The sequence below is a fragment of the Tamandua tetradactyla genome, chromosome 9, assembly GCF_023851605.1.
Source record: "Tamandua tetradactyla isolate mTamTet1 chromosome 9, mTamTet1.pri, whole genome shotgun sequence".
In the NCBI taxonomy this organism is placed as follows: Eukaryota; Metazoa; Chordata; class Mammalia; order Pilosa; family Myrmecophagidae; genus Tamandua; species Tamandua tetradactyla.
The window spans coordinates 108,901,985-109,190,342 of NC_135335.1; the positions used below are offsets into that span (position 1 = coordinate 108,901,985).

The following is a 288,358-nucleotide window of genomic DNA, read 5'->3' on the forward strand; positions in this document are numbered from 1 at the left end:
TGCATGCATTTACATCCACTGATATAAGACTCTTGCAGGGCTAAAGAGCCCTTTGAACATAAAAGACGTGAGATTTTGTCAGTTTTTGAGGTTAAAACATCTATAGACATGGTCTGAAGAATGTGGTCCAGTGGAAACCAGATTCCCGAGAGGGAATTAACACAAAGGAGAAAGTACCCCAATTGGCAAGCCAGGCTCAGCAAAAGGGTCTGCAGTCATCAGAAGGAAGCAGTGGTTCTAAATACAGTACGTTGGACACCAGCACGTGAACCAACCCCTCTATTAGAGGGACCAACTGAACCAGTTTGTCCAGGACCAAGGGTTTTCTCGGACATTGGACTTTTAGGGCTAAAGCCAGGAAAGTCCTAATAGATGAGGACGGTTGAACATCCTAACCTCTGCTATGGAGGTAGAGGAGGCACTCGGAGAAGGAAGCTACGTAAGAATTCATACAGCAGTGCAACTCAACACTGGGCACACTGGGCCTTGCTATGAGACCTTAGCTGAGCATAGTGACATACCTTCTCACCTCACAGGTCTGAGGTTGGCAATAAAGATCATCACATTTTTTTTTGCTAACGACTGGGGTCACATTTCATTCTTTTTTCCATGTGAGTATCCCGTTATTGCAGCCCCATTTGTTGAATCTTTTTTGTCTGTTTGCTTTTGTTTGTTTGTTTTGGAAGTACATGGACTGGGAATTGAATCTGGGTCTTCCCCATGGCAGAAGAGAATTCTACCACTGAACTACCCTTGCACTCCCTAAAAATCATCAATTTTGATGAACATTAATGGCACTTTGGTTGTACTGACATTTGGGAGAACATATTTTCAGGACTTGGTGATGATTGCTACAATGATAAAAAATTTCCAGCCCAAACTGCATTCCCCTGGAGCTATCAGGCTTGGGGATGTGTGGCCTGGGCTCGGCTGGCCATGGAAGCAACCAATAGCCAGGAATGATCCACAGACACGTGAAAGCATTTCTGGGGTTCTCAACATATTTAAGGAGGAGGACCCTGAAAATGATGGGAATTGGCACCTTAGAGTTATTAAATTTGAGGAATTAATTGCTGGGACTACATTTTTTCTCATTGGCTAGTAAAGCCTGAGACAGGTCACATTTATAAGAATGAAAAATGAAAACAAACTGGTAATAGTAAATTGACTAAATAAATTATATTATTTATAGTCGTTTAGAATGAAGAAGTAGATATATACATATTGACATGCAAAGAGAGTCACAATAATATTGAGTGGAATAAAATCAGTATGTAAAATATGACATTGTTTTATATACTGCATATCTATATTTGTAATTTATATGCACATATGAGGATAACTTAAAAAGCTGGAAGGATTAACAATTAAATGAACTGGATAGTGGAGTTACATTTATAAATGTATATTTTTATTATTTTTGGCATATCTCAATTTATGATTTTTCTGAAAGAACATGCATAGCATGCATCTTATATAAATTTAAATTTATACATATATATTTAAACACACACATGCATATATTTAAACTACGGGCACATGTCAGACAGCTGCAGCTTCCCAACATCTTTTCATAAAAAAGGCATCTTTCTACAGCTTAAAGATCTGTTCAAATTGTGCACAGACATCTTGAATATTATGTTCATAAATAACAAGTCATCTTTAGGCCTCAGCTATGGGTACAGGCATTATGAGGCCCTAGAAAAAAAATGCTTATATCTAAGTTCTCATGGCCATTTACGTTCAGGAATTGGAGAAAGAAATAAGAACTTCTCTTTCATTTCGTTGGCAAAGTTTCTTTCTATGTCTGAAATTGTGTGACTAAAGGACCTGGTTAGCTGGATAAGGTAAGCTAACAGTCTAGCCCGCTTGGCACATGATAGAAGCCTTTAACAAGCATGGGAAATGAGAGTGGGCTCTGGGCATGTTTCCTGAGCAGAGTAAGGAGTGGGGACAGAGGTCTCAGCAGGCTCTGCCTAGACAGGGACCCTCATATCAGTCTTCTTAGAGCCTGGTAAGGAACAGACATGAAGCAGGCCCTCCATGTACATATATATCATCTCTATTTTTTTTAACATGCCTGAGCAATAGCTATCACCCCCATTTTAAAGGCAGGAAAACTGAGGCTCCAAGTGGCCAAGGACCCTCAGTCAATATTCTGCATCCCTGATGATATTATGCAGTGGTATTTGTTACCCCAGGTTTGCCCAGAAGAGTAACCAAAGGGAAATAGGAAATTAACCATGCTAAGAAAGGGTGCAGTGCTAGCTCTGTGTATTAGAATGCTGTACCATTGCCCACAGCCGGCCCAGACAATGGAAATTAAAGGGCACAAAAACTCCTCCACTTGTCCTTTGCAACATGCCTTTACTGTTGATGAGCAGAATTTAGAGTGCTTAAGAATTGCATACTTAACAGAAGCTCATCCAAACCTCTTTGGTCTGGATAATTGACTGGAAATCAAGCTCTTGCTGAAAGTTTCTACTTCAATCAAGTCAGAAAATTATATGAATCTCTATTTTTAAAATTCATATATTTTTACAATATGATTGAAGGGGTATTTTTGGTCTTGAGTTTTTACCAGCTAGCTAGCCCACATTTCTCCATTCCTCACCTAGCATCCCAAAATACACAGAGATCTATTCTACAAGATTTAATTGTATTTAGCTGCCAAGAAAGGAGCACTCGCTTAAGGTACTTGGCCCTTCAGAGGGTTTCATAAGCATTAGACTGACTTCACTCCATGGAAAGATATTTTTATGGAAGATTGTGCCCACTGAATTATTTAAAATATGACACAGTTTGTAGAAGCTACAAATTGGAACATAGCAGCTCCTGCAAGCAAACCCCTTGCAGAAGGAAAGAAAGGGGGGGTGGGGAGGGGATGCAGAGAGGGAGGGATGGAGGAAGGAAGGAAAGAAGGAAGAAACTAGAACTTTGAGAATATAGCCAATTATGCATTAATGGCACTTTCCGTTACTTTAGATCACTTTTCTCTTTTATTGAAAGTTTCATAATAAATTATATGAAACAGCATCTTGTTTACTATGTACAAAGAAAAGGGAAAAGGCTGAGAAACAGAAGAGAAGGGCACATTAGTAATTTAAATTCTTTAAGTGTTGAGAATTTCTGGAAATGTCAGTTATCCCACTCATGCTTTCACAAAGCTGGAAACTCCATTCAAACACCCTATTTGGAATTCTATTTTGGATTACCTGGTGAGGTAATGTATCTCAGGGGTTGGAGTTAGTCATTTGGAAGTTATACACTTTTAAATCTAGACATTTCCCCTTTCTTTCTCGGAATGTCAAAGGCCATTAACATAGGAAATGCAGCTCCTTGTGCATCTTGAAAACCGTTTGCAAAATTGCCTCTAATCATTTAACTTCCTGAATCTGCATGAATCTTGCCCACCATTTACTTAGGCCAGTGCTTTCCATTTCTTATTGCTCTCTCTCTCTATTTATTTTTATCTTTTTGTTAACAACTCCCTGTAGGAAATACAATCTGTTTTCCCTTACCCTGAATTCAAATTCGTCAAGTTTCTCAGAATGTTAGAACAGGCAGAGGTCTTAGCAAGGAGCTGTCAAATCCCTCCATTTCACAATGAGGAAACTGGGGTCAGAGTAGTAATGGGACTTCTCTGTGGTCACAGAATGGTCTTCCGCTGGGATTGAGGAAGACGACAGGTCCCCGAAGGTGAACACACCAGGGAGTTAAGTCCCAGTTCTGCCTCTTGCCCTTGTGGCCTCAAGCATAACTGTGTGGTCTGCATCATCTGGGGATAAATGTATATATTCGGGATTGCTTGTGGACTAAATGAGAGCTAGAAAAATGCCTTAGCCCATGATAGGTTTCCAATACATGTCAATTTTCCTTCTCTAAAGAGAAGACATCAAAACTGGTAAAATATCTAGGAACGTAAGATGACCAAAGTTTCCAATTTATTTTAGACCACACATTCATGAAGCAAGATTTCTATTCATAACCAATTTCTGTAATTCCTATAATTTTTCTTAAAATCCAGTCTCTTTGCAGGAAACCTCTGAAAAAAAATGTTATGTCCATCAGTGGCAAAACTTTGGACTCCTGGGCTTACTTTTTGGAGCTTGGAAAGTGCTTTTCCCTGACGTTGTGAGGGGGTCAGGGACCTTTTTGACATTGGCTTGCATCACTCAGGATTATAGCTCAAGATTCGAAGGATGGGCAACCTTGAGTTTAAGATGTACGTAATAGTCATGGAAAATCAGGCTCAGCACTTGGTATGGAATCAGGAAAATTACCAGATGAACGAATGGGCCAATGCGAATATGAAATCAGCCTGATCTTCCAAGTGAGGAAATAGAAAAGAAAGATCCTGGCAATTATCACCCTGTAATCATCACTTCCAGGCATAATAATAATAATGATAACAACAATAATAAATATATACATTTCTTTAAGTAGTAAGAGGGTGATGATCTCAGGAACAATAAGCGGCTTAAACTTCAAGGAAACAACCATGCCAAGACGATAGTTTTTTTTGACAGAGTTATGAATAGATGAAGGAGAAATGCAAGAGATGTAATATATCACGTCGTAAAGATTTGATCTGTCTCAGGAAATTTTATTTGCAAAATTAGCTACAAGATCACTAAGAAAGATTATTGATAAATTGCTAAGTCTCTGGTTGAGGGAGAAGTAGAGATGGCTGTTGGGAATGGTCTTATTTAACACTTCTTCATTAATTTGGAGGAGGGAGTGAATCTTTCTGTGTGTTCAGGAAAATTGTGAGTTATATGGTATAGGATACGGTGTGAGCACTGAGAAACCAAAGGCCGATACAAAGGGTTCCTAAAAGAGAGGAGAAAATTAGAAGCAAGAGCCAACTGAGAAATGTGATGGGTTTTGTTGTTGTGTTCCTGGAGAAAGGCCGTGGATTCTTTTGCCTAGCACACTCAATAACCAACTCCTGAGACACTGGGGTTTCAAAGAGAGAAAGAGTTTATTACTAGGTATGTAGTAAGAGAGCAGATGGCCTAATGGCCTAAAATCTGTCTCCGGAGCTGCTGTAATTCAGATAGTTTTATTAGAGAAAAGATGGGCAGTTTTAGGATAATGAGCACAGTGGCCCCAGATGATGTAATTAGAGATGATTTAATTATTGATCATGTACATATTAATTACATGCATGGTCACAGAACATGTGTAAGAAAAAGGCAGAAGGAGGTACATGCAACTTGTAGGTTAAAGTCTAAGCTACTGCACGTCAGGTGGACCCATTTTGGTTAGATACAATCTTGGTTATCATAATTACTTTAGACTTGGGGTGGGTTAGTTCTGAGCGGACCCAAGACCCTTCATTAATGAACACTAGAGGCTGTCTTCAGTGATCGCAAGACTCTAAAGCTGAAAAATTGGATAACTGGGTACAAATGAACACGAGTTCTTTACAATCAAAGGGGCAGATGATAAGGAATATATAATCATTATTAGAGATCAAGGCAGCTGGGTTACAATTTAGAGATTTCAGGAATTTCCCTCTGTCTACTCCAATATACCAGAAAGCAAAAAGGAATAGCTATATAATGATTCAGTAATCGAAGTCTTCCCTTAAGTCCTGATTTCTTGGTTACAGTTGTTTATCTTTTCTCATAGTGAACAGAGTGAAAATTGACAGCAAAGTAGTGCTCCCTAGATTTGGAGGGGAAGGTAAATATTAGAAAGAATACGTTAGACATACGCTGGCAGCGACAAGTACTTGCTGGGGGCCACCACGTGCCAAGTTCTACACGTGGACGTCACACTGTGAAAAGGTGCCCAGAAGATGCCAGGAAATATTAAGAATCCAAGAGTAAGAAAGGAACTTAAAATCTTGCATAATCCAATCACTGCTCACTAAGTACGATTTGTCAGAGATATAGTCCCTTGAGTTCTAGGAACTTGAATCCTGTAATAGTGCAACAATTCCACAGCAAATTCTCATTCATATACAGATATGTCTACAGAGCAAAATAACTGCTTTCAGCCTTGGTAATCAATATGATGGGGAAGGAAGGGAAGTTTTCAGTGAACTCTGGCAGGCAGCTTAAGGGATAAATGCTAGAAGATATTCTTCTGGTTACTTGGGGCACTACCTGTGGTTACATCTAGTTGAGAGAGTCTGTGAATCACATAACCACATCCTATAAAACATCATCTGTAAAATGGGGATAAAATATATACTCAGGCTTGAGGTGTGGACTAAATGAGAGCTAGAAGAATACCTGGCACATGATAAGTCTTTGAAGGTAGGAGAGTATGTTTGGTGATTTCCTGCTTTTTTTTTTTTTTTGAAGCATGTTTGTTTGGGGTAGTGAAGAGTCAGAAAGAGTAGTGGCCTGGGGATTTGCTCCAGCTCCAATTCAGGAGAGTAAACTTCCAACCTGGGCATTGATTATTTCATCTGTAAAATGAGAAAGTAGAGCCAATTCAGGATTCACAAGCTAAAATTCCTTCAGAGTGATGTAAACATATGAAGTTTCCATAGGTGGTTGTGGGTTTTGTGGGAACTGGAGAATTGTCACACCAATTAAGGGCATTTGAAACTGAGAAGCACTGTGCTGATCAAATAAAACACCTCTGTTGGTGGGCAAGAAGATCATTGTTTCATTTTATTAGTGCATACCTAAGGAGAAGGGACAGAGAAGTTAGGGTGGACTGGGGTGGATAATTTCAATTTTCTTATCTTCCAGTTCACTGATTGTTTCTTCAGTCAGTTCCAATTTGCTGTTGAACCTCTCTAGGACATTTTAAATTTCTATTACTGCGCTCTTAAGCTCTGTTTGGTGCTTTTTTCATAATTTCCATCTCTACATTGATATTCTCTTTGTGTTCATCTATCATTTTCCTGATTTCCTTTAGCTCTTGGTCCAGGTTTTCCTTTAGTTCTTTGAGCATATTCAGGACCATTTTTAAAAAGTCTTTGTCTCAGTATGTTCCATGTCTGGTTCTCTTAATTGATGGTTTCAAATGCTTCAGCTTTCTCCTTTTCCTGAGCCATCACTTCCTATTTATTTATATGTTTTGTGACCTTTTGTTGAAACCTGGACACTTTGATATTTTAATGTGATATTGCTGCAATTCAGACTCTATGATGTCTGTTCTTTAAGTTTGCATCCAGGTAGAGTTGTGACAGAACTTTCCTTGTGTGCCAGGAAATAATGAAATAAGGAAGGGAGGGAGGGAGGGAGGGAGGGAGGGAGGGAGGGAGGAAGGAAGGAAGGAAAGACTTAGTGATGACTGAACAATGATGGTGATTAAATGTACAAATATAAGAATGTTTCTGCATGAGGGAGAATACATGAATGTCAACACTGCAAGGTGTTGAAAATGGGATGGTGTATGGGAAAAATATAATCAATGCATACTAAGGTCTATAATTAACAATAACCTTGTAATATGCTTCCACAGAATGTAACAAAGGCAGTATGCCAAAGCTAAATGTCAGTAAGCAGGGGATATAGGAAAGGGACATTGGATTCTTTGTGGAAGAAGTTGTAATGTTCATATATAGATTGTGGTGGTGAAGACATGGCTATGATTATACTGGGAATGATTGTTCTATTTACTTAGGTTGGATTGTATTGATGTGTGAATAAAACTGTTTAAAATGAGCAGAGAGATACAGATGCTGGAGAGAATGTGGAGAAATGTACCTATTCATTGTTGGTAGGGAAGTAGAGAGGTGCAACCCCTTTGGAGGGCAGTGTGGTGGCTCCACAGGAGGCTGGGGGTGGGGTTACCATATGGTCCTGCAACCCCATAGTTAGGTGTATACTTGGAGGAACAGAGAGTAGGGACACAAATGGACATTAGTACACTGGTGTTTATGGTGGCAGTGTTTGTGATTTGCAATGGATGGAGGTGACCTAAGGGCACATCAACTGAAGAATGGAAGGGTGAACTATGGAGTATACATACAATGCACTACCGAGCAGCTACAAGAAGGAATGAAAGTCATGAGGCATGCAACTAGGTGAATGAAACTTGAGCACATTATGTTGATTGAAATAAGCTAGAAACAAAAAGACAAATATTATGCTTCACTAATATGCTCTACCATAATGTACAAACTCTGAGAATTGAATTCAAGAGCACAGATTATCATGTGGAGGTCTATTGTAAAGTTTCCTGGATTGTAAACTCTAACAGTCACATGTATTCTGGAGTTGTAACTGTTATTTCTAAATTCTCAGGATTAGCTGTTTGGGTATAACCTGGTCATTCCCTGGAACTTTGGGTATTGTGTGACACCTGAGACTCAGAGTAGAGTTCTACAGCTATAAAAGTCCACATTATTCCATACAGCAACTGTAAAAACACTGAGAAAGTGATCAGACTTCAATTAGAGATATGAATGGCACTGATCCAGGTAGGACTAAGGTAAAGCAGACTAAAAGTTAAAGGATGATAGTAAATGTATTTTAATACTTCAACTTCAGTATGAAGCCAAAGGAAGAGATGGTTATTTGATGCAAAAATTATATTTTTGGTTGCACACTAATTTAACTTGTATGGTCAGTTTATTCAAATAGCATAATTACATGGAACTTTGAATAGGAAGTGAGAACCTGTTGTTTGAATAGGTTAGTGTGATGCCCTGATACGTCCCAGAGTAATTTGGACAGAAAACTAAAAAGAAGTAGATTGAGATGCTAGCAATCAATGAAAGGGAAGGGTAAGGGGTATGGTGTGTGTTATGGTCAGGTTCATGTGTCAACTAGGCCAGGGGGTGGCCCTGTTTGTCTGGTTGGGCAAGTGCTGGCCTGTCTTTTACCATGAAGATATTTCATAGAATTAAATCATGATCACGTCGGCTACATCCACAGCTGATTCCATTTGTAATCAGCCAAGGCCAGTGTCTTCTTTAATGGGTGGTACTTAATCTAATCACTGGACATCTTTTAAGGAGGATTCAGAAGAGACAGGCTCTCTTCCTGCTTCATCCGGCAAGCCTGTCCTGTGAAGTTTGTCCACACCCTCCATCAGAATCGTCAGCTTCACAGCCTGCCCTACATTCCCACAGTTATGTGAGACACTTATAAATTTTATATTTATGAATATTCCCTGTTGATTCTGTTTCTCTAGAGAACGCTGACTAGTACAGTATGTATGAATTTTTTTCTGTTTTCTTTTTATTTCTTTTTCTGAATTGATGCAAACATTCTAGGAAATGATCATAATGATGAACATACAACTATGTGATATTGTGAGTTATTGATTGTATATCAAGAGTGGAATGATCATATGGTAAGAATGTTTGTATTTATATGTTGTTATGTTGAATTAAAAAAAAAGTACTTGCAAAGTCCTTTTGAGGGACTGGGGGAAAAGGTGGAAATATTAAACTTCCCCTCCTAGGGAAGACTTGATATTCTTGCAAGCTTTGGGGATTGCCAAATGATGGGTCCTAATTCCTTGCTCTTGGGGCTTGTCATTATGAAACTTATTCCTGCAAAGGAGAAGCTATGCCTGCTTATAATTATGCCTAAGAGTCTCCTCCAGACAAACTCTTTTGTTGCTCAGATGTGGCCTTTCTCTTTAAGCCAGCTTGGCAGGCAAACTCACTGTTCTCCCCTCTATGTAGGACATGACTCCCAGGGGTGTAAATCTCCCTGGCAATGCAGGACATGACCCTCAGATATGAGCCTGGCCCTGGTATCATGGCATTGGGAAAGAATTGTTGACCAAAAGGAGAAAGAGAATTAAAACAAAATGAAGATTCAGTGGCTGAAAGAGTTCAAATAGGGCTAAGAGATCATTCTGGAGGTTATTCTTATGAAGTATTTAGACATCCCCTTTCAGTTTTTGGTGTATTGGGGTAGCAAGAGGGAAATACCTGAAATTGTTGAACTGTAACATGCTTGTAATTCTCCCAGCATCACAGTGTGATGACACTGTGAACCACTGATTATGCAATTTGGATGGTTATATGGTATGCAAATATATAACATATCTCAATAAAATTGCATTTAAAAAAAAGAGCACTTTTCCCAGTCTTTGTAAATTGACCTGTGCAAGTGCTCTCCTTCAGGGCTTACCCATACAATGAGTTTAGAAAACAGCTCCAGGCCAAAGTATAGGGGCCTCTTTGATCCTTTCTGCCCATGCATCTTATCTTGAGCATGCATGTGTGACCTTGGGAGTACCCCTGCTTGCATGGTACCAAATACCCCATTTACACTAAGAAATGCTTTACTCATGGTCCCAGGCACTGCATTGCATGTTCTGTAGCCAGCAATCCCTTATCCCAAGCAACCACTTAACTATTCTCCCACATGGTGTGACAGTAGAGCTTGCCCTACACACAGGGCAAGTTCTGGGACAGAGAGTCCCTCAGGCTACTACCAGACAGATTGGGCCTGACATACATACTCCTAATATGTGTGTGAGAGTTATTCTGCTCCGTTAAGAACTGAGACCAATTATCTGCACTAGGATTTTTATGGGTATAGAATTCTGTGTTAAAAGTTTATATATTTTTTCTTTCTTGTTCAGTGCTTTTGTCACTCCATTGTCCTTTGGGTTTGCCTAGTTTTTGACATGAAGGCTGCTGTAAATCTTAGCTTTGCTTCTGTATGTGATGGCTGGTTTATAAATCAGAAGGCTGGTTTATTAAATCATCAGTCAGTTGATCGCATCTGCAGCTGATTACATCTGTGATCAACTAAGGCATGTTTCCCACCAGTGAGATAATCCAATCAGTTGAAGGCTATTAAGGAAGAGAGACTGTTTCACTGCTTCTTCAGCCAGGAAGCCTCTCCTATGGAATTCGTCAAGACCCTTTATTGGAGCTGCCAGCTTCACATCCTGCCCAATGGATTTTGAAGTCTTTCATTCCCACGGTTGTGTGAGACACCCTTATAAATCCCATATTAACATATTTCTCCTGTTGGTTCTGTCTCTCTAGGAAACCCTGACTAATGCACTGTATAATTAAGGAGTGCTTTTGTTTCTTCTATCTGCCTTTAAGATTTACTCTTCCAACCCCACCCCCACCCCCCTTTAAGCAGTTTGTATATGATATGCCTTAGTGTGTGTTTATGAATTTGATGTTTATCTTGTTTGGTCTTCTCTGAACTTCTTAGAGCTGTGACTTGGCATCTCTTACTCATTTTGGAAAATTTGGAGCCATTATTTCTCCAAATATTTCTTCTTTCCCATTCTTTCTTCTCTTTCATGGATTTAAGTAAGCATCTGCTAGACTAGTTGACATTGTCCAACAGATTTTAGATGCTGTGTCTGATTGCTTTATCTCCTAGATTTTTCTTTTTGAATTTCAGTTTTGGAAATTTCTATTAACATACCTGCAAGTTCACCAATTCCTTCTTGCCTATATTGAGTCTACTGCTGATCCCATTAAAATCATTCTTTATTACAGTGTTTTTTTTCAGTGTAAGCATTTCCATTTGATTCTTGCTTATAGTTTCCATCTCTTTGCTGAAATTATCCATATGACTTGGCATATTGTACTCATATTCCTATTAGATCCTTTAGCATATTTGTCATAGTTATTTTAAATTCTCTGTCTGACAGTTCCAACATCTGTGACATTGCCGAGTGTGGTTCTGCTGTGTGCTTTTTCTCTTTGTACTGTGTTGTTTTTTCTTGCCTTTTCACATGCCTCATAATTTTGGGTTGAAAGCTGGACATAGTGTGTAGCATAGTAGAAGCTGAGGTAAATACTTTCATTTCTAGAAATGTGCATGCCTTTCCTTGCTAGGTCTTTAGTTTGTAGGTCTGACTCAATCTAGTAAAAAGGTGAACTGAGTTTAGGGTGTATTGTTTTTCTTGTTACCTGCAGTGCGCCACAGGTTTTAAATTCCTCTTAGGTTTAGAATGGGGGCTAGTTCTACACAAGATTTTTCCCAGTGTCTGCATCACACTTAGGTTTAGGTCTTTCCTTTTTACTACACCTCAGAGAGGATGTTCTTTCTACATGTTTGTAATTCTCCCAGCAGTATTCCACTGTTATGGTTAGTTGTTACTTGATAATTTTATATCCTGGTTATGGGGTGGGGGATATTCTCTGTTGTTCAGAACCGAGGCACTGTGTCCCTGGTTCTCACAGGTTTTCACAAGGCTCCTGCCTCTCCCCCAAGCTTAGACTGCTTATTTTTCCTATTCCCTTCCCCAGCTACAATGGATTTTCACCAATGCCCAAGGATGACAGTATTTGTTCCCCTTCTCCCCACAGTATAAGGCTTTGTTCCATAGAGCAGATAGGGAGAAAGGATATAAGAGAGTAGGGATCTTTCATTTGCCACGATCTTACTGTCTGCCTTCTGAAAACACACAATTCAAAGGATGCTTTCTTAAGGCTCTCACTCTGTATATGTGCATGTGTGTGTATGTGTGTGCATATGGTGAGTTTAATGGAAAAGAGCTTGCACGTGGGAAAAAATTCCCCTTATATATGTAGCTTTCAGGGTTTCTATATTCTCTTGATAACCTACACTGAGACTTTATCAATTTATTAACCATTTTACCTAAGTTCTTCCTGCCACTTGCACGTGTCCCAAGCAAGAAAACATTTTCATCTCATTTCTTTTTGCAGACACTTATCATTCCTTAGCTTTCTGATGGGGGTCAGTGAGATTTGTGGATTTGTGGTTTATTCAGCTTTTGTTGTTATTGTTGTTATGAGTGTTGAGATGATACTGTTTCTAATTTTCTGCATCCCAAAATGGAACAGGAGGTCACAGTATTTGCTTTTGATGAAGCAACCATAAATGTAATCTGTTTGAGACCATCCCATTCTGTTTTTTCTTTGACAGCATTTCCAAGGATTTGAAATTAACCTAATGGAGGACAGAAAAGTATATTCCCCTTGTAGGTAAAATGATAGCCATCTTCCATGGGATTTGAATCTTTTGATTTTTGCTAAAGAGACCATTTTGGATATTTTCCCATCCTGCTCACTTATCAATTCAGTGAAATTTTCAGAAATTTTCATATTTTGATACAGTGTGTGAATTACATCATTACAAATTTATTTACCCTGACAACACTTCACAGAAGATTTTCTAAACCACATTTCCCATTTCAAAAGCATAAAGACAACAGGCTATTCCATTATTTCAAAAAAGAAAAGAAATCATTCAATTAGTAGTATGTCAGATGAAAGGGACACTGAATTGTGGTATCAGTATGTATATATGAAAAGTAAAGTCTGCACCTGTCATAACTATGAGATGAAGCACGAATATTCTATACATTTCTGATTAATCAAAGCCCATGCAAAAAAATCAGTTAGATCAGAAGAGTCAGACTTGATTAAACCATATTTAGCTTATCTGTATTGTCCAGATATCATACAATTTAGAATAGAAGCTGATGTGATAGTATCAGGACAAAAGACTTGTCAACCTGACACTATTTTAAACATAGAAACAAATGGAATCTTAGAAACCAATTCTGATTAACTAAACCTGACTCTACCTTGAGAAACATAATAGTATTTTTATGATATTAATGTGGTTTTCAGCACATACCTTCTATTCTAAGATATCTAGACACATAATCTTCAGGTATTGGAAAATAACATCTTCAATTTGAGAATAACAAGGCCTGAAGTGTTCCAGCCACACATAGAAAACCACAGGACTGACTTGTTTCTTGCATGATTAATAGCTTACTTGAAGGGGGTTCTTTGCATGTGGAACTTTCTCAGACAAAGGATGGAGGGCTTCCTTGTTTTCAAAGAGATTCAAAGGATATGCAAAAAGTAAAAAGCATGAGCAAACTTGAGGATCAGGTATGTGAGGTAAGAAAAGTATTCCCACCTTTTGTTCAGATGGCATCTAGTATCCTAAGCCCCTTTTCCCCTGCTCCTTCCCTCCAAAATATCTGTTCAGGTAAAGAGAGTGAGATCAGGGCCCACCCTAATTCCTTCTACTGGTGTTGCACAAGTAGAGGTTGAAGCTAGTGACTGGGGATGCAGTGGTGGGTTTTTACAATGGATAGCCACTGCTCACTATCTCCCTAGCCCGCCCGCAGAGGGCATTGAGTGGGCAGATGCAGCCGTGGGTTGTCAACATTCACTTTGACTGAAATGCAAAGCGGAAACAGCTCCTTTGTAATGCCTTTTACTGTCATATTACCCACCTGAGGATTCAACCACATATGCTCTGAGGAGCAGGAAAGAAAGTCAAATAGACATAAGCACGTAACTGCCTTTCCTCTGCATTTTCTCTTTCTCCTGAAATTCAGTCCTATTTGGTTCCTATGGCCCATTCCCCATAGACTCAGCAGTCTCCTTTCCACCAATAAAGCACATCAGCATTTTTAAATAGAAGCACCTGCTAATCCTTTCATCCTCTTTAGCAAGGGGTGAGGTGGAGAGCTGTTTCAATAGGACAAAGTGCATTTTTCAAAAACTCTATCTCTGTCAAAAGCCATTAATGCTTTCAACGTAGACAATTTTCTCCTTTGTTTTTAGGAAGAGAATAGCTTTGAGGGTGACACAAAAGTTTAAATCCACAATTTTTTTCAATTCAAAATGAACTAGCAATCAGGGCAACACATGGACTTTGTCCAGGCTGCCATATCAATATCACAACAGCTTTGCCAAGACTAGTCAAGTTGGAATATTCTCACCTATTTTTAGTTAACACAACTCTTCTACTTTTTTTGTTCACTTTTCTTAAAATCCACAAATATTATTCTTGGCAAACAGTGGGAAGAACTTTGAAATTACAGCATTTATGAAGTCAGGTGCAGATTTTTTATTCAAAGTTCATTCTTGCCCACTCAAAAGAATGCACATCTATTGGAATTGACAGTGAAATTCCCTTACAAACCCACCGGAATGAAATTTTTTAAAAAGCTAAGACATTTTAGAATCTAACATCTTCAAATTCTCTAAATAATAGCTCTATTTTGAAAATAACTTCCCTAATTTTAGTTTATTTACATTATACACTATATATCCACAACCACGGTATCCTAAACAGACAAAAAGAGTTTTAATAATTTGTTTTCATAACATGAAGTAAATATGCTCTGGTTCATATTCTAGAATGCGTGCCCTGTTCTGGGGAGAACCCAGTTAGTAAATTCATGAATGAGAAGGGATTAAGTTCCTACAGATTAAAAGAGCAATATTTTCTTATGTTATAAAGCACAGCTTCAAAAAAAGAAAAAAAAACACATTTTCATGTGGGTATTACTTATTTCAATTATCTGATCAAAGTTAATTAGGCAGAGGCTTTTCAAAGTAAGAAATTTAAGTGATTGACAGAAAATAGGAAGCAAGTGGAAGAGGGAAAGGGAGAGGGAAGAAGTGAGGATAAAGTTTGCAGCATAAAGGAATTGGCTTGAAAGTTTGTATATTATGAATACCAATAGTAACAGTGAGTATAAAACACGTGTGTCAGGATTGAGAAAGCAGAGATCTTGGCTGAAATTGTGAACCTGAAATGAAGGTGTTGTCTTGGTATAGAAAGATCATAATGTCATAGCAAGAAACGGTATTTGCTTAGTGAGTAGAGTGGTTCACTTTGGGGATTATGCAGGTTAAATGCTAGCCTGTATTTCCTATGAGGTACAGTGGGCATTGTTGGTGGCCTGCCCAGCATCCAATTCTGACTTTTTCCTTTGATTCTGTTCTGCTATCTTCCAGGCTTCTGTACACCCAATGAACCTCAGGGGAATTTGACCCACCACAGTTCCCAGAAGTATGAGCCTAACTGATATAAAGATCATCCTGTTCCTACATACCATGGATCAGCAAACTTCTTCTGTAAAGTACCAGACAGTAAGTATTTTAGGCTTTGTGGGTCAGACAATCTCTGTCACAACTATTCATGCTATTGTAGTGTGAAAGCAGTACAGACAATACAGAAAGACATGAGGGGGGCTGTTTCAATAATTTGTGGACATGAGATTAGAATTTCATATAATTTACATGTCATGAAATATCATTCATTTTAAATTTTTTCCCAAACCATTTAAAAATATATATTTAAAAAAAAGTGAGCTAAGGTAGTGCAACAGTGGCTCAGTGGCAGAGTTCTTGCCTGCCATGCCAGAGACCTGGGCTCGATTCCTGATGCCTGCCCATGCAAAAACAAAACAAAGCAAAAAAATGAGCTAGCAGGCTGTGCAAACACAGACACTGGGTTGAATTTGGTCTATGAGCCATAGTTTGCTGACCCCAGCTCCAGACTAGCGTTATCCAATAGAATTTTCTGAGATGATGGAAACGTTTTTGCATTTCCAAAATGGGAGTCATTGACTGCTTTTGGTTGTTGAGCACTTGAAATCTGTCTAGAATGCCTGAGAAATTTAATTTTATTTAATTTTAACATATTGAAATGTAAATAACCACATGTGTTGAGTCAGTACCACATTGTATAATACAGCTCTAGATAATAGTTGGTTCAGGGATGGGCAGGGAACGCAGATTGGACTGTTGAGAATACAAAGAAAAGTCTGCTAAGGACTTTTGGGAAATTTCTTTTCAATGTTTTGGAAATCATCTGCCTTTGACTCAGTGTGAACACAGAACACTGTAGCCCGTTTGGCATTAATGGTTTAACCACAAGGAGAACCAGTCTTGGGATGAACTTGATCCTTTGCTGGGCAATGTCATCCTTCATGGGCTTCTAGTTATGTGAGTCAACACATTTCCTCCACTTTTTTTTCCTTTCAGACAATTTGCTTTGAAATAATTCCAAACCCACAGGACAGTTGTAAAAATAATAATAAAAGCAACAGAGAACTCCATTACACCCCCTACTCAGATACCCAGATTTACCCACTTATAATATTTTGTCACATTTGTAATATCTTTCTTTCTATCAACTATCTAACTAATCTATCAATTGACAACTGATCTATTTTCTAAACATTTGAGTGTAGCATGAATATGTCCTTTCTTTCAAAACGTAATACTCCCTGTATACTTCCTAAGAACAAAGATATTCACTTATGGAACCACATTGTACAATTATCAAGTTCAAGAAATGTAACATTGATATAAAGCACACAATCTATAGTCCATTTTTTTCAACTGCTCCAGTAATGTCCTTTTGGGCATTTTCTTCCCAATTATTAGATCCAGTCAAGGATCCTGGATTGCATTTAATTGTCATTGTCTCTGAAGTCTCTCTCTCTTTCTTTTTAATTGTGAAAACAAAGGTTCATCAATTTTTCACTTTTAACCCAATCTGAATCAGGTTTCTGTGACTTGCAGTTCCAAACATTCTGTCATATATCATTGATTCTAAGAAATACATTTTCCCTTCATTTTAAGATCTCTGAAACTGGAATGTCTTATAATCTACAGCATAGTTTATCTGATAGAGTCCTTTTCCTTCTTTGGGATACACAAAATAATGGTGTCTCATAATTAATGGTATATTAAAAACTTTAGATTTGGTAAAAAAGGGTTTTGTTTCAGTACTGTTTTTGTACTTAATGGATTTTCAACTTTCTAAGGAAGCTTTTTTAATAGGATAGCTTCTTCTCCAAGTTTTATACATCCATAGCACTATGAAGCAGTGTTTCATGTTAGTATATCTTTAGACCATGCCTGGCTGAATTTTAGTACCAGAAAAAGATTTCATTACGTGAAAAATGCATTCTGTTTTGTGAACTAAAAGCAATATGCAAAACATGACCCAAAATTAGAAAGATCATTTGGGAACATCAACTAAATTAAAGAAGATTGTTAAGGAGTTGACATATTCCAGCAATACCCAAGCACTGAGTGAGCTGGACTCAGATAAAATGAAAAAGAGGATATCTGCTTAATTGTATGCTTGATGCACTCTATTGTCCCCAGCTATTGAAGAGCAACTTAACTATGAATTACATTTCTATTATTATTAGATTTTTAGCATTCTTTTTGTTTTATTGTACAAATCCAGCATAATGCAAGCATATTATTATGGGTTTTAAGTCAAGAACGACCAAGCATTGCCATTAATTCTAACATTTGAAATCTAAAATAAACACCCACTTTCATGAGCCAAAACTCCCAAATCACATTGAATTCTCTCTGTACAAAAAAGGGTCTTCTTGCAAATGTTTCCTCTACTCCACCCCCAAATCTCTAACAAAGTGGGAATAAGAAACTATAATGAGAAATAAAGTGCCATTTCACAATTGTAACAATAAAAAAAGATAAAATACCTAAGAAAGTATGTGACCTATTTGCAAAACACTACAAAAGGCTGTGTTATATAAGAGAAGGCTTAAATATATTGATATAATGTTTTTGTAAGGACAAAGAGATACCAATCTCCCCCAAAATGGTTTAAGGATTTATGAAATCTTAAAACTCCAAAATAGATGGAGGAAGGGGAATGTGACAAAGTGATTTTTTTAAGTAAAAAAGGCAACACATAGCCAAGAATATATTGAAAGTAAAAACTAATGAAAGAGAACTTAACCTACCAGTTAATATAACTTCAATAATTAAAGCTGTGTGCTACAGACAAAAGACAGATCAATGTAATGGATTGGATAGCCCAGAAATTGACCACAGTATAGATGCAAGCTTGATATATATTAAAGGTGGCATCACAATTTAGTGAGGAAAGGAACCATATTGAATAATGGTGGGGGAACAAGTTTAACTATTTTGGAAAAACAAAGTAAAATTAGTACTCTAAAATAAATTGAGTTGGTGACTACTGACCCATTAAGTATACGACATGAAACCATAAAAACCAATGGTAAACATAGAATGAGAAGTCCTCTTTAAGAAAACATGAATGAGAAGAAATTGCAAAGGAAGACTGGATCAAGATAGAAGATGGAGCATGCATGTCTATTTCCACTCCCATCCCAGTGCCCGTGGAAGCAATAGAAAGAGTAGTCCGAAAAGATTAAAGTCTGCCAGAAAACAAACAAATGGAATAAGTGCCATCAGTATACCAGGGATTTTTGAAGTTCTGGAAGATAGAAAGTGAAGAAAACCACAGTTCAAAGCAGAAAAGAAAAGCTACTCTGCAGGTGAGCAGACCTACTAAATCAGAAATTCTAGTGGAGGGATCCAACAATTTGGAGTTTAACGGGTCTTCCATGTGACAATCTTGAACTTTACTTAAGAACTCTGATTCAGAAAATGGCTCACTGCAAAGAACTGCCCTTCTCCATGTCTTGGATAAGACTCACAGATGCTCCCGAATGCATGGCCAGACACAAACCTTCCAAGTTCCCATTCTTTGCCTCACAAATGATTAGTTAAGCTGCTTGTCCCTTTGGATCAATCAGAACAAATGCTTGTTGGCCAAACTGGTTAAGCGTCTCTCCTTCCCCAGTTCCCTGAACTTAAGCCCACCCTCAGTCTGGTCTCTATACGGCCTGTCCATAAGGATCCTTCCCAGAGAATAGGCTGGTTTCTGTAAAACATTCTTTGATCATGCCCCCTTTCCCCTCCTCTTCCTCACTTCCCCACACTGTGTTTTTTCTAGCCTTGTTTATCCCTTTCTATAGAAGAAAAGCCTTTTTTGCCTAACGTTTGAGAAGGTTGCAGATATTATGGTCAAAGCATTCCCCCCATTCGCATTGTCTCCCTGCCTTTACTGCAGAAGTTCCTTTCCCTTCTATACAATAACCCGTTCCAGTTGTTTCTTCAATAAACCCAACTTTGTTGTTTATTGCACAGGGGTGATTTTGATGCCCATAAAGTTTGAGAACTCCTATCCTAGACAACCACCAAGCTCTCAAACCATTCAGAAGCTGAAAGGGCTCAGAACAATTAGCAGTGTAATTAAATAAAGGTCTACATTCAGAGCAGCTGAGCCAGTTGACTCCCTCCCTCTCTACTGTCGTCTCCACCGAACAGGGTTCGCTAGGACACTTAGCCTCAGGAAAAAGTCCCAGGAATAACTTGCAAAATAAAATACACGTTCTGCTGTGTGGGGAAGGCACTAAATGAGGCTTGGGGCTGGAAAGGAAAGAGAGCAGAGCCTGGAAGAAAGAGAAGGAAAAAAGAAGAGGATTTTCACCTCAAGATAATGTTTATACAATATGACTCTCTGAAGTGGTCATTCCACAAGGGTGATTCCAGAGTTTCCTTGGGGCTAAGGAAACAGTCATATTTCCCAGACAAATAACTGCCATTAGGAGGAAGCTGAGCCTTCTCATCCAAAAGTCAAAACATCTCCTGTGCCATCTGTCCCTTGTCTTGTCCATTATACTCATTTATATTTCAGAGCTCATATTTACCAATAGGTAAATAAAGAATATATTTGGCTATGGAGAAGTTTCGTCCAGTTTAGAGCAGGCAGTGTTTTCTGTAAAGGTTCAGATACCAGCTCTTTTTCACTTTGTAGTCCACATGCCCTCTGTCAGCACTACTCATTTCTACCATTGTAGCACAAAAGCAGCCTTAGACCATGCAAAAATGAGTAAATATGGCTGTTTGGCAATAAAGCATTGCTTACATAAGCTATAGGTGGCAGGCAGGCTGGATCAAGTTCACTGGGCATGATTCACTTAGTTCTAGGGTCTAGAATAGTGTCTCAAGCTCAAAAATGAACAGACAACTAAGAGCTGAACTGTTGAGGAAAACCAATGATATGAAAGAGAAAGAGGTGGGGAGAGAGAAAGAGAGAAGGGGAGTCTAAAAGCTGAATAGAATTAATATGTCAGGAAATGTTGTTATTAGAATAAACAAAAAACAATGTGAAAGAGTTCAACACCCTCAGGTAAAATTCAGGGCATTATACCCACAAAAATAAGCAAGGTACCGTGAAATAAACGGAATTATTGGAAATTTTATATATATGATTACCAAAATAATGTGATAGGATGAATAGCTGAATGAAGTGAACTGGAAGAGCCTTCTAGAATGCAAGGCAAGATGGTGAAGAGAAGAGCACTGTGACAAAAATGTAGAGACATGAAGCTAGTTTCTGAAGTTTGACAGTTGTTTAATAGACATTCCCAAAAAAGAACATAAAAGGAGGGGGATAATCACAGAAATCACAAAGGGGAACATTTTGATTAGTTCATCTACATGAATATGGAAAATATCAGCCCATCAAAAAACATAATAAAATAAATCCCACAAATAAGTTAGCAAGGATGCACAATAGGTAATGTGAAGGGTAAATAGCATTAAACGCAAAAAATTCATGCAAAGTGCTCAGTCGCCTTTGAAGAAAAATGGGTGGAGAACATGAGATAATTTACACAGGGAAACATACACATTACTAGTTAAATTCCAGAGGCACGGCTATGACCATAGACAGCTAACAGAATTTGAGAAAGTCCAGTCAATTTGGGGGCATATGATATCTTACTCCTGGCTGAACTCCTCCCCAAAAGCCCACTAAACTGGGTACCAATGCTTGTGATATGGAAGAAGACCAGTTGCTAAACAGAAGCTTCCTTTCTTTCACCTGTCTTGGGGTGAGCATCATGGAATGAAAGATCTGAGGTTCAAAGTCAGTGGTTCTGAAACTTTAGGAGGTATCCAAATCACCATATTCCTGGACCTTGCCCTCAGAGTTCCTGATTCAGCAGGTCTGAGGCGGAGCCCAAGAATTCACATTTCTAACAAGTTTCCAAGTGATGTTGCTTTTCTGGGCACTTCACTCTGAAAACAAATGATAAAGGTTAGAACTTGGCAAACTTTCTACAAAGAGCCAGATAGTAAATATTTTAGGCTTTGCAAGCTATACAGTTTCTGATGCAGCCACTCCATAACACACTCTACTGTTGTTATGATAGCAGCTACATGTAAGAAAATATGTAATGAATGGGCATGGCTATGTATCAATAAAACTTCACATACAAAAACAAGCAGTGGGCTGGACTTGGCCCTCAATTTTAGTTTGTGAAATCCTGGTACAGATAAACAGGATCCTGATACAAGCACATGCAACGCCATGATGGGGAAATTTTAAAGCATTAGTTCTTAACCTGACACCAGTGAATGGGCTTGTTAATCACTGAATGCCTCTTTCCAAGACACACTTGGAATGTCATTATAGATGGAGTGGCTCTCATTGGAAACTGGCTGGGCAATGAAATGGAGAAAACTAGGAAGCACACCAGAAAGATAAATCAGAGACAAGACACAGAAGAGGTGGCAGTTTTGGTTGTGGAGGCATCTAGCTGAATGGTTGTCATGGAAGCCAGCTATACCAGTTGCATGAGAAACAGCTGAAGGGACCAGGAAGAAGGTTGCTTGATCCTGACAGGTAGCTGCTAATTAACAATCAAAACCTAATTGAGATCAACAGCTGTTTTCTAGTAGAGTTACTAACAGGGAGGCAGAAATGATATGGATCATCCAAGCTCTACAAGGTGCTTTTCAGCATCAGAAAGCTATGAGAGTAGAGCACTATGCCAAGCAAGCAGGGAGATTAAAGCAGGCTGCATTCACTGAGCTACGCAGACAGGCCAGAGAGGGCTGGGTCCAGAGGACCAATTAGGAAGTCTACAGGGGAGCTGGAAGCAGATTAAAGGGTTCTGATGCAGACAGCAATAGAATGTCTATTCACCAGCTCCTGTGGCTGAACCACTGCCTGGTTCTTGTGGAGAGAAGGGCACACTGGTGCAGCTCTCTTAGTTATCACTTGGGCCGTCAGGTTAGACTGGAAATGCTTTCAAAGGCACTATCTGAGCACCTTCCCACACTACTGCATGTAGGAATATCTACTGTGTGTGAGACCCCAGACGCACCACGGGGCTGAACTTGACGACATTGCCATCAGCTGAAGTATGTCGAAAAGCCCTCTATTTGGTATTCTTTCAGTGGTTTTCTTTTTTTAAAGTAGTGTTCGATCTAGTATCTGTGAATGGGCTCCTTTCTTAGAATTACTGGTGACATTGGGAGCTGCCACCAGAAGTGTGGGACAGGACTTAAGGGGAACTAAAGCACTGTAGGTCTTGCTCAACTTGGCTGCATCCTTTTAAGCTGTCAGACATTCTACTGCTTGGAAATCAAAACCTAGTAAAGGCTAGAGGAACATTGTGTAACACCTACTAAGTGCTGGCATTGGACTATGTGCTTTACTTATATTAAGACTTTTAATCCTCACAACACTTGATGATAGATGACTATCATCTCCACTGTACAGATGAGGTAACTGAGATGGAGAGGTTAAGAAATGTGTCCTGGTTTACACAGCTCTAAGTGTTAGAGTTAGGATTTGCACCTTGCAGTCTGGCTTGGGAATCTGTGCTCAGAGCTACTATGTCTGCAGCCCAGCAGTATTATCACATAGAAGCCTGTTAGAAATGCAGAAGCTCAGGCCCTGTCCCGGACATACTGGATTAGGACATGCTTTTAAACAAGGTTCCCAGAAGATCTGGATGTACATCAAAGCTTAAGAAACACTGTGCTATGCTATAATGCCTCTTGTAGATATATGCCACATATGTATATTATTAGGTCATTAATATTAAGAACATAAATCACCTCTCAGTAACAAGGATACACTGTAGTCAGAGTGATACATATTTTTCTCTGTCTTTGTCATGGGGTCTGTTTTCCTGGTTGGCTCCTTTATTGAACAGGGCTTATATTTTTTTCCCCAAGTCTCTCAGCCACAGGCCATTTTCACAGACTGTAGTTCCTTTTGTTTCAGCAAATATTCAGCTGCTATTTTTAAGTGATAATTGCCTCTTAGTCACCACTTAAAAATCTTTTCACTCTTGCCTTAAGTATCTAACTCTGAAGTTCTCCCGGTTAAGTTTGCTTGGTTTGTTTTTAGAGCAACCAGGATCTGCTGCATTTATCTTCCACTGTTACTCCCTCGACTTCTTTCCTGAGTGCCCTGAAATGCCATTTATTGGGAATATACTTAGCAACCAGAACTCTCACACTTTGCAGATGGGTTTGCAAAATGGTACAGCCACTCTGGAAAACAGTTTGAAAGTTTCTTATAAAGTTAAACATTCACTTACCATATAACCCAGCAATCTCACTCCTGGATCTTTACCCTGGCGAAATAACTTATTTATGTTGGCACAAAAACCTGTGTACAAAGGTTTGAAGTAGCTCTTTTAATAATTGCCAAAAATCTGGGATCAATCCAAATGTCCTTCAGTGGGTAAATGGATAAACAAATTGTGGTCCATTCATACAGTGGAATACTACTCAGCAATAACAGGAAGTGAATTACTGATACACTTAATAATACGGACAAATCTTAAAAGCATTATGCTAAGTGAAAAAGCTAGACACAAAAGACTGTGTCCTGTATTGTTCCACTGATATGAAATTCTAGAAAAGGCAACACTCTAGTGATTGAAGGCAGATGGGTGGTGGCCAGAGGCCAGCGGGTGGGAGGAGGGAATTGACCATAAAGGACAGAAGGAAATAGTTTGGACTGATGAAAATGTTCTGTAGCCTGATTGTGGTGGTGCTTACACTACTTCATACATTTGTCAAAACCCATCAAATTGGGCAAGCCCCGCTGGCTCAGCAGGTGGAGTTCTTGCCTGCCATGCCAGAGTTCGATTCCCGGTGCCTGCCCAAGAAAAAAAAAACACCATCAAATTGTATATTTAAAATTAGTGGATTCTATTATATTTAAATTATATCTTAGCTAAGATGACCCAAAATAGAAGAGTCTGGGATTCATCCTGGGTTGATATAAGGGAGGAGAAAAAGGTCATCAGATTCACGGAAACAGCTGGTGATTATCATCATCATAATGATCAAACAATTAAAAAAAAAAAAACAGCCCATTCAAGGACCCAATGCTGGTGGAGGGCTAGTTTGTTCTGTGAATAGTCTGACTAAATTTAGTTCTTAAAGAAAGCAGATTCTAAACATGTTTTCAGTGTCCCGAGGCTTTAGAATCTGAAATGAGTTCTATATAGATGCTATAAACATCTTGTAATTAAGGGGATGCTAACTGTTTGCTGCATTAATGCTAGAAGCTACAAATGCAATGTCAGTGTCTCTAGCCTTTGGAAATCAGGGTCTCTCCTAAGTCCCATTATGAGTCGAACTCCTATCTTGATGGACTCAAGCCCTCATCTCCTTGCCTGGAGGAAGATGCCTTTTGTAAAATCCTCCTCCTAAAATATTTCTGTGAATCCCAAGGGCATGACGTGTTGGTGCAAATCTTCCTGGTAACTGCCCAATCCCCCAACCTTGGACTGCCCAGCCCAGGGTGATAGTCCCACAGAGAAGCTGCTCTGAGACTCTCTTCACACAGCTGTTAACCTCCAACATCATATTTTGAAGGGGGATTTGTCTCAATCCTTCGTGAGGACACCCGGTAAATACCAATGTGGTTTGAGGTCAGAGTTTCATTGCATCTCTTATAAAGTGAGAAGGAAATCATTCCTAGATTTCTGTCACTTTGGGGTTCCTTGGTGTGATTCCTTGAGCCCCAGAGCATTAGAGCCCTTGGAAAAGAGCGCCCTTTCAATTCTCAAAGGCTCTTCTCTTCCTGAAATACAGGCTGGCCTGGGATTAGTTTCAGTCTTAGCTGCTTCGCAGTGCCAGGAACCCGGACTCAATTTCTCTGTTGGGCCCTGCCATTGAAATCTGGCATGCCCCACCTTTTCCCTTGTCATCCTTATCTATCAGGGGACTCCCGTTTCCTGTAATCCAGCTCCCACCAGTGTCACCCCAGTTCACCCTCTATCTGTAAATCTCTGAATCCTACTTTTGGATAGGACAGCCTAAGAGTCTTCTTTGGCTCTGTGAAAATGTGACAATAAATAGATCAAGTGTGCCTTCCAGAGATTTCTGCTCAGCCATGAACTCCTATTACACCACAACTGTTCTCCAAATATACTTTGCCTTTTATCATAAAGTGAATGTTTTGTAGTTCTATGGATTATGTTCCAGAATTGAAAAGACAGCTGAACAACTGGGTTCCGAAAAGGCATGAGCCTGAAGAGTGAGGCTCCAAGGAGCATAAATGAAAGTGCTCTCTGTAGGATGACAGTATGGGGATGAAGCAGTTGCAACCATTTTCATTTCCTTTCCTTTTCCTAAATTGTGAAATATTTCAAACATGAGACAAAAATATAGGAAATAATGTAATAAACAACTGTATCCAAAACCTGTATCCATTATCAAATCATCCATATGTTGCTAGATTGGCTTAAATAAAATATTATATATGTACCCCATGAGAACTCCTGTGCTTAAATATAGATACAAATTCTTTGCAGCTCCTTCAATCAAGAAACTATTTCTCAATTCCTTGAATCTGGGCTAGTGTCAAGACTTGTTTTGAGAACTAGGATGTGGCAGCAGTGATCCTGTATGATTTCTAAGTCTTGACCTCAAGGAGAAGCCTCACAGCTTGCTCTCTCACCTCTTCCACCTTGTCAACAAGACAAAAGGCTAATCTCCTTGAGGATGATAAATTTCTTGGAGAGAGAGACCTGGTAGAGATAGTGATCCAGCCACCCAAGCTGAAGCCCACAACATGTGAATGAGGACCCCTGAGGCCAGACAGCTGCAGTTGACAAACCAATGGACCAAAGATGTATGAGTGAGCACGTGGGGCAGAGATGAGCTATCCCAGCTCAGCCCAACCCACAGAATCATGAGCAAATAAATGGTTGTGGTTGCAAGCCACTAAACTTTGGGTGGCCTGTTATGCAGCAATAGATAACTGAGACACTCTGTCTACACTCTTTAAACTCATTCTCCTATATCCCTCCCTCCTAAATGGTAACTACTATCATTCCAATGCACATTTTTAGAATTTTACTACATATTTGTGTTTCCTCTAAAAATATGTAGTATCCCTTTGCAGTTCTTTAAATCCTACATGAATGGCATTAAGCTATGTGCATTATTCTGTGACTTCCTTTTTGTACAACATTATTATACTGAGATTTATGAAGGTTTGTTTCTTAGCTTCATTTCATTCATTTTCACTACTGTGTAGTATTCCATTGTATAAACAAACTACAATTCTTCCCTTCCTTCCTCTCTGATGAATATGGTGGTTTGGCATATTGGTATCTAATTCCTCCTTCTTCCAGCAGGCCTTCCTGTATACAGATGTTTGAAAAATAAACCCATTTCTAAGACTTCCTTGGAGATAGTGATGAGGATGTGATTTCAATTTGGACCATTTAAGTGCACTTCATGAGGTTTAGGAGACAGGGAATGAGGGAGAGGCTGTGCTCCTACTGTCTCTGTGAGCAAGCAGAGCTTGTGGAGGGGTCAGGTGTCCTGCAGCAGTGCTAGAACCCCCCGTGTCCAGGCACTGGCTTCATGCGTGCTAAGAAGCAGGGCATGCTGCCTCCATTCTGCTTGTGCAGACTGTAACAGGGGCAGCTTGGTTTTGGAGGTGGTAGTGGCCAAAGTGTCCTGGGTGGAGCAGTTTCCTGAACCTGCCACTTTCTGAATATGTTTTGTAGGTCATAGAAATGGCTGCAGTTCCCTTGGTGATCCAATTCTGCACTGTGATACTCCTATTGATGGAAATTTGTTTTGCCTGTTCTCAGGCTTGTGTCTCTCTTCCCAAGAACCAAGTTGCTGATTTCGACTGTGCTTGGCTGTGCTGCTGTGCTTCAAGCTGCAGGTATGGCAGAGCTGAGATTTCTTGCTGAGGGTGGACTCCTGTCTGCTCCATGTGTGCTCATTTAAGGGCCCAGGCTGAAGGAGAGGCAGGTACATGGGGAGAAACTCTTCATAGTAATGGCAAAAGTGCAAGTGCACCAGCAATTTTTTTTTTTTTTTTAGTTTCTAAATTTTTTTTTATTTTCAAAAAAATCTCAAACATATAGAAAAGCTGAACCGTACAGGCTTGTTTTAGTTTCCTCTTCGCTAAAGCAAATACAGCACAATGGGTGTTCTTAAATAACAGGAATTTGTTGGCTCTCAGTTTTGCAGCTAGGAGGAATCCAAAATCAAGGCATCTTCAAGATGGTGTTTTTCCTTGAAGACTGGGTGCTCTGGGGCTGGCTACTGGTGAGCTTTGGTCCTCAGCTTTTCTATCACATGGTGGCCTATCCTGTTTTCTCCTTTCTCTACTGGGTTCTGCTGATGTTCAGCTTCTGGCAGCTCCCTCTGGCTTCTCTCTGTGACCTTCCCTATAACAGGATTAGGACTCAACCTGAGTCAGGTGAGCCACACCTTCACTGAAGACACAGTACCATAAGGTCCTATTTATAAGGATTCGCATCCACAGGAATGGATTAAGTTTAAGAACATGGTTTTCAGGGATGCATAGCTTGAAGTCAACACAAGGAATATGAACTTAACTTTTCTCTGAACCACTTGAGACTAAGTGCCAACCTACTCTTATCACATCAGCTCCAAAATTTAATGTGTATTTCTAATAAACAAGAACTTCTGCTATAGAAAGTGTACTCAAAATCAGGAACTTGAAACTGAGTCTAATCCTCAGACTCCATCCAAATTTAGTGATTATTCTAATAATGTACTTTTTAGCAAAGGATTAAGTTTAGAGTTACCCATTATATTTAGTTGTCCTTTCTCTTTATTCTCCTTCGGTCTGGAAGAGGTTCTTCTTTGACTTTCATGACCTTGAAATGCTTGAAGATTATAGGCAGGTTATTTTGTAGCATGCCCCTCAATTTGGGTTTGCCTGATTTCATGATTACATTCCAGTTAAGCTCCTTTAGCAGGAATATCATAGAAGTGCTGCTGTGTTCTTCTTGCAGCCTCTTAGGTAGCAGATGATTTCAATTTGACCCGTTACTGATAATGTTCACTTGGATTGCTTGATTAAAGTGGTGTCTGCCAGGCTTCACTTTGCAAAATTACTCTTTGTTCCTTGGTAGTCAATAATATTTAGAGGGGAGATAGTTTGAAACTATGTAAATATGCTGTTCCTCTTCAAGCTTTCTCTCCCTGTCTATCCATCTAGTCATGCATCCATCATTTATGTGTATCTATCTACGACTCATGATTTCCTACTTTATTCAATGGATATATTATTTTATTATTATTATTTATACAGACCTCAATTTGTCACCGATTTTGCCATGGAGGCCCCTTCAGACTGACTTATGTGTCTTTTTTGCATGCCCCCATCATTCTCTGAGCACTTCTCTGCTTTCTGTATAAGATGTCCTGTTTATCTTGTACTTCTCTGTCCTGAGCCCTGGACTTAGCCATTTCTCCAAGAAGTCCTGGTTCTTTTAGTAAAGGATACTATTAAACAGCCAAGATTGCCATAGGTGTTCACAATGTCATTAAAGTGTTGCTGTTTTCAGGCCCTTCCATCCTCTCAGAAGATAGGGCTAGGCTCCCCTTCTTAATATATTCACTTATCTTCTCATTTCCCCTGCATGTAAGGACTCCATTGCTATCCCTGTCTGCGCCCATCACATACGCCTTCCTCACCCGCTGCCTGTGACATTCTCTGCCAGATCATCACCACATGAAACCCCTCCAACCCCCCTCCAGGCTTCAGCACATCATTCTAGGCTGCTCTCTGCCCCCACCAGATACCCTCCTGACTCCACTTTCTGGGCTGCTCCCTGCATGGGCACCTTTTTCACCATGCTGGGACCATGATAACCCCATGCAGATGCCCTTCTCATGCTGCTTGGACTCCCTACTCCAAAGCCCTCCTGGCCCACTCCTCCTTCTTCCTGCTCAAGTTCCCAACACCTCGCACTGCCCCTCTTTCCACACCCAGGTGGTCACTCTCCTCACCCTGCTCAGTCTCTGGGTGAAGCGGAAAGAACGGAAAGGGGAAGGCAAGGGACAGGAAGGGAAGGGAGAGGACAAGAAGGAGAAGGAGAGGACAGGAAGGGGAGGGGAGAGGACAGGAAGGGGAGAGGACAGGAAGGGGAGGGGAGAGGACAGGAAGGGGAGGGGAGAGGACAGGAAGGAGGAGGAGAGGACAGGAAGGAGGAGGAGAGGACAGGAAGGGGAGGGGAGAGGAAGAGGAAGGGGAGAGGACAGGAAGGGGAGGGGAGAGGACAGGAAGGAAGGGGAGAGGACAGGAAGGGGAGGGGAGAAGACGGAAGGGGAGAGGACAGGAAGGGGAGGGGAGAGGACAGGAAGGGGAGAGGACAGGAAGGGGAGAGGACAGGAAGGGGAGGGGAGAAGACAGGAAGGGGAGAGAACAGGAAGGGGAGGGGAGAGGACAGGAAGGGGAGAGGACAGGAAGGGGCGGAGAGAGGACAGGAAGGGGAGAAGACAGGAAGGGGAGAAGACAGGAAGGGGAAAGGGAGAGGACAGGAAGGGGAGAGGACAGGAAGGGGAGAGGACAGAAAGGGGAGAGGACAGGAAGGGGAGGGGAGAGGACAGGAAGGGGAGGGGAGAGGACAGAAAGGGGAGGGGAGAGGACAGGAAGGAAGGGGAGAGGATAAGAACGTAGGGGAGAGGACAGGAAGGAAGGGGAGAGGGGAGGAGAGGGAAGGGAGAGGGAGGAAAAGAGAAGCAACGGAATTTTTAATCATACTTCTTTCTCTATTCTTGAAAACTTGAATGACTACTTCCTTCTCTTGTATATGGAGCTATTTGTGTTCTATTTCTCTTTACTGAATAGTCTCTTCAGGTTACTGCTAAAACCTCTTTCCCTCAAGCTTCTTTTCACCTACAGTTCCCCTCTGAATCTGTTTCCCTGACAAATTTCTCCCAATAACTCTAAATCCTACTGAAATTATGCTCTCCAGGGACAATGACCTGCCAATTATCTATCTGTTAGCTGCCTTGAAGGATTTTCCTTCCTCCATTTGTTATTAAAGACTATCATCTCCATCCCGAAAGTCTCTTCTCCTTTGTTTCCTGGATAGTATGCTCTTTGTTTCTCACCCTCACCCCCTCTTCAAACTCTCCATCCTTTTCTTTCTCCTCTGCTAGCAGCTCTTCCTCTGCTCCCAGTATTGGGCGGACATTTGCTAGAAGTTACTGGACTTCTTCTCTTTCCTTATATTTGCTCCCTATGAAATTTTATTTTGTCAGTTCCTGGTCTCTTTCCTAGCTGGATGATTCCCAAATTGGCACCACAGGTTTGACCTCTCTCCTATACTGAAGGCTATTTCTCCATGGTTACTATGAGCTATTTTTCTGTCCCCCAGGATTCTCAAATTCAAAATTTATTCAATGCTTCAAATGTATATTTGCCTTTTAGATCTTGTTGGAAGTAAAAAGAAGTGCAAACACAGTACTGATATTTTTATTTTTCCTGTGTAATTACCCTCTCTGGGGATCTTTATTTCTTCATGTGGCTTTGACTTAGTGTCTACTGTTCTTTCCTTTCAATCTGCAGAAATGTTTTTAGCTTCTCTTGTAGGGCCAGTCTAGTGGTGATAAAGTCCCTCAGCTTTTGTTTATCCAAGAATGTCTTAATCTTTCCCCCATTAAAAAAATATATATATCATATATAGAATTCTTGACTGGCAATATTTACTTTTAGCACTTTGAATATGTCATCTCACTGCCCTCTTGCTCTAGGCTTTTGGATGAGAAATTGGCATTTAATCTTATTAAAGTTTCCTTGTACATAACACACTGCTTCTCTCTTGCAGCTCTCAGAATTCTCTCATTATCTTTGCCATAGTTTGCCAAAGTTTGATTAAAATATGCCTTGGTATGGGTTTATTCAGACTTATCCTGTTTGGAATTTGTTGAGCATCTTGGATGCATATATTCATGCATTTCATTACATTTGGGATGTTTTCAGCCATTAGTTCTTTGAATAACCTCGCTTCCCCATTCTCTCTTCACCTTCTGAGACTCCCATGGTTTTTATATTGGTATGCTTGATGGTCTCTGTGCCAGTTTGAAAGGATGTGTGTACCTTAGAAAAGCTGTGTTTTAATCCTAATCCCATTTTGTAAAGGCAGCTGTTTCTTCTAATCCCTATTCAGTACTGTATGCTTGAAACTTTAATTAGGTCATCTGTGGCGATGTGACTCACTCAGGAGTGCTTGTTAAGCTGGATTAGGTGGAGATATGTCTCCATCCATGCCAGGTGGGTCTTGATTACTTTACTGGAATCCTACAAAAGAGGAAACATTTTGGAGAAAGTAAGAGATTCAGAGAGAGCAGAGAAGAATGACATAGTGACAAGAAGCAGAGAGTCTACTAGCCAGTGACCTTTGGAGATGAAGAAGGGAAGCATCTCCTGGGAAGCTTCATGAAACAAGAAGCCAGGAGAGAAAGCTAGCAGATGATGGTGTGCTCACCATGTGCCTTTCCAGATGAGAGAGAAACCCTGACCGTGTTCACCATGTGCCTTCTCACTTGAGAGAGAAACCCTGAACTTCATCAGCCTCCCTGAATCAAGTTATCTTTTCCTGGATACCTTAGATTGGGCATTTCTATAGACTTTTTAAATTGGGACATTTTCTTGACCTTAGAACTGTGAACTAGCAACTTATTAAATTCCCTCTTTGATCTTTGAAAGCCATTCTGTTTCTGGTATATTGCATTCTGGCAGCTAGCAAACTAGAACAGTCTCCCACGAGTTCCTCAAACTCTGTTCACTTCTCTTCATTTTTTCTTCCTTCTACTCCTCAGACTGGGTGATTTCAATGGTCTTATCTTCAAGTTCACTGATTCTTTCTTCTATTAGCTCAATTCTTCTGTTAAATCCCTCCAGGGCATTGTAAATTTCTTTTACTGTATTCTTCAGCTATTTCATGATTTTCATTATTTCTGTCTCTCTATTGCCTGCTCTTTGTGTTCATCTATGATTTTCCTGATTTCCTTTAGTTCTTTGTCCATGTTTTCCTTTAGTTTTTTAAACATATTAGGGCCATTTTTAAAAGTCCTGTCTGGTATGTCCCAGGTCTGTCTTCCTAATCAATGATTTCTAATGCTTTAAACTTCTTTTCCTGAGCTATCACATCCTCTTTCTTTGTATGTTTTGTGACCTTTTGTTGAAACCTAGACATTTTGATACCTTAACATGATATTTCTGGAATTTAGACTCTAAACCATTTGTGCTTTAAGTTTGTATCCAGCTAGAGTTATGATGGAGCTTTCCTTGAAAGCCAGGCACTAACAAAAAAGAAAAAGAAGGAAAGAAAGAAAACACATTTCTCAATGTTTGCATATTGACCTGTACAATTGCTCTTCTTCAGGGTTTATCCATACAATGAGTTTAGAGAACAGCTCCAAACCAAAGCATAGGGGCCTCTCTAATCCTTTCTGCACATGAGTCTTATCTTCAGCATGCATGTGTGGCCCCAGGAGTTCTCCTATTTACATGGTACCAAATGTCCTGTCTTCTCTAGGAAACAGTTTCCTCATGGTCCTGCACACTGCACTGTATGTTGTATAGACAGCAATCTTTTGCCCCAGGCAGTACAACTTGATACTCTCTCATAGTGTGCTATAGGAGAGTTCCTTATGGTGCCTTCTACATTCAGGGCAAGTTCTGGGATGGTGGGTCCTCAGGCCACCACCACACAGATTGGGCCAGATGTGTATGTTCCCAGTAAGTTCACAAGGCTTACTCTGCTCTCTCTGTAACTGGAACTTGGGATTTTCACTGTTTGCATAGGCCAGCTCTGCATTGAGTCATTGAGGGGAGGGTGAGGAGCCATCCAAGGTGCAAAGAGATAATACTGCTTTTAAGTAGCATTTCTCTTGATTTGGTACTTACCCTTCTACTTCAGTCCTTTAACTATTTTTCTAGAATTTTGAGGAAGATGTTTCTGTCAATTTTTGTATGTTGGTCAAAGCTTCTGTGGGGTGGCAGAGCCCTATGATCATCTCACTCTGCCATTTTGAATGGGGAAGGTGAATTTATATGTTTTTAATATACATTCATCTAGCAACTGCAAATAAGAGCTTTGTTCTGAGCTGCTACCTTCAGTAGAAGAATTGGTTATTATTGTAAGGGGTTTTAGCATGGGGTCCAGGCTTCAAGAAGTTGATGAACTACCTGAAATTTTATCCAAAGTTTGTTGTTATTTTGAAGTCATACATGTTCCTGGGGTCAAGGTATATAGCTTTCATTAGATCCTCAAAGTGATGTGTGAAAATGCAATAAAGTTTAATATATAACATTAAAAAAAATACAATTTAAAATCATTCATGACTTGTCATTACTAACTCCAATGGTGATATGCTACCAAAGCTGATCTTATTGGCTCCAAACAATTTAAATTTTTTTCCCAAAATTGATCATTTATCAATGAAGGAATGAAACAGAGGATTCACTGCTTTCTCATTTTATTGTGTGATCATTTATTTCTGTGGCTTCATAAAGATTTCCCCTATTCACTAGAAATAACTTGGGATTTTGAAAAATCCCCTCCTAAATCAACAAAATGATTTTTTGCCTTTTTGTTTTGTTTTGTTTTATAGGAGATCTTAATTGTCTTTAAACAAAAATTTCACTTGATAAAAAAAGCATTTTCCAGAATACACATCTTTTTGTAATTTATGATTCTCTTATAGGATTCTGGTCAAACTGATGGCACTTGATATTCTTTCCTGCTCAGATGGATCTTCTTAAGAGATTTAAAGCTTTAACATGAAAAATGGGTCAAATGCTGATGTTACTATATGATCTCAAATTCTTGGACTAAAAAATACAAAACCTCCTAATTTAGTGGGATATAATAAAATATTCCAGCATTTGACCTTGCATAAACTAAACATGTAAATAATTGCTCTAATGAATACAAGTGGCCTCAGATCAAATAATTACTATTAATAATAGATATATAAACAGGTCTTTGGACTTGCCTATTGTTCCTCACTCTTCTGAATAATAGCTTTCTAATCTTGGCTTTTTTGTTCAGCTTAATTCATGTCCCAAATCCTCACTATCCTGGCTTTTTCAGCACAGAATGAAATTTCCTTTCACTAAATTACAATAAGTGTCTCATGCATAACAGAAAACATAAAGACCTCATCTCCTCCTACCTATCCCTCCAATCCTACATATTACTTTTAAAGGAACCACCCTCTTCTCAGCCTCAAATTTGATTCATCCTCCTCTCCCTCAGGCCAACATTACATAGACACTCAGTAAGAGAGATCTAAAGAGTTTGCTTTTGTTATATATTTGAAAATCTACTGTTTCCCCACCTTACTTCCTGCATTGTTCAATCTCTTTTTTTCCTATTGTCTATTCAGTTGTATTAGACCTTCTGATCTTCCTACCACTTATTTCTTCCCACTTCAGTCCACATGACACAACTTTACAGCTAATTCTTAATACCTGATAGCTCACTTAAATTTTCTGTTGTTTAAAATTCTGCAGTGGTTCCTTATTGCCTAATAAGGGCTCTACTATATGCCACAATATGCTTTTACAGCCTCACCTTCTACCATTCCTCCTTCTACCACTTCACCCAGATGATATTATTTTGCTCTCTGTACCTATATTCTTAATTTTCAACTTGCAGTATCTTTTCCACCTCTCAACTCTCATAGTATTATGCACTGTGATAATTTTCTGCCGGGTATTATCTCTCTCTCTCTCTATTTTTTTTTTTTTTTACCTTACCACTTTACTCATTTGTGAGTTCTTTCATATAGTAAAATTCATCATTCAGTCAGGGGTTCAGAGATGAATAAGAAAGGCCTTCCTAATCTCTTTACACAGTTAATGCTCAAAAGGTATTTGTTGAATTAAATTTCTAATGGTTTTCAATCAGATATATATAAAAGAAGAATTTTATTAAGTTGAGTTTGATCATACTTAGTATCTTTCATATTTATTTTAACTGCAAGTCTTCTGTAAAGAGAGGGGCCTAGTCTTATTTATCCTTTGTATTTTCCAGATCATACTCTACAGGTAGGAATACAAAGAATTTTTAACAAATCCACTTTGGTTGAATGATTGAAAGCTTCATTTTCTTCCATTTATGTGATGTAATATGAACTGAGCCCATCATGTACAATCAGTAAGTTAGATTGACTTTGTAAGGGAGGTAAAATCCTGAACTGATTGCATACTCTTATGCAGGCAGGGCCTTTGCTAGTATTAATTTTTTTAGTTTTGCAATTGGAATTTTCTGAAGCCAAAATAGCATTTAAAGTGAGTTAACCTGTCATTCTACCCTTTAAATACTCAAATATTGTTTTACTTCCTGTTTTGCTATCAAGACATTCAGTATTAAAGACTGATTTAAATGGCAGAAAGAATTCCAAAATATTTGTATATATTTCTGCTATTCAGTATTAGCTTAGCTTTCTTCATAAGATTCATTTACATGATTTAACATAAACAAAGATAAGTAAATATAAAGATTTTAAATAGAGATCATAGAATCAATTCAATAACAATACTGAATAGCTAATATATAAAAACATTGGACACAGTGGGAGAATACTGCCCTCATGGAGGTTATGTATTAATGTACAAATCAGGTATTTTGTTCTTATGTGTTACTGCGAATGTATATGGGAAAATGTGAAATTAAATTGCCTTAATACCAAAGAAATTTGTGATATCTATTGCTAAAACCTATTCCAAATGAAGTGATACCTGTAAAGCACTTAACAGAGTGACTGACACAGAGCAGATGATGAATAAATGTTGATTACCCTTCCCCTAATAGTTAAGAATAGAGTTCATCAACTGTTTATAGTAGAGTGAATGGAAAATTCCTACTGGAAATTTCCACTTGGCCAAGAGGAACCAAATTATGTTAAACTTCCTTTGCATGGACACAGAAGTAAAATATATCATGAAATAGATAAAATGAAACAAATAAAACTTTAAATTATAAACTTTTGAAGCTATTGTGAAATTATGAGAAATCTAAAGCAGGAAAGACAATGCTTAAAAAATGTATTATATGGGGCGGGCCGTGGTGGCTCAGCGGGCAAGAGTGCTTGCCTGCCATGCCGGAGGACCCCGGTTCGATTCCCGGCCCCAGCCCATGTAAAAAACAAACAAACAAACAAAATATAATAAAACAAGAAAATGTTTAAAGATGTTTCCCTTTCTTCCTCCCTTCCTTCCTTCCATCCTTCCTTCCTTCTCTCTGTCTTTCCTTCCCTTCCTCCCTCTAAAAAAAAAAATAAAAAAAAAAAATAAAAATAAAAATGTATTATAAATACTTCCGAGGATAACTAAAAACTCCTAACATGATGAAAGCAGATTTGCAATAAACATATAGAAGTTGATTGATATTGCATGAAAAATAACTGACTATTATGCTTTGATGGTTAAGTTAATGTGTCACCTTGGCCAGGATATAGTGCCCTGTTATTTGGTCAAGTAAGCTTTGGTCTGATTCTTACTGTGAGGATATTTTGAGGACTTAAATCATCACTTAGTTGGGTGCATCTACACCTGAATACATCTACAGTCAAAGGAAGAACTTGCCTTCAATAATGAGAGAAGTCTCACCCGATGAATTAAAAGCTTTAAAAACAAAGTGATTTCAGCAATCAAGAGGGAGAATTTCCCTTCTCTACTTCAACCAACCAGCTTCTCCTGGGGAATTCATCTAACACCTTCATTGAGGTTCCCAGCTTGTGTCCTGCCCTATGGAATTTAGATTTGCCCATCTCACAGTCATGTTAGCCAATTCCTATAAAAATCTCATAATATTTACATCATATATGTATATGTATGTGTGTGTGTGTGTGTGTCCTGTCAACTGTTTCCCCTAAAGAATGCTGGCTAATACAGGTCTTGGTACTGAGAGTGGGGTCGGTCATGAGAAGAATTAGAAGTGTCTTGCAAACCAACTACCTCAGGTCATTGTGTTGCAGTTTCACAGGATTAATCTTTTCAACTGGAAGTATGAGGGCTTTTTCTTCAGGGGAGTTGGATACAGGCTTATCAGGTACAGCGGGGTTAATTTCCTCAGATGGAAGATGGATGTCTGATTCACAGGGCAGGCTAGAGATCAGGTAGGTGGATTCTCATGGAAGACAGGAGATGGGATGGCTGATTCCTCAGGGCACACCATTACAGGTTTATCTGGCAAAGATTCAGAAGAATCTAGGGTTTTGATGCCCACATCATTATTATTATCAACCCAGTTCAATTTTCAGGATTCTATTCCTTTCCATCAATGCCCTCACTTTAACAGCAGACAGCCTAAAAAGTTGAGAATTCAGTGTATGGTTATAATTCAGCCACTTGCACAATGAGACTCTGGGTCTGATTTTCCGAAATCTCAAGTCTGTGGGTACACAAAAGAAGACGTTCTTCCAGGACAAATAGAAATTTTTTTGTTCTTCATACAGTACTTAGGTTGGGAATTTGAAGCCTTGAGTGAATCTCTTTCTTTTACAACTGTACCCAGCATATTTAGGAACAACCAGCTAACATTATTATGCTTTTTAACTACACAAAACACTGTTAAGGTGTCAAAAGCATTCTTACCTAGACCCTTGCCCCTTATAAGTAACTGCATTTGAGTAGCTGTATCCAGTGGTGATATTTTGTGTATCTCTATTGCCTAGTCATGCCATAGACTATCAGTGTCAGCTTGATTGTTGGAAATAGAGTCATTAGTCCTTCGAATCTAATCAATTTAGAGAACAAATTCCAAAAACCTCAGAACCAATTCATAAATCTTATCTGTTTTAGTTTGCTAGCTGCCAGAATGCAACACACCAGAGATGGATTGGCTTTTGATAAAAGGGGATTTATTTCATTAGTTCTTCAGAGGAAAGGCAGCTAACTTTCAATTGAGGTTATTTCTTATGCAGGAAGACACAGGGTGTCTGACCTTCTCTCCAGGTCTCTGGGTTCCAACAACTTTACCCGGAGTGATTCCTTTCTGCATCTCCAAAAGCCTGAGCTGAGCTGCGAGTGCTAAGATGAGGTATGCTGAGTTGCTTGGGCTGTTCTATGTTGAGTTTCTCATTTAAACACAAGCCTATTAAGTCAAAAATCATTCGTTGCAGCAGGCATGCCTCCTAGCTGACTGCAGATATAATCAGCAACAGATGAGGTTCCCATGCCATCGGCTCATGTCCACAGCAATATAACTCGGTATCTTCACCTGGCCAAGTTGACAACTGAATCTAACTACCACATCATCCTATTGGTTCTGTTTCCCTAGAGAGCCCTAACTAATACAGGTTTTGGTATCAGGAGTGGGATGGGTCATGAGAAGAATTTTGTCTTCTTAAGGCATTCCATTGCAGCTTCATTGGGTAGAACAGTATTAATCTCTCCAGATGGAGACGTGAGGGCTATTTTTATAGTTACAGGTTTATCAGGCAGGATTAATATTTTCAGGGATTTTAGGCATGGGCTCAAAACATGAACTTCCACTCACCAAGGCTGACCTGGCTATAGCCACTGCTGAGTGCCCAGTCTCCCAGAAGCAAAGACAAACAACCAGTCTCTGAGATGGCACCATTCCCTGAGGTGATTAGCCTGCTACCTGGTTGGTTATGGAAGGGTTGGCTATGCCCCTTCATGGAAGGGGCAGCATTTTGTTCTAAATAGAACACAAACATATTCTAGATATGGGTTTACCCTCTTTGCATGCAATGCTTCTACCAACTGCCATCCATAGACTTACAAAATGCCTTGTCCACTGTCATGGTGGTGTGAACCCATTTCACAGCTAATGAAGTACAGGAATGGGCACATGCTCATGTAATTCACTGGTTTTACTATGTTTCTCATCACCCTAAACAGCTGGATTGATAGAATGGTGGAATTACTTTTTTTTTTTTTTAACTTTTTTATTGTATAGTATAACATATATACAAAGCAAAGAAATAAAAAAGCAATAGTTTTCAAAGCACTCTTCAAAAAGTGGTTACAGGATGGATCCCAGAGTTTGGACTACCATATGATCCTCATATTTTTCATTCTAGCTACTGCTCCATAATATAGGAGGTTAGAGGGCTTAAATACCTTTTTTTCAAGGCAATCAACATTTTTTTTTGTGGTGAACAATAACATATATACAAAAAAGCTATAAATTTCAAAGCACAGCACCACAATTAGTTGTAAAACATATTTCAGACTTTGACATGGGTTGCAATTTCACAATTTTAGGTTTTTACTTCTAGCTGCTCTAAAATATTGGGAACTAAAAGAGATATCAATTTAATGATTCAGCATTCATATTCATTTGTTAAGTCCTATCTTCTGTGTATAATTCCACCATCACCTTTGATCTTTCCATACCTCTCTCTTTGGGTTTGTTTGGGCTATGGCAATTCTAAATTTTTTATATTGGAAGGGTCTGTCATTAATATGGGGTAGGGAAATGGAACTATCATATTCTGGAGAGGCTGGGCTAGGTTTCAAGACTTATCTGGACTAGGGACCCATTTGGAGTTGTAGGTTTCTAGAAAGTTGCTCTAGTGCCAGGAACCCTTGTGGAATCTTATATATTACCCAAGGCATTCTTTAGGATTGGCTGGAATGGTACTGGTTGGGGATTGGCAGGTTATGATAGGTAACAAGGTCTACCTGAAGCTTACATAAGAGCAACCTTCAGTGTAGCCTCTTGACTATTTGAACTCTCTCTGTCATTGATACTTTATTAATTATACTTCCTTTCCCCCTTTTGGTCAGGATGCAATTGTTGATCCCACAGTGTCAGGTCTGAATTCATCCCTGGGAGTCATCTCCCATGTTGCCAGGGAGACTTTCACCCCTAGATATCGTGTCTCACATAGAGGGGAGAGCAATGATTTCACTTGCAGAGTTGTGCTTAGAAAGACTAAGGCCACATCTGAGCAGCAACAGAGGTCCTCCAGAAGTAACTCTTAGGCATACCTATGGGTAGTCTAAACTTCTCTGCTACCTACTTAAACTTCACAAGAGTAAACCTTATGATCAAAGGCATGGCCTATTGATTGGGGCATCCCTAATGTTTGATACAGAATCGGGGGATTCCCTGATGGTAAGGTTTAATATTGCCATAGTTTTTCTTCCCTTCATCAGGGGACTTTGCCAATACTTTTTGATTATCTGCTTGATAAACTCTAGGGTGTTTCCAAGCACTGCAATAACCTATACAGGATTAAAGAAGTTTTTTCTTATTCTGTACTTACTGTGTTTCAATTGTTCAAATGAGTTATACAGATAGGTTGAATTTGATTATGCACTACAAAAAATTTCAATTCCAGATCAAATAAACCTTTCTTCCATTGGTCTCAAAGAGTATGTGTGGTTCTAAAATACAGACACTGTCTTCCTTATCCCTATGTTCTGAATTACTTTAACCCCAGCCTGTTCGGCATCATTCTTATCTCTAAATATCAGGTTATATATATAAAACAGCCTCTCAAAATATAGAAATAATAATCACCACTCCAGACTTAATGTGTCTGCTCTAAAAGCTTACAATCTAAGCCCCTGTTTTCTTATAAGCATCTTCTAAAGGTGACCATACCATTGTTGTTCTTTTGTTTCTGGCTTATTTTGTCTCACCAAATGTCCCACATGTTCATTCACATCATTGCATGCCTCACAACATTGTTGTTTTTTGTAGCAGCACAACCTTCATTCATAAGTATACACCATCATTTGCCATCTACTTCTCCTCCAGTACATCCTTCAGCCACCTTTATGCTGATCATAAAAGTAGAAAAATACAGTATCTGTCCTTTCATGTCTGGCTCTAATTTCACTCAGCATTATGTCCTCAAGGCTCATGTGCTTCAGGACATCATTTTGTCTTACTGCTGCATAATATTCCATCATATTATATACCACATTTTGTTGATCCACTCGTTTCTTGATGGGCGTTTGGTTTGTTCACATCTTTTGATGATTGTGAATAATGTTGCTATGAACATCAGTGTGCAAATGTCTGTTTGTGTCATTGCTTTCAGCTCTTCTGGGTATATACCAAGTAGCGCTATTGCTGGGTCATAGGGCAACTCGTGTTTAGTTTCCTAAGGAACCACCAAACAGTCTTCCATAGTGGCTCCACCATTATACATTCCCAACAGCAGTGCATAAGTGTCCCAGTTTCTCCACATCCTCTCCAACATTTATAGTTTCCTGTTTATTTAATAGCAGCCATTCTTATAAGTGTGAGTGGTATCTCATTGCAGTCTTGATCTGCATTTCCCTCATAGCCAGTGAAAATGAGCACCTCTTCATGTCCTTTTGAGCCATATGTATTTGCTCTTCAGAAAGATGCCGAGACTTCCAGAGAAGATGGCGGCTTAGTAAGATGCGCGGATCTTAGTTCCTCCTCCAGAACAGCTACTAGGGGAGTAGAAACGATACAGAACAGCTCCCAGAGCCACGACAAAGATAAAAAAGACAGCATACCCCATCCTGGAATGGCTGACTGGCTGAGAGAACCCGCTCCGGTGAGATCGCCGAGGGGCGCAGGCTTCCCCGGGCCGGGGCAGCAAGCGGTCGGAGTCCCTCCCTTCCTCCTTTCCAGGCTAGCTGGGACAATTGGACAGGCGATCCCCTCAAGCTGCGGTGGCTGGTTCCCACCCCATGCGTGGCCCCCCAGACCAACTGGGAGAATTGGATCGGAGATTCCCAGGCCGTGGAGAACGGTGACCGGGGTCCCTTCCAAACATGTGACTTCCCGGTCCGGCTGGGAACGGTGCACTCTCCCGGGCCGTGGCAGCTGGCACCCTCCCGCCACGCTTGGTGCCCCGGGCCGACTAGGAGATTCGGATGGGTGCTCTCCCGGGCTGTGGTGCCCAGCGACCCTCCCCGCGTTCGGATCCCCGGGCCAGCTGGCACTCTTCCAAGCTGCGTCGGCTGGTGAACCTCCCCCAGGGTGAGAGTTTTCCAAAGTTAAAGGACCCACAGCACCATTTACTGGAGGGACCCGCAGACAAACGTGTGCCACGAGTGCCACCTACTGGGCAGGATAAGAAAAACAGAACCCAGAGATTTCACAGAAAAATCTTTCAACCTGTTGGGTCCAACACCCAGGGAAATCTGACTAAATGCCCAGACGCCAGCAGAAGATAATGGATCACGCTCAGAAAATTGAAAATATGGCCCAGTCAAAAGAACAAATCAATAGTTCAAATGAGATACAGGAGCTGAGACAACTAATGCTGAATATACGAACAGAAATGGAAAACCCCTTCAAAAACGAAATCAATAAATTGAGGGAGGACATGAAGAAGACATGGGCTGAACAAAAAGAAGAAATAGAAAAACTGAAAAAACAAATCACAGAACTTATGGAAGTGAAGGATAAAGTAGAAAAGATGGAAAAAACAATGGATACATACAATGATAGATTTAAAGAGATAGAAGATAGAATTAGTGATTTGGAGGATGGAACATCTGAATTTCAAAAAGAAACAGAAACTATAGGGAAAAGAATGGAAAAATTTGAACAGGGTATCAGGGAACTGAAGGACAATTTGAACTGCACAAATATACATGTTGTGGGTGTCCAGAAGGAGAAGAGAAGGGAAAAGGAGGAGAAAAACTAATGGAAGAAATTATCACTGAAAATTTCCCAACTTTTATGAAAGACCTAAAATTACAGATCCAAGAAGTGCAGCGCACCCCAAAGAGAATAGACCCAAATAGGCGTTCTCCAAGACACTTACTAGTCAGAATGTCAGAGGTCAAAGAGAAAGAGAGGATCTTGAAAGCAGCAAGAGAAAAACAACCCATCACATACAAGGGAAACCCAATAAGACTGTGTGTAGATTTCTCAGCAGAAACCACGGAAGCTAGAAGACAGTGGGATGATATATTTAAATTACTAAAAGAGAAAAACTGCCAACCAAGAATCCTATATCCAGCAAAATTGTCCTTCAAAAATGAGGGAGAAATTAAAAGATTCTCAGACAAAAAGTCACTGAGAGAATTTGTGACCAAGAGACCAGCTCTGCAAGAAATACTAAAGGGAGCACTAGAGTCAGATATGAAAAGACAGAAGAGAGAGGTGTGGAGAAGAGTGTAGAAAGAAGGAAAGTCAGATATGATATATATAATACAAAAGGCAAAATAGTAGAGGAAAATATTATCCAAACAGTAATAACACTAAATGTTAATGGACTGAATTCCCCAATCAAAAGACACAGACTGGCAGAATGGATTAAAAAACAGGATCCTTCTATATCCTGTCGACAGGAAACACATCTTAGACCCAAAGATAAACATAGACTGAAAGTGAAAGGTTGGGAAAAGATATTTCATGCAAATAACAACCAGAAAAGAGCAGGAGTAGCTATACTAATATCCAACAAATTAGATTTCAAATGTAAAACAGTTAAAAGAGACAAAGAAGGACACTATATACTAATAAAAGGAACAATTAAACAAGAAGACATAACAATCATAAATATTTATGCACCAAACCAGAATGCCCCAAAATATGTGAGGAATACACTGCAAACACTGAAAAGGGAAATAGACACATATACCATAATAGTTGGAGACTTCAAGTCCCCACTCTCATCAATGGACAGAACATCTAGACAGAGGATCAATAAAGAAATAGAGAATCTGAATATTACTATAAAGGAGCTAGACTTAACAGACATTTATAGGACATTACATCCCACAACAGCAGAATACATCTTTTCTCAAGTGCTCATGGATCATTCTCAAAGATAGACCATATGCTGGGTCACAAAGCAAGACTTAACAAATTTAAAAAGATTGAAATCATACACAACACTTTCTCGGATCATAAAGGAATGAAGTTGGAAATAAATAATAGGCAGAGTACCAGAAAATTCACAAATACGTGGAGGCTCAACAACACACTCTTAAACAATGAGTGGGTAAAAGAAGAAATTGCAGGAGAAATTAGTAAATACCTTAAGGCGAATGAAAATGAAAACACAGCATATCAAAACTTATGGGATGCAGCAAAGGCAGTGCTAAGAGGGAAATTTATTGCCCTAAATGCCTATATCAGAAAAGAAGAAAAGGCAGAAATTCAGGAATTAACTGTCCACTTGGAAGAACTGGAGAAAGAACAGCAAACTAATCCCAAAGCAAGCAAAAGGAAAGAAATAACAAAGATTAGAGCAGAAATAAATGAAATTGAGAACATGAAAACAATAGAGAAAATCAATAAGGCCAGAAGTTGGTTCTATGAGAAAATCAACAAGATTGATGGGCCCTTAGCAAGATTGACAAAAAGAAGAAGAGAAAGGATGCAAATAAATAAGATCAGAAATGGAAGAGGAGACATAACCACTGACCTCACAAAAATAAAGGAGGTAATAACAGGATACTATGAACAACTTTACGCTAATAAATACAACAATTTAGAGGAAATGGACGGGTTCCTGGAAAGACATGAACAACCAACTTTGACTCAAGAAGACATAGATGACCTCAACAAACCAATCACAAGTAAAGAAATTGAATTAGTCATTCAAAAGCTTCCTAAAAAGAAAAGTCCAGGACCAGATGGCTTCACATGTGAATTCTATCAAACATTCCAGAAAGAATTAGTACCAACTCTGTTCAAACTCTTCAAAAAAATTGAAGCGGAGGGAAAACTACCTAATTCACTCTATGAAGCCAACATCACCCTCATACCAAAACCAGGCAAAGATATTACAAAAAAAGAAAACTACAGGTCAATCTCTCTAATGAATATAGACGCAAAAATCCTCAATAAAATTCTAGCAAATCGGATCCAACAACACATTAAAAGAATTATACATCATGACCAAGTAGGATTCATCCCAGGTATGCAAGGCTGGTTCAACATAAGAAAATCAATTGATGTAATACACCATCTCAACAAATCAAAGCAGAAAAATCACATGATCATCTCAACTGATGCAGAGAAGGCATTTGACAAGATTCAACATCCTTTCCTGTTGAAAACACTTCAAAGGATAGGAATACAAGGGAACTTCCTTAAAATGATAGAGGGAATATATGAAAAACCCACAACTAATATCATCCTCAATGGGGAAAAACTGAAAACTTTCCCCCTAAGATCAGGAACAAGACAAGGATGTCCATTATCACCACTATTATTCAACATTGTGTTGGAGGTTCTAGCCAGAGCAATTAGACAAGAAAAAGAAATACAAGGCATCAAAATTGGAAAGGAAGAAGTAAAACTATCACTGTTTGCAGACGATATGATACTATACGTCGAATCCCGGAAAAATCCACAACAAAATTACTAGAGCTAATAAATGAGTACAGCAATGTAGCAGGTTACAAGATCAACATTCAAAAATCTGTATCATTTCTATACACTAGTAATGAACAAGCTGAGGGGGAAATCAAGAAACGAATCCCATTTACAATTGCAACTAAAAGAATAAAATACCTAGGAATAAATTTAACCAAAGAGACAAAAAAAACCTATATAAAGAAACCTACAAAAAACTGCTAAAAGAAATCACAGAAGACCTAAATAGATGGAAGGGCATACCGTGTTCATGGATTGGAAGACTAAGTATAGTTAAGATGTCAATCCTACCTAAATTGATCTACAGATTCAATGCAATACCAATCAAAGTCCCAACAACTTATTTCTCAGAAATAGAAAAACCAATAAGCAAATTTATCTGGAAGGGCAGGGTGCCCCGAATTGCTAAAAACATCTCGAGGAAAAAAAACGAAGCTGGAGGTCTCGCGCTGCCTGACTTTAAGGCATATTATGAAGCCACAGTGGTCAAAACAGCATGGTATTGACATAAAGATAGATATATCGACCAATGGAATTGAATAGAGTGCTCAGATACAGACCCTCTCATCTATGGACATTTGATCTTTGATAAGGCAGTCAAGCCAACTCACCTGGGACAGAGCAGTCTCTTCAATAAATGGTGCCTAGAGAATTGGATATCCATATGCAAAAGAATGAAAGAAGACCCATATCTCACACCCTATACAAAAGTTAACTCAAAATGGATCAAAGATCTAAACATTAGGTCTAAGACCATAAAAAAGTTAGAGGAAAATGTAGGGAGATATCTTATGAAACTTACAATTGGAGGCAGTTTTATGGACCTTAAACCTAAAGGAAGAGCACTGAAGAAGGAAATAAATAAATGGGAATTCCTCAAAATTAAACACTTCTGTGCATCAAAGAACTTCATCAAGAAAGTAGAAAGACAGCCTGCACAATGGGAGACAATATTTGGAAATGACATATCAGATAAAGGTCTAGTATCCAGAATTTATAAACAGATTGTCCAACTCAACAACAAAAAGACAGCCAACCCAATTACAAAATGGGAAAAAGACTTAATCAGACATCTATCAGAAGAGGAAATACAAATGGCCAAAAGGCACATGAAGAGATGCTCAATGTCCATGGCCATTAGAGAAATGCAAATCAAAACCACAATGAGATATCAGCTCACACCCACCAGAATGGCCATTATCAACAAAACAGAAAATGACAAGTGCTGGAGAGGATGTGGAGAAGGAGGCACACTTATCCACTGTTGGTGGGAATGTCAAATGGTGCAACCACTGTGGAAGGCAGTTTGGCGGTTCCTCAAAAAGCTGAATATAGAATTGCCATACGACCCAGAAATACCATTGCTGGGTATCTACTCAAAGGACTTAAGGGCAAAGACACAAACGGACATTTGCACACCAATGTTTATAGCAGTGTTATTTACAATTGCAAAGAGATGGAAACAGCCAAAATGTCCATCAACAGAAGAGTGGCTAAACAAACTGTGGTATATACATACGATGGAATATTATGCAGCTTTAAGACAGAATGAACTTATGAAGCATGTAATAACATGGATGGACCTAGAGAACATTATGCTGAGTGAGTCTAGCCAAAAACTAAAGGACAAATACTGTATGGTCCCACTGATGTGAACCAACATTCGAGAATAAACTTGGAATATGTGATTGGTAACAGAGTCCAGCAGGAGTTAGAAACAGGGTAAGATAATGGGTGATTGGAGCTGAAGGGATACAGACTGTGCAAGAGGACTAGATACAAAAACTCAAAAATGGACAGCACAATAATACCTAATTGTAAAGTAATCATGTTAAAACACTGAATGAAGCTGCATCTGAGCTATAGGTTTTTTTTTTTTGTCTTTCTGTCTGTTTGTTTGTCTTTTTTTTTGTACTATTATTATTATTTTAATTTTTTTCTCTATATTAACATTCTATATCTTTTTCTGTTGTTTTGCTAGTTCTTCTAAATCAATGCAAATGTACTAAGAAACGATCATGCATCTATGTGATGATATTAAGAATTACTGATTGCATATGTAGAATGGAATGATTTCTAAATGTTGGGTTAATTTCTTTTTTTTTCTTTAATTAATAAAAAAAAGAAAAGAAAAATGCCTATTCATATCTTTAGCCCATTTTATAATTGGGTTGTTTGTTCTTTTGTTGTTGAGTTGTATGATTTCTTTGTAAATATAAGAAATCAAACCTCTGTCTGATATGTGATTTCCAAATACTTTCTCCCTTTGAGTTGGCTGCCTCTTCACCTTTTTGACAAAGTCTTTTGAGGTGCAGAAGCATTTGATTTTGAAAAATTGTCATTTATCTGTTTTTTCTTTTGTTGCTTGTGCTTTGGGTGTAAAGTTTAGAAAGCTACTTCCTATTACTAGGCCTTGAAATGTTTCCCTACATTTTCTTCTAGAAGCTTTATGGTGCTAGTTCTTATATTTAGGTGTTTGATACACTTTGAGTTAATTTTTGTGTAGGGTGTAAAATAGGGGCCCTCTTTCATTCTCTTGGTTATTGATATCCAGTTCTTCCATGCCCAATTATTTTACAGATTATTTTGTCCCAGTTCAGGGTACTTGGAGGTTTTGTCAAAAATCAGTAGACAAAATAGATTTTTTCTATTTCTGCACTCTCAATTTGATTCCATTAGTCAATTGTATCTTTGTGCCAGTGCCATGCTGTTTTGACCACTGTGGCTTTACAATAGGTTTTAAAGTCAGTGAGTATTAATTCTCCCACTTTGTTCTTTTTTCTTTAGGATGCTTTTAGCTATTCAGGGTCTTTTTCCCTTACAGATGGATTTGGTGGTTAGATTTTTCCAAATCTTCAGAGTCAGCTGTTGGAATTTTGATTGGTACTGTGTTGAATCTGCAGATCAATTTGGGTAGAATTGGCATCTTAACTAGATTTAGTCTTCCTATCCATGAGCAAGAAATGTCTTTCCATCTATTTAGGTCTCCTTTGATTTCTTTTAGCAATGTTATGTAGTTTTCTGTGTACAAGAACTTTACATACCTAGTTCAGTTCATTCCTAAGTATTTGATTCTTTTAGTTGCTATTTGAATGGAATTTTTTCCTTAACTTACTCCTCAGCTAGGTCATTGCTTGTGTATAGAAATGTTACTGATTTTTGCACGTTAGTTCTATATCCTGTCACCTTGCTGAATTTGTTTATTAGCTCAAGTAACTTTGCTGTGGATTTCTCAGGATCTTTCAAGTATAGTATCATATGATCTGCAAATAATGAGTGTTTTACTTCTTCCTTTCCAATTTGGATGCGTTTTATTTCTTTGTCCTGCCTGATTGCTCTAGCTAGAACTTCTAGCGCAATGTTGAAATAGTGCTGACAGTGGGCATCTTTGTCTTGTACCTGATCTTAGGGCAAAGGCTTTCAGTCTCTCTCCATTGAGTACAATGCTGGCTATCAGTTTTTCATATATTCCCTTTATCATATTGAGGTAGTTATCTTTGATTGCTATCTTTTGGAGTGTTTTTATGAGAAAACGATGCTGAATTTTGTTGAATGCTTTTTCAGCATCACTCGAGATGATCATGTGATTTTTCCTTTTTGATTTGTTAATGTGCTATATTGCATTAATTGATTTTCTTGTATTGAGCCATCATTGCATTCCTGGTATAAACTCCACTTGCTAATTGTATATAATTCTTTTAATGTGCTGTTGGATTCGATTTGCTGATATCTTATTGAGAATTTTTGCATCTATGTTCATTAAGGAGAATGACTTGCAGTTTTATTTTTTTATAGCATCTTTACCCGGTTTGGGTATTAAAATGATATTAGCTTCATAAAATGAGTTAGGTAGAGTTCCTTTTTCCTCAATTTTTTTGAGCAGGATTGGTATTATTTCTTTCTGGAATGTTTGATAAAATTCCCCTGTGAACCCATCTGGCCCTGGGATTTTCTTCGCTTTTTGATGATTTTTGATGACTGATTGAGTCTCTTAAATTGTGATTGGTTTGTTGAGATCTTCTACTTCTTCCTGAGTCAATATAGCTTGTTTGTGTGTCTCCAGGAATTTGTCCATTTCATCTAAGTTGTCTAGTTTGTTGGCATCTAGTTGTTCATAGTATCCTCTTATGATTTCTTTTCTTTCTTCAGAGTCTGTGGTAATGCACCCCTTCTCATGTTTCATTTTGTTTATTTGTATCCTCTTTCTTTTTTTCTTTGTCAGTCTTGCTAGTGGCCCATCAATTTCATTGATTTTCTCAAGGAAACAACTTTTGGTTTTATTGATTCTTTCTACTGTTCTTTTATTCTCCCATTCACTTATCTCTGCTTTAATCTTTGTTATTTCTCTTCTCCTATTTGCCTTGGGGTTAGTTTGCTGTTCTTTCTTAAGTTCCTCCAGGTTTGCTGTTAAGTCCTCAATTTTTGCTCTTTCTTGTTTTTTAATATAGGCAGTAAAGGCAATAAATTTCCCTCTCAGCACAGCCTTTGCCACATCCCATAAGTTCTGATAAGTTATATTCTCATTTTCATTCATCTCCAAATAGCTATTGATTTCTCTAGCAATTTCTTCTTTGACCCACTGATTATTTAAGAGTGTGTTATTTAATCTTCATATATTTGCGAATGTTCTCATTCTTTGGTAGTTATTGAGATCCAGCTTCATCACATTGTGATCAGAGAAAGTGCTTTGAATAATTTCAAAATATTTTTACATTTTAAAGACCTGTTTTGTGCTGCAGCATATGATCTATCCTGGAGAATGTTCCATGAGCACTAAAGAAGAATATATAACCTTGTACTTTGGGGTGCAATGATCTATATATGTCTGTTAAGTCTAATTCATTTATCAAGTTATTTAACTTCTGTTTCCTTGTTGATCTTCTGTCTTGTTATTCTAGCTATAGAGAAGAGTGGTGTATTGAAGTCTCCTACTATTATTGTTGAAACATCTATTGCTCCCTTCAGTTTTGCCAATATCTGTCTCATATACTTTGGAGCTACTTGATTGGGAGCATAAACATTTATGATTTTTTATCTTCTTGGTGAATTGACCCTTTAATTAATATATAGTGTCTTTCTTTGTCTCTTATGATGTCTTTACATTTAAAGTCTATTTTGTATATTAGTATAGCTACTCCTGCTTTCTTTTGGTTGCAACTTGTGTGGAAAATCTTTTTCCATCCTTTCACTTTCAGTCTATTTGTAAGCTTGTGTCTAAATGAGTCTTTTGCAAGCAGCATATAGCTGGATTATGTTTCTTAATCCATTCGGCCAATCTATATCTTTTAATTGGTAAGTTTAGTCCATTAACATTCAAAGTTATTACTGAAAAGATGTTTCTTGATTCCACCATGTTATCTTTTTAATTTTGTTTGTCAGATCTATATATTCTTTTCCCTCTTTCTCTTTGTATTCTTTAAATTTCCCCTAGTGACACTTTTCATTTCTGTGCCCTCCTCCAGACCTCCCTCTCCCATCTTTTTTTTTCAGCTGGCAGGACTCCTTTTAATATTTCTTGTAGAGCCGGTCTCTTGTTAACAAATTCTTTTAGGACTTATTTGTCTGTGAAAACCTTAATCTCTCTTTCAATTTTGAAGGACAATTTGGCGGGGTACAGAATTCTTGGCTGGAAGTCTTTCTCTTTCAGGATCTTGAATATATGATACCACTGCCTTCTCACCTTCAGGGTGCTAGTTGAGTAGTCTGAACTCGGTCTTATTTTATTTCCCTTGTATGTAGTAGATTGTTTTTCTCTTGCCACTTTCGGGATTTTATGCTTCTCTTCAAAATTTGACAGACTGGTTAGTATGTGCCTTGGGGAAGGTCTATTTGGATTTATTCTGTTTGGAGTTCTTTCGGCTTCTTTGACTTGTATATTTATGTCCTTGATGAGGGTTGGTAAGTTTTTCCCCATTATATCCTCAACTTCTTTTCCTAGCCCTTTACTCCTCTCTTCTCCTTCTGGGACATCAGTGATTCTTATATTAGTGTGCTTTGTTCTGTTTATCATTTCCTTGAGTTTCCATTCAATTTTTCCATCTTTTTTGCCATTTGCTGTTTTGAGTCTTTGAAGTCAGCTATCTTGTCCTCTATATCACTTATTCTTTCTTCTGTCTCTTCAAATCTGGTGTTGTGTGCCTCTAGTATATTTTTTATTTGGTCAACAGAGTCTTTAATATCTGTGCTTTTTGCTATTTTTCTATTTATTCTTTCAAATTCCTCTTTGTGCTCTTCTACTGTCTTCTTGATCTCCTTTATGTGATTTTCTATCCCACTTATTTTATTAAATAGAATTGTATGAATATCTTTGATTAGTTTTTCCAATGTCTGTGTCTCTTCTGATATTTTAATTTGGTCATTAAGCAGGGCTATATCTGTCTGCATTGTGATATGCTTAGTGATCTTCTGCTGTCTTCGTGGCATATAAATATCTTGATTGATTTACTCTGGGAGTTGATTACTTTCAGTGCTCTAAGGCCTTGTGTTTGCAGGATGGTTGTATAGCAGGGAGCAGGGCATGGGATGGAGCACTCAGAATGGTGATTTGTTTTGGGTCAGGTATGGGCACAGTTTGGGGATGTTACACTGATGCTTCTGAAAGTGGGTGCCCAACAGCCAGGGAGGATGTAGCTGTGCAGTACACCAGTCTGGGAGGCATAACCTTAGTGTGTGCTGGTCTAAGGCATGGGGCCCTTTGTGTGCATGCATAGAGCTGTGGCAGCAGGTTGGTGTTATGCCTTCATGGATTGAGGGCAGATGTGACCCAGTTGCGCAGGTCAACACTTTCTCAGAGCTGGGAGGTGAGGCTGAATGCTGTGTGCATGTGCAGTTCTAAGACTGCTGTAAAATGCAGTTCTTAGAGTGGAATGATGTGATTGGGGGCCCATGTTCATGATTGGGCCTGGGAGTGCCATAAATGGATGTGCTTAGCTCAGGGAGGGCAGGGTGAGGCTGTGCAACCCTATGGGTGGGGGCAAGGGTGGCCTAGGTATGGAGGTTAGTGCCTGCAACCTTTATGTGCTGGCAATAGCCTGAAAGGAATAGGGAGGAGGAGGTGGTGCTCAGGAGGGGTGCTGGAGAGATGCTTTGGGCTACACTTGGGGTGGGGGGGTGGGGCAGGCACATGCACTGGAGGCTGGTGGGATGGGGGCACCTGGAGTGCAGGGAATGGGAATGGGTGATGGGGTTCAGGTGTGTGGGGGTATGGGGTGAATTGCCAGTCACAGGGCCGCACTGGTGAGGGTAGCACACCCAAGAAACATGGCCTGGCTTACTTCCTAGTCCCAAGTTCCCATCTAGACACTCCTGTGGGCTCTGTGGCTCTGTGCTTCCATGCCAGGCTCCAGGTTTCTGCCTCTCAGTTCCTCAGCCTCTGCAACCAGGGCTGCCACATGTGGTGCAGAAGCTCTCTCAGGTCAGCTGTGCTCCTGAATCACTGCCTCAGTTGCCCTCCTGTCCCTTCTCTAACTTTTCCTTGGAGCAGGGCTAATCTCGAATTTGTCTAGTAGACCATCTTCCTGGAAGTCTGGAATGGCTTTTTGAAGACCCAATTTCAGCTCCAACTGGGTGGGAAAATCTTACAAGTCTGGGGCAATGTCCTCCAGGATACTGTATATGTTCTAAATCAGCATCCACTCTATGGTACTGCTTCTCCCATAGCCAGGATTCATATGTCCAGGAGTCAAGGGGTAGAAATAGGAATGGCACCACTCACTATTACCCCTAGAGATCCACTAAGAAAATGTTTGCTTCCTGTCCCTATGAACTTAAGCTCTGCTGGTCTAATAGGTCTTAATTTCAAAAGAAAGAGTGCTCTACCAGGAAATACAGCAATGATTCCATTGAGCTGGAAGTTAAGACAGCTACCTGGCCATGTTGGGCTTCTCTTGCCTCTGAATCAACAGTCAAGGAAGGTAATTACTCTACTGGCTGGGGTGATTGACCCTGACTATCAAAGGGCAGTAAGACTGCAACTACTCAACAGAGGTAAAGAAGAGTTTGCCTGAATATAAGAGATTACCATGTCTTGTGATTAAAGTCAATGGAAAACTGAAACAATCTAATCTAGGTGGGACTTACCAATGGCCCAGAAACTTCAAGAATGAAGGTTTGGGTCACCCCATTAGGCAAAGAACCATGGTCAGCTGAGATGCTGGCTGAGAGTAAAGGAAATAGGAAATAAGTAATGGAAGAAGATAGTTATAAATATAAACTACAAACAGGTGACCAGTTACAGAAATGAGGACAGTAATGGCTAAGTATTTTTTCAATGTGTTTATATATAGATAGATAGATAGATAGACACATAAAGCAAGTATCTTTGTTTTCTTTCTTATCTTATGCCCTTATCATATGACATAAGTTGTATTAGCTTCATGTCATAACATTTAAGTTATAGGATATCAAGTTTAGGAGTGAATACTGTCCAAGGACTTTTCATTCTATTCTGGGAGAGTCAGTGTATCTGTAGTTATTCACAGGACAGTTGAGTTTTGTTAGGTGTAAATATGGCTGTTGTTGTCTTTATGTAGAGATTAAGTGTGGTTTAAGGGGATGTATGTTGCTGCCAGGTTGACAAGGAGTAGAATGTGATGGTTAATTTCATGTGTCAACTTGGCCAGGATATGATGCCCTGCTGTTTGGCCAAGAAGCACTGGCCTGATAGTCACTGTGAGGATATTCCATGGAGTTAAATCATCAGTATGTTGATTGTAGCTATGACTTATTACATTGACAATCAACTGTGGACAGTGCCTTCAACAATGTGAGAAGTCTCATCCAATCAGTTGAAAGCCTTAAAAGGAGAACTGATGATATCCACAATCAGAAGGGAGAATTTTCATCCCTACTTTAACCAGTTAGCATCTCCTGGGGAATTCATTGTAAACTTTCATCAGAGTTCCCAGACTGCCTAAGGATTTAGACTTGTCCATCCCCACAGTCATGTGAGCCAATTCCTATTTTAAAATCTCATAATATTTACATTTTATATACATAAATGTATTTATACATAGATCCTGACAGTTGTTTCCCTAGAAAATCATGACTAACACATATGTCTAGTAAACATGCCAGCAACTTTTAATTATTTTTAATTATAAGAAATAAGAATGTTTCAAAATTCTAGAAGAAAGTAAGATTGCATAGCATTCTGCAAGATCCCCATGGGTGATCTTTCACACTATACCTTTCTGAGAGGTTGGCTTGAGTGGGTAGAAGCCAAACTCTGGCTTTCTGTGAGCTTCTTAGCTCTGCCAGGAAATTGCTCAGCTGAACAGAGACAGACATGGAGCATCTCTTCTGGTCCTCAGAGGAAAGACAATGACGCCAACAAGGATTGCCCATTCCACTGACACGTCTACTTAGTTAAATATCCAAGCAGTTGTAAATATCATTGGGGAGAATGAAAATGTGCTCAATCAGCAGGGTGGTATTTGAAATGGTGAGAACACATCAGGCCATACACACTCGATGGCTATTTGTGTTGAAATTACAAAACACACAATCAGCTGCTGGTAAACCGTAGATGTTGCATGTTTAGATTTATTGAAGCAATAAGGTGTTGGCTCTGCAGTCTTATGACATTTCACTGGCAAATTCAGCTCAAACTGATTTAGATCTGATTGTAATCATTGTGTATGCTGAAAACTGACTGGAATATATTAAAACAGAACTTCCTGATCCCATGGAAATCAATTCAATAAGAGAATAGCCAAGTGGGTTGCCTCAGGGTAAATGTTAGGCCACAGCAGGACTTCCCTATAAACCTACAGTCTCTGAAATCACTTCCATGACATAAAAGAGTTGGCTAATAAACTGTAGCTTGAACCCCTCTACTAACTCTGACCCCTCTGCTAACTCTGTTTAAACATTTAAACATCACTGCCTGATGATGTATACTGTAACCACCACTATGTCTGTTCACTTTGGTTTCAGCAAGAAATTTCAGGAAAATATGTACCATCTCTGTTTTTCCTGCATGTAGAATTTAACATGGCTTTACTGACAAGGCTTTGAAGAAGTGAGACAATAACATTTCTTGTGGTGACTTGGAACTAAATAACCCAGAAAAACATATCCTCAAATTTAATCCATTCCCGTGGGTATGGACTCTTATAAATAGGACCTTTTAATGAGGTTACTTCAGCTAAGGTATGACCCAACTAAATCAGGATGCGTCTTATTCTATTACTGAAGGCCATATAAAGAAGATCACCCAGAGAGAGAAAGCCACAGGGAGCACCAGAAGCTGAAAGTCAGTGGAACCCAAAAGAGAAGGGAGAAACCAGGAGAGGCAGCCATGCAATGCCATGTGATCAAGAAGTTAAGGACCAAGGATCACTGGCAGCCAGTGAAGACTCTAGTATTCCAGAAGTAAGCATCACCTTGATCATGCCTTGGACTTCTCCTAGCCTCAAAACCATTAGCCAATAAGTACCCATTGCTTAAGCCAATCCATAGCATGGTATTTGCTTTAGCAATGGGGAAATTAAAACACTCCTAAGCCATTATCTGCCAGGGTCTGTGAAACATTTTTTACACATTATCTCATTATATTATCTCAAAAACTCTATGTGCTAAGGATTATTATTTCATGAGGAAACATGTTCAGAAGAGTTCAGTAATTTGCCCAAGTCTGGGGCAGGGTCAGAATTCAAATCAGGGATGCCTATTCCAGAGCTCATATTTTCCACCAATTCTATACCCTGATGCCTATATGGTGAAATGAGATATCAGGGTGCTTTCTGAGTCCTAAATGAAGAAAGTAGGGTAACCATTGTCAATTCTTTGAAGAACTCAGCATATTGAGTGTGTCTTTGGGAGGGGGCATGTTGCTGCTAGCGGGCTTGGATCTAATGGTAGCTGGGAATTTAGAACAGAGTTCTAACGCTGGCAAAGTTTGTCTTTTGATTCTATCCTTTTTTTTACTTTAATAAACTTTGTTTTTAGAGCAGTTTTAGATTCACAGAAAATTGCGACGATAGTACAGAGGGTTCCATGGAACGAATATCCAGTTTTCCCTATTATGATCTTCATTCATATAATACATTTGTCACAACTGATGTACCAATATTGATACATTATTCTTCACACCTTTTCCAAATTTTCTTAGTGTTTACCGAATGTCCTTTTTCTGTTCCAGGATCCCATCCAGGATACCAGGTTACATTTAGTAGTCAGGTCTCCTTGGGTTCTTCTTAGTTATTAGTTTCTCGGACTTTCTTGTTTTTGATGACCTTGGCAGTTTTGAAGAGTACTGGTCAGGAATTTTGTAGAATACTCCTCAATTGGGATTTGTCTGGTTATTGTTTCATGATTAGATTGGGTGATGGGGTTGAGGAGTAAGTCCACATAGGGAAAGAGCTATTCTCAACACATCATATCAAGGATGCATACTATCAACATAACTTATCATTACTGATTGTGCTGGTTTGAAAGAGTGTGTGGACCCTAGAAAAGCTATGTTTTAATCAAAATCCCATTTTGTAAAGGCAGAATAATCCTTATTTAATATTGTATGTTTGAAACTGTAATCAGATCATCTCCCTGGAGATGTGATTCAATCAAGAGTGGTTGTTAAGCTGGATTAGGTGACAACATGGCTCCACCTATTTGGGTGGATCTTGATAAGTTTCTGGAATCTTATAAAAAAGGAAACATTTTGGAGAATGAAGGAGATTCGGAGAGAGCAGAGAATGCTGCAGCACCACAAAGCAGAGTCCACAGCCAGTGACCTTTGGAGATGAAGAAGGAAAATGCCTCTTGGGGAGCTTCATGAAACAGGAAGCCAGGAGAAGAAGCTAGCAGATGATGCAGTGCTCACCATGTGCCCTTCCAGATGAGAGAGGAACCCTGACCCTGTTCACCATGTGCCTTTCCAGCTGAGAGAGAAACCCCGACTGTATTCGCCATGTGCCTTCTCACTTGAGAAAGAAACCCTGAACTTCACTGGCCTTCTTGAACCAAGGTATCTTTCCCTGGATGCCTTAGATTGGACATTTCTACAGACTTGTTTTAATTGGGACATTGTCTCAGGCTTAGAACTGTCAACTACCAACTTATTGAATTCCCCTTTTAAAAAGCCATTCTGTTTCTGGTATATTGCATTGCAGCACTAGCAAATTAGAACATTGATATTGGCCTTGATTACCTGACCATTAACAGAGGTAGTTTATCAGGTTTCTCCATTGTAAAGTTAATTCCCTCCCCCATTTCCATACTGTACTCTTTGGAATGAAGTCAATATGTGCAGTCCATACTTAAGGAGTGGGGAGTAGCTCCCCATCATTGAAGGCAGAATATCTACATAATTTATTCAGAATTCTTCTGAAAGGGAGATTTGTCTCTTCTTCCCAGTTTATTTAGTCAATCATTTACCTACATAAGTATGAATTGAAAGATATTTATGTTATGTTTTGGGTAATCACCCACTATATTTATTTTGTTGCTTAAATTTTCCAGCTTTGGCCATTGAAAACCCTTTCAGTTGGCTCCCATGACCCTTTGTCATATCCTTGCCATTGTGAGGTATTTTTTTGAGCACCTCCTTATTTTCTGGCACTATGAGGTGTTCCAGACTCATCTTGTGGATTTCTGGACCAGTTCTAGAATCAGCCTGTGCTGGTTTGAAAGGAAGTATGCCCCCTAAGAAAAGCCATGTTTTAATATAAATCCCATTTCTTAAAGGTAGAATAATCCCTATTCAATACTGTATATTTGAAACTATAATGAGATCATCTCCCTGGTTGATGTGATTTAGTTAAGAATGGTTGTTAAACTGGATTAGGGGATGACATGTCTCCACCCATTTGAGTGGGTTTTGATTAGTTTCTGAAGTCCTATAAAAGAGGAAACATTTTGGAGAATGAGATTCAGAGAGATTCAGAGAGAGCAGAGAATGCTGCAGCACCACGAAGCAGAGAGTCCACCAGCCAGCGACCTTTGGAGATGAAGAAGGAAAACGCCTCCCGGGGAGCTTCATGAAACAGGAAGCCAGGAGACAAAGCTAGCAGATGACACCATATTCACCATGTGCCCTTCCAGCCGAGAGAGGAGCCCTGACTGTGTTCGCCATGTGCCATCTCACTTGAGAGAGAGACCCTGAACTTCATCGGCCTTCTTGAACCAAGGTATCTTTCCCTGGATGGCTTTGATTGGACATTTCTATAGACTTGTTTTAATTGGGACATTTTTCTCACCCTTAGAACTGTAAACTTGCAACTTATTAAATTCCCCTTGTTAAAAGCCATTCCGTTTTTTGTATATTGCATTCCGGCAGCTAGCAAACTAGAGCACAGCCATTTCTCTAAAAACTCTCCTATCCTTTTTAAGAATGGAAAGCTGGAGGATCTCAGAGCCAAGAGGAATCATGAAAGATATTAGGCAGGCAAGTGAGACAGTCTGATTAGACTTGCATTTTAGAACCTCTTCTGTCAAGAGATGGCTGAGACTGAAGTTAAGGAGTAAGACCAGAGAGGAGACTATTGCACCAGTGTTGGCAAAAAAAGGTGATGTCTCAAACTAGGAGAGCACCTGTGAAGAAGAGGTAGGTTACACTAGTGAGGTAGGTGATCTTACAGCAGATCCCTGGGTAGTCTAAACCCTGGGACTCATTTTACCCTAGTACAAAGTAGACAGAGGTCTTCCCCAATGAAGGAAAAGCATAATAACTGTAATGGCTAATATTTGTGGAGAATTTACCATATCCCAGGTACTACTCTAAAAACCTAATGGTATAATAACTCATTTAGTCCTTGCAACCCTTTTTGCAATGTGTTATTATTATTCCAATTTCACAGATGAGGAAATTGAGCATTGGGAGAATAAGTAACTGGTTCAAGGTTTCACAGTTAGTAAGCAGCAAGCAGCACCATGAGCACTGGCATCACGACTCAAGCCTTCTGCTGTTTACCACTGGGCTCCAAGGCCTCCTGTCAAAAAATGGCATCAGTATGGAGACTTCTTGTTGCCAAAGCCTGGGCTGCCTGATGGGTTTCTGCTCCTGCTGCTTCCTGCAACACTTCTGTTCTCTCTGGAGCCCATCTTACCCCTGAGAGTCGGTCGGTTCAGACTGAGCTACTGGGCTGCCTGATGTCTGCCTCTGTATCTTCCCAGGCCTCGCTGTCCTTCGCCCAAACTCACTCCCTCTTTTTCAATTTCAGAAGCTCTTATTGAGTTTCTTTCTGGACCTGAAGGAGCAGGAGGCGCCACCATGGGAGTTGACATCCACCACCACAAGGACTGAAAGGTCTGGCGCAAGGAGCCTGAGAGCCAGGACATGCACCTGAGGCTGCTGGTCAAGCTGTAGAGGTTTCTGGCCAGACGAACCACCTGTACCTTCAACCAAGTTTTCCTGAAGCTCTTGTTCATGAGTCTCACCAACCGGCCGCCCCTGTCCTTTCCCCGGATGATCTGGAAGATGAAGCTTCCTGGCCGTGAAAGCAAAACAGCTGTGGTCGTGGGGCCCATAGCAGATGACGTGCAGATGGAGGAGGTGCCCAAACTGAAGGTGCATGCATTGCACCCGAGCAGCTGCCCCGGCGCCGCAGCCTCAAAGCCGGAGGCAAGATCTTCACCTTGCATCGGCTGGCCCTGGACATTCCCAAAGGCTGAGGCACGTTCTGCTCTCCCGTCCCCGCATGGGCCAGGAGGTGTACAGGCATCTGGGCAACGTTCCAGGAACCCCACACAGCCAAACCCTATGTCTGCTCCAAGGGCAGGAAGTTCGACCTCGCGCGAGACTTCCGGGCAAGCCATGGCTACAAGAACTAACCCCAGATCCTGACGCTATTAAAATGATTTGGGATGCAAAAGAAAAAAAAGCTCTTATTGAGCACCTACTATCGTCTGGCTCTGTGGTAAATGCTGGGGATACAGAAGGAGTGAGACACATTTCTGTCCTCAAGGGTCTCACAGTGTCACAGTATGTGCATGTGTGTATGTGTGTGTAAAAATACAAAGTAGTCTCTAACTCTGGTCATGCTATGACTCCTAACTGTCTTTCAACCTCTGGCACCTGTGCTGCAATGCTGAGCTGCCCACTTGACTTTACACCAATCCCTGCTTTAAAGTCTTGGCATCCAGGTCCACCCCAGGTCCAGGCCTCCTGTGTCCATCCTGATTCTGTGTTTCTGCTTGTCTACAGGGCTTCCATCTGTGGCTCCTGCTCCACCCCGCCTCGAGCACGGAGAGGCCTGTGGGCACTTCCGCTTTCTCCTGCTGTTAAAAGAGTCAGCTGCGGAATGTGCCAGTCTCTTCCGGTCTTCCAGACTGCTCTGCTCTGAGTCACATTAATTTTGTTTCCACAATTTTTTTTTTTATCCACAGTACTGTGAAAGATTCAGACTCTTTTCTGCTCTAGAAAGAGTAGTAGCTGAATTAGGGTTGATTAGCCAGATTTCTTCCACTATTATTTTTCAGGGCCATCTGGATTTTTCTATTTCACTATTTTTTTATTTGGCTCTGAGTCATTCTGATACTAAATAGCAAAATCATTTAAATAATTTGCATTATTTTTCTGATGTTTGAAGTTTGAAAATCCATCTCATGCCCATTAATATCCCCCAAAGAGGTCCCACCTGCTAGAAAATTGGGACCTGGTAGATCCATGGCCATGGTTAATAAAGAGAGGTCTTGGGTAAAAATACTCTGTCAATCTTGTTTTTGAAATCTTGAGTCTCTTCCTCCATTCTCTACAAAGATTCTAAAAATATTATGTAGCTGGGTTATGTGACATAATATTCAGTTAAGTGACACATTGAAAGCTCACTATTTTTTTCAGCACCTCATTTCTAACTTTTTAAATACTTATACTTTCCAAATTGAAAATAAAGACTTCTCTTGGTCCTTTCTCTGGACTCTCTGCATTTCTGGAGGGAAGGATCTAGATCAAAGACTATGGATGAGGGTGGGAAGGAAGGAAAAGTAGAAATATTCAGTCTTTTTACACACATGGGTCTCCTTTTTATCCTGCCCTCCCACCCCCAGCATAGTCTCCTCTAGCATGGAGCTCTTAATAACGTTCTCATAATCCATTCTCATTAACTGTTTTGCAAATTATTTGAAACAAATAAATACCAAAATTGGAAAATACTTTAATATGGATACATGAGAGTGGATTCAAAGTTAAACCTAAGGTAATATAGCTTTCATTCTCATACATGAAAATTTGCTTTTGTGAGTGGGAGGAAAAGTAGAGGAGTTTCAGGTGTGTGCCAGGAATGGCTCCTAACCCGCTGCAGAGTGTTTACTGTGCTTTCTACATGAAATGGTTGAGGACTGCACATCTGGGCCATTTTTTTCCAGAGGGGCATGTATTCATTCCTTTCTGCAGCTCAGAGGAGGCTTCTGGTGTTCTCAGTGGGTTCTGCTTACAGCAGTGAGCCAAGGTAAGTCCTGATCCCAAGCAGAGTCCCTCATCCATTTGTTGTCCTGCCCATAGGGTAGAAGCTCTGTTAGTGGCTTCTGGCTTCAGTGCTAGCCCCAACCCTCACCAGAAATTTCTCAGAGCCATTGTAAGGAGAAGATGAGCAAGCTACCACGAAGAGCAACTGTGGCAATGGGCAATGACAGGACAAAATCTGCTTAAGACACATCTTCCACCACTGGGGACAACTGGGCATGTGTGTGTTTCAGTGACATAGCCATCTAAATGAATGGGGAACCAGGAGAAGAGAGGAGATTCCAGTCTTCTCATTGGGGAAAGGAACCTAGATAGTGGTTGCCTTCAGGGACTGGAGATGGTCCATTAAGTGTCTCTTTTTTAACAGTGGAAAGAAGAGTAGCTGAGAGGGTTTGGTTTGTTGCTTATTTGCTTTGCTTTGCTTTTCAAAGAGTAACCATACCACTTGTTCCTCTTCTTCCATCCAACAGACAAACTCAGATGGGTGTTTCCAGCCAGGTCCTTCCAAAAGGAGAATAAGCATCCAAGGAGAAGCTTGGGATGGTTGAAACTGACCCTTCACCGAAGCCCCTTTGGACCGACTTGTGCCTAGGCTTAGCCCTGGACATGATGCTCTTGCTTAAGCCTCCTGCTCTTCAATCAATAAGCCTCTATGTTAAGCCAAAGTGTTTACCAGGAAAGCTAAAGCCAGAGACTGAAGTAAGGGCAGGAGGGGTGGGGCTGTAGAAGAAGAAAATTTTGGCAAATGCTTTGCATTTGTCTTATCTTTCTATGGATACACAGGAGACCCACAGTCAAGCAAATTCTATCATTAGCTCCTGTCTCTGTTTCAGGAAATCAATATGAGGTAGTTCCTCCTCTATACCTTGTCCATAGCAGCTGACAACTCCCTGGGAGTGAGCCATCAGAGGGCTCCCCCAGGGCTTGGGAAGGGGTAGGAGACCAGGCCTGCTTGTCTTTATTTCTTAAAAAATGCAATGTTGAACATTTTGCAAAGGCTTCTGGCTGCTGCTAGGCTTTGTGTCTGGTTGGTTGATCCACTAGATGAATGTTGTCTGTAGTAGGAATTGAATTGTGTGTCTACAAAGTCGTTGCTTGAAAAGAGAGGGAGTGGCAGGACTAATCTTAGCAGGAAAGTGTGCTGAGGAAGGGGCATCTGTGGAGTGTAATTTGAGACTCCTGTTCAGGACCTGAAATTCCTAAATCTTAATTCCATAGTGAAGGCCTTCTAGTTTCGTCTCAACAGCTCGTGCGGTAGCATGCATACAGCAATAATGATACTAAGAACATTTTTATGTAATACTTAAAAGTCAAAAAAGGCTTTTATCTCTTTGCATTTCTATGGGATGGTTCCCACTGAGCCAAAGTTCAGCTGATATTGCATAGGTGGTCCTAGAATATCTTCACTCCCATTGCTGTCCTACCCTTGCAAATATTTCCCTAAGGAATTTTCATGGTAAGGAGGTGTTTATGAGGAGGGAGTATTTGGCATGAAGATTCCTGGGTTACAGAGAAAGGGATGTAGGAGAGATGGGTATGTTAGAGAAACTGTGATTTCTTCAGCCCAACCCCACAAACTGGCCTTTGATGAAAGAGAAAGGCTAAGGGGGGTTCCTAAAAGAATTGTTTTTCTGAAAGACTGAGCCTGGGGGCCCAAGCAGTGCTCTTTGGGATCCAAAAGACTTTCTGTGGCCCCAAAATGCAAAGGTTGCGGTGGAAGTTACCCAATTTATTCATGGAGTCTGGTGCCACTTCAGGGACCCAGAGGGACCTAAAAATTGTAGCATCATTTGGCACCTTAATGGTTTGCTGGCTGTGGTAGTCCGGGGAAGCACTTCCAGTCTAGTCAGGAAGCAGTATTATCACAGAGGCAGCAGACATCAATAGGTGACCAGGGTTAAAAACAAGGGGAACTGGCCATCAGCATTTATAAGATGCTAGGAAATTAAAGGAGGTACTTTGAGGGAAGTGAGCACTGAAGACCGTGGTTCTGTAGGTGGAGCTTATGAGCTATGGAAAATTGCACCCTATCACACCCTCAGGAGGTAGGAAACTAAGGATTAGAAAGATGAAATTACTTGCTCAGGATCACACAGGCATTTAGTGCCAGAACTCTTAAGAGTTAAGAGTTAATTATCATGGATTTGTCATTATGCAGAGGTGCGTTTGCCATTGCCACTCATGGTCCTCACCTCTCCCAGCTCCTTTCTGCCAAAAGGAAAGGTAGATTATGATGAGTAAGGTGCAGATTAGAAACATGGAAGGTCGTTGAGACAATGTATGTGGGATGGTGACATCTTAGAGAATCAGGACCAGCCTGAGGACCCTGGATAAGAATGAAGGTAGAGGGATATAGAAGGCAGTCAAAAGTTAAATGGCTATGTGATAGAAGCAGAGAGACTAGAAAGGCAAACCTTGCTTCTCTTCACTATATAACTTCTAAATCATGTTCATTTACATTTACTCAAACTTTCAAAATTGTCTCCATTTTATTGATGAGAAAATTGAGGTCCTGAGAAACTTGGTGACTTCTGCAAGACCTCACAGCTAATAAATGATGGATCCAGGATCCAGGATTCATATCTATGTCTACTGACTCTGAGTAGAGCATCCTTTCTACTCTTCCACAGCATCCTTTCTACTGTTCCATAACTTCCCACAAGTCTCTACTTTGCTCTCTGTTCCACAGCCTCACACTTCCTGCACCATTTCTTCTCATCTAAGGTTATTTACCCCAAGGCTGATGTCAATGAAGTTTAAAAAATCAAGCAAAGAAGAACTTTACAAATGACCAAGTCATTAGAGTAATGCAAATTAAACCACAATGAGATACCAATATACCACTACATATCTATTGATAGACATGAATAAACACTCACACACACATACACAAACTGAGAGTACCAAATACACTAATACTAAATGCTGGAATTCTCATACATTGCTGGTAGGAAAGAAAAAATGATTTAGCACTTTAGAAGACAATTTGGCAGCCTCTTATAATCAGCAATAAAAATGAATGTGCTACTGAGTCATGCAACAACATGGATGAATCTTAAATCCATTTTGCTAAGTGAAAAAAGCCAGACCCTGAAGGCTACATATTGTATAATTCCATATACATGACATCTGGAAAATGCAAACTATAGGGCAGGAAAAATCTAGTAGTTTCCTGGGGTTGGAAGAGGAAGGAATGGTTAATACAAGAGGGCCTCACAGGGACATTTTTAGGGTCATGGAGCTATTCTGTGTGGTACTAGCATGATAGATACATGGCTCTGCACATTTATTAAAACCCATAGAACCGTACACCAAAAAGAGTGAACTTTTTTCTATGAAAAATTAGAAAAAAATCAACCCTGTTGGTGAATGTCAAGATGGAATGCAGACTATGAATAATAAATCTTAAGTGAATTACAAATTAAAGTAAGTTTAGCTGAACTGCAAAGTCAGAAGAAACCGTCCACCACAAGACTGTGAAGTCTCATTATTTCAGATACCAGCCACAAGTTCAGGAATTCCCAGGTCCACTCTCACTTCAGACAAGCTAGTTACAAATTCAGGGGCTCCCGTGTCCTCTCTTGGATTTAATAATTCACTAGAATGACTCATAGAACTCAGGAAAGCACTATACTTAACGATGACAATTGTATTACCATGAAAGAATGCAAACCAACCAAAGGAACAAACAAATAGCTTGAAGTCTGAGAGGGGTCCAGACATAAGGTTGTTGTTGTCCTCTCCCCAGGGAGTCCTGGACAGCATTACGTCTTTCCAACCATGAAGGCTGACGATATGCACGGAGTGCTGCCAACCAGGGAATCTCATCTGGGTTTTTAGTGCCCAGAGCATTTTTAGGGGCTTGATCACATAATGCCTGTGTGGCTGATCATTGGTTTCCCGCCTCTCCCAGAGGTCAGAGTAATATCTTAGTTATCAGTTCCTCCAGAGGTCAAAACTGGCCTTAAGCCCCCATCATAAAACACATAGTTATACTACCTGTGTTAGTCAGAGCTTCCTAGAGAAACAGAACCAGCAGGAGACATCTGTAAATAGGAGATCTATAGAGGTGTCTCATGTAACCAGGGGAATGAAAGAGTCCAAAGTCCATAGGAAAGGCTGTGAGGCTGGTGGCTCCAATGAAGGGTCTGGACAAACTCCACAATAGAAGCTCACTGGCTGAAGAAACAGTGAAAGAATCTGTCTTCTTTCTTAAAAGCCTTCAAATGATTGGATTATCTCATTGGAGAGACATGCCTTAGTTGATCTCAGATGTAATCAGCCACAGATGCCAACTGACTGATGATTTAATACACCAGCCTTCTGGTTTATCAACCAGCCATGACATATCCTTGCAACAATGGTCAGGCCAGTACTTGTCTGAGCAAACAGCTGGGAATAATCATTTGGTCAAGATGACACCAGAGCCTGACCATCACACTATCCAATGGCCCAAGCTTCCAAGCAAACAGAGAAACCCCTATCAGGCAGGACATTCCAGAGAACTAGATACCACCTCCCATAGCCAAGGGCACAGGCTAGACCTGTCTTTGTGTAAGGTTAATTCCTTACTGTACACTAATGTGTGACATAACCTTACTGAAGGGGGTGGGGAAAACAGAGCTGATCTAAGTAATTTTGGAAAAAGGTGTTTTGAGTGGATACAGTAAGGCTAAAACAAAAAGAACTGTACATAAATGCTTTTAATTCTAGTTAATTAATTTGTTTCCCACAGGAGTGTGGGTGAGCAGTTCTGAAACAACTTTGCATGTATACTAGAATTGAACAAATAAGTAAATAGAGATAATGGGAGCCAGGGTTTCTCATTGTCAGACAAATAAATTAAAAATAAGAGGCAAGGCTAGAATGGACCCTATCGTGTGGATTAAAGTCAAAGATATTAGTATGCATCATGTTTATTTCAATATATACATATACAGATAGATATACATAGGAATAAATATATATAATAAATATATATGGTGATGTGTGTATACATTGACATGCCAGTGGCAACAAACACATTCAGAGCCCAGATCTTGTTTTTTAAATACCATTCCCTGGTAAAAGGGAGCTTGGAAAAGGAAAATACAGGATGTGCGTGGAGCATCTTACACTGCCAAAAAGTAAGAAGTGCTCGAGAAAGGAAAAAAAAATAATGGGGCTGGTATATCAAAAAACATTTAGGAGCCAATCTGAAAAAGCTCCCATTTGCCAAAGCTGAAGCAGTTTGAATAAACAAGTATGTTCTTGGATAGGTTTGTAACATAGTGAATAAAGTAAATATCCATGAACCTATACTGATAAAAATAATTGATTGAATAAATAAATGAATGAGGGGGAGAAGGAACAAGCCTTATAGAAAATTCCAAATTCCAAATAATATTTGTAGATACTCTCTCCTCCAGGAGAGTATCTTAATTCTTTTATCCCCCAATGAGGGATGGACTTAGTGACTTGCTTCTAAAAAGCAGAATATAGTAAGGGAAAAAGAATAGGGAGTGGAGAAATCTGGCAGACACCACTCAAACTAAAAAATCAAGGTTAGCATTAGCAGTGTTAAGTTATGTTGGTATCATGTAATAAGATGGATATCACTTATGTGATATAATAATTATCACTTATCTCCCAAATCCATAACCCTAGTCTAATTGTGAGAAAACAGCAGACAAACACAAATTGAAGGGCATTCTATAAATAGCTGAAGCATAGTCTTCAAAACTGTATAAGGTCATGAAAAACAAGAAAAGAGTGAGAAACTGTTACTGATTGTAGAAGAAGAAAACATGAAAACTAAAAGTAATGTGGTATCCTGGAATAGAAAAAGAATATCAGAGGAAAAACTGGTAAAATCCAAATAAAGTTAATAGTTTTGCACCAACATTAATTTCTTAGTTTTGACAAGTATGCCATGGTTATGTAAGATAATAACATTATGGAAAACTGGGGTTAAAGGTATACAGGAACACTCTCTTCTATTTTTGTAATATTTCTATAAATCCAAAATTATTTTTAAATTAAAAAGTTAAAAATATACATTTTTAAAATGACTAAAAGCCAGAGTACAATGAGAACTGGTTAATATACATGTAGAATAAATAAACCTAGAACAGTGGAAAGTTCGATGGAGACTTGGCATTCCATAAAAATTTCACTCTTCCAAATAGTTATTCAGATCATCTGGAGTCATCCAGACTTTGAACACTTTGTCACAGGACAAGCAGACAAGGAGTGACAATTGTCCACAGGGGGATCTTCAGAGACCATGCACAAAAGTTTGGTATTGGAGAGATATTTTTATTCACCCATTGGGGAATTGAGTTTAAAACTGGTTCTTTTAGGCATGTCTCAGAAGACCAATCTGCATCATTTTTAGAGATGAATTAATGGTGTCGCCTTTTTATCTCCCATTTGCCTTCAAGATCTTAAGGCTTTGATATCAAGAAGACTTGGATTTGCATTTGTGGAAGGCATTTTCCTTGGAGTTGTGCCAATAGTATAAGAAAATCCAGGAACTTTTTTCACTCATTTCCAAGACATGATAACTACTTGTGCATTTCTGTTAGGACAAGTGGTTATCATGTCTTGGATATGATAGCCTTTCAAGTAGGTAGAGGTGGTAGCCTAAAATACAATCCAAATTATGTGCACCTCAACCTGACTTAGTACCTTAAAATTTCCTGTCAGCAATTCTCTTTTTTCACGCTTAACATAGCTTTGCCAGTCTCTGTAGCTTCCCTACATGTGAGTATTGTGGCTTTTGTATATTGGACTCCCTAGAAAGCAGATCTATAATCTCTTAGATTTGCATACTGAAGGTTTACTTGGGGAATGTTCTTAGCATCAACACCTAGAAGGGGTAAGAAAACATGGATTCAGCAGAGGAAGACATTAAACTGTGATGCAGTTTCAACAGAAATCTCAGACAATCCTACAGGCTTAACACTTTATATTTGAACGATTTAAGGAAAGGGCTTTGGACCGTCTACCAATGTCCCCAGTCAACTACTCATTGGATATAGACTGTCCCCAGGTAGAGGATGTAAACTTCCCTTCAGCAGAGGGAAATTCCTGGAGAGGGTCTCAGGTGTGACCTGTCAGCAACCAACAGTTCCCAGCAGCTGGAAAATTAGTACCTTGATCCTGAAAGGGTATTTCAGAGGCATAACACAGAGTTCAATACAGTCCTTGACTGTTCACCACTAGAATTCTCTTCCAGGTAGAGTTCACCGCATTTGGAATCAACCTCTCAGAATTTGGATGGGTTTCTCTTCATGGGAAAACTTACAATAGGGAGGTAGTAGAATTAACTGTAGCTTCCAACATTGCAGCTTGTCTCAAAGCTATAACTGGTGGCTATCATCTCCCTCCTTTGCTAACCATACTAGGTTCCTCCCACTCTCACTAGATCTTTGATGGTCTTGTGGCTTAACTGGTGGGGTGGCCCAGGTCCTCACTGACTGTTTTGAGACACTGGCCTATCTTAGGCCATGGCTTCTGCTTGAGTCCACTTACTGTGACTATTGGTCAGAGGAATTCCAGGAGATGCTACAGTGGGTAACCTGTGTATCAAATTATTCCCCATCCCCATTGTATAATGTCCTTATCATTTGGGCCAGTTATCATGATAGTGGCGCCTTTCCTGAACCTGATGGTCTCTGCAAGAGTCTGAAGTGATATAAGCAGCAGTGGTAGCTTATAGTTTAATGGATTCTTATTGTATCCCCTGGTGCTAGTTTCTTTGGAAACTTACAGAGCTTAGAATTGCAAAGACCCCATAGCATAAATTCCCCAAGTGCATCACTAGGAGTGATATTACTCCCACTCCATGGTTCCTGAACATGTTCCTGGAGAATATATAATGTTGCTGATCTGGGGTATATATGGCTCCTGGAGGATAGCATCCCATTCTATTAGGGTATTTTCTCTAAGACGGCACCTCAACTTCCCTGTCAAAGGCAATTCCAGTGTTTTACCAGCCCAGCAACTTCTGAAAGGTGAGGAATATATATCCATGGATCCTACATCCATGTGCATACTGCTGTAACTCCTTTGTAATAAGGTGAGTCCCATGGTCTGATTTGATCCCTAGTTATTTGTCTAGTGGACAGATGGCAGTTGGGAGTAGACTCTGAAGAGGATGCTTCCTGTCTAGTAAAGCAGAATCCTTTGCAGTTTCTTTAAGCAAGTATGAGAACAAGGAGAAGTAGGGAGTGCCAGTCTTCAGCAAGAATATTTCTACAATCTCAGAAAGTTCAGTAGAATCTAATGAGTCAAGATTTTCACATGTTACCAAGCTTGCTATCCTCATCCTAAGGTTCAGATTCCCACTCTTTCCCAGTCAGGACTCTGACCTTGGTGTAGCAGAGCTGCTGGGTTGAGCATTTCATACACTGGAAGTTTGCTATTCTTATAATTAAGTTCTGGGCCTGATTCCTTAGTTATTTCTGTTTCTGGTTAAGGGAGATAAAAAGTCTCTTGCCATGCTGGCAAGGAGGCCCTCTGACTTTCACACTTTGCTTGATTTTTATGTTTAATCATCCTCAGCCTTTCATTGCCTTTCTCCAATGCATCAGTGGCCTCCAGGAACAGCCACAATTCCATCGCCCCATTATTTACTATTTCCCCTGAAACTCTCAAATACTTGAGAAATTACACACACCAGTGTATTCCTTGCCATGATATTCCATACCAGTTCAGCATCAGTGAAAGTTTTAACAATTGCTCCTTTAAAGCATGCCAGAGGTTATTAGTGGTCCATTTACTACCAGTATGGGGTTCTTATTACTGGCTGGCCAGTGGTGATCCAACTCCAAAATCCTTAGGAGCTTCCTAGGACCACTCCCAGTACCAAATGTTATTTATTTAAAGGTTGACTTCACAAGGAAACAGACTCTGAGACTCTGACAGATGAGTATAGCTGGTTTATTGAGGGACCACTATTGAGAAAAATATTTATGAGTATGTGGGAAGCAGAACTGGGCAGAGAAAAAGGTTGAACTGCAATGCAATTGCAACAGAGGACCCAGTCAGTCTACAGGGAGTGCTAAAGCTGGGGGATGACTCATATTGACCAGTCATTAAATGTAGTCTGCCTCAGGGATGGGTCCTAACCTTGAGCAAGGCAATTTCTTTCCACAGAGGACTGTGAGTTGTCAGCAGCCAATACTCCTGGCATTTGTAGGAATGAGTGCCTCAGTCCTTAGGGCACATCTGGATGGAGCACCACAGCATCCTTCATCGTGGACAACAGTAAAGGAAGAGAGACCTGGCTTTGGAGACTATCTGAAGCCAATAATCAATGAGCAAGCATGATTGTAACTGGGCATCCAGCCCCAAACACTAAATCTCTATATACACTGATGGATTCAGTTTACCAAACTTTAGTCAAGAATATTTTCATAAGGAATATTGGTCACTAGTTTTGTTCTTGATGCAATGCCTTTGTATGGATGTCCTAACAGAATCATCCTGAGGTCAAAGAATGATTGGCAAATATTTCCCCCACTTCAGTTGTCTGGAAGAGTTGGTATAGAATTGGTATTATTTTTCTCCTTTCAGAAGTCATCTGGCCCTGGAGACATCTTTGTGAAAAGGTTTTAACTCTGAATTCAATTCCTTTAATAGATAATAGGGCTATTTGGGCCATCAATTTTTCTTGAGTTAGTTTTGGTAGTTTATGTCTTCTGAGTAATTTGTCCACTTCATCTAAGATGTCAAAGTTATTGGCATAAAGTTGTTCATAAAATTCCCTTACCATATTTTTGACAGCTGTGGAATCCATAGTGATGCTACCTCTCATATCTGATATTGTTAATTTGTGTCTTATCTCTGTTTTGCTGACTAGTCTGGCTAGAAGTTTATTAATTTTGCTGATCTTTTCAGAAAACCAACTTTTTAACTTAATATTTTCCCTATTGTTTTCTATACTTAATTGATTTCTTCTTTGATATGTATTATTCTCTTTTTTCTGCTAAATTTATGTATAATTTCTCTTCTTGTTTTGAATTTCTAAAGATAATAGCTGATGTTATACATTTAATAAGTTTCTCCTTTTCTAATATAGGTGTTTGGTGCTAGAAATTTCCTCCCCTAAATATTCTTCTTTTAAAATAATTTTAGAACATTTTTTATTATGAAATATAATAATATACAAAAAAGCAATACATTTCAAAGCACACTGCAACAATTAGTTATAGAACAGAATTCAGAGTTTTTTATGGGTTATTACAGTTCCACAATTTTAGGTTTTTCTTTCTAGTTGTTCCAAGACACTGGAGACTGAAAGAAATATCAGTATAATGATTCAGCAGTCATACTCATTTGTTAAGTCCTATCTTCTCTACTATAACTTCTCCTTCTCCCAATCTTTAGGGGTATTTGGGCCATGCCCATTCTAGATTTTTTGCATTGGAAAAGCGTCAATAATTTGGGATAGGGAGATGGGACTAGTTGATGTTCTTGGAGAACCCTCTGGGTTTCAGGACTTCTCTGGCCTAGGAAACCATCTAGAAGTTGTAGGTTTCTGGAAAGTAATTTTAGTACCTGAAAGTTTTGTAGACTCTCAGGTTGAGTCCTAGTTGTTCTTTCGGGTTAACAGAAATTTTTTGTTGTTGGGAATTGGCACACCATGCTAATTAGTAATATCTAGCTAAAACTTGCATAAGGGTAGCCTCCAGAATAGTCTCTTGACTCTATTTGAACTCTCTTGGCCCCTGATACTTTATTTTGTTACATTTCTTTTTCCCCTTTTGTTCAGGAAGACATTGTTGATACCTCAGTGCCAAGGCCTGGCTTGTCCCTGGGAGTTATGTTCCACGTTGCCAGGGTGACTTTCACCCTTGGATGTCATGTCCCACATAGCGTGGAGGGTAGTGATTTTACTTGCAGAGTTGGGATTAGAGAGAGGGGCCACATCTGAGCAACAAAAGAGGTTTTCTGGAAATAACTCTTAGGCATAACTATAGGTAGGCTTAGGTTCTCTGCTACAGCAATAAGCTTCACAAAAGCAAGCCTCAAGATCAAGGGCTTGGCCTATTGACTTGGGAGTCTCTAATATTTGAGACACTATTAGGGGATTCCCCAGTGGTAAATCCTAATAGTTCCATATTTTTCTTCTCTTGCCTCTCAAGGGACTTTGCCAATACTTAAAAAAAAAATTCTTATTGAGAAATCTTCACACACATATAGTCTATACACGGTGTACAATCCATGGCTCACAATATCATCACATAGTTGTATGTACATCACCATGATCATTTTGAGAACATTTGCATCGCTCCAGAAAAAGAAATAAAAAAGAAAAAGAAAAAACTTAAACATCCTATACACCTGACCCCTCCCTCTCATTGACCGCTAGTATTTCAATCTACCCATTTTTTAACCCTTTATCCCCCCTATTATTTATTTATTTTTATCTTTATTTTTTTACTCATCTGTCCATATCCTGGATAAAAGGAGCACCAGCACAAGGTTTTCACAATCCCACAGTCACATTGTGAAAGCTTTATCATTATACAATCATCTTCAAGAATCAAGGTTACTGGAACACAGCTCAACAGTCTCAGGTACTTCCCTCTAGCCAATCTAATACACCATAAACTAAAAAGGGATATCTATATAATGCCTAAGAATAACCTCCAGGATAACCTCTTAACTCTGCTTGAAATCTCTCAGCCACTGAAACTTTATGTTGTCTCATTTCTCTCTTCCCCCTTTGATCAAGAAGACTTTCTCAATCCCATGATGCCAGGTCCTGGCTCAGCCTGGATGTTCTGTCCCACATTGCCAGGAAGATTTACACCCCTGGGAGTAATGTCCTGCATAGGAAGGAGGGCAGTGAGTTCACCTGTTTAATTGTCTTAGAGAGAGAGAGGCCACATCTGAACAACAAAAGAGGTTCTCTGGGGATGACTCTTTTGCCAATAATTTGTAATTAACTGTCCAACACATTCTGGGATCTATCTGGGTATTGCATTCAGCTATACAGAATTACAAGCCCTCATTCCCATTCTGGATCCATGTATTTGGATTGTTTAAATAAGATATTCAGACAGGATAAATTAGATTAAGTGCTACAGAAAATTCATGTTCAGGACAGAATAAACCTCTCTTCCTCTCCCCTAAGTATTCTTATAGCCATGTCCCATGAAATTTGACACTTTCTAATTTCCATCTTGACTTATTTTTTTGCCCATGAGTAATTTTGAAGTGGTGTGTTCAGTTTCCAAATATTTGGGGATTTTCCTGATATCCTTCCAATATTGATTTCTTATTTATTTCTCTTGTAATCAGTTAATATACTCTTAGTAATTTTCATAGTTTTAAATTTATTGAATCTTATTTTATGGCCCAGAGTCTATCTTGGAAGATTTTCTCTGAGCACTACAAAAGAATGAATATACTGCTGTCTTTTGGGGTAGTGTTCCATAAATGTAATTAGATCAAGTTGATTGACAATATCCTTACTGATTTTCTGTGATCTTTTATCAATTATTGAAAATAATTGTGAATTTGTCTATTTCACCTCGCAGTTCTATCAGTTTTTGTTTCATATTTGAAAATCTTAAACTATGTATATTAGTGAATTGACAGATTTATAATTATAAAATGACTTTTGAACTTTCATAATATTTTTCTATAAAATCTATATATTTGAATAGTAATGCTACACCAGCTTCCTTGTAATGATGGTTAGCATTGTACATATTGTTAAATCCTTTTACTTTCAATGTAGTTGTATCTTTCTATTTAAAGTGAGTTTTCTCCTAGTTCTGTCTTACTTTTTTTATCTAATCTGATAATGTCTGTCTTCTAATTGGGGATGTTTAGGCCATTTACATTTAATACAATTATAAATATAGTTGGTTTTAAATCTACCAATTGCAATCTGTTTTCTATTTTCCCCAGTTGTTCTTTGTTCCCCTTCTCCTCTTTCTCTACTTTATTTTGGATTAATAGTATATTTTTGTGATTCCATTTTATCTCCTTTGTCGAATTTTTAGGTATAACATTGTGGTGTTATTTTATTGTTCACTTTAGGGTCTATAGTACATACCTTTAAATTATTGCATTCTACCTTGAAGTGATATTGTATAACTTCATATGTAGTATTAAAAACCTTTAAACAGTATGTGTCTATTTTTCCCTTTCCACTGATTGTACTTTTGCTGTTATACATTTAACTTTTAGATATATGTTATAAACCCTAAACTATATTGTTATTTTTGCTTAGGCATTATGATTTTAAGAAATTTAAATAGTAAGAAAAAAGTTCATATTTACCCATTCTTAACATTCCTCAAGCTTTTCAATACCTTTGTGTAGATCTTAATTTCCTTCTAGTAATCACTTTATTTCTGACATAACAAATTTCTTTAATATTTTTAATAAAGCAGGTCTGCTGGTGATGAATTCTTTCAGCTTTTATATTTCCTACAAAATCTTTACTTTGCCCCATTTTCAAAATCTGTTTGTGCTGGGTAAGGAATTCCAGGTTTATGTTTTTTATTTCTTTCCCCTTCCAATTTTTTTTTTTTTGTTGTTGTTGTTGTTAGGTGCATGGTTTGGGAACCAAACCCAGTCTCCCACATGAAAGGCAAGCATTCTACCACTGAACCACCCAAGCACCCTTTCTAAAGCTTTTAAGATGTTGCTTCATTGTCTTCTTGCTTGCATTGATTCTGATTAGAAATCTGCTGTAGTGCTAATTTTTGTTCCTCTGGACATGATTCACCACCCCCCACTAATTTCAAGAAATTTGATTATGATATGCCTTGGAGTAATTTTCTTTCTTTCTTTTGTGCATGTGATTTGTTGTGCTTCTTATATGTGAGTTTTTAACTTTCATCATATTTGGAAATATTCTGGTCATTAGTTCTTCAAATATTTTCTTCTGTAGTTACTCCCCTCCATCAGAGACTCTAATATTTCATAATCCCATCCAGTGTATGCTTCATGACATACATTTTAGAAGTTCTATTTATCTTCCTTATCTCTATTTCACATTGTCAGTCTCTCTTCTAACATTCTTTTAGGTCTCGTCTTGTTTCTTTCTTGTCTCTACGTATACACCATCTTTTATTCCCCAAATCTAATGCCTTAAAAATCTTTTTTTTCTCATAAATTTCTTCAGAGTGTTTAGTTTGTTCAGGTGGGAAAGTGAATCTGGTCCCTATTACTCCATCTTGGCAGTGAGAACCTCCTACTTTCTTTAAAATATCCCAAACCTCTTTTAAATCTAAATTTTACTATGAATGGTGACCCATTTAATATTCCTAGTACCTAATGCCATATAATTTTCATAATGCACCTAATAGCTATTATTCTTTTCTCCTAACAACCTCAATTTTGTTTGTATGTGAATATTATAAAGGGAACATGTTACGAAAGGAATGCCATTGTTTGTTCTACGCCATGAAAAAAAAAGTAGATTTCTCACTCTGTCAGTGATTTTGTCCAGAGGTGGGCATGTAATTTAGCTGATGAGGGATTTCTGAAAAAGATTTTCTCTCCGATAAAGCATGGAGCTGGAGAGAGAACAAAGCCTTTTCCTCTTCCTCCCCCTTTGTTTTGTCTTGGAAGACTTTGAGAGGATTTGATGCTTGGCTCTGTCTGCCATCTTGAAATGTATCACAACAATCTAGGGTGAGGTTGTCCAACACAGAAGGAAAGGACAGGCGAGTGAGAGAGAAGATGACCCCCACAATGAACCACTGAACAAACCCACCTTTGATCTTCCTGCTAAGTCAGAAAATATGTATTTCCAATATTTGAGCCACGATTTTCCAGGTTTTCTGTGGTTTGCAGCCAACTGCATGCTAAGTAATATCTACATTTACCATGGCTTAGTTTCTCAGATTGGTCTGACTGCTTTCTTCTGGAATAGGAAAGATGATGCTCTTGAAATAGAGGTTGTTACTAGAAGAGGTGGAATCCCAATGGCAAACCACCTACTTCACAGTTTTTCAAAAGAGTTGCACTGTCTAACCTTGACCGGGGGCAGTCAGAGAGCCCTTTAGGCTTTGCTCCTTAATGTTAGAGCCATCTACCAGAAAATGGCTATGCAGAAGTTGCACTGGTAGGGAATTTGATGGCAATGTCCCCAGAAGGAGCTCTGCATTGAAGCTTGAGTAGAATATTAACTTCCAATGACCAGGATCCACAGAAAAGAAAGCGCTAGTTAAAGCTACTTGGAATAATATGTATTAATACAATTCCATCATAAATAATATATGCTGTTAATATGGCTTTAAATAATGCATAATGCTAGATTTGCATAATAAATAATACATAAATATGTAATCATCCTGTGAAGTCATATGAAATTAGTAATTGTGAAGGGAACTTAACCTATTAATGTGCTATAGGGGAAAGGCTTGCAAGTGGCTCAGAGGCCTTAATCAGTGTTGCCATGTAGTATTCTAGTGAGGGAAACAGCAGCATTGTATAAAGTGTTTGATCTGTATATCTTAGGACTTCACAAAAGTAACTAGTGATAGATCTCTCAGTGTATAATTTTATTTTGCTCTTAATCTCTAATTCATCACTGGATTAGACTTTTGAAGAGTTATTTCCTAAAAATGAGGCAATGCAAAGCCATTGTTATTGACTTTCTCAATCCTCTCATTTTTCCAATGATACACTTGTGTTATTTCATTTAATCCTCCTAATAACCCTAGGAGATCATCACCGTTATCCCCATTTTCCAACTCAGATAGGTAGGAGAGGTTAAGAGACTTATCCAGCTAGTTAGTAGCAGGGACAGGTATACAGCTCTCCTGAAACCAAAGCCTGTTATTTTATCTTTACATGTCTTTGCTATCTTTAAATGTCTCTCATTTTAAATGTAGCTCTTCTCTAGGGTTTGAGAACCTGGACACTTTGTTATTTAAATCCAGCATACCTTTAAAGAATCCCTTGTTCTGGGCACTTGATGTTGCTAGACATCATATAGATTATTTAATTTGTCCCCACAATAGTCCTTTTGGGTATTAATGACCACATCTCACAGATTTAGGAAACCAAGACAGTGACTTACCCAAAACTGCAGAGCATGAGACAAAAGCCAAGTCCTCTGACTTCAACCACACCCCACTGCTTCTCTAAGTGAAGAGTGATGGGATGTGGCCACCTGCTCTAATTTCAGGTTTCCTGGTCCTTCTCTAAAGAGCAACCCAAGACCCATGCTCCTTCAGAGTCTTGACCCCTGCTTGGTGATATCGAATGGCTTTCTTCTGGAATAGAAATAAGAAAGTAACTTCTGTGTGTAGAGCTTCTGTCAGGTGATTTGGGGGCATGAAGGACAAACTTTCTACTTCACAATTTTTCAAAAGGCTGGCACTATGAGCAGCATCAGGTACATCAATGACCAAACACATTCACAGTTCTTTAGCCAACCCTCAAATTTTTGAGTTCCTCCCATTGCACTCCTCCACGATAGATGTTTGCTTAAAAGTTCCCATGCCTCTGGTAATAGTATTCTTGGAAACTGTGCTTTGAAACCAGTTCTTCTGGGAAGACATAACCTATTGAAGAGGTACTGAGAAGGGTTGAAACCATAAATGTCGAGCCTACCCAGGAGAGTGAATATAAACCACTTACATTTCTAGACTGAATTACAGTTTATCAAGCACACATTAAGTCTTTAAGTCTTTTTTTTCTAAAGAATAAATCTAAGTTGACTATTCCAGCATATGTATTTGTTTTCCCTACACTGTCTATAAACCATGTCCAAGGTGAGTATTTATAAGCCTGAGTGAAAACTAGACAAACAATTCTGAGAATAAGTGACAACTAAAACAGCTCACAAGAAGACAGTCACAACAAAGGAAATGCTATGCATTAAGTGATTTTTCTTGCAAATCCTTTATACATATGTCAGACTGTGTGCTAGCAGAGTGAAAGAGAATAAATCAAAGAGAATACTCACACAAGAAAGGGTTTTAGGCAAATGAAATCTTGTATGCATAAATCAAATAAATAGTGATTTAAAAAAACAAAAAAGGGAACAGCATAGATTTCTATGGCATTGTATGCAATGAAGTTATTTAGCAATTGCACAACAGTTTATATTTATAGAGCACCTTGCAATTATTTGCTCATTAAATCTCGTAATATTTTTGGTAAGTAGGTTCATACCATGAATATAATTTTATAGCCAAGGTAATTGAAGTAGGGAATTGCTAAGTAACTTTCACAAGGTTGCACAGCCAGGTTTGGGCTGGACAAGGGCTTTACTTTAGAACTCCTGCTCCCACAATCTTGAATAATAGTTGCAGGGTGGTGGTTCCACTACCCCTTAGCTTCCTCTTCAATGTGGGACAGGTCGGTGAGAGTGCCTGGACATCTGGGCGGGGGTGGGGTGGGGGGAGGTGGTAAAAGTGAAGGCTACTGGCAGCAAACCTAGTAAGTACCGGTGATTGGCACTGGTGTTAGCACTTCACCTGGGACGTGAACCCGATCAGCTGATGCACACCTGTATGATGCAAACACATGTCTGCAATAGAGCCTAGTTTGAGATTTTCACAACAGGAAGTCTAAAGCTGTAGCTCTTAACTCAGCCTGCCTGTTGAAGTAGCTGGGGCACTTTAAAAATAAATCAGTGGCCCAGGGCCAACTATTTAAAAATATCTGAGACTGGGACCTGGGCATAGATATTCCCAAAAAGCTCCCCAGCTTTTTCTAACATGTGGTCAGAATTGAGAATCACTGGTATAAAGGACCCTTCCAGGTCTGCTGCAATGGTTAGGAGGCTGTTGACTGCACACGGACAACTGATGAAAGGACCAGTGGAGACTGAAATTTTGCCCACACTCTGCTCATCAAGAAGTGTGTCGTGGTTTGGACATGGTATCTATTCTCAAAACGAGTTGCCTTTTGTCTAATTCCCACAAAAGGGGACCTTGGTTTTTCCTATTCTTGGATGTAGCATGACTGCCTGTCCTATACATTCAGTCCTCAGCTTATTTTCTTTGTTTTCATGAGGAGATCTATTTAGCATCTACTATGTGCTGGGTACTTGGTGGGGATACAACTACCAAAAAATTACAGCTCCTGTTCTTACGGAATGTATAGCCTGTTGGGGAGGACAAGTGATTGAACGACAATGTGAAAAGCACTCCATTGGGGTGAGGGCTGCAGGCTGGAAAGGGTGCTCCACTCTGATCTGGGCTCAGAGGGACCTCACAGTGGAGGTGATGTAACAGTATGGCGAGGTGAGAAGGGGATGGCATTTCTGGCTGAGTGACAGTGTTTGAGGAAGGCTGGGGTCAAGAGTGACCATGGGTTACGGAGGAACTGTCAGTAGTTCAGCCTGTCCTCCTGATGCATGGAGGGAATTAAAGGGGGTTAGCGTGAAGTAGGTTATACCTACTCTTTCAAGGTTGGGTTGGCCACTTGCAAGCCTAATCTTGTACCTCACTCCTCAATCCTTCCTTCCTGCTCCCCTTCTGTTCTAGTTTGCTAGCTGCTGGAATGCAATATACCAGAATCAGAATGGCTTTTAAAAAGGGGAATTTAATAAATTGCTAGTTTACAGTTCTAAGGCTGAGAAAATGTCCCAGTTAAAACAAGTCTATAGAAATGCCCAATCTAAGGCATCTGGGGAAAGATACCTTGGTTCAAGAAGGCTGATGAAGTTCACAGTTTCTCTCTCAGGTGGAAGGGCACATGATAAACACAGTCAGAGTTTCTCTCTCATCTGGAAAGGCACATGGTGAACACAGTCAAGGTTCCTCTCTCATCTGGAAGGGCATATGGTGAGCACAGCATCATCTGCTAGCTTCTTCTCCTGGCTTCCTGTTTCATGAAGCTCCCCAGGAGGCATTTTCCTTCTTCCTCTCCAAAGGTTGCTGGCTGGTGAACTCTCTGCTTTGTGGTGCTGCAGCGTTCTCTGCTCCCTCCAAATCTCTCATTCTCCAAAATGTTTCCTCTTTTATAGGACTCCAGTAAACCAATCAAGACCCACCCAAATGGGTGGAGACACGTCTCCCCTAATCCACTTCAACAACCACTCTTGACTAAATCACATCATCCAAGGAGATGATCTGATTACAGTTTCAAACATACAGTATTGAATAGGGATTATTCTACCTTTATGAAATGGGATTTTTATTAGAACATGAATTTTTTAGGGGGCATACTTCCTTTCAAACCCACACACTTTCCATCCTCCCACTCTTTCTCCCTTATCTCTACTTTTCAGAAGTAGTCCTTTATTAGGCAGAAAACACTTAAACCACTTGTACCCTACTTCCTGAAATCCATAAATGTAAACACTGGAAAGGAATGAAAAGCTTGGGAGCAGGCAAAGGAACAAATAAGCCTGGCAACACATATGCCAGAGATTCACTTGGTGCCACCTGGCACCACCTCACAACTGGCACAGAGTCCCCTTGCTCACCACTCTCTGTATTGATATGCCTGGCCCTGATCTCACTTTCAAATTACCATCTTAATCCTTGGGCTAGTGGGAGGTGGAGTGTTGTGGAGGAATGGGATGCATAAATGAAACAAGTTTGGTCATGAGCTAATGAAATTATTAAAGCTGGGTGATGAGCACCTGAGTGTTTATTAAATACGTCCAATTTTTTTTGTATGCTGTATGGCAGGGGTCGCATTTCATTCCTTTTCCATATGAGCATCCCACCATTGCCGCACCATTTGCTGAGTTTTTGTTTATATGTTTTTTTGTTCATTTGTTTGCTTATTTATTTGGGAAGTTCATTGGCCAGGAAACAAACCCAGGTCTCCGGCATGGTAGGCAGGAGCTCCACTGTGGAACCACCCTTGCACCCCTGTTTGTACAAGTCCTATTTTCTTATGTTTGAAATTTTCCATTATAAAAACAGAAACACAAAACCACATTTAAGATCCTCTTTTTCTATCTTGTTTCCTTCTGTTTATCATTGCCTTTTATCAAGACACTCTGTATTGAGAAAACCTGGTTTGATTTGATTCAGATTCTATTTTTTACTTCAAAATAACATGCTTTGGTTTTAGTAATAGAGTTATTTTAACGTGTCAAATGTCCTAATCTGTTAAAATTATGCTGTAGTTGATCAAAGTTGGCTTCACCCTCAAAGTTTAGGGCAGTTTGGAGGAGTCACATGGCCAGAGAGCTCCTCCTGGCTTCCCAATCCACATATTATGTGGCTTTGAACAAATAATTGCTAACTTTTTTGGGACTTTTCTTCTTCTACTATAAAATGCACAGATTCATCTTTTCTCTAAAACAGCTCTTCATGGCCCTGTATTGCTAGTATTTCATGGTTGGGTATTATAGACTATATCCATCCATCCTCTTCCTATTGGACCTCCTAATTCTGAGAGATTACTTTCCTTCCCTCTTCCACCGTGGTGATGGCAACTTTCAGCATTCAGACATTCGGTCAGGCTGACACCCCGATGATGTGCCTCTGCAAAACAGGGAATGTTCCTCCAGTTACAATTGGGTAGAAGAGCTGGAATGGGAACAGAGAATGTTCATTTAGCTTCCTAGCAACCTCAACCCCCACCTCCAACCCTCCTGCGTCTCCTGCATTGCTTGCAGTAACACCAGAGCGCCTAAATCTTTATTAGGACACAGGGACTTCCACCTCCAAACTGCAATGGGTTTCTGCATGAACCTCCAGGCCCACAAGCCACTCATTTTGTTTCAGAATGTTTCCCTGAAGCCACTTTCTAGCATCACTGTATGCATGTTTGCCAAGAGACATGGCCTTCTATGGACTGCCTCTGCTTCTCATACATATGTCTACTTTAGACGGGTGTCACATCGTGTTCTATATGTTTGTTGACACCTGTTTACCCCATTGATGGAACTTCCTGAGAACAGGGTGGTATAGACTTTTCTAAATCCCCGGCACCTAGTATTCTATTTGGCCCACAGCAGGTGACCCACATGTGTTTGCTAAGTGACACAATGGCATAATTGTACTGAAATACAAGTCTATATCCTTTAATTTGGAGGGAATTTATTTGGAAATACTGATTTGGAAATAAAGTACAATACATTTGCCTGTTTTCCAGCAGGCAAATATGGCTATGCAATGCCCAACTTTTAATGACTTCTGCTTCCCTTATGTATCAGCTATGACTTGGTTTCCTAGGGCTGAGTCTTTGTAACAAGAACCCAATCATTCTACCTCAACCCCTACCTCCTCCAAATAGGTTACTCTAATGAAAAAGAGAGAAAGAGAAAAATCAAACTATTCTGTGCTTTTATCAAGATTGAACAACCAGCTATTGATTAAGCATTTCTATTATTTCGCCCACTCTCCATAGCCTTGTGGGTTAAAGCTAAAGTATTTATGGTTCTTGTCTATCCACAAAAGCCAATTAATATTCCTGCCATCTCCAAAAGGCAGGAAGATGGGGTCAGAAAGCTTATCTGAGATGAGTCTTCTCTTCAACAAGAATGGAGAGTGAGCTCCGTCCACCCTCTCTTTGGTTCTGTTTCCAGAACCCAGGAAGTAGGCGAGGATTTACAGCCCATTAAAGAGAAGCCTCCTAAGCTGTACTGCTACCCACCTTAGAGGAAAACAGAACGAGGAGTCAACTTCTGCTCTACAATTCTATTGAAAAGTTACTAGATTACACAGGCATCCAGCTATAAATTTGCTTCCACTAGCATAAATCATACAAATATGACAGAACTGAGCATTTGCTAAAGTCAAATGTACATACGATTTTCCTATAATCTCCTTAATGAAATCATAAAATAATAATTTCATAGTTCCTACCTTCATTTTTAAGCATTTGAAACCCTACATTTTCTCAATGGACCCAAAAGGACAAGGAGTCTAATGGCTACAGCTGAAGCTCTCTTCTCCTTTACCCTCCCCTGCCAATTTTCAGTACCTTCTGACCTCCTGTACAGAATGAGCAGGGCCTTTCGAGCCACACAGACACCAGCTTTGCCACTCTTTGGCCACTCATTGGATTTCATTCTACAATTAAAGAAACTGAGACTTGGAAAAGGTACAGGGTCGCTAGAGTATTCAATGAGCGCACTGACGAAAAGACGGAGAAGACAGTTAGCATAGGGTCACCGGGCAGTAGGTGGTCAACTAACGGGAGGTGTCACATCCTCCAGGTTGTCCTTGCTAAGATGCTGCTTCTCTGGCATTCTACACATCTCCTGTTTTTGTCTCCATCAATGTCCTGGCTGCCCCTCAAGGCTGGAGCCCAGGTCTCCTCTTTGTCTCATGGCACCTTCTCTCATTAGGCACTCAATAAATGTTGCTGACGGACTGGCTGACTGCCTATCTGACTAAAGACAGCATCTTTCCACCAAGGGCAAATGCTCTTCACTGTCTTTGTTTATTGCTTAATGGTGTAATCAGCATGATATCATTTTCCTGAAATGCATGTCAGGATAATGTGAGAGTTAAAGAATTCAAAATTGTTGGAGGTTATTGGAACTAAGTGTAATTAGTGTCATATCGCTAGTAATGGGGTTTAAGTAATATCTTATGGGTATAGAAACTTTGGGTTAAATATGTCAATTTAATCCTGGTTTTCATCTAAATGATGTCAATGTTTATGACATCATTTTTGTGTATATTAGATAGTTTTCAACTTTGGTTATTTCCTTTAGCTTTGGGAGGCAGCAATTAACTTTAAGGAAAACAAAAAAAAATGGAGATTTTTTTGTTATTTGAAAATGGTAAGAACAAACCAAAAAATGACTCTTTACTCCCATTTGAAGATCTTTTTTTCCAGCATATTGTCAGAAGATTTTGGGATTAACGTGAAAGCTTAAATGTTCAAACTGCAGCAATCATCATTCTCGCAAATGTGGTGTGCAAGGTGCACAAGAACATGGGAAAATAAAATTGGCGTTCGATTAGGTCTTATACATCTTTTTCCTAAATAAAACATCAAATAAATACACACACACATGAAGAATATAGTAAATTCAGTTTTATGGGGTTTATTAGATTGCTTTGAATTTTACAACAGCCCATCATCTGTCACTTCTCCTTGCTTACCATTCTTTTATAAAATCTCCATCACCCTTGGTTTCACAAACACTCCCCAAACACTGTCAGATGGGTTAATCTTGCCTTGCACTTTTGTTCTTTTGTTAATTTTGGATAAAGTCCTAGAGTGTAGCAATATTATTGAACTCATTTCTGCTTAGGTCTCAAGTTTCCATAGCTCCTCTATTACCAAGTGGCAATGCACCCTATAGGCACAATAAATAAATAATACAACACTGAAGCTATAACAAATCACAAAATACATTATTAAAAAATTAAGAAATAAATATCCCCCTCTTACTTAAATAGAGATTGATTTTATAATGTGGAATGCTGAGGAGAGCTGCTCAGAGATATATTAAAGCCTGGGGACACGGAGAATACAGTGTAACGGGTATTTTGCTCCCTCGGCCAGAGGAAAAAATCCTCGGAGTGAATGGATGTATTTGTGAAACGGAAGCTGATATTCTCTGTTTGTTCACAAGCCAGGTGTGATGCACTGCTGGTTTCATCGTTTGCGGGTGGAAAGACCTCCAGGACACATCTGTCTTTCCTAAGCACAAACTGTTCGTCAGGTTGAGGATAAGGGTGATAGAGACAAATGTCTTTCTGGACTGGAGTTGGAGAAGCCCTGTTTCTTTCCTTTAACTTTAGATCACAATTCTGGTTCAAAAAAAGATGTTCTTAAACTAGGATTCTGCCAAGCTTCCTCCAAGGTGTTTTATTTAATGAGGAGAGAATAAGGCATTGGTCTTTGCCTTGAGGAATATAGTTAAAGAGGAAACATTTAACAGCATCCCTTCTCAAGGGACATGACAATTTCCTATGGAGAAAAACAAAGCCTCTAGGATCCCTAGACTCTCAGAAGTCACTCCTGTGTCACCCACAATGGAGTTTGTCCTGAGCCCATTGACTTAGCAGGAGTCACCGCGAAGGATACTGAAGAAGCTGCCACAGCCCCTACAGTTACCTCATCCCAAGAGGCTGTGATATTTCTCTATCCTATCTCCAGATGTTTGGGGACAAAACACATCTTGCTGACTTCACGGCGCTGTGCAAGGACTACAAAACCTCTGTACAAAGGGAAAAGACAATGACCAAAGATTGCCCTGACCCCTTTCCCCACACCAAAGTCATGTGAGAAGTTTACTCTGGTGGCACAGAGAAACAACCACTTCTTTCTATATCACACTGCTCTCTGTAAATCATGCTGTGGGAGACTCACACATCCTCCCAGAGCTGTGTGTGAATGTGTAAACCCAGGCAGAGAAGAGTTCCCATCTACTGAATGATTTTTTTTTTTTAACATGGGCAGGCACTGGGAACCGAACCTGTGTCTCCGGCATGGCAGGCAAGAACTCTGCCACAGAGCCACCGTTGCCCGCCCTACCGAGTGAATTTTAAAAGATTATTCAAATGCTTCACTTGATCATTTGGGGATAGGATAGTAAATGAGTCCTTCTGGTTCCCGAGTTTTTGTGTTTTTTTGTTTTTTTTTTCACATGGGCAGGCACCGGGAATCGAACCCGGGCCCTCTGGCGTCGCAGGCAAGCATTCCTGCCTGCTGAGCCACTGTGACCCACCCTCCAGAGGTTCTTCTTGGGGCTCCATTTGCTGGGAGTTTACCTTGTCAGCATGATTTTTTAATATTACTTCTTCCTTTGTATTATCCCCCAAGTACATAAGGCACATATAGGGAGGGATCATGGTTGTGATTTAGTATTTCCTTTCCTTTTTCTTCCTGGAGAGATTTTCTGACTTACACCGGAAATCCTCTGCCACATGCAGACACTCAGGAGCCTGGGCTCTCAGAGACTCTGGCAATTTCAGTGAATGGCTTCTGGGAGGTCACCTTGGTCATCAATACCTGGCTGGCAAGTGGAGAAGAGTACAAGTGGGAGAATGCAGGGTAGGTTTTTCATGTGTCAAGCCTGATTGGGAGATGTATCACTTCCACACAGGTTCCACCGTCTGGGGCTCAGTTATATGATCTTACCTATATTCCAGGGGGTGCTGGAAAATGTCCTCCTTAGCTGGGCGTCAACACACTGGTGGTGAAGGTTGTAACAGTAGAAAGTCAGAAGATTGTTGAGAAAAGTGTCAATTGGCATTTCTGAGACCCTTGAAACTCAGGTAAAATTACTTTAAACTTTTCCACGTGCTGCGGGGAGTCTGAAATTTTTACAAATATTTTGGTGAATTCTTGGGGATTTAAATTCTCAAGATTATCTCTGCCTTTGGACTCCTACTTCTGAATCTGTTCTGCAGTGACCAATACAAATACTAAAGTCATCTCCTTGATTTAAAAAAAACCCTACACACATGCACAAGACCCACTCACATAAACACATGTGAATGTGGTTGTGAATAAAATAGATCAAAACCCTATTGCACAAAACCCACTCACATAAAACACATGTGAATGTGGTTGTGAATAAAATAGGTCCTACTAAAACTTTATAAGTCATGGGGATTTATGGGTCCCGTTGCAATTCACAGAGCAATGGCGTGAGGGGTCTACCCTGTGTAGTATACTCAGAGGGCCTGTACCACTCCCAAGAAATGTCCAATTTGTTGATACCTCACTGACCTATTGGTCTTCTTTCCTCCTTCCTCTTTTCTCCCTATCCCAGGAATAAAACCTCAAATTCCTCTGTTTGCTTCTTACAGAGTGTTCTAGTTTGCTAGCTGCCAGAATGCAATACACTAGAGATGGATTGGCTTTTGATAAAAGGTGATTTATTTCATTAGTTCTTCAGAGGAAAGGCAGCTAACTTTCCACTGAGGTTCTTTCTTACATGGGAAGGCACAGGATAGTCTCTGCTGGTCTTCTCTACAGGCCTCTGGGTTCCAGCAACTTTCCCCGGGGTGATTCCTTTCTGCATCTCCAAAGGCCTGGGCTGAGCTGGGAGTGCTGAGATGAGGTATGCTGAGCTGCTTGGGTTTTGCTATGTTGTACTCTCTCATTTAAGCACCAGCCAATTAAGTTAAACATCATTCATTGCAGCAGGCACCCCTCCTAGCCGACTGCAGATGTAATCAGCAACAGATGAGGTTCACATACCATTGGCTCATGTCCACAGCAACAGAACTAGGTGCCTTCACCTGGCCCAGTTGACACCTGAATCTAACTACCACACAGAGCACATTGGTTCTCTGGGTTTGCCTGAACCCCTACCTTTAACCCCTAGTACTTTATCAAGGTGTTTTCCTGAGAGGTAATTGAGAAGATAATATTGTTACCTGGTTGCATACAGTTAGTTAGCTGGGAATGCTGTACCTTACTGTTTTGTTTTGTTTTGTTTTGTTTTTGGTACCTTACTGTTTTTAAAGCACTGTTAGAACTGTTCGTTTATTTACTCAGCAACAGTGTCAGGCACTGTTCTGGGTGCAGAAAAATAGTGGTGAAGAAAGTAAGCACATCTCCTACCTTCATGGTGTTTCCCACTCAAGCAGGGGAGATAGTTAAAATTAAGCAAACTGATTTATACAATTTTTACAATTTTTTTTACCAGCATTATGACAAAGATAAATAAAGGCTGAGGTAAAAAATATTGGAGTGAGGTGCCTACTCTATGTAGTCTACTCAGAGAGGCCTGTCCAAAGAAAGAAGTAATATTAAGCCAAGATCTATAGGATGAGAGGGAACTAACCATGTGGGGAAAGCATTTCATAAAGAAGGAAGAACATGGACGGAGACCATAGGGAAAGGACAGAACTTGTCATATTGGTGTAACTGAGAACAAAAAAGATTTAGGGATGTGGTTGAGACCACTACCTTGCCACCAAAGCTCTCCTTCCAGTATTGAGTTGTGGCAAAGCAGTGGCTGCCTTACCATGGACTACATTTCCCAGCCCACCCAAATTAGGTTACAGATGTGGCCAAAGGCTAATTATATGCCACTTCCAGGTCAGACCTATTAAAATCCTCACCCTCGATCCTCTCCTCTTTCTTTTCCTGCATCGGCTTGCTCTATCTTGATACCCAATGAGACCTAAGCAGTGATGAAGACAATAAGTTTCTAACAATCTGGGTACCTAAATAACTTAATGCAACAGAGCTCTAGCCACCAGCTGCCAGTTGAGTATATTATGTGAATGTGTTAGTTATTTATTGACCTGTAACAAATTACCCCAAATTGTAGGGGTTTACGACAGCATGCATTTTTATCTCAGTCTCTGTAGGTCACAATGGGCACAGCATAATTCAATTCCCTGCTTCAGGGTCTCTTAATAAGGCTTCAATCAAAGATTTGTCTGAGACTCTGGTCTTATCTGAAGTCTCAAATTAGGAAAAATCTGTTTCAAGCAAATTCCTGTGGTGACTAGTGGGATTCAGTTACTCACTTACTATTGGATTAAGACCTCAGTTCCTTGCTGGGAGTTGGCCAGAGGCTGCCCTTAGTTCCTTGCCACATGGGCCTTTCTAGCTTCTTCAACAGAGCAAATACAGAAGAGAACCAAGGAAAGAGAGCTAGCAGGATGGAAGTCGGTCTTGGGGAAACTCATTGTGCCGGTTTGAAAGGATGTGCCCTAGAACAACCATGTTTTAATCCAAATCCCATTTTGTAAAGGCAGCCATTTCTTCTAATTCCCATTCAATACTGTATATTTGAAACTGTAATTAGATCATCTCCCTGGAGATGTGATTCAGTCAAGAGTGGTTGTTAATGAGTGGTGCGATGGTGGCTCAGGGGCAGAATTCTTGCCTACCATGACAGAGACCTGGGTTTGATTCCTGGTGCCTGCCCATGTATGAAAAAAAAGAGTGGTTGTTGAACTGGATTAGCTGGAGTTGTGTCTCCACCCATTCGGGTGGGTCTTGATTAGTTTACTAGAATCCTATAAAAGAGGAAACACTTTAGAGAATGTGAGAGGTTCAGAGAGAGCGGAGAAGAATGACAGCCACAAGAAGCAGAGTCCACCAGCCAGCAATTCTTGGAGATGAAGAAGGAAAATGCCTCCCGGGGAGCTTCATGAAAAGGAAGCCAGGAGAGAAAGCCAGCAGATGACGCCATGTTCACCATGCGCCCTTCCAGCCGAGAGAGAGACCCTGACTGTGTTCACCATGTGCCTTCTCACTTGAGAGAGACCCTGAACTTCATCGGCCTTCTTGAACCAAGGTATCTTTCCCTGGATGCCTGTGATTGGACATTTCTATAGACTTGTTTTAATTGGGACATTTTCTCAGCCTTAGAACTGTAAACTAGCAACTTATTAACTTCCCCCTTTTAAAAGCTGTCCCATTTCTGGTATATTGCATTCTGGCAGCTAGCAAACTAGAACACTAGTCACGTAAGTGACATCCATCACGTTTATCATATTGCTAATAGAAGCAAGTCACCAGATTCAGCCAACACTCAAAGGGAAGGGATTAAACAAAGGCATGAACCCTGGGAGATGAGGGTCTTTGGGAATTATTTCAGAAGCTGCCTACCAATGTGATTAGGACATAAACCGCTATTGTGATGTGCCGCCGAGATTTCAGGTTTTACCTGTGACAGCAAATAAGAAACTCAGTGGGAGCGCCACATCTGAGGATTCTAGTAAAGTGAGATCAGAGCCAGCCATGTAGTACCTTATAAACCCTAATAAGAAACTGGCACTTACTCTAAATGTAGTAAGAGGTCATTAAAGGATTTTAAGCGTGATAGAAAAGGGATCTGGGTTTTGTTTTAAGATCATCATTGCTATTACTTATAAATGTATTCAAGAGCAGCAGGGAAATCCACCAGGAGGCTACTGTTCTCTGATGCAGTCTTGAGTAATAAAGAAAAGGGGGACTTCAGCCTACCCAATAGTGAGCATTAGCAGCAGCGGTGGCAGCAAATTCTCCTATGTATTAAAAACCTATACAATATCCCAGGCACTCTGCTGGGTACTTTACGCAGACCATCTCACCCAATTATCCAATAAATACAGATTATTACATGCATTTTACAAATGAGGAAATCAAGACTCAGAAAATTAAGTGAATTACCCAAGTTCACATAACTAGTAAGTGGCAGAATTGCTTGATAAATTTGTCTGGATCCCAATTTTTCAAATACTTGAATGAAAAAATATATAGCAGTAACAAATAATCAAGTTCAGTGCTTGAAATCCAAAATCCTTTTGCTGATTGGTCAAAGCAAATTCATTAAATGTAGTAGATTTTTAATGTATTAAAATAATATTTGCATCTGTGAGGTGCCTTTCTTTTTGCTAGTGTACAGCAATTATATCTTTACACTGCCGCTGCAAATCTGGTTTTTAGTTTCCCAATTTGTTTCTGCAATCGTACTGTTATAGCCAATTGTTGTTGGAGCAACAACTTTGGGTGAAATCTATGGGTCTTCTCTGTTTGCTTCCATGACTTGGAGAGTCCGTTGATAGGGTGGAGCACAGAGGAGCAGATTTTAACTTGATCAGGGCCAAATGGAATATTCGGCCCCATGATAAACATTTGTCGTGTCCCCGCAATGCTCCACACACTGTAATGTGCATTCTGGACTCTGCCTCAGCAGCAGCAAGGAGTCTTTCTGAATCATCCAGGTTTCCAAGATATAGCTAAGACTCTATCAGAAAATAAGCACATCTAAATAGCAAAATATTTAGTCTCAGAAACACATAAAATTTGATATGTCCAAAATTGTATCTAACAATCGATCAACCGATCCATTCATCCATCCTCCCATCCATTCATCTCTTTCAGCAGTTTCTAAGCAATGATCTCTTAATGACTATATTTTGAAATCATCAACAAAATGGTAACATCCAAAACCCATTCTCTATTGAACTTCTTTTCTATAACTTGCAGCTACCAAGCCAGTCACATGAGAGCTGTGGTCATTTGTAAGGTGAGAATTGTTAATCCGGGGATTAACACTCTAAATATCTGCATGCCAGCTCCTGGAGCGACAGGAACCCAGAAGAAAGTTCACACTTTGTTTTTCCAGAGTAGGAAAGGTGGATGGAGAAAGTCAGAGTGTATAAACTCAACGGGTTTTGAGTCTTGTCATTTAAATAACTTGGAAAGCAGAATGCATCAAAGGAAGGAAGACATGAAGAGACTTCCCAAAATACAATGTTAGCATCCACTTTGAGACCCATTATACTTCCTCTGGGCCATAGGCAAGTGAATGTTACACACAGGGTGGAGTAAAAGAGTTAAATAACAAAATCCTAAGTAGGCAGTAGGCAGATGGTACTTAACTCCAGGCTCAGGAGCTGAGTGAGGGTAGAAGAGGCAGAAAGCACTCAGGAGAAGCACTAAAGACTAGGTAACAAGAAGCAACCACAGAGGGGTGGACTGAAGAGAGAAATTCAACTTTGGTTACTTTTTTTTTCCTTTGTGTCCATAAAACCTCTCACCCTGTAACTGTGGTCAGAGTTTTGTAAGAAGACGCATTCACAAACAGTGGCATTTTGGAGGAGACATCAGCAGAATACATTTGTCACCTCAAGGCAACACATGAAGAACTTCATCATTGCATCCACTTTAACACAAGGAAGTGGCTTTTCTATGGGGACCAGTTTGGCTCAAGATGGGAGGCAAGAAATATGGGTCAACCTGTGGAAGTGGATTCAAGGGCAACAGAGAACCAGGGTGGCAAAAATAAACCCTATTTCAACTGTTGTAAGAGCGTTTGCATGGCAGGGAAGGTAGACAGGGAACATATCTTGAAGGGTCAGCAGAAATTCACAGACTGAAGGTGAAATGGAAGAAACATCCTAAGCAAAATTAAAAAATAGAGAAATTATAAACAGTACTTCTCATCACCTAGTGAAGAGGGATGATAATAATAATTACATTAACTGAGTACTGTTTACATTCATTATCACCTTTAATCCTTCTAACATACTTATGAAAGCAGCATAATTGCTTCTATTTTACAAATGAGAAAACCAAGACAGAGAAGCCAAAGTAACTTGCTAATGGTAGCACAGTTGGTGATTGATCTAGAATTCAAATCCAACTTTGAACCATACTGCCTATTATGTCAGTTAACTATTAAAATATTTATGCTCAAATAAATTGTATATAATGTATTTAACAAACCCTTTCTCAACTTGACAACCTCCTCAGGCTTCGATTTCTCTTGCCATTCACACCCCTTCTTAGAAGAGTTTTCCACATTTTGTCTCCACCTCATCTCGCATTGGAGCTACCTTCAACCTACTGCAATCTAGCCTAATTGCTCTTGCCAAAGTCAACAAAAGCCCATATACTGCTAAATCTGTTGATCACTGCTTTGTGTTTATCTTACTTGACTCTTGGCAGCATTAAACACCACTGAGTTTTCAGAACAATTTCTTACTTTGGTCTTTCTGTCTTCCTCCCGATTTTCCTCTATGACTCCAGTAGCTCCTCCTCTTTCCCCTTTTCAGTCTCCTCTTCTTGCACTCATTCCTTGGATATGGAGGTCCCTCAGAACTCATTTCAGGACCCTCTGTTCTTCTCACTGTTTCCCTGTACTTGCTGAAAGATTTTTATCAACACCCAGTCTTCAGTTACCCTCTATACTTTGCTGATTCCTGGAGAGATCCTCTGATTTTTGCTTTTGTTTCTGAGTGGCTGTTCCCACCAGCCACTCTTCTTCTGGTAATAGTACCTGGTTTCCCTCTGAGACACCTCCCCTGTCTAATTTCTCAATGCATGTGGCTTGGTAGGCATGATGGTTAGGTTCATGTGTCAACTTGGCTAGGTCATGCACAGTTGTCTGGTCAAACAAACACTGGCTTAACCATTTCTGTGAGGATTTTGACTTAAATCATCTGTCAGTTGATTGCATCCATGGTTGATTACATCTATGATCAAGTAAGGGGAGTGTCTTCTGCAATGGGAGACATTTAATCCAATTAGTTGAAAGCTTTTAAGGGGAAGGTGATGATTTTAGCAGTCAAAAGAGAGAACGTTCATCTCTACTTCAGCCAGCCAACCTCTTCTGGGGACTACATCATAAACCTACATCAAAGCACCAGCTTGCAGCCTGCCCTCTGGAACTTGAACTCATGCATACTCAGAGTTGAATGAGACACTTTTATAAAATCTCTACTATTTACAGATATCCCCTACATTGGTTCTGTTTCCCTAGAGAAAGCTGACTAATGCAGTAGGACTGAATTCAGGAGTGGTCATTGATCTGGGTCCTAGAGGATCCTTCATTCTGCTCTCCTCACTGCGAGAACTGCTTCAGGAACAGACCCATAATCTGCTGACTCAGGACTTTTGTTCTCACCATTGAAGAGACAGATACTCCCTTTATCTTGGAACTTGAACCTGAAAAGATGTAGCTTGGGTAGTGGCTACTAAAGATATTTTATGAGCAGGAGGAGAGAGCATTTTTGAGAATGGAGCCAACAGAAAAGCAGCAGAATTAAAAAAAAAACACACACAGGAGAGAGAAATGACTCTGACACCTGACTTGAATTTCTGTATCCAGCCGTGCCTTCTGGAACCACACTCTCCAATATGATAGCCACTAGCCACATGTGGCTATTTGAGCACTTTATATTTTTAAATATATATTATATTTCTACATAACATACAGAAATATAATATATTAAATACATTCTAGTATATTTTAGATATATTGGATTAAATAAAATTAATTTCACCTATTTTTTTTTTTTGCCTTTTTAGCATGGTTACTAGAAAATTTTTAATTTCTTTTGTGACACATAGTATTTCTATTGGGCCATAATGCTCTAGACTTTTCAGTTACATGACAGAAAATTTCTTCTTTTTTTTTTTTGTTTAAGCCTGTAGCCAAAAGCATAAGCAACTGTTTGCAACTATAAAAATTCTCATAATACGACGAACTGTCTCCCCAGCTCTTTTCCTAGGCACCAGTCCCGAGAGAAACAAGATATCCAGTGGGACATACATTTATTTTAAAACTAGTGAAATTTCCTTTAAAAATTGCTAATAATGTTCTATTTCTGCCAGTAAAGACTTCAAGTTATCTTTGGAGAAGACGTCCTTTGTTTTAGGGAAATAATTGGAAAGGATCTTATTTGACCCAAAAGTAAAACAAATCTGCATACATTATTTTGGGGGAAGATCTAAAGTCAGCCATTAACCTAGATGCAAATGCCTCAGATTGATGTGTTATGTATTTTGTTTAGAAATGCAAATTGGTATATTTTCAGTAGTTTTGTACCCTTGAAAATATTTTTTCCTAACTATGTTTTTTTATTTCATTGTCTCTTTACATTATTATTTGTTCTTTTTCTTTCTTTCCTTCCTTCCTTCTTTCTTTCTTAGAAAAGTTGTGAAAGTACAGAAAAATCATGCAAAAAACAGTGCCCCCATGTACCATCCTATTATTAACACCTTGCATTGTGTGGTACATGTGTTACAATTGATGAAAGCATATTTTTTATAATTATGTTATTAACTATCATCCATGGTTTAACTTTAGAGCTCACCGTTTGTGTTATACAGTTCTATTTTTTGTTTTATTCTAATAGCACATATACAGTCTAAAATTTCCCCCTTTTAACCACATTCAAATATATAATTCAGTGCAGCTAATTTCACAACATTGTACACCATCACCAAGAAACATTACCAAAACTTTCCCATTATCCCAAACAGAAACTCTATACATTTTTTAAACATTAACTCCCTATTCCCCATCTCCACTCCATCCCCTGAATTAAGATTCTGACTTAATGAGTTTTCTTGCTCTAATTATATAATATCAGTGAGATCATAAAATACAGGACCTTTTGTGTCTTGTTTATTTTCCACAACATGATGTCTATACTTTGTTGCATGCATCAGAACTTCATTCCTTTTCACTGAATAATATTCCATTGTGTGTATAATCCACAATTTGTTTATCCCTTCCATGGTTGATGGACACTTGGGTTGCTTGGATCTCGGGAAACTCGATTTTTATGCCCCTCTTTGCACCAACAAGCCGCATGAGGGGCTGGACCCCACTGTTGCTTGCCCTAAGAATTTGGGTTGGGTGATGGTAACCACTGCACAAATAGAGCAATTCACTGACGCTTACTGTAGTTTACCAGCTTCTTCCTCCCGCTCTTCCCTGGATGCTGTTTTAGTGAACTTCAGAGTTGATTCAGGCAATTCCTACCTGTTTAATAGTTGTTCTGATAGAGGGACTGATTCTTGGAGCTTCCTATTCAGCCATCTTCCCATAAATTCCCTGGAACTCTTTTTTATCATGTGTTCTTGAAAGATGTGTGTGTGTGTATGTGTGTATGCATGCACACACATGGGTTCCATCTTAAAATTACTCGTAGGAGATCAGGAAGAGAAAAGCAGATGATGGGATGGATGAAAAGGCATATCTTTACCTTAAACAGGGGGTAGTGACCTAAAAGGGCCCAGATGAGAAATGCTAAAGTCTGCCCTGAACTGAAAACCCCCAAGTAGTGTTATTTCAGGTGGCATAATCTAGACCTTGTGAAATCTACTGTCAAGTCCTCTGATTGTCCTGTCTGAGTTCTTAGGGCCACTGTGGGTAGAAGTAGAGTTTTCCCCCGAAAAAAAAAAAGCTGTAAAGCTGATAGAGCAGAGTATTTCTCATCTCTTGAATGCTACCAGCAGATCTACCTTCCTGAGTTGGAGAGATATGGAAAGGCATTGCCATTGTGAGTGGGCCACTGAAACTTTACAGCAGCCTGAGGAGCCCAAGAAAAGGACCATAAGCAGAAGGAAATCTTTTATTAAAGGGTAACATGTAGAAGCAAGGGTATAGCTGATATCTAAGTTTTCCTTTTCTGTGTGATAATTATTTTCTAGTATACCCAAGCTGACTGTAGAATGTTTTAGATACCACTGTCTGATCTTATGTGTGCTACTTACATTAAGGGAGACATCTATGTCCATACTTAAATAAAAGAAAATGGAATAGAGGGCTGAAGCAGTGAGAGAAGCCAAATGTGAGTTGGCAAGAGCTGACTTATCTGCTTGGTCTGAAGTAACCATTTGGAGAAAGGATGGCTGGTGGAGGTAAGAAGTGACCTTCAGGAGAGACTGCAGTAGCATTTGTACATGACTGAACAATTCCCAGAAATTACTTGGCAGGAAGAACCCAGTAGAAGAGTGAAATTCCCTTGACCTGTGGGATGAGGCCTTTGTTAGCTGGATATTAAATGAGATGGACCATGAGTAGCACAGACAATAAAGTTCACCAAATATTCCACATGTTCCTCCACATTTCCTAGCACCCAGGAAGTTAGGTAGCACCATAAAGCTAGTTACTGTTGAATGGGCTGTGAGGGGAAGAGGAAAGTCCAGGCACAATTTAGCACATTCTCTTCCCCTACTGTGGTAATCAAGACAGTGATGCATCCCTGATGGAATATATCAGGAATTAGCCACAAGATTAAGGAGATGCTATTAACCAAGTTCCCTGGATATGGAGCATCGTCTCCCATCATCCTCTTTTAAACACATAGTATGAGTTAGAAACAAACTTTTGCATTTGTTAAGCCACTGATATTTTTGTTTTTTTAGAAATTGTAGTGTAACTTAATCCATTCTCACCAATATACTCTGTAGCATAATTATCATCGTACCTGGTATAAAGTAAAGTACATTTACTTTATACAGCTATTATACATCTATGTGTTTTTCTTGTCTTCAGATCTATTTCATGCCCTACCCATATTCACAAAAGGACTGAACCCTGCAGGCTGTGTTTCTGGGGCTCCTACATCTGCTGGCTTCTGGATGGATTAAGGCAGTGGGAGGCATTAGAAGAGATTGGAGAGCAGCAAGAGGTGAGAAGCCAGAGCACTTCTCCTCCTCTCTTTCTGCTGTAGGTGGCATCTTCAAAAGAAAGTGCATCTTCAAAGTGTAAAAGAAAATAACAGACAACCTAGAACTCTACGCCAGTTTTAGTTTCCTAGGCTGCTCAGGCAAATACCATGAAATAGTTTGGTTTAAACAATGGTAATTTATCTGCTTACAGTTTTGAGACTGGCAAAATGTCCAAATCTGTGCATCATTAAGGTGATGCTTTCTTCCCAAAGACAAGCTGCTGGTAATACTTGGCTCCTCTGCCATATGGCAAGCACAAAACAGCATCTGTTGGTCACTCCTTCCTTTTCAGGTTTTGTTGATTTCATCTTCTTGCTTCTTTGGTTTTCTCCCATGTCTGAATTCATTCCATGTATAAAGAACTCTAATATTAGGATTAAGACCCACCCTGATCGAGGTGAGACATGCTTTAACTAAAGTAACCTCATCAAAAGGTCCTACTTACAATGCATCTACACCCACAGAAAAGGATTAGATTTAAGGGCATGTTTTTCTGGGATACATATCACTTCAAACCACCACAATACCAACAAAATATCTTTCAAAAAATAGAGGTCAAATTAAAACATATTCAAACACACAAATTGGCAGACTTTATCAACATCAAACCCACACCAAAAGAAATACTAAAGGGACCATGATCAAGATAGAACCCCAGAAATATAGGAAAAGATAAAGAGCACCAGAAAGGGTAAAATTAGGGGTAAATCTAGAAGAACACTGACTGGAACAAAAATAATGAAATTTCATGTCATTAAAAATATTTGTATAAGTCAAGCTTTTGTAAAGCCCTTATATTGTCTGATGTGTTGGAAAGGACTAATTTAAAAAGGACCCTAATAAATTAAGGATGCATGCTGTAGTCTCTAAGTAACCATTAAAAGAGTTAAACAGGTCACAGATAGAGAGATAGAACAAAGGTAACTTTATTAATCCAAAATGTGGCAAGGAAGAAGGAAAAAAGCTACAAGACATGGGACAAAAAGTAATTTGAACTCGATATATCAATAAATTAAATTAAATGTGAATGGATTAAATATTCCAATTAAAAAATATTCTCACACAATAAAAAAAAACAAACCCAAATACTGCTGCTTATCTCAGACACACCATAAATATCAAGCTATAGATATCTTGGAAGGAAAAGAATGCAACATAAGAGCAATGCATACAAACAATAACCAAAAGAAAAAAAGATCTGGACTAGGTAAATTAACATCTGATAAAAATAGATTTAATGGAAAGAAATTGCTGTAGTAGCCTTCTAGCTTTTCTCTTTTATTCCAGTTTTGTTCCTTCAAATCAAGTCTTCAACTATAGCCTGAGTGATTTTCCTAGAGCTTTAGTCTGATTTTATTATACCCTTATTTAAATCCCTTCAATGGTTTCCCATTGCCCCTAAAAATCTGCCTTAATCCTCTCCATCAGCTGTCCTTTGCTTTGCTCTCCAACCTCACTTCTTGCAACTCTTTATCACTTTCTTCATACTTCAGTCATATCAAAAGTTTTTCAGTTCCTGATGTAGACCAGATGCTCTCTTTTTGGGTTCCTCTGGGCTTCATAACGAACAATCCCTTCCTCCTCCCTGGACTCCAAACCTTCCTCAGTTTGCCTAGCCCCTACTTATCCTTCAGGTTTCAGGATGATGTTTGTTCTCAAACACATGTTCTCAGTCTCTTAGAAAACACAATGGAGGCTTAGAAAGAGCTTCCATATTAGCGTTGCCTTCTCTCTTTCTTAAGTTTTGAGACACGGACTAATACATGAAGACATCTATACTGGCCTACTGGAAAATGAGAGACCGCATGGTACAAAGAGAAGTGCTATCCAGCAGAAGCCATCATGAAGCTGCCAACAACAACAAAAAAACACGTGGATAAGACCATCCAAAACTGTCAAGTTCCAGCCAAGCTGACCCTGACCAGATAAGCTGCTTCACATATCCCAATTATCCCAGCCAATCCATAAAATTGTGAAGTAATGGTTAGTTTTTGTGTGAAATCATATATAAGTATCAAAATATCTTAAAATAGCTCATTATTATAACTGAACTTTGAAATAAAAGCTCTCCTTTTGGAATAAGTATATAAAATAAACTGAAATCTATATATGCTGGCCATCTCTTATATTAGCCCTCCTTTAATTAATAATTTTATACTTTGTTGTGATGGTGTTCTAGGGAGTATTACCTATCTTACTGTTTGAGGCTTAAAGCTCTTCTAGTTCTGAGTTCTCATTGCTTCATCCACTAGCAAGTTGGTCTGCCCCTGTGCTACAGATAAAAGTTCTCTCTTCTAATGCTGCCATGTAATCATTAATTTTATAATTTATTTGTTTATTTGAACCATGAAAGTCTGTGATAGAAGCAGCTATGGAAATAACATGGTCTGCTTTGACTCTTTTCTACAGGTCTTTCTTTGAATCAAAGTAGGGAAGAATAATGTTTTAACTATAGTTGAAAGTGAGGGAAGGTCATTGGAAGCTAGAATAAAAAATCCTATGGATTGATCAATCCTATGATTGATAACTGGTGGAGCCAGGTTTCCATCTCTGGTACTGTGGCCACTAATCTCTCTGAGGCTCATTCTCATTTCTAAAGGGGATAACAACACATACTTGACAGAACTTCTTGAAGTATGTCTCTTAGTTTTGTAAATGTTAATATATTGTGTACAGGTAAGTTATTATAAGTGCCAGCCCTTGAATCCTCAGGCTTTTTCTGCCCCAATCAGAATGAAGTTTCCATGAAGCACAAAAGTGATGTAGCATCCTCCCCAGCATATAACGCTTGCAGCTTTGTACCCTCCCCCCTTGTCTTCCTAAATAAAATTTGTTTAGCTGCATTTGAGCCAGTTCAACAATGGATCTTGCTTTATGGAGGACCAAGTATGGTTAAAAACCCCACAGCCATCAATCAACCTAGCATGTAACAGGTAACTTGCTTCTTTCACTCAACACATAGGCAAACAAACAATATATTTAGACTAGAGAACCATAGAACCAATTTTTAAACCAATATAACTTTATTGGTTTCCCATAATAGACTAGAATGCATTGGGCTTCAATGAGTCGCAAAAGCAACCCCAGGAACTCTTAGTAATCATTCATTAATACCAATGGTAGAAAAAACATCTTTTATATGGATATTTCTTTCCCCTTTACAAAGATGACACTGATGATAATACATTCAGCACCCTGGCTGGAAAATTGATTCAAGGCTGCCAGCTTTTCAACACTATATATGTCTTCAGTTTTGGGGGTAGCAGCTTCAGCTCCTATTTCAAAGACCTTTCTATGTTGACAGTGCTTTGTTACCTGAACTACACGGTACCTTTGCCCTCAATGAGTGGGTCTGTTCATTTGTCTATTGCTGTAGTTTCCCAGCAATCAGCAAGTTCCAGCTCCCTACCTGATGATGACTATGTTATTTGCCAGGCAGCCAGGCAATATTTATCAATTTCTCTGCTACTTGCTTCTAAGTGATCACTGATCTATAATTCTCCTTTAGTTTATCACTCAGGTCTACTTTATAAGATGATCTTTATGAGGGAATATGATGTTGACCAGCCTTGGACAGTTACAGCAACAGTTCATTTCAAGTGCCCATTGGTATAAATACATTTTCTTCTCAACTCAACTCATCACAAGGTGGAAATAAATAGAACAATGAATTCTCTCTGCAGCTTTTCAGTTATGTGAGCTTGCTTCATCCAGGTTTTCACTTCCCTATCAGTCCACAGGTAAACTCTCAGTTGATAAGAGACCTAAGAAACAGTCACTGGTTCTTACTCATATTTCAAACATTAGCATAAAAAGCATTGAGTGGGTATGATTAAAAAACGATGCAATGTCTCCGGGGTATGTATTCAAACACAAGGATTAAATTTCAGTGCTGCAAAAACAAACACAAGATTTTTCAAATACTCTTTTTTTCCCCAAATATAATTTTCATTTGCTAAGTTTCTTTTGTAGTTTTTTTTTTTTTTAACATCTTGGCATTTGGATCTCAAGAGAGTCTATTAGGTATTTCTTCAACTATTCTAAGTCTCATTAATTTCTTATCTTCAGGTCCTTCTCTCAAAGAAAGATCATGGAATTGTTCATCTTTTTCAAGGTATTTATTGGGAAATATTGCTTTGTGACCTTTATGGCCATTATTTTGGCAGAGCCGTCATGAAAATAAACTTTGTTCCTAGAGTGTTTAAACAGAAAGAATGTACTCAGGCGAACTTTTCCATCTTAAGTCATCCAAAATATACTCTAAGGATAGGGAAGAATCATTTTGTTTTGAAAGTCAATCTTTTAAATTCTGTTTTTTTTCCTGGGTAGACTAAACAAATAAGTCACCACAGGCACTGCGCGTTTTTTCTATTCCTTTCTCTTGGGATGAAATATGAAATAATCTACAAAGTAATTTGATCCAGCAATTAAAAACAAGGACATGAATTACAGTAACAACTGTCACATAGAAAGAATTAATTCCCTCGTAACACTGCTTGATGTTACAGACCCTGGGTGATTACGAGCAGATTGTAATTGGAAAGGAGCCAAACCAATTCAGGTATCTCCAAAACACAGGGGTAAGCCTCGACTTGCAAACAGAGAACATTTTTTACTACCCACAGGAGTATCTTTTTGCAACTGGTGCTCGGATGTTTACCCAGTGATTACCCGATACACCTAGTGATGCAGCCGCCCAAAGCACTGCACTGGGCAATGCCTGCTGATCCAGGCTTCTGGGAGTTCTCACACCATTTATGGACAACAGACCTTCTGGAGGCTGTGTTTCTAGAAATGATGTCCCCCAAGCCTGGTTTATTGGCTGCTCGGGTTCAGTCGTATAGTATCCATTGATTCTAAATAATGGTATTAGCTGGCTGGTGTGTCATTGAGTAAGGACACCTGGAGGACACTGATGCCTGCTGCTTATTGATAGAATTTTGTTTTCCCAATGCCATTCAGATTTTATGGCCCCTTTCTGATGCTTCCTCATGTCTCACCTAAGACATGGTGGTGAAGGCTTTCATTGAAGAAAACTTTTACATTTTGGTATAAGGAATCTCTGGGTCAGAGATGTAGAATTCCACACACACCCTTCCCATGCTTTTAAAGGCAGTACATACTGTTAAAAAGTAAATGCATAGCAAAGGATCAAGGCAAAACAAAACTCTATCATAATTAATCTACCCAGGGACACCACCATGACATTTTTTGGTGTATTTTCTTCTAGTCTTTTTCATATTTTTTGAGGTTGGGATCATTCTTACACAATTTTGTATCCTGTTTTGCTTTATTCTGTTTGCTTGAAATTTGTGAATGTATTTTACCATGCTATTTAAATCCTTCTCATGTATTATTTATAATAGCTGCATATTTGTACATAAATCTTTGTCTACATTTTTTACTTTTCCTTTGTATGATTTTCTAAATGAGGAATTAGCTGGTTAAAAGATATGAGTATTTTTTGCATGCTTCTTAATCTTTTTTATTCTCTTTTCAGGTTGCGGTATAAAGTTGTTGCAAAAAATAATCCTGACATAAAAAGAAGGAAAAAAAATTACCACATTTGTCTTGCACACACACATTTCTTTCTTTCTTTTCTTCCTTTGACACCTTCCTTTTCTTCTTTCTAAGAAAAACAATGGGATCTTATTTGTGGTAGACTCAATAAAGTCCCCTACTAAGACTGTTCAAGTCTGTACCCAGTCCTGTGGGTGTGAAGCCATTTGTAAATAGGACCTTTAAAGATGTTATTAGTTAAGGCGAGGCCGAACTTACTAAGGGTGGGCCTTAATCCAATATGGCTGAAGTCCTTATATGGAGGGAACATTCTAATGCAGTGGATTAGGAGAAGCCAGACAAGCAGAGAGAGGTTGCCATGTGGCAGAGGCACAGGTGCATTTACAAACCAAGGAACGCCAAGGATTCCTGGCAAGCCACACCAGAATGCTACAGATTCCGAGAGAAAGCGTGGACAACACCTTGATTTTGGATTCCTAGCCTCCAAAACTATGAGACCATAAATTTCTGTTATTTAAGCCCACCAATTTGTGGTCTTTATATTGCAGCCCTGGCAAACTAAGACAATATTAAAAACTGCAGCTGACTTTTTTCACCTGGAACTAGACTATATGGACACAAGGATATAATATTTTTCAGTCCCTTGATATGTGCCAAACTGACGTTCAGAATGGCCACCCAGTGGCCACTCTCAGCAGCAGGGTTTGAAGTGCCCATCATCCTACTAATGCCATCACTAAATAAGGCCTCTGTTATAGTCTTTGCTATTTAACAGATGGAAAAAAATGGTAACGATATAATTTCACTTTTTGATTTTACATATTTGTGAAGTTGCATGCCTTTTTCCACTTGGATGCCTTGAGTTCCTTCTTTTGTAACTCACCTGTTCCCTTTGCTCATTTACTTTTGGGGATCTTGTTTATTGATTTGTATGAGCTCTTTATTTAATAAGCAAATTGGACCCTTTTCATAATTTTGGCAAATGTTTTTTCTTGGTTCTTGGCTGTGTCTTAATTTTATTTAGGATTTTTTTAATATTAGATTTAACAAAATTATTCTAATTTAATTTTCTCCTTATTATTTTTTTCTTATTTTCAAATGGAGACAATCCTTCCCCATACAAAGAACAGACAGATATTCACTGTTTGCTTTCCTTTTATGATTTTAATTTTAATGATTTTTATTTCACTATACCTGGGATATAGCATGGAATGTAGTGAACGATTAGGATCTGCATTTAATTCTGTTTCCAAATATTCCATTTTTCCTGCTGAATTCTCAGAGCTTTTTTTATCATATATAAATTTCTTATATGTTCAAATGAATTCTGATTTCCATTCTGCAAGCTTCATGCAGGTAGGCAGATTTCTGGTGGAGTTACCTCATGCCTATCAAATATCACTTAGTCTAAAGAAACTCAGGGAAGCAAAGACAGAATTGGAATTACTGTCAGAAATTGAAGGCCCAGACCATGCTAAACATCCAAAATTTGTTCTCCCATCCTTAAAATGCTCCAGATATGAATAAAATACGAGAAAACCTAAAAGACAAGGAGGACAGGAAAAATGCCAAAACCATGAATTGTGATTGCCTATAGAAAGGCAGAAGTCTACTTGAAATCTAATTGAATTCTAAGTGCATTGTACTTTTCTAATGAATAATCATTGCCCTTTAATTTTATGTTAAATGCTTAATCATAGGGTCTTAATTCTTCTTATTATGGTTTCAAAAGAAAATGCAAGCTTTACATGCATTGATCTTACACAGAATGGGGAGAGTATATTTTAAGTCAAATTTCCCCAGAAAGAGAGGCTGTTTGATTTACTCCAGAAAGAAAGCTTCATAGGTATTACTTGCTTACAGGTGTTTTATTTTTCAAAACTTAGAGCAGTAAGGCAATCTTGGGTTTTCACCATTTGAATCCCTCTCTTTTAATCAAACTTTAAAGAGGTTACAATACACTGGTTTTATCTTTAGAGACAGGTTGGAGGGCTGAGAGGAAATAAACAGCTTCATTTCTAAGGTTTTTCAAAGGTGAGGATACTTCACGGTGTAGGGTTAAGACCAGAGGGGGTAGGAAGGGCTCACACCAAGAAGTTGTCTCAGGAAAAGAACATTTATAAGTTATTAGGTTTGCTTAAAGAGGTTATGCCACAGCTTAATGGCAACTTACATGTGGAAAGAGAAAATAAAAAATTCCTGATATCATTTAGGCTTAGCATATTCTGCTAATTCACAGTTCACTCTTGCTTATTATCAAGAGTTAGCAGATTTCCTCTGAAATCACAACCAGCCATGATAAGACAGTATTGCATATGCCTTACTCTGATGTTATTAAGAACGTTAATTCATAGTTCGGATATGAATTAGGTATGCCCTTTGCAAGGGCACTAATGCAGAGATGGAAGAACATGGACCAATATTTTCTGCATCATGAAAATTCGAAACAAAGGCAATGCTGCTGCCAGTCAAATCAGCAAAGCCATTCTGATTCAAAGACTAGAATCACTGGTTAAAATTTTGCAATCAGATCAGGTTTGGGAGCATGTAAAGCTACATGGGCAAGCATTATTAAAAACATTTCAAAGTTCTAGCATAGCCATTTGAGGTTTTCCACTGTGGCTTCTGGAGTCACAGTCCCTTTGAAGTGTTTGAAGCTCTGAATCTCAGTTGCTTATTATTGGGACACACGTGCTTTCATTGAACAGTGCAAAGCTTCCAAAGCTTCTAAAAATCTGCATTTGAATGACTCTGCAGGTACATTACGGCAATATTCAACTACATTTATTAACTGTCCCTCCAAATCCACACTGGATCTATTAATAAGTATATTTTGTAATATGGATAAAAGATACCACAAAAGACAATCTAGCTTCAGACACATGCTTTGGGGATTACCCATTTGAAAATCACCCCAGAAAAAAGATGCTGTCTATTAAAAACCTGGCCCCCAAACAGCAAGGACAGAAAACATCAAATAATTCTTTATAAATTGCAAAATGTGAAGTTTTTTTGGCAAGAGCAAATCCCTTCATATGCACAATCATGCCAACTAAATTTTCCTGGGAGTGGCCAGATTTGAAAGTGATCTGCTAGGAAGGCTGCATGTCAGTATCCGTGTTTGCATTGATAAAAAATGTATTCTTGCTAGCTAAGTTAAATCTCCTTTGTTCCTTCAAGTTAGGTCCATCCATCAATCCCTGTGACTAGTCTGTGTCCAGAGCACTGTGAGCTGGATGAGAATATGGCTGAGCTTTATCTTTAGAGCATCTTTAAAATACAGGTGACAAAAGAGAGGATGACTTCAAAGTGCTGTAATGTGGTGTTTCGAGAACACCATGCTCTGCAGACAGAAGCCTGTCACTACATTAATTCAACTCGCACCCTTTTCTGTTCTCATTATAATTTTATCTTAGGAATTAATACATTCTGCCATTTTCTATTCTGGTAACAATCTAGAGAAATCCGTGAGGCTGAATACATTTTGTACCACTTTGTTCTGCTTATAATGTTAAGATGTTTTCAAGAATGGATTAGTTCAATGCCACTTTCCCTACTTTGTCTTGAGAATGAGAACTTAAATAGTTAGAAAACTACATTCAGCATTGGGTGAATGCATTTCTCATACAAAGGTTGTATAAAGAAGAGAAAGTAGGAAAATAGTTTTATGTCTTTGGCTTTGCTTTTGTTTGTAAAGATCTTTTGCCTTCCCATGAATTTTAAAGAGTACCTGCAAGGGGCATAGTGAAATAGTTTCAGACACATGTCAAAGGCATTTAGAAAGAGTTAGTTCTCATTATGACTCAGTCATTCACTCAAATGAGGCAAATAGAAATCCCTTCATTGCCATTACAAAAACAATAGCAACCACAACAAAAAAATTGAAAATATGGAGAAATTCTAACAAAGATTCAGATTTAGGGAAAACAAGTAAAAATGTCTTACCACTAATACAATTGCCAAAGTGGCTAAGCCATTTTGAAGAATCATGGAATAAATAGTTTAAATTAGACAGCAAAATAAAACCAGTAAAAGTGATTTTTAAATGGAATTTGGGGGATGACTCAAACTAATAGAAAATTGTACAGTTTGGGGAAGTATGACAATTTTGTTTTGTTGTATTATGAGACCAGTTCTTATTTTGACAGAAAGTCACAGTGTGGTGATGAACAAAAATTGAAACTGATGCCATGTTTCAAATATAATATGAAACTAATGATTTTCCAGGAGAGGACATGCATGTTGAATGTCATCTTCAGCTATTTTTCATTTACCTACTGCCCTTTCTTCTCCCAAATGCTCTAGATCTTTCCATGATATCTCACTGCTGTGTTCTTTTGTTCAAAATGTGTTTGTGATACGAGTTGGGAGTACATTCTATGCCTAGGAAATGAAGTAAAGTTAATTGGCCTCTATCTCCATCTAAATTATCTTGTTCAGACACAGACGCATTACTCAACTGAAAGCCTTCACCTTCCACCTATCTAGTCCGATTCCTCCACTCTTCCCATTGGTGACTATTTGCAGCCTTTCATCACTATAAAAATGTCCTTTCCAAGCAACAAAAGAAAAAGTAGATAAATAGGATCTCATCAAAATTAAAACTTTTGTGTATCAAAGGACTATTTTTGTGACAACCTACACAATGGGAGAAAATATTTGGAAACTACCTACCTGATAAGGGTTTAATTTACAGAACAGATGAAGAACTTCACATATAAAGAACTTTTACAACTCAACAACAAAAGACAAACAACCAAATCAAAAACACATGAAAGGATGCTCAACATCATTAGGCATTAGGGAAATGCAAATCAAAACCACAATGAGATACCATTTCACACTCACTAGAATGGTTACCACCAAAAAAAACAACAACGAGTGTTGTAGAGGATGCAGAGAAACAGGAGCACTCATTCATTGTTGATGGGAATGTAAAATGGGGTAGACACTGTGGAAGACAGTTTGGTTGTTCCTCAGAAAGTTAAGTATAGAACTTGAAGTGCAATTCCACTTCAAGGTAAATGCCCCAAAGAATTTAAATCAGGGGCTTGAACAGATATTTTCACAAAAATGTTCATAGTGGCATTATTCACAATTACCAAAAGATGGAAGCAAACAAAGTGTCCATCAACTAATGAATGGATAAATAAAATGTGATATATACATATATATATGTATATATATATATAAAAAATGTGAATATATATATATATATATTCATTGTAAACTTCATACAATGAATATTATTCATCTGTAAGAAGGAATGAAATTCTGATACATGTGAGAACATGGATGAATCCTGACAGCATGTTGAGTGAAATAAACCAGACACAAAGAGACTAATTTTGTCTGATCTCAACAATATGAAAATAATTAGAATAAGAACATTCATAGGATCAGAAACTAGAGCCTGGGGGGCAGGCTTATCATAGGGAATGAGGAATTAATTCTTAAATTGTACAGTTTCTATTTAGAGTGATGGAAAAGTTTAGGTAATGGTTGGTGTGATGGTAGCACAACATTTTGAATGTAATTAGCAGCACTGAATTGTATATTTGAATGTGGTTAAAAGGGAAAATTTTAACTTATGTATGTCACTAGAATAAAATAAAATAAACACCATGGGACTGTACAACACAAATAGGGAACACTAATGTAAATCATAGACTATAGTCAAGAGTATAATCATAAAAATATTCTTTCATCAATTATAACAAATATACTACATCAATGCAAGGTGTTAATAATAAGGTGGCAAATGGGAATTCTGTATTTTTTTCTGTAAACCTACTACTCCTCTAATAAAATAAAATTTAAAAAAAAGTACAGCATCATCCCCCATCATTCCCACAGGGGGGAAATAGCTTTCCTTTCCAGCTTCTTCCTTATTTTTTGCAGAAAATTATATCTCTTTACAGAAAAAAAAGAAATAAAGAAAAGGAAGGAAGGAAGGAAGGAGGGAGGGAGGGAGGGAGGGAGGGAGGGAGGAAAGAAAGAGAGTGAGAGAGAGAGAGAGAGAGAGAGAGAGAGAAAGAAAGAAAAGACAGAAAAACAGGTATGACTTCCCAGTTCTACCCTTTCCTACAAATGTATCTAAATCTATAGCTGGTTGTGCTGGTTTGAAAGAATTATGCACCCCAGAAAAAACATGTTTTAATCCTGATTCAATCTTGTGGAGACAGTTGTTTTGTTAAATCCTGATTTAACACTATAGGTTGGAAGTTTTTTATTAGATTATCTCCATGGAGATGGGCACACCCAACCATGGGTATGATGTTCAACTAGATGGGGCTGTGACTCCACCCATTCCAGGTCAGTCTTGATTAGTTTCCTGGAATCCTTTAAAAGTGAAACATCCTGGAGAGACAGAAATGACAGAAGCCTCAGAGTGGACAGGGAGAACAGATGTAGATGCTGAGAGATCAGTTGCTTCAGAGAACAGAGACATGGATGTTTGAAGATGCTTGGAGCCAAGCAGACTTCACCATGAGATGATAAGCAAGTCAGAACCTGGAGAGCCAAGGGAAGCAGAGAGATAAAAGTGAGCCCCAGAGAAGCAAAGTGAGGAACTCCCACAGGAGCGAAGGTTGAAAGCAATGGAGTCCAGGAGCAAGGGACCAGCAGATGCCAGCCACATGATTTTTCAGCTGACAGGTGTTCCTAATCTGCTGACCTTTCTTGGGTGAAGGTAACCTCTTGTTTGTACCTTAAATTAGACACTTCAATTCCTTAGAACTGTAAACCTGCCACTCATCAAATTCCCCTTTTAAAAGCCATTCCTTTTCTGGTATATTGCATTCCAGCAGCTAGTAAATTAGAAAGATTTTGGTACCAGAAGTGGGGTGCTGCTGTGGTTTGCAAATACCAAACATGTTGGAACAGCTTTTTAAATGGATAAGGGGAAGAATCTGGAAGAGTTGTGAGAAGTTTGATAGAGAACACCTACAATGCTTTGAAGAGACTGTTGGTAGAAATGTGGACTCTAAAGACATTTCTGATAAAGCCTTAGACAGAAATGAGGCATTGTGTTATTATAGATTGGAAAGAAGATGAGCTTTGTTTTAAAATGGCAGATAATCTGGCAAAATTGACTAGTGGCTTTGGCTGGAAGGCAGATTTTTAAAGCCATGAATTTGGATATTTAGCAGAAGAGCTCTCCAAATTAAATGTGGGAAGTGCAGCCTGGTATCTCCTCACAGCTTATGAGATAAGCTGAGAATTGAACCCATGGGTACAAAGAAAGTAGAAATTGATATTCTGGAAAATCCTGAGCCTCCAGAAAGGGAAACCCCAGAAAATAGTGCCCTATGTGAGGATTTAACCAAATGTGAAACCAGTCAGCCATTTCAGAGAAAGCCAGGAGTGGGCATGGAGTTATCCAGGAAGGATTTAGGGAAACTCCTTATGTCTGATGGGCATGATCCAAGGCTACTGCATAGAAAGCCGAGAGTGCCGTAGGACCTGTATAAACAGAGCCGCTGCCAGTCTGGACTGGGGGTTCAGAGAAGGAACACACTGAAGGAAAAATAACTTCAGAGACAAAACCATGGAGATTGACATCTGAAGTCAAGAAGCCTTGGGCCAGGAGAGCGGACCCACCCAAGCCCGTGGAGAGGGTGAGTTTGCCCCAAAGGCAGAGGATGGGCCTTCCACCTTGTTGCAGTGGAAAAGTCATGCCGCCTTAGGCCTTGGAGAGAGTGAATCACATTCCTTGGGGTTTGGGGAGAGCCTGGCTGCCACCACATGGAGGGGTTGAGTGTGTGCTCCGGAGAAGGCAGAGAGTTCGGGTGTGGCCCCGCTGCTTGAAGAGGATGGAACCGAGATAAAGGTGGTCTTCCCAATATCCCCTAAGGTTGCATTTGGGGAAAGGCAGGCCTCTACATAGGCCCTTGGGAAAGGTAGGACTGCCGCTTTCAGAAACCCCGAAGATAAGTGATTCTCAGAAGACTTTGAAATCTAATGGACTTTGCCCTGTGGATTTTTGAAATTGTATGGTCTGGTGACCCCTGTGTTCCTTCTTCCCTATGGAAATGCATATATATATATATCCTATGACTGTTCCTCCTTTGTATGTTGGCAGCAAATAATTTACTTTAAGTTTTTATAAGTCCAGAGCCAGAGGAGAACCTTGCCTTAGAACAGACCATGCCTGTAATTAACTTTGATAGCAGTTTGCACTGTTTCTAACTTTGTATTTCATTTGTATTGCTACTGAAATGGTTTAAGGATTTTTGATATTGTTATGAAATTAATGTATTTTGTATATGAGGAAAACATGTCTTTTTTAGGGTCTGGAGGGTGGAATATGCTGGTTTGAAATGATGTATGTACCCTAGAAAAGCCATGTTTTAATCCTCATCCCATTTTATAAAGGCTTCTAATCCCTATTCAGTACTGCATGTCTGAAACTGTAATAGATCATTTCCCAGGAGATGTGATTTAAGCAAGAGTGGTTGTTAAACTGGATTAGGTGATGACATGTCCCCACCCATTTGGGTGGGTCTTGATTAGTTTCTGAAGTCCTATAAAAGAGGAAACATTTTGGAGAATGAGAGCGATTCAGAGAGAGTAGAGCAGAATGACATAGCCAAGAGAAGCAGAGTCCACCAGCCAGTGAACCTTTGGAAATGAAGAAGGAAAACGCCTCCTGGGGAGTTTCGTGAAGGGAGAGAAAGCTAACAGATGGTGCTGTGTTCACCACATGCCTTTCCAGAGGAGCGAGAAACCCTGAATCGGTTCACCATGCAACTTCTCACTTGAGAGAGAGACCCTGAACTTCATCGGCCTTCTTGAACCAAGGTATCCTTCCCCAGATGCCTTTGATTGGACATTTCTATAGACTTGTTTTAAATGGAACATTTTCTTGACCTTAAAACTGTAAACTAGCCACTCATTTAATTCCTCTTTTAAAAGCCATTCCATTTCTGGTATATTGCATTCCTGCAGCTAGCAAACTAGAACATGGGTCTTCTCTTCCCCAGCAATCCAAGCAATGGGTTAAGCATTCCTTCTTGCCTCTGGGGCTCCTCCATCCATCTGATCATGGGTTTCTCAACCACTCTGCCACCTCAAGGACCTAACTCCATCAGACTGGGACTCTTCTTCCTGGATGTTCAACCTCCCCTCCTGCTACACAGGATAGACCGCTTAGAATAGACACCATCTCAGGACTCTCTATTCCTTAAAATAATAATTAAGAAATGTCTAAACATTTTTAATCCCAAATGACATTCAATTACCTCTTTATTCCTTATTTTCCTGCACAGCCAAACTTCCTCCCTTTCCACTAATTTCTAATGATTTGCAATCGGTCTTCTGCCCCATTGTGTGGTGGAAGATGCTTCCTGATCCTAGAGTCACTAAGGGTCTCAGTAAGACACATTGAGTGAACATGTTTCCATCCTTATCTTACTTCTCTGCAGCATTGACACTGCAGACCACTTTTCGTTGAAATTCTACTCTTTTTGCTCCAGAGACACTATACCATTTTAATTCCTTGCCTTCTTTATGGCTGCTCCCTCTCAGCATCATTGCTTCCTCCTTGGCTATCTCTAAAATGCTACTGTGTCCCCAGGCTCCATGGTCAGCCATCTGATCTTCCCTTCTGCGTTCTTCATGAATAAATTTGCCCAAATCTAAGGCTTCTCTATTTCTTGTATCTTTATAACGTTCAAATCCAAGCCTTCCCTCCAGGCTTGTCTGCTGAGCTCCTGAGTCTCTCCCATCTATGTATCTGTTTGTGCGTGTTGGGATTCGCATGGTTTCTCTCATTGATATCACCATCTCCTCCAACGTGGCTGAATATGTTGACGGTAAGATATGGGAGCTCATGTCACTTGCAAACAGCTCTCTAAATGATTATTTCACTTTTCACAATGGGTCAGTTTGAAAAAAAAAAAGCAACTGAATGACTCTATTGCTGCTATTTGTCCTGCCTCTGTTTTAGAACATAGTAAAATTTACCTACTTATATACCCATATCAGGTTGTATTACAAATAACCTAAAAATTTTGGGGATGGCCCATTAAGCATGTTATCAGATCATAGAATCCCATCTTGCTACCCGACTCTTTTCAAACTTTAAGTCTCTGGTTCTCAGATTATGAACATACCCCAAATTTCCCATTGGTTAGAGTTCACTTGATGACACTGAAGAAGAAAATGAGATTAAAATCAGGAAATAGTTCCAAAGATCAAAAAGTGGTTAGCATAGCAATAATCTTCCTTAAGAGTTTTCCAGTAAGACCAGTTTTGCCTGACAGGAGAGGGAAGAATTAAACATCTTAAAATCAACTCTCAAGACACTCAACATCTATTTTATACTTAGGGAAGATTTCAACCAGTTACGAGTATATAATTTAAAAATTCAGCTTATTCAGCAATGTGAATATGGAGAAGGTAATTGCATGTCACCAATTTAGAAACATCAATTGGAAGAGAAGTTATCTAAGATCTCTGACAGTGTTTCATAGGATAAAGATAAAGAAAAGGGAATATCTTTCATAAATATGTGAAGAAAAGCAGCTAGGGTTATTTCTATTCACTGTTTACATTTAGTTGCCCTTTCATTCTAAGACTACACCATTGATGCTATTTCCCATATGAAGCATAAATGCAACCTACAATAAACAAGGAAATGAATAAACCATGCCTCTAAAATGTTCAACTACAGTCAATTTTAAAAGCTTTCCAATGGAGGCTCTTCCAAAGAGATAGTATTGACTTCTTGTTGCCTGGATAAGCAATTTTTTAAGTAAATCTACCATCTGAAAGAATGCAGACTCAAAGGTTCCCTTCAAAAGAGATACTTGGTTCTGGTTGGAGTGTTGTAGCTGATTTACCATTCTCTTGTGGACTGAACACAGATGGGACTTAACTCAAGCATAATTTGAAATGACACCTGCCATTAAAATGTTATTCTGTGTGAAAAGCAAGACTTTGTGACTGAATATATGAATACACATTTTCATGCCTTCCATTTGTTTTTTCTTAAGTTTCTGAAACAGGTTTTTTTCAATAGTCCTTAACTGCTCAGGGACTACATCTAGCAATACAGGAGAGGTAGTTCACGCTTCCTTCTCATTCAGTCCTTGTTCTCAGCTGCACAAGAGACCGTTAACCCAAATTGTGATGGCAGCCAGTCTGAGGAAGACTCTGGGCTGTTAGGGACCGAAACCACTATAATGTTCAATTCCCCAAAGACCATGGACATTCACAGGGTGATGACTTTGTCATTATATCCAGAACCAAAATTCAGCTGATAGACTAATAGTTAACAGTTCTATTTCCCATTATTTTTTTCAGAAAAAATAAGTTTTAGAAAGGTTAAAAAACTTAGGAAGTGTGCATTAGAGCATGGCTAAAATATAACATTTCCATTTCTGATATATTTTAAAAAGAGAAAGAATAACATGAATATTATGTCAGTTCTGAAAGGAAGAATAACAAAGCAAAATTTCTTACTTTTTCCTACTATATTACAGCTTCCTTGGTAAAGATTAAGAAATTTTTCTTTTGCATTTCTTCATGTATAACCCAATCTACAGTATCTGTAAAGTAGAGACACGAATGAATTGTTTATTTAAAACTAAGCCTTCCATTATAGCCTAGGGATTGCTACAGAAATTTGGTAAGTAGATCCCTGGGGCAACAGAAAACGGATTTTTTTGCTTCCCATCAGACTCATTTCCAAACCTTATGGGGTTTGTCCAGATGGCTTCCAGGGTCCTGATCCTTTGGAACTCCAATTAACATTTGCTGATAACATTGGTTTTAATTCAGGCCTGTGTTGCTCATTTCCAGTAACAAGAAAACAAGTATAGAAAAATTAGATTAAGAAAAGAGGTGGTTTAGAATTTGTTTAAAAAAAAAGTTGGGTCCCGAGAGAGAACAAGTGTTCTAAACTACTTTGACAATTATTAGCAGAATCTTTGGTGACCTCATAGTGACTGGCTAACGGATGACAACAAAGGATATATATTGCCTAAAAAAGCCACGTTTAATCTAAATCCCATTTTGTAAAGGCAGAATAATCCCTATTCAATACTGTATGTTTGAAACTGTAATCAGATCATCTCCCTGGAGATGTAATTTAATCAAGAGTGGTTATTAAGCTGGATTAGGTGATGACATATCTCCACCCATTTGGGTGGGTCTTGATAAGTTTCTGGAGTCCTATAAAAGAGGAAATGTTTTGGAGAAAGGAGATTCAGAGAGAGCAGAGAATGCTGCAGCACCATGAAGCAGAGAGTCCACTAGCCAGCGCTTTGGAGATGAAGAAGGAAAACGCCTGCTTTTTCAGGGAGCTTCTTGAAACAGGAAGCCAGGAGAAAAAGCTAGCAGATGATGCTCTGCTCACCACGTGCCCTTCCAGCCAGGAGAGAAACCATGACTGTGTTCACCATGTGCCTTCTCACTTGAGAGAGAAACCGTGAACTTCATCAGCCTTCTTGAACCAAGGTATCTTTCCCTGGATGCCTTTGATTGGACATATCTATAGACTTGTTTTAATTGGGACATTTTATCGGCCTTACAACTGTAGATTAGCAGCTCATTAAATTCCCCATTTTAAAAGCCATTCTGTTTCTGATCCATTGCATTATAGCTGCTAACAAACTAGAACAGAGCCTATCCAATGGCTTTGGATGATGCACCGGTGTGAAATGGTCCTGTACCCCAGAAAAGCCAGGCTGTTTAATCCTCATTCAATATTGCTGGGTGGGATCTTTTTTATTGTTCCCATGGAAATGTGACCCGCCCAATTGTGGGTGGTAACTTCTAATTACATGGTTTCCATGGGGATGTGGCTCCACCCATTCAAGGTGGGGCTGCTTACTGGAGCATTCTAAGAGAAAACCATTTTGGAAAAAACTTTTGTGAGACAGAGCCCAGACAGCCAGAGACCTTTGGAAATGGAGAAAGAAAATGCCCCCGGGAAGCCTTATGAAGAAAAGAAGCAGGGAGAGAAAGCTAGCAGACATCGCCATATGCCTTCCCAGCTGACAGAGGTCTTACGATGGCATTGGCCTTTCTTGCGTCAAGGTAACCTCTCATTGGTGCCTTAATTTGGACATATCCATGGCCTTAGACTGTAAACTTACAACTTAATATATTCCCTCTTTAAAGGCTGTTCCATTTCTGGTATATTGCATTCAGCAACTTTAGTAAACTAAAACAGACAGAATCAGGGATCTTGCTTGGCAGGCCTGCTAGGGGCAAACAGATCTCTGCAGCACATGCAGGGACTGGGGTGGGGCTGGGAGGTTTTCTTTACTGCTTCCCCCTATCTTTTTCTCTGCCTTACATTTACCTCTTTCTCTCATTTCATTTTTATAGTGCCAACTCCTAGGCTGTTGAAAGTGCATTGTCTATAGTTCCTATCAGTCACACAGCAGCTCTCAACCACAGCCACGTTTTACTTAAACCACAGCTGGCATCAAAAAGGAAAGCCAGGAGGGAAAAAAGAAAGAAAGAAATAGAAAAAGCAGCCAGACAGTAGGTAAGTAGCTCTCAAGTTTTTACGTAGGAGATACTGTTTCCACATCAGCAAACCAAGCAGGCTCTTTCAAGGGGCTGGACTTGAGTCCATCATGAATAATAATCTTTGAACAGATTATTGTTGTCATGTAAGTTTAGTAAGACTACACAAGAAGACTGTGTGTCTTCTTACACATTCTTATTACATTCCATTCTTGTTCTTTTCCATTTATATAAACCCTAACATTAAAAAATTATATGCATACAGGATGGAGAAACGGTGACTCAGTGGCAGAATTCTCACCTGCCATGCCAGAGAACTGGGTTCGTTTCCCGGAGCCTGCCCATGCAAAAAAAATATATATATATATGTACATGAAATATATATATATATATATGTGTGTGTGTATATATATATGTACATGCAATTTTGTATCTTTTCATGCATGCAAATATCCTCATAGCAGTAACATTTATTAATGCTTATCACATACCCAGTATTGTAGCAAGCACTTGACCTGTCTCATTTGTTTATTTTCATAACAACTCCTTAAAAAAATTCTCTTAATAAGCTCATTTGTGAAAAATCACACATTTCCTCATTTAATTGATGAGAAAACTGGAGATGAGCATGATGCAGTGACTTGCTCAAGATCACACAGGTCGTAAGTCAAGGTCACACCTATGAGTCTCATAGGTGAGACTCAAACCCAGGTGTGCCGGACCCCAGAGCCATTTTCTTAATCCTTACCCGACACTGCTTTGACAGCAAATCTCAAGATGTAATTTCTCTGAGCCTCAGATTCCTTAGTTTAATGAGGGAATTCTATGATATTGTCTTCTAGTTCTGAAATGGTCTGTTGAATAAAGTCCTGCTAACTTAGCAGGAAAAGGAATGCTCCTGGGCCCTTCTCCATCAGCTCACTGAAAACCATGGCAAATCTACTTAAAGTTGTGGGGTGGCAGCAGACAGCTTTGATCTTGATTAAGTAAGAGTGCACAATTTACAACTCTATCACAATCTGATTTGAATTACAAATATTTAATGAATAAGGGTACCCATGATTTCCCGCTGTATGTGGTGAATCTAAGACTGTCTACTTTTGTCTTGAAAAAATAATCCCTCCCTGGATGCCATGTATATATCTAGCTTCTCCGTAGGCAGCCTCTTGCAGCAAACCTCTCACAAGAGTTGTCTGTACTCACTGCCACACTTCCTCATTTTGCCTTCTTCCCCAACCTTCTCCAGTCAGGCTTTTGCCCCATCATCCCCCAGAAACCTCTTTCGTCAAGGTCATCTCTAAGCATGTTCTTCATCTGGCTTGTCCTAGGAAAGAAGCAGAAGCACCATAATACATAAAAATGGAGGAATATAGGCATCTACAGAATCAAGACAATTATGAACTATGTTGACCAAAATTCTTAGGCTAAATGCAAAAAGAAAATATATACAGCTAAACAGTTCTATGTTATTTTCCATAAAAGATCTTATTACCACAAGTGTGTCTTTGCTTCATTACACTAGAATTTACTGTATTCAAGAAAACCGGTAAGTAGTTTAGATGTCATTTGAACAAATGTGCCCTCCTATTTCACTGTTGCTGCATATTACTTTAACATATACTGAGATTACATTAAATTTGTAGAGGCCACCAAAACTAAAGAAAATCCCAATATTTTCTAGCCATTGGAGCATATCTAAATTGCTTTTCTCACGGTTAGGTAAGAGAACAAGTCAGAGGGTTAATGATTCACCTAATGTCATACAGCTGATATTGGTAGATCAGGAACTAGACACCAAGTCTTAGGATTTAAAGCCAGAATTCTTCTAAAATACCATGATTCCTTGATATATGTACAAAGAGAATTGAATTTGACACACTGTGTGCCTTTTATTAGTCAATAAGTCATAACAAGATGATAGGCAAATAATGAAATTCTGAATCTCTCCTTTCTGACCCACCTGTTCCCTACCTGTTCACAATCTGTGTTTTGACCAGTTGGGACACGGTCTGAAGTCATTTGTTAGCTATGATACTGAAGTTATTGAGTTTGCAAATGTTTTACCCTTTTAAAAAATTATACCAATAATGCCATTCTTACTCATTTGTGTCCCAATATGTTTTTTTGTGTAGCAAATGAATAGGATGGTAGAATTAAAACGAGGGCACCAGGAGCATGACAACTTGCAGCTTGTCTTAGGGATGCCTCAGGCTGCATCTGGGTTCTCCTAAGAGAACGGGAATGTCCACATGTGATTGTCAACATTATAGCAAAGCAGTAGTTTTATAATGACCAAGAGACAGCTCAGATGTTCCTAATAAGAGTCTCTCCTATTGCTTGGCTTTTTCTTGTTTATTAAACACTACAAAGAGTCTTTAGAACAGAAATTTTGGAAGCAAATTTTCTATATATTCTTGGTTGGAGGACCAGTAGAGGACAGTTCTTCAACCAAACCCCAATCAAGCCAGTCATGAGCTTAGATGGGCGGCTCCTGGCAGTATGGATGACATTGGTGAGATAAAAAAGATGCTGCCATTACACTGAAGACATTGGTTTTCATAAGAAATGGTAACTTATTCTGTTCCAATGAAACATGGCACCACACTGAAAATCATTCATGTATCCTTACCAGAACCTTATTTTAGGTTCTTTAATTAATAACAACAACAGGGGTGAATAAAAACTACCTGTCCCTCTCTCATAGGTCAGAACAGCAGGTGCACCTATTTGCAGAGGTAAATGAAATATTTGCCAAATCATTTGGCACATTTCATCTCAAAGGGTGCCAAATTACCTGTCAAGGCTAAGCTGCCTTTTTAAAAGAAAGATAAATGTCCCTCCATACACATTTGCATGGACCCACAGTGCCATCCAGTGGCTCATTATGTTGGTCACAAATGTCTTCTGGGGTCCAATTGTCATCTGGGGTTATGATCCAAGCTGACCACCTATACCTTGACATTTGTTCCTGTGGTACTCAGAGGGCTTGGGAATTGGTAAGGTGCAATGCATGCATTTGAAGTGAGGTTGGTTGAAGGAGAGCTGGTGGCAAGACTTGGACATCATGACTACGGTGGCCAGGAGGGAATTGCCTGCAGGATTTTCCAACTAGCAAACATCCATGTATTTTTGGCCATTGAATCAACACCAAGAGTGTTAAGTGCATTGAGATCTTTATGTTTACCCTGGGCTCTCCCCCCTTGCCTTATAGGGATTGGGCCAGTCAGAAGTACGGTCACCTACTTTATTTTACTTGCACTTGGTACATTGTCTTCATTTTAAAAATTTCCTACTTGTTCAATTTCTCCCTTAAAAAATACCTTCTCCAAGACATTGAATTTTTCTTTTGAAAGATGCAAGGAGTCTTGGGCCACATGAGCTGGTAACAAGCAGGTAAAAAGGAAGGAAGGAGGGAATGGGGGGAGGGAGGAAGAAAAAAAGGAGAAGACAGACTTGATTTTCTTCTACTCAGAGAACTTAAGGGTGAAGCTGATCCCTTCCTCTAATGTAAGTTTCTATAAAATATAGGGTGAACAAGGCTGCTGAAAGGAAAATGGATCCTATGGTGACAGCAGCAGCTGTATATTACCACAAAGAGATAAATTCCTTTGTAGTTAGTAGCTGTGCAATGCTTGTGTCAGAGCATGAAGCTGGTCCAATCAAAGGAACCGGGAACTCCTTTACGCACCCCTACCAGGTTGGCTCTGAACAGGTCAGAACTCCCACCACAGGAACATTGTGAAAGGAAGGATTTTCTGAATGGGAATTGCAGATCACTACAATAGGTTGTGGTTTTTCCCCGTTGGCTTTCCCAGCATAGCTTGACAGAGTCCTGTAATATGATTCAGCTTCAAAATCTCTGAACCTGATAGACTAGATTTAGACATTATAATTTGCCACTTTCTTGGGTTTTAAAAAAGTTCCCTTGAAGACAATATCAGCTGCTCTGATCAGCAGGTCGTTTCCTTCCCAAATGAATGAAATCCAGCTGGTTTCAGTCATGACAAACCTGGGCAGGCCATACCCTCGAGGCCTACCTTCCATTATTTTCCATTTGTTATTTAATCTGATTTGATTTCAGTACATTGTATAAATAATCAGAAATGAAGGAAACTTAGAGATCATCAACTAGGCCAATATCCCCATTTTATGGATGTAGAAATTGAGGCCCATTTTCCAGTTTGCATTTTCTAAGTGAGCACTAGGATTCAGCCTATAGTGAGAAGACAATAGAAAATGGGTCAGCTACTTTCAGATTTTTCACGATAAATAAATAGCCTCGCACTTGGTATCATCAAATAACATAATCTAAGAGTTTGAAGAAAAGATTAGAAGAATAGTGTCATTGTATTTGCTTCCCCCTGTCGCCACGTTCCAGGAAAGGATGTGGAGTCTTTGGTGACACACAGAACAGCGTACTCCCCTTGTTATTTGGAACCAGAGATCCTGGGTGGCCCAAGTCCGGTTTCACTGACATAGGCTGACTCATTTTCGCTTTGAAGGATTGGAATTGGCGGGGGAGGATATTGCGGTTTTCTGGATTGTTCCATCTGAAATGAAAAAGGCTTAGACAACAAGCACAGTAAACTCACAGTGTCTGATCCAAGACTGGAGAGAGTGATAGAGTGTGAACGCGTCTGAGGAGCAGAACCTCGACTGTGAAGGGTCATGGGACAATTATTTAAAGTAACCATGAGTAGGTTACTGGCTGCAAGCATGTCCAGAACAAACAGATTATAAATGGTTTCCTGTTGGAAGGGGGCTTCCTGGAGCACTGGCCGTAGGACAGAATGACAGTGACGTTTAGGAAAGGAGAGTTTGGTTAGCTGAGGTTCAAGGAGAGGGCTGTTTTTTCTTTTCTTTTTTTAAAAATATTTTTATTGAGAAATCTTCACACACAAACAGCCCATCCAGAGTATATATCAATGGCTCACAATATTATCACGTAGTTGTGTATTCATCACCATGGTCATTTTTAGAACATTTGCATTACTCCAGAAAAAGAAATAAAAATAAAAACTCATACATCCCATATCTCTTACTTCTCCCTCTCATTGACCCATAGTATTTCAATCTATCCAATTTTGTACCCTTTATTCCCCCTATTATTTATCTATTATCCATATTTTCTTACCCATCTTTGTCCATACCCTGGATAAAAGGTGCATCAGACACAAGGTTTTTACAATCACAGGGTCACGTTGTAAAATCTATATAGTTATACAGTTGTCTTCTTCAAGAATCAAGGTTACTGAAGCACAGTTCAACAGTTTCAGGTACTTCCCTACAACCACTCCAATACACCATAAACTAAAAAAGGATATCTATATAATACATAAGAATAACCTCCAGGATAACCTCTTGACTCTGTTTGAAATCTCTCATCACTGAAACTTTATTTTGTTTCATTTCTCTCTTCCCCCTTTTGGTCAAGAACTCTTTCTCACTCCCATGATGCTCGTCGCAGCTCATCCCTGGGAGTCATGTCCCTGTAGGGGGAAGGACAGTGAGCTCACCTGTCAAGTTGGCTTAGAAAGAGAGGTCACATCTGAGCCACAAAAGAGGTTCTCTGGGGGTGACTTTTAGGCATAGTTATCTGTAGGCTTAGCTTATCCTCTGCAGGAATAAGTTTCACAGGGGTGAGCCCCAAGATTGAGGACTCAGTCTAATGAATTGCTAGTCCCTACTGCTTATGAGAATATCAGGAATTCCCCAGATGGAGAATTTGAATAGTTCCTCCTTTCCCCCAGTTCCCCCAAGGGGACTTTGCAAATACTTTCTTATTCTCTGCCCAAATTACAGAGAAGGATCTTAGAGTGAAAATCTAGATTGTGTTTTCTCTTTTAATCTCTGGTCACATTAAGATTCAGTATCTTTTCATTATAAAGGACAAAGACACAACCTAAATAATAATAAAAAAAAAGAAATGAAAGCAGAGTCAGTAATGGATAAGCCTTCATCCAGCAATCACAGAGACCCTTGGGCAAAATCCTCATAAGGCCTGAAATGTGGAACTCAAAAATTTGTAACTGAGGTCCCAAGATACCTTTCTTTCCCTCCTACCCAATCAATTCATATTTATTTTCACTTATATAAATAAACAAAATATATGATGATCCCATCCTCGTAGAGACATGCATTCTAGCTTTCCTTTCTCTCCTTCCCCCATCTCTATTTCGTATTGCCACCTTTTGCATTCTTCTCTTTACAAATGACTTACTCTTAAGCCTCTGATCCCCTGTAACTTCTGCAGGGATTGACTGTGTCACAGAATCTTCCTCTTATTTGCTATAACTTTTCAGCTCTAGAGTGAAGCAACCAAAAGCTTACCACTGGCCATTCGATGGATTTAGGTCCAGAGGTCATCCCTCATCCAGGTGACAAGCAGTAAACAAGGCTGACTTTTTTGTAAATCTCAACTCATTGATGGGTGCAATTCCTAGAAAAATGGGTCATTGTTAATGTGGATACCCAAAATATATCTACTACTAGGTTATATATGTTATTTCTCTGAATTTCCATAAATCTGCTTTGACACACTTAAGTATATGTCCCTGGCTATGCCAGGCTAATAAATCTTCTTTTTCTTTCACCAATTTCAAGATGGTGTGGTCAATTTCTGCCAAAGTTTCTGTCATTTTCATATCACCAATCCCTTCTTCTCTGTTGGTCAGAATTGAGAAGCAAGTAGAAATTTTCTTCATTGCTTCCTCTATCTTCTAAACAATGAAATTGTCAACAAGGCAAGTCAACAATTGCTTTTAGTAGAATGACACTTTCAGCATATGTCCAACTAGAGTAATGAAGTATTTCAGCAATCTTGTTTCTGTGCCAAATGTCAAGAAAACATCATCCATCTTATAATCTAAGATTCTACAAGTCTGTGTCTAGTTTTGAGGTTATATATGACAACCATGATATGTTTTGTTTTCTCTTTCCTTTTGCCAGATCTTAGCCTTAAGTTTATGTATCTCTATACAACTCTCAACAGGGTTACCTTGTACAACAACCCACACAAATGCCATTTTGTACTCAATCTTTTAGGAACAAAATAAGAGACAGAGATGAAGATATGGTAACTCCTCACCTCTCATTTTGTATTTGCTTTTGGGATTATTCATTTCAAAGGTTTTCCCTGGGTCTGTTAAGTGCCATGTAAAGTTCTTTCCTATTCCAGAACTTTTATGCTATTTTTGAATAACGGTTCCGATAAAAAAAAATAGGTCAAAATTGAATGATGATCAATTTTGCATTCAAAGCCATTTAGAAAACCAGGTAATGTGTTCAACCTTCATATGCCATGCTCAGGAGAAGCCACGGTGAACATCTTTTGGGGCATGTGGTGGATGAATTGGGTCATTTTTGAAATGAAACTAGCACACATTCAGTGAGCAGAATCACAGATTGTGGCCATCAAGCTTTACAATATTAGAGGTCGCCAATTTCTACTTCACAAATACAGGTACACAGACATCCACCGAGACAATCAACTTGTCACACACTGGTACAGCTGTTACACATCTGTCGGTTTCCTGGCAGAATGATTTTCTTCATCAGTTTTGTCAAAATAGAAAATCCATCTGTTGCTCATGACAGCAGAAGTTTCCTTTGCAGGAAGAGCAGTAGGGTTACCAGGAGGCTACTGACAATTCAGACAACTGCAGGGGCTTGGAAACAAATTATTTCTTCTGCTAAATAGGCAAATCTCCAGAAGACTATGAACTGAGAAAATATCCTAGAGATATCATCATCAAAATATCTGCTTTTACTGAATTGAATAAAATTTATTTTGCTTATCATTGTATCAGCTATAACCTGCTGCAGTTTGTAAATGGCTGACGTTTTTCAAATAGCTTCATCATAAATGATATCATTGGGGCCCCACAATAACCCTGTGAGATGGTTAGAGCAGTTCTTATTGTTATCAATCAGTAAATGAGGATACTGAAAGATTTGAGAAATTATGTGACGTTCAAAGATGTGAGAAATTACATGGCTTACTTGAAGCTGTATCCCTTGTGAGTGAGCAAAGCGTTTAGGACCTACTAGAAGTTTTAAAGTTTTATCTAATAGTTATCCTTTTGTTCCAAAATGGTCACCCTGGCTCCTGCCTTCACACTTGCATCCAAATGATAAAGAAGATATGAGCTGCTGCTTATGTCTCATTAACCAGAATTTAGTCTTTGGTCACATACAGCAATAAGGGAAGCTGGAAGGTATGATTCCCTCCACCCCACCCCACCCCGGATAACCATTTGCCTTGCTAAAATTGAGAGGGATTCTGTTATTAATAAAAGGAAAATAAATTTGGTTAAACAGTTGTGTCTGCTATACAGCATCCAAAGAGAACACCAAGCAGAAATGACCAAGTTGTTTGATGTGCTATAATTTTAAGAGCAATACTTCTTGAGGTTGAAATGAGGTCTTCTAAATGACTCCTAGAATGTTACCAAGTAACTGCTCTCCTGGGCCACGGAGTTCCCTAAGAATTTTCATGTAGGAGATTCAGCCACACTTTCTAATACTTTGGAATTTATAAAATTTTTTCACAACTATTCCATAAACTTTTGAGCAAAGTGCATGACCCACATTAAAATGGGAGGGGTAGCAGGCATGAGAAAGAGTGCATGTTATACCTAAGCCTATTCCTGAATAAAATCCTTAAGGAGCCTCAGTTCTATAATGTTTTTTTTATACCTCTAATCTAACTGTCTCCCGAAAGATTTGAGTTTAAAGCCCTTGTCCTTGGTTCTCAGTGTGAAATAAGTATGTATCATAGGGCCTTCAACCTTCTTCCTTTGGCAGGACAGTTTGAAAAGAGAAATCCAATAAGCCTAAAGAGAAAGCCTAGTAAAGAATGAAGGACAAAGAAAGGTAGAAGCTAAGAAAATAATTCATTTCATGGAAGAACTGAGCACAACAAGAGGAAATGCACAGCTAATGAAATTCTTTCTTTGGCTGCTTGCATCTTTCTTTGGAACATTTTTTCTTTCAGTTCAACTTACAGCCTCTTTCCCTCTCATTGTGATTTCTATATTTTTAGTGGATTTTGAATAATCTTCCCTTGTATATTTTAAATATAACTATATTGGTAGCTCTTTTATGACAACTTTGTGTGTGTGTGTGTGTGTGTGTGTGTGTGTATAAAGCATATATTGTGGTGTCTCAAAAGATAATGACTGGATACATTCTATTATAGTTAAGGATACTGTGTTTCTGTCTTGGGAATTTCTAGGGGAGGCCCAGTGACAAAGCAAAGGGACCAACTGATGAGATTAAATCCCTCCTTTTCCTTAACCTCAAGAGCCCTGGCTTGCCATTTCACAAAGCAGTGCCTTTTTTATTTAGCTGAGTAAAGCAACAGCCCCCAGGTGTATCCTTTAATTATCCACAGGTCTGCTCTTACAGGACAGTATGCAGACTGAGCTCATTTATCAGCTCTTCACTTTTCGAGGATGATTATTTACAATACAGTAAAATTTGCTCCCTTAAAAAAAAAGTGGATTGTTCCTTCATTGACAGTTTGGTTTGAATAAGGTCATATCTGCATACATACACAACTCAGCCTCCAGACAGAAGGATATGCTTTTCACCAACCATGCTCCATGCTTCACTCTGGAGGATAAACACCATCTGTTTTTAACATATTCTCACAGATAAGCTACCCCTGTTCATTGTTTCGGCACTAAAATCTCCTGGAATATTCTCTCTCCTTCAGAGTCTCCAGTGCACTGGAAAGCCCATGGCTCCATCACCCTCCAAGGATAATGATGTCAAAAAAAATGAATCTGTACAGGGCTATAGAGACTACAAGACAGACTATCTGAGAGACTTCCAGATCACATTTGGATTCCTGATGGCTCAGTCCCTCCACAACTTTCCCCTGGGCTCCTCCTTCCTTCCAGGTAGGCCAGGAATGAGAACTTCTCCAGGCCCAGCTGTGGCTTCTGACCTCCCACATCATCCTCCCATGAGGCCTTCTCTTGCAGAAGGACCCAAGATAACAAGGATCTCTGGCTGATGACTTGCTCCAGACCTCTGGCTCTCATCCTCCACGCCTCCCTCATCAGCCCAGCTCCAGGACCAGGCTTCCAGCGAAGGGTCTGCTCTTCAGTTTTGACAGTTCCTTGACCCAGTCCTTGGTGCTCCTGTAAAATGGATCTGTTAATCAAGTCTCCCTTAGCAGGAAACCTAGATGTTTTCTCTTCTTCCAGAGCTGGAATCTTGCAGTACACTCTAGCCAGACTCCTGCCACCTAAATACAGACTTCCCAACCTCAATTGCAATACGAAGAGAAAAAGCAGCCACTATTTGTTGAATGTGCACTTCAGGTCCAGTGCTAGGATCTGTTCTATCAGTGACAGAGAGTCCCACATACACATTGGCTCTAATCCTCACTCAAACCCTCAAAAACCTCTGTACTGTTCCGTCAAATGCTATCACAACTGCATGTAATTTAGACTGATTAAAAAACACATGCCCCCTCAAACAATGAAGCCTATTAAATGATATATTTCATATATACTTCTTATATGCTGTATATGTATTCTGTGTTTTGTACATTTGTACAAGTATATTATGATATGATGAAAACCTCAGGCCCAGGTCCAATCACTGCCAAATACCAAGATACCAGGCAGTCCCTCTGGATTGTCTACTCAACCAAAGGCAGAGCTCCTTCCTACTAAGCCTGGGCCACTAGGCAAATAGGTCCCCAAATTCATGCTCCACACTCCTAAAAAAACCTGATGGCTGGGTTTTCAGGGACTGTGTCAGCTGAAAACACACCAGCAAGAACATGCAATCAGCTAACTCTGAAGAGGCTTTTCTTAATGCTTTTCCTGAAGATCCAGACTATTAATAACTGCAATTTTGTTACTTCTTTCTGAATTCTCATCCTAGCCTTCACGTACAGCTAGCTAACCACCTTACCCCTCTGAGCCTGTTTCCTTACCTACATATTGAATTATTTGGACCAGATACCTTTGTCCCTTTCAACTCAATAGTCTGTAGTTCTTTCCACTAAAAAGGTTTTGTCCCCCCTACCAAATACCTGGCTCCTGTTGTTACCCTGAAATAAGACCCAGGACTTTGTAAAACGTTCTAGAGCATGACCCAGGCTTAGTGGTCTCCGCCATACACATCCTGAGGGCTCCCATCTCCTGGTGAGATCAGGGGGTGCAGCATTGTGGGGAGACCCTGTCTGGGTTGAAGCTATGGCAGTGTCATTGGAGAAGTTTACTCCTTTCATGTCAAGGGCAATGGCAGGCTTCTTCATACACTATAATTGATATGTATTTCACATTTCTTTGTGCAAAGCTGGAAGAAAGGGAGGGGGGGAGGGGAGGGGGATAAAAAGGAAGGAAGAAGGAAAGAAAGCCAGTCCGCAGAAAAAATTAAATCTTAACAAAAGTCAATTTGAATTTGTTTCTAGGAATAAGACAGCTTCACGAACAGAAAAATTATGATAGATAGATAACACGCTTTCATCTTCGAAAGATTCAGAGTATTTAAGTCCATGGCACCAGCAAAACAAAGAGCTCATGTACCCTAACCTTCTCTCCCAGTAACTCTGATTCAGGTAACTTGGATGAATCTAAGACAGGCCTGGATTTGCACCATTTACTTGCCCCTCTGCATCCCAGCTGCTCTGGGGACCAGATGTTCTCTGACTGCTCGCAGCTATCGCATTTGATCAAACCGGTTTGATGCGCTGATGGTCCCAGCCCTGAGCAATCATCTCCCGGGACTGCCTCAAAGCAGATTACCCTCTTGCGCTCTTTGAATTTGCATCCAGATGAAATCTAGTTCAAGGAAAAGGCAAAGGCAGCCTTGAAAAAGGGGAAAGCAAAGATTTCACAAAGGGGCAACAGGCTGCCTGAGGGGCGGGCAGCAAAAGAAGAGGGAAGTGGCTGCTGGCCTGCAGGTCCCCCCACTGTTTGGTTGACTGAGGCTCTCCAAGGTCTGTGTGTTAGACCTTCCACAGCTAACGTCCGGCCCCATCGGCCTTTCCCCCACAAGGTCCTCCTGGCTCCCGACCAGAATGAGAACCTTCTCTCTACCCCCCTCTGACCTTCACGTTCTTAGCCCATTTAATTCCTTCTACCCCATAGACTTTCTACTATTATAATATCCCATTCTAGACTGTTAGCTCCGAGAAGGCAGAGATCACTTGGGAAAACCATCACTGGAACACAGGGGAGACATGACAAATATTTGGCAAAATGAGGAATGAAAGGATAAATGGATAAATTAACCAGAATGTGTTTCTGAGCTCTTCCTGCTCTCGTGGTAAGAATTGTTTGATTTTCTTAAAGGGATAATTCACCACAAAGAAAAAAAGGCTTAAAATGATAGTAATATGATGCATGACTTATCAGGTAACTGCTGACTAAATCTTGCGGAGGTCCTGCTGCTCATTTACTGTGGTTCACTTCCTTCCGCTCACGTTTTGCATTTGACGAATGCAAATAGAATAAGCAGGAGGTGGGTCTCGCTCAACTCCCTCCCCTGAGTATTCTGTGCAGCAATTACCCTCTTGTGACTGTCTCCTGGTTGGCAGATTAGAAGTTCAAAAAGACTCACGGCTGACCTGAATAGAACTGTGGCAACCTATAAGGCAAGGCAGCTATGGAATCTGTAGCTGGAACCTGGTGAGGGAAGGGCTGGAAGCTGCTCATGCTTCCCCAGCATCCTTGGGCCCGAAATCTGCTGGATTATTGACAACACTGAGTGATGTGGATGGCATTTATTAGTTTTCAATAGCTGCTATAAAATGAACTTCATGCCATCTGCAAAATTAGCATTCAGAAGCCGCCTTGGATATTAAAATATTTGTGGCTGCTTCTGCTATTATATAAGATTTTACATTTTATAAGCTCCCAGCGGGACTAGAAGTGTAAATTAAGATACATATTTAGAAGGCAGTAAATAAGCTTAGGAAAGCTGCGGCACAATTAATGAATGGACAGAAAATTGCATATGGGAGGAGAAATTGTTTTTCTGCACAGAGAGTCAGAAGCTAAATGGGCTTTAAACATCCTCCTGTCACTATCATTAAGACATTAATAGCAAAAATAATATACTGAAATTCATAAAGGAGAATTTTAGCGAAATGAATAAATAACTCTATGTGTATCAGAGAGATCCAACCTGTGATAAACTCTCACTTCTTCACCATCCCCCTGGACTATGAACACATCTAATTATTCAAAAGCATCCTTTAGTATTATATCCAACAGAGCAAATGTTGTGATCAAAAGAATTCCATAGAAACCATTCCAAGGCCTTATTCTAATGCCACTCAATTTTCTAGCATAATTACCATATTGTGTCACTTTCTCTTTACCCCACGTGTCTAATGAAGACACATAAGCACAGCATGACTAAAAGATGCATCTTTTGTTACCTGATCGCAAATTGGAGTCAACCTATTAGTACAAATTCCCCAGTATTAAGTTTTGACCCTTGAGACCCAAAGACCCCTCCTGGGCAGGACCCCGCACCCACTTTCCAATGACTGGCACTCACTGTGCCCCAGAGAAAGTTTTGCAGGAAAGCGGTAGAATGCCAAGCCCCTGGCTCTAGCAGGATTTGAAGGCAACTGCAGCATTTGCTTGAAAAGTTCACTCCCACATCCCTCCTTCCACCTGCCATACAGAGGAGAGCTCGTCTCTTGTCCTCTCTAGCAATGCAATGTTGTGTCAGCACATGTTTATTTATGATGCCTGTGAGCAGGTCTGATGCCCTCAGCACAAGTGAGGGTTAGAGCAATTCTGACCATAATCAGGCTGGGTACCCCGCCCGCAAACAGGCTCTACCTCACGAGCAAATCTGGGAGAAGCACAAGGAAAGAGGAGTAAGAGAGAACATGCCCATGCTGGTGTCGCCCAGAAGAGAAAGCCACTCGTGCCCTCACTCCTTCTCCCCTTTCTTTCCTGCCAATTCCACCTCCACCATCGATCAAGCACACCCTCGGGATGCCGTCTTCTCCTGCCTGGCCTTTGAAATGCTGCTCGTGCAAGTGGCAGCCGGCAGTCAGAGCCTTCGGAAGTCATTCCCTGCAGTCTCACTGAACTGAAACATAATCCGGAGGCAGAAAAGGCTTTGGCCTGCTGCTTCCTATTGGAACAACAACAACAAAATATTCGTGGGAATAGCTCGCATTCTCCATGATACTTTTCATTCAAGAATGTCAAGCAATCTGGACGCAAGTAATTAAGAACACACTGCTTGGTGGGGAGTTACTGATTTAGCTCCCATTTTAAAGAGAGACAGAAAGAGGCTTAATGAATTTCCCCAGGGGAGAGAAAGTAGGTAGCAGAAGCATTGGGTATGCAGTGATTTGTGGCATAAGATCTCTCACGTTCATCTCTAATCCCTGATATTGGACTCACAGAATTGCTTCGGAGCAGGAGTTGGTCTTACATCTCCTGGGTGGTATCGCTGCGTTTTTGTTCAAGAGCTGTCTGGTTCTGCTGTGGAGGCAGCTGCATTTCATGGCTGCTGGTGAATATTTTTGTGCTCTCCTTTCATCGCATAATGTATATCATTCCCTTTGCTGGCATTTCCAATCACTGAGAGCAGCAGAATCACGGAATGAATTGGAGCTCTGTAATTTTTCCCCCTCATTGATTTGGTAGGGGGAGGGAGGGAATGGATGGGGAGGGGAATGAGGGAGGTGGAAGGCTCTAACGGCAACACAACTCTGTTTCTTGTACCTCCGAACTGCTTATTCAAGCTTCCCTGTCTCTCTGTGGTGCCTGCCTTCTGCAGACTTTCAACGAGCCCAGGCAGCTTCCCTCCTCAGAAAGCTGGGATCAAAGGCCAAGGGGGCAGCGCTGAGCCTGGGTGCTCAGGACACATGGCCCTGGTGTCTGCCGCCAGCACTTTTCCCACCCCCCATCGCCCACGTGTCTGTTTTTTTTTTTTTTTCAGAAAGATGTTTGGCAAAGGAAATGGGGAATGAGATTTGATATTAGAGACAGCATTACTTGATTACGGTGGCCATTATTTGTAATTATCCTCTTTGTGGAGGAATGCTGTGTGTTTTGTGGTGTTGTTACTGGAAGACAGGCCACTAAATTTCTGTCTCATTTTTATGAACTTTAAGCTGGCAAGGGGGAAAAGACAATTACAAGATTGCTTTTTTTTTTTTTTTTTTTTGCATGGGCAGGCATTGGGAATCGAACCCAGGTCTTGGGCGTGGCAGGTGAGAACTCTTCCTCTGCGCCACCATTGCCAGCCCACAGGACTGCTTTTAAATGCATTTTTCACTCTGAGGCAGACCCAGAACTTGGAGACTATTGGATAGAAGTAGACAAATCTCTTTGTGAAACAGACAGAACTTGGAGATGAAAGATGGAATTTACAGCTGTTATTAAAATGGTTGCTAGGGCTCTTGAAGGTAACACCGAGTTGTGTTTTTAAATCGCTTCAATAATTATAGCAGTAATTAGCACAGGTAGGCATACATGGAAGTATAAGGTGAAAATAGATAACTACACCAGCAACTATATCAATAAAATACTCTGTAAATATAAACTGCTATATAAATGCTAATTAATTACATAAGCAGGCATACAAGATGGGATGGTTATTCATATTACTGCAAAGATAGAGAGGCAAATAGGCAGTGCATTCATTTGAGAAGGGGTTTCCCCTCACCCACACCCCCTGCCCGCACCTCCCATCCCCAGCTTCTTGTACAGATAAACAAACTGTCAGGGGTGCTGAAGACTTTGGACCTCCATTGTCCAATATGATAGCTGCTAGTCACATGTGGCTACTGAGCACTTGAAATGTGGCTAGTTTCAAATGACATATGCTGTAATCTGGTGTATATGAAATATACACCAGATTTAGGAGACTCAGTTCAAAAAAAAAAAAAAAAAGAAAGAAAGAAATGCAAGCTATCGGTCAGAAAGAGACACCTATTACCACTCCAGGGTGGAGTCTTATCACATGGAGGATGGCAGGAGCATCACGGCTGCCACCAGGAACTCAGTCCTATCAGAGCCAACCCACTCCATGGTTTCCAGGCATCAGGGTCACCACAGAAGCATGACTCACACAGCAGTGGCTGGAACAATGTTTTAACCAGTAGAGAAGAGAGAGGAAAGTCAGCCTCACTAGTGGGCCTCAGTTCTCCGTAGCCAGCAGCAGGTCTCATCTGTGACCAATGCAAGATGTTTTAAGCAGCACCTGTCTCTTGTGTTTGTGGGCCATAGTGGAGGAACCCTGCTCCCACCCTGCCAGGAATAGACCAGGGTGTAAACCATAAAACATGCCCACTTTCCTCAGACTAGCTCCAGTGAATATTTACATATGCTCAGGAAAACCCAGCAGTCCCCATAGCTACCAGAAGATTGCATTTTATCTTGCCAGACTGACACATCTGGTCCTGAGCACCAGATGCACTTGTGGGTGCCAAGAAAAAGCCCAGCTGTGCTAGGACTACCCCCTACTACCTAAAATATCTCAATAATGTTTATATTGATTATAAATGGAAATGACACTACTTTGGATATCTTGGATTCAACGAGATATATTATTAAAATTGATTTTACCCGTTTCATTTTACTCTCTTAATAGGGCCACCCAAGAATTTGAAATTTTCACATTTGTGGCTTGCAGTACATTTTTATTGGATGGTACTACTTTGGATATGGACTCTAACTTGGGGTGGAGGTGGGGGGTGGCTATTGAGGAAGTCAGAGACAAGTAGAAGTACCACCAGTGTTCCTGGGTTATGTTCTGCTTTTGCAACGTTCTTGCTAAGGAAGAATAAACCAAGGCCACTGCTCCCTCATGTGAAGGCTGATGGCGAACCACGGGGGCAGCCATTCCTCATTAGACTACGTGCATAACTTTTGGCACCAGGATGATTCTAAAGAGTGTAGAGAAAGCAAGCCATGGACTTATCATCCTCCTGGTTTGGTAGACACCTGTCTGACTGCCAGACCTACCAGTTAATTATGAGGGAATAGGGGAATGGGCAGGATGAAGGACAGCTGATGGTAGTATCTGTGCAGTATAACTTCCGTAATACTGGGCTTGAAGAACATCTACCTGTCCAGAATAAAGAAGATTTGCAATTTAGCTTGCTAAAGCTTACAAAATGTAATATACCAGGAGTGGGTTGGCTTTTACAACGAGGATTTATTAATTTACAGCTTACAGTTCTGAGGCTGTGAAAATGTCCCAATCAAGGCATCAACAGATGATGCTTTCTCCCCAAAGAGCAGCTATTGATCTCCTCTGTCACATGGCCAGACACATGGCAACATCTGTTGATCTCTCCCTTCTCTTCCAGGTTTCATTGCTCCAGCTTCTGGCTTCAGTGCCTTCCCCTCTGTTTTTGTGCTTTCTCTCTGGTTTCTGTGTGTCCTTCTCTCTCAGCTTCTCTGGTTTTTCTTTCTCAGTTTCTTTGGCTTTTTTCTGTTTTCTCTCTGTCTTTTATCCTCTCACAAAGGACTCAAGTAAGAGGATTAAGAACCATCCTGAATGAGGTGGGTCACATCTCAATTTAAGTTTCTTCTTATAATGGGTCTACACCCATGGGAATGGATTAGTTGTAAAACTGTGATCTTTTCTGGAGTAAATGCAGCTTCAAGCCATCAGAATTTGTAAGAATTCTGTCATAAGCTAATCACCCTGTACAGAGTTTAATTATAGCTTAAATATTGATAATTATGAGCTCGGGGTTGTGGTGCGTGTGGTGGATTGAATTGTGTTTGGACATTTTCTTTGTCTTGTTGCATTCTGGTGGGTGTAGACCCATTGTAAATAAGAGCTCTTTGAGATGTTACTTCAGTTGAGGGGTGGCCCAACTGATTCAGATTGGGCTTTAATTCGGATTACTGGAGTCCTTTATAAGCAAAGTGAAAGTCAGATGGAGAGAGGAGCCCTGTGGTGCATAGAGGAGCCAGAAGCTGAAGGTCACTGGAACCCAGAATAGAAAGGAGAAGATTCTGCCATGTGCATTGCCATATGAAAAACCAAGGACTCCCAAAGATAGCTGGCATGGAAAGAGCAAGCCTTCTAGCCTTTGAAACGTAGGCCAATAAATTCCAGTTGTTAAGTCAAGCCATGGTATGGTATTTGTTTTAGCAGCCAGGAAACCAAAACAGTGCTACATTCCTGTTTTGGTGATTATTTAAAGCCCTTGAATTCTTAATTGTGTAGTATTTGCATAAACTTGTGTACTGAATTCAGAAGGCTATAACTCCCAGAATACACAAATAAGGTGGATTCAATTAATTAGTGCAATATGCTACAATTATGTGCAGATCCAGTATTCCAAGATTGATGCCTTTGAGGAATAAACCATATTTTTCAAATCACTGAATCCCACTCCAGCTCAGAAACTAGAAGAAACCAGCTGCATGCAACTGGAGATATGCACCTCCCTTCAATGATAAGACCTCTGTGGCTACCAAGTACAGGAGACCTATTAAACACACTCCCTTTCCCAGCAACACTCATTTTTTGATGCTTATCTTGGCGTTCATCCATCTCATCCTCACCCTGTTCCTGCTTGACCCGTGAGGGATCTAAGGTCCAGAGAGGAAACAAATTTGCCCAAAATGATGTAACCATTACAGGCTGACCCAGGTCTAGCACCTGGCCTCTGGCTAGGCCTGCTCCCTTGATGGTGGCCAGGCACACTCCCTAAAGGAGGTGCACATACTATAGGACTGTAAGTCACAGTCAAGCTAACAAATTGAAATACAGTCTGTCCTCCTCCCTAGATAAGCATACTTTGCTAGCAACCCAGCAGGCCAGGTTTGACATTAGGATTCATGGATTCTTCTGGGTCCTGAGCTTGAGAGTGGTGACTTGGAAGGAGCCATTGCCCTGTTCCATCTTAGTTGCATGCTTACCTCTATCCTGCATTCCACTGTGTGGGAACATGTGCGGACATCACTATGTACTCGTCTGCGCTCTGTCCACACATCCTGCCTAATCCGCCTCCAGGAGAGCAAATACAGGGAAGAGATGGGTGCAGCCCCTGGACAATGACCTAGGCTTGCGTGAGCAGAGAAATTGGGGGTACTGTTTACCCAAAGTGAGATTAAGAAGGAGGAATGCAAGCCACCGGCCCTGCAGATACTTCACCCCGCAGAGTGAAGCAAGAAAGTGAGAGAGTGAGAGAGCTAGAAGATTCCTTTAAAGCATGGTGTTCTAGTTTGCTAGCTGTTGGAATGCAATATACCAGAAACGGAATGGATTTTAAAAAGGGGAATTTAATAAGTTGCTAGATTACAGTTCTAAGGCCAAGGAAATGTCCCAATTAAAACAAGTCTATAGAAATGTCCAATCTAAGGCATCCAGGGAAACATACCTTGGTTCAAGAAGGCCGGTGAAGTTCAGGGTCTCTCTCAAGTGAGAAGGCACATGGTGAACAGAGTCAGGGTTTCTCTCTCAGCTGGAAGGGCACGTGGTGAACACAGCATCATCTGCTAGCTTTCTCTCCTGGCTTCCTGTTTCATGAAGCTCCCCAGGAGGCATTTTCCTTCTTCATCTCCAAAGGTCACTGGCTGGTAAACTCTGCTTCTCGTGGCTATGTCATTCTGCTCTACTCTCTCTGAATCTCTGGCTTTCTCCAAATTATTTTCTCTTTTATAGGATTCCAGTAAACTTCTCAAGACCCACCCAAATGGGTGGAGACATCATCTAATCCAGTTTAGCAACCACTCTTGATTAAATCACATCTCCTGGGAGATGATCTAATTACAGTTTCAAACATACAGTGATGGATAGGGATTAGAAGAAGCAGTTGCCTTTACAAAATGGGATTACGATTAAAACATGGCTTTTCTAGGGTACATACATCCTTTCAAACTGGCACACATGGCTAGGGCAGGCACCCCCTTGTCAGCATTTAAGGGACATTATTTTCCTGTCCTGACTCCTAGTTCAGCATCCTTGTTCCATATTTCAACTCTCCCTTCAGCAAAGTATAATGTACACATAACCTTATTTTATCCTGATAATAACTAATTACTATTCTTGACAGGGAAAGGAATTCTTAGATCTTAGGAAACAGCAAAAAAAGAGTTGAAGTTCTAATTTCCTTGGTGCATTCAGGTCTCACTGCTGCTTATATCTTCTCATCTGTTAGCTTCCATCCCCCATACACTCACATGCACACATGCACACTCTCACACACACAACCCTGGACAACCCAATGAGTAGAGTCAGAAATCCTCCAGTAGGCACAGTAATCACTTTCTTCCCCATCATTTGTTTATTTGCTTGTTTTTAATCACTGGAACGATACTCATTTGCATATTGTTTTCATAAATTTGCATAGTACATTCATGAGGTCCTCTCTCTTCAGCATCCCACACTTCTATGGAAATGTGGCCAGTTTTCCCTGTGCTGAAAAGAAATACAAAGGAAAGCTTTAGTTCCACAAATATTTATTACAATGAAGCTTTTAAATGCTACAGAACATTGAAGGATTTTCTTTTAATTAAAGTACCAGTGTTAGAAATTTTTATAAAGCAACCCCTTTTTTATTCTGGTCATTGGGCAGCTTGTAAGCATGAGAGCTGGTGGCCAAGGGAGGTTACTAAATGTTTTCCTCTGGCAGAGAGAGTTTTAAACGCTCCATCTGGGACAGTCTCTAGGAATCCTCTTAGGCCCCTTCCTGTCCTCCGAGCCTCTGAAATCCCACTCTTTCAACGGTTTGCACACCAGAACTCCCACGGTGATGCTGCCAGCAAGGCTGGGGACTCCTGCCCATCTGGCTTGGCTCAGGCCTCCAGGGTCCATAAGTTAGGCTCGAAAAACTGAGTGAATTGTTCATGAGCCTGTTCAGGTTTCATTTTTTAGAATAATGACCACACTGTGTTGGACCACCTGATGCTAATCTTTTAAAAGAATTAAGAAGAGGTTTTTTCCCATACATGAATGTGATATTAAGACTCATTAAAAATTAAATCATATGTGCCCAGGATCATAGCCTTTTACATAATGCCCTGGTCTGTCTGTAGTTCTTCCCTCTATTCCTCCAATCTAATAAGCCATGCATTTGCCTTTGCCTCGCTGCTTTTACCCTCCAACAATGAGCCATTCACAGAATTAAAAGGCAAGAGAAAAGGGAAGGGGATGGGACTCAGTTCTTTGTTCTTCCAGCCACTGCACAAGGAATGGCCAAAAGGGAAATGGAAGAAGCGAACATTTACCCAAAGAAAGGGAGAGAGAGATGAGAAGAGAAGAAAAACATAAACAGAACGACCTTCCTCAAGGCCATTGCCCAGGAAGCTGAGTAATACTGCAGAGGGCTGGGAGTCAGGAGCTTTTCTGTAGAGAAACAGGAAGACCTCTGGGCTTGGACTCATATAGACCTGGTAAGCTCCTGGCTCTGCCACAGCCTGGCTATTTGGCCTTGGCCAGCTGGCTCAGTCTTTCAACCTCAATCTTTAGACCTCTAAAACTGGGATAGTAATACGGTAACATCCCTTCTTACACCAGAGTAATAGAAAGGAGTATACATTTCACATATTATTTCTGAAAGGAAATATATGTTGGGCTCTTATGAGTTGCTCTCTGTCCTTCAGACTTGACATTCGTTCAAAGTGCGTGAGAAAGGAGCCTGAACTGAAAGGATATTTTTAAAGTTAATCCTTAGACATTTCTGAACATTCTCCTCTGTGTTCATCCTGCACCAGGCAAACTGTGTCCACAAAGTCACCAACTACCCTGCCCACTCCAGGGACCCCCACCCCCAACAACTCTCCCCCATGGGCCTGCTGCCAAGATCTCAGGGGTTCAAGGATGAGGCCATTATGAGTCAACACAAGAGTGGATCATCACTTTTCAAGTCATTCACTTGAATGTTTAATATTTAGATATCTTTTCTGTCTGATTATAGGCAAATCCATGCAGAATAATATCTCAACACAACATTTTCAATACCAAAGACAATGATTCAATTTCTCAGGTTAACAGCGCTCCCCATCCTCGTGACCAGATCCAGTGGACACTTCTCTGTTCTCAGCTTATTTGGCTGCTCAACCAATTTGGCCACTTCCTCTTTCCTGGAACACTCTCTTCTCTAGGCTTTGGCCACACCACTCCCACTTGGTTTTCTTTACCTTAAAGGCTCTTTCTTTTTCTCTTCTGTTGTCTCCACCTCCTCTCTCAATTTCACATGTCACTGCTTCTCAGGGCTCAGTTCTATCCTTCCTTCCTTTCTTTCTTTCTACTTTCATTCTTTCCTTCCTTCCACCTTCCTTCCTTTCTCTGTCTATACTCTTTTTCTAAGTGATCTCATTATTCCCATTGCTTAATTCCATGGATATTCTGATGAGCCCCAAGTTTATAATTGCATTTCATACTTCTTCTCTGAGAACCATATTTGCATATTCAACTACCTATGCCATTTTCTGTATTTGGATAGCTCAGAAACATCTCAAATTGAACATTTCCAAAATAGCTTGATTTCTGTCTCCAAATCTGCCTTTCTACCTCCACAAATATTCCCCATATATCCAGTATCTGGGGCCAAAATTATGGGGCCATTCTTGATTCTCCACTTTATACTCCCAACATCCAGTCTACCAGCAAGTCCTTTTCAGTCAACCTGAAAAAACGTGTCAGCAATCTGTCTGTCTCCACACTATCATTCCATTCCAGACTTAGAATCATCTTTCACCTGGTCCATTTCAATGCCTCCCAACTGGTCACTCTACTTCCACTTTTGCCCCTTCTCCCTCCAGCTCTACTCCTCCACCTCACAACTCAATTCATTCTCCACATTGTAAGAAAGTAAATGATAAAGTAAATCAGTTAAAAATTGAACATATATAAGATCATGCTATTCTCTCACTTAAAACACTTTAATTGCATTTTATTTCAGCTAGAATAAACTCTAGTAGTCTTGATCATAGACATATTGGACCTTGCATGGTCAAATCAATGCCCATCTCTCTCCCACCTCATCTCACACCAGCTCTCCCCTTACTCAATGTTTTCTAATCACACTGCTCTTTTCTCAGTTCCCTAAATGTACAAAGCCCTTTCTTGATTCAGGGTCTTCACATGCAGTAGTGTTTTTCACCTGTAGTACTTCTTTATTTTGCTCTTTCATACTTAATAATCATACCCTCAGAGAAGGTTTTCCCAAAATTCCCATCTAAGGAAAGTCCACTCCCCACCATGATTCCATTCCCTCCTACCTTAACTTTTCTTCCTTTATCAAACTTTTCATAACTTTAGTTATCTAATCTGTTTACTTATGCTTCGTCTGTGTCCTTCAGTAAAATTTAAGCTCCACAAAGGTCAGGATGAACTATATCTTATTTCCTATTGTATTCCTGTGTTCAGTACAATGCAGATGAATGAATCAGTAGTTGAAGAATCAGAATTTCAATAATATTATCAAGAGGTTTTGGTATTCTTTTTCCAAAATCACAGTTTAATTTTAAGATTTTGGACATACTTGAGACATCTATTCTTATAGAAACTTCTAAACAGTCATCTCTCATAGATTCAAGTCCATTGTGCACCACATTGACTTTTATAAGTGCTAGACACCCAGGAAAATGACTGAAGTTGAAATGATGCATGTCAAAGTTGACTTTTCCACAAAACAATATTCCCAAATAGCTTTGTATAACCGTCAGCCCAACATTTAATTAACTCTAAATAAGGTAACCATATAAGTGTTTATCTGAACTGGAACACTTCTGAGGGTAAAAGGGTATATTTTTAATAATAACTCAAGGACTACAGACATGAATTAAGACTTTCATAGGTAGACCATGACAGGATGCCCTAACATTAGAAGGCATACTTGTTCATTATGTGGATATAATCTTCCCTTAGTTTGCAGTTAAACTGGCTAATCACAAAACTATATTTCAAATGATATGGGCTAATAACTTATTCCATAAAATTCTTACCATTTTCTCCACAACTATGATTTATTGTGTATGAAAGGACTTAGATTTAATGAGTTGTATGCAAGACAGATGAGCATTGTTAGGGAAAAATGTCCATATTGTTTTCTATTTGGAGATTAAATATGGTTTAAGATGATGTATATAGTTGACAGGGGGTGGACATGTGATAGTTGGGTTCAGGTGTCACTTGTCCAGGTGATGGTGCCTACTTGTTCTGTTGCTGTGGACTTAAATCATCAGCATGTGAAATTCGTCTATGGCTGATAATATCTCAAGTCGTCTAAGAGGAGTGCCTTCTGCAGTGAGTGAGAGGTATCAGAATTCTGATGTATAAAAGGAGAGGTCAGAAGAGAGAGAGAGGAGCTCAGCACAGTCCATCACAATGCAGCTCAGAGCTCAGGGCTGGCTCAGACCCAGACATTTGGAGATGTAGAAAAGCAGTACCCTAGGGAAAGCCATTCGAATCCAGAAACTGGGAGAGATGCCCAGCAGGCCTTGCCATGTTTCTTCCCAAATTAGTAAATCTGTAACTAAATAGATCACCTTTATAAAATCCATTCCATCTCAGGTGTATTGCATTCTGGTAGCCTTAGCAATTTAAAACTGAGGGTAAGGGAAAACCTTTTATAAATATGTGGAAATTCAGAAGGGTCTCTTTTGGGACATTTTTGAGGAAATTTTAAAGAAGATTTGAAGCATCCTGATAGATGACTTATTGATAAATCAATAATAAAAATAATACTTAATGTTTACTTAGTCTTTATTGTATGCCTTATTAAATGTAAAAATACGCTTTATATTTCTAACTGCTATAATTCTTATGAATCAAGAATTAATTTAATTCTTAAGAATATTACCAAGGAGTACTTAATATTACTCTTCTCATTTTGCATAAAAAGAAATCAAGATGCAGAATTAAAAAGTCAGGCTCAACCCAAGATATACCTTTCTCCAAAGTCCATATTCTTAACCATCGTTTACCTCTAAGACTCTTTGTATTTGTGCCCTTCTTTTCTTGATGCAATTTAGAGATCAAGCTCAGCTCTTGTCAACCCTGGGATGCTTTCCTTCAATTTGGCACGATGCTCATACACTTGTTGTGATGAAGCAATAACAAGGGTGTCTTGGGCAGAGTGCTGAGGTATGGCTTCAGGTTGAGGGCTGCCTGTCTTGTCCTGCCTAGCAGAAATGAATAATACAGTAATAGAGCCAAAAGAGATCTTGGCTATTTCAAGGTCCCACCCTCTCATTTTACACATGAGAAAAATCAGAGAAGTAAATTGTCTTACCCAAGGTCACAACAAAGTAGGTGAAAGCTAAGACCAGAACGCAGGTCTCCTGACTCCCAGGCAACCGTGTACACAATCCAGTGTAGGGTAGTATATAAATAATACTCAGAATACAGTATCTTTTTCAAAAGTTTCTTTGTAAATATTTTATAGACTGTACAGTAAATAATATATATTTAGAAAAACAATGTAAATATTTTATAGGCTGCAGCACAGCTGTCAAGTTTGGAATTAAATCTATGGTTCAGAAGCAATGCAGCATGCACGTGGTATGATACAATACATTAGGGTCTGGGCGGTCATCCCTAAATTATGTCTGCATTTTCCTAAATTGACAGAATTCAGAATGCACAGCCAGCTGCCTCGCTGCCCCTCACATTCCCACTGTGCAACTGGCAGGGGAGTACAGCCAGCAGTCAGGAAGGGCTCTGATCAAGAAGATTGCTCATCCATAGGAATTTTGATGCTACACTCAGTAGGGGAAGCTCCAACTACACTAAAGGATCTAGAAAAACCAGACACAACTGCATCTCCCAGGTCACTCTGGGATGCTTCTGCCACATGGCTAGCTAGACAGAAACCATCCCCTCAGCTCATGTGCAGGTGAGGGTAACCAAACTGCAAAGCTAGAGAAAGGAAACTTGGACATTGCCTCACTGTTCAGAACTACTTAGAATCTTCTTACTCTGGAAGAAATTCCATTCTCTCACTCTTTAGCTAGATCATTTTTCTTTTTCATTCTTACTGCGCTGGACATTTCTTTCCTAGTTGTAATGCTGGGTGGCAGTGGCCAGCAGGCACAGAAGAGTTGGCCTTTAACAAAAAAAACAGCAGGGATTTTTTTTATCATTACTAATTCCAGGCTGATTCATCTCCCAAAAGATGAAATGTGTATCCAAAAGTAACCCTAAAAACTTCTAAAAATTGTAACCAGGTTCTCCTTTCCCCAAACTTTCCTCATCAGCCCCTCACTGTAGCTCACCTTTTAGCCATTGAAAGAGTGCCCCTGGTGCATGTGGTCCCACCCCACTCCTGGCTCCACACGTCCATTTGCTATCAATTGGAGTCCCCTGACCACTCCATTAAGAATAACTAGCCCATCTTGGGTTGTGAAACAAGTTGCTCCCTTCTCAGTGGACATGGGAACTCCAGGTCAGTACACAGAGAACCCGTGACCTGTCAGATCACGTTGAAAATGATCCTTCTCTAACCCCGGGCCCTGCTGGTGGCTTAGCCCCTGCCCTATTCTGAAGACCAAGCCTCATACCCGCACTCCAGAAACCAGGCCCTGCCTTGGTCCTCAGAGTCGGGGTCTTTCTTGATAACCAAGGGATACCCGTCAGGAACCAACTTGAGAATTTTTAGAGGCCTTATGCATTCTCTATATTATGTAGTTTCTTCTCTTCCTTCCAATATGAAATTCAAAACAAAACAAAAATACCAAATTATAAAATAAAGTTCTGGAAATGACAGAAACATGGGACCATATTTCTCACCACTCTTATACCTAGCTCAGTTCATGTAACTAGTTCTCCCAAAAAGAATATTTGCAAAAATGCCACACACCCCTTCCAGGCAAAGTCTTTCAAAGAAATAAGTGCACTTTCTCCCTGTTCTCTCTTCTTCCATCACTGATGCAGACATAATGGAATCATGGATGGAAAGGAGTCTTCGTCCATGAATCACCACATGTAGGTAAGTTGAGAACTGACAAGGAATATCCACCTAGCACTGTGATGTGAGCGAGATATAAACTTGGGCTGTGTTTGAATTATTACATGTTTGGCAGTGCATTTGTTATAGAATTTTAGCCTGCTCTTAAACTGTCTGAACCTACTCCCATCACCTGCTTTCACTGGTTTCTCAGGTGTTGTATAAATACTACCACCTTTGGAACCAGGAAAAATTGATCCAAGGGTTTTTCTTCTTCCTAAGTATATGACCATGAATAAAGCACTTAGCCTCTGTTGATCTAGTTTTTTTTTGTCTCTCAAATTGGGCATAATGGTATTAATGTAAACGAAAAATAAATGAGATGAAGTTTGTGAAAAGCCTATCAACAGAACTGCATGATAGATATTCAACAAATATAATTCACTTCTCAACTTTCTCATCAGTCACCCCCATTAAATGTGGCTAAACCCCAAGATACCCACTGTCTTCCTAGAAAACTACCAACTGTTCTCTGGATATCTGTCTCCCTCTGTATGGTGAGGCATTTCTCCATCAGTCGTAGCTAAGACAAGTATTAATATATTGAGAGATGAAGAATACTGTTCTCCAACTACCCATCCCAAGTCTCACTCAATCATCTTCATCATCTGACCACCGGCTTCTGAGTAACAAAGAATGATTTTGACAATGCAGACATAATCTACCAAATACCTTAACATTCATTTGGATGACAGCAGGTAGGTTGTCTGAAATATAGATATAAAAAATGGATCTTCCTCAAGTGTCCAGCACAGCACTGTGGTAAGCAGAAAATACTTGTGAGGGCATTGCAGTGTTGTGTAAGAAAGAATCTGCCACAATCACGTTCCTTACTTGGGTAATTGGTGTGGCTTACTTTAACTTGCAGTGTAAAAACCTTTTCACTTTCCCAATTAATTGCTGAAGATCCCACATACCCTTTGAAAAGAAAATTGGTATCTTTCTCAAGGCCGCCCCAACTTTTATTTGCCCAAGAGAATTACTCAGAAAGGAGAATGAGAACAGCTTCCAAACAAGGAGCATGAAGAACTGGAAACCCTTCTGGTGAAATCCTTCTAATGTCATTGCTTTTTAATGCCATGGGGTGCGTCACTGTTGATGATGGGGCTTGCACTGTACAACAAAATATTTATTCTTTAAGCAGTGATACTGTTGCTGGTCCAGATTCCTGCATAGATAAGAGCAGAATGCATATTCTGGTAGACAAATATTCAGCCAAGATTATATGGGTGAATAGAAAATTCTGGCAGCAGCTTTACTCTATGCCAGAATCTCTAACTCACCTCACCAGAAAAAACAAAAAATGAGCCTTATGCTGAGCTGGTTGCCCTACCCATTCTTTCCCATCTTCTTGATAGAGTCTCCTTTGGGACCATTGGTTAATTTTCTTGCCTTATCACTATACTACCTCTAAACTCCAAATTTACCCTTTATTGTCTACTTGCAATATTGGGGTTGGAACTTGCAAATATTTTTTCTCTTGCTGTCTGCTACAATGTTAACGTTTCTCAGTGGAGGACACTGGAGAGACACTGGACAAGAAAAGAGATTCTCTTCCAGGTGTCCTTCTCTCTTCTGTCTCAGGAAACATGCATTTTTATAGCATCCAGTTCAATAGCATACAACTTCTGCAGTGCCTGCTCATGCAGCATATGGCTTCAGCAGCGCTTAGCTCCTACAGCATGCAATGATGCAATGATCAGCTGTACGCAGTGACCAGCAGCTCATATCACGTTCTTGAGAGTAGCTTTCCCAAGTAGCCTCCCTTGGATGGTGTAGTAATTTGGATTTATGTACCCAAGAAAGGGTCATGTTCTTTTAATCCATTCCTATTGGTCCAGACCTATTGTAGGTGGGACCTTCGACTAGATTATGTCAGTTGAAGACTGCCAGGATGGAACTTAATCCTCTTATTGGAGTCCTTTTTAAGAGATAAAAGACAGAAAAAGCCCAGAAAAGTTAAGAGAAAAGCCCCAGAGAAGCTAAGAGAAGACACACAGAGAAGATGAAAGGAAGTTACTGAAACCAGAAGCTGGAAGCAATGAAACCCAGGAGAGAAGGACCAGCAGATGTTGCCACATGCCTTGTAATCTGACAGAGGAGCTGAAGCTTGCTGGTAGCTGGTCTTCAGAGAAGAGATCATTGTGTTGATGCCTTAATTGGGACATTTTTCACCGCCTAAGAACTGTAAACTTGTAAGTTAATAAATCCCCATTGTAAAAGCCAACCCATTCTTGGTATATTGCATTTTGTCAACTTTAGAAAACCAAAACAGATGGCTTCAGAATGCTGCCAGTGGAAAGCTGGAACCTCCCTATTAGCAGCTAGCTTCCCCAGGCACTTCACAGAATGATTTCTAAATGAGTGTCAATGGTTAGGCATCTCTCCATGGAGGACTTATTCCAGCACCACTTAATGTTGTTTTGCAGTAAATCCTAAGGCACAGTATCTCAATGAACTCTATGCCATCCAATGAACCTCACCTGTACCCTCTTCAATAAAGTCTGGATTTCTGCTTTGTGGAGAAGAGATGTCTCTTCCTTGGGCTCTATCTCAGCCCTAGGAGTAGTGGCTGATATTATATATATTATTCCTGTGTTCTTTAACATTCTTATTACTTTTTATTACCCAATCCTTCATTATTCCAATTTCCTGTTAATAATTCTTTATATAAAACTTTCATTGTTCAAATTACTATGTGGTTTCTGTCTCCTAATTGGACCCTGACTGGTATGGAATTAATTCCAGGAATGGTCTCAAGAGATAGACCTGAAAAGGTGGCTTTTTTTTTTTTTTATTCATTTGGCCATGTCCTTGGGCTTGAGCACAGTTCTGAGCTATTTGCCAAGGGAAATGCAATAGTAACCCATGGCATACGTGGCATCATAATTAATCAAGCTAATACCTAAGGCTGACTATGCTGGACTGTCCACTAAAGCAAGTGCCTTGGGAGCCCAAGAGGCTGCTCTAATTAGCATTATGGTAGTAATTATTGCTATAAGGACTGTGGTGTGAGATGGATTTTTTAGTGTAGTCGAGCATTTACAGAAAGAAAATGACAAACTCAGATCCTCTGATTCCCAGCTGAAGTCACGAACTTCCATAACATCCTTGAAGAATTGCTTAGTTCCTATAGCCGCAGGACTAATATTGCTGAAAATCAAAGCTAAAATTTATTTGTGCGGATTTGTGAATTGCAACAGTTGAATTCACAGTATCACCAAGTATTTCAAGTGAAATTTTGGGTACCTAATGGAAAAGAATAGGGATATCTGATTAGAGCCAGATGAAACTGATAATATTGATTTCCCAAGTTCCTTGAGCCTTTTTTATCAGTAGAAGTAGCTGTTTTCTGATATTTGAGGAGACTAAACTTCCTTGGCTTAAAACCAGGTGAAAATCTCAGCTGAGGCAGATGTCTTGAGACAGAATGTTCATTCTCCTCAAGACCCTTTGCAACCACCCTATGTTAGTTAGCATTCTCCAGAGAAACAGAACCAATAGAATATATAGATTTCATTATATATTATAAAACTAACTAATGAGACTTGCAGGCTGGTAAGTCCAAAGTCTGTAGGGTAGCCCACAAGCTTTAAACTGATAAAGCTGATTCTGAGGTCCTGCAATTCCAAACTCTTCAGGGCAAGCCACAAACTGGAAACCCCCATAAAGCTGTTGCTGAAGTTGAATCTGAATTCCACAAGAGGAGCTGACTGGCCAAAATTGAAGCAGAAATACTCATTTCAGGTTTTTAAAACCTCCAACCAATTGGGTATGGAGACTTCTCATATTGCTGAGGGCAATTTCCTTTATTGATTATAGATGCAAGCAGCCATAGATACAATTGATTATAGGTGAAAATCCATCTATGAAATATCCTCACAGTAAGGACTATTTTTGCTCAACCAGACAACTAGACACCTTAACCTAGCCAAACTGACATGTTAAATTAATGATCACACACCCCCTATTGACATTTGAGCCATAACTATGGTCAAATCTCAGCATACTCCAGATGAGACAAGTACACACTATGATCCAGGAAGAAACATATTATACAGCAAAAGAATTGCAAGATCTTGCAACCTTATATGGGCATCTGTGGGAATGAACTCTAAGGGTATATGACCAAGGAGGATGGAGCATAGCACTAGATCAGGTCAAATTCTTTGATATGGGTGAATTTACTAGAGATTACATATTTGTTAGGTTATCTTATGTAACTGAAGGTAGCTCTAACATCTTACTTGGAAGATTAACTGAAACATGGACTCAACAATAGCCTACCATTGATAATATTGAGGTTTTAGAGCTGCTCTGTCATGATGCGGAAGAGTGAGTTCAAAACTGTAGGGAGATAAGAACGTTGGATTAGAGTTACCATGTACACACACTCCCAACTACGTTCCATGAGAAAGTCAAGAAGATACTCCCTTCACTAACAATGGGGAATACATCAGTTTGGGGAGTGCGGCATCTGAAAAGGTCTATGATTGTTCTCCTTGAAAGCCAGGTTTGAATATAGAGGATGGGTTTCCTGGGTGGAGTGGGGATGATGGGATACCAGAGTAGCAACTGTCAACTACAAAATGGGCAGATCTTCCACAAGGGGCTACCGGAACATACTAGTAATCAGAATATTTTGGAGCACAAAGATATTTGGAGGACCAATTGTCATCATATCCCCAGTAATGAAATAGATGGCAGACCACTACGTTAATGCTTCATCTATATAACAGGAAAAAAAATTAAGTCTCGCACCCCAAAATCTGATTCAGATGTCACAGTGGTTAGTCATACATGCCCATCCCCAAATAATTAATTCACAGATTTAGAGCCCCTTGACTAAAGGGGAGATTGGATCGTTTGAAAAAGGATCCTGTACATTGCTACAAGTATATACCAAAAAGTTTCCTACAAGCAAAAAGACTTACTGCCATTTACTAGAGTAACTGTGCACCAGGGAAAAGGAAATACCCAGTCCTTTCAGGAATTACTAGATACTGGCTGTAACTCAATGCCACTTATTGGGGACCCAAAATATGCCACTGTGCTCGCTAGCCAAAGTAGAAGTTTATAATAATCAGGTGATAGATGAAGTCTTAGCTCAACTCTGACTCACAGTAAACCAAGTTGCCCCAAGACCACAGTGTGGTTATTTCCCCAGTTCCTGGATGTATAACTAGAATAGGCATACTGGTGAACCATCAGAAATTCTACATTGGGTCTCTGTCCAGAATAGTGAAGACGATACTAGTAAGAAGGGCTAAGAGGAAGTCCGTGAAAAACTTCCCCTTCCTACCAAAAGAGTAAACCAGAAGCAATACTGCATCCCTGGGGAAAACAAAGAGATTAATACCACCATTGAATGCTTTAAAGAAACAGAAGTGGTGAATCCTATCATATCCCCATTTAACTCACAGATCTGGCCTGTGCAGAAGTCAGATAAAACTTGGAGAATGACTGTGGACTATTGTAAACTTAATCAGGTGGTGACTCCAATTGCAGCTGCTGTCCAAGATGTGGTGTCTTTATTGGAACAAATCAACCCAGTCCCTGGCACTTGATATGCATTTTCCCCTTTGATATGCCACATAGGATGCCTGGAGGTGTGGCAGCTGTTTGGAGCTCCTGAGGATAAAAGCAACAACTCAGGATAGCAGATCAGAAAGAGATACAGAGCCTGGATTCTTGATGATGTCATTGTCATCACACTACCTCTCATTTACCTATCCTCTAGACTTCTTATTTCATTGGGTAAATCAATCTATTACTTGTATGTGATCAGGTTTTCTGTTATTTGAAAGTGAATGCAATTATAATAAAGCTTCAAGAACAGAGGAAGGAAGGAGATTCCGCAAGACTGAAAGGAAGATGGCATGGCAATCCGCAGGTTCTGTGAGTATCAGAGACCTACACACAGCTCCTTCCCCGTTATTCTTGGAAGACAGAAAGGCCTTGGGGAGAATGTTTCCCTTAGACAAGAACTCAAAACTTGACAAAGATTTTTGGCTCAAGTTTAACACAGAAGCAGCTAAGCCATTTGTCTTTAAGAGACCGTGAGGCTTGGACAAAGACGGTAATATCCGAGCAACAAATATGTATTGAACACATAAGAAACCTGTGTACATTGAAAGCCTAAAGCTGACCTTGCCATTCTACTCTGCCCTGGGCCCACGGGATCTCAAACTACAGTGGGGAGTAGGGAAGAAGCTCCAACTGGGGTGGAATTTCCCGCCAGATCAGTTGGATGAGGGCTCAGGTTCAGAATTAGAAAACTAAAGGTATGCTATATTTCTTGCACAGTTGAGCGTGCTGAGTATTATTCATGCCTTCTATACTCACAAAGTGAAAATATAGATTCTTATTTAACTTTTTTATTAACTCCCATCTCTGACAAAGGACTTCTAAAGTTTGACATCATTGAGAAATCATTAAGATAAGATCCCTAGAATCCTGGAACTTAGGCTTTACATGGAGCATTTGAAGCTACCAATCAATACAGAAATTTTTGCTTTTAAAAAGATCTTACCTACAGCCTCCCCACTCCCCCACTCCCAACACTTGAACTTCAAGAAGCTAATTTGCTAGGTACTGGATACTGGTACTGTTAATGAGCATACTGTGTGGGTTACATTTGTATTAGCTCTTGACCTTGTAAGAATTCTGAAATAAGCTGTTTTATCTTACTTTCATTAGTGAGATAAAACCCTGTTACAGCTTATTTGTATCAGTACAAGCTAAATATGTATTAATACTGACAAACTACATGTGCATATTCTGAAGTTACTCATAGACACTCAGAATTTAAAAGGATACATTCAGATATTATGGTTCTGCACGTAAAGGCACAGGTGCCAGTTCTCTCTATGAGCAGATAAGGAGAAGTTCTATACATCTTGGCAGCTTCAATGTTTGGGAGTCACATTTCCTCCCCATTCCCAGGTGAGTATTATTTTTCCTAGATGCTGTAGTGTAGGCCACTCTTGGTTTTTACTTAGCAGTGGATTAACTGGTCTGTGGATTAACCATGGAAAACAATTACAGTTAGGAGATTAAGGAATAACCTATGACAATGAAAATCAGCAAAAATCTCCGCATTTTAGAAGGGGTCCACTGTTTGAAACTATATACCAATGCAGAGCCTCTCCTACCACACTCACCCTCATCGGCAATGCTCTGGTCTGCTTGCAACCCAAATTCACTGTCTGAGTTACCCATGCACGCAGAGGGAGGGAAGCACGAGGTCCAACTACAGCACCTTGGGGGTTCTGGGCAACTGCAAACTCCCATCTGGGCAAAATCCCTTGCTTTTGTCTTTTGGGCATCTTGGGGGTTCTCAGCTTTGCCTCTTCCTTGAAATTTATGTTCCTTTCATCTGAGATTAGAGCGGGAAAGTTCAAGAGGCGGCCTGCAAAGAAAAACATGGATTTTGCTGCAAAAACCCAGGAACTTGAATTTTATTTTAAGACGGAAACATCGAGGTACCAACCTTGCAGAGAGTAAAGGGGAATCTGAAGAATGGGAAGGAAAAGCCAGTGAAGGAACCGACTTTGAGAAGTGGCTTACTTAACTGCCGCGCTGTGTGGCTTACTGTGATGCATCCGAACTGGGCTGTGAGACACTGAGCAGTGACAACATGGGGAGGCCGCCGGGTGGAGAGGAGCTGAGTGATTGCAAGCATGTGGGGGAGAGGCTGCTAGCAGAAACAAGATCAAGCTGGAGCTGTGCTTTATCACCTAGACTGTCTGCTGGATGGCTTAGAAAGCAGAGGACTATTTGCTAAGTGACACACTAATGTCACTTTATTCTATTGTTCAACAAAAAAAGAACTCTGCCAAGAAGCAGACAATAATAACAGACTATTTTGTCACTTTTCATGAAGCAATTTACGTGATGCTGTGAGTCCCTAATGTCTTATTCTTACATTATGTTTATACTTTGATGGCGTCTGTAGAACAGGAAATCTGTCCCTAAATATTAGATGTCATTTTAAGTAAATTGTTGTTCATTAAATCCATTGTAGACAAGGTTTTGTCTGGGTTTCTTTTAGCTGCTATTGGGTATCCATAACCTCCTTCCACCGTCCTTGCTCCATCCCCTAGTGCACATTACCTGACAGCTAATGGTGTGTGGGAGAATCTTACCGTGGTCCCCAAGGCTCTGATTTCAATTAAAGTTGGGCCACCTGGAGCTCCAAACGAGTGACCTGCATATCTCAAAACAGAAGCCAAGTCCTTAGAAATTTCACAGGCTGCAGTAGGCCTTTATCTTCGCCTTTGGTAAGCATATGCTTGCTCTGTGACCTTAACTTCAAGAGAGGTTGGCTTTTTTTGCAGTGTTCTGATTCATATCACGATGGATCACACACATTTTCTCACACATGCACATTTACACAAACACACTCACAATGATAATCCCTTATGCATTGTGCTTTCACTTGATCTTCTCCACATTTTATAATTGTCTGTGTCACCAACATTTCTAAACATAGCATATAATATTAGATTTTTAAGTGCGTTGAGGATAAACTGCTGTATTTGACCAAACAAAAAAGTTTGACGTCTCTCTCTCTCTCTCTTTTTCTTAAAACTAACGGTAGATTTCTAGTTATCAAGCAAGTTGTTAGAGCACTTTGAGATTGATCTAATAATATTCCTGTCGACCTCCTTTTCACATGTTGCAGTATCCCATTTGGACTCCCTGGTCACTGAGCCCTTCTACTGCCAAATGGTCTCCACGATGGACCCACACAGCCCAGCAACACCATCGTGTCACCATGTGACAGTAGGAGGAGGCCTTGTGAGAAATATTGGGGAAACCACCCTAAGGGTTATCGAAATACTTTGACCAGGGCCACACACGGCACGCACGCACACACACACACACACACACACACACACACACACACACACACACCAGTATCCATGCCTCAGGCTGAGAATTCCTATGAAAGCCACTCAGTCCACAACACCCTGCCCTGGATCTGCTGAGAAAGCCACAGCTTCAGGAACTCAGGTCTTACTGATTTGTGATTGATGAGGTTCACCTGATGTCAGCTGACTTCAACTGTGGTAACAGTTCCCAGAACTCATCCTAATGAGTTTTGAAAGTCTGCTGTTTCAAGGTACCCCTTCCAAATTAACCAACACTTTGTATGCTTAGATTTGTAGACATCCACAATCAGGTCAGGCCTGAGCAGAGCGCGGTATGAACTGATCTACAAAAATTTCCTGTGTTCTGCTGAGTCTTCATTATCTCATGAGTTATTTGAGTTCAAGGACAGTTTTTTTATAGCTGTATTCAAGTACTACTGCAGCATTTGGGATATAGTAGATGGTCAATAAATATTTGTACAAATTAAATGTTGGCTTTTTGGATAATATGGCTGGATGTTATGGCCAGTAAATTTGCTAGAAGCTTTGATTTCTGTGACATTTAACAACACATTGTCATATCAATTTCAGTTCAGCCAATGTTCATTGCATTCACATCTGTGTGTTAGAACCTGGGTATAAAATACGATTAAAATTAACTCAAGTCCTAAAGGTTACACTCCATTAGAAGAATGGGTCATTTTTCCAGCTCAATTCCATGAATGTCATATTAAATATTGAAACATGAGTACAAGCAGGGTGTGGAGAATGTGGAGGAGGGATACTTAGCTTTTGGGGTCACAAAAATAGCATTTTGACGAGTCAGGGAGTGCTGACGGAGTGCTAATCATGAATATCATTTCCACAAAGACTCCATCTAAAGTTCTGAAATTTCAGTTTTGAAACACTAATAACAGCTAATTTTATTTTATTTTTTTGGCATTTCCTATTTGCCCAGCACCATGCTACACTGCTTTGGGTGCACAATTCACTGAAGCCCTAGAGAATTCCTATGCAGGAGGTACTGTTTTCATTTTATAAATGGAGAAAGTGGGCAACAGAGGGTTTAAGTAACATGCCCAGTGTTGTGTAGCTAGCAAGTGGTTATGCTGGAATTTAAACTTAGAGAGACTGACTCCAGTGTCCATGTGCTTATTGCTAATAAGAGGATGTCCTACATGGCTCTGCAATATCCTAGAATATCCAGCAATGCCTTCACTGGGCTGCTGACCTCATTTATAAAATTTACAGTGCTGAGTATTAGGATGGGTGAAAAGCTAAATTCCAATAATCTCACATATTCAATATCATAGCTTTAGAAGAAGCAGAAATATGGGAAGAAATGATTGTGGTAAATCCTGCAAACTGCCGTCAGCAGAGTGCCTGTCTCTTCACACTCACGCACACACACACACACACCATCACCACCACCACCACCCCTTCTGTTTACTTTAAGAGAAGTCTCTAAGCTTAAGAACTACAAAGATCAGGGTGATAAGTATAAAAGTATTCTAAATTAGCCACAAGTGTGGGTCTATTTCAAGAACGAGAGCTGGTTTGTATTCAGTTGGATGCCAGTTCTGCTCTGGAGTGGATTACCGTAACTAAAGTTGTTTGGCTTTGAGCAGGTATCTCACTCTCATTGTGAGAAGTACAGCTATTCTTTATTGCAAGCGTCAGCAGACTTTTCTGTAAAGGGCCCAATAGAAAATACTTCAGGATTCATGGATCCCATATGGTCTCTGTCATAACTCTGTCATAGAGAAAAACAGCCATGGACCAAACATAAATAAGTCCACATGCCTGTATTTCAATCAAACTTTATTCATGGATACTGAAATTTGAATGTCATATAATTTTCAGGTATCCTGAAATAGCCTTCTTTTGATTTTTCTTCAACCATTCAAAAAATGTAAAATTCCACCCTTAGCTCATTGGCCATGCACAACCACTTCCAAGTTCCAGAACCAGCAACCGACCAGCACACACAGGAGCCCACTGTGAAAAGTCTTCTCAGTTCTCTCAAGGGTCATATAACCCACCCTGGGGCACAGTGCCTGGCGTGCTGGACAGGGCGTAGCTTTCTGTTTACCTTCTTACTTTGCTCCTGTGCAGAGTGAACTTCCTGGACTCAGCTGAGGAGCTTAGAGTTCATAGTAGGAAGAAATAATCCCTCTCCACAATTCTCCTATCCCTGACATCCCAGCATAGGGCTTCTCAGTGGTCAGACTACGTTTCCATGAACTGTGGGTGATATTAATGAGCATCTATGCAAATCTCTCTATGCTGTTTGCCAAGAAATAACCCTTATCCTGACAACAGCAATTAACAATAAATGTTCTCTCTCTTTCTTTTTTAAAAAATAGGTGTTTGAAACGGATGTGTGTTTTATAGATTAGATATCTTTTGCTAAAAAGTAAGTGTGGGGCCACGGTGGCTCAGCAGATAAGAATGCTTGCCTGCCAAGCCTGAGGACCCGAGTTTGATTCCCGGTGCCTGCGCATGTGAAAAAAAGTAAGTGTGGATGTGGGTGATCTATCTGTTGATCTCAAGTTTTTACTTCTTGTATATGAGGAAAATCCCAGCCAAAGTTTTCTTAGTTGTGGAGGAGGGAGCAGCTTCCTGTTCTCCTCTGTTAGCAAGTGGCAAAGAACTAAGGTTCAACAGTATTACAGACAGGCGAGGGGTTCTTGCTGCCCTGCCCACATCTCCACCCTTACCACTTTAGGATATGCAAGGGACTTGCTTTCAACAACCAGGACTGGTATCTCCTTGCCTGAGTGTTTTCCCTGGCACTAAAACTATTTTGTCCACCCATGCAGCAGGCTAGAAAAGCTGGGGAAAATCAGTGGGAAGCTCATAAGCTCACAAGCAATACTGAAGAATTCAGCAATAGCCGAACTCTGAGACAGCTCACAACAAGGCCCCAGTTGCTTACTTTCTGTGGTTTCTTGGTTTTTTTTTCACTCCTGAAGTCACTGCTTCCTTTCTAAATGGCATTTTAACACTACTGTCCCCAGATAGCCACTGCGCTTCCCTCTGCTGGAACATGCAGGGTAGATGGGGTGGGAAAGCATTACAACTTAAATTAGAAGCATGAAAACAATACCGGAAATACAGTCCAAGCCTGTGTCTCTTGCTCTGTAGAAAAATCAGCTCTTTCAGAATTGATGCTCAATTTGGAAAAGGTTTCATTCTGATTTCATGTTCACTGCCTTTGGAAGGCCTCAGATCACATCTTGTTTCTTACTCTGTGAATATCAAACCAAGAATGAGCACATGTGAGGAATGCAGCTAAGTGAATGGAACTTGAGGACAGTGTGCTGAGTGAAATAAGCCAGAAGTGAAAAGACAAACATTATAACACTTCCCTAATATGGGCTAATTATAACGTGCAAATTCTGAAAATGGAATCCGAGAACACTAGGTTATCAGGGGAAGGCTACATTGAAAGCTGTTACAGCAGTCACATATATTCCAGAGTAGTAACACTTATTTCTAAATTCTGAGATGCTGAGCTCTTCGTATAACCTGGTTGTTCCCTGAAACTTCGGTGTCTGTGTGACACCTGAGACTCAGAGCTTGAGTTCTGCAGTGATGAAAGTCAGCATTATCCCATACAGCAACTGTTAAAAAAGCTGAAAAAGAGATCAGACTTCCATTAGCAATAAGAATGAAGACGGACTTTTAAGACTAAGGTAAATCAGACTAAAGGTTAAGGGTGATATTGGCTGTGTTTTAAAATTTAAAACTTCACCTTCTGTATGAGACCAAAGGAAGACTTGTTTACTTGGTGCAAAATTTATATTTTTGCAGTATATTAGCTAATTCAACTTGTGTGGTTGGTTTATTTGAATACCATAATTACGTGGAAACTTGAATAGGGAGTGAGACCTTATTGGTTTGTACTGGTCAGTGTGATGCCCCGATACATCCCAGAAAGTAATTTGGGCAGAGAACAAAAAAGTACTTGCAAAGTCCCCTTGAGAGATGAGGAAAAATGTGGAAACATTTAACTTCTTCACCTGGGGAATTCCTGATATTCTGCCAAGCACTGGGGACTATCAATTTAATAGGTCCAGTCCTCAATCTTGTGGCTTGCCCTTATGAAACGTTCCTGCAAAGGAGAAGCTAAGCCTACTGATAATTATTTCTAAGACTCACCCCCCAGAGTACCACTTTTGTTGCTCAGATGTAGCCTCTCTCTCTCTCTAAGCCACCTCAGCACATGAATCCACTGCCCTCCCCACTACGTGGGACATGACTCCAAGAGGTGTACATCTCCCTGGCAATGTGGAACAGGACTGCCAAGGATGAGCCTGGCCCTGGCATCACGGGATTGAGAAAGCCTTCTTGACCAAAAGGGGGAAGAGAGAAATGAGACAAAATAAAATTTCAGTGGCTGAGAGATTTCAAATACTGTCAAGTGGTCATTCTGCAGACTATTCTTACACATTATACAGATATCCCATTTTAGTTTCTAGTCGATTAGAATAGCAAGAAGAAAATACCTGAAACCTGGCCCAGACATTCCATCCCAGTCATGCAACTATGTTCTCTTCTCACACATTTTTTTATAGGGTCCAGCCCTTTTCAAGTATTTTGTGCTGTCTGATCCAAAAAAATCCTCTGTTTTGTTTTGTTTCATTTCTTTTCCATCAGCCCTGCCCTCTCTGCGCCAGGACAAAAATTCCTAGTACCTTTCACTCTTATTTGAAGTTTGTCTGAGCTGGGAGCCTATTTTCAGTAGTCAGAATTTGTTAATTCTGCAAATGGAGCTTGGTTGAGCTAAGTTCTGCTGCTGGTAAAGTCTCTTTCCTTTCCCCTCTGGGAACCAGGCTGCTGTGCCCATGGGGGAGGGGTGCTGGTCTCCGTAGCTTGGGGGACTTACAGTTCTGTGCAGAGTCACAGCTGGTCCAGACTGGTGTAAGCTGCTGTGTGCCAAGTCACTGATGTGGCCCCAGCAGTTGTTCTGTACTGTTTCTGCCTATTTACTAGCTGCTCTAGAGGAAGAACTAAATCCCACACCTCACTAAGCCACCATCTTGGAACCTCCTCTTCTCATACATTTTGCCTGCCCTTCACTAAGTCTTAACTAAGTCATTCCCTCTAATTTGAATACCTGCTCTCCAATTTGACTCTTCAATCTGGCCCCCTGGTCCACACCTCTTTTCATTTCATCTTCCTTGTAGGTAGGCACCCAGGAAGAGAGGATGAAAACATGTATTAGAACTAGACAGAACCAGGTTGGCACCACATTTGAATGAGTTTTGCTCTTCATTAGCTGTGTGACCTGAAACTAGTTACTTTAGACACTGAGCCTCAGTTTTTTCACATCTGAAATAAGACTAAACTACTCATTTCTAGGATCATGTCTTCCCCTCTCCTAACCTCCATGCACATTCCATTGGTTTATCCCCCTTTGACATCAAATGAAAGATTCTAATTATATACATTTACATTGTGAATGTAAATAAAAAATTAAGATCATAAAATACGTACTCTCCTAGTCCACACCTTGCTTGAGAGAAGATTTGTATACTTTATGCTCAAGAAAACTAGTTTTCAAAAGCAAATGCTAGTGTTCCTGTTGATCACACCTTTGTCTCTACTCACTCCAGATGTTCCACCAAATTGATGGTTAAGAAATAAAAAGTCATAAAATTTACAAGGATGATATATATATATTTTACTGAACAAAACTATTCTAGACCATAAGAGATTGAATATCGACAAGAAATACTAGAAATTTGGGGGTAGCTGGGATTTGGAATATGGATAACAGAGCAAAGAAGGCACAAACCTGTTTGTTTTGGAAACTCTTTCTCCCAAGAAGTCACCAAACCAAAGGGGAGCTAACTGCAATCGGAGGTGGCAATAGCATGGTAATGAGTAAAGCTTTCAACACTGACCCCCAGTTTTTTAAATAACTTAGGTCATGAGCCCCTCTCAGCCCTTTCTTTCCTCTGGCAGAGTTAAAGCTGGCACCTAGGTTATCCTTATTTTTATCATTAATTGACCTGACTTGGTCAATCTTGAGGACATCGATGGTGGACTTGCTAAATAAAAGGGTGGATATTTTAAGAGTCAGGCTGGCATGTTCTATCTCAAGCACCTGAGTCAGGCATCAAAGAGAGGTCCCCATATATTTCCACATAAGGTTCTGAAAAGATTAGTCCTATAGTTCTAAGAAGAAGACTTTTCAGAAAGACAAGTTGGCCATCTAAATGTAACATCAGTCCAAAGAGGCTAGATATCAAGAAAAACAAGTACCTTACCAGGAAACAAAGACCAGAATCGAGTGAAAATCAAATCAGCAGGTGAGAGGTGGGGCTTGAAACAATTCCCTGATGGGCTGGTTCTCAAACATGCATACAGCAGAATCATCTGGAGGGTTTGTTAAACACAGATTGCTATGCCCCACACTTAGAATTTCCAATATAGTTTATTTGAGAAAGGACTTAGAATTTGGCTTTCTAACAAGTTCCTGGGGATGATTGATGCCACTGGTCTTTGCCTTAGTCAAAGAGAAAGTAACTGAAGCTGCTTTTTATGGAGGGCTACCATTTTGTTATGGGTGGAAAGAGAACAAATAAAGCACAAATGTCTCAAGTCATTGTCCCCAGCTAGTGATACTGCCCTTACAATGTACTTTATTAAGCCAGAGGTCATCAGCGTGACCACATCTAATGCCCCATTCTGAAGCAACACTTGCTGTCAGCTGCCAACCACGATCCCAATATCCTAGCATCCCGGGCAACCTAATTATCTCCTAGCTCAGGGTAACTGAACAAAAACCATATTGCTAAAAACTTATGGCCCCTGGTGTATTTAACCTTTAATGTTTTTGTCAATGATCCAGTACATCAACTTAGAGAGCACTCTTCTATTTCCATAATTTTTAACCCACAGCATCTAAATACGGATTTAATCGGCAACAAAAAAGTAATGAATGTCACTTCATTCTCCCTCAGTCAGCTGAAAAGAGAGTAGCAGATATAAAATCCTTTTATTTGAATTATTGGATTATTTATTTCAATGACTTAGGTTCCTGAGTCTTTGAAGGGCTTCTCTCTCTTAGTCACAATTTCTTTCCTACTTACTCCTTGAACAAGGCTAATATAATTAGCTGGGCACCGATTGGTGGCTCCTAAAGCTATTTCAATCCCCATCTGGCTTCATTTCCTGTTGGAGAGATCGTCAAGGCAATAAATTTCTGAATTTGAGCGAGTCTCTCTTCACTTACACTCCTTCAGGGAGAAACTGAATTTCTTCTGGAGCAGGTCCATTGGTTGTTTAGAAGCACGCAGGTAAAGTACAGGCAATTGCACATTTATCCCTAAACTTTAAAAGCTCTAGCTTTTGAAAACATGTATCTTTTAAACCCTCTATAGGATACTTCTATAGTGACTCTCTCTTTTACTAAATACCTGGCATGTAAAATAAACCAATATTGAACGTGCCTTCTGAACCTTTGTTAACGTGAATTTCTCCTTAGAGGCCAGGGTTTCACTCTTCCCAGAAGATGGTCTTATGTATGTATTTATGAAAAAGTCATATTTAGTCAAAGTAGGCAACTATTTTAATTTCCTCCTAAAGCTTTGTTTACAAGAACCAAGGGGAAAATATCACTATCATTTAAATGGTGACCAGTGAGCACCATATTTGCAAGCTGTGTGTAGTCCTGTCAGAACCCATATTTGAGGGAAAGTGGTTCAGAGAGCGTCCTAGAGGAAACATCTGGCAGCCCTGACAGTGCACAGAAGAGCAGGTAATGATGTTTCAAGGATCCCAACACCCCCTCCTCAGTAACCACTTAGTTAATATAAAGGAGGAAATAATTTCCTCCACAAATGCAACATAAACAAGAGAAGCAGTCGTGAGTAACCCAAAAAAGACCTACATCAAGAAAACCTTAGAAATTTACTGAGAAATATGAAAGAACATTTTAACATAAGAATAAATATATAATATTTCTAAGTGAAAAGAATGAATACAGTAAAACTGCCAATTCTTTCTTCTTTAGTATAAATGTTTAATGTAATTCCAACAAAAATTGCATTGAGATTGGTGGGGGGAATCCTTATAGGGAAGAGAGAACTTGGTAAAATGACACAAAAGTTAATTCAGAAAAATAGCTAAGAAAAGTTTAAAGTGAAGTACAATAAGGGAAAATTCTGCCCCATCCAGTATTAAATGTATTAATGGAATCACAACAATCAAAATTTTATGGTACAACAATCAAAATGTTATGGTACTGATATGAGAAACAACAGTCAGAAGAAAGAAATCAGCAATCAAAGCAAAGGGACCAAATCTTTAATAAATGGTGGTGGGAGAATTGGCAATTTAAAAAAAATCAAATTTTATCCTCATTCATACCATCCACCAAAATAAGTGCTACTTAGGGTACCATTAAAAAGAACATACAAGTGAATATTTCATTGATAAAGTGGGGACTTTCGATACATAACAGAAATCAATAGGAACTGTAAATTTGATTAGACACAAACTAAAAATTTTTACAAGTCAAAAGTCACTCCTCACTCCCCTGCCTAAAAATACCATTCACTGTTTTAGAATAAGGCATGAAGACCACAGTATCCTGTTAAAATGCAAACCTCTGGAGAGGCCATGCTGGTGTTCAGCAGTCAGGCAGCACAGTGCTGCTTTGGTGGTTAAAATACTGAAGCATTTCTATTCCAGTTTGTAAACAGCAATAGCCCTAAGACCCCAAGTACCTTCCCTTCACCACCTCTGCCACCCCAATCCCTTCCCCAGGACTCCTCCCACTCACCCAAGGTCCAGTAAGTAAATTAGACCCCCCAGCTGAGTCCATTCTGATTTGTCAGCACCTGTGCCAAAACAATTGTTACATTTATGAGTATCACCCCTGCTAAGAGATGACAAACGAAGTCATTCCCAAGGGTTGGTTGATGTAGTAAGTGCCATGTTGAAATAAGAAGACCCCGAGAGCATAGGTGAAAGTCAGATACAATGTGATGGATGGATCGGGGAAAGCGCAGGTCTCAGACAAGAGTGACTAGGGCATCCAATGGGCAACAGGTATTCCCTGACTTGTAGGGAAGGCCTGGGACAGGGTGGGGGTGGGGAGTTGAGGAGGGGAAGAGGAATACTGACATTTCCTGAGGCTAGACCTCTCTAATTTCACCTATGGCTGACCAGGCAGCTGGGTCAACATTGTATCTTGCCTACTCCACCACTTCATTCTGGGTAAATTAAAGCTGTATCAAGTCAATAGGGCACAGTCTTCCTGGCGGATGTGAATGTAACAGACAAAGTGCAAAGTGTGGAGTCCTCATTCCCCAACCCAGTCCAGGGTGGAATCTTTGTTGGCCAACCCACCCCAGTTTTGGGGTGAGGAGATAAGAGAAGCAGGGACACCAGGACTACTGAATGTCTGCCCTGCATGAAGAAAAGTGCCCCACCCAAAATGCCAATAGCACTCCTTGAGAAACAGAGGAGGGAGTTCACTGCTCTTCTTCTATTACAAATCTTGATGGCTGAGGTTTGGCATTTTTTGTTGTCAGGGTAGGGGAGGAGCATTTTTTTTAACACAGACTAACAGGCTTTGAAAGATTTTTTTTATGTCAAAGCATCTTTTTGAAACTTTCTTTGGCATTAAAAAAAAAAGAGAGAGACTCTAATAATGGCATCTTGTGCCAAGAGTCATAGCCTGAAGTATCTGCCTGAAGCCAATTTTTATAGCGAAGTTATGAACTACAAACAGAACCCAAGTATTGTGATAGGAGCTGACTATAGTAATAAAAAGGAATTTGTTAAATAAAATATGTTTATAATTCACTGGGCTCGGAATCAGGTAGGTAGGAAGAAATCTCTGGTGAGTCATTACAATTTGGCAAAATAGTCAAAAGAACCGTTTGCTCTGTAGTCAGGTAGAGGAGTGCATGCCCTATTGTCAGTATTACGGTGTGTGATTTCATTTATTCATGGGATGCCATGGATGCATGGACCTTTGGGCTGCTAAAACACAGCGGACAAAAGCAAGAAAATGAGATGAAATTCTAGCCTTAAAGAGACTGCAATTGAAAGTGTGATAAGTCCAGTTTGGTTGCTGACAAGAAGCATTGGAGAGCATTAATGCAATGAGCTTTTGCGATCCTGGTGGGTTTTAGCAGCGACTTTGAAGGAGGAGAAGGAAGGATAGGCTGTAGATTGATTTAGAAGTTATTCTGGGCAGCATAGGCAGTGTGAAAGAAAATAAAACCTGGTCAGGAAGTAAGAATTGCATTGGGGCGTGAAGACTGGAATCAAACAGAGGAACAGGCTTAATATTGCAGAATACAGAATGCAGAAGTTCTTTTTTATAGAAAAAAAAAACTTGGCTAGTATATAGAAGAAGAAAGAAAGGCTAGCTCTAGATTTTTGCACAAATAGGTGGCCCATATACTTACCATCAGTAATTGCAATGAGGATCAAACACAGGGGAAAAACACACCAAAACGTGTACTTCCAAACAAATCCAAATGCTTCTAGTCTCGGCAGTTTTAATATCAAATCACTTAAAGAGAGAAAGAATGAGACAGAGAGAACAAGAACAAGAGAGAGTAAGAATAGAAGAAAGGTAAAAAAAAAAAAAAAAAAAAAAAAAAAAAAAAAAAAGAAGCTTCTCATATTGCTCATAGGGCTTTAAAATGACCCAGAAAGAGACAACTATGACTCAGAAACCACCAACTAAGAGAAGAGAAAACCAAAGGCCAGAGAAAGCAAAATCACTGTGCAAAGTCAATTGTGGGTAACACTAATGTTAGAGCCGGGTCTCCTGAAGTGAAGCCTGGCCACTCTCATGCTCTCACTCACCCTCAGTGCCTTTCCCTCGGTAGAGCAGTCCCGTGCTGCCCTGCCTCTGGGCTCCCTCCTCCAGTCTCCCTGCGGTAGCTTGAAGGATCTTCCTAAAATCCAAACACCATCTTGTAGCTCTCACTCTAGAAGCCTCAGTAACCATCCATTGCCCTCAACTTCAAGTCCAAACTCCCTCCACAAGCCTTCTCCTCTAGCTGAGTCATTATTTCAGGTCCCCAAGCAGACCTGTGCTCTCTCTTCCATCCAGACCTCTTCATGTGCTGTTCTTTCATCCGGAAAACTCCCTCCCTATCCTGACCCCCACCCCTCTCTTTGAACGCTAAGTTCCTACTCATTTTTCAGGCCTCTTCTTTATAGATCATGTCCTTTAAGGGGTCTTCCCGGACTCACTAACTCTAGATTAGATGTTCTTTTTAAATTCTCCTTCATATCCCCCATTTTGACACATTACATTATAAGTGAAACTCTGTACGATTCAATAGGCCATAAGCTGGGTAACCAGCCTACTATATTTATTATATTAATGAATATAAGATAAATGAGTTATGTATGTGCATGTTTTGAAGAGATTATGTTTGCACTGTCTCAAATTTCAGCAGAAATTTGTTAATGTGACTGACTCACTATATCCGTGTAGATGCTTCATAAACAGGAGGTGAATGAATTTAAAAAAATAGTTAATGTGTTATACGCTACAAGAGAAGGGGCAAGGAGGTTATACTTTAGTTACTTCACATTTCACCAGTAATTTGTTTATCTGAACCATTTTCACTCACCCAAAGAAACTGCAAGGCCACAAGGTATAGGTATTGTGGTTTCCTAGAGCTGCGGTAATAAATTATTCTTTCACAGTTCTAGAAGCCAGAGTCTGAAATCCGTTAGTTAGGCCCCTTCTGGAGTTTGAGGGAAGTGCCAGCAATTCTTGGTGTGTTTTTGGCTTAAAGATGCATCACTGCAGTCTATGACTCCATCTTCTCATGGCCTTGTCCCCTGTGCAGCTCTGATATCCCTCTATTTTCTCTCATAAAGACACTAGTCATTGGATTTAGGACCCAACCTAAATGCAGGATGATCTTCTCCTGAGACCCTTACCTTCATTATATCTTCAAAGATTTTCTCCAAATAAGTTCACATTCACAGGTACTGAGGGTTAAGACTTGGAAATATCCTTTATGGGGGATACACTTCAGTTCATCACAAGATGAGAAAACTGTCCAGGCTGTGTAAGAAGTGGGCCTGCTGAAAGGAAGTAGGGGATGGGGAAAATCCTGAAGGAAAGGTGGAGAGAATGAATTAAATCTCTGGGGAGTAACTTATTTCTAGGGCTAGTCTAGTACCTGGCAATGTCAGGTTATACTGCCAGCATCCCCAGGATGCTCAGGGAAAAGGCAGAAGCAGCAGAGATGGGTCTCCAAACCCAGCCAGAGCCCTCTGGGAATGGAAGTGAATGGGGTAATAATAATAATTCTAGCTCTTACTTATCACAGGCAGTATTCTGAGTAAATATATATATTTACTCATGGTAGCTCTTTGAGATAGGTCTATCATCATCCCACTTTACAGCTCAGGAATCTGAAACTTGAAGGCAGAAATGTGGCTACACCATGGGACACAGTAGGATGAATTTTCTGAATTCTCACCATTGAGTGAAATGGTGGATGAGGGTCTTAGAGCAAACTCATCGCTGAAGCTGTCAAGCCCTTGCTCTGCCTTCTCACACATTAGACACACTGGATAGGTCCAGAAAACCCTTTCAGAAGGAAAGATTTTTCTTTCCTGCAGGTCTGGATTCCTACCAGTGGAATGTCACCTGTCAGAAAAGGCAGGTGGCAAATTTAAGCAATTAGTGAAAATCAGGACTCACAGTCTTGAGAATAATTAATGTTGTCTTCTAATCTCTTTTCTCTGGGGGAAAGTTTGCATATTGCTTAAAAGAAATGTCATCTATGCTTCACTGTTTCCAGAACCTAACTGTGAGTAGCAGCCCTTTTCTTTCAGAGCTCTGCAGAAGCATTATTTAAAAGGTCTTTTCCTTGAATACCAACCCATGTCCATGCAACATTTTCCTGCAGATCTGACACTACATGGGCTACTGTATGGTAGAGCTGCCAGGAATGGTTATGTGATGTGATAAAATGGCAGAAAGCTACCTGTCCATTGAAAGCTCCACCATTGCCAGCTGGTGCTAAGGATGGTTCCTCCAACAGAAGAATGCAACACAAATGTTTTGAGGAAGTACAGAAGTGCTTCATGGAGATGGTACCATGTGGCATTGAGTGAAGCATAGGTAAGCTATTCACAGATGAAGAGGGGCAGAGATTCCAGAAATGGGAAAGACCAAGAGCAAAGCAAAAGAGGTGAAAATGCAGGGAATGGTCAAGGAAGAAATAACTTGCTGGACTGTTAGGTGTCTAGGGTGAGATCAGGAGTAAAAAACTGCAGAGTGAGCCTGGAGCTATTTTGTGGTAAATCTTTGAAGCCAGAGAAATGAATTTAATTAGGAAGTCTTTAGAGAATCGCTGAAAGTTTTTGAGGAGGGATGTGGGCTCTTAAAAGATTCCTGGTTCAATTCCCTCATTTTACTGTTAGGGAAACTTAGAGGAGAAAGATCTTGGCCAACAGTCATCAGAATTAGACTCTTAACTCTATCAAATCACTTCCTCTTTGCCAATCCTTTAATTATGTCTGATTGTGTGGCACCTAAGTGGTTTAAGCTGAGGTGACTTTCTCTTTGTTTTATCATACCACCCCCCACCACATCTTGAATGTTTAGTATGTCCCAGGCCATAACCTACGGGCCTTAATGCCCTACATACACATTTTCATTTAATCCTCACAAATTCCCTATAATGCATTATTTTCTACATCGTAATTGGTCAGGTACTTTGCCAAAGATTTCACAGCCTGAAAGTGGTGTGGCTAGGATCCTACCCTGGTTTTCCTTTCTCCCAAGACCAGGTTCCTTCCTCTGGGCCAAGCAAATGTCCCGCCTTGGCACCTGATAATGTCCAGAGTCACCTACAAACCTCTAAAGTCAAAGTAGGTAGACATAACAACACGTTCCCATGATTGGGCACCAGTTACTTCCATCCTGGCACCACTGCGACCACAGAGGCTAAGTCAGTGTGCTCCTTCACACCTGGCTGGCCATGCTCACACCATGACAACCCATGAGCATCACCCTGGTGATGGGCTTCTTACTCTGATTAGTGCAGGCAGCAAAGCTCCTGTGCTTTTGTCAGATACAATTTGCCTTGCCAATTTCCGGGTGTCGAAAAATCACATCACATGTGCATTTAACTTAAGGGAAATCAACTACACATGCTCAGTCAAACAAGAAAATCTTAGGGAGGGAGAAAGGAAATGAGGGAGAGACAAACAGAGGATGAGTTTTCCTTCCACCATTCCACTGAATGGTCATATGTCTTAGCGTGGAACTGACGGAGGAGGTAGAAAATTGCCATCCTTCAGGCACTCTTAATCCTGGGATGCTTTTCATAGTGACAGCATATCTCCACATGGAGTTAATCCTAGCATTTAAAAATATCTTTTCGTACAATATAACTCCTTAGCGCAAGCCAACTTTAACAGATGCTCTACAGCAGAAAGCAGTAGGCTGTTTCAATGCTGGAAGGAAAATCCGTTGTGTTTTATAAATCTCTGACGTGATACCTCCCTGAATAATTTTCAAGGGTGGACAATATAATATGTCTGCTTTGCATTCAGTCTTTAAAACCTAACCTCTTGTAAGATGTAAGTTCACTTTGTGCATCAATTATTATGGAGCTCTCCGTCCTGCCTCTCTCCACTCTCTCTCATCTTTTGCTCTCAAAGTCCAGAGTTACAAAGTATATGCAGTGGTAGGAAAGTCGGTGTGGAAGAAAAGGCTAGATGGGGTTCAGGATATATGGATTTTTTATTATGAAGAAGGAACATCAATCTAGTACAACCTTCACTTATTTAACCAGCATTTTTTGAGCACCTAGTTAGGTGCCAGATGCTGTGCTTGAAACTGGGTGCAGAATAGTGACTTGTTCAAGGACACAATAAGTTTTATGATGAAGGAAGGACAAGGTCCCTTGTTTTCTCTATCTCATATAATAGGTGCCACAGGCTACATTAGCATTTTATCACAATGCTTTCATCATGCAATTAAAATCACTTTTATCATAGGGCCATTAAAACCATTGGAAATATTGCTCAAGAACATGAACCCTGCTCTGTTACTGTAAGTGCCATTCTAAGTAATTCTAGTATTGACACAGCTTTAGAAAAGAAACAAACTCTTGAAGCATGAATTCTTCACATACTTCTTGAATTGTTTTTCCCAAAACATTATGCATTGGTGGGGAGTGGGGGTCTACTGCAGATTGGATCTTAAGTTGCTAATGCTGGAAAATAGACAATTTAGGGGATACAAGCAGGACTTGAAGGGAGAAATTGGAATTTGATTTGGCCAAAAGTGACACTCCCTTTGGGAAGAACCACTGGGATGATCCAAATTTTTGTTGCATCCCTATGGCAAGTATCTCCCCATCATTCTGGGGAGACTGTAACAAGACATTTTGGCTTTCCTGGAGCCTGAGGGTTGAATGCTACTCCATTGGTGAAATAAGGAAGTTCCTAAGAGAAGGAAGTCTCTGTGAATTTGCAAATGGAAAGGATCTCTCTAGGAAGAAGGGATTGAAACCCCAACCCATTTCCTTTGAGGATTAAAGGTATTACTTGTGTTTTATAACTTTATTAAGGTCTGATGGCAAGAAAGGATACTTGTCTTCTAGTTCTTTAATTCAACAAGTTGTGCCTTGCCATATATGGTTTCTGTACAAATGGTTTCCTTTGACTGTGATGCTCTCTTCTCTCCTCGTCACCTAGTTAATTCCTGGCCATCCTTCAGATCTCAATTCAAGCATCACTTTTTTTATTAGGCCTTTTGTGTCAAGCAGACTAATCCCCTAACATCCCAGATAAATGATACTTGTCCTAATCCCTAGAACCTGTGATGTGTTACATTACATGGCAAAGCAGAATTAAGGTTGCTAATCAACTGACCTTGAAATACAGAAATTAGCCTGGATCATCTAGGTAGGCCCAGTGAATTCACAAAGATCCTCAAAAGTGAAAAATGGAGACAGAAAAATAGGTTAGAATGATGCCATGTGACAGGGACTTGACCCACCATTGCTAGCTTGCTAGCTTTGGGGATGTAGGAGCTGGCCACAATCCAAAGTATGTGGGCAGCCTCTTAGAAACTAGAAAAGGCAAGGAAACTGATTCTCCCCTAGGGGAAAGAAACATAGCCCTGCCAACAATTTGATTTTAGTCAAGTGAGACCTGCAGAACAGTAAAATAAATTTCTATTGTTTAAGCCACTAAGCTTGAGGTAATTTGTTACAGTAACAATAGGAAGTTAATACACCTTCCATTATCTTCCGGAGCAGGTCATATCTCCCTGTGTTATGTTCGCCTAATCACATGTGCCTCTCCCCTGAAGCAGTTTTAATTTTTTATTTTTGAGTGACTGGTTAATGTCTATATACTTTCCCTACCCATGCCTGCACACATATACAGCTACATTTCTTCCTTTGCACAATAATGTATCCCCATAGCCTAGCACAGAGCCTGGCTCAATAGAGAGTTGTTGAATTAATGAATGAAGACATAAACATGGATCCCTAAAAGGAAATTCATCGAAATAGTGTAGACGAGTAGCCTGGGCCCAGCCCCAAAGCCCAGATGGGTGGAGGGGCTGCTGCTTCCAGGTTGACCTTGGCTAAGGGTGAGGTGCGTCCAGTTTCCAGCCAGCTTGGTGGATGGTCATCCTCTGGAAATAAGGGCTTTCTGAGTGTGTTATGAATTCAAAGAGTTGACCAGTATGATGTAACTGTTATGTTGAACAAGTATGATACAATCACAATCTACACTGTGAGGCTCTTTCTTCCCCTGACTCAAAACAAAATCACAGGCAAGCTGCATTGCTTGTCCTCCTCATTCTCTGCTAACAAAAGCTCTCCTTTCCCCTTAAGCCATCAAATTGTCTCCATTCAGTTATTAACATATTAAGTCTGAGTGATAATCAAAACTTCTCACGTTAATTCAAAGTTACTACTATTCCCTTCCCTCTCTCAGCCTCCTTTCAGGTTGGCTGCCCACAGTGGAAAGGGAGGTTTTCTCCTTCTGTGTCTCCTTCTCTGTTTCCGTGCCTTGCATTTCTCCCTCATCGCTCAGCATTCTAACCTCCACTTCTGACTTCTTCAGGGTGCCCAAAGGTGGGTGTGAGGGAGGCAACTCAAAGACTAAGGCTGGCTTTCTCTGTCCATGACAGATGCTAGAAGCTGTTTCTCTACTGGAGATGCTATAGATTTTTCAGAGACACTTCCCCCCCCTTCACTGGAGACCTCTCACCAGCAGTTTTCTTGACTCAGATGAGTGTGTCTCCTCTGGTTGGGCAATTATTCTCTCAGCATCTGGATCTCTGAGGACTCACCTTCAGTTCTTTCTAATGAAGTCTCCTCTCACCTCCAACAACTCTCTTGTGCAGAATCTAAGACAATTGCACATTAGTTTTCTTTCTGTCATGTGACTGATATTTGCACTACAAGAAATACTTACATAACCTTTGCCCCAACAAATTCTGGGAGTGTGGGCGCTTTTTTGGGGGGGGGGGGAGGGCGGTGCATGGTCCAGCCCAGGTCTCCCGCATGAAAGGCAGGCATTCTAACCACTGAACTACCCGTGCACCCATGTGGGCTCTTTTTAAACCCAGCCATTCTGCCTCACTCCTGCATCCTGGAACACAAGCCCAGTTTCTCACCCAGGAAGGCAACCCTCAGCCCTACACAATTTGGGAAGACTTACAGCACCAGTCTCTCCACTGAAATCAGCAGAGACTTAGCATGGAGGACACAGAGACCGTGTGAAGGGTCCCAGACACTGAGGACAGACTGAAGGGGTTCAGGACACCATGATCCTGCACTGCATTCCTGTACAGCAGGAACAAACAGAGCATTTCTGCAGCAACACTAGGCCTCCACTTCAGAGGATGCCATGACAAAATTCTGAGCACCAACAATCATGGCCCCATTCCATCTCATGGAGGTACATCTGAATATACTCCAGGGGTATAAAAAGCATAACAACAGCAGACCTTAAGTTCGGCATAAACAAACCTTCCTGGGGAAAGGTGGAAATGTAGCAAATGAAGCACCTTATTAAATCAGGATAACTAAGTTAAAGTATGCATACTGCCAAAGAGACCTCCATCCCTTCCCTCCACCTCCACTAGTATATCAGACATCTCAATTCCAGGCTCACGCAAGCTTCCTCTCCTTCTCCTGTTCACCATCCCAGGTACGAGATTAGAAGATTTCTCCTCTCTGGAAAAACTGACCAGCCCTAAAGAAAAGATGTATATTTGCTGAAAGCTTGGTACCTCTGAAAGAATAGCTGGGTCTCCACCCAGTCATCCTACAGAAGGCACAACGTTATGAGCTCCTCGCCTACAACTGGAGTTTTTAATCAATATTTTAGTTCTTCATTCTTAAATGTGAACAGATACCCAAGGACTTTTGACATTTGAGGAAAGCCTCTGACATGAAAGGGGGAGCCCAAATTATCAGAAAAGTCTTGTGACTTTCACAGGAAAGTCAAGAGGGGCAGAAAAAGAAAGTTCACAAAAGCTATAATCAATATCTTTTGGAAAATAAGAGGAAACAGCATATTCATGAAATAAAGCGGGATACTCCAAAGAGAATAATCAAGAGTTTTGGGATATTGAAAAAAGCAATGGCACATATTAAGAGATTGTTGGTGGATTAGAAGCCAAAGTTGAGGAGACTTCCAAAAAACAGTACAAAGAAAGGGCAAGAAATGGAAAACAAGACAAATTAAGAAAATGAAATCAATTCGATCAGGTCTCAAATTCACCATGTCACTCTCTTACCCAAAACCATCCTTTGGCTTCCCATCTTCCTAATGTAAAAGCCACATCCTTGCAATCACAACATCCTATGTGATCAGCTCCCTACAACCTCTGTGCTCATCTTGCTTCTCTTTCCCTCACTCATTTCACTCCAGCTTCACTCAAGATGATGCATCAGGCATGGTACCACTTTCAGGCACTTGCACTGCTGTGTCCTCTGCCAGAAACCCTCATCTAGTAGGTGGGAGGGAAGAGCAGCGGCCATTGGAGAGCCACACGTTCTGCAACAAGGATACCATCAGGACTGAACTCCCAGGACTGGCCCCACAGCTAGAGAGTCTCGACTTCATAAGTACCATAGGCAGAGTCACCTGGACATAAACTCAGTCCCTTGGGCCACAGGTTTCTGAATGCTCTACCTGAGAGTGAAAAGCCAGCTGCAATTAAGGGTGCAAAGCACAGTACCAAAACTGAATTTCAACCACTCTCTGAGCAAATACCCAACAGTCCTCACTTTCCTGTTTAATCATCTTGTTCCTTAACTTTTCATATATAGAAAATATTAAGCACGGTACCCTCTAAGTCAAAAAGCACTGATGACCCATCATTCCTTACAAAGTAATCGTATAGACTCCTCTCTCCAGCATCCAAGTTCCTCCATATTGTATACTCAATTTCCTTGCCTTGCCTTCCCTAAGATGCTTTCCTGAATTGGTTCCAGTCAGTTCCTGTTTTCCAGACATCTCACCACCCCTGAGTTTTCCACCTCCTTACCTCTGCTCTTGCTGTTTCATTCACTTGCAATGTCTTCCTGTCCAATGTCAAGGTTCATCACAACAGCCATGAATCTATTCTGAGTCTCCCCATGAAATGTAAACTCTTCCCTTCTTTTGAATTTTGTTTGTACATCCATTTGGAATTTATCTGACTTCACCTTACTATCTAGTTACTTCTGTAGTGCCTTAGGCCTCCCACTAGAATGTGGGTTCTTCAAAAACCAACTGTGCAGCTTGATAATTTTTACCACCTCAGAATGATGCTATACAATGCTCTACTGTTTAAACAATTAGAACTAAGTTCTGTTTATCTAGGTCACCTGAAAGGCAAATCTCCAGCCACACCTTTCCTTCTTGATTATTTGGACTCAACCAGTTTTGATAGAAATTCTCTGTGAACATAATGCATATGTCTGATTCTGTGCTAAACATTCTAGACTCTGACCTAATCTAAAGTTAAAAAATCACAATATTTCATTTACAACATGCAGGTTTCCTGATTCCCTTGGAATATTGAAAATTCTGATCACACTGGACTTTCCCTTTTAGTAACCTTTAGGAAGAATAAATTCACAGCTGCCCTCTTTGGGCAGGGCGTGCATGCTACAGACCCAGTCCCGGTCCCCCAACCTGCCTTCTTTATTCATGTAACCCACTGGTCCTCCAGGTATTTGAATTTGCAAGCGCTGGTCTAAATCATGTTTGGCCTTTGCCATTTCAAAGAATCTCATATTTGACATCACCCAGGGAAAAAAAAACCCTACATTAAAGCCTTGCAAGTCGTTTTAACAAATACACTCCTCTGAGCACTAACACTAGAATCCTGAACTATTTCTTGATATACTTTTTTTTTGAAAAGGTATTTCCAAGTACCTTTAATAATTATAAATCAAAAGCATACAAAGGCACAAAACCGTGCCATGTGGAAATGTCAAACCCTCATTAAAATACTAGCAATGTTGTTTAATAAAGGGGGTTTGGAGATTCACGTAAACTGAGATACTGAGGAACCTTTATGCACATATTTTTAATGCATAATCAAGAGAAAAAAACTGAAGTGGGAACTGAAAATCATTTTGCCATATGTATCCCAAGATGTAGTAAATAAACAATGAGGAGAGATATGTTTTACTCCTCGAATGAATCAGGTCTCTAGAGCTGGGCTACAAGTCAATAATCTGTATCGTATTGAGAAAAATAACTCATTTTATTAAACATGTAGAACAAAATCCTCCACAAATGTCTTCTCCAATAGAAATCACTTTCACTGCTAATTTGGAATTTGGAGCAGTAACCTTTTATTAAAGTGTTTACAAACAACATTTCATATATCAGACTATATAATCATAAATCAAGAGCAAACTATTGTATTAGCCTCAAATAGGTTCAGTTAGAGAATCTCAATAGAGATTTTTAAATGCCCTTCTTTCCAATTTTACCCATAGTGCCTTGCAATGCAACTTAATTTTGATACTGAGTCTTTCATAAAAGCTCTATCTAACCAACTCAAATAACATGTTACAAAATTTAAATGAAAAACAAAACATGGCAGGGGGATAAAATTAACAGGTAGTCAAGGGACTCCAGCCACATCTTCAAGTGAAAATAGAAAATATATAGGGAGTCAATAAAGTGGGAAAGAAAAGCAGGGTCCCATGTTTAAACGCCAAAGCAAATGAATTTTTCCCATCTGTGGTCCACTAGCTTGAATAAACAGAACAGAGATTATTGAAAGAAAGTACCTACAATATGAGGAAGCAGCGAGGAGGCATTCAAAACAAAATGACAAACTGCATCTTGCAATAATCTGTATATGCATTTCTAAGTGGGAAGTATAACTTAAGGGATGAAAGCTCAGGCTTTGGAGTTGAATTTCCTGGTGATATCGGGTAAGTTCCTCTTTGTCCCTGTTTCCTTACCAGTAAAATGAAAATAGCCATTCCCCCATCACATGGCTGTTGTGGAATTATAGGAACTAATTCATTTGGAAGGATTGTAGTATGCTGTGGTCCTTTATGTTGGCATCTAACAGACGGATATATTGAAAAGTCTAAAAGGTATTAAACTTCAGAAGAAGTATACTCAATCCATTTGACTTATTCCCCTTGAAATAAGGAACTTGCAGTGAACCAATTCCTAAAACAAAAACTTAACTTTTTCACTGTTTTTTTTATTGTGAAAAATAACATATATACAAAAAAGCAATAAACTTCCAAGTACATTTTAATCAGTAGTTAAATACAACAGATTTTAAAGTTTAGTATGGGTTACAGTTCCACTGTTTTTCATTTTTCCTTCTAGTTGCTCCAAGACACTGGAGACCAAAAGGAATAACAGCAGTCATAGTCATTTGTTAAATCCTATCTTCTCTATTATACTCTTCCTTCTATTTTCTTTTTTGTGAAAAATAACATATATACAAAAAAGCAATAGATTTCAAAGTACATTGCAACAATTAGTTGAAGAACAGATTTCAGAGTTTGGGATGGGTTACAAGTTCACAAAAAAATTTAACATTTTTCAGCAAGCAAATAAAAAAGTTCTTCAGGGAAAAAAAAGCTGTGGTAGATTGAATCATGTTCCCCATTAGGACCTGTGCAAGTCCTGACCTCCAGTCTGATAGATGATGTGACCCCTTTTGTAATTAGGTCTTTGAAGATATTATTATTAGATAAAGTGTGGACTCACTTGTGAATAGGAACTTCCAAGATCGTATGCAGGTGAGGTCACATTGAATCAGGGCGGCCTTAGTCGGTATGACCAGAGGCCTTATAACCACGGGAAACCCAGGCACAGCCAGGAGGAGAAGGTAGGAGAGTGTCGGGAAAAGCTGGAGGAGGAGACAGCACCCCGAAACAGGCGCAGAAATGCACCTCCAAGCCAGCACCAGAGCACTACGAACTCTGGGAGAAAGCACGGCCTAGTGACACCTTCCAGGCTCCCAACCGTGAACCCATAAATTCCTGTGGCTTATGCCAATCAGTGTGATATTTGTCATAGCAGACCTGGAAAACTGAGAGAACCACTTTGAACTAGAACTAAATTGACCTAAAACCACTGGATCAGAACAAAATCAGAAACATCAAGGTGTTTCGTAAACTAAAGTAGAACTATTGTTTAATTAGATTCAGTCACTGGGAGAGAAATAAAATGAGGAAAAGGGGGGCATATAATTCTATATACAAAGTCAAGTGATTAGCCTGTTATTAACAACAAACTGTGATTGCAGTTTTGTTGTGCAGCATTCCACATTCCTCAGGGTTGCTTTCAGCCTCTATCGCTTGGCTTTTCTGTTTGGTACTCACCAGTCATTTTTTTTTTTTTTTTACATGGGCAGGCACCGGGAAGCGAACCCGGGTCCTCAGGCTTGGCAGGCAAGCATTCTTACCTGCTGAGCCACCATGGCCCGCCCACCAGTCATTCTTATGTAGGGATACTTTTAACTTTTGTTTTGCTTGGGTGGCAGAGAATCCACGATCAGGAAAAAAAAAAAAAGGATAGAGACATGAAAACCAAAGCAGTTATCAGAACCCACTGAACAGGTCTTATCTGGAGCTACATCCATCTGGCCAGGATTGCCAAGCAGGTATTGGTGGTCTCTGGTCAGAAAAAAGAAAAGACACATACACAGAGAACAAAGGTCAATGCCAGTCATGAGTCAGAATTCAGGAAAACAGACAAGAGCCAGAAGGGTAAAGCAAAGCAAGTGGTCAGAAGTTCCAGGCAATCAGTCAAGAACCTATCAAGCTGGCACATAGTAGGAATTCAATAAATGAATGGACAAATTAATGGCTCAGTGAATAAGTAAATGAAAGGATCATGGAAAGGCAAGCAGTAGGACAGGCATAAGGCGGGTATGAAAGGGGGAAGGGAAGCCCTTGAGCACTAAGACTATCTTTTGCCACTACCTGAGAGCTGTAAGGAGCCTCTTTTTAAGAGTGGAAAGGAAAATGTGGCTGGCCAGAGAAATGCAAATGTGAGCTCACAAGTATGCCTTGCTGGCTTGAATAGGTAGTTATGAGAGAAAGAAGGAAGATGTCGCTTATGACCTTCATCTCCTAAACTAAACAGCTTCATTCCAGCTCTTTTTACCTTCTGTCCTTTTCCAAGTGTCCTTTTCATTTGCTGATGGGTCTGTAAGCAGAACAGAGGGTCTCCACCTCTAAAGTTTCCAGCTGTTCTCACAGGAATCACACTGTACTGTTTGTTATTCTCCAGGGTCAGAATTCTCAAAGGTCTACCGTATTTCCTTTCTGGGATCACCAAAGAAGGGAGAGAAGAGAGGGAGGGAAAAGAAGGGTAATGAATTTTTAGGGATTTGAGTTGAGCTTTATTGAGAGAAAAGAACTGATACTGTGCATAAAAGAAATAATACTGCACCTCCATTTCTGTCAGTATTCCTCACCCAGGTTTTCCTTAGAATGGGGGGAATGGATTAATGACGCCCCAAGATCACCTCTTAAGATTGAGGTACTTATTTCTCCAGCTTCTGGGAATACCGGCTGCTGAAAGTTCACTGGAAATCGTCTTTTGGCCAAAGGGTCATGCATGCCTCTCCCCAAGAAACATCCACAGACAATGACAGCTGATGTGGAGATAAAAAGGCCCAAGCCTCTTGTCTCTATCTAGGACAATTCTGAAGGCCATCCCAGCTCCAAAGCGTCCCTGATTCCCAGATCTGCTGAACTCCAGTTGCAACTGCATTTCCCATGAGCCGCTCCCTCTACCCAATCCTTCCATCCTCTCTTCTCTATGTGAAACACACAATTCTCTGCCTCAAAGACTGTTTCCAGGGAACTCCATCTAAGACGAGGGATACCGTGTTTGGGGGACACATGATTACATTCAAGTTGGTGAATATGCCTGCCCCATATGCTACTTTCATTAGCCACTAACCAGCTAGAAATACCAAGAGATGGTTAGCCTAAAGGAATGCTTCTCAGCAGCAGACTTACTTTTGGAAAAAAATGGCATAATTTCTTTCCCCACGGACAAGAATAGATGATGAAAGCAAGGAAGCTATGGAAATAAGAACAACATTGCTACCTAGAAATATTTTATGATTTCTCACTTGCTATGTAATTGGGATCTTCTCTCATTAAATATAGAATAATGTACATTCCTTATAGAATCCAAACAATTTCAGTAGTATTATAACCCTCAAACACTTAGGATGAGGAGTTTATGTAGAGCTGGGATTTAACGATTGTCTTGGGACTTGGTAAAACAGTGTGGTGTTATTTGGATGTTTGTGTCCAGGAATAATTGTTTCATTCATATTAAATATCAGGAAGGCCTTAGAAATTAAATAATTTATACTGAATTGAGTTAAATAATCTAGCCAACAAACCTCATGAATCATGAACTGTATTCTGATGGGTGGAGAAGAGACATTAGCCTCCAGAGAGTAGCTGCTTTCTCTACATAACCATCCAGGCATACTGCAGATAAATTTGCAACTTGGCCAATATAGTTGCACAAAATGAACTGAGTGCACAAAATGGAGACTGAATTCCCCAGGGTCTGAGCTGACCAGGGCAGACTCAGTGGTGAATACTAAAAAATTATTACAGAAGCAATTTAAAGTTAGCCTTCAAATGTATGAAATCAATGCAAGTTAGGCTACTTGAGAAATTAACCGTGCTATTCATTGTACGACTGTTAATTACTGTTAGGGAAAGTCTGCCTTTAACGCAATCTACTTAACATAAGAATGTTAGGCTGGCTTCTGTTAAAATACGGATCATCTCTAAAGATAAAAGGAATATCTAGGATAGGAAAAGGAATGTTTCTGCAAAATGCACATATGCAAAATCACTTTTTATTTACCCTAGGTATTTTAAAAACTAAAACACAAGGGTTAGAATATTATGTATCTTCCAGGAATCTTCAAGAACATCATATAAAAGCTGAAGAATCAATGAGAAAGGTGACTAGGTATGTGACATGTTTTCAGTAGACATACTTTTTAAAAATAGTTTACATGATTCTCACATGCTGCCTTCTTGGGGATGTGATCACTGTCTCTACTTTCTAAGCTGGGGTTTGTAAGGTTTTGCCCCCTGGAGTTTTTTATTTCTTCCTGGAGGCAGTTTCCTCCTAGGAAAATAGCCACAGCCTCAAAGGTACTGCCAGTAACCAGGATCAATAGCAAAGAGTACCCTCTTCTATTTCATTTCATTTTTTTCTGTAAGGTGAAACCTTTAGTAAAACTACCAAATATAAGGCAGTACAATGGGGGTACAGTGGCAGAATTCTCACCTGCCATACCGGAGATCCGGGTTCGATTCCCAGTGCCTCTCCATGCAAAAAACAAAACTACCAAATATAACATTTGCTAATCACTGTTTACTAAAGGAATACGTAACTTGAACAAGGTTTAAAGACCTGCCTCTTTCTCTCTATTCTTTATCAATAGTAGCAATCACTAGATTTTCTAAACCTGATATTTTCTTAAGGGTAGAAGATAACTTTCCCAATATACTAGTTAACTTTTCTTAGTATCAGAAAAGCTCAAGAGACTGTACTTGATAAGCTCAGAGACTGCACTTGGGGCTTGTAAGTCACCTTTTCTAGTAGTTGATGTTCTTCTTTCTTTAACAGGAGAAGGCTTTACCTCCCTACCTACCACTTACCCACGGGATGACTGCAGTTACCCTTCCAGATGTCTGGTCCAAAGTTCTTGCTAAAAAATACAATTTTTAAGAGTATCTACATCCATTTGCAGCATAGGTTTTTTCTTTCCATCTCATAAAATAGATGCATTTATTAGAAATTGGGTATGACAGATACATTCCCACAGGGGAAAAAACACTGAAGATGTTTCTTAAAATCACAAGAACCTGGAAGAAAAAACATTTAACACTATTTACTTAGGATATGCACTCAATACACATTAGTAATATCACAAACTAAAATACTACATAGTACAGAACCAGGGACTTTAGAAACTACCAGTAATAGGTAGAAAGAGAGAAAATATTTCCTCTGACAGGAATGCAAAAAAAAAAGTCCAGTAACAGTTACTTTGAACAGATCTTTGTTTTTAATTCTTTCATTCACACATTCTACCATCTCTCTAGACAGCCTTAGAAGAGGTAATGACCTTGCAATTTGATGCTAGTAGTAGCAGCACAGTAGTTAAATACAGCAAAAAAGTAAGGTCTATATTCAAATGGAACCAGGCATCCAGAGATTGGGCTGCTGACTTCCAACGTGAACAAGCAGATGTTCTATCCGAGAACTTTGCTGAACACAGATGAAAGAAATGATCGAATTTACCATTACCCCTTGAATTATCCCTGGTGGAAACAAAACTCCTGCCCTTAGCAACCAAAACTATTGATTTGCAAAGCTTCCCCATTTATATCTACAGTCATCGAAAAAAAAAAAAAAGATTTGATTTAGGGCTGCCTGAAGTTACTTCTGAAACAGTCATTGTAGAAAGAGAGAGATGGGTTTGTCTTCATTGCCTTAGACTTACCAGGGCCTTCCTCTGAAGCTGAGGCAGACTACTTTTCACCCAAATCATAAGACTATTCCTAATGTTACATGGATAGAATAATTGCTAGGGGCCACCACAATGTACACTACGGTGCACCTTTGCCTACCCAATATGCATTGTCTGTCTGTATCATGAGAACCCTTTTTAAAGTGTTCACACCCAGGTGAAACATGGTTGTGCCTTCTTCAAAAGAAGACAATCCTAAGTCCAGCCTTTTACCTCAGCCAGTTCCTAGGTCTATATCCCCAGATGATGCATCATCTGTTCTGACAATTGAGACATAGCTCCAATTGATCCATTGACCTTGGCCAAACAAACAGATATTGGGAAACAATACAGTTGGTTGTGGTCCATAGCACTTGTTAATCCTGCAAGGACTCCCTGCTTGGACAGTGTAGTGAGTACCCAGCTCACCTAATCTTGGTGCCCACAGATCTGACACCTAAGAGGATTTCTCTTGACCCTTGTCTTCTATGAACACATCTGAGTTAAACATAAAGGAGAATACCCATTGTGGAAACTGTATCATTTTAGAAGTTTATCTCATGTTGGTTCCATTTCTGGGGTCTGAGGAAAACCTAAAAGCAATCACCAGCTGTCAACCAGGTTTTAGATATCTTTGGCACCACAGAGCTCTTAAAAATTTAGTAGGCTTCTGTCTTTTTGTTCCCAGTCATTTCTATGGATCTGTAGCCAAAGCCATCATTTCTACTCCAAGTCTGGGAAGCCTGTCTCCTGATAACAGGCCTCTGGGTCTTGCCAACTTCTCTGGACCACTCTGTAATGGCATCAGCCACTGTAGAGTGATAATGGCCATTGAAGAACCCTAAAAAATACAGAAAATGGAAGCCAAAGGGCTGGATGTCACACTTGACTATTTTATCTATGACCAATTCTACTCGTGGTTTTTATTTCTTTATAGTGATACACCAAGGCCTGTAGTCCATGAAATGTGAGTAGGAAGGGGACACAAATTAAAGAGAATGAATGAGACTAAGAATATCCCCCTCTGTCAGCCAGTCTCTGCATTTTTTAAACTTATTTGCTTTTCTATTGCATACATGGGGACAGGGAACACCTGCAAAAATACAGTCCAGTAAAGCCTGTAGGACTGTGTTGTTAATGGAAATAACTGTAGTTCAACACACACACAAATCTCTATGACAGAAATGCTGAAGAAGTCTCCTATATACATATATATATATATATATATATATATATATTTTTTTTTTTTTTTTTTTTTTTTTTTACATGGGCAGGCACCGGGAATCGAACCTGGGTCCTCTGGCATGGCAGGCCAGCATTCTTGCCTGCTGAGCCACCGTGGCCCGCCCGAATTCTCCAATATTTGAGAAAATTTCTCTTACAAAGTCTCAAGAATAAAGTAAGTTCCTTTACTTTCACCCTGTTCTCTTTCAGTCTTTAGAGGGAACTTTGGAGGCCAGGAATGGATGTTTTTAACAGTTATTAATATCTGGTTCTTGTGATGAAACAGGTCATTTGAGGGAACGTGTATTCTAAATGTTAATATTACCTGGGCAACTTACTCTGTCTAGGTCTCAGAAAAGAGAACAAATCACAGTTTTCCTTTTGGAGAAAGGAGAGTAGGAGAAGTGATGTCTTGTAAATCTGTAATTAATGGGGTTTGCAAATGGATCAATCTGCTTCTCAGGTGGGCCCAGGGCTTGGGGAGAAAAGTAATAAATGGTCAAGAGGGTGATTTTAGCCAAAGGTAACTGTGCTATATAACACAGAAGCCTATTATTACTTTTTTTTTAATCTGCAAAGAATTCAGCATGTATCTGGCTCTAAGTACTATTTCTTGGTAGATGGAGGAAGCAGGTCCTGAGCCATGAGCAAATCTATTACCTTCTTATCTTTAAGCTTTAGGCATCCTTCCCTGGTGATGAAGCACCTCTGGCCATGATGAAGACTGTAGAATTATTAAACCAATCTAGGTCACTAAGATGATTTAGGAACAAGCCTATGGAGTGTTGGCTCACTGTGTACTTGAGAGAGGATGGCTATCCAGCCATGTACACACTTACCCAGCCTTGACCTCTTTAGAGCAAGCATCATTTTCCCCATTAAACAAATACTTTCGTTATCAATTTGCTTTACATAGTATTTTCCTTATATTTTTTAACTTCTCATTTTATATGAATGGTAAACTCACACATGGTTGAAAGGCATGCATGATTCTACGAAGCAATCTTCTTGAACTGTCCTCCAGTATTTACATCAACATTACCGAAAAACACGATCACACCGTTCCTTCTCGATTTTTCTATTTTAGACGTCGTCTACTTCCCACTCTTCTCACTCTCTCTCTCGTCTCCTACCTTCTCCCCACTCACCCATATGCCCTTTCCATTTCCCAACTTCTCAGCAGTTCTGTGCCATAAGTTTGGTTGGAGCCATTTTAACATTTATGTTATTATTATTATTATTATTATTATTATAAAAATTCTGTGCCATGATTTCTTTCTCGCATAACTTTTTAACCTCAAGGAACTTAAAAACTATCTTTGTAAGGGTACGTTTCCTCAGTTTTTTATGAATTGAATGTTAACCCCAAACTCCACCTCCTCCACCCCCACCCCAGATGTCTAAATCTCTCCTAAAATGTTTAAACCTAGCAGATAACTTATCAAATTCAACTTCCTGGAAACATTTCTCCCAGTATCTTCAGGCCTGCTCCAACCTATAGCTGTCTTCTGTACCTCATACACAATTTTCATCCTGGAATCCGTTGCCTCTCTGGTGTTGGATCTTCTGTTTCCTGAATCCCATCTCTTTTAGCTTAGTTAACTCCCTCATTTTAGTTTTGTAACTTCTCTATTGATTTCCTGGAAAATTGATGGATAAGAGGAAATTTAAGGCTTTGCACATCCAAAAATGTCTGTATCCTACCTTTCTCCTTGACAAATGGTTTATTTGGGTATATAATCTTTGGCATGAAATAATTTTTCTTCAGAATTTTGAAGGTATTCCCCCATTTCCATTGCTAGCTTCTAGTGCAACCATTGAGAATCCTCCTGCTAATATGATTCTTCTTTTTTTGTAAATAAATTGTTTTCCTTCCTTGAAAGCTTTTATCTATTCTCTGTCCCTTGATGTTCTGAAATTTTGCAAGAATATGCTTTATGGTAGGGCTTGTGCTGGGCACCCGGATGTAGTTTTTCAATCTGGAAACTTTCATCCTTCGATTTTTAGAAATTTTTTGAAATTTTAAAAATAATTTCACAAATAAAAAGATCTGTAAAAGCTGGGTGGTTAACATAAATTAGCAAATCAGAATAGGTAAACTAGAGTGGACATGGCCTGTCTAAAGGTAGACTTTACTTGACTCAGCCAATCACAATGCGAAAGAACACTATAATGGCCAGCGTTGTCAGATCTTCCGATTGTACAAAGAAGCCAGACAACCTAGCTTTTACAGGAAATGCTCCAGTTTTTAAATGTTGAAACTAAAATACTTATTAACATCACTATATAAGACAAATAAAATGTGTCTACGAGCTTCCAGTTTACAACCTTGGATTTATATAAAAGGGTCTAGCACAATGTCAGGCACATGCAGGCACACACACAAAATGTTAAACCCAGTGTTTTTCCTCCCTGCCTTAAAATAGTTTTGAAGATGGTCCCATCAGTTACTCATAGACAGGAACCAGAAGCTAGCAGGTCCTCCAGATACTTTTGGAAGTAAGGAGATCCCTTCCCTCTGGAGCAGTAACATTGAAGGAGTTATTTTCTCCTGTTGGATTGAGTTCCTCAATACCAGAAATAGGGATTCAAAGTGACTATTTTTCAAACATTTGCAATAGACACAATATCACACGTGTTTTTTATTTTACAAACATGATTCATATATTTTCCACCTACTATTTTTTAGTGACCTCTTCCCCTTTTGGCCATTAATGTGAAGTTCTTTTTGAAGTTGTCTCCTTCCATCTTTTGAGTCAGTGGCTTCTATTTGAAAAAGACTCTAGCCTTCTTCGGGGAAGCACTCCAGAGTTGTGACAAGTAAATGATCAACTCTAAAAGTATACAGAATCTGGTGACCTAAAATGTCAATCCATTGAACAGATGCATGCAGCAATTATACATCCAGAGGATCCCAACAGCTTTAAGACTTCTGGAGCTGATCTTGTGGTACAAAAAAAATATTTTCAAAGTATGCATGAAAGTTGGGTTAAGGATTCTCTGGGTGAGCCAGTAACTCCGTATCGTTCTTGCCATGAATTGAATTGATATCACTGTAAAGGAAATCGCCCGGCAAGATGACACCTAACATCAGATTCTACATAAGAAACCAAAAGATATTCATTATTCGAAATATTCTTAATGCTGAGTGCAATCTAAGGATTTCTTAATCAGGTTCGCTATTATATATATATATATTAAAAACGTATCCCTCTATCACTGAGAAGCAAACTCAAGCTTAAAATTATATACTTTAATACAGTGTTTGTGTACACTTAATGGATGTGTTTGAAAGTTATAATTATGTTCTCTTACCTGCCTTAATTATCTAACTGAAGTGGAGTATTATGGTCATTAGTTAGATAATCTTCACTTTACTTTGCCCGAAGTTCCCAATGCCTGTTTCTGCCAGTCTAATCTGATTTCTCTGTTAAAGAAGTTCAAAAGAAATTATTTTTTCAATGATATGTCCATACAATACACATTCAGTTATTCAACCAACATTTTTTGAGTACCTCAATGCACATAGCACTATTAGAGACATTGGGATACTGGTGAGAAAGGAAAAATATAACTTCTGCCTTTTAGGACTTTACAGTGTAGGGAAAGAATGACACTGGTCAAATACTCACAGAACTGAATGTATCACTACATCCTTGGAATTTTCTGTGATAGAAATGATTTCTATTATTCATGGTGGGCCCCAAAGCCACCTGATAGTTTACACTAATGAGATGATTCAGGGTGGAACTGACCATACCTGTTGTCTTAAGGTGGGGGGGGGGGGGGGGGGCTGGCCACACCAGAAAGAGACCAACCATATGATTGGTCTTTGGGGCTTAGAGCCACTTCCTATCAGCCCAACCTATGGGGTGGGGAGTCCTGCAGGAAATTGCGTTCAACCATGTGGATATTGATTCAATCAATTATGCCTATATAATGAGATCCTGTAAAAACTCTGGACACCTGAAGTTCAAGTGAGTTTCCATGACTGATATCAATGAACATCGATATGCTGAAGGTGAGAAGTTCTTACTGTACGTGGAGAAGATACAAGATGCTTTGCATTTGAGACCCTCCCCAAACTCACCCTAGGTACTCATTCTTTTTGTCTTCTTCCTCTTTTGTAGGTAGTATTTCCCTGAGTTCTGTGAGTCATTCTAGAAAATTATCAAACTTGAGGGGATGGTGGAAACCCCCAGATTTGCAACCGGTTGGTCATAAGTGAGGGCAGCTCTGGGAATTCCCAAACTCGCAGCTGCCGTCTGAAGTGAGAGCAGTCTTGTGGGGACTATGTTCTTAACCTGTGTGATTTGAATGAACTCTAGACAGAGTCAGAATTGCATTGCAGTTGGTGTCAGGAGTTATTGTATTGATTACACTTTAAAAAGCATACAGTTGTTCAAAAGTATTTAAGGGAGCACACATTACCGTAGGTCACAAAGGCAAAATTTGAGATGTCATCTGAAGGAGATATTGGTGTTCACTAGCAAAGATGAGACATGACAGAAAAACTGGTCCAGGGCAAAAGAACTTGGGCCAAGGGACGAGAGTGCACTTTAAGGAAATGCAGTGTGGCTAGAGCACAGACAGAGTAAACCATGGAAGATAATACTGCAGTGGTGGTCAGGAGCCCAACCAAGTAGGGATTTGTGAGCTAAAGAAAGAATTTTGATCTTGATCATAGCAGCAATGGGAAGTCATTGAAGTGTTTTAGCAACAAGTGTTGCAACATTAATATTCATACTTTGCAAAGATCCCTCTGGCTCATTTGCAGAAGAGATTGAAGAATGAATGCAGAAACTGGTTAGTGAGCAATTGTTGTGGCCCAGACAAGAGATGATGCAAGTTGGGAGCAGAACGATGGCAATGAAGGACTGACTGCAGAGAGGGAAAGGGAGATGATATCTACATTTTTGCGTTGTAAAAATGGTTGACTGCATGTGCCATTTACTGGGGTAGGAAATACTAGAAAAAGAGTAGGTAGGGTTTGGACAGGCTGAGTTTGAAGTATCTTTGAGGCATTCAAGTGGAGATTTTGATGGTCATTTTGATATATGGGTCTGGAACTCAGAGAATGCATTTGGGCCTTGGGTATAAATTTGAAAAGCATGAGGAATGGGCAAGAAAGACTGGTTAATCCAATGTTTCTCCAAGTGTAGCAGAAGGAACCTTACGTCAGAATCCCCTAAAGCTCTCTTTAAACTGCAGATTCCTGGGTCTGTCTCAGAACTACAAAATCAGAATTGGTGGAAATTGAATCCAGGGAATATTCATTTATTAGCACGTGCCTCAAGTGATTTTTCAAGCACTTTCTATTGAGATCCACTGGCCTACAGACAGAGAGACATGCCCGAGGAACTCTTGCATATACTGCCTTGGCATAGGAGGATGAGCCCACAAAGGTGTGCTTCAATGTGCTTCATTTTCCTTATTTATTAAAAAAAAAGAGAGAGAGATAGAGAGAGAGAGTAAAGATCAGGTTTCTTTTTAGAGCTGATTAACTATCTAGATTAATTTCACAATTCACAGAAAATTAAAACTGCAGCTCCCACAGTCCATGTGAAAGTCAGCTCAGACTCTGCTAACTTGTGCAGGTCACCTCAACTCAGGTCCTTTGTCTTACACTCTCCCTTCCCTTCCTCTCCTGGGCACTGACCTTTTAATTCATCCCTTTTCCTAGAAAGACAGCATTTCCAGTGAGCAAAATGTCACATTACCTTTGCTGAACAGGACATTTCAAATAAAATATTAGCAATAACAATTACTTCTAAGCCACTAATCCCTCTGAAGCGACTTTAACCCACCAAAGGATTTAAGGCAATTCCTTGAAAATATCTCAGGCTTAATAGATTATGGTGCTGGGCAATGAAATATATTGGCTTATGTTGCTTTTACTTGCATTATGTGGCATTTTCATCTATAAAAGAAAGTCATGATGCAAACTGTTTCGGCTATTATTTAATGCAAAAAATCAGGTCATGGAAATATAAATAATAATAATAATCCTCCAGCACACATCAGACCATGGGTATGGATATCTCTGTGACCAGAGCATTATTGGCAAGAGAAACCACTAGAAAACAAAATAAATATTCAAATACTCATTGCTCTAGGCAGGTTGATGGTTTGCTATGACCCACATCTACAAGAGAATTCTGAAAGAATGCTTTTCTAGCGGTGCTGCAGGGGCATGGATTAGAGGGCTGTTCTTGACTCTGATCTTCATCACTCAGGGTCTGGTTTCCTTTGCCATGACTGGATTTCTGAAGACAGGCTTATAACACATACAGACAACATGTTTTCTGGAAAAAAAATGGACTGTACGATCCCCAAATGGATAAATGTTCATTTATTCATCCCTTCACTCATTTAACAAATATATATTGAACAGCTGCTATTACTAGACTCTAACTGAAGACAAGAAATGGTTCCTGGCTTCCAAAAGCTCACATTCTAGAAGAAGAGACTGACAAATGAATAGGAAATATCCATGCAGCAGGTGAAATACTAAGACTAAGGAGAGGGGCCTGAGGCCATGTAGAAAGGTCACCTAAACCATTCTAGGAAGGTTGGAAAAGGCTCTTAGAGAAAGTGAAATCTAGACCAGGTTTTCTCAATCTTGACACTACTGACATTGGGGATGGAAGAGTCTTTGTTGTGGGGGATGTTTCATATAGGGGACATTGTGGGATGGTTAGCAGTATCCATGGCCTCTACCAATTAGATGCTAGTAGCACCCTCTCCCAAGTTGTGAAAACCAAATATGTCTCCAGACATTGTCAAATATCCTCTGGGAGCAACATCACCTCCAGATGAGAGCCACTGATCTAGGTTAAGATTAAAGAGGAAATAGGAATTATCTAGGAAAACCAGGTTATGAAGAGGCTGGTTAGAGAGACATGCCAAGCAACCAAGAGCACACACAGAAATCCAGAAGCAAAGAGGATGTAGTTAGAACATAGAACTGAAAGTTCACCAGGGTTCCTTTGGAGGAAGTGCAAAATATAGAGATTGAGGGGTGTAGAAGCTATCTGGTGTGGAGTTTAGATTTTTATCTTGACAGCAGTTGGGTGCCATTGAAGAGTTTTAATTGATGGATGTTAAGGGAAGTTTTATTGGTTATAAGAGGTGAGGGACAGAGGGAGAAGTTGAGCAGGACACTCTGGCAATCATTTGATCAATACCATGGGCAGGGTGTTATCCACTGCGATAATGAACACAGAGGAAGGAGCAGCAGAATGGAGTGGGAGGGCAGACAGGTTGACATGCTTTTTGGGGACTGCTGGGTTTGAGGGTCCATGGCCATCCAAGTGGAGATCGCCAGATATACAGATTTGTTGCTTTACAGAAAGACATGCTAAGTGATACAGGCTTGGTAACTCTAAGTAGGAAAAGTGAGAGTGGATGCAACTGCTCAGAGGGTATTGCTGAGGGAAAAGAGAAGAAGGCTTAGGACAGAACCCTGACATTGCTCCAGATACAGGTCCAGGGAAACTTTTGACCAGGCCAAAAGTTGTAGTTGGTAAAGTTTGTCTCTGGCTTCTAAAGTCTATTTCTGTCCCCAGCCCATCATCCGCATAACTCATCCTTATATCCTTGCTCCTCTGTCCCTAGTACATTCATGTCTTTTCCTCCCTTTGTCTTTCCTTCCTACAACATGTTCTCCAGAAATGATTTGAAATAAGGTGAAAAGCACAAACAAAGCTTTTTATTTTTTAACTTAACACAGTTAGGGAAATTTTTAAAGAAAGCAAAGCCAAAGGAATAAATCCTTTTTTGTGGAATTTTAAGTTTTTAGAAAAATGTGTTCTAGTCTGGTTTTGCTGTGTAACAGCCTCAAAATCTCAGTGGCTTACAACAACAAATATTTGTTTTTCTTGCTCATGGGTCATTAGGCCAGCTCTGCTTCAGGCTGCAGGCTGGGTTTAGGTCTCTTCTATGAGTCTCTCATTCTCTTTGGACCAGCAGCTACTAGGGATTTGTTCTTCTTATAATAAATGACAGGAGTGCAGTAGGGCAAGTGACACCAGGCTAGAACAAGTAAAGTCTCTACTTGTGTAGCACAACTGGAAATGTTCTATTAGCCAAAGTAAGTCACCTGGACAAGCCCAGCATCAATGGAGACACAGCTAAGAGAATGGATCTTAAAAACAGGAAACAATAATGCAATCTACCAAAGAATCAAAAGAAGCATCTTGGTCACAACTCCACCCTTTTCAGGGGTTTTCTCTGGCCACAAGTTGGGCTATGATTTTTCATGTGTATATTAGTTTGATTCAATCTACAATCAGAAAATATACGCTTTATCATAGCAAATTTGTGCCACTGGTCAATGGTAGGCATCTGAAAGAGAAAGCATGGATGAATTAGGGCAGACTCTTCTGTGCAGCAAAAAAAATGCCCCCTAACAGCCACATTCAAGCCAAAAACAAGTCAATAGTGTCTGTCATCTTTGTGTTCAGAGAAGTCTAAGTAAATGGCATGGTAACGATTAGAAGGTTAGAAATAGTGATTAAGCCATTAAGCCCAATTAATTGGCAATTAAGCCCAATTCTGTATTGTAGGGATGAGTAATCAATTTTGATAAAGCGAAGAGACTTGCTCAGGGTTCCATGGTCAACAGCATACAGAGCAGGCACCTTGTGCACACCTTCTGGCCTCCATCCACCGTGCTGCACACTGTCCAGGGACACTCCCCCTGATGCACTGAGTCAGGGATTAAAAAATGACATGTTCATGAGCTCAGACTTTCAAATCAGAGGCAGCTGAAGGCATTTCAAACCTGGATCTGCATCTCCTTACAGAGGTGCTTCTGCAATCTGTTGGTTGTGGTTCACATTTTCTTGGCAGCGTAACATACAAATGAGTATCTCTTCCCACCAATTCCCCAAGGAGAAACCTAGCCCAGGTTTTTGTGTTTTCATCACTCACAATGTAGTAAGAGACAGGGAAGCTGGTTTAGCTACATTATGTCCTTACATGACAGATGGGCAGCACGCATCCTTCCTTGTGTAGAAATGTCACTGCAGCTACGGAAATAGTTGGTTGCTGAAAACGGAAAGTGATAAAGATTTGCTTTAATCTAAGAGGATAGATAGGAACTCAAGTAAGACACTCAGAGGTACATTCAAGAAGCAATAGGTCTCCAGTGCTGACAAGCAATGGGGAAAACTCAGGGCATCAAGAATCAGGAGTGTTTCCAAATGGCCAATATTGAGCTTACTAGGACTTTCATCTACCTGAAAGAAATGAACTTGAAAAGGGAAGGCATAACTTTATATTTAAAACAGATAGGAGAGATTACAGTTAAAAAAAAAGGGGGGGATATTCTCTGTCCCTTAATACTTGCCTAGTGAATTAAATAATATAAATAGAGGGCCAAGAAATTTCCTTTATATTCTGAGTGATAATAACAATGAAGTATCCATTTTATTCCACTACAAATAATTAAGGGTATATTAAAATGCATATTGCATAGAACCTGGCATTCTCTGTGAAAGCCTGATAATAGGATCTGATGGAGCAAAAGGGAGGAGAGGGATGAAGCCAGCTAACATTTTTTTCTACTTTTCTTTGTAAATTCATGCCTTATGACATTTTTGGTGTTATTTATTAAAAATAATAACTCCTACTGATAATCATATCATATCAGCATTAACATTCTAAAGACAAGGTTTACTCATTTTATATACATAATTTCTAGGGAAACCCCACCTATGGGTGATATTTCATTTTTGGCAGTGTTATGTCACTAATTTTCATTCTCATTTTAGTGTTTCGAAAGAGTAACCTGAAATAAGGAAATATTATTAAAGTCCTTCTAAAGAGAAACTTCGAAGTTGAATATAAATATTATTAAATAAAATACAAATAACACTAATATTTCAAGTTTTGAAAATGGGCAGAGGGTGTGAACAGAGAGGAATTATATATGGTAACTAAACAACAAGAAATTATATATGGTAGCTAAACAACAAGAAAATGTTTAACCCTACTAGAAAAAATAAATAAATAAGCAAGAAGCTATATGCTGTTTACCTATATGGGAAAGGCTTAAGCCATGACATACCCAAGGCTGAAGCTGGCTGAGTCAGTGGGTCACCACTGATGGAAAAGGAATCACAGAGACTTAGAGGCAGAACCAGGGATTCAACCAGGCAGTCTGACCCGAAAGTCCACACTCATATTGACAGTAGGATGGAAAGATATGAAAGGTATCTTGAAATTCATGTTAATCAGTGAATTAGATGGATTGGAAAAGGATGATGAGGAAAGAAAGGTAATAATGGAGTAAGAGAAAAGGAATCCAAGCAGTCCCAGATTCATGATTCTGATCACAAAGTGGCTAGTGGTATCATTAGCCAAGAAAAGGAAAACAACTTCTAATCCCCAAGTGCTTTCAAATGCCCAAATTAAAACTTAAAACCAAGGAAAAAAAAAAGACTTTTAGGATGCCTGAGTCACTTACCACTTTGCAACTTTGCGGAGTCACTTACCAGTTTGTAACTGGACACATCATGCTTTTGCTTACTCACTCGTATGACTATTGACAACTGATTTAACATTTCACAATCTCAAGTACTCCAGCAATCACTGTTTCCTATTTCCTGACGGTTGGGCAAGTCAATTTCAGATGACTGTGAAGACAAGGCAGCTCTCTCTTGTCATTTCTAGATGACCAATGGAGGTATATTGTGTGAGTATATGCACAGAGACAGGCAAGAACAGGGAGGAAGGAATGGAAAAAATCTTCTTTGTTCTGCTACCATCAAGTGGAACCATTGGATTAACCTTGCTAAACATCAGTTTCCTCTTCAGAAAAATTGAATCTTAATACTTACTCCACTGGGAGTTGTGAGGGAGAAGAGTTCTGTGGAGAATCATTCTATACATTCTCAGTTCCAGGGCCAGAGATGACATTTCTCAGAGGGGTTAATCCAGTGGTTTCCAGCCAGTGTACTACAGCCTGTCTGTGAACCTTAATTCTTTCCTGGTGCTTGCCAAATCTTGATCAGGCTATCAAATTTCCTTTTGCTACAACTTAGTGCCTGAGCAGAAACTTCAGACTGTTAATTGCCTGACAGAGCATTTTGTTGAGTGGGTTGTCATGCAAGACATAGAACTGGGAAGAATCTTGTTGCACATTAGACTAGATAGGAGGGAAAGTGTAAAAGCAAGTCATCAAAGAGAACACCATGTACAGAAATATATAAATGCTTGGCCCCAAGGATGGAGATTATATGCATGTGTGTGCGTGTGCATATATATCGGAATGTGTGCATAAACTTCATTAGGGTACTTCTGCTCAAAGGTGACATTCTGCTCAAAGGAAACCTTTGAAATTAAGAGTACAAGAAACTATGTGTGCTTTTATAGACCCTGGAAAATATTTTTATATGGTAGCAATGACTATATTTTAATTATTCCAACTTATTCAATTTCATTTTGAGTCTTTATTCTCTCTTTTCAAGTGTGTTGCCAAAAGTTCCTATAATTGTCAGTGTGTCTTAGACAAAAAAAACTGAGAAGCATTGCAGTAAGTACCTGCCTCAGATCAGACAACTCAAAAGTGGCAGCACAGTCACCCCACTACTAACTCTTAAAAACAAACAAATAAAAATAAATAAATAAACACAGCAACTTTCTTATTATTTCCAACAAGGGGTGAGGTCTCGGCAGTACTGGGGGCGGGAAGTTCTGGCAGCAGGGAGGAGGCCCTTACTTGGCGGCCATGAGCTGGTTCTGGAGGACCAGCTCACTGAGTCTCTGTGGAAGAACATCTTGGAGGTGCAGAGGTCCTTGTTGACTGGCTTGGGCATCTTCTTGACCTTGCTGCTCTTGGGAACCTCAGTTCACGTCTCCTTCACGGTCTCCGGCACCATGTGGCAGTGCCTGCCGAAGGCCTGCATGCACACCAGGAGCTTCTTCTTGTCATTGACAGTTGATGAGCCCTTGTGTGCTGTTCTTGACTTCCTGCGTGAACATGAAGAGTGGACCTGTGTTAAACACCTCAGCATCTCCAGGGTCATCTCACTCTTGGGTTTGTTGAGGAGACTCATGGTGGTTGATGCTTTCTCAGGTGTCTCCCATCTCTGCAGCATTGCTTCTGGCATGTTGCTTCTGCCTCTCTCTGTCTCTCTCTTTTTATATATATATATTTTTTTATTGACAAATCTTCACACATGTACAGTCCATACATGGTATACAATAATGGCTCAAAATATCATCACATAGTTCTGTATTCATCACCATGATCGTTTTCAGAACATTTGCATCATTCCAGAAAAAAAATACTCATATTTTTTTGACCACTTGTATTTCAATCTACCCAATTTATTTTACCCCTTATTCTCCCTATTATTTATTTATTTTCTTTCATATTTTTTACTCATCTGTCTATACCCTGGATAAAAGGAGGATCAGACATGAGATTTTCACAATCACACAGTCACACTGTAAAAACTATATCATTATACAATTGGTTCAAGCTGGTTCAAGAACACAGCTCAACAGTTTCAGGTACTTCCCTGCAGCCACTCCAATACACCATGAATTAAAAAGGGATATCTGTATAATGCATAAGAATAGCTTCCAGGATAACCTCTAGACTCTGCTTGAAATCTCTCAGACACTGAAACTTTATATTGTCTCATTTCTCTCTTCCCCCTTTTGGTCAGAAAGGCTTTGTCAATCCCATAACGCTGGGTCCTAGCAAATCCAGGCAGTTCTGACCCGTGTTGTTAAGAGATTTACACCTCTGGGAGTCAGGTCCCACGTAGCGGGGAGGACAGCGTCTTCCTGACTAACCGGAGTCTTTTTTTTCTCCGTAACCCTGTGTATAAAGAGGAAGCGACCATTTCTCCTTGCTGTATACTACCTGGAGCTTAGATTCCCTGAACTAGTGGTTCACACTCTCCAGGGAGTAAATCGGTCTTCTCTGGGCTCTTCCTTTAGGGATCCAGTTGTTCCATGGCAGAGGTAGGTTCTGGACAAAACCCATGTCTACCATGTGTTCAGTGTTCTGGACCTTAGATTCCTGAGCCACCCAGCATCGCCCTGCTTCCCTTTCTGAAGGGCTCAGCATGCAAGGTCAGCACCTCCAGCACATGTCTTTTCACTCTTCACAGCCTCCACGATTAGCCCCATGTCCAGCACATAATTGGTACTCAATAATAGTTTGTTGAAAGATTATTATTGGATAAATGGCTTTCTCTCCCCTTCTATGAGATGACTTCTTTTTTCACCAGATAGCTGAGAAAATAAGAAAATCAAATAGACAAATCCTTGGCAATTCACAAACCAATTGTCACTTAGACATTTTTATAGTAAATTAAACAGATTTAATTATCACACAGAGGTTCCATAAATCATTAATGGTCCCATTAGCTACTTGAATATCCTGACCAACTATTAAAGGGCTAAATAATAACTAAATTCTGTCTATATTTTGGTATAAATATTTTATTTTACCAAGCTAATACATGTATATGTTTTAAAAAGTCAAATACCTCCAAAAGCTTTATCACAAATAAGCAATCCTCTACGCTACCCCACCTGCCCCCCACCATCCTATTCCCTAGAAACATAGGGAAATCCTCCCCATGCTAGTCAACTCTGCATTCCCCAAAATATGTGTATCCTACTGTTATTAACATTCATTGTTATCTATTAGTTTCTCATTACATTAGATGAGGTTTAGTGCTCTCTCATCAGGCACCACCTCCCTTCTCTCCCATTATCTCAATATTTTAGATTAAATCAGTTATCATGATTGACATAAATTTGCCCATATAAATATTGTTCACTACAGAGTCCAATACATTATGACCATGTTTACTTTCCTGATAAATGTTTTATTTTTCTTGAAATTTCTACTAGCCTAATTTGCTCACTTGTACTGTCTGGCATCTACACATTCTCATTATTGAATCCTCCTCCTGGAGTGCCCCATCCTCCTGTTTTGTCCTGAACTAGCTGGCCTCTAGAACAGAGCTGTCCAATAGGCTTTTCTGTGCTGATTGAAATATTCCGTATCTGTACTGTCTGGTACGATAGCCACTCACCACATGTAGTCATTGAGCGCTTGAAATGTAGCTAGTGCAACTGAGGAACTGGATTTTTAATTCTATTTCATTTGAATTGCAGTGTTTAACTCACCTACATTTCAGGTAATTATTGAAATGGTTGTGGTAAAGTATTTCATCTAGGTATTTGCTTTATAGTTACCTCATTTATTCTTTGCTTCTCTGGTTTTCCTTTCCTGCTTTCTTTAAGTGAATTGATCATCTTTTCGTATCAATGTTATCTCCTCTATTGACTTCTTATGTGTACCTCTTCATGTTTTTTAGTAGAATTTATAATATGAATCTTTAAGTCATTATAGTCAACCTTCAAACAATATTGTACTAATTCGTGAACAATGTAGGAGCCTTAACCATAGGATGGGTCTGTTTCTCCCCTTGGACCCTTCGTGCTCATGTTGTTCTTACATCCTGCCATACACCCCACCAGGCATTCTTATTACTTGCTTTAACTAGTCACTAGTCCTTCAAAGCAATTTGAATGTTATACACACACATACATACATATAAAAATACTAAAAAATTAAAGTTCTTTACGTATACCTAGAAAGTCCCTTTCTGGTGCTCTTCATGCCTTTTTAAAGCCTGAGGGTTCCTTCCCTGATTTCATATCAATTTCTCAGTCTCTTCCGTGTATGTGCTGATGGGTGGGATTCTTTGCATATATGAGGGAGGTAGGTCGTGAGGATTGACTATTTTATCAACTAAATTTGAACAATTTTCCCTATTTTGGGGCTCTACATCCAGTGATGTGCTGGAGCCTGCTCCTACCAGCCCATGAGAGCCAAATGTATACATTTCTCCCCAGTTCTGCCTTCAGTGGTATTGGTAGCTGGAAATTGGCCATGGTGGGTATATTTCCACCACAGAATCAGTAAATGCTACAAATAAGGGCTTTCCTTCTTTTCACTTTTTTCTTCTTTATTTTTTTCCCCAGAGAGCTGGTCATGAAACATTTCCCAGATCACCACTGTCTAACCTTACCCTCACCCATCTGCTGTGCCTGATAAAACCATACTGTAGGGAGGGAGGAATGACCACCCTCTGGTCCATAAACGCTATACACATTTTGGGCTTTGATTTCCTCTGCCCAGCCATTAATGTCACATTCTTCCTTATGCTTGGGCATAGGCTCCCTTTCTTTTTGTTCTTGTGGGTCCATATATCTATTATTGCTATTTTAGTGGGGTCTGGGGAGGCAGAAGTGAGGAGCATACGGTTAATCTCTCATCTTTAACCAAAAACCTTATAATTTTCTTTAAAAAGGGAAAATTTAAAGAAATCAAGCAACTTCAAGAATTCACAAAGGCTTAGTAATGTATCAGGATGACTCCCAAATTTCTAGTAATCTTACTTTGGTTCAGTTTACTTTTTTTTTTTCATTTTTAGATGGGCAGGGACTGGGAATTGAAACTGGGTCCTCTGGCATGGCAGGCAAGCATTCTTGCCTGCTGAGCCACCGTGGCCCACCCTCAGTTTACTTTTTAACCTTGTTTTTAAGCAAAAAATTGAAGACAATGAGCAGCTATTTTTCATCTCTAATGAGGAAAAAAGGAACAAATGAGTTTTAGCTATAACATAAGTCAGTTAGATGTCAATAATAAGATCCAATTCAACATTTATTGAATGACTATAGCTACCATGCAATAGCTAGGTGCTAGATATAAAGGAAAAAAGAAGGCAGACATAACCCCCACAACCATAGAACTTACGGTATAGCAGTGGAGACAAGTCATTTAAAAATACCTACGCAAATATGAACAGTGTTAGAAGGAGAAAAGTATGGTCTACCTTTAGAGCAAGAAGACTTGCCAGAGAAAATGGTGATCTGACTGAGACTTGAAATATGAAGAACCACACATCTATTTTCAAATAGCTTGTTTAAACAAAGTAGTTTATTATAGGATATTAGGTCAATACTACCAAAAGCAATTTAGGATTCAAATCAATCCTGATCATACTTCCAGAAGTTTTTTGTTTTTTTTGCAAAAATGGGAAAACCAATGATCAAATTCATATGCATAGCAGGGCCAAAACCTTTTTGGAAAAGAACAAAGTTGGAGGACTCACAATTTCTTATTTCAAAACTTACTACAAAGCTACAGTGATCAAAACAGCATGGTAGTGGCATAAAGACAGACATAAAGAAGTGGAATAGAATTTTATCAGAAGCAAACCAACACACCTATAGTCACTTGATGTTCAACAAGAAGGCCAAGTCCACACAATGGGGAAAATAATAGTTTCTTCAACAAACGGTGTTAGGAAAACTGATATGCACATGGAAAATAACGAAATCAGACACTTACCTTACACCATATACAGATAAGCAATTGTTGTGTATCTCTAGTATATTTTTTATCTCTCCTATTGTGCCTTTAATCCTGTAATTTCTGTTGTTTCTTTTATACTTTCAAATTTTTTATGCTCACGGATTATCTTCTTAGATCTCTTTAGCCATATTTTCCTTCATCACCATGAATTGACTTAGAAAATTTATTTGAACATCTTTGACTAGTTGTTCCAAATTCTGTGTCTCCTCTGAAGTTTTAAGTTGTTTCTTTGAGCTATATCTTCCTGTTTCTTACTATGGCTTGAAATTTTTTGCTGATATCTGGGCATCTGATTATTTTTATAAGTTCTCTCTCTCACCTAGGGTATTATTGTTAACTGGCATTGTTTAGAATAGCCATAAAATATTTTCCAGCTCTCCTTCATCTGTTTCTTGCCCTGGATATGCAGTACAATTTTTAAGATTGCACTTTTTGTGCAATTGTTTCACCTCTGGGAGAAAGCTTTCTTTCCTCTGTTCCTTCTCTGGGAATGTTGATCTGCTCTGTTTGGTTTGGTTTTGCCTTTATAGGTTTTTTACACTCTTTCTGTTGTCTCTAGCTGCTTTTGCCTGGAGGACAAATTCTGGGAAGAGGGTCACACCAGAAAGGACTTTCCCAAGTCAGTATTTCCCAGTCAAAACAGGGCCAGGGACCCATGAAGGTGGTACCCACTGACTCCAAATGGGGGAGGGGATCAGAAAGGATGCCAAAAAATCCTTTGATGGATTCCCAAACCTGTGCTTCTCTGGCCTTCACAGCAAATGCAGTCCTTCAGCTAACTATTCCCCATAGCCGCAAAGGAAGAGCTACCTCTCTAATTCTCCACCACCTCTGCCCTTGCTGTGAACAGGGTTGAAACAATGGCTGCCACTGCCTTTGTCTAGGGCAGGTTGAAACAATAGCTCAAAGCTAGGACCCAGTGATGTATCTTTGCTATTCAAAAGCTGTGATCAGTGATCCCAAGTACCCACACCTTTTCTTGGGAAAGCAGATTTTTATATCTCTTTCTGTCTCCACTGAGATAGCTAGGGACTGGACCTCAGGGCAGCTCACCATGAGAGTGGAGGATGGGCACTGGCTGCCTTTTCACAAAGAGAGCAGCTGAATGCTCTTCACCCTACCTGATCAGTCTCTTCCTCCTGCTTATGCCTGGATGAGATCCAGTGTTCATGTGGCCTCCAGAACTCCAGAATAGTTGCCCCAGACAGTACCTGCCTGGCATCCTTATGGCAATCGAAGCCATAGAAGTAGGAAAAGTAGCCCAGGGAGGGAGTGTAAGTAGAGATGAGAGGAGAGCCTCAGATATAACTCCAAGAACTAGCAGGTTCAACAGGACTGGTAAAGGAGAAAAAACTCTTATAAAGGAGACAAAAGGGGAGTAACCACATTTTGAGATCTTTAACAAATATTCAGTTTAGGATAATTTCATAATGCTTTTATTTTGAGGGTGAAGAGTTATGGGGGGGCCTGTAGGTTCTCAATAGGTAGTACTATTCTTTTTAGGTCTTTAGAGTTATGTTCATGAAACTAATGCTGACCATATGGACTCAATAACCATATGGTGGCATGAGTTGGTTTTGGCTTGGCTTTGACTTTGGTTAGTGTATTGGTTTTCCCCATAGAAAACAAATTCTATCTCTACTGCACAAACTGGCACTTGCTGTTTGTGATGAATGGCAACTGGTAGACAAGAAAAATGATACATAGGAAAGGTATGTGGCTTTGGGGCTCTGTAGCATCTGATTTTAAACTTCAAAAAATTCCATGGTTTTTTAAAAATTGGAAAAACCCTGCAAATTAGGAGGACTGGCTTGATTTCCGGTTCTACCCACGGCTTACGTGATCTCAGAGAAGTTGCTTAACTCCCTTGCAACCCAGTGCACTGCTTTGCAAAATGAAAATATTATAACCATGGTTTTTTTGTTGTTGTTGGTTTAATGAGAGAGTGCCCATAACTATGAGCTCCTGACAGCCAAATGGAAATATATAAAAAACAAAGATGTATGATTGCTATCCTCGGGACGAGAGCCTTTATTACAGACCCGTATAAAATACAAAAGTAATAATCTCATGTTATTAGGTTATATGAACCAAAGACAGGACATCCAGGGTCAAAATGAGCTATTTCCCATTTGTCAGATGCATTAAGAAGCTCAATTAGAATATGGCCTACACACTAGGAATATATGAACCCTGACCTTTTTCAGCTGTGATAGCATGAAGCACAGAACGTGCTGTGGCTTCCATCCTGACTGGATAATTACATGAAATTTAACATCTCTCACTGTTTTCGTGATTGAAGAGATGTGCTAGAGCTTTGCCAAGCTGTAATTTCAACCGAACACAAACATTATAGTTGCATGTTTTACTGCACTTTGGGGGACCGTTTCCAGGCTGAGTATTTAACAAGAAGCATTGGGAAGTGTCTGGTCTTGCACATCCCAGAGGAGTTAACAGTGTTCTTTCCTGACTTCCTCACCCCAGAACACTATTGCATTTCATATTGATTAATATTAGTAATATCTTATTAATACAAGTTTGTTTTACATTAGGCCTTCATCCAAAGGGTCATAAACACTCTATCAGCAAGCCCCATAATAGCTGAAAGAGAGAGAAACTACATCCTTAATTTATTTGGATGAAAGAAACAGGGCAGTGTGAAGATAAGTTTCTTATGTATGTCCTTTGCATATAAATAACTGTCATTATCCTAATTTCTTCATAAATGAGAAGTTTCATAGAGTGAGAAGGGCCCTGGAATAGGGGCCTGGAGACTCGGTGCCTCACTCTGGCTCAACCACCAGCTGAGTTTCTGAGCCATCAAGCCAGACAGACTCATGGTCAGCTAAGAATGGGCTGAAAATTGGATGTCCTGTAAAAACCTAGACTCTTAAAGTGCCTGTCCAAGATTTAGGCTGGAAAGGCTGAGCATTGGTTGTAGCAAGAGGGAGAAGAAAACTCCAAATGTGAACACTCTCATCAGAAATGTGCAGGGTCCTGGCTCCATCTTCCTCGAAGTCCACTTCATGACCCCAGTTTTACCTCAATGTGCCTCTAGAGGTTGTCACACCCCACACTCACACAGCTCATCCTCGTATTCCTTTGATCACCTAATAGTCTGGCAAATGTTATCTACTCCATTTTCTCACACCTCCAGGGATGTGCTTAGCACTCTCTTTAGACCACTGCCCCAGAAAATGCCCAGTCTGTCTGCTTCCTGAGCCAGCTCTGCCTGAATACATTTTTAACCTCCCTGGATCTTGTTTTCAAAGATTTCAAACTGGTTTCATCAGGGGAACTCTAGTTTAAACATCATCTACGTGAAAACCCAACACAGCAAATACATAAAGGCAGAACTGCTTAAAGAGGAGGGAAGGAAAAGCAATGAACCCACCCACTTCCCTCCCCCTTACTCCTCCCTGTTGTTGCTCTTAAAGTGGGAGAAGAGGGCCATAAAGTCTCTAATGATCCTTGATGCAAAGCTGGAAATCACTGAACAAGACCAACCTTAAGATGGATTCCAGCTCTGACACTTGCATATGTTAGGGGACTCAGGTTAGAAAGGAAACAGGAGGGGAAATTATTGTAGAGTTACATAGTGTGACTCTACAGCCCTTGGTTAGTCAACTTGACTGCTGATGGTGGTTGCCTGAGTTTATCCCAGTTGGGAGAGAAGTGGGTGATTCCCCTCCGGAAAACCAAGGGAAGGACAGACACTGTAAGAGAATCATTCAAGCTACTCAAAAGTTGGGGGTAGACCAAACAGTAATCTCCTCCAATACATTGGGGATTGTTGATCATGTCCAGCTGAAATCCGTGGGACTGCAGAACTTCCTATGCTGGGGGATGAAAGGGGAATTCAAAACACACCAGAGGATAAATGCCAGCAAACCATTAGTTGCATCTTGCATGGCAAGGATGCAAGAGTTTCCTTGGACAGTGTGACACTACAGCAGATCTCCAGGCTTGAGCCATTTTGTATTAGCTCCAAGAGGGATGGACCACTGTGCTACACAGTCTCATATTGTCTATATATTTAATCAATCATTCCTCCCATCCCTGCAGGCACATGCTGCTCCTCCCATCAAGAGGTGAGAGTCTATTTCTCTGCCCCTTGGATCTGACCTTGGCACTTTTCTGAACAAGGTCAGAAGTGATGCTATGTCAGACACTTGAAAGACTTGGTATCTTCTTCTTTGGTCATGTTGGAAGCCAGCCGCCAGACTATACACAAGCTCAGGAAGGACTGCTGGATGATGAGGAGCCAGATGGAGAAAGGCCCTGAGGATGAGTGGCCACCATGGACATTCCAGCCTCAGCCTGGCTCTCAGCCAAGTGCAATCACATGAGTGACCTCAGCCCACACCACTAAGCAGGAAAACCACCCAGCTGGGCCCACAGAAGGCTGAGAAGTAATACAATTGTTGTTTTAAGCACTAGATCTTGGAGTGTTTTGCTTCACAGCAATGAATAACTCAAACAACCAACTATGGTGGAGACAGGTGGGCAAGAGATAAGAGAAGAGCTCAAGCCACATCTCCCTTTCTAGGGTTTTGTGCAACAGGTGGTTTCCATAGAAAGCTGCATGTCTTATATTCATGTGAATGTTAGTTATACATATTCTGCCACCAGGACTGCAGTGATACCTGGACTAAGGCATTATGTTAAAATAACAGCACGGTATTAATAGTGATGGTAAAACACTTATACAGCATTCACTGTATGCCAGGCACTGTTCTAAGTGTTTTACCTGTATTTTCTCATTTAATCTTCACAGCAGCTAAATAAGAAAAGTTCAATTATCATCTCATTTAACAGATTAGGAAACAGAGAGCAAAGAATTTTTTTCCCTTTAGGAATGAAAACACACAACTAATAGTAGAAAAGACTTTCTAGCTTCAAAAACTATGCTTATAACTGCAATATTATACTGCCTTTCATAAAGAACTAAGTGTTCAATAGACATGGTTAATGTAGTCAAATAGTGTACTATAATATTTCAATTTTACTCTTCTGGTAAATGTAGAATTCTATAACAACAGCTAAACATAAATACAATGCAACTGAGAAATTCAACCAAAAGAAACAAAATATTGATTCTACACACAGACACATTTCACACACAAACTACATGCAACCATGAGTACAATACAACATCTAATTGCACACTAAAGGAATGACTCATCATAACCAATAAGACTTATTCTAGGAATGGAAGGTAGGTTCAATAATTGAGTGATATTTAGCACTGTATTCATTCCACATGGCTGCTGTAACCAATCACCACAAACTTGGTGACTTAAAACAATACACATTCATTCTCTTAAAAATTCTAGAGGTCAGTAGTCTGAAGTCAGGCTCACCGGGCTGAAATCAGGATGCTGGCAGAGCTGCCCTCCCTCCAGAGGCTCTTGGAGAGGATCCATTTCCTCGCTGTCTTCATTTTCTAGAGCTGCATTCCCTGCATGCCTTGGCTTAGGGCCCCTTCCTCTCACTGCAAAGCCAACAGTGTAGAAACTTACTTACAAATCTCCCTCAACCTCCCACTTGTACAGGAAACTTGTGATCACATTTAGAGCTCACCCAAATAATCTAGAATAATCCCCCGTCTCAGAATCTTTAATTTAACCACACCTGCAAAGTCCCACACAAGGCAACATTTACAGATTCCATGTGTATAGCTTTGGACGTCACCATCCAACTTACCACAAAGATTTACAATATTATTGATATAATTCATCCTATTAGTAAATTTTAAAAGATAAAAATAGTTGATCACCTAGACAAATGCTGAAAAAAGCTTGTAATATATTTCAGCACCCATTCTTGATTTTTTTTAAGTGCTTAACAATATGAGATCAATGCATGTCATCATGCTTATCTCTCTCAATCCAAAGGCCAGCATCATCCTTGTTGGGATACCCCGGAGTATTGCCTTCAGTATCAGGAACAGAATGTTTGTCCAACATCACAACAATTAATTAATATCATGGCACAATTAGATCAAAGAAAGGGCTAACATATATAAAAATTGTAGAATAGGGAAAAGTAACATCATTGCAAGGTTATATGTGATTTTCTCCCTGGAAAGTCCAAGAGATGTGATTGAAAAATTACTTGACTCTATGAGAAGTGTCAGAAGATACAAACCTAATGTAGAGAAATAAGTAGCCTTCATATGGACAAACAATTTCAACTAGAGAAATAAAGGAAGAAAAGACCTCATTTACTTTAGCAAAAAAAAAATGTGCAAGATCTATATAAAAACACTCTCATGCTACCAAAAGAAAACTTGAAAAAATGAAAAGACAAAACATATCCCTGGAAAAGCAAATGCAACATCATTGTGATGTTAATTCTCCCTAAGTTGTCCTATAAATATAATGCAATCTCTGTAAGATCACTATTAGGATTTTTTGGAAGGAGACAAAGTGATTTTAAAGTTCAAATGGAGAAGTAAATATTCAGGGAAATTTTTTAACTTATTAAGTATCAAAACAGTTTATAAATTACAGTAATAAAAGGACTTGAATAGACAGAGAAACCAATGGAATAGAATAAAAAGACCAGAAACATACCCAAATACAAATTTAAGACATGACGAAAGTGGTGTTTCAACTCTGTGGGGGAAAAAAAATGAATTGTTCAATAAATGATATTTATCTCCCTCAGTCCAAAAGCCAGTGAAGTAAGATGAAAAGCAAAACAGTAAGAAAACTGTTTGTAGCCAACCCCTAATTTTCCTAATATATAAAGAATCTTTACAAACTGATAGACAAAAACTAACAAGTGTGTAGATAAAGGACTCAATCAAGTCACAGAAAACACACAATTTTACAGTTTTTAAACATACAAAAACATCCTTTTACTAGGAAAAATGTAAGTTACACTGAGATACCATTTTCCATCTGCCAGTCAACAGTTTTGGTAAGAGTATGAAGGATAGGCATTCCCATACACCTCTGGTTGGAGCGTAAATTGGTAAAAACTTTGCAGCAGTAATTTGGCAGAATCTATCTAAATAATCAGATGCAGGTACCCTTAGGTTCAGTAGTGGCCTCCAAAAATTCACCCCACAGACACACTCACACGTGCAAAATGAAGTATTTACAGGACTTTTAAGGTGCACGGTGGTTCGGTGATAGAATGCTCGCCTTTCATGCAGGAGACCTGGGTTCGATTCCTGAACCATGCTCCACCTCCCAACCAAAAAAAAGAGAGAGAGAGAGAATTACAAGACGTTTAATTGCAGAATTGTCTATAATAGCAAAAGGATTGGGAATGATCTATCTATCAGTACCAATCAGTAGGTAAAATATGGACTCTCAGTACAATGGAATACTGTACAGCCCTAAGATGTGAGATATGGGGCACTCACAAAGATACATTGTTAAGGGGGAAATTGCAAGGCAGAAAATAGTGTATGCTATTATTTGGATATTTTAAAGTTATTTCAAAAGATTACATCCATGCATTTATTCAAATGTGTTTCTTATGCCTCTATAAGGGCAAACAAGAAACTGCTTACTTGGTAGCTTCTGATGCAGTGGTCTGGATGGCTTGGTGACAAGAGTAGAAGGGAAAACTTTGAAAATATTTTCTATTCAAAAAAATTGTTTTTAAACAACAAATTCATAAAAAGAATCATAGTTAAATGAGATCACCTACATAGAGTGCAATTCAGAAGGCTGCATCGACTGAATTGGATTGAAAATCTTTCTCAAGAATTTTCCAGTTTTCAATCATGGGTCATCACACTGGTTCTACCTCCGTGCATGAGGAAACACACTCTTGCATGGCATCTTAAGCCCTTTGTGATGGTTAGGCTCATGTGTCAACTTGGCCAGGTGAAGGTGGTCCACTTGTTTGGTTAAGCAAGCACTGGCCTGACTGTTACTATAAGGACATTTTGTGGGCTTAAGTCATCAGTAAACTGAGTGCATCTATAGCTAATTATATCTACAAACAACCAAGGAGATAGATTTCAACCACGAGAAAAGTGTCATCCAGTCAGGTGAAGGGTTTAAAAGGAGAAGTGATGATTTCAGAAGTTAGAAGAATTTCCATCTCTACTTCATCCACCCTTCTCCTGGGGAATTCCTCAAATACCTTCATCAGAGTTCCCAGCTTGCAGGCTGCCTTGTAGAATTTAAACTTGTTCTTCCTGACAGCCACATGAGACAAGTTTTATAAAATCTCATAACATTTACAGATAACTCCTGTTGGTTTTGTTTCCCTAGAAAAACCTGACTAATATACCTTTCTTGGCTTATTTTGAATTAGCCAGGGTTAATCCTTGTATGGGTTTCCTCCATTTGCCTCCTATTCCTTGGCTCTTCCTTTCTTTGTACTGATATTCAAATTGTCAAGCTTATTCACTGCTCAAATGGTTTTATTTTGGAACTTTAAAGTCCTACAACTTCTTTATAGCCCTTAATTGACTCATACCTAGATCCGCTGCCTGCTAAACCTAGAAGGGGTTTGGGTTACCTTTATTGTGTCTCCTACCAAGTTTTAAAACTCAGATTTCCTGCATTTGCCAGGGAAAGAGAAGGATCACAGTGATCATTCCTTTTTATTTACCACTGGATCCTTCCACGACTAGTCCTTCCTCATGCCCAAAAAGGAAAATATCTCATAAATGAGATAAGCTTCTTCCCTTCAGAGAGATGCCTCAGGATTATGTCCCTTTTTACTAATCCTATCTTTAAAACTTAATCAAAATATGACTATGTTTTAAAATAAACTTAAGACAACAGCACCTGTCTTATACGTATGAGTTAGAGGTGATTACATATGTTATCATTTTAATGGAAAACGTTTCTCCATTCTGAAAAAGAACATATCACACTATTGCTTCTGACCCTAAAATTCTGCCATAATTCATGCATTCCATTATGTTAGCATTGCCTTCTCTCTGAAGGCCCTGTATTCTGACAAGGCTTATATATCATTTCCAAACCCTTCAGTATAAATGAGTTTATCAGGTTGTTTCTTTCTTTCTTCTTTTTTTTTTTTTTTTTTTTGACAAGAGTGATCAGGATAGTTTCAAATTATAGTAACAGACTGTACTAGTTATCTATTAGTTATCCATTACCACATATTAACTTACTCAAAAACTTGGAGCTTCGAACAAGACACATTTATTATCTCACAGTTTTTAGAAGTCAGAATTCTGAAACTGCTTAGCTGGATCCTCTGCTTTAGGTTTTCTCACAGGCTGTCCTCCAGGTTTCGGCTGGGATGTAGTCATCTCGAGACTTGACTAGGGAAGGATCCACTTCCAAGTTCACATGGTTATTGGCAGGATTCGGTTCCTCAAAGGTTGCTAGACCACGGGCTTCAATTCCTCTTTGGCTGTTGACCAGAGATCACCTTCCGTTCCTTGTCACATCAGCCTCTCCAATGTGGCAGCTTCATTGAAATGTGTAAGCAGAGAAGGCAACGGGGAGATTCTGCCCATGTGGAAGTCACAATCTTTGTAGTCTAATCATAGACATGACATCTACCACTTTGCTATATCCTACTGATTAGAAGTAAGTCACTCAAGAAGAGGGGATTAGATAAAAGCATAAATGCCAAAAGGTGGGCATAATTGGAGGCCATCTTAGAAGCATATTTACCACACAGACCCATCAAAATCAAACTTCTTACTTACTATAGAAGCTAGGGGAGCAAAGGATAGACCAAGCCTACTCAAAATTAGGCCTAAGAGTCACCCCCAAGAGAATCTCTTCTGTTGCTCAAATGTAGCCTCTCTCTCTCTCAGCCAACATGGCAAGCAAACTCATTGCCCTCCCCCTCTCTATGTAGGACATGGCTCCCAGAGCTGTAAACCTTCCTGGCAACATGGGACAGAAATCCTAGAATGAGCTGGGACTCAGCATCAAGGGATTGAGAAAATCTTCTTGACTGAAAGGGGGAAGAGAGAAATGAGACACAGTGAAGTGTCAGTGGCTGAGAGATTTCAAACAGAGTCAAGAGGTCATCCTGGAGGTTATTCTTATGCATTGCATAGATATCTCCTTATTAGTTAAAAGTATGTTAGGCTAGAGGGAAGTGCCTGAAACTATAGAGCTGTGTTCCAGTAGTCATGCTTCTTGAAGATGATTGTATAATGATGTAGCTTTTGTAATGTGACTTTGTGATTGGGAAAACCTTGTGTTTGATGATCCTTTTATCTACAGTATGGATAGATGAGTAAAACATATGGATTAAAAATAAATAAATAATAGGGGGAACAAATGTTAAAATTAAAAATATATATATTGGGTAGATGGAAACACTAGAGAGGGAGGGGTAAGGGGTACGGTTTGTATAAGAGTATTTTCTTTTTTCTTTTTATTTCTTTTTCTGGAGTAATGCAAACGTTCTAAAAAAATGATCATGCTGATGAATGTACAACTATGTGATGATATCATGAGCCATTGATTCTACACCATGTATGAAATGTTTGTATGTTATGAATGTATGTGCTTGTACATTGTTTTATCAATAAAAACTTTTTAAAAATGTTTTAAAAAAAATGCACATGGGGTGGTGGTGGTAGTGATTAAATAAGTTAATTTAAATTTTAAAAAATGGAGCTGGGGAGCACAGATCCTAGATGTAAGCAATTTTCAATTATCTGTGAAGAAACCCACTTTACAGGAAACCTGCAAGTCTATTGTATTTAGTCAATCCAATATCCACGTTTCCTTCATGGAGTCTGTTTTGGTTTGCTGAATGCTGCCGGAAAGTAAGATACCAGAACTGAATAGGCTTTTATAAAAGGAATTTATAAAGTTATAAGTTTATATTTCTAAGGGCAAACAAATGTTCAAACTAAGGCATCCAGAGAAAGATACCTCGGCTCATTGAAGGCTGATGTCTGCCTTATGGAAAGACACGTGGTTGGCACCTGCTGGCCTTGTTCCTGGTACTCCTGCTTCCAGCTTCTGACACCAGTGGCTTCCTCTCTCAGCATCTGTGGGCCTTCATGGAGCTCCTCCAGGACACAACTCTGGCTTCTGGTTTGCTTAGCATCTCATGAAGGCACATGGCAATGTCTGCTGGGCTCTGCATCTCCAAATGTGCATGTCTAGGCACCTGCTCTCTCTTTCAGCACTCCAAACATCTTCAAATTAGTCTGCATCTCTTTTGGCTCTGAAGCTACTGTCCTCCAAGCATCTGAGCATCCTCCAAAATGCTTTCCCTTTCAAAGGACTCCAGTAAATTAATCCAGTCGCATCTCCATTTAATCAAAAGGCACACCCACAATCGGAAGTGCAACATCTCCATGGGGTAATCTAATCAAAAGGCCACAAACAACTGAGTGGGTCAATCTGCATGGAAACAGTCTAATCAAAGGTTTCCACCCTAAACAATAAGTCTGATCCCACAAGACTGGGTCAAGATTAAAGCATGGCTTTTCTGGGGTACACAACAACGTCCCTCTAAAATTAAGGAGTTAGGAGAAAGAGAAGTATAAAGGGGATGAATAAACTGTTTCTTAATCATCAGTCATTGAATAATCTGGATTTACCGCAATGTAAATTCCTTTAGTTAAAGAAATTGAGGGCCAACTTGATCACCTCAACCCTGCAAAGAAATAATATTGTAGGAAAGAAAATAGATGAATAAAAAATTTTCAATTTTCATCATCACCAAATCCCTTATTATATACATGGGTACAAACGACACAGACTATTCAATTTAGAAAGAGAGAATGAAAACTTTGTATCAATCTTCATTCCAGGCAAAAATAGCGTAAATTACAAATCCAGAACTTTCTCTGTGCTTTGATCACACAAGGTAATATACCCATAAAGAAAAGAGAAGTTTCTAAAATTGCTTCTGACCCTTTAAAAGATTTTAATCAAATGTTTTCTTTAGGACACAAAGCTATGCCTCAGATGGGGCAACAAAAATAAAGCAGCTATTATATTTGTACTTAGACCCATACAATTTTTTAACGTTCTATGTAAATGTCATAATCTTCTAAAGCATCTTTTAATTTTTCTCTATATATGCCGATAAGACTAGAATTGGGGTATTAGTTAATCCTTTCCCCCTAAAAAGCACTCATTTTACACACACTCCTGTGTTGGAAACAAGTAGCATTATCTTTATTTCTTGGATGAGGGAAGAGAATTAGGGAGTTAATGCCTGGACCAGAACCAACCAATGAGTCAGAGAGAGTAGGATTTATAACTCAGAGTTCAGAATCCCAGGCACAGATAGAGATAGGCTTGCTGGCTAAGCTGGAAAGCACAGATAAATCAGAAATTATCCACCAGTAAAGGCAGCGTTTGTCTCTGACAGCAAAAGGTGTTTGGGGGCCAAAGAATGGACCTAAGCAATTCCTGTTTTTCCTCTTTGCACATTTTGATGACATCCTGAATATTTAATGCTTGGGAAATGTGAATTAGCTCAGGGTCTTCCCTTTTCCTCATGCAAGAAAAGTATCAGCTCCCTTTTCTTTGCCCAAGGCCCCTACAGGCATCTATCTCTCAGCAGTATCTATTCCCTCCAATAGATATTTTTTATTATACAGACTGATCCTTAAAGATGTATTCTTATTTTGAAAAAGTTACCACCGACCTATTTCCAGGTCTGTGAAATCTCCTAAATCACACTAACAGGATATTGGGAAACAGTAGCTGTTTTCAGAAGAAAAGAGGAGAAAATCTGCTTTCAAACATCAAACTTGGGCACTGCGTAGGGTGTTAGCTCATCTAAATGGCGCTCAATTTAATGCGTGACAGGATGGAAATTCAGGAGATTTTTTTCATTTCCCAAAGATATACTTATTCTTTCGGGACACATTCGCGGTTTGCTTTTCCATAATCATTTCTGACGTATTCCTTATCAGACTCCACGTTCCCTCAAAGAAGAGAATTAAATAGTCAGTCTCCATTAGAAATGCTATGAGTGACCACATGATTTTAAAAAGCCTTACTCTCAACTTCACCAAAAGATACATGTTTTAGCATCATTATTTCACAGCTTGGAAATATTACCAACTCTAATTATTAACATAACTGAATATATGAATAAGACAATGATTGTAAATTATCTATTAAAATAAAAAAAAGTTGTACAACACTTTGCATATAGATAATATCTTTTACTAACAAAAAAAGACCAATTCTATTCACATATACACACACACACACACACACACACACACAGACTTAGCATCCTGAAGTGGGTGGACTAAATTCTTTATAGAAACCCCTGCAACATACTTTGCACAGGCATCTCTAAATTGAAAGTACAGTTTTATATGGATACCACCTAGTGGCCAAGAAATGAGGCATCAACCAAAAGGAGTCAGAGTAAACTGTACTAGGAAATAGAGAACACCCCACTCACAGTGCATTCTCATTCGATGATGTCTTTACCTGCACTACTCGGCTCTGCACCGAAATTTTCTTGACACCAGGAGGAAATAGATAAAAACTCTATTCCTTGTCCCAACTCTTCACTTAGAGGCTCATTTTACAAAAAGTGACTCCGCCTGCATTATGTGAAGGCGGTCCACAGCATAGCTGATTATGGCTCAGTCCTCCAAACATCTCCCTCTTCCTTTACAGGCAAATAGTCTCCCTGGTACAGTTTTGTGAGCATTTATGGGGCCAACACAAGCTGGGGGGTTTTGTCTAAGAGGCCAACTTTGCACCATATTTTAGAATTGCAATGCACCCCCATCCCTTATTTTTCTCTCTTTTTTTCTTTCCATAGTGTGTACCACCTTCTACTATACTAAATAATTAACTCATTATAGGTTTCTTATTGATTGTTTGTCAACCCCTCCACAGAAAGTAATAGCCATGAGGGCAAGAATTCTGGTTTGTTTTGTTCACTGAGAGATCATACAGATCTACAACTGTGCCTGCAAAATTAGGCACCTAAAAAAATGTTTGTGGAAGTTGTCAACCGAGAAATAACAAACTAAACTGCAAGGCAACCAAAGCATTTATCTGGGGTCATAGAATATCAATTCTGGGGGCACATGTTCAGGTAGCTACCCAAATTGTGTTCCTTCTTGGCACTTCCAGGCAAGGATTTTAAAAGGAAAATATTACATAAGTTGTGAGTGGTGAATATTTGGGGTGCTCCAAATATGTTTTGCTGTCCTGATGCCCTTAAGGTTTGGTTCTGAGGAACTTTCTTTGTTGAGGCTTTGCATACTTTGGCAATTTGTGATATCTGGCTGAGATTTGCAGAAGGGTAACCTCCAGAATGAACTCTCAACTTCACTTTAAATTTCTTAGCCATAGTAACTCCATTTTGTTTTATTTCTTTTTACAAAAGAATGATGAAAGAATGAAGATGAGTCCAAAATAGCTTACCTTTAGAGGTCCTCATCTTCCAGCTTCTGGTTTGAAACTTAGCATCATGGTCCAGAGTAAAGAAATTGTGATACTGCTAGAATTCCAATTTACTGTTCACATCTCTTGAAAAGGATTGTAAACTCTTTGATGGGTCAAAAACACCCAACCTAGGGGAAAATAGAAACAACACAGGAAAAATTGAGGAAAGAAATAGCCAGGGAGAGACAGACAGACAGACAGAGACAGAGAGATTGAGAGAAAGAACGTCAACTCTAGCTCTTCTATTCCTCATTCTTGCCAGTGGCAAGCTCTCTACAGTTCCATAATTTAATTCTTTGTTTCCCTTAAAGACAAAGCATGCTCTGTTCAGACAAACCTCCTAACAGCTGCAATGAACTGTTTTTAAAAAAATTTTTTAAGACAGAACCAAAGAAAAAGTGATGGTACAGACTTAGAGACAGCTAGACATTTTTCTTCCATTTTTTTTTCTGTAAATATTGAGAAAGGTGAGCAAGAAATATTAAAATAAACATGAAAGCGAACCAGATAACTTCTGTTATGGGTGGAATAATGTGGAATAGACCTGAATATGCACTAATTATTCCAAAATTTGTGTATTATTTATAGTTTTTTAAGTGATATTTTTTCTTCTTCCCACTAAGCTTAAAAAAATTAGCAAATGCCTCAAATAATAGCAAACACAAATTATTTCTTCCTTGCCATATCCAGCACAATGCCAAGTACATGGTAAGCACATGGAGTTAGTGCTGGTAATTATTTTGAATGAGTTAAAATCCATAGGAGAATATAGGAAGAATAAGACTATTAAAATAAAGGCACTGAGATTCACTCAAAGAAGGTCAAAAAAAAGAATAAGGTGAATCACAAGAATGTAAGAGGCAAGAAAAAGATTATCCACCAGATTTTCTTCAAATGGTTTGGAAAACTTCAAACATCATTTTCCTTGTAGAGATAAGCCTTGAAGGATAAGTGAGCAAGAAAAATGGAGGTGAGCATGGAAGATTCTTTCAAAGCCCAAAAGCAAAATTTTATGGAAGGAATATCATTTGATGTAGATGGTCTGGGTCTTTTTATTAAGTGCTAGGGAGAACTGTTGCCTTGACAGCTAACAACACTCAGTCTGTGATTTATTCAAAGAGCTAGTGCAGCTAATACACCATCGACAGGCCCTGACTTTCAGTCCACACTGGAGGACTACCTCTAGTGCTTAATATCATCATTTATCATTCTCTCCTTGCCGAGTTGCCTCCTTGGGCTGAGGCTCTAGGCAGTCCTAGTGGTCCTGCGCTCTGAAATCTGTAGTTCAAGATAAAACAGCATGTGCTTTGTGACTTGCCTGTGCAAAAGGTGCTCAGTTCAAAAATGGGAGTCTTCCCAGCCACCAAACAGCCTTTAAGGGGAATGTGGACATCCATTTTGGTCCTGGGAGAGGGGTGGTAAAAGAAGCACCCATGCCATCTCTGGGTCTTGGTCCATTCTCAGTTCCCTTCATCTTCCTGAACTTGTCACTGGCCTTTCACTTTGGCCAATTATTTTTAAAGGACTGTCAAATGTGCAGAAAATTGGAGTAAGTCTTTACATACCTTACATGAGCCAAAGTCTCCTTTACTTTTATTTATTCCAAGAACTTCTGGTTCTGTAGTTCTTTCTTTTCCTTTGTTAAAAAAAATAGTCTACCTTCATCACTTGTAATGTACTTTTAATGGAAAGACCCAATAGTTTGTTTTTCTACTCTCAGAAATATATCACACATGTGGATCTATCTGAGCTCTGATCTGACCTTTATCTTTACAATATAACATCAGCACAATAATAATTTATAGGGCTCCATCCTAAGTGTGACATTTCAATGAGCTGAGTAAATATCATTATCTGAAGCCAGCAGCCAGCAAAGATGCTAATGGAGAGGAAGGTGGGTGCGTGTACTTTCCAGCGCATCATTAATTTGATGATAGGTAAGGTCCTGATATCAGCAAAGGTTTCACTCAATAGAGTTATGTTGGTTAACAATTGGCAAGAGGGTAAAAACAAAACCAAAGAGAAAAGGGCCTTCACTGAGCTGTAGAACAAGAAAATCTGGGGCCCAGCTTCATCAGGCTGATTGACTAATGAACAGCCCAGATGCAGGAATAATTGCTCCAGTCTTCCTTCCTTTCTCTGGGCCTGTATAGGAAAGGTCACAGAGGTTGGACATATTATGACTAGAACAGAATCCCCCAGGGAACTGGAGTATGGGAGACAGAGAAATTGGAGAAGGAAGGACAGGAATCGATGGCTCTGCCTGTCTTCAAAGCCCAACAAAAACATGGAAACTTTGGGCAATACTTAGCATCCAGTCTCACTCTGTTCTGGGAAGGCAAAGATAGCCATGGCTATGAATAAAATTCTCTTAATTTCCAAGAGAGGCAAATGTCTTCTCTTCTTACCTTCTCAAATTCCCAACACTACCTGAATCTGACTTTTCCAGACAACCTATCTTGCTGCATAACCCTGGGATTTCATGAGTAGCCCAAATGGGCAAATCACTCAAATGTCTTTTCTACCTTCCTCTTCTCCGAAAAGCACAGCCTCTAGACCTGTAAGAAATCGCCAGGACACCCTCAGGATGGCTGGTGTGCATTGGATTATTTTTCATACAGGAAAAAACTTTGAGCTAGCTGAGGATATTTAACAGTGCCATAATATATATTCTCTCCCTTGTTTGCCTATTTTTATCACATGACAAGAGGCTCACGTTCACGTCCACACTTCACACTTCCCAGTTTACTCTGTCCCCAGAAAAGGATGTGTATTTGTCCTTGAACCACATCGAAATGATGTACAGGAAGCAAATTCTCAAAAAATAAAATCTGTATTTAAAAAGAATACCAAACACCACAGCCCACAACAATGTATGCTGATAGATTTTTGAAAATGAATGCTTAGATTAGGGCAAATGAATGCACGCCCAAGAACTAAAGATATCTTCACGTTGCAGAGCTCTTTCCTTGATTCAGAGGTTTTCTCTTCTAAGCTAGTTCTGCTCCCCACTACCATTTCCTTTGCTGGTTGCAGTGCTATCTTGACAAAGTTATCCTTTGTACTGGGAGAAAAAGTTGCCTTTTGTGAAATACGTTTACACACTTGTCTTGCCCATAACCAATAGATTAAATACACACACATATCACTTGCAGAGAGTTCCAGCTGTTTAGATTTTCACCCAAACATGTGAATAAAAACCGCAGGCAAAACAAGTACTGTCTCTCATACCTTTTATGGATTAACAAATAGCCCTTACCCTGCTGATGCCCATTCTTAATTGGACTACGCTGTGAGGAGCAATTAAGACTAAATGGCCACTTGCTGAGAGCTGGTGAAAGAAATGCTGCAGCTTGAGGCATTTGCATTCTCCAAATAGAGTGCATATGCTTTGCTTTGGTGCCCATAAAGAAAGATTTACTTTCTTTTTTTTTTTTAGACTTTTAGAAGTTAAAAAGAACCATTGTTCCATACACAAGATGGAAATTATTCGAGGAATTTTTTTAGACATAATATAATTTTTGTGACTTTTGTGCAAATCCAAGGCACAGAGATGAAAGAGCTTTGTTGCACTATAAAAGAGTGCAGCAACTGTGCCAGAAGGGTTCTTTCCCTCCTCCACTCCACTGCATGTCTCCATTGCATGTGCAAAGAATGGGTCAGTATGGGCAAAATGAAGCAGAAAATGAGGCAATTCCTTGTACAAACAGACCCTCACCTGAATGGGATGTAACTGAGGATAAGAAGTTATTGAAGCGTATTCAGAGGCATTATTTTTTTGGTGTGTGTTTTTCACTCTTGACCTGGTGGAAACAAGGTTAAAATAGGACTGACCTGTCCATTTCGATCCTCAGAGGAAATGATATAGGCAGCCCCAAGACATGCTTCAACCATGCAGACACATGCACGGTCGGCCTGAGTTACCCTTCTCTGTATCGTTTTTACTTCAGTGTGGACAAGGGGATGGAGGAGATGAGTTGGGCTTCTTTTCTGAGCCATGTGGAGACCTACTGAAGGGATTTTGTTGTTAATGCTGTTGCTTTTCTTACAGAGAAGAAGAGCAATTTCATTGCTTTTCTGAACATTATTTTTGTCGTTATATAAAAATAAACTTTAAGCAATCAGGAGAAAAACAAAGGAAAGAGAAAAGTAAATCACTCCAGATTTCACTCCCCAGAAATATCCATCATTATCATCCTGTGAACACCACTCCAGATATCTCCATAAGTACATGTATAGGTAGAAGAAATGGGAATGATTTTATAAAGCCAGGATTATACTAAAAGAGCTATATATTTTACAGTATTCAATCGCATTCTACTTCACAGTAACAAATAAAATGCAGTCATAATATTGAATAAATTGCTGAACTTCAGAAAAATGTTTTTCCTCAATAAATATTTTATTTTTAAGCCATGCCTCTTCATTGTGGTGAGCTGTCCTGTGCATTGTAGGATGTTTAGCCTCATCTCTGGCCTCTACCCGTTAGATGGCAGAAGCACCTTCTCCTCAGTTGTGACAATCAAAAACATCTTCAGACATTGCCAAACGTCCCTTGGGAGGAAAAGTCATCCCTGATTGAGAACCATGACTCTAAAGTTTAAAAGCATAGAAACAAAGAGAGAGGGGAAAAAAAAAACACTTAGAGGTGGAAATTCTCATTTTAACCCTACAATCCAATTCTAAACAATATCTATTGTCTCCTTGCAGTGAAAGATTAAAAAAAAAAATTAACACTTTTCATTCTTTCCATATCTCTTCCCTCTAACTCCCAACATTGGTTAGCCACTGTTTTTATGTTTTCAAGATTTAAAACTCTTCCATTATATTCTGGAACTAAAATCTCAACAGTTAGTTCTATTAAAATAAATTCAGGTTCACCCCAGGGGCTTTGACCATGGCTTCTCCATCCATACCTGAGTTTTTTATGAAGCAGATGTCCAATGGGACTTCACCTGCTGTCTTCAAATTGGAGATAAAGCTCCCAAATTTTAAATAGATATGACATGCCCCTGCATTGAAAGAGAAGTGCTAAGCAACTCCCAACATATTCCTCCAGAACTCACAAGAGGGACGGCACTTCTGGCCCTGCCACCATCTCCAGCCTGATCCCCACCCAGCCTACATACGCAGGAGACAAAGAATCCTGGGAAGATGGTCGGGATTGGCTAAGAGGATTGAGATGAGCTTTTCACCCACAACATGCACACCCATCCTCACCCCAGTCCCGCCACTGTAAACCAAATTAAAAGCGATGTACGAGAACCCCTAAAAGAGATCTGTGGTGCCTGAAAATAAAACACAGGTGACCCTCCCATTCCCCTTTGGGCATCTACTCATGCTGCTGATCTTCTTCTCTGTGTCTCTCTGAGGTTGAGAAAAAGAAATTTTGGGAAAGACAGCAAGAGATTGCAGGTGGTGGCTGAACCATCAGACTTTAGATATTTAAGTGCCAAGACGTATGAGTTTCCTGGGAATCAGTGGAGCCAGAGTGAAGGAGGGAGCCAGACTGAGCTATCTCAGGAGTATCCTATTTAAGGAGACAGCCTGCCAGGCAAGAGGATTTCAGCAGCAAGAGGCTGTGAAGTAGGCCGGGCACCAAGGGTGAAAACTGAGCTGGAGTCAGAAGAGGTCTTGCCATAGATCCATTACTTGCCGGGAAAGGGAGAGGTCCTTAAAGGGTCCCCAAAGAACTCACACATAGGCCTCCAACATTTGGATTCCTATTACCCAGAGAGCACAGAAGCATTAATAACCTAGAGAACACTCCAAGGCATCACTTAAGAAATGTTCATTCCATTTTCCCCATCTCTCCTTTTCACAACAATGCACCAGAGGAGAAAGGGACCCAGAAAGAAGAGGACACAGGAAGAGAGAAGAAGAAAGAAAAAGGAAAGAAAGATGGAACAAAAAGCTTTGCCATGGATCCCCAGGCTGGAAGTGGAAAGAAAGAAAATAGAGTTAAATTGAATAGAATGAAAGAAATTTTAATGGATTTTGGATACTTGAAAGTAATGGAAAAGTGATGGGATCAGGCCAAGATCCCATCTTGTTCCTGTTGTTAAAAGAGCAAGAAAGGAAGGTTTGATTGGGACTATTTGAAGGCAATGTTTGGAGAACATAAAGGAACATTTCTTTTTGGAGGTTTCTAGTTCAAATCAATAAACTGGTTACATTCATCTTGAATCATGCCTTGATCCCCAATGGATTAATGTTTTCCAAGAATTACTCCTAGGTACTACATACATACTTGCATTATTGAGATTATCTGTTGCCTTTAGGCTTGAACTTGCCTGGGTAATAAATTATTTAGCATGTCTTTGTTCTGTTTAGAACTTTGTCAGCATTCCTTCACCGTTTTTTTGGCAATGAAGTCTGAAATAAACCAGACTCTACCCTTTTTTAGTGACTAGATTTCTTTTCCATCATATAACATATAAATCTTTATTTCATATTCTGAAGATAGCTTAGTGTTGACTGTGTCGTGCCAATCTTTACTAGGACCAGCTGTTACCTTGAAATGTGCTGATTCAGGTTTGTATTGCAGGAAATTTTTCTTTTGAAATTATTGAAATATCATTGAAATAATTTCTGTTCTACTCTCTTTCTCAAAAATGTCAAGTAGTATATATTGGCTCTCCTTTTTTTCTCTTCCATATCTAGGAGATTTCTATAATATGTGTTATGTGTTTGTTTTTTTCCATTTTCTTTTGGGTGATTTCCACAAACCTGCCCACTATAGACATGATTCTATTTTCAGCCATATTCATTATTTCTGTGATGTTTTTCTCTCCTATTTCTTTCCTGAGATCTCTTCATTCACTCACATCTTTTTCTATTGCCTTATAATTTTTCTCTGAAACTTTATAGTCTCCTATGAAATCTATTGTCCAGCTATACTTTTTCTCAAGGCCAACCTCTTGGCCACTCTAGGGTAAAGTGAATCCGTACCGTTTCCCTGGTCCTATGGCTAATTCCTCTCATGGTTCATATTTTTCATCTGTTTTAAAGACTTTTTTTTCTTCCCCACTCCATCCTTGTTATGATGATGATAATGGGGGGATTTTGTTTTTCTATCTATTTTTACAGATTCTACTCATAGGTTCCGTTCTGATTATTAGTGATCTTTAAATAACATGTTGGTTCTTTACTAAAAATCATGTGTGATTTTGCTGAAAAATGTGTGAGTTACACACTCACACTAAATCTTTGTTTCCCATACTTATGGGGCTTGTTACCCCCTAAGTTTTATCCTACAAAAACTTCTGATGGACATTGCTTTCCTCTTCACCTCACCCCTGGCATCTTCCCTCAATCTGAAACTTAAAGCATTCATTGAAGCTTTTTAAAACAGAGAATACTAAGAACTGCATTTTAGGGTGTGCAACCTAAAGGCTTCTCTGTACCAAGCTCGAAGGTCAACCACACTAGACTCCTGTACAGAATACATTAGGGGAATCTTGTTTAAAACTAGCTTTCATAATTCAATACATTTCCTATGTCTCCCTCTCCATCAATATCTCTGACTTTACTCAAGAAAGGGAGAACCTGGATAAGTAGAATTTTTCCATGCTTAGCTTATATTATCTAGAAGCACACCCTAAAGAGGTTGGGGAAGGTGAGATGTGGAGCTTACATGCCATGCTTCTCATGGTCAGTTTTTCCACTTCATCAGGGCATTAGAATTGGGAAGGGGGAGAAGTATGACCATTTTCTCACTATTGTAAAACATTTGAACTGTTGAATGGCATTTTTCCATCCAACATTCATTGATTTCTAGAAGGATAAAGCTGATAGGGATGAAGATCGTTGAGTCCAGCACTTCAATGGATTGATGCGCACAGCAAAGGTAAGAAGCCAGACAGAGTGATCTGATCCACAGGCTGGTGTTCACCCATGACACCAGGTGCTGTCCCGCACCCAGAGCAAACTGTGAGCAGATAAGAGGGAGTACACTACCATCCTTATTAAGTGACAGAAAAATTAAATTACTAGAAAAGCTCCTTTTCAGTTTTTACAAAAGAAAAGCTCATATCCACTGCAACTTGCTTCAATCAATTATTTTTTGGAGGAGCAGAGCTGGATAGTGACCTTGAACTTCTCATGTAGAGGTGAATAGCATGGTTTACCTTATCAGTCACTTCAGTCTGGGTGGGACCCACCTCAAATACTACTCCATCTAGAATATTCTCAGATTCCCTGAGCTGTGATTAATGTCACCATCCCTGGAACTGTAGGAGCATATTGTTGAAGGTGGGGCAAGATGGCAGCTGTAGGGAGTTGTGGAATAAAGTTAATCTTCTAGAACAGCTAGTAAATAGCCAGGAACTATCTGTAACAACTGTTTTGGAGATATCCATCACTGGACACACATCATAGTCTAGTCTGGAATGGGTGGAAGAGCCAAGAATACAGCACAAAACTCTAAGTAAAACCCTAAATTGCAGATGCTAGCATCCCTCCCCACTGGCACAGCAGGCTCTGTTGGAGACACTTCCCCCAGAGGAAAAAGAAACAGTCTCTGCTAGGAGCAAGAGCAGATAGCTCAACCAAGCTCCAATTGCAGTTTTAATTAACATATCTGGACTGTTGAATACAAGCTCTGAGCACAGAGAAACACACAGCAAGCAGGAAAGGAAACTCGAGTTCTCTCTGAGCAGAGAAGAGGCAGAGCTGATGGGAAAAAACAACAACAACATCATAAATGGAGGCTTGTAGAGCCAGCTGGGCTCAGAATACTGGAAAAGAGCTGTTCTCCAAAAACAGGAGCACATGGAGCTGGATCCCAACTCCAGCTCTTGACTTGTGAAACTTGGGAGCTAGGGACTGGCTTTGAAAAGGGATTTTTCTCTTCCCTCCCCCCTTTTTAAACTATTCTAAGTAGCTCACTAGGGAAAGCCTCAGGCATTTTTAATTGTCAGTGCTGACCCAGGCAAGGGCTGAATTAAGATAGGTCTCAGAGACAAAGTAAGGAGTCAAGTGAAGGAGATAATTCCCTAAAGGGTGTATCTTCCCCTAAGAAAAGCAGGGAGTATGGCCCAGACTAGGCTGTCATTCAGAGAACTCAAACCCCAAGGGCTGGCAAACAGAAACAGTTTAGGCCAAATTTCTGCCTCAGTTTCTGTCTCAGCTACACCCCTGGCAGGACAGGGTCTGCTGAGAATGAAAAGCACCACACCACTTTATGCCAGCTGAGAGCTGTGGGCTGATAAGCACCACCTGCTGGGCAGGATAGGAAAAACACAGTTTAGATGCTGCACAGGAAAGTTAGATAATCAGCTGGGTCTCACCCTAAGGGAAACTTGATACTGATTACACCCTCCTCGTGGGACCTGGCCCTGTCTGGTCTGGGGAAATCTGATCAGGGTCTATCTTATCTGTGGAGACTCTCTGTGTCAGGTTTAGGAGCCAACTTGGTGAAGTGATGGTGCCCAGTTGTTTTGCTGCTGTGAAACCTAAATCATCATCCCATGGATTTCGTCTATGGCAGTTGATTACATCTGCAGTTGTATAAGAGGAGTGCCTTCCTCAGTGAGATATAGTTTAATCAAATCAGCCAGAGACTTAAAAGGAGGAGTCAGAAGAGAGAATTTCTCTCTCCATTTTGGGCAGCCAGTTTCTCCTGGGGAATTCATTGAGGACCTTCATCAGAGTTGCTGGCTTACAACTTGCCCTGGGGAGTTTGGACTTTTGTATCTCCATGGTTGCAGAAGACACTTTTATAGCTACTTATATTTGCAAATATCTCCTGTTGGTTCTGTTTCCCTAGAGAAACAGACAACTACACCTGGTACTAGGAATGGTTCTTGAGAAACAGAATCTTGAAAATGGGTTTTTACAATGTTTTTCTATTCTGATTAGACTCAAAGGCACTAATGACTCTGTTTCAAATAATCAAGATGGCACTGACAGTTCATAGCACAAGTTGCCAGTGGAACTACACAAAATATCACCATTTGATTCTGCAATTGTATGCTTATAAGAGGCAAGTCTGGGTGGGCCACCAAGGCTCAGCAGGTAGAGTTCTTGCCTGCCATGCTGGAGACCCGGGTTTGATACCTGGTGCCTGTCCATTAAAAAAAAAAAAAGAGGTAAGCCTCTGAGTGACAGTGTCTTTGACACTTTAACAGAGTTTTGTGGAATTAAAAAAGTATAATGATGTTGGCTGGTTGTTCCTAGATAGCTGGATACAGTTATAAAAGAAAGGGATGAACTGAAGACTTCAAATTTGCAGCTTAAGCACCACATGAAAGATGTAAAAGTTTCAGTGTGTGCTGTGCCAGTTTTAAAAGGTTTATGTACCCTAGAAAAGCCATGTTTTAATCCTAATCAACATTGTGGGAGCAATGGTTTCTTCTAACCCCTATTCAGTACTGTATGTTGGAAACTGGCTAACTTATCTCCATGGAGATGTCACTCAATCAAGTGCGGTATTGAACATGATTAGGTGGAGACAAGTCTCCACCCATTCCGGGTGGGTCTTGATTAGTTTTGCTGGAGTCTTTTAAAAGAAGAAGCACTTTGGAAACAGTGAGAGAACAACAAGAGAGAAAGCCACAAGATTCTGAGAGAGCAAAGAATGCCACAGAACCATGAAGCAGAGAGTCCACCAGCCAGCAACTCTTATGGATGAAGAAGAAAAGCATATCCTAGAGAGTTTCATGAAACAAGAGCCTGGGGAGGAAGGTAGCAGATGATGCTGTGTTTGCCATGTGCCTTTCCAGATGAGAGAGAAACCCTGATCATGTTCACCATGTGAATTTCCACTTGAGAGAGAAATCCTGAAATGTATCGGCCTGCATGAATCAAGGTGTCTTTCACTGGATCCCTTAGATTGGAATTTCTATAGAAAAACATGGCTTTTCTAGGATACGTTGTTTTAATTGGGACATTTTCTCAGCCTTGGAAGTGTAAACTAGCAACTTATTAAATTTCCCCTTTTAAAAACCATTCTGTTTCTGGTATATTGCATTCCAGCAGCTCGCAAACTAGAACATGTGCCCTGAAAGAAAATCTTATTTCCTGTGGAAGCAGGCTTGAGATCTCTGAACACAAGACCCAGAGTCTCATTGTTGAAACAGCAGATTTACAATGTAAACTGAAATCTCAACCTTGCAGGGTGTCTGCTGTTAAAGTGAGGCCATTAATTGGAAAGGAATGGGATTCTGAAACATAGATAGGAACATATGGGTTGATAATGATGGCAAATGGGAATACTCAGATTCTGCTGAGTCTTTACCAAATGAACCTATAATGATCTGCCCTGAAGAAACAGTCACCCAATCTCCAGCCTGCCTTGAGAAAACAGCTTCCTGACCTCCTGTCTGCCCTGAGGAATTTACTATCCAACCTCCATCTGGGGAGATAAGCCCTTCAATGCCTGCTAGACATGTACCAACATCTTCCCTGGGGAAATAGCCCTCACTCATCTGTTACAGCAGATGAAACTGCAATGGAATTCCCTGAGGTAATTGACTTGAAAGACATTTCTAATTATTTTCATGGCCCACCCCCATCACCCCTCTTTTTTTCCAAGCCTATAACTAAACTAAAGTCACAACAGACCCTGAAAGGTGAGATACAAAGTGTTATCCATGAAAAGGTATGCTATACTCCAAAAGAACTGCATGAGTCTTCCAATCTATATAGAGAGACATATATATTCCATAGGAATATCTATGGGAATGGTTTCATTTGGGTAGATCAAGAACAAGAAATATAAGAGCTAAAAATTCTAATCAGTTAAACAGAAGCTATGCCAGAAGTCTAGAATAAGATGAACTGAATGCCAAAGAACAGATAGAAACAATGCCATCCAACAAGATACCCTAGTTAAAAGAGTGAAAACAACCTGCAGAATAAACTAATTAAGGAAATCAAATGTGAGATGCCATCAAAAAATAATGAATCATACTAGGAAAATCAAAGATATGGTCCAGTCAGAGGAATAAACCAACATTTCCATACATAATACAGGAGTTGAAACAACTAATTCAGGATGTTTGAACAAACATGCAAAATCTTATCAAAAATCAAATCAATGAGTTGAGGGGGGAAATAAAGAAGACATTGAGTGAATATAAAGAAGAACTTGAAATTTTGAAAAAACAAATTGCAGAACTTATGGGAATGAAAGTCACAATAAAAGAGATGAAAAAACAATGGGGGCCTACAACAATAGATTTGAAAAGGCCAAAGAAAGGGCTAGTGAACTAGAGGACAGGACATCTGAAATCTGACACTCAAAAGAAAATATAGGGAAAAGAATGAAAAAATATGTGCAGGGTCTCCAGGAATTGAATGACAACATGAAACGCATGAATATAACATGTTATAGGTGTCCCAGAAGGCAAAAAGAAAGGAAAATGAGCAGAAAGGATGATGGAGGAAATAATCACTGAAAATCTCCCATCTCTTATGAAAGACATAAAACTACAGATCCAAGAAGCACACTGTACCCCAAACAGAATAAATCTGAATAGACCTACTCCAAGACACTTATTAGTCAGATTGTCAGATGTCTAAAACAAATAGAGAGTTTTGAAAGCAAGAGAAAAGCAATCCATCACATGCAAGAGGATCTTGATAAGACTATGTGTGGATTTCTCAGCAGAAATCATGGAGGCAAGGAGGCAGTGGTATGATATAGTTAAGATTCTGAAAGAATAAAAATGCTGACCAAGAATTCTGTATCCAGCAAAATAGTCCTTCAGAAAATGAAGGGGAGATTAAAATATTTTCAGATAAACAGAGAGAATCTGTGATAAGAGATTAGCTCTACAAAAAATACTAAAGGGAGCACCAGAGGCAGATAAGAAAAGAAAGGAGAGAGAGATCTGGAGAAGAGTATAGAAATGAAGGCTATCAGTAAATGTAAAAAGAGGAAAAAAATAGATATGACATATAAAATCCAAAAGACAAAATGGTAGAAGAAAGTACTGCTTTCACAGTAATAACATTAAATGTTAATGGATTAAACCCTCCAATCAAAAAGCATAGACTGGCAGAATTGATTAAAAAACAGGACCCATCTATATGCTGTCTACAGGAGACTTATTTTAGACACAAGGACAAAAATAGGTTGAGAGTGAAAGGTTTGAAAAAGATATTTCATGCAAACAACAATCAGAAAATAGCAGCGGTAACTATGCTAACATCTGACAAATTAGGCTTTAAATGTAAAACAATTAAAAGAGACAAAGAAGGGCACTATGTATTAATAAAAGGAAAAATAAAAAGATAAAACCATCATAATAAAAGGAGCAACAAAAAGATATAGCAATCATAAATATTTTTGCATCAAACCAAAGTACTCCAAAACATGAGGCAAGCATTGACAACACTGAAGGGAGAAGTAGATATTCCTATCATCACAGTTGGAGATATCAATTTGCTGCTCTCATCAATGGATAGAACCTCTAGACAGAGGATCAATATGGAAACAGAGATTTTGAATAATATGATTAATGAACTAGGTGTAGCAGACATTTACAGAACATTACATCCCGGAACAGCATGATACACATTTTTCTCAAGTGCTAATGGGTTATTCTCAAGGATGGACTATATGCTGGGTCACAAAGTAAGTCTCAATAAATTCTAAAAGATTGAAATTATCCAAAATGCTTTCTTGGATCATAGTAGAATGAAGTTGGAAATCAATATAACAGGCAGAGGGCCAGAAAATTCACAAATATATGGAGGGTAAACTACACACTCTTAAACAACAAGTGGGTCAAGGAAGAAATTACAAGAGAAACCAGTAAATATCTTCAGGCTAAAGAAAATGAAAACACAGCACATCAAATTTATTTCTGAGAAGGAAATTTATTGCCTTAAGTGCCTATATTAAGAAAGAAGAAAGAGGAGTTCCAGGAAGATGGTGGAATAGGATACCTCAAGTTCACCCTGCTCCAAGAAACAGATAGAGAAGGGATGAGAATATACTGGGACAGTGATCCCAGTGTGTAAGTGACCTGGGACAGTCTACACCACATAAGGAAGCCCTGGCTGCAAAAGTTGAAGAATTGAGTTGAAGAGAACTGGAGACCATCCAGCTAGTGTAAACAGCCTAAGCACACTTACCCCTTTCAAAACAGAAACCCAGAGCCCTCAGGAGTGCATGGGCAGGGAGATAAGGACAAGTAAACCAATGCATACTGCCCCCAACCCGTGATCCATGACTCTTCCCACACCCCACACACCTGAACCCTGTCACCCTCCCCCCATCATGCTCCAAGCACTCCAGCTCCAACACCCTCCCCACTCATCCCCACCCCACACCCCCACCTCATGCACATGCACGCCTGTGCCAGCCTGCCCCACCTCTCCCACACAGCGTACAGTCTTGCCCTGTCCCTCCCAAGACCCACGTACCCAGACCCAGCCCATAAACCTCCACCTCCCCCTCTCTGCCCCCTGCATTGCGGCTGTGGGTACTCACCTTCATAGTCGGGCTATACCCACCCCCAGCCCGTACAGTCACATAACCTTGCCCCACCACCCCTCCTAAACTCTCCAAATGTGTACATTAGCATAGGGCCCTCTCAGATCCATACACATGCATACGACACCCCCCAATTCTGGGCAAGCGTTGACCTGCACATTAGGGCCACAGCTGCCCCAGCCCATGCAAGCACAACCTCAGCCCACTGACCCTGAACTCTGCATACATGCACACCAGGGCCCCATCCCCCAGACCACATACACACACAGCCACATTCTTCCTACCAGAGGCCCATGCATCCACTCACTGAACTCCTGACCCTTGCATCCCTACTCACTGACCTGAACATGTGAACAACCTTACCCAACCCCCTAACATAACCGCCCTGCTCCCACACCTAGCAGGTGCTCATGTGTGCATCTCTGCCACATAGCCCCTGCCCCGCACACCATGCACCCATGCTCCAACCCCCCCAACACTTGTGCCCCTGTGCTGGGGCCCTACCCACTTGACATCACCCACCCCAACCCACATTCCACAACCCCCACGACCTGGGCCCCACCCCTACACACATACACATCTGCATCCCAAGTCCCCTGGATCCCTACACCTGTGCAAGGACACACCTGCACCCTGCCCTCCCTGTGTCCTGACCTCTGTGCCACCTACCTCACACCCTGATACCCATGACCCCCATGCTCCACATGCCCACCAATCCCCATGCATCTGCACAGCCCCCCAACCTACCTCCCGCTGTGCCCTACGTCTATGTCCCCTATGCTGGACACTGCACCTAAGCCCAAGGCCTGCTTGAGCTGCACCCTGCCCCCACAGCCCCTCACCACACCTCCACAGCCCCGCTACTTACCAAACTCATCTGGAAGGGAAAGAGACCCCGAATAGCTAAAAACATCCTAAAAAGGAAGAACAAAGTTACTCTTACACTTCCTCATTTTAAAACTTACTATAAAGCCACAGTGGTCTAAACAGCATGGTACTGGTGCAAAGAAAGAAGTATTGACCAATGAAATTGAATTGAGAGCACAGAAATAAACCTCCAAATCTATGGTCCACTAACCTTCAACAAGTTGCCCAAATCCTCTGAACTGGAACAAAATAGTCTTGTCAATAAATGAGCATGGGAAAACTGGTTATCAATAGCCAAAAGAATGAAAGAGAACCCTTACCTTACTCCCAATATAAAAATTAACTCAAAATGGAGCAAACATCTAAATATAAGGACAAGTACCATAAAGCTCCTAGAAGAAAATGTGGGGAAACATCTTCAAGACCTAGTAATAGGAGGTAGCTTCCTAAATTTTATACCCAAAGCATGAGCAACAAAATAAAAAATAGATAAATGGTAACTCCTTAAAATCAAATGCTTTTGTGCCTCAAAAGACTTTGTCAGAAAGGTGAGGAGGCAGCCAACTCAATGGGAAAAAATATTTGGAAATCACACTTTGGATAAAGATTTTGTGCATAAAGAAATCATACAACTCAACACAAAAGAACAAACAACCTAATTATAAAATGGGTTAAAAATATAAACAGGCATTTTTCTGAAGAGCAAATATAGATGGCACAAAAGCACATGAAGATATGCTCATTTTCATTAGCTATAAAGGGAAATGCAGATCTAGACTACAAGAGATATCACCTCATACCTATAAGAATGGCTGCTATTAAACAAACAGGAAACTGCAATGTTGGAGAGGATGTGGAGAAATTGGGGTACTACGCACTGCTGGTGGGAATGTATAATGGTACAGCCACTATGGAAGACAGTTTGGAGGTTCCGTAGGAAACCAAATGTCAACTTGCTCTATGACCTGGCAATACCACTACTCAGTTTATATTCAGAAGAGCTGAAAACAGTGACACAAACAGACATTTGTACATTGATGTTCATGGCAGCATTATTCACGATCAGCAAAAGATGGAAACAATCCAAGTGCCCATCCAGAGATGAGTGGGCTAACAAAATGTGGTATATACATACAATGGAATATTGTACAGCAGTAAGATGAAATGATGTCCTGAAGCACATGACAAGATGGATGAGCCTTGAGGACATAATGCTGGGAAGACACTGTCTAAGTTTTAGAACCTCATCTATTCTTTGAACCAAAGGAAGAAAGTTATATTCTATCCAGAACCTAACTTTTCTGGAGCACATAATCTAACTCAACCTGTCTGGATAGATCATCCAAACACAGGGAGCCCAGAATAAGAATGAGGACCTTTAATCCTGTATAACTTAATGTAATGCCTGGATAAATCCCAGAGTATATCAAGCAGATAATCAAAGAATGTTGGCAAAAGTCCTGTGAGAGATGGGAGAAAAATATGGAACTATTAAATTTTACCACTGGGGAAATCCTTAATGCTATGTCAAACCTTGGGGACAACCAAATCAACAGACCAACCCCTTGATCTTGAGGCTTGCTCTTTTGAAGCTTTTGTATGTAGCAGAGAAGCTTGCCCTACCCATAGGTATGCCTAAGAATTACTTCTGGAGGACCTCTTTTGCTCCTCTTGCACAGATGTGGCCTCTCTCCTTCCCCTTGCACAGATGTGGCCTCTCTCTCTCTCTAAGCCCAACCCCACAAGTGAAATCATCGCCCTCCCCTCTATGTGAGACATGACATCCAGGGGTGAAAGTCTAGCCCTGGCACTGGGGGATCAACAATGCCATCCTAACCAAAAGGGGGGAAAGAAGTGTACCAAATAAGGTATCAATGGCTAAGAGAGTTCAAATAGAGTCAAGAGGCTACTCTGGAGGTCACTCAGATGCAAGCTTCAGTTAGACATTGCTACCTATCATAACTTGCCAAACCCCAGCCAAAATCATTCCTGCAAATGCTAAAGAAAACTTAGGGCTTTATATAAGATTCTATAAGGGTTCCATGCACTAAGGTAACTTCCCAGAAATCTACAACCTCCAGATGGGTCCCTGGACCAGATAAGTCCTGAAATGCAGAAGGGTCAACCTCTCCAGAGCATCAGCTAGTTTCATCCCCATATCCCATACTATTGACAGCCCCTTCCAACATGAAAAAGTTAGAATTAGCATAGTCCAAATACCCCTAAAGAGTGGGAGAAATATCAAAGGTGATTGCGGAGTTATACAGAGAAGGTAGAGTTTAATAAATGAATATGATTGCTGAATCATTATACTGATATTTCTTATAGTCTCTAGTATCTTAGAGAATCTAGAAATAAAAGTTTAAAATTGTGGAATTATACCCATACCAAACACTGAAATCTATTCTATAAATAGCTGCTGCAATGTGCTTTGAAATTAATTGCTTTTTGTGTATATGCTATTTTTCACACAAAAAAAAGAACAAAGAAAAAAATTATTATAGCCTCCAGTGTTTTGGAGTGGTTAGAAGGAAAAATCTGAATTAGTGGAGTGGTAACCCAAGATAAAGTCTGAAATCTCTTCTGTAACTTCTTGTTAAAGTGTACTTTGAAAATTATTGCTTTTCATTTCCTTTCTTTGTATATATGTTATATTTAACAATAGAAAATGTTTTAAAAAGAAGAAGAGCACAAAGTGAGGAATTATTTTTTCACTTGGAAGAACTAGATAAAGAACAGCAAACAACAAAGCAAACAAAGTGGAAGAAGGAATAAAGATTATAGAAGAAATAAATGAAATGGGGAATATGAAAACATTAGAGAAAATCAACAAAACCAGAAGTTGGTTCTTTGAGAAAGTCAATAATGTGCCTTTCCAGCTGAGAGAGAAACCCCGAACATCATCAGCTTTCTTGAGCCAAGGTATCTTTCCATGGATGTCTTATATTGGGTGTTTTTATAACCTTGCCTTAATTTGGACATTTTCATGGCCTTAGAAATGTAAATTTGCAACTTAACAAATTTCCTTTTTAAAAGCCATTCAGTTTCTGGTATATTGCATTCTGGCAGCTTGCAAACTAAAATAGATACTATATATCAGAAATCCAAAAAAACTACAGCAAACCTACTAGAGCTAATAAATGAGTACAAGGTGACAGGGTACAAGATCGACACCCAATAATCAGTAGTGTTTCTATACAACAGTAATGAGCAATCTGAGGAGGAAATCAAGAAAAAGATTCCATTTACAATAGCAACCAAAAGAATCAAATATTTAGGAATAAATTTAGGTAAGGATACAAAAGGCCTATACACAGACAGCTACAAGAAATTGCTGAAGGAAATCATGGAAGACCTAAATAAATGGAAGGGCATACTATGTTCATGGATTGGAAGACTAAACATAGTTAAGATGTCAATTCTACTAAATTGATTTATAGATTCAATTCAATACTAATTAAAATCCCAACAACTTATTTTGAGGAAATAGAAATAACTGAATTTTTTTGGAAGGGCAGGGGGCTCTGAATATCTCAAAATATCTTGAGGAAAAAATAAAGTGGGAGGTCTCACAGTATATGATGTTAAAGCATATTACAAAGCTACCATGGTTAAAACAGCCATGGTACTGGCACAAAGATAGATATACTGACCAATGGAATTAAATTGAGTGTTCAGAAATAGACCCTCTCATCTATGAACAATTGATCTTTGATATGGTAGTCAAGGCAACCCAACCGGAACAGAGCAGCCTCTTCAATAAAGTGTGTTTGGAGAACTGGATATCCATAAGCAAAAGAATGAAAGAGAATCCATATCTTGCACCCTATACAAAAATTAACTCAAAATGGATAAAAGACCTAAACATTAGAGTTAAGAACATAAAACATTTAGAAGAAAATATAGGGAAATATCTTATAAATCTTGTGATAGGAGTTGGTGTCCTAGACTTTACACCCCAGGCATAAGTAATGTAAAAAAGAAATAAATAAATGGAATCTCCTCAAAATTAAACACTTTTGGCCATCAAAGAACTTTGTCAGGAAAGTAAAAAGGCAGCCTACACAATGGGCAACAATATTTGAAAAACACATTTCAGATAATATGGTTTAATATCCAGAAAATATAAAGAGGTTCTACAACTCAGCAACAAAAAGACAAACAACCCAATTAAAAATGGGCAAAAAACATGAACAGACACTTTTCAGAAGAGGAAATACAAATGGGGCTAAAAAACATATGAAAAGACGCTCAACTTCACTGGTTATTAGAGAAATGCAACTCAAAACCACAATGAGATATTATCTCATACCCACCAAAATGATCACAACCAAAAAATAGAAAACAGCTAGTTCTGGAGAGGATGTGGAGAAAGAGGCACATTTATGCACTGTTGGTGGGAATGTAAAATGGTGTAACTGCTCTGGAAGGCAGTTTGGCAGTTCTCAGGAAGCTAACTGTAGAATTACCGTATAATCCAGCAATCCCATTGGTAGGTATATAATTAGAGGAAGTGAAGGCAAGGAGACAAACAGACATTTGCACACCAATGTTTATAGCAGCATTATCATTATTTATGGTTGGCAAGAGGTAGAACAGCCCAAATGCTTGTCAACAGATGAGTGATTAAACAAGCTCTGGTATATGCATACAGTGGAATTTTATGCAGCTGTAAGATAGAATAAAGTCATGAAGTACGTAACAACATGGGTGCACCTTGAGGACAATATGTTGGGTGAAATTGGCCAGAAACAAAAGGACAAATACTATATGGTCTCACTAATATGAACTAACATTAATGAGTGAATTTTAAGAGTTAAAGTTAAGAACGCAGGTTATCAGGAGATAGAAATAAGGTAGAATTTGGTGCTGATGGAATACAGAATGTGCAACAGGACTAACTGTAAAAATTCAGAAATGGTTACACAATACTACCTGATAGTAGCACAATAATATAAGTACATTGATTGAAGCTGAATGTGAGTATGATTGAGGTAGAAAGGCTGGAGCATACATGACACCAGAAGGAAAGATAGAGGATAAAGTCTGAGACGGTATAACTTTAGAATGCATAGAGTAGACAACGATGGTGATTAAGTGTACAAATATAACAATGTTTTTGCATGAGGGAGAACAAATGAATGTCAACATTGCAAGGTGTTGAAAATGGGACTGTATGTAGGAAAAAATACAGTCAATGCAAGCTAGGGTCTATAGTCAACAGTAACATTGTAATATGCTTTTACTGCATGTAACAAAGGCATTATGCCAAAAATAAATGTCACAAGTGGGGATATGGGTGAGGAGTATGGTTTGTACATAGGAGAAAAGAAAATGTCTTCATATAGATTATGGTGGTGAAGGCATGACTATTTACTTAGGTTGGATTGTATTGTGTGTGAATAAAGCTGTTTAAAAATGAACACAGGGAAACAAGCATTAGAGAAAATGTGGAGAAGAGATACCCTATTCACTGCTGGTAGGGAAGCTGAGAAGTGCAGCTCCTCTGGCAGGCAGCGTGATGGTTCCACAGGAGGCTAGGAGTGGGGTTGCCATAGAATCCTACAGCCCCATTGCTGCGTACATACCTGGAGGAACTGAGAGTGGGGATACTAACGGACATTTGCACACTGGTATTCATGGTAGCAGTGTCCTATTCATGGTGAATAGAGGTGGCCTAAGGGTACAACAACTGACGAATAGAAGGGCAACTGTGGTGTATACATACAATAGATGACTCAGTGGCTGCAAGAAGAAATGAAGTTGTGAGGCAGGCCACTAGCTGAATGAAGCTTGAGGACAGTGTGCTGAATGAGATGTCAGAAACAGAAAGATGAATATTATCATGCCTCACTCAAATGGATTAATTATAATATGCAAACTCAGAGAATTGAAGTCAAGGGCATGGGTTATCAGGATATGGCCTATTCCTAGATTGTAAACTCTTATAGCAGTCATATATCATATATTCAGGAGTTGTAATTGTTATTTCCAAATTCTGAAATACTGAGCTATTTGTCTATAACCTGGTAGTCCCTAAGACTTCAGGTATTTATGTGACACCTGAGACTCAGAGTTAGATCACTGATGCTATGAAAGTCAGCATTACCCTATACAGGAACTGTTTAAAAAGTTGAAAAAGGGATCAGACTTAGACTAGAGATATGAATGAAGGTGATCTGGATAGGACTACAGTAAATTAAAATATAGGGTAAAGGATGATATGATCCATATTTTAATACTTCAATCTTTGCATGAGAGCAAAGGGAGAGACGTCTATTTGGTGTAAAATTTATATTTTGGGTACCTCATTACCTAATTTAACTTGTGTAGTCAGTTTAGTTGAACACCATAAGTATATGGAATTGTTTGAAGTCTTGTTGGTTTCTCCAGGTTAGTGTGATGCCCCGATACATCCCAGAGTAATTTAGGCAATGGAATAAAGAAGTGTTTGCAAGGTTCGCTTGGAGGACTGGGGAGAAAGGAGGAAATATTCAGCTTCTCCAAAGGAGGAGAATTTCTGATATCCTTGCCAGAAGTAGGGAAACTCAATTCAGTAGGCTGAACTCTTGATCTTGGGGTTCAACCCTATGAAATGTTACTGCAAAGGATAGGCTAAGCCTACTTAAAGTTATGCCTAAGAGTCACCCCCCAGAGAACCTCTTTTGTTGCTCAGATGTGGCCTCTCTCTCTAAACCAACTCAGCAGGTGAATTCACTGCCCTCCCCTTTTCATGGGACATGACTCCTAGGGGTATAAATCTCCCTGGAAATAGTGGGAGCACTCCCAGAATTTGCTGGGACCCAGCATCGTGGAATTGAGAAAGCCTTCTTGACCAAAAGGGGAAGAGAGAAATGAGGCAAAATAGTTTCAGTGGCTGAGAACTTTCAAACAGAATCAAGAGGTTATCCTGGAGGTTATTCTTATGCATTATATAGATATCCTTTTTTAGCTTATGGTGCATTGGAGTGGCTGGAGGGAAGTACCTGAAACTGTTGAGCTGTGTTCCAGGAGCCTTGATTCTTGAAGATGACTATATAATGATATAACTTTTTACAATGTGACTGTGTGATTGTGAAAACCTTGTGTCTGATGCTCCTTTTATCCAGGGTATGGACAGAGGAGTTTTAAAAAAAGGATAAATAAATAAATAATAGGGAGATACGGAATAAAATAAATTGGGTATATCAAAATACTAGTGGTCAATAGAAGGAGGAGTAAGGGATATGGGATATATGAGTTTTTTTCTTTTCTATTTTTATTTCTTTTTCTGGAGTGATGTAAGTGTTTTAAAATGATCATGGTGATGAATACACAATTATGTGGTGGTATTGTGAGCCACTGATTGTATGCTATGTATGGACTGTACGTGTGTGAAGATTTTTCAATAAAAATTTTTTTAAGTCCTCTTCTGCTAGCAAAACCCACTTAATTTGTCAGGAGATCTGTCATTAGTGTGTTTACAAGGAGATTAGACCAGTTACTCACTGTGTGGGTTTGTTAAATGCTGCCAGAATGCAATATACCAGAAATGGAATGGTTTTAAAAAGGGAATTTATTAAGTGACAAGTTTACAGTTCTAAGGCCATAAAAATGTCCAAACCAAGGCATCTAGGGAAAGGTACCTTGACTCAAGTTAAGGCTGATCTGGGAAGCCATGGCTGGCATCTGCTGGTTCTTGTTCCCTGTTCCATGCCTCCAGCTCCTGATATGAATAGTTTCCACTCTAAGCGTCTGTGAGCCTTCAGTTTTCTCCTCTGGGTTCTGTTTGCTTAGCATCTTATGGGAAGGCACATGGAGATGTCTCCTGGTCTCTGCATCTCCAAATGTCCTTGTTTAAGCATCTGCTCTCTCTGTACTGGCATTCCAAGCATATCCAAATGTCTGTATCTCTGTCGGCTCTGAAGTAAATGTTCTCTAAGCATCTAAGCTTCCTCCAAAATGTTTCCCCTTTTAAAGGTCTCCAGTAAACTAACTAAGACCCACCTTGAATGGATAAAGTCACATCCCCAGCCAATCAAAAGGTCACACCCATAACTGTATGTCACATCTGTATGGAAACAATCCAATCAAAGTTTCCAGCCTAAACAATAGATATGCCCTGATAAAATTGGATTAAGAAAGAAAATAGGGCTTTTCTGGGGTACATAAAATTTCAAACCAGCACATTTACCATCTTTCTCACCTAGGAACTTCCCTGGCCCTCTGTAGTAAAAGGAGAGTGGATTAAAGACCTGTTTCCTACAAAATATGTTATGCTATATTCAGGTGCTTTTAGGAAATGATAGAAGTTTATATTGGTATAGGATAACACCTTTGATATATGGATCAATGCAAACAGCATGATAAGCTACAGTATTTACATATCAATTATGCAAAAATATTATAGAAAAACTAAGAGATTCTATGCTAAAAAGATTCTTTAGTGGTTATTTCTGAGTCTAGTGATCATGATTATTTTGTTCTTTATTTATTTTTTGTATCTTGCACAAGAACTATTTATTAATTTATATATACTATATTTAGTGTAAGTTAAAAGCATAACAAGAGAATACGGGTAGCACACTGAACAGAGCATGGAATTTAAAAGCAAACTGATCTGGATTCAAACTCTGACTCGGCTGCTCACCTGCTTTGAGATTTTGGGCAAATTAGCTTGTGTCCTCAGCTGTAAAGCGAGAAATATAATAATCACCTCTTGGGATTTTATGCTCCTCCTTAGATAGTCTCTGTGTTCTTGCCTCCCAAGCCCAGCTATGTCACTAGGAACCAAACAATTACTTCCTTTAGGAGAGTTTCCTCCTAGGTTAGCTTTGCACAACCAACCAGCTGCATGCCTGGAATTTGTTATTCTGCTATTTCCTGCTATTTCCAGATCTGAAACAAGCATGAAATCACAAGACATAGAATCTTGCATTCTGGCAATGAGGAAATTGACTCTCAGTTGAACAAACTTTAACCAGTAGAAAATAGGAGATAGGAGGGATGTAAGAAAATAAGTTGCCCCTCCTTCCTCTCTCCAATCAACTCTTCTGAGGCGTGGCTTCTCTACAGAGCCTTTCCAGAAAAGCCCCTCATGTCTTGCAAACACACTTGCTGAATGACCTGTCCTTTTCTCTGTTCAGCTCATTACAAAGCACTAGTCAGTGCAGGAACTTTCTATTGCTTCACATCTCTTGTATCACTTTAGTTTCTTTTCACTTTTGCTTCTATGGGTTTTTACCTCCCAAATAAATTATGAGCATTTTGTTCTTTGCCTCAGACTCTGCTGTCTAGGGAACCTGATCTAAGACAGAAGATAATTTGTCGAAAATGTCCTGCATATAATAAGCTCTCAAAAATAGTATGTGTATGTGTGCACACATGTACACTAGGTGACACATGAGGCATTCTTATTGAATATTTGTGGTCTTTATAAATGCCTCTTGGCCATAAAATTTAAATAAAATGAATTTTTTGTTTCCATTCCCACTTCCTGCTCCATTCCTTCTTATAAACAAGAAACCCATCACACTCATTTTAACCAACAGTGAGAGTGCCTTCATACTATGAATTATTATTAGAAAGTTATAATTCACCTATCTAGTGTGTCAGACGAGTATCATATTTAAAAACACAAATTTTAAAATCGAATATATGGATTAGAATCACAATTCTGTGTGATCTGAAGGAAATCACTAAACTTCTTAGAGCCTTTTTGATCATCTGAAAACTAATGGAATAAATACCTTCCTCACAAGGTTTTTGTAGGTTTGAATTAAATAATGAATGTAAAGTTCTTAGCTTAGGATCTACACAAAATATATGTTCAATAATTATCAGCATTATCATCACCATCATCAAAAATGCTTGGCAAGGGAAGCTATCATATAGAATGCAGGGGTCTCTCAAATTTTTAATCCAAATTTTCACTGAATTCTTTTCTGAAATAAATCCCTTGGAAAACTGGTCTGGGGGGATCTCTTTTTTTTTAACAGTGATTTTCTGGGATTATCTTTTCCCTGCAGAAGCAGTATACTGTAGAACAAAACTTCAACCTCTCTTACACTCCCAACAAATACTTCAAAACTCAGTATCATTTGCATCTTTTCACATCAGGATATCATCCATCTCTTGGCTTAGCATGATGAGATGATGCTGGAGGGCATTATTATTTCATGTTTCTATTCTAAGAAAGATGTCTCTCTTCAACTTAACTACTAGCTGACAAAAATAATGTTGAACATCTGCAAGAGATAAAACAACTTGAATCCAATTTCCTTTCACATAGATTAAGAGCCCCATTCTCCTGTCACTTATGTAGCATATAACTCAATTTTTTGCAATATTTAAATTAGAGGCTAGTTTTTCAGGTCTGTCATGTGAATGACATAAATTTTTCATTTTGTCCTTTCCACTGAAATGCTGGATATATAAGACTGTCAGAATGTGGCAGCTCAGAAAGAAAAGGGTAGTCACACACTAAAAGACAGAAAGAACATTAAAAAGGAGAGACCATAAGAAAATCTCTCTTTTAAAAACACAAATAAGTATATCATGTCATTGAGATATTACCCATGAGGAAACGTGAGTTTAAAATGGAATGTGAATCACCTGCATGGATCAAAGAATATATATGGCCTATAATTTCTAATTAGCAGTCAACAATTAAAACTGAAACAGAAAATGGTTTAATTCATTCAAGTAACCTAGAAGTCCAGGGATTACTCTGGCTTCAGGTAATGGTTAATCAAAGGCTTATATAAAATAATAATGTGTTTCCTTACATCTTTTGACTCCATTACCTTTGTATTGATTTCATTCTTGGACAGACTTGTTCAAAATGGGAGAGAGTTGGTGTGGCAGTTTGAAAGGATTATGTACCCTAGAAAAACCATATTTTAATCCTGCTCCATTTTGTGGGGGCAGCTGTTTCTTTTAATCCCTATTCAGTACTGTAGGTTGGAAACTTGATTAGGTTATCTCCAAGGAGATGTGACATACCCAATTGTGGGTATTAACTTTTAATCTTTTTTTTTTTTTAACATGGGCGGGCACTGGGAATCAAACCCGGGCTGGCATGGCAGGCAAGCCTTCTTGCCTGCTAAGCCACTGTGGCCCACCCTTAACTTCTGATTAGAAAGAAATGTGACTCTACCCATTCCAGGTGGGTCTTGATTAGTTTACTGGGATCCATTAAAAAGAGGAAACATTTTGGAAAAAGCCACAGAGCCACAGAGCCGCAGAGCCCAGGCAGCCAGAGACCTTTGGAGGTGAAGAAGGAAAACACCCCCAGGGGAGCTTCATGAATTAAGAAACCAGAGAGAAAGCTAGCAGACACCACCATGTTCACCATGTGCATTTCTAGTCGAAGAGAAACCGTGAACTTCATCTGCCTTTCTTGAGTGAAGGTAAACTCTTGCTGGTGCCTTAGATTGGATAGTTCTACAGCCTTGCCTTACTTTAGACATTTTCACAGTCTTAGGAAGGTAAACTAGCAACTTAATAAATTCCCCTTTTTGAAAGCCATTCTGTTTCTGGTGTATCACATTCTGGCAGCTAGCAAATTAGAACAGTTGGCTACAAGAGCTCCTACCTCTGTAATAAATTTATTAAGGAGAGTCAACTTGTAGGAATATTTTCAAGCTAGGAAAGCATAAAACACATTAGGTATTTAAAACAAAAAGAACTTAATTCAGGGAATTGCTTACATGGGAGATGGAAGAACTGAGAAATAGTAAGGAGGGAGTCCAGGAGTATTGTGGGAAGATGGCAGAGTAGGAAGCTCCAGGATTCAGTATCTGTACTGAACACCTATTAAACTTGCAGGATCTGTTTGAATCAACTATTTTGAAACTCCAAAGTCTAGTGGAACACTATAGCATCCAGGTTGAAGCAGAAGGAAGAGGATGATAAATTGCAATATATGCCAGTGAGTTTTACCCTCCCTACAGTGGCTACCACACCCTCTCCCAGCTTTATGGTGGGCAGCAGCTGGGACTGGTGCTCGGATTACTGGTACAGCTTCCTGGTGCCAAGGTGGGACATAAAGATCAGTCCTCCAAGGTGGGCCACAGAAGCTCAGTGGCAGAGTTCTCACCTGCCATGCCAGGGACCCGGGTTCAATTCCTGGTGCCTGCCCATGCAAAAAAAAAAAAAAGACTAGTCCTCCAAACTCCAAGTGGGTGTGGTCTGATTGCATACCTGTACTTTTTAGCAGCAACTTCAGATCACTGGGGGCCCGCTCTGAGGGTGAACACTGTTCTCATATCCCTTGGGAAAAGGTGAAAGAGAAATCTTAAAGACAATAACATTCCTCAAAACTGCAGAAAACTGTTAAAGAAGATGCTCCTGGCACCCTTGCTGGCCCCTCATCAAAGCAGGGTAGAGCCAGCTTGTGCTCCCATTGTGGGTCCCTGGCCGGGTTCCAGAGGAAGCAGGGTAAGCCCTGAACACCTGCTGGGGTACATGCATGTCAGAGCCAATCTATGGGTAGAAGTCTGAGCGACTGAGTACAGAATGTCTCAAGTGCACCTTCCCAACATTTATCCTGAGGACAAAAAAAAGGCATATAGACAACTGGGAAGGCATGAGAAACAAGCAGTTGCAGCCTCGGGCAAGGGACTACCTGCATTAGGTCACTAAAGACAGCACCCAAGTGGGAAAGGTGGTCTATTTCAAAAGATTCAGTAACAAAGGGAGAAATAGAAAATTCGCAAATGTGTGGAAATTAAACAATGCACTCTTTAACGATGAATGGGTTAAACAGGAAATCACAAGAGAATTAGAAAATACCTCCAGAAGAATAAAAATGAAAACATAATCTACCAAAGTTATGGAGTGAATCAAATGATGTCCTAAGGGGGAAATTTAGACCTCTAAATGCTTATGTTAAAAAAGAGGAAAGATCTCAAATCAAAGCCCTAACCTCAAAACTGGACGATCCTGTAAAAGAAGAGCAAACTAAAACAAAAGGAAGCAGAAGGTTGGAAATAAGAAGGATTAGAGTGGAGCTTAATGAAATAGTGAATAAAAATAGTACAGAGAATCAACAAAATGAAAAGCTGGTCTTTCAAAGGAGCATTAAAATTAGAAAACATAGACTGACAAAACAAAATTTAGAGGACACAAGTAACCAAAATCAGAAATGAAAAGAGGGACATGTCTACTGATCTCACTGAATTAAAAAGGACATATGCCAAGAAATTAGATAACATGGATGAAATGAACAAACTCCTATAAACACACGACTGCCTAAACTGACTCAAGAAGAAATACAAGATCTCAACAAACCAATTACAATTAAAGAGATTGATGTAATAATCAAAAACCTCTCAACAGGAAAGGCCAAAGACCAAATGGCTTCACAGACGAATTTTAACAAACATTCCCAGAAGAATTAACACCAATACTGCTTAAACTCTTTCCAAAAAACTGAAGAGAAGGGAGCACTTTTAATTCATTCTATGAGGCCAACATCACAATCATACTGAAACCAGATAAAGAAACCACAAGAAAAGATAACTAAAGACCAGTGTCCCTTATGAAAATAGATGTAAAAATACTCAACAAAATACTAGCAAACTAAATCCATGGCACATCAAAAGAATTATACACTGTAATCAAGTGGAATTTATTCCAGGCATGTAAGAGTGTTTCAACCACAAAAAATCAATTACATCACAAAGGAAAGAACAAAGGAAAAACAACCACAAAGTCATCTCAATTGATGCAGGAGATGTATTTGACAAAACCCAGCATCCTTTCTGGGTAAAATCACTTAGAAAACTTAGAATCGAAGAAAATTTCCTCCACGTAATAACAGGCATATAAGAAAAACCCACAGATAACATAATTTTTAATAGTGAAAGACTGAACATTTTCCCTCTAAGATCAGTAACAAGACAAGAAGCCCACTATCACTATTGTTATTTAATATTGTGCTGGAAGTTCTAGCTAGAGCAATTGGGCAAGAGAAAGAAGCAAAAGGCATTCAAACTGGAAAGGAGGAGGTAAAACATTCCTTATTTGCAGATTATATGTTCTTATATACAGGAAATTCTGAAAATCTGCCAACAAAGCGAGTGAAACAAACAAATTCAGCAAATTGGCAGGGTACAAGATCAACACACAAGCATCAGTAGTGTTACTATATACTAGAAATGAACAATCAGAAAAAGAAACTAAGAAAAAAGTTCAATTTACAATAGCAATTAAAAGAACCAAATATCTAGAAATATATTTGATCAAGGATGTAAAGGACTTGCACATAGAAAAATACAAAACATTGTTTAAAAAAAAAAAAACAAAGAAGAACTAAATAAATGGAAGGACAATCCATGTCCATGAATTGGAAGGGCTAAATATTGTTAAGATGTCAATTCTATCCCACAATTTACAGATTTCATTTAATCCCAGTCAAAATTCCAACAGCCTTCTTTGTAGAAATGGAAAAAATAATCATCAAAATTACATGGAAGGATAAGGGACCCTGAAAAACCAAAACTGTCTTGAAAGAGAACAAAGTTGGAGAACTCACATTTCCTGATCTTAAAATATTACGAAGTCACAGTAAGAAACTGTGGACAAGAACAACATATAGGCCAATGGAATCAAATTGAGGGCTCAGAAATCAACTCTCATGCTTATGGCCAAATGATTTTAGACAGAGACCCAAGTCCACTTGATTAAGAATGAATAGTTTCTTCAAAAGATGATCTCCATTTGAAAAAAAAAAATGAAGATGGAGCCCTATCTCATAAGAAATACAAATCAACTCAAAATGGGCTAAAGCATAAAACTATAAAATTCTCAGAAGGAAGCACAGGAAAGCATCTTCAGCACCTTGTGAGGAGATACAGTTTCTTAGACTTTATATCCAATGTACAAGCAACAAAAGAAAAAATAGATAAATGGAACTTCACCAAAATTAAAGCTTTTGTGCATCAAAGGCCTTTATCATGAAAAAAAAAAAGACAATCTATACAATGGGAGAAACAGTTTGCAAATAACATTTTCAATAGGGTTTAATATCCAGTATATATATATAAAAATTCTGCAACTCAAAAATAAAAAGACAAACAATCCAATTAAAAACAGACTTGAAGGTGCACAGGTGGTTCAGTGGTTAGAATGCCCACTTTCCATGCAGGAGACCCAGGTTCAATTCCCAGATCATTAACCCCTCCCAACAAAACAGACTTGAATAGACTTTTCTCCAGAGAATATATACAAATGGCCAAATAGCACGTGAAAAGATGCTCAATACCATTACCTATTAGGGAAATGCAAATCAAAACCTCAATGATATATCATTTCACACCCACTGGAATGGTTTTTTTCTTCTTAAAAGGAAAGAAAATTACAAATATTGAAGAGGGTATGGAGAAATAGGAGCACTCATTCATTGTTAGTGAGAATATAAAATTGTGTAGCTGCTGTGGTAGATGTTCGGTGAGTCCTCAGAAAATTAAATAGAGAATTACAATAGGATCTAGTAATTTTACTTCTAGGGATATACCCAAAATAGTTTAAAACAGGAACTCAAACATCTATTTGCATGCCAATGGTCACAGCAGCATTATTCACAACTGCAAAAGATGCAAGCAATCCAGGTGTCCATTAACCAATGAATGGATAAATAAAATGTAGTATATACTTACAACAGAATATTATTCAGCTATAAAAGGAATGAAGTTATGACATGCACAATAATATGGAAGACCTCCAAGATATCATGTGAGTGAAATAATCCAGACAAAAAAGAACACATATTATATGATCTCACTGATAAGAAATAATCAGAATAACAAATTCATAGAATCAGAAACTAGAATACAGGTTACCAGGGATTGAGGTCAGGGGTAGGGAAGGGGAGTTAATGCTTAAATTGTACACAGTTTCTGTATTTGGGTTGATGGAAAGTTTTAGTACTGGACAGTGGTGATGATAGCACAAACTTGTGAATGTCATTAGCAGCACTGAATTATATATTTGAATGTGGTTAAAGGGAAATTTTATGTTACTTAAAATTTTACTAGAATAAAACTTTTAAAAAATAAAAATAAAACGTAAGACTGTAGGGTGGGCCACAGTGACTCAGCAAGTAGAGTTCTTGCCTGCTATGCTGGAGACCTGGGTTCGATTCCCGGTGCCTGCCCTTGAAAAAAAAAAAGACTGAGGAGGAGGGGCCAAGATGGCAGCTTAGCAATGTGCGCATTTTAGTTCATCCTCAGAACAACTACTAAATAACCAGAAACAGTACAGAACAGCTCCCGGAGCCACGTCAGTGATCAGACACACAGCGTACTCCAGTCAGGACCAGCTGAACCGGCTGCAAGCCTCCCCAAAACCGTGAGTTCCCCAAGCAGCGGCGGCCGGTGCCTGGCGCCCCTCCCCCACAGGCGGCTTCCCAGAGGGAAAGGAAAGAGACTCTAAACCTGGTCAAGGCAGAGGTTGAACATTGGGCTCACAGAAAAAGAGGAAAGGGGAGGAAACGGGGGCTTTAGTGACTGTATCTCTAGGGAGACTTGGCAGCCTCTGGATTCAGTGGTGGGACTTCTCAGGCTGCAACTGCCCCAGGCATAGGCAGAAACGGGCTGCTTTCAGGGCTGTCTTCCACCTGTGCCTTCCCCAGGGGAGGGGTGAAGCCCAACTAAGGTGGAATCCCTCCATCAAGGACTCAGACCCCAGGGCTTGGCAATTTGAAGCCATTAAAACCAGCCTACAACCTCTCCTCCATCTCCACCACGCCCCCAGCAGGGAGTGTCTTCCAAAGTTAAAAGTGCCACAATGTCTTTTGCTGGTGCAACCCACAGGCAGACACACCACATACTGGGCAGGATAAGAAAAACAGAGCCCAGAGAATTCACAGGAAAGTCTTTTAATCTGCTGGGTCTCACCCTCAGGGAAAACTGATGCAGATGACTCCTTGCCCCTGATAGGAGGCCAGTTTAGCCCGGGAAAACCCAGCTCGAGTCTAAAATACCTATGTAGACCCTCCTAAGGGTGGGGAGGGAAAAGGCACCATACAAGCAGGGCAAGAAACAAGAAAACAAGAGCTGAAAAATTATCCTCTGTTAAACAAAACCTAAGCTAGAGGTCCAGAAAAAGCTGAACTGAAGGTCAAAGAACAGATGGACAACAAATTCATCTAGCAAGAAAACCTTAGGTAAGAGAAGTGAAAACAATCACCGGAATAAACTAATTAAGGTAATTAAATGTCTAGACGCCAGCAAAAAATAACAAATCACACCAGGAAAATTGAAGATATGGCCCAGTCAAAGGAACAAACCAGTAGTTAAAACGAGATAGAAGAGCTGAAACAATTAATTCAGAATGTACAAACAGACATGCAAAACCTCATCAAAAACCAAATCAATGAATTGAGGGAGGATATGAAGAAGGCAAGGAACGAACAAAAAGAAGAAATGGAAAGTCTGAAAAAACAAATCACAGAACTTATGGGGATGAAAGATACAGTAGAAGAGATGAAAAAAACAATAGAAACCTACAATGGTAGATATAAAAGACAGAGGTTAGGATTAGTGAACTGGAGGACGGAACATCTGAAATCCAACAAGGTACAGAAACTATAGGGAAAAAAATGGGAAAATATGAGTAGGGACTCAGGGAACTGAATGATAATATGAAGCACACAAATATACATGTTGTAGGGGTCCCAGAAGGAGAAGAGAAGGGAAAAGGAGGAGAAAAATGAATGGAAGAAATTATCACAGAAAATTTCCCAACTCTTATGAAAGACCTAAAATTACAGATCCAAGAAGTGCAGCGCACCCCAAAGAGAATAGATCCAAATAGACGTTCTCCAAGACACTTACTAGTCAGAATGTCAGAGGTCAAAGAGAAAGAGAGGATCTTGAAAGCAGCAAGAAAAAGCAATCCATCACATACAAGGGAAACCCAATAAGACTATGTATAGATTTCTCAGTAGAAACCATGGAGGCAAGAAGACAGTGGGAAGATATATTTAAATTAGTAAAAGAGAAAAACTGCCAACCAAGAATCCTATACCCAGCAAAACTGTCCTTCAAAAATGAGGAAGAAATTAAAATATTTTCAGACAAAAAATCACTGAGAGAATTTGTGACCAAGAGACCAGCTCTGCAAGAAATACTAAAGGGAGCACTAGAGAGAGGTGTGGAGAAGAGTGTAGAAAGAAGGAAAATTAGATATGACATATAAAATACAAAAGACAAAATGGTAGAGGAAAGTACTACCCAAAGAGTAATAACATTGAATGTTAATGGATTGAACTCCACAATCAAAAGACATAGACTGGCAGAATGGATTAAAAAACAGGATCCTTCTATATGCTGTCTACAGGAAACACATCTTAGACCCAAAGATAAACATAGGTTGAAAGTGAAAGGTTGGGAAAAGATATTTCATGCAAATAACAACCAGAAAAGAGCAGGAGTAGCTATATTAATATCCAACAAGTTAGACTTCAAATGTAAAACAGTTAAAAGAGACAAAGAAGGATACTATGTACTAATAAAAGGAACAATTCAACATGAAGACATAACAACCATAAATATTTATGCACCAAACCAGAATGCCCCAAAATACATGAGGCAAAAACTGCAAACACTGAAAAGAGAAATAGACACATCTACCATAATAGCTGGAGACTTCAATTCCCCACTCTCATCAATGCACAGAACATCTAGACAGAGGATCAATAAAGAAACAGAGAATTTGAATATTACAATAAATGAGCTAGACTTAACAGACATTATTAGGACATTACACCCCACAACAGCAGGATACACCTTTTTCTCAAGTGTTCATGGATCATTCTCAAAGATAGGCCATATGCTGGGTCACAAAGCAGGTCTCAACAAATTTAAAAAGATTGAAATCATACAAAACACTTTTCAGATCATAAAGGAATGCAGTTGGAAATCAATAATAGGCAAAGCACCAGAAAATGCAAAAATATGTGGAGGCTCAACAACACACTCTTAAACAACCAGTGGGTCAAGGGAGAAATTACAAGAGAAATCAGTAAATATCTCGAGGCAAATGAAAATGAAAACACAACATACCAAAACTTATGGGATGCAGCAAAGGCAGTGCTAAGAGGGAAATTTATTGCCCTAAATGCCTATATCAAAAAAGAAGAAAGGGCAAAAATACAGGAATTAACTGTCCACTTGGAAGAACTGGAGAAAGAACAGCAAACTAATCCAAAGCAAGCAAAAGGAAAGAAATAACAAAGATTAGAGCAGAAATAAATGAAATTGAGAACATGAAAACAATTGAGAAAATCAATAAACCAGAAGTTGGTTCTATGAGAAAATCAATAAGATTGATGGGCCCTTAGCAAGATTGACAAAAAGAAGAAGAGAGAGGATGCAAATAAATAAGATCAGAAATGGAAGAGGAGACATAACCACTGACTCCACAGAAATAAAGGAGGTAATAGCAGGATACTATGAATAACTTTATGCAAATAAATACAACAAAGTAGATGAAATGGACAACTTCCTAGAAAGGCATGAACAACCAACTTTGACTAGAGAAAAAATAGATGACCTCAACAAACCAATCACAAGTAAAGACATTGAATCAGTAATTCAAAAGCTTCCCAAAAAGAAAAGTCCAGGACAAGACGGCTTCACATGTGAATTCTACCAAACATTCCAGAAAGAATTAGTACCAATTCTGCTCAAACTCTTCAAAAAAATTGAAGTGGAGGGAAGACTACCTAATTCATTCTATGAAGCCAACATCACCCTCATACCAAAACCAGGCAAGATATTACAAAAAAAGAAAACTACAGACCAATCTCTTTAATGAATATAGATGCAAAACTCCTCAACAAAATTCTAGCAAATCAAATCCAGCAACACATTAAAAGAATTATACATCATGACCAAGTAGGATTCATCCCAGGTATGCAAGGATGGTTCAACATAAGAAAATCAATTAATGTAATACACCATATCAACAAATCAAAGCAGAAAATTCACATGACCATCTCAATTGATGCAGAGAAGGCATTTGACAAAATTCAACATCCTTTCCTGTTGAAAACACTTCAAAGGGTAGGAATACAAGGGAACTTCCTTAAAATGATAGAGGGAATATATGAAAAACCCACAGCTAATATCATCCTCAATGGGGAAAAATTGAAAACTTTCCCACTAAGGTCAGGAACAAGACAAAGATGTCCACTATCACCACTGTTATTCAACATTGTGTTGGGAGTTCTAGCCAGAGCAATCAGACAAGAAAAAGAAATACAAGGCATCAAAATTGGAAACGAAGAAGAAAAACTATCACTGTTTGCAGATGATATGATACTATATGTCGAAAACCCTGAAAAATCTACAGCAAAACTACTAGGGCTAATAAACGAGTACAGCAAAGTGGCAGCGTACAAGATCAACATTCAAAAATCTGTAGTGTTTCTATACACTAGTAATGAATAATCTGAGGGGGAAATCAAGAAACATTTTCCATTTACAATTGCAACTAAAAGAATAAAATACTTAGGAATAGACTTCCTGGAAGATGGCGGCTTAGTAAGACGCGCGGATCTTAGTTTCTTCTCCAGGACACCTACTAGGGGAGTAGAAACGATACAGAAAGCGCCCAAAGCCACAACAGAGATAAAAAAGACAGCGTACCCCATCCTGGAACGGCTGGCTGGCTGAGAGAAGCAGCTCGGGTGAGATCGCCGAGGCGCGCGGGCCTTACCGGGCGGGGTGGCAAGCGGCCGGAGTTACTCCCTTCCCCCTTCCCGGGCCGGCTGGGAGAATTGGAGAGGCGGTCCCCTGAAACCAAGGCGGCTGGCGCCCACACCACGCGCAGCCCCCAGTCCAACTGAGAGAAGTGGATTAGAAACCCCCAGGCCGCGGAGAACGGTGATGGGTGTGGGAGGCCCCTTCCAAACCCGTGACTCCCGGGGAACGTGCACTCTCTCGGGCAGGCCGCTGCCGCTGGCGCCCTCCCGCCATGCTTGTTGCCCAGGGCCGACTAGGAAATTCGGACGGGCTCTTTCCCTGGCTGCGGTGACCAGCAACCCTCCCTGCGTTCGGACCGCAGGCCGGCTCAAGCCGCTTCGGCTAGCGAACCCCCAGGACGGCGAGAGTTTTCCAAAGTTTAAGGTCCCACAGCACCTTTTACTGGTGGGACCCGCAGACAAACGTGTGCCACGAGCGCCACCTACTGGGCAGGATAAGAAAAAACAGAACCCAGAGATTTCACAGAAAAATCTTCCAAACTTTTGGATCCAATACCCAGGGAAATCTGTCTAAATGCGCAGACGCCAACAGAAGATAACGGATCACGCTCAAATAATTGAAAATATGGCCCAGTCAAAGGAACAAACCAATAGTTCAAATGAGATACAGGAGCTGAGACAACTAATGCTAAATATACGAACAGAAATGGAAAACCTCTTCAAAAACGAAATTGATAAATTGAGGGAGGACATGAAGAAGACATGGGCTGAACATAAAGAAGAAATAGAAAAACTGAAAAAGCAAATCACAGAACTTATGGAAGTGAAGGACAAAGTAGAAAAGATAGAAAAAACAATGGATACCTACAATGATAGATTCAAAGAGACAGAAGATAGAATTAGTGATTTGGAGGATGGAACATCTGAATTCCAAAAAGAAACAGAAACTATAGGGAAAAGAATGGAAAAATTTGAACAGGGTATCAGGGAACTCAAGGACAATATGAACCGCACAAATATACGTGTTGTGGGTGTCCCAGAAAGAAAAGAGAAGGGAAAAGGAGGAGAAAAACTAATGGAAGAAATTTTCACTGAAAATTTCCCAACTCTTATGAAAGACCTAAAATTACAGATCCAAGAAGTGCAGCACACCCCAAAGAGATTAGACCCAAATAGGCGTTCTCCAAGACACTTACTAGTTAGAATGTCAGAGGTCAAAGAGAAAGAGAGGATCTTGAAAGCAGCAAGAGAAAAACAATCCATCACATACAAGGGAAACCCAATAAGACTATGTGTAGATTTCTCAGCAGAAACCATGGAGGCTAGAAGACAGTGGGATGATATATTTAAATTACTAAAAGAGAAAAACTGCCAACCAAGAATCCTATATCCAGCAAAATTGTCCTTCAAAAATGAGGGAGAAATTAAAACATTCTCAGACAAAAAGTCACTGAGAGAATTTGTGACCAAGAGACCAGCTCTGCAAGAAATACTAAAGGGAGCACTAGAGTCAGAACCAAAAAGACAGAAGAGAGAGGTATGGAGAAGAGTGTAGAAAGAAGGAAAGTCAGATATGATATATATATAATACAAAAGGCAAAATGGTAGAGGAAAATATTATCCAAACAGTAATAACACTAAATGTTAATGGACTGAATTCCCCAATCAAAAGACATAGATTAGCAGAATGGATTAAAAAACAGGATCCTTCTATATGCTGTCTACAGGAAACACATCTTAGACCCAAAGATAAACATAGGTTGAAAGTGAAAGGTTGGGAAAAGATATTTCATGCAAATAACAACCAGAAAATAGCAGGAGTGGCTATACTAATATCCAACAAGTTAGACTTCAAATGTAAAACAGTTAAAAGAGACAAAGAAGGACACTATATACTAATAAAAGGAACAATTAAACAAGAAGACATAACAATCATAAATATCTATGCACCAAACCAGAATGCCCCAAAATACGTGAGGAATACACTGCAAACACTGAAAAGGGAAATAGACTCATATACCATAATAGTTGGAGACTTCAATTCCCCACTCTCATCAATGGACAGAACATCTAGACAGAGGATCAATAAAGAAATAGAGAATCTGAATATTACTATAAAGGAGCTAGACTTAACAGACATTTATAGGACATTACATCCCACAACAGCAGGATACACCTTTTTCTCAAGTGCTCATGGATCATTCTCAAAGATAGACCATATGCTGGGTCACAAAGCAAGTCTTAACAAATTTAAAAAGATTGAAATCATACACAACACTTTCTCGGATCATAAAGGAATGAAGTTGGAAATCAATAATAGGCAGAATGCCAGAAAATTCACAAATACCTGGAGGCTCAACAACACACTCTTAAACAACGAGTGGGTCAAGGAAGAAATTGCAAGAGAAATTAGTAAATACCTCGAGGCAAATGAAAATGAAAACACAACATATCAAAACTTATGGGATGCAGCAAAGGCAGTGCTAAGAGGGAAATTTATTGCCCTAAATGCCTATATCAGAAAAGAAGAAAAGGCAAAAATGCAGGAATTAACTGTTCAATTGGAAGAACTGGAGAAAGAACAGCAAACTAATCCCAGGCAAGCAAAAGGAAAGAAATAACAAAGATCAGAGCAGAAATAAATGAAATTGAAAATATGAAAACAGTAGAGAAAATCAATAAGACCAGAAGTTGGTTCTATGAGAAAATCAATAAGATTGATGGGCCCTTAGCAAGATTGACAAAAAGAAGAAGACAGAGGATGCAAATAAATAAGATCAGAAATGGAAGAGGAGACATAACTACTGACCTCACAGAAATAAAGGAGGTAATAACAGGATACTATGAACAACTTTACGCTAATAAATACAACAATTTAGAGGAAATGGATGGGTTCCTGGAAAGACATGAACAACCAACTTTGACTCAAGAAGACATAGATGACCTCAACAAACCAATCACAAGTAAAGAAATTGAATTAGTCATTCAAAAGCTTCCTAAAAAGAAAAGTCCAGGACAAGACGGCTTCACATGTGAATTCTACCAAACGTTCCAGAAAGAATTAGTACCAATTCTCTTCAAACTCTTCAAAAAAATCGAAGTGGAGGGAAAACTACCTAATTCATTCTATGAAGCCAACATCACCCTCATACCAAAACCAGGCAAAGATATTACAAAAAAAGAAAACTACAGACCATTCTCTCTAATGAATACAGATGCAAAAATCCTCAATAAAATTCTAGCAAATCGTATCCAACAACACATTAAAAGAATTATACATCATGACCAAGTAGGATTCATCCCAGGTATGCAAGGATGGTTCAACATAAGAAAATCAATTAATGTAATACACCATATCAACAAATCAAAGCAGAAGAATCACATGATCATCTCAATTGATGCAGAGAAGGCATTCGACAAGATTCAACATCCTTTCCTGTTGAAAACACTTCAAAAGATAGGAATACAAGGGAACTTCCTTAAAATGATAGAGGGAATATATGAAAAACCCACAGCTAATATCATCCTCAATGGGGAAAAATTGAAAACTTTCCCCCTAAGATCAGGAACAAGACAAGGATGTCCACTATCACCACTATTATTCAACATTGTGTTGGAGGTTCTAGCCAGAGCAATTAGACAAGAAAAAGAAATACAAGGCATCAAAATTGGAAAGGAAGAAGTAAAACTATCACTGTTTGCAGACGATATGATACTATACGTCGAAAACCCGGAAAAATCCACAACTAAACTACTAGAGCTAATAAATGAGTACAGCAAAGTAGCAGGTTACAAGATCAACATTCAAAAATCTGTAGCATTTCTATACACTAGTAATGAACAAGCTGAGGGGGAATCAAGAAACGAATCCCATTTACAATTGCAACTAAAAGAATAAAATACCTAGGAATAAATTTAACTAAAGAGACAAAAAACCTATATAAAGAAAACTACAAAAAAACTGCTAAAAGAAATCACAGAAGACCTAAATAGATGGAAGGGCATACCGTGTTCATGGATTGGAAGACTAAATATAGTTAAGATGTCAATCCTACCTAAATTGATTTACAGATTCAATGCAATACCAATCAAAATCCCAACAACTTATTTTTCAGAAATAGAAAAACCAATAAGCAAATTTATCTGGAAGGGCAGGGTGCCCCGAATTGCTAAAAACATCTTGAGGAAAAAAAACGAAGCTGGAGGTCTCGCGCTGCCTGACTTTAAGGCATATTATGAAGCCACAGTGGTCAAAACAGCATGGTATTGGCATAAAGATAGATATATCGACCAATGGAATCAAATAGAGTGCTCAGATATAGACCCTCTCATCTATGGACATTTGATCTTTGATAAGGCAGTCAAGCCAACTCACCTGGGACAGAGCAGTCTCTTCAATAAATGGTGCCTAGAGAACTGGATATCCATATGCAAAAGAATGAAAGAAGACCCATCTCTCACACCCTATACAAAAGTTAACTCAAAATGGATCAAAGATCTAAACATTAGGTCTAAGACCATAAAACAGTTAGAGGAAAATGTTGGGAGATATCTTATGGATCTTACAACTGGAGGCGGTTTTATGGACCTTAAACCTAAATCAAGAGCACTGAAGAAGGAAATAAATAAATGGGAACTCCTCAAAATTAAACACTTTTGTGCATCAAAGTACTTCATCAAGAAAGTAGAAAGACAGCCTTCACAATGGGAGACAATATTTGGAAATGATATATCAGATAAAGGTCTAGTATCCAGAATTTATAAAGAGATTGTTCATCTCAACAACAAAAAGACAGCCAACCCAATTACAAAATGGGAAAAAGACTTGAACAGACACCTCTCAGAAGAGGAAATACGGATGGCCAAGAGGCACATGAAGAGATGCTCAATGTCCCTGGCCATTAGAGAAATGCAAATCAAAACCACAATGAGATATCATCTCACACCCACCAGAATGGCCATTATCAACAAAACAGAAAATGACAAGTGCTGGAGAGGATGCGGAGAAAGAGGCACACTTATCCACTGTTGGTGGGAATGTCAAAGGGTGCAACCACTGTGGAAGGCAGTTTGGCGGTTCCTCAAAAAGCTGAATATAGAATTGCCATATGACCCAGCAATACCATTGCTAGGTATCTACTCAAAGGACTTAAGGGCAAAGACACAAACGGACATTTGCACACCAATGTTTATAGCAGCATTATTTACAATTGCAAAGAGATGGAAACAGCCAAAATCTCCATCAACAGAAGAGTGGCTAAACAAACTGTGGTATATACATACGATGGAATATTATGCAGCTTTAAGACAAGATAAACTTATGAACCATGTAATAACATGGATGGACCTAGAGAATATTATGCTGAGTGAATCCAGCCAAAAACTAAAGGACAAATACTGTATGGTCCCACTGATGTGAACGGACATTCGAGAATAAACTTGAAATATGTCATTGGTAACAGAGTTCAGCAGGAGTTAGAAACAGGGTAAGACAATGGGTAATTGAAGCTGAAGGGATACAGACTGTGCAACAGGACTAGATACAAAAACTCAAAAATGGACAGCACAATAATACCTAATTGTAAAGTAATCATGTTAAAACACTGAATGAAGCTGCATCTGAGCTATAGGTTTTTGTTTTGTTTTGTTTTGTTTTGACTTTACTATCATTACTTTTATTTTTTTCTCTATATTAACATTCTATATCTTTTTCGGTTATGTTGCTAGTTCTTCTAAACCAATGCAAATGTACTAAGAAATGATGATCATGCATCTATGTGATGATGTTAAGAATTAATGATTGCATATGTAGAATGGTATGATCTCTAAATGTTGGGTTAATTTCTTTTTTTCCGTTAATTAAAAAAAAAAAAAAGAGAAGGGATAATTGGAGCTGAAGGGATACAGACTGTACAACGGGACTGGATATAAAAACTCAGAAATGGACAGCACAATACTACCCAATTGTAATGCAATTATGTTAAAACACTGAATGAAGCTGCATTGTGAGGTATAGGTTTTTTGTTTTTGTTTTTTTTGTTTTTTTTTCCTTTCTATTATTGTTTTAATTCTTATTCTGTTGTCTTTTTATTTCTTTTTCTAAATCGATGCAAATGTACTAAGAAATGATGAATATGCAACTATGTGATGTTATTAAGAATTACTGATTGTACATGTAGATTGGAATGATTTCTAATTGTTTTGTTAATTCTTTTTTTAATTAATAAAAAAAAAAGATGAACAGAAAAAAAAAATACTTAGGAATAAATTTAACTAAAGAAACAAAAGACCTATACAAAGAAAACTACAAGAATTTGTAAAAGAAATCACAGAAGACCTAAATAGATGGAAGGGCATACCATGTTCATGGATTGGAAGACTAAATATAGTTAAGATGTCATTTCTACCTAAATTGATTTACAGATTCAACGCAATACCAATCAAAATCCCAACAACTTACTTTTCAGAAATAGAAAAACCAATAAGCAAATTTATCTGGAAGGGCAGGGTGCCCCGAATTGCTAAAAGTATCTTGAGGAAAAAAAAATGAAGCTGGAGGTCTCATGCTGCCTGACTTTAAGGCATATTATGAAGCCACAGTGGTCAAAACAGCATGGTACTGGCATAAAGATAGATATATTGACCAATGGAATCGAATAGAGTGCTCAGATATAGACCCTCTCATCTATGGACATTTGATCTTTGATAAGGCAGTCAAGCCAACTCACCTGGGACAGAACAGTCTCTTCAATAAATGGTGCCTAGAGAACTGGATATCCATATGCAAAACAATGAAAGAGGACCTGTATCTCACACCCTATACAAAAGCTAACTCAAAATGGATCAAAGATCTAAACATCAGGTCGAAGACCATAAAACAGAGGAAAACGTAGGGAAATATCTTATAAATCTTATAATTGGAGGTGGTTTTATAGACCTTACACCTAAAGCAAGAGCACTGAAGAAAGAAAGAAAGAAATGGGAACTCCTCAAAATTAAACACTATTGTGCATCAAAGAACTTCATCAAGAAAGTAAAAAGACAGCCTACACAATGGGAGACAATATTTGGAAACGACATATCAGATAAAGGTTTAGTATCCAGAATTTATAAAGAGATTGTTCAACTCAACAACAAAAAGACAACCAATCCAATTACAAAATGGGAAAAAGACTTGAACAGACACTTCTCAGAAGAGGAAATACAAATGGCCAAAAGGCACATGAAGAGATGCTCAACATCCTTGGCCATTAGAGAAATGCAAATCAAAACCACAATGAGATATCATCTCACACCCACCAGAATGGCCATTATCAACAAAACAGAAAATGACAAGTGCTGGCGAGGATGTGGAGAAAGAGGCACACTTATTCATTGTTGGTGGGAATGTCAAATGGTGCAACCACTGTGGAAGGCAGTTTGGCAGTTCCTCAAAAAGCTGAATATAGAATTGCCATATGACCCAGCAATACCATTGCTAGGTATCTACTCTGAGGACACAAGGGCAAAGACACAAACGGACATTTGCACACCAATGTTTATAGCAGCATTATTTACAATTGCAAGGAGATGGAAACAGCCAAAATGTCCATCAAGAGACGAGTGGCTAAACAAACTGTGTTATATACATATGATGGAATATTATGCAGCTTTAAGACAGAATAAACTTATGAAGTATGTTACAACATGGATGGACCTTGAGAACATTATGCTGAGTGAAATTAGCCAAAAACTAAAGGACAAATACTATATGGTCTCACTGATATGAACTGACATTAGTGAATAAACTTGGAATATGTCGTTGGTAACAGAGACCATCAGGAGATAGAAATAGGGTAAGATATCGGGTAATTGGAGCTGAAGGGATACAGACTGTGCAACAGGACTGGATACAAAAACTCAGAAATGGACAGCACAATACTGCCTAACTGTAATATAATCATGTTAAAACACTGAATGAAGCTGCATGTGAGAATGATAGAGGGAGGAGGGCTGGGAACACATTGAAATCAGAAAGATAGATGTTAAAGATTGAGATGGTATAATCTAGGAATGCCTAGAGTGTATAATAACAGTGAAATGTACAAGGTACAATTTTAAAAATGTTTTTGCATGAGGAAGAACAAAGGAATGTCATTATTGCAGGGTACTGAAAATAGATGGTAATTAATATTTTAAAATGTCACCTTCTGTGTGAGACTAAAGCAAAAAATGTTTATCTGTTACAAACCCCCAAGAGAGCCTCTTTTGTTGTTCAGATGTGGCCCCTTTCTCCAGCCAACACAACGAGCAGTCTCACCACCCTACCCCTTTCTATGTGGGACATGACTCCCAGGGGTGTGGACCTTCCTGGCAATGTGGGACAGAGATCTTGGAATGAGCGGAGACTCAGCATCAAGGGATTGAGAAAAACCCTAGAATAAGCTGAGACTTAGCATCGAGGGATTGAGAAAACCTTCTCGACCAAAAGGGGGAAGAATGAAATGAGACAAAGTGTCAATGGCTGAGAGATTCCAAACAGAGTCAAGAGGTTATTCTGGAGGTTATTCTTATGCATCAAGTAGATATCATCTTGTTATTCAAAATGTAATGGAGAGGCTGGAGGGAACTGCCGGAAAATGTAGAGCTGTGTTCCAGTAGCCATGTTTCTTGATGATGATTGTACAATTATATAGCTTTCACAGTGTGACTGTGTAATTGTGAAAACCTTGTGTCTGATGCTCCTTTTATCTACCTTGTCAACAGATGAGTAGAATATATGGAATAAAAATAAATAATAGGGGGAACAAATGTTAAAATAAATTTAGTTTGAAATGCTAGTGATCAATGAAAGCGAGGGGTAAGGGTTCGGTATGTAAAATGTTTTTTTCCTGTTTTTGTTTTATTTTTATGTTGTCTTTTTATGTCTTTTTCTGAATTGATGCAAATGTGTGGGAAATGATCATGATGATGAATATGCAACTATGTGATGATATTGTGAATTGCTGAGTGTACGTGTTGGAAATGTTTGTGCTTGTAATTTTTTTTAATTAATAAAAAATTTTTAAAAAAACAAAACGTAAGACTGCACAATACAAACAATGAACCCTAATGTAACCCATGGACTTAGTTAATAGTATAATTATAAAAATATTCTTTCATGAATTATAACAAATACATCACACTAATGCAAGGTTTTAATAACAGAGTGGTATATGGGAACTCTGTATTTTATACATGATTTTTCTGTAAACCCACAACTTTTCTAATAAAATACAATTGCAAAAGATGAAATCTAAATAGCCAATAAAGATTTTTTTTAAAAATTGAACAAAACCATTAGGAATCAAAGAAATTCAAATCAAAATCACAAGGAGATACAAATGCATACTTGTGCAGAAGTGTTTACATGGACAGCCTGTGGCTGCTGAATTTAGAGGGACTTCTTGCAAGGTTGGCCCTTGGCTGGCATCTGGGAACTTGGATTTTAGGATGGTTCCCATCATTCCCAAACTTATAAAAGTGGCTCAACTGTACCTAAAGCATTTGTACAAAAAAAAAATGTGGCTTATGCTGGACACTTGCCTTCCTTCTGGGAGGCTGGAATTTGGTATGTGCTAGGCAGACAGTGCCTATGTGACTGATTCTAATACACACCTGAGACTTCTAGGCTCAGGTGAGATTCCCTCATAGATATCATTTTCCATGCATAGGTACCACTCATTGCTGGAGGAATTAGGTGCATTCTGTGTGACTCCACTAGGAGAGGACTTCAGTAAGCTTATGCCTGGATTCCAGTGGACTGCACCCCATGTGCTTTTTCCTTTTGCTAATTATGCTATGCATCTTTTTTCTGTAATAAATCATAGCTATGAGCATAAAACAAAAAAAACAGAGAGAAACTGGAAATTAGACTCCTGGGGTAGGAAGGACAAAAGAGAAGGTAGTGTTACTAACTCTACTAGCTCAGGTATTTCCTAATTTCCCTTGGAATTTCCACTTTAACCCATTAGCTGTTTAAAAAAAAAAAAGAGTACATTATTTAATTTCCACAAATTTGTGAATTGTACATTTCTCCCTCTGTTATTTATGTCTAGCTTCATTCCATTGTGTTTAGAAAAGATATATTATATGATTCCAGTGTTTTTTCATTTACTGAAACACTTGTTTTATGGCATATTCTGGAGAATGGCTCTTGTGCACTAGAGCAGCATTTGCATTCTGCTGCTGTTGGCAATGTGTCCTACATATGTCTGCTAGATCTAGCTGGTTCAGAGTATTGCTCAAGTATTGTATTTTCTTACTGATCTTCTGTTGAGATATTCTACCCATTATTGAAAATGGTGTATTAAAGTCTCCTTACTGTCAATGTAGAAGAGCTTATATGTCCCTTAAAACCTATCAATATTTACTTCATATATTTTTGGCTTCTGATGTTAGGTGCCTATTTGCTATATTTGTTATTTCTTCTTGTTAAATTAACCCCTGTAACAGCATATAATGTCCATACTTGTCCCTTATAATAGTTTTTGACTTGAAGTCTATTTTATCTGATATTAGTATAGCCACCCCAGCTCTCTTTTGGCTACTACTTTCATGGTATGTATTTTCTTCATCCTTTCACTTTCAACCTATTTATATCTTTGAATTGAATGTGAATATCTTATAAACATTGTATAGTTGGGTCATGCTTATTATCCATTCTGTCAACCTCTGTCTGTTGACTGGAAAGTTTTATCCATTCACCTTTAAAGTAAGTACTGATAATGCAGGACTATTTTCTGCTACTTTTCTGTTTAGTTTTTGTAAGCCCTTTACCTTTTTTGTTCCTCAATTCTTCTCTTAATGCCTACTTTCATATTTTTTTGGTGGTGTTTTCTTTTTTTTCTTTTTTATTTTTTTGCATTGTATCCTGTTGAGTACCTTCTCATATCTTTCTGAATATGTTTTTAAGACATTTTCTTTGTGGTCACCATGGGGTTAAAATTTAACATCCTAAATACATAACAATCATATTTTACTAGATCCCACCTTGGCTTCGATAGTATTCACACACACTGTTGCTATATCCCTCTATCTCCCACCTTTTTTATACTTATTACAATTTATAATTTTGTACCTTGTATGTCCTAAACCACAGATTTATCATTACTTTTTATGCATTTGCATTTTAGCGCCTATAAGAAGAAAGAAGTGGAGCTACATATAAAAAATACAATAATACTGGCATTTATAATTACCCACATGATTACCTTTACTGGAGGTTTTATTTCTTTATGTCACTTTGAACCACTTCCTATTGTCCTTTCCTTCAGTCTGAAGAACCCCTTTAGCATTGCTTGTAGGGCAGGTTAAGTGGTAATGAATTCCTTCAGTTTTGTTTATCTGGAAATATCTTAATCTCTCATTTTTGAAAGAAAGTCTTGCTGGATATAGAATTCTTGGTTGTGAATTATTTTCTCTCAGCATATTAAGTATTTCAACCCACTGCTTTCTTGCTCCCAGGGTTTCTGATGAGAAATTGGCACACCCTTGTATATAAAGTGCTGCTTTTCTCTTGCTTTCAACAGTTTGACCAGTATGTGGCAGGGTGTATTTGTCTTCAAATTTATCCTGTTTGATGTTCTCTGGGCGTCTTAGATGTGCATATCCACATTTTCTGCTAAGTTTGGAAGTTTTCTGTCATTATTTCTTTAAATACTTGATTAAAATGTAAATTATTTCTTTCTGTCCCTTTCTCTCTTTCTTTTCCTTCTTGGACTTCCACAATATGTATATTTACACTTAATGGTGTTGCATATGTTTCTTAGGCTATTTCATCTTTATAATTTTATTTTCTTTCTGTTTCTCAGCCTGACTCATTTCAATTGTCTTGTCTTCAAGTTCACTGGTTCTTTCTTCTGCCAGCTCCAATCTGCTGTCAACACCCTCTCAGAATTTTTCATTTCCTTTACTGTCATCTTTGACTCTAGTAGTCGCATTTTATTCCTTTAAAAAATATCTATCTCTTTATTCAGATGCTCATATTGTTCATTTATTGTTCTCCTGATATCCTTTAGTTCTTTCTCTATATTGTCATTGATCCCATTAAGCATACTGAAGACCATTCTTTTAAAATCTTTGTCCAATATGCCCACAGTGATGTTTTCTGGATTTGGATCCTTTCTTTTGGACTGGGGCATTATTTCCTGTTTCTTTATTTGTCTCACAATCTTTTGTTACACTCTGTACATTTTAATATTTTAAAATGTTGAACTCTTGGATTTGTTTCCTGAGATGTCTATTTCTTGGGTTTGTAAATAGCTGGTGATATGTCAGAGAGTTTCTTGAGTGTCAGGAGTTAACTAAACCAATAAAACATAAGCAAAAACACCTTTCAGAGTCTTTGCAAAGTGGCTTTCTGCTGGCTGGTGCTGTCCACCAGAGGTCAGCCCTCCTATCAAGAAGGTCAGCCCAAGGTAATTGCAAAGTGCAGGGTCCCCCTTGCCATTTCTGGGCCTGTGTTTTGTCCTTGGCTTGTGTTTGTAGTGGCCATAGGAGTTCCCCTGCTTACAGGAATTTGAAAGGCCCCTCTACTTCCCAGGAAACAGACCTCCCTCTCTTGGTTGTTCCTCTGCAGAACTTAAATCAGGTAAGACTTTGCCCCAGGCCACTTAATTATTTCTTACTCTTCCTTTGTTCTCTTAAGCTGCTACTGCCTAGAGAGCAAATTAGGGGGGCAGGCAAGGAGAGCAGAGAGGAATTTCCCAAGTCAGTCTTTCCCAGCCAAAATAAGACCAGAGTCCCACAAAAGTAGCAATATTGGCCAGCTCCTGTCCTCAGGAGAGGAGCAAAGTGGGACCAGGAAAGGTTGTCAGGTGTTTTCCCCACAACTTCAGAATGCTGTGGTTTCTTGTCTCATTACCTACCCAATAAATGCATATATATATGAAAAGGGATTTGTGTCAAGCATATGTAAAGAACTCTTATGACTCAATAATAAAAAGAAAACCCAATTTTTAACAAATAAGCAAAAGACTTGAACATTGCATTAAAGAAGACATGGATGGCTAATAAGTACATGAATATCATCTAGTTATTAAAGAAATGTAAACCCACTTTAGATAACTGGCAGGTTTCTTATACAATTAAACACTCATCTACTACATTTCACTTCAAGGTATTTTTCTGAAAAGAAATATAAACATACGTCCACCAAAAATGATAAACAAGAATGTTCATAGCATTTTTATTCATAATAGCAAAAAACTGGACACAATCTAAATGGCCATCAATAACAGAAAACAAATTGGAGCATATTCATACATTGTAATACCACTCATTAATAAAAGGAAATAAACAACTGATACAAAAAACAACATGGATGAATCTCAAAAATATTATTTAAGTGAGAGAAACCAGATGTCATATTATTCCATTTCTGTAAAACCAAGAACAGGAAAAAATTAATCAATGTGAATGAAATTAGAATGGTTTGTGCTGCTGGGGAATGGGAGGCTAGGGACTTGGAAATGACTGGGAAAGGGAAAAAGGGATGTTTTGAATCTTGATAGATATGTAGTGTATTTGGGTGTATGTATTTGTTTAAAAATAATTGAACCAGAAACAAATCTGTGCAGTTCATTGTATTTAAAATGAAAAAAACTCACTCTGGACCAGTTTTAAATTTCCGATATTATACTTGATTAAAATCTAATCTCTTTCCCTTCCCCAGGATAGGCTTGACCTAGAAGCAGAAGTTAAGAAAGAAGGAGGTATAGTCAGTCAGTTCTTTCATCCTAATTCCCATTTCATTTCCTAGAGCAGAAAGGTAGGAAAGGAGGGGTCTGAACTTGGTACACTCCTACCCATCCAACATCTAGGTGTGTAGCTCTTTCACTGTCAGAGGTCAATGGAATGGATGGTGAAAAGGGAAATGTGCAGTGATCTCCTGTTTTGGGAGGCCCTTCTTATTTGCTAGTTGCCTCTGCTTCTCTGGCTGACACAATTGGTACAATGCCTCTCCATGATAGATACAAATGCTATTTCTCTTATGGGATGCTTAAATGCCTCCCTTCAGAGGAGAAGGCCTCTAATCACAGCACTGGCTTGACCTTTTTCACCCTGCACTGCTCTTACCATCAGTGGTTCTCCCCACAGCCTCTAGCTTTCTGAGCCTTGTTGGCAGGTGTTCCAGTTTGCAAGCTGCCACCATGTTGGCAGGTATTCCAGTTTGTAAGCTGCCAGAATGTAATATACCAGAAGCAGAACAGTTTTTTTAAAGGGGAATTTAATAAGTTGTAAGTTTACAGCTCTAAGGCTGTGAAAATGTCCAAATTAAGGGAAGGCTATGAAAATTTCCAATCTAACAGTTACACAGAAAGATACCTTGGTTCAAGATGGCCAATGATGTTCAGGGTTTCTCTCTGGAAAGGCACATGGTGAAAATGACGACATTTGCTAGTTTCCTTTCCAGGCTTCTTGTTTCATGAAGAGCCCCAAGGGTGTTTTCCTTTTTCATCTCCAGAGGTCTCTGGCTCTGTGGACTCTGTTGGTTCTGGTGGCTCTAAAGCTTTTCCCAAAATGGTTCCCTCTTAAAGGACTCCAGTAAGCAAACCTCACCTTGAATGGGTGGAGACAAGTCTCCATGGAAACCACCTAATCAAAAGTTACCACCCACAATTGGGTGGGTCACATCTCCATGGGAACAATCAAAAAGATTCTACCCGGACTTCCGGAGAAGATGGCGGCTAAGTAAGATGCGCGGATCTTAATTTCTCCTCCAGGACAGCTACTAGGGGAGGAGAAATGATACAGAACAGCTCCCAAAGCCACGACAGAGATAAAAAAGACAGCGTACCCCATTCTGGAACAGCTGGCTGGCTGAGAGAAGCCGCTCTGGTGAGATCACCAAGGGGCGCGGGCTTCACCGGGCGGAGGGGCAAGCGGCCGGAGTCACTCCCTTCCCCCTTCCCGGGCCGGCTGGGAGAATTGGACAGGCGGTCCCCTCAAACAGCGGTGGCTGGTGCCCACACCACGCATGGCCCCCTAGACCAACTGAGAGAATTGGATCAGAAATCCCCAGGCCGCGGAGAGCGGCGACGGGGGGGGGTGGCCCCTTCCAAACCCGTGACTCCCCAGGAACGTGCACTCTCCCGGGCGGGCCGCTGCGGCTGGCGCCCTCCCGCCACCAGGCCGACTAGGAAATTCGGACGGGTGCTTTCCCGGGCTGCGGCGGCCAGCGATCCTCCCCGCGTTTGGACCCTGGGCCGGTTGGCACTCTTCCAAGCCACTTTGGCTAGCGAACCTCCCAGACGGCAAGAGTTTTCCAAAGTTAAAAGACCCACAGCACCTTTTACTGGTGGGACCCGCAGACAAACATGTGCCACGAGCGCCACCTACTGGGCAGGATAAGAAAAACAGAACCCAGAGATTTCACAGAAAAATCTTACAACCTTGTTGGGTCCGACACCCAGGGAAATCTGACTAAATGCCCAGACGCCAGCAGCAGAAGATAACGGTTCACGCTCAGAAGCTAGAGAATATGGCCCAGTCAAAGGAAGAAACCAATAGTTCAAATGAGATACAAGAGCTGAGACAACTAATGCTGAATATACGAACAGAAATGGAAACCTCTTCAAAAATGAAATCGATAAATTGAGGGAGGACATGAAGAGGACATGGGCTGAACATAAAGAAGAAATAGAGAAACTGAAAAAACAAATCACAGAGCTTATGGAAGTGAAGGATAAAGTAGAAAAGATGGAAAAAACAATGGATATCTACAATGATAGATTTAAAGAGACAGAAGATAGAATTAGTGATTTGGAGGATGGAACATCTGAATTCCAAAAAGAAACAGAAACTATAGGGAAAAGAATGGAAAAATTTGAACAGGGTATCAGGGAACTCAAGGACAATATGAACCGCACAAATATACGTGTTGTGGTGTCCCAGAAGGAGAAGAGAAGGGAAAAGGAGGAGAAAAACTAATGGAAGAAATTATCACTGAAAATTTCCCAACTCTTATGAAAGACCTAAAATTATAGATCCAAGAAGTGCAGCGCACCCCAAAGAGATTAGACCCAAATAGGCGTTCTCCAAGACACTTACTAGTTAGAATGTCAGAGGTCAAAGAGAAAGAGAGGATCTTGAAAGCAGCAAGAGAAAAACAATCCATCACATACAAGGGAAACCCAATAAGACTGTGTGTAGATTTCTCAGCAGAAACCATGGAAGCTAGAAGACAGTGGGATGATATATTTAAGTTACTAAAAGAGAAAAACTGCCAACCAAGACTCCTATATCCAGCAAAATTATCCTTCAAAAATGAGGGAGAAATTAAAACATTCTCAGACAAAAAGTCACTGAAAGAATTTGTGACCAAGAGACCAGCTCTGCAAGAAATACTAAAGGGAGCACTAGAGTCAGATACAAAAAGACAGAAGAGAGAGATATGGAAAAGAGTGTAGAAAGAAGGAAAATCAGATATGATATATATAATACAAAAGGCAAAATGTTAGAGAAAAATATTATCCAAACAGTAATAACATTAAATGTCAATGGACTGAATTCCCCAATCAAAAGACATAGATTGGCAGAATGGATTAAAAAACAGGATTCTTCTATATGCTGTCTACAGGAAACACATCTTAGACCCAAAGATAAACATAGGTTGAAAGTGAAAGGTTGGGAAAAGATATTTCATCCAAATAACAACCAGAAAATAGCAGGAGTGGCTACACTAATATCCAACAAATTAGACTTCAAATGTAAAGTAGTTAAAAGAGACAAAGAAGGACACTATATACTAATAAAAGGAACAATTAAACAAGAAGACATAACAATCATAAATATCTACGCACCTGTCATGGTTAGGGACAGGTGTCAACTTGGCCAAGTTGTGGTACCTGTTCATCTGATTGGGAAAGCACTGGCCTGTCTGTTGCAATGAGGACATTTCATAGGATCAGGTCATGATCACGTCAGCTACATCCACAGCTGATTCCATTTGTAATCAGCCAAAGGGGAGTGTCTTCTGCAATTAGTGATGCTAAATCCAATCATGGGAAGCCTTTTAAGGAGGACTCAGAGGAGACAGGCCCCATTCCTGCTTTGGCTGGTGAGCCTCTCCTGTGGAGTTCGTCCAGGCCATCCATTGGAGTCATCGGCTTCGCAACCTGCCCTGTGGATTTTGGACTCTGCGTTCCTACGGTCACGTGAGACACTTTCATAAATTTTATATTTGCAAGTGTTCCCTGTTGGTTCTGTTTCTCTAGAGAACCCTAACTAATACATCTTGGTACCAGGAGTGGTTCTTAAGGAACAGAATCTTAAAAATGGGTTTTTATGAATGGTTTTCTACTCTGACTGGGCTCAGAGACACTAAGGACTCTGATTCCCGTAATCAGAATGACACTCCCAATCCATGGACTGAGTTGGCAAAGGAGATAGTCAAAATATCATCATTCGATTCTCCTAATGCTTCGCTTGTATGAAGCCAGACTCTGGGGGATAATGTTTTTGACACCTTTACAGAGTTTTGTAGGAATAAGAGTTATAGAGATGTTGGTTGGTTGTTGTTAGATACACTATCTACATTAAAGGGTGAAAGGGATGGGCTTAAGGCTTCAAACAAGAAGCTTAAGTGCCGTCTGAAAGATGTAGAGGTTTCTATGAGTATCCTGAAGGAAAATTTTATTTCCTGTAGCCGTAGACTTGAGATCTCTGAAAATCAGACTCAGAATCTTATTGTTAGAGTAGCAACTTTACAACGTAAACTGAAATCTCAGTCTTGCATGGTGTCTGCCATTAAAGTGAGGGCATTGATTGGAAAGGAGTGGGACCCTGAAAAATGGGATGGTGACATATGGATTGATAATGATGTTGGGGGTGAGGTTGAAACCCTAGACCATGCTGAGCCTTCTTTAGATAACCCTGTAATAGTCTGCCCTGAGGACATAGCCGCCCCACCTCCAGCCTGCCTTGAGGAATTGGCCACCCAACCTCCTCCTGAAGGGATTAGCCCTAGAGTTGTTAATCCTGTTTCACCAGATGAAACTGCAAATGAAAGCCCTGAAGCAAATGGCTTGGAAGATATTTCTAATTCTTTTCATGACCCACCCCCACCACCCCTCATTTCTTCTAGACCTATAACTAGACTAAAGTCCCAACAGGCCCCTAAAGGTGAGGTACAAAGTATCACACATGAGGAGGTATGTTATACTCCAAAAGAACTGTGTGAGTTTTCCAATTTATATAGACAGAAATCAGGGGAATATGTGTGGCAATGGATTTTAAGAGTGTGGGATAATGGTGGGAGGAATATAAGGCTGGATCAGGCTGAATTTATTGATATGGGCCCACTAAGCAGAGATTCTGCATTCAATGTTATAGCTAGAGCAGTTAGAAAAGGTGTTAACAGCTTGTTTGGGTGGTTGGTTGAAACATGGATCAAAAGGTGGCCAACATTACCTGAGGTTGAAATGCCAGAACTGCCCTGGTATAATGTAGATGAGGGGATCCAGAGGCTTAGAGAGATTGGGATGTTAGAGTGGATTTATCATGCAAAGCCTGCTCTTACACCCCAGGAATGTCCAGAAGATGCACCTTTTACCAGACAGTGAGAAATAAGTTTGTGAGACTAGCACCATCATCCCTCAAGAGCTCTGTGGTTGCACTTCTCTGTAGGTCAGATATTACTGTAGGAACTGCTGTCACTGAGCTGGAATCCTTAAACACAATGGGGATGACAGGATCCCGAGTTGGCAGAAGCCAGGTGGCAGCACTTAATCACCAAAGACAGGGTAGACGCGGGTATTATAATAGACAACAAACTCAAAGGAGGCATCAAAATTATATGACACGCAGAGATTTGTGGCATTGGCTAGTAAATCATGGGGTGCCTAGAAATACAATAGAAGGGCAGCCTACTAAATTCTTGTTGGAGCTGTATAAACAAAAGAGTTCTAGGTCAAGGGAACAGAAGTCTAACCTGAATTATAAAAACACAGAGTCACGGCCCCTTAATCAATTTCCAGACTTGAAACAGTTTACAGACCCTGAGCCCCTTGAATGAAGGGGAGGCCAGGTCCCTATGGGGAAGAAACCTGTTACACTGCCACAAATTTATACTGTTAACCTTCCTCTAAGTCTTCCCCAAGGAGACCGACGGCCTTTTACCAGGGTAACTGTGCATTGGGGAAAAGGAAATGATCAGATATTTCGGGGATTATTAGACACTGGTTCAGAAGTGACATTAATTTCAGGGGACCCAAAACGTCACTCTAGACCACCAGTCAGAGTGGGGGCTTATGGAGGCCAGGTGATCAATGGAGTTTTAGCTCAGGTCCGTCTCACAGTGGGTCCAGTGGGCCCCTGGACCCATCCTGTAGTTATTTCCTCAGTTCCGGAATGTATAATTGGCATAGACATACTGAGCAACTGGCAGAATCCCCACGTTGGTTCTCTAACTCGTGCAGTGAGGGCTATTATGGTGGGAAAGGCCAAGTGGAAGCCACTAGAACTGCCCCTACCAAGCAAAATAGTAAATCAAAAGCAATACCGTATTCCTGGAGGGATTGCAGAGATTACTGCCACTCTTAAGGACTTGAAAGATGCAGGGGTGGTGATTCCCACCACATCCCCATTCAACTCTCCTATTTGGCCTGTGCAGAAAACAGATGGGTCTTGGAGAATGACAGTGGATTATCGTAAACTCAACCAGGTGGTAACTCCAATTGCAGCAGCTGTTCCAGATGTAGTATCATTGCTTGAGCAAATCAATACATCCCCTGGTACCTGGTATGCAGCTATTGATCTGGCAAATGCTTTTTTCTCAATAGCTATTAGTAAGGACCACCAGAAACAGTTTGCTTTCAGCTGGCAAGGTCAGCAATATACTTTCACTGTCCTACCTCAGGGGTATATCAACTCTCCAGCCCTATGTCATAATCTTGTTTGCAGAGACCTTGATCGTTTCTCCCTCCCACAAGACATCACACTGGTCCATTATATTGATGATATCATGTTGATTGGACCTAGTGAGCAAGAAGTAGCAACTACTCTAGATTTACTGGTAAGGCATTTGTGTGTCAGAGGATGGGAGATAAATCCAACAAAAATACAGAGGCCTTCTACCTCAGTAAAATTTCTAGGTGTCCAGTGGTGTGGGGCATGTCGAGATATCCCTTCTAAGGTGAAGGATAAATTGCTGCATCTGGCCCCTCCCACAACCAAAAAAGAGGCACAACGCCTAGTGGGTCTTTTTGGATTTTGGCGACAACATATTCCTCATTTGGGTGTGCTACTCTGGCCCATTTATCGAGTGACCAGAAAAGCTGCTAATTTTGAGTGGGGACCTGAACAAGAGGAGGCTCTGCGACAGGTCCAGGCTGCTGTACAAGCTGCTCTGCCACTTGGGCCATATGATCCAGCTGATCCAATGGTGCTGGAAGTGTCAGTGGCAAATAGAGATGCTGTCTGGAGCCTTTGGCAGGCCCCTATAGGAGAATCACAACACAGACCCTTAGGATTTTGGAGCAAAGCCTTACCATCTGCTGCAGAAAACTACTCTCCTTTTGAGAAACAGCTTTTGGCCTGCTACTGGGCCTTAGTAGAGACTGAACGCTTAACCATGGGCCACCAAGTTACCATGAGACCTGAGTTGCCTATCATGAGTTGGGTGTTGTCTGACCCACCAAGCCATAAAGTTGGGCGTGCACAGCAGCACTCTATTGTAAAGTGGAAATGGTATATACGAGATAGAGCCAGAGCAGGTCCTGAAGGCACAAGTAAGTTACATGAAGAAGTGGCACAAATGCCCATGGTTTCCACTCCTGCTGCCACATTACCTTCTCTTTCCCAGACCAGAGCTATGGCCTCTTGGGGTGTTCCTTACAGTGAATTGACTGAGGAAGAGAAAACTCGGGCCTGGTTTACAGATGGTTCAGCACGATATGCAGGTACCACCCGAAAGTGGACAGCTGCAGCATTACAACCCCTTTCTGGGGTGTCCTTAAAGGACAGTGGTGAGGGGAAATCCTCCCAGTGGGCAGAACTTCGAGCAGTGCACCTGGTTGTTCATTTTGCTTGGAAGGAAAACTGGCCGGAGGTGCGTTTGTATACTGACTCATGGGCTGTTGCTAATGGTTTGGCTGGATGGTCAGGGACTTGGAAAGACCATAACTGGAAAATTGGTGACAAAGAGGTCTGGGGAAGAAGTATGTGGATAGACCTTTCTGAGTGGGCTAAAAACATGAAGATATTTGTGTCCCATGTGAATGCACACCAGAGGGTGACTTCAGCAGAGGAAGATTTTAATAATCAAGTGGATAAGATGACCCGTTCTATGGATACCAGTCAGCCTCTTTCCCCAGCAACTCCTGTTATTGCCCAATGGGCTCATGAACAAAGTGGTCATGGTGGTAGGGATGGAGGTTATGCATGGGCTCAGCAACATGGACTTCCACTCACCAAGGCTGACCTGGCTACAGCCACTGCTGAGTGCCCAATCTGCCAGCAGCAGAGACCCATACTCAGCCCCTGATATGGCACCATTCCCCGAGGTGACCAGCCAGCTACATGGTGGCAGGTTGATTACATTGGACCACTCCCTTCATGGAAGGGGCAGCGATTTGTTCTAACTGGAATAGACACATACTCTGGATATGGGTTTGCTTTCCCTGCACGCAATGCTTCTGCCAAAACTACTATTCGTGGGCTTACAGAATGCCTTATCCATCATCATGGTATTCCACATAGCATTGCTTCGGATCAAGGAACACACTTCACAGCAAATGAAGTGCGGGAATAGGCACATGCTCATGGAATTCTCTGGTCTTACCATGTTCCCCATCATCCAGAAGCTGCTGGATTGGTAGAACGGTGGAATGGCCTTTTGAAAACTCAATTACGGTGCCAACTAGGTGGCAAAAACTTGAAAGGCTGGGGTAATGTTCTCCAGGAAGCTGTGTATGCTCTGAATCAGCGTCCACTGTATGGTGCTGTTTCTCCCATAGCCAGGATCCATGGGTCCAGGAACCAAGGGGTGGAAATGGGTGTGGTGCCGCTCACTATTACTCCTAGTGATCCACTAGGAAAATTTTTGCTTCCTGTCCCTGCTACCCTGAGTTCTGCTGGTCTACAGGTTTTAGTTCCAAAACGGGGTGTGCTTTCTCCAGGAGAAACAACAGTGATACCACTGAACTGGAAGTTAAGATTGCCACCTGGTCACTTTGGGCTACTTATGCCTCTGGATCAACACACCAAGAAGGGGATTACATTATTGTCTGGGGTAATTGACCCTGACTATCAGAAGGAAGTAGGACTACACTACATAATGGAGGTAAAGAAGAGTTTTCTTGGAATATAGGAGATCCCCTGGGGCGTCTATTAGTACTACCATGCCCTGTGATTAAAATCAATGGAAAACTGCAACAACACAATCCAGGCAGGACCACTAATGGCTCTGAGACTTCAGGAATGAAGGTTTGGGTCACCCCACCAGGCAAAGAACCACGGCCAGCTGAAGTGCTTGCTGAGGGGAAAGGGAACATGGAATGGGTAGTGGAAGAAGGTAGTGATAAATATGAACTTCGACCACGTGATCAGTTACAGAAACGAGGACTGTAATGCTGTTTTGTTTGTGTTATAATATTTAAGTTGTAAGATATCAAGTTTAAGAATGAATGTTGCCCAAGGATTTGCACGCTATTCTGGAGAGATTTAATGTGTTTCCAGTTATATGCAGGACAGTTGAGTATTGTCAGGTAAAAGAAAAAATGTGTGCTTATTTGTTTTCATTTGGAAATTAAGTATGGTCTAAGGTGATATATATATGTGTATATATATATATATATATATATATACATATATATATATGTGCCAAGTTGACAAGGGGTGGACTGTCATGGTTAGGGACAGGTGTCAACTTGGCCAAGTTGTGGTACCTGTTCATCTGATTGGGAAAGCACTGGCCTGTCTGTTGCAATGAGGACATTTCATAGGATCAGGTCATGATCACGTCAGCTACATCCACAGCTGATTCCATTTGTAATCAGCCAAAGGGGAGTGTCTTCTGCAATTAGTGATGCTAAATCCAATCATGGGAAGCCTTTTAAGGAGGACTCAGAGGAGACAGGCCCCATTCCTGCTTTGGCTGGTGAGCCTCTCCTGTGGAGTTCGTCCAGGCCATCCATTGGAGTCATCGGCTTCGCAACCTGCCCTGTGGATTTTGGACTCTGCGTTCCTACGGTCACGTGAGACACTTTCATAAATTTTATATTTGCAAGTGTTCCCTGTTGGTTCTGTTTCTCTAGAGAACCCTAACTAATACAGCACCGAACCAGAATGCCCCAAAATACGTGAGGAATACACTGCAAACACTGAAAAGGGAAATAGACTCATATACCATAATAGTTGGAGACTTCAATTCACCACTCTCATCAATGGACAGAACATCTAGACAGAGGATCAATAAAGAAATAGAGAATCTGAATATTACTATAAATGAGCTAGACTTAACAGACATTTATAGGACATTACATCCCACAACAGCAGGATACACCTTTTTCTCAAGTGCTCATGGATCATTCTCAAAGATAGACCATATGCTGGGTTACAAAGCAAGTCTTAACAAATTTAAAAAGATTGAAATCATACACAACACTTTCTTGGATAATAAAGGAATGAAGTTGGAAATCAATAATAGGCGGAGTGCCAGAAAATTCACAAATACGTGGAGGCTGACCAATACACTCCTAAACAACAAGTGGGTCAAAGAAGAAATTGCTAGAGAAATTAGCAAATACCTCGAGGTGAATGAAAATGAAAACACAACATATCAAAACTTATGGGACGCAGCAAAGGCAGTGCTAAGAGGGAAATTTATTGCTCTAAATGCCTATATCAGAAAAGAAGAAAAGGCAAAAATTCAGGAATTAACTATCCATTTGGAAGAACTGGAGAAAGAACAGCAAACTAATCCCAAAGCAAGCAAAAGGAAAGAAATAACAAAGATTAGAGCAGAAATAAATGAAATTGAGAACATGAAAACAATAGAGAAAATCAATAAGGCCAGAAGTTGGTTCTATGAGAAAATCAATAAGATTGATGGGCCCTTAGCAAGATTGACAAAAAGAAGAAGACAGAGGATGCAAATAAATAAGATCAGAAATGGAAGAGGAGACATAACCACTGACCTCACAGAAATAAAGGAGGTAATAACAGGATACTATGAACAACTTTACGCTAATAAATACAACAATTTAGAGGAAATGGGCGGGTTCCTGGAAAGGCATGAACAACCAACTTTGACTCAAGAAGACATAGATGACCTCAACAAACCAATCACAAGTAAAGAAATTGAATCAGTCATTCAAAAGCTTCCCAAAAAGAAAAGTCCAGGACCAGACGGCTTCACATCTGAATTCTATCAAACATTCCAGAAAGAATTAGTACCAACTCTCCTCAAACTCTTCAAAAAAATCGAAGTGGAGGGAAAACTAACTAATTCATTCTATGAAGCCAACATCACCCTCATACCCAAACCAGGCAAAGATATTACAAAAAAAGAAAACTACAGACCAATCTCTCTAATGAATATAGATGCAAAAATCCTCAATAAAATTCTAGCAAATCGTATCCAACAACACATTAAAAGAATTATACATCATGACCAAGTAGGATTCATCCCAGGTATGCAAGGATGGTTCAACATAAGAAAATCAATTAATGTAATACACCATATCAACAAATCAAAGCAGAAAAATCACATGATCATCTCAATTGATGCAGAGAAGGCATTTGACAAGATTCAACATCCTTTCCTGCTGAAAACACTTCAAAGGATAGGAATACAAGGGAACTTCCTTAAAATGATAGAGGGAATATATGAAAAACCAACAGCTAATATCATCCTCAATGGGGAAAAATTGAAAACTTTCCCCATAAGATCAGGAATAAGACAAGGATGTCCATTATCACCACTATTATTCAACATTGTGTTGGAGGTTCTAGCCAGAGCAATTAGACAAGAAAAAGAAATACAAGGCATCAAAATTGGAAAGGAAGAAGTAAAACTATCACTGTTTGCAGACGATACGATACTATATGTCAAAAACCCGGAAAAATTCACAACAAAACTACTAGAGCTAATAAATGAGTACAGCAAAGTAGCAGGTTACAAGATCAACATTCAAAAATCTGTAGCATTTCTATACACTAGTAATGAACAAGCTGAGGGGGAAATCAAGAAACGAATCCCATTTACAATTGCAACTAAAAGAATAAAATACCTAGGAATAAATTTAACTAAAGAGACAAAAAACCTATATAAAGAAAACTACAAAAAACTGTTCAAAGAAATCACAGAAGACCTAAATAGATGGAAGGGCATACCGTGTTCATGGATAGGAAGACTAAATATAGTTAAGATGTCAATCCTACCTAAATTGATTTACAGATTCAATGCAATACCAATCAAAATCCCAACAACTTATTTTTCAGAAATAGAAAAACCAATAAGCAAATTTATCTGGAAGGGCAGGGTGCCCCGAATTGCTAATAACATCTTGAGGAAAAAGAACGAAGCTGGAGGTCTCGCGCTGCCTGACTTTAAGGCATATTAAGAAGCCACAGTGGTCAAAACAGCATGGTATTGGCATAAAGATAGATATATCGACCAATGGAATCGAATAGAGTGCTCAGATATAGACCCTCTCATCTATGGACATTTGATCTTTTATAAGGCAGTCAAGCCAACTCACCTGGGACAGAACAGTCTCTTCAATAAATGGTGCCTAGAGAACTGGATATCCATATGCAAAAGAATGAAAGAAGACCCATGTCTCACACCCTATACAAAAGTTAACTCAAAATGGATCAAAGATCTAAACATTAGGTCTAAGATCATAAAACAGTTAGAGGAAAATGTTGGGAGATATCTTATGAATCTTACAACTGGAGGCGGTTTTATGGACCTTAAACCTAAAGCAAGAACACTGAAGAAGGAAATAAATAAATGGGAGCTCCTCAAAATTAAACACTTTTGTGCATCAAAGAACTTCATCAAGAAAGTAGAAAGACAGCCTACACGATGGGAGACAATATTTGGAAATGGCATATCAGATAAAGGTCTAGTATCCAGAATTTATAAAGAGATTGTTCAACTCAACAACAAAAAGACAGCCAACCCAATTACAAAATGGGAAAAAGACTTGAACAGACACTTCTCAGAAGAGGAAATACAAATGGCCAAAAGGCACATGAAGAGATGCTCAATGTCCCTGGCCATTAGAGAAATGCAAATCAAAACCACAATGAGATATCATCTCACACCCACCAGAATGGCCATTATCAACAAAACAGAAAATGACAAGTGCTGGAGAGGATGCGGAGAAAGAGGCACACTTATCCACTGTTGGTGGGAATGTCAAAGGGTGCAACCACTGTGGAAGGCAGTTTGGCGGTTCCTCAAAAAGCTGAATATAGAATTGCCATACGACCCAGCAATACCATTGCTAGGTATCTACTCAAAGGACTTAAGGGCAAAGACACAAACGGACATTTGCACACCAATGTTTATAGCAGCATTATTTACAATTGCAAAGAGATGGAAACAGCCAAAATCTCCATCAACAGAAGAGTGGCTAAACAAACTGTGGTATATACATACGATGGAATATTATGCAGCTTTAAGACAAGATAAACTTATGAACCATGTAATAACATGGATGGACCTAGAGAATATTATGCTGAGTGAATCCAGCCAAAAACTAAAGGACAAATACTGTATGGTCCCACTGATGTGAACGGACATTCGAGAATAAACTTGAAATATGTCATTGGTAACAGAGTTCAGCAGGAGTTAGAAACAGGGTAAGACAATGGGTAATTGAAGCTGAAGGGATACAGACTGTGCAACAGGACTAGATACAAAAACTCAAAAATGGACAGCACAATAATACCTAATTGTAAAGTAATCATGTTAAAACACTGAATGAAGCTGCATCTGAGCTATAGATTTTTGTTTTGTTTTGTTTTGTTTTGTTTTGTTTTTACTATTATTACTTTTATTTTTTTCTCTATATTAACATTCTATATCTTTTTCGGTTGTGTTGCTAGTTCTTCTAAACCGATGCAAATGTACTAAGAAATGATGATCATGCATCTATGTGATGATGTTAAGAATTACTGATTGCATATGTAGAATGGTATGATTTCTAAATGTTGGGTTAATTTCATTTTTTCCGTTAATTAAAAAAAAAAAAAAAAGAGAAGGGGTAATTGGAGCTGAAGGGATACAGACTGTGCAACAGGACTGGATATAAAAACTCAGAAATGGACAGCACAATACTACCTAATTGTAATGCAATTAAGTTAAAACATTGAATGAAGCTGCATGTGAGGTATAGGTTTTTTTTTTCTCTCTATTATCGTTTTAATTCTTATTCTGTTGTCTTTTTATTTCTTTTTCTAAATCGATGCAAATGTACTAAGAAATGATGAATATGCAACTATGTGATGATATTAAGAATTACTGATTGTACATGTAGAATGGAATGATTTCTAAATGTTTTGGTAATTTTTTTTTAATTAATAATAATTAAAAAAAAAGATTCTACCCAACAATACTTAATGAGGATTAAAGGACATAGCTTTTCTGGGGTACATAACAGATTCAAACCAGCCCAGCAGGCATTCCCCTTAAGTGGGGTCCTGGAAGATGACTCAGACTTTCTTCCCATTTCCAACATAAAGAACTTGAAATGAAGTCAATTCTACTGCCTCATCCTCTCTCTGACCTGCCATCTTTCTCCAGATCTCTTCTTCCCTATTCAGAGAAGCATAGCAATCAATTAGCTGAGCAGACATCCAACTGGGAAATGGTATAACATGCTCACCTTCTACCAGCTGTCCCAATCTTTGTGAGGACTTATCTTGGAGCCCTGCTGTCAACCCACTTGGCTTTGGGAGATGGGAGAGTCCCACTGTACAATCATTCACAAAGGCTGAATGCTCTTCCTCTTCTCACTAACACCCCACAATTCCTCTAGTCCTCTTGACAACTGGTAGTGGTAGACATTTCAATTGCCATTTTGGTCTAAGCTTTAAATTCTAGAACTCCAGTGTAATAGGAAAATACCAGTTAACACTTTGTGACAACTAAGTTTAAACCCACTGGGAAAAAAAGATTACCTGCCTCTCTCCCAGAAGTCACAATAAAAGTTTCATTGTGTCTCACTGTCACTTACTGAGTCATGTACCTATTGATGAATTAAGCACACGTTCATAGGAATGCTAAGTTCTATGAATGATCATTCCTGAGATATATGCCAGCCACCAGAGTCAGGATGCAAATCCAAATCCACTCACTATGCAATGCAGTTAGTGGGAAAGAAAGTCATGACCCAGAAGGAATTAAAAATGGATTTTGATGTACAAAACAACAAATTTCCACTATAAAAGACATAGTTATGCTATAACCTGCCCCTTAGTTCATGACTATGTCCTACCAGTGACTTCACAGAGCTGGGCAAGAAGACACACATTGCCTTTTGTTAGCACCACACCCCCCAAAAGAAGCTCTGATCTTGAAGCTTCTCTTTTGGTTAAGAAATAGGACAGATCCTACTGCTGAATAAATGATATGGACACACATGGCAGAAGAAGGCCATATGAAGATGGAGGCAGACTAAAGTCATGAGGTCCCAAACCAAAAAATGCTCAGAGCTACCAGAAACTTGAAGAGACAAGGAAGGATTCTTCCCAAGAGGCTTTGGAAAGAATACAATGCTGCTGATATATCCAGACTAGAAGTAAAGCTTTATTATAGGCAGAGCAGAAATAAAGAACAATAAGAAACAAGTAAGAATTGTGAGCTGCAAATAACAATTGTGGGAAGCAAGTAAGAATGAACTTCACTTGTGCAACCCAAATGTGTCCAATGTCTCACCAGTATACAAGTACAAAATAATGTTACTGTCTTAGTTTCCTGGCTGTGATCACAAATACCATGAAATGGATTAGTTTAAACAACAGGAATTTATTGGCTTACAGTTTTAAGGATAGGAGAAGTCCAAAATCAAAGCATCAGCAAGACGATGCTTTCTCCCTAAAGACTGAGGCATTCTGGGGTTGGCTGCTGGTGATCCTTGGGTCTTTGGCTTTTCTGTCACATGGCAGCATCTTCTCCTTTCTCTCCTGGGCTCCAGGTTCCTTTGGTTTCCAACTAGCTTCTCCTCTATATGTGTTACTCTTTATGAGGCCTCCAGTCATAGGGTTAAGACCCAACCTCATTCAGTTGGGCCACATTTTCACTAAAATTAACTTCTTCAAAAGGTTCTGTTTATTTTAGGTTCACAGCCTTAGAAATAGATTAAGAACATGTTTCTTTTCTGGGTACATAATTCAACCTACTACAGTTACATGGGCAATTATAACTAAAATAAGCTGTCTTGATAGATCCTACATACCTATTTTAAGTTCTCAAGCTTCCATTTCTTTTGAGGTTCCTCCCTACTCTAGTTTCTTTCAGGGACACTCCAAGGGATGTCTCATACATGGTCAAGCCATTGTCTGCACCTCTGCTTTATTTAGCCTTAAATCATAATCCCTCACAGTCACTCTGCTGGGCTCCCAACAGGGATGATGCCCTATAACCCAACCCAATAAAATTAATGTCTCTCAGCATGAGCCTCTAAGCTCCTATTGATGTTGGTCTATACCCTTCCTACCAGCCCAGGAAATATTTACCTGGTCACGTTGCTAATCACTGCTCTTATGATGTTCCTTGCCTATAGGAACCTGGATTTCCCTTCAGCAGTTAGTTGTCCACTTGGATACTCCTCTAGATCACCAGGCTCTATCATGTATATACTGCTGCCTGCTCCCTTCTGTATTTCCAAGCTTCAAATACCAATACAGAAATATCTCATCCATCCTAGTGTTATGACTTTTAAAGGACCCTTCAATCGAATCTGCTGGAAACTGTCACTATAGATATCTAATTCTATATACCCATAGCTCACTCTTTTCTCTGCCTAAATACATGCCACCAAAGGACTGAGCTTCAGGGGCTCCATGTTGCTGCCACACTCTAGTTTGGGGAACCTAAGTCTCATGTAATTTGGGAAGTATTCCTAGAGAAAAATAATGCAAAATTTCAAATTCAAATCTAGAAATGAAGACAGTTATTCAAAAGGTACTCAAGCAACTGACAGGCCCTGAAGCTCAAGCTACATTAGCATAGCAGTAAATCTGCCTCTGCTGCAGTGGTGAGGTGGGCCAGCTCTGCAATCTAGGTAATTGCCTACCTGAAAGTGGCATGAACTGGACAAATTAGACTAGTTCTAAACTGTATCCCTAGATAGAAATGTTCTTTTTTTTTTTCCCACTTTTGCTTGGACCTTTCTCACCAACAGAGTAAAAATTGCAAAGGTTTGGGTTTGAATCTAAGGAGAAGAGCACTGAAAAGACCATGGAGCCTATCCCTAGTGCTAAAAGGCACAAAAACCTGCCTCCAGCCTAAGAAAACAGACTAGAAATTTAGTCTTGCTGCACACTGAGCAGAAATAAAATACAACGAGAAGCAAATGAGAATCTACCATGTGGTCCAGTCCAGCTCTCCAGGAGATCACATCAGATTTGTGTTCAACACCATACAGTGATAAAGATCATGCATTTACCTGGCCTTTTTTATTATGCCTTTGAGACCTCACAGAATGGGGGTGTCAGCAGGAAGTTGGTTGTTGCAGGACATGCTCACAATCTCTTTCCATTAGCCACATACCTTGCCAGACGCATCTATTCCTCATATTGGGCTGTGTGCTGATATTGAGAAAATGGCTGTCAGTGCCCTCTTCTCTTTAGCCTTCCCCCTTATATGACAGCAGCAGGCAACCAGAGGTCCTCATTCTTTCTAAGAGGATAATGTTGTTTGTACTTTCACCTGTGCATGAAGGAAGAAACAGAACTGAAAAAAAGAAAAAAAATGTAGCTAGATAGTCAGACTGTAAATACTGCTCCCTCTGCTAAACACTTCACCAAGATGAAACCTGCTTCACTTTTAGAGCACAACTCATCAAATAACTGAGACAGCTTGTAATATTATCCATCATGCTACGGTAGTGTCCTTGGATGCTACAAAAGAACACGTGTGGATAGATTGCCAATTTGTTATTTTTAGTTCTTGAAAAATTTGACTATGGGGGGAAATTTCATGAAAATTACCCAGTTCCCAACCTGTGTATAGAGCACTTAAAGCAACATCCATCAGTAAGAAGCACCAGTTACATTGCTAGGCATTTGTAGGTGACCAAAAGATATTTCCCAACCTTCTCTCATCCATTCTTCCATCTAGGCTTATAGAAGAACCTCTTAGACACAGCTTATGGGAGGACAGAGACTGTTAGGTTGGAAGAACACACGTTTTACTTTCAATCTTTTGCATTTGCTGTGCCCTCTGCTGGAAGCATTCCTCTGCCTGAATCTCACATAGCAGGCTCCTCCCCATGCTCCAGAGGTCACCTCAGAAGAGTCCTTAGACACCACACCTGTCCCTAACAACCACTCTGTCACTTCATCCCATTAATTCACTTCACAGCACTCACTATATGCACGGCTGCTTGTTGTCTATCTTCCCCCACTAGGACTTTGTTCTGTTCCTCACCATATTTCCAATGCCCAGCAAAGGGCCAGGCACATTGTAGGGACTCAATACATTGTTGACTCAACAGCTGTGAAAAAAGTAGAGAAAAACAATGCTGCGAGATTCACATGCTGAATGATGAATAGGTAATTATATCATTTCTTTCTAAAAGTACCATGAAACATGGTCAAAATATTGGACACCTCCAAAGGATTTAGGGTTGGAAAATGATGTCTAAAGCCTAATTTTCAAAACAAGAGATCTGTATCAAAAGAAGCAGCTTACCCTTTCTTTCTCTGTTTTATTCAGCCAGACTTAAATTTTGAGAAATAGAAAACAAAAGTCTAAAAAGAGCTAACCAACACTTTGCTGTGGTAACTGAGAAAGTGGCCCAATGGTTGGTAAGAATCCATGATTGGACGATCTGTGGTAGGAAAGTTGGGTGGTACTCATGAACATAGAACCTCTGACCATCTCCAGACACTCAAACAACCAAACCCAGGCCCACCTGGCCACCAGCCTTGAGCTGTAATGAGAAGGCTGGCGGGTAAGTGAGCTCCAGGTAATTCCCTAGAAGCCCTACAAGAATTTGGACCAGGAGTTGTTAGGATTTGATGAGGTAGGTCCCCTGAGGACTGAAGAAACCAGGAAGGACACCAAATTGTTCCGGTTGTTCTAGATTGTTCTACCACTGAGAAATTATGTCCATTTTATCATGGCTAGTCTGTGTCCTTAGAAGTAACAATATTTATTAAGCATCTATTATGTGACAGACACTGCTAAACATGACATCCCTAACTCAATTTTAATTCCATTTTAGATCTTGCACAAGAATCATTGCACATATATAGTCCTGAGATTAGAATCAAAAGTAGTAGAAATACAACCTTAAATAAGAGGCTAAAATACATGATGCAATGCTGTTTATTAAGCAAGCATCCACCCAATTCTATAAGACTTACACAGGGAGCTATGAGACAGTTTCCTTCATGCTGTGGACATATTATCCCAAGTGTAAGTGGCTATCCCAACTGGGTCCTCAGTGGGTGTTAAGCCAGGGAAGGTTCGGCTGACCTGAGGTTGTACTGGAAGGAGAGACCTAGAAACTCTCCAGGACAGGAGGCCTCTAAACTCAGCTTAATACTTCCCAAACCAGAGGAAGAGAGTTTAAAATACAGCTTTTGAACTTCTGCACCAAACGCAAATAGAAGAGGCGAATGGATAAGGCATTACTAGCTTCTATAGCATCTTTTTGTGCTTAAAGGCCTTTGTCCTTCTTGCATCTCTTCCTAAAGCCTCATTTTATGTTAGGTGGGTCTGCACTCAGACGACATTTTGGATAAAGTGCTTGTACTGGAGATTCTATCACCCTATTTTTTGTTTGTTTGTTTTTATACACCTCACTTACTCAACCAAAAAGCCAAAAAATAAATAAAATCCAACAGAAAATGTATATGACTGATGAGATAACCTGACATCAGGTAAAACTTTATATCTCTCTGTAAAAGGCACTAGTCTGGTCTCAAAGACTGGATTTGTGACACTTGAAACTGCCAGTACATAAAGCAATGTGCCATTTATCCAGTGTGGACTGAGAGAGGACGCATAAAAACGACACAAGCATGGGGGGCAACGAAGCAGCATACTCTCAGGTGAAGTGCATTAAGATGCAAATTCTCTCTGCAGCAGGTGGAGTACTGCTACCCACAGGAGAAACAAAGTTCTTTAATTTCATTTTTCTACCTTTTCTCTTTACTCCTTGGCGGCTAGCCCTCTAGCTAAACATGTGGAGGCATCCGTTATTCCCTCAAGGAAAATTAGAATGTGGTGAGAACTCAGAGTATGCTTGGGAAGGTCACACTTCATATTTTTAAAAGCTACTGCTGCTAATGCTTGAAACTGGACCTTGTGACACCCAAGCTGGTGCATCATGTTCTTTCCTACAAAACTTTAGCAAGAGAGCAACAGCCTCCATTTTGCAAAGTCCTGCTAGGGTTTTCCGTATCCATTGTGCCACTGGTAGGAATCTCTGGCTGGGAACTCAGGACCTGTCATCAGTGAAAAAGCTTGAAATGCTGAGGTACTTTGGTAGGTATTAGATGTTAAGTCCTTGTTGTTGATAGTAGGAATTTGCATCCAAAACTGATTAGGATGAGATGAAATTTTGTGATATAAATAAACTCTGTAGATATCTACACAGCTTCACTTTTGGCATTCCTCCGCTTAATCCATACCATGAATAATGGAGATACATGTAAGATCTGGAAACTTGATGTCTAAGTTAGGCTTAAGGAAAATTTCAAAGTCGTAGTTAAAAATACAACATTTCCTAATACATTTTCCAACAAATTTCCTAGTCTTTCAAAACAAATTTAGTTCCAACAAATTTCCCAATCTTTCAAGACAAATTTAGTGTTTTTGCACCACTTTCCCTGTGTTATTTTATGTAAGCATTATGGACAGTGGATAACTTTACAATTTAGTCTTTAGGTCAAAAATATTCAGATGAATATCCATGGCTGAATTTGAGGAGGAATTGGTTCTCCCCAGAGATGAGATAATGGTTCTGAGGACTTTGTGGCACCCTATTTGGGTGAGAGAGGAGGACCATCTTTATTCATGAGAAGGATGTTTACATCTTGTTGGGCAAAAGCATAAAGTTGCTGTTGTTGCCCATAGCAGTTCAAGTATGTGTAGCTAAAAGGATGGCTAAAAGGATGGGCTGGGACGAGAATTAAGTTACTGCCTCAGCTCCCAGACCCGCATTTCTATACTGGAGGCAGAATTCTGCAAACTGTATTTTCTCCTCTGTCAGCTAGCTCTATGTTAGGTCCTGCCAATAAGGGGTGCTCCAGGGGAAAAGGAAGGCAGCAGGAGGGAGCAGGGACTTGCTTTTATCTGTTTGTTTGCCATTCGTGTCAGCGTTACTCCATCTGAGGCCCCTCACCACTGACAGCAGAGGTTGGTTCTAGCAGCAGTTGGTTTCTATTTTGGGTTTCTTACACATTCTCAGAACCAGCTTCAACATAGTCTGCTCAGAGGTCCCTGGAGCCAGGCAGAGCCATGACCTCAGAGATCTGAGCCCACTTCCTAAGGCCACTTTCTCTGAACTTCCCTAGCCAGGCAGCATTGCCTTCAAGTCAGAACTGAAGCAGCAGTTGGGCGATGCCCCCTCCTCACAGGTCTGCAGGGCCACGTCTCGAAGTGCCTAGGTTCTGATAACCCTGATTTCTTCCTTTCCTGTAGTTACTATCTGTCATGGTCAGGTTCATGTGTCAACTTGGCCAAGTGGTGGTACCTGTTTGTCTGGTTGGGCAAGTGCTGGCCCGTCTGTTGCAATGAGGACATTTCATAGCATTAGATCATGATCACGTCAGCTGTATCCACAGTTGATTCCATTTGTAATCAGTCAAGGGGAGTGTCTTCTGCAATGAGTGATGCTTAATCTAATCATGGGAAGCCTTTTAAGGAGGATTCAGAAGAGACAGGCTCTCTTCCTGCTTTGGCTGGTGAGCCTCTCCTGTGGAGTTCATCCAGACCCTCCATCGAGTTGTAGGCTTCACAGTTTGCCCTGCAGATTTTGGACTCTGCATTCCCACGGTCATGTGAGACACTTTAATAAATTTTATATTTGCGAGTGTTCCCTGTTGATTCTGTTTCTCTAAAGAACCCTAACTAATACCCTATCTCTGAGATACCTCAGTATTCTCTTTAGTGTTTTCTTCAGGTCTGCAATATCAATTAAGCAATTTTTCTTATTACATTTCCTATACTAAAATATCTAGTGTGGTTTCCTTTTTCTTGATTGAGTCCTGATACAGGAATGTAATAGGTGTTTTCTGAGAGAAATAAAGGAGGGGTGTGTGTGTGTGTGTGCATACAGGAATTATTTACAGTCAAGTAACTCTAGGAAACACTGAGTTAAGCAAAGTTAAAAAAAAAAAAAAGAAGTTTCACTGCAATAGGACTTACTAGAGCCTACACATACACTACTATGCATTGTAAATTTCCAAGTAAAGGACATTTCCCAAACTTAATTGGGCATGGAACCCATTTAGTGTGGAATATGTCATGAGATTAATGTACCACAGAGCAAATGCTGGACTCAAATAATAGGTTCTGAACTCTCAGAAAAACTTGTCTATAATCAGTAGCAATACACATGATACCCTGCATTATTCTGCACATTGGAAGACACTTCATTTAAAACAGAGATAAAAAGCCTGGTAGATCTACTATAATTTCATTAATTACAAGCCAGGCCTTCCCACACAAAGCAAAGTGGAGGATAGAGGCAATTCTTTCACAAAGAAAATACCAACATTTTGGTGAATATTCCATGTATTTGAATAGCTAGAAAACTGATCATAAGTACAATGTCACATTCTGATCACAGTTTCAGTGTAAAGTGACCTTTGATTCTCTTTGTATTAATGTGCTATTACTAATTTATTAATTAGAATTCTATCAAATCCTCTGATACAGCTAGCAAAGCATTTAACTCTCTAATCTCTTGCAGTTGTGAAGTCCACAGACTGAGAAAAATGCTGTCTCCTTTATATAAATCAAATACACAAAGGTTTGCATGTTTAACACCAGAGAGAATTTGAGGCACAAAGGATCACCACATGCGAATCCTCTGTTACCAGGTCTGAATCCAAAATTAAAGCTAAAGTATAAGAACCTGTCCAGCGGATGTGGATGTTGGGAACAGGGACTATTCTTTGTCCTCTGTCCCATCTATAATCTTATCACTCTCTCCTTCTTCCGCATTTGTTACAGGACTCCCCATCTTGCAGACCCAGCTCAGGTAGCGTTCCCACCATAAAAACCCCTCCAACCTCTCCAGTCCATCAAACTCTCCCTCCTCCGAAATCTGGTGGTGTCTATTATTTGCACACCTGATGTAGATTTATCAGAAATGCCTTTATGTTTACTTATAAACATGAATGTTGTGCAGTCTTTTACAGCAAGGATGATGGTATATGCCTAAAGCATATTTTATCTTGCTTGTAAAAGATGCTCAGTAGGTGGCTGTTGTGAATGATGATAATTATCATGGAATCCAGATATCTGGGATCTCAAATGGAACAGGCTAAAAGCATGCTCAGGTGAGAAAATGTTTATTAAGCTCCAATTACAGAAAGCATAGGCAGAGCAGTGGCATGAAAAGGGCAGAGCTTTGGGGTCATTCAGAACTCAGTCTTTAAAACCTTGCTTACTTGCTGTGTGAACTTGGGCAAGTCCTTGACCTTCCTCTGTCTCTAAAACAGGGATAATAACTACTTCAAGTTATTACTACGATGACCACATAAAATAAAGTGTAAATACATTACACATTTGACACATTGTTGAAGATTGAATCATGTCCCCCCTAAAAGGCATGTCCAGGTCCCAAGCACTGGTCCTGTGAATGTGAACACACCTGTAAATAGGGCCTGTGAAGATCTTCATAGTTACAGTGTACCCAAATTAAATGAGGGTGGGCCTTCATCCAATATGGCTGAAGTCTTTATAAGCAAAGGAAATTGGACACATAAAAGCCACAGAGAAGAGCCAAAAGATGAAAGTCAAGGAAATGCAGCAGAGAAAGGAAAGTACATCACCGTGTGATGGGAAAGCTGTGAAACTCAAGGATTGCCAACCAGCTAGTAAGTGCCTGACTCCAGGAGGAAGATTTTCAGCCTCTGAAACCATAAGACAATAAATTACTGGTTTTTATTTTTTTAAAGCCAATCCATTGTGTGGTATCTGTCATAACATCCTACAAACTAAGACACACATAGTAGGTACTTAACAGGTTAATAGTTTTAGTTACTGTTGCTATTATTTTTAGAGAAAATTTTGTCCAGGTTTGCAGAGTCAACAATCACCTACCCAAGATGAAGATAGTCACTGTCTATTCTAGTGTCTAAAATCCAAAACAGAATTCATTCCCATGGTTTTAAGAATTATCCCTATTAAAAGACACAACACATTAATCAGTATTTACACCTTAATGGCTAAGCAACGTATTGATTCATTCTCGTACCACAAGACAATAGGGATGCAGAGATGAATAAAATGTTCCTGAACCTCCCCCCTCAGTCAGGTTGAAGTCTCCTTGAGTTCTTGCTTGAGAGAAAATAGAAAGAATATAGAGGGAAATGAAGGCCCAAACAAGGCAATTAAATTCTGAAAGGACAGACTAAAGGATATCACTGAGAACTTTATCTACTCTGCTATGTTTCTGCCCTGGCTGACTTCATGGTGAGGAAACAGTGCATACAAAGATTTAGATATCTGTGAGACTTTGGTTTAACAAATCAATATCTGCTTTTATTATCCAGAATAGCAGATGATTTGGGATTCATCAAAAAGCTGTGGAGACTTCTGCCTGCAGCACATGGAACAATGAGACAAGTAAGACTGTGGGACAAGTGTTTCAGCCTTCTGAGGGCCCCTATGTCTACAAGCACATTTGAATTGATGATGCATCCTCTTCAATATGGCTGAGATTTTCTTCTGAAAATAAATAAGGATTTGCTAAGGAAATTAATATTTTAAAATACAAAGGGCAAACAGTTGACCTGTGTTTAGGAATGAACTCTTTCAGAGTAGCAGCATCTGCATGCAAACAGTAATTGTGAAAATTAAGCAGGCTTGGATAGATCTGTGTTCGGCCCCATTCATCTATCCATTAGTTCTGCATTTTGCTGTACTTAAAAAGCTATACAAGTGGGCGTCTTTCAAAACAATCTGCAATTCAAACTTTTGCTCAACTTCCAATTCATCCAAAATAGTAAGGCTTAATGCTAGTCGATCATGTCTGATCTATTCTCAAAGCCTTTAGTGGCTGATTTCAGAATCTTTTTCTGCTGAGTTTTCTGGACTCATCCCCAAGTGCACCATATAACTGCAGCCCTACCCTCCTTCCCACCCTCACCCCATATATACTTCATTTGGCTTCATCTACGTATTGAGAAATGTGGGGCCACTTGTCCTTCCCAGAGCCATTCTTTTTTCTTGTCCAGAAGATAATCAATTTACACCCTCACAATGATAGTTAATTGCCTGACATATTTTATAATTTATGAGAATATAGTATCTGATGTAAAATGATCAAGTTTTATGATTTATATCTGTTTGAGGTTTATTGACTCAGAGTTGGATATTTAGCTTCTAAAAGTGGATTTAATATGGTCAGATTAGTTGGCCCTTGCTCTGAAGGCCATCCTACGGTGCTACCCAATAGTTACAGATTCCTTCCTAATCCCTTAAATATCCTCTCAATATTAAGGCTGATTTGAAGCTGGATATGGGTTTCATCAGAATAATAACAGCAACAATTCCTCATATTTGTATAATGCTTAATATTTTTCAAAGCACTGTTGTTAAATGTCATACCCTCCCAAACCGGGTTCAGTGATAAGAAACTGAGAAGAATCTCATTTTCCTCATTAAAATAAGGTAAAAAATGTTAATACCAGAGGAAGTGGAACTGCCAGTCCCTCGGTTCCACATTCATTAGCAAAACCCTGCTAAAAATTGCTGCGATTCAAATTGCCTCAAGCAGTCGCGGACAGTCAAATCAGCTCTGCTACCTCTCCTCAGTTTCTCCAGAGAGCCCCACTGCTCTTTTCCACTGATACAAGAATTGATCTATCTGGGGGCAGGAAATGAGAAGGAACCTGCCCACTGCCTCTCCTTGAGCGGCCCCTGCCAGCTCTGATCAGTGTTACTAGGCAAAGCCTCTCAACTGAATCTACAGTTCTCCTCCAGGCTTTTCCTGAGCCCACTGCATTCGGTCCAGAGATGTTAGGTCCTTGAAGTTGGCACAGATACAGTCATGATTCTACAACCTGCTAAGTGGCTCTGGGGCTTTCCACAGTCCTTAAGATCTAACAAACCACACTCCCTGCAATCACAGCTTTACTCAGGTTCCTGCAACCAGCAAAAGCAGTCAAAACAGACTAGACTGGCAGAAGCAGAACCTACAGGGATGCTGGGTGGGAAGCCTGGAAGAGAGAGCTAGAAGCAGCTCGGCTCCTAAATTGCTCGAGGAACATTTTGTTGGTTTTTACATCCATTCCATTCTGGATGCTACACTATGTGTGTGACCTTGGCACAACACCAGAGACTGATGGTGAAGCATGCATTCTCGTGCTTTTTTATCCTTCACCTTACTATCCCTAATCCAATTTTCTTTAACTGATGGAATGTTAGAAGCTAAGCACTGTTTTAAGACAGAGCTACTCTATGTAACGCCTTTATGGAATAACTTTAACCCTGTGATGTCTTGCTCTCCTCTGTCAATAGCACCACTGGTGCACCTAAAAAGAACCGGGGCTTCTCACCAATAGCATGAGCAATTATCTACTCTTTTCATATTTCTGGAAGAGATATGACAGCCATTAGTACAGATATCAAAATACTTCTAGCTCTCTGTCTTTCAGGTACCTGGTGTGATCTATATCCCTGATCTTTCTTGGAGTTATGTGTGGCATGGAACTTACTTTGGCCAATAAAAGAGAGCAGAAGTGATGTATGTCACTTCCAAGGGGACACCCTAACAACCACATTCGCTACCCATGGCCACGTGAGGGTAGAGGCATGAGTCCAAACAAAGCCTCTACAGCCTGAGCCTGCTCTCACTGGCAGCTTTGAGTGCTTTGTTACTGCAGCAGAGTCTGACCTATCCAGACTAGTACATGAGTGGAAGGAGGGATCAGCAGGATCCGAAAACCAGTCCCTGGAAACTTAATCAAGTGTTTCAGTAATGTAGGAATTTGCCCGACCACTGTTGAAGAGAGGGTACAAGCCAGCTCAGCAGCCTCAATTTGTCTAGACCGAAGAGTGGATGG

The 288,358-nt window shown here is 39.7% G+C and overlaps 6 long non-coding RNA genes and 2 pseudogenes across 8 annotated transcripts; 3 read left to right on the top strand and 5 right to left on the bottom strand.

Annotated features, from left to right (window-relative positions):
- The first annotated feature begins 8,291 nt into the window (after positions 1-8,291).
- LOC143646271 (uncharacterized) lies at positions 8,292-103,691 on the top strand. 3 transcript variants are annotated; one of them, XR_013157435.1, is made up of 4 exons: positions 8,292-8,392; positions 15,644-15,778; positions 102,149-102,194; positions 103,581-103,691. It is a non-coding gene; the product is annotated as an uncharacterized LOC143646271 (long non-coding RNA). The 3 variants fall into 3 exon arrangements; XR_013157433.1 differs by lacking the exons at positions 102,149-102,194; positions 103,581-103,691 and adding exons at positions 97,905-98,040; positions 99,823-100,105; XR_013157434.1 differs by lacking the exons at positions 102,149-102,194; positions 103,581-103,691 and adding exons at positions 97,905-98,040; positions 99,823-100,105 and having other exon boundaries at positions 8,303-8,403.
- LOC143646272 (uncharacterized) lies at positions 20,952-29,752 on the bottom strand. The gene is made up of 4 exons (XR_013157436.1): positions 29,603-29,752; positions 24,374-24,461; positions 23,896-23,966; positions 20,952-21,577 (listed from the first exon to the last, which is right to left on the bottom strand). It is a non-coding gene; the product is annotated as an uncharacterized LOC143646272 (long non-coding RNA).
- Positions 60,125-60,684, top strand: LOC143646269 (large ribosomal subunit protein eL18 pseudogene; annotated as a pseudogene).
- On the bottom strand, positions 103,554-115,501 carry LOC143646270 (uncharacterized). The gene is made up of 3 exons (XR_013157432.1): positions 115,298-115,501; positions 115,067-115,152; positions 103,554-103,709 (listed from the first exon to the last, which is right to left on the bottom strand). It is a non-coding gene; the product is annotated as an uncharacterized LOC143646270 (long non-coding RNA).
- A 978-nt stretch (positions 115,502-116,479) lies between these two features.
- Positions 116,480-118,493, top strand: LOC143646273 (uncharacterized). Its single transcript, XR_013157437.1, has 3 exons — positions 116,480-116,644; positions 116,939-117,101; positions 118,411-118,493. It is a non-coding gene; the product is annotated as an uncharacterized LOC143646273 (long non-coding RNA).
- Positions 118,494-184,452: 65,959 nt separating this feature from the next.
- On the bottom strand, positions 184,453-215,907 carry LOC143646275 (uncharacterized). Its single transcript, XR_013157438.1, has 3 exons — positions 215,739-215,907; positions 211,884-212,032; positions 184,453-184,557 (listed from the first exon to the last, which is right to left on the bottom strand). It is a non-coding gene; the product is annotated as an uncharacterized LOC143646275 (long non-coding RNA).
- LOC143646274 (small nuclear ribonucleoprotein Sm D2 pseudogene) lies at positions 192,852-193,192 on the bottom strand (annotated as a pseudogene).
- Positions 215,908-216,298: 391 nt separating the features above from the next.
- Positions 216,299-276,100, bottom strand: LOC143646276 (uncharacterized). Its single transcript, XR_013157439.1, has 4 exons — positions 275,770-276,100; positions 227,219-227,264; positions 216,821-216,916; positions 216,299-216,497 (listed from the first exon to the last, which is right to left on the bottom strand). It is a non-coding gene; the product is annotated as an uncharacterized LOC143646276 (long non-coding RNA).
- Between the last annotated feature and the right edge of the window lie 12,258 nt (positions 276,101-288,358).